This window comes from Taudactylus pleione, unplaced genomic scaffold, assembly GCF_031769625.1.
Source record: "Taudactylus pleione unplaced genomic scaffold, aTauple2 ptg000451l, whole genome shotgun sequence".
In the NCBI taxonomy this organism is placed as follows: Eukaryota; Metazoa; Chordata; class Amphibia; order Anura; family Myobatrachidae; genus Taudactylus; species Taudactylus pleione.
Window position 1 is genome coordinate 3806649 of NW_028284853.1, and position 287393 is coordinate 4094041.

General features: G+C 45.4%; 2 protein-coding genes across 2 annotated transcripts; both read left to right on the forward strand.

Moving 5' to 3' along the window:
* The first annotated feature begins 41791 nt into the window (after window positions 1-41791).
* On the forward strand, window positions 41792-213870 carry RGS11 (regulator of G protein signaling 11). Its single transcript, XM_088448150.1, has 19 exons — window positions 41792-41885; window positions 64108-64204; window positions 98787-98837; window positions 113298-113404; window positions 153743-153794; window positions 156922-156980; window positions 158487-158563; window positions 161462-161543; window positions 164011-164079; window positions 165519-165548; window positions 166806-166867; window positions 169420-169533; window positions 171359-171474; window positions 172901-172988; window positions 173955-174093; window positions 179929-180011; window positions 181414-181540; window positions 193263-193417; window positions 211392-213870. Exons 1-19 carry the CDS (start codon window positions 41823-41825, stop codon window positions 211513-211515), a joined length of 1695 nt encoding a protein of 564 aa, XP_088304276.1. The 5' UTR covers window positions 41792-41822; the 3' UTR covers window positions 211516-213870.
* Window positions 213871-257662: 43792 nt separating this feature from the next.
* LOC148505522 (uncharacterized) lies at window positions 257663-282311 on the forward strand. The gene is made up of 5 exons (XM_088448082.1): window positions 257663-257742; window positions 271674-271743; window positions 272431-272866; window positions 276353-276393; window positions 281655-282311. The coding sequence occupies exons 2-5, from the start codon at window positions 271674-271676 to the stop codon at window positions 281729-281731; spliced, it is 624 nt and encodes a 207-aa protein (XP_088304208.1). The 5' UTR covers window positions 257663-257742; the 3' UTR covers window positions 281732-282311.
* Window positions 282312-287393: the final 5082 nt, after the last annotated feature.

Consider the following 287393-nt stretch of genomic DNA (forward strand, 5'->3'; position numbering starts at 1 on the left):
CTTATTTTCCCAAAAACTACTCTTCCATCATTGATTACACACACACACACACACAAAAAAAAACATTGAAATAGTGGCAAGATTAAATTGCGTTATCTGGGCTGGTGCGAGCATAAACTAGAGAGCTTCCCTTCCGTAATTAATGCGTGCAGCACAAGATTTAGCAGACCCTTGCTCTTAATGTAACGTGCCCAATAGTGTGAGTCATGAAATAATTGTGTGACGAGTGTATTCTTCTATGCGAGATTATGTTTTTGGATATTGCAGGATTTGTACTGTAATACAAAATACAAAAGGAAGAGTACATCTGCACACATTAAATGGTATTTTTATGTCAGTATCCCCATATTTGACATTATAAAGATTATTATATTTAGAATGGGGGTGCTGCCTTTAGACAAGAGGTACTGTAATTATTGTGTGAAGAGAGAAAGAAAAAGAAAAGTTTTGTCTTTCAAAATGGCGCACAAACTGAAAATGACAATAAAAATATATTTCTCTATTAGGTATACATTAAAAGGTTCCAGCAGGAACAGAATCCAGCGAAATACAGGTTAATGAAACAAATAAAGTTGTGTAACTACTTGTAATACAAAAGTGAAATAAAATCAAAGGAGAGCCCTGCCGTGTGATTTTTATTTCTTATTGCTAATATTGATAACTTTCCATGTTCAATGAACGTAAGTATGATTCTTACGGAGCTTCCTGCAGTCTTCTGTAAGTCGCTTCCAGCCCTCAATGCTGCTACCGGCCCAAAGGCCGCATCTTCAGGCCAACAGGCCATAGCCAGCCAAGGCACTTCCAGCCCTCAAGGCTGCTACCGGCCCAGAGGCCGCATCTTATCTTCAGGCCAACAGGCCATAGCCAGCCAAGGCACTTCCAGCCCTCAAGGTTGCTACCGACCCAGAGGCCGCATCTTATCTTCAGGCCATAGCCAGCCAAGGCACTTCCAGCCCTCAAGGCTACTGCACGGCCCAAAGGCCATACCACATCCTACGGGTTCAGAGGCTTCAGCCACTCTAATCTTATCAGCTCTTTAAGCTGTTACACGGCTGCATCTAGCCAAGGTAATACCCACCCTCAAGGCAGTTGCTTTACTATACCCTACTAAGTTATACCAGAGGCTTAACAGATACCACACTGGCTAAATAGGTTCAAATACCGCCGGAAGTCCGACTGTTAAAGATCCCGGTACCTTAACCCGCCCTTAGTGGTGCCTAACCCTAACCTCCCTGGGGGTGCCTTACCATAACCTCCCCCTTCCCGCACCTTAAATCTAACCATGCCAAGGGGGGTGCCTATTCCTAACCTCCCCCCGGTGGTGCTGAACTCTAACCCCCCCTCCCTGCAGTCTTTCCCTCCCCGGGGGTGCCTAACCCTAATCTCCCCTCTGGGTCCCTAAACCAAACCCCCTACCGTCCCCGGGCTAACAGTGAAGGTAAGCCAGATACTTACCTTCGGGATGCCAGCGGTCAGGATGCTGACGCCAGTATCATCATCCTCTTCGGGATGCCCGCATCGGGATCTTGGTTTTGTTCGTGATTCTGTCATCGGCATATCGGCGGCCGGTATCCTGACTACATCCCATTTGGGGCACTGGAAAGCTCTGACACAGGGGAACTGCATCAGCGCATTGGGCACTGATGATCTGTCATATCCCTCAGCACATCTTTTAGCTTTGTCCGGATAACTCGCCAAAGGACTGACACCGCTAATTACGCTGCCTCCCAGAAGCCGCTTGTTACCTACAGCCAATATGTGCTGTCTCCGCTATAGGAAGGAGATCCAGAGCTCCCGGTGGACCGTGGAGCCGGTAATCACCACACTCTGGCCCATACACTGGTGACCGGACCGATCCCTCATCCAGCAGCGGGTGCCGGCCTCTGATTAAAGCCGAAGGTTTGTGGCCGCTCTGAATTACTGAGCAACAGTGGAAGGGCTGCTTAACAGGGAGAGGAGGCTTGCATTTGGCATATTTGAATTATTTTTGCATCTAGTCCCCCTGTGAAGTTTTATTTGTGCTTGGGATATACAAACCTCTACAGGGCTAAATTCTCAGTGAGCGTATTATTACACTGAATGCTACTGTTGACACTTTTTATATGTTATATTGATACAATTTACATTACTATGACACAGGTGCATTTGTTTCTATATATACAGTAAATGAAATGTATATGTTTGCACGTAAAATAAATTGTGTATTTTACTGGACACATTTGCAGTTTTAAGTATTTCTTATCTGCAGCGTTGTTCGTGGATTTTTTTATAGTTTCTTTTTTCAACCATTTGTAAGAGTTGCGTGGAGTGAGAAATATCTGTTGAGGAATATTTTATATTTTTCCTATTTTACATTTTATGTGTTTTATCTCTATTAAGCTCCTTTAGCTACTAATTTCCTTTTTTTTTTTTCCTGCCCCCAGCTAGTGGCACCCCTAGGCACGGGTGTGGTAAGTATTACCGCCGGACGCATGGCCAGCGGTTCAAATCCCAACAGCGGCTGCCCGGCAAGGGTGAAAATCCCGATCGTCCTAAGGTAAGTATCGCTAACCTAATTCCCTACCCTAACCCTCCCTTAGGGGTGCCTAACCCTAACCTCCTCCCCAAGTGCCTAACCATAATCCCCCCTCTAAGTGCCTAACCCTAACCCTCCCTTCCCCTAGCCTAACCCTATCCCTCCCGGGGGGGTGCCTAACCCTAAACCTGATCGCTGGTATATACGTCATTTGGGGGTTGGTGCATGGGCTGGATGTTCGATATCGAACATCCAGCACATGCAGGACGATCAGACAACAATATCTGATCGTTGTCTGATCGTCCCGTGTGTACGGGCCATTAGGGGGAGTTGGTTGCTGTGGGCAGAAAAGTTTGATGCATCTCCCACATAGGCCCGTATTCAATTTGAGGCAAAAAGTCCAGACTTTTCACCTGCTGGACTTTTCGCCTCCATCGCCTGTTTTCCAGGTGGAAAAGTATCGCGCGTGTGCCCGCTATTCCCCGTATTCAATTCCAAAGTAGGCGAAACTTGGATCCGTGAAAAAATATGGGAATTTTCGGGAATAATTGTAGGACTCCCCTAAAGATGTCCAGACCTGGGGGATCACTATGGGTACCCCCGTTTTTGCCTGCAGAAGAAAGTTGGGTTTTTAAATAGAAGTCTTGTAGAAGAGCACTTAGGTTTTTTTGTTTCGTTTTTTTAAGTGGTCCCATCAAATTTGGGGTACATGAAAATGGGTACTAGCATATTTTTAAGTCCCTAAAGTCATTTTTAAATAATTCTGCAAAAATGCACCTGCCACTAATAGCCTATTCTAAAAAACACCTGACACAATACCCCTGAACCTATTTCCCTATTTTTAAACACTGTTCCCCTTTTTTTTTCTCACCCAAAAATTTTAACACCATTTTTCGGGGGTCCTGAGGGTATTTTTAATTTTTTGTGACACAGTTTATCCTAAGGGGACTCAATAAAGGCTGCAGGCTATTTTTTTTTTACCCTACACCCCTAAACCCCAATTCTGCACTTTTTTTCGCCAGCTAAAGGCAAGTGAAAAATGATCACCGTTTTTCTACATTTACTTTTCGCACCGGCGAAAAGTCAATGTAATTGAATACGGGGATATTTGAAATAGGTGAAAATGACGTCATCGGCGATAAATTATTGCAGATTCCAGCATTTTGTCTCAAATAGAATACGGGCAATAGTGTGTTTCCTATGAGCTACAATGTAACATTTTTGTTTCCTTGGCATGTTGCTACCTGCCCCAGCTATTCTGGGACTATCTGCAACACTGAAAACCAAATATGTGAATGATGTATGGCATGACAGTTACGTCCATCCTTATTACATGCTCAGGGGTCAGTGGAATGGAAGTAAAACCAACTTTAGACAGAAACATTCCTGCATTGTTACAATGGTGATAAGAGCTGTATTAACAGTGGCAATATACATCAGTTTGGCTGTAATTTATTTCAAATTATTAAAAACTTTATGATTTGACTCTGGTCCTGATTTAGACCCGGATGCTATTTGCATCCGCTCGCTGGCTAAAAGGGGCCGGCTATTTAAATCATGCGCTCGCACTGCGTTGCATAAAGCCATCCCACTAAGTAATAGTAGCGAGCGGCGGCACTATGCGCTCGCACCTGTATACAGACGCCCCTTTGCCACTCGCAACACATGTCATCTCCGGCAGTTTTAGGATTAATCGGGAACATCGAGAGCCATCGGAGCTGCTCGCACCACAACATTGCGAGCAGTTCAGGCTAAAATACAACCCAGTCACGTGTGTAATGACGCTACTTTGCTAATTATGCACACCCATTAAACGCCGTTCTGACGGGCGGGCACGCCTGCGTTCGCACATCACACCCCCGTTTTCAAGCACCTTCCCCTGTTACCACCCACAAATGGCACTGTCTGTCACTCAAAATAGCGGCCCGACGGCACGCTATGGGCGAGCACTTTCCCATCGCAATGACTGGTTCGCGCACGCGCATTGCGACTCATATGCAGATTGCGAAAAATTGCTCAATGCGAGCGAGCGCAGCATAGCGTCATGGTCTGAATCAGGCACTCTATTCCAACTATTATCTATTCAGCTAAACTGACTGCAAACCCAATTGCCCTGGGTGGAAAGCTTAACCCTGATATATGCATGCTCTAGTCTTTCGATACAACTAAAACTATTCTTTACTGTGCATGTTCTAGAATCTGACTAATTTATTCTGTACTGATCGTATAAAATATGTGTGCTGCTTAAAATATGATACATTGTCCATTTTGGATTTACAACTGATAGACAATGGGCCTGAAAGAGCGCTCGCTCTGAATCAGGGCGTTTTTTGGGGGTTTTTTGTGCGGCCTCCTGGCCTTTCGCATAACTATGGGTGACCACCCACAGCTATTGTGAGTGGCCAGGATGATGGTCGCGATGGTCAAGACCATCGCGACCATCGATGCTTGCGACGAGACCCTTGTGGTAGGGTCTCGTGGCTGCAAGCCCCAGAGAGCTTCTGGCTCTAATAGAGCCGGAAGCTCTCCCACTGACATCACTGGTGATGTCAGTGGGGCCGTCCACAAACGGCAGGCATTCGCATGGGAACGCCTCCGTTTGTGAAGCCCCCCGCCACGCCTACAAAACGGGGCGAGCTGTCGATCAACATCGACAGCCACCCCTTTTGTAGTGAGCCATGGAGCGAGAGAATATCTCTCTCGCTCCGGGGCTTGCGCACACGCAGTGCTCGTGTGCAGAGCACACCATCAACCCGCTCGCAAGTGGGTCTGAATCAGGCCCAATGTTCATACTAATTTTAATATGTAAATGCAATATTTTTTTTTGCGCCGAACAATGGCTTTGCAGTGACTATTTATTGACAAAGGGCCTGATTCAGAGCCGCTCGTAAGGGCCTCTCGTTCGCTCCAAGCGATGTTTGCCCAACTGCGCATGCATACGGATCGTTATACGCATGCGCAAACCAGTCAGTGCGGCCGAAATTCATGTGCTCGCAAAATAGCGAATGCCTGATAATTTGAGTGACAGAAAGAGGCGTATGTGGATGGTAACATGGGAAGGTGCTTGAAAACGGGGAGTGGAGATCCGATCGCAGGCGTGCTTAAAGGTCAAAACGGGCATTTTATGGGTGTGCATAATTAAAACAGCAGCGTCATTGAGCACGTCACTGGGTTATTTTATAGCCAGAACTGCTCGCAAAATTGTGGTAGCAAAAACCAACCACAAGAATAGCGAGCAGCTCATACCCTGGTCAATGTACTCGATTAATCTAATAAATAGCGGACATGACGTAGGATGCGAGCGGCCAGGGGGCGTAGTTTCCCAAAAAACGACCGCAAGTTTTGTTCGCTCGTTCAGACCTAGAGGCGTGAACAGACCGCAAAGAGCACACGGTTCATTTGAATAGCCACCCCTTTTTTTTGAACGAACGACCGCAAATAGCGACCGCCTCTGAATCAGGCCCAAAGTACAGAGAGTGCGGCGTGCAAGTATTTTAATTAGTGTAGTTATGCAAATAAGTGAGTGGAGCATTATTTGGTTTGTGTCTGTATTTATTGTTGTTTTTCTCCTTTAGATTAGGACTTGTGTACTGTATATGAATGCACAATGTATGCTTATGCTTCTATAGCTACAGTCAGGGCCGTACCTAGAGGTGTGCAGCCGCACAAGGTGCAAGGCTCTATGGGCGGCACCGTTGCCAACCCACAGCCCCTACTACTGGCTGCAGGGTGCCCATATACTGTATGTTCCGATTCTATCTGGGATTTATTCATTGCTTCACCCTAGGAATACGAGTTCCAGATTAAGTGCATTACGGGTGTAATAATATCAATAGATTCCAGTTAATATTCCCCACCGGCACCCAGGAGAAGGCCTGTGTGCAGTGGACCCCATCCTCTGAGGAGCGCGCCCTCCAGCCCTGCATCTTACCTTTGCTCTGGCAAGTAAAGCGGGTCTCTCCTTCCACAGCGCCATCTTCCCAGAGATATTCGGGAAGATGACACATGCACACATGAGAGCCCAGGCACTGGCATAGTGCCAGAGTCTGCTTTCACTGCGCAGTGCCATCTTACCGAAGATGTCACCGCCCACTGCGCACAGCCAGAGGAGATTGCTGCTCTAAGAGGCTGGGATGGGGAGACTCAGGCTACTGCCATTGATAGGTAAGTAATTAGTACCCGCACTTCCCCTACCCTTAGCGTACCAGACAGGGCCCTCCTCCTTCTTGTCTTGCCTGCTCCCATCTTGTCCAGTTGTATTCCTTGACCTTTATCTCTCTTATCTATGTCACTTAGTATTCACCTCTCCTATTACATCTTATGCACTATGGGCCTGATTCAGACCCACTCACAAGCGTATTGCGCTCGCAAGCAGGTCGATGGTGGCCCAGTGCGCACGCAAACACAAAAAGCGCTCGCTCCGGGACTCACTACAAAAGGGGCGGCTTCACAAACAGAGGCGTTCCCAAGCAAATACCTGCCATTTGTGGGCGGCCAGTGTTTGTGGGCGGCCCCACTGACATCACCAGTGATGTCAGTGGGAGAGCTTCCGGCTCGATTTGAGCCAGAAGCTCTCTGGGGCTTGCGGCCACGAGACCCTACCACAAGGGTCTCATCGCAAGCCCGATGGTCGCGATGGTCTTGACCATCGCGACCATCATCAAGGCCACTCGCTTTAGCTGTGGGTGGTCACCCACAGCTATGCGAGTGGCCAGGATGCCGCTCCTAGAAAAAACAGCGCCCGCCCTGATTCAGAGCGAGCGCTCGCTTTTTGCGAGCGCCTCTGAATCAGGCCCTTTGTTCTGCTTTCAGCTTTTATGCTGTTTTGCTGATATGATTCCTATTATTTTTTGTTCTGTGCTCTAGTTCCCATTGTGCTGTGGTGCAATTTATGTGGTGTCTTATAAACCATAAAAATTGCAATTTCACGGTGTAATGCTATAAAGAAAACTCACTACTCTTTACTCCTGTGGCATCTACTTCCTAATTTGCTGCCCATTGTTTTGTGTTCCGGGAGCAGGACCTAAAGTGGAAGTAGGTTTGGCTTTGTGACATCATAATTGTTTACATCCTGCACATTTTCAGGACCATTGGTCCGACCATAAGACTTGACGCAGATTGATTTTAGACAGATGTTAGATGGAGTACAAACTGTATTGCTGGGCCTCTCCCAAATTCTACTATAGAGTCCAGTGATGTAGTGTTCTGCACCCAGTGTACCCCTTGAAAACAGATTGTCAGGCACCTAGATGCAAATATGCATTAATAGAAGCATTGCAGGGGCGGGATGCAGGAAGGGGAGAAATGCTGATAACCCCCCTAATTGCGGATTTGACCGCATTTCTTATATGCACCAAGCTTGGATGCGGTGGGTAATGCCAACTTCCCGATGGCGTTATCCATAGAAGCCTATGGGCTTTTGTCGGGAGAGTGCTGATAGAAGGAACCAAACACCCCCCCGAGATGTGTGCTTCCTTCTGCGCATGTGCAGAAGGACGCCGGTGCGGCTTCTGGGTCATAGCCATAGACCCGGAAGTCCCTCCATCGCAAAGGGCCGCTCTTACCGACAGAGCACTCCTTTGCTTTGATCGTCATGCATACCGACGTCACCAACGTCGGCATGCATGCGAAGACCAGCGGAATGATCCCGTCCCAGGTCTGCAGTTTTTGTGGTTTATCCAACAGTTTACCTGGAACTTCCTTACTCTGTATTGAATCCTAATGAAATGCGTCAGTAAAATTAATATCGAGTCAGCCAACAATATCGCTGCCTCAATTTTTTTGTGGTTAGATAGGTACACTTTAAGGTAGGGGTGGGCAATTAGCGGCCCCTCAGCTGTTGTGGAAATATACATCCCAGCATGCCCTGGAACAGTTTTGCTATTTGGCCATGCTAAAACTGTTGCAAGGCATGCTGGGATTTGTATTTCAACAACAGCTGTGGAGAGCGGCTTATAGTCCACCCCTGCTTTAAGGGTTTGAATCTGAGTTGCACACAACGAGGTCACAATTCTGTTCACTTTCTGTAATCGGAAGCCCCAAGCGGTCATCGGCCTGTATTTGGAGTCAGACTCCTCTATGAGACCTAGTTCTTCGCTCATGAGAGCAGCCGTGATCACTATCACCAGCATTTGTACCAGTCCCATCCTTGCTGCAGGAGATCCAACTGAAATTGCATGGGTCTCCGCATACTTACAGTTTAAAAGAGGATGCCACTCTGTACACATGCCCGCGACACACCCCTGGCAAATTTATTCTATGTGCGAATGTTCAGGCGCCGCAACAGTGCCACCCATGAACCCCCATCCAGCCACAAGAGAGAAACGGCCAAGATGCGTACAATCCGGAATCGCTCATAGTTACTATAAGATGCTTGTCACACGCCGGCCTGGAGACCCCAGAATCAGACCCCGTCGCTTACCTGTGCGGGCGCTGACCCGCGCTGTCTTCCGGCTCCCGCGCTGTACGCTCCTTCCTCTTCTCCCAAGGCAGTCTCCGCTGTTGTCCTCTGGAGGGTCCCGCTGCTGTGCTGCTCCCACGCCGGCTCCTGCTGACCGCTGGTCCCCGCTGACTACCTCCAGGAAGCGCTGTCCTCCGGTCCATGGGCGCGGCCATCTTGGATTGCCCATGTGACCCCACTACCACCAATGAGGAGCCTTCTCCTTCTCTCTCAGCCTGTCAGCTCCCAGTGTCCACTATAAAAGGATCCCCAATGCTCACACAAGTTGCCAGTGCAACTAGTTTCTTAGTTTAGCTAAGCAAGCCTTCCCACTGCGATCCAGCCGCTCCACATAGCCATTCAGCTACCAACGTCTACCCACGGCTAACCAGCCGCTCCACGTGGCCACTCAGCTACCAACGTCTACCCACGGCTATTCAGCCGCTCCACGTAGCCACTCAGCTACCAACGTCTACCCACGGCTATCCAGCCGCTCCACGTAGCCACTCAGCTACCAACGTCTACCCACGGCTAACCAGCCGCTCCACGTAGCCGCTCAGCTACCAACGTCTACCCACGGCTATCCAGCCGCTCCACGTAGCCGCTCAGCTACCAACGTCTACCCACGGCTATCCAGCTGCTCCACGTAGCCGCTCAGCTACCAACGTCTACCCACGGCTATCCAGCCGCTCCACGTAGCCGCTCAGCTACCAACGTCTACCCACGGCTATCCAGCCGCTCCACGTAGCCGCTCAGCTACCAACGTCTACCCACGGCTAACCAGCCGCTCCACGTAGCCACTCAGCTACCAACGTCTACCCACGGCTATCCAGCCGCTCCACGTAGCCACTCAGCTACCAACGTCTACCCACGGCTCTCCAGCCGCTCCACGTAGCCACTCAGCTACCAACGTCTACCCACGGCTATCCAGCCGCTCCACATAGCCGCTCAGCTACCAACGTCTTCCCACGGCTAACCAGCCGCTCCACGTAGCCACTCAGCTACCAACGACTACCCACGGCTATCCAGCCACTCCACGTAGCCACTCAGCTACCAACGTCTACCCACGGCTATCCAGCCGCTCCACGTAGCCACTCAGCTACCAACGTCTACCCTCGGCTATCCAGCCACTCCACGTAGCTTCCTAGCTACCTCGTTACTGCCTCATTCCTCAAACTCCTGTCAGTTCGCTGCACCCTGTCATGCGGAGAAACTTCATTAAGCCAAGTCTCCTCCAGCGAGCGTCTGCGCCAAGTAATACAGATCCAAGGCCCAGTCTGGGAACACAGCTCCTAAATTCCACGCTTTTGACAGTTTGCACTGGCCAGATGGACTCGGCAAGTGGTCAAGGATCTGGGATAGAAGCCTCACAGGATGTACTATCCCGTCTGGAAAGACAGGAGACCTCTCAGGCTCAGCTGATCCAATTTATCCAAGATATGTCGTCACGCCTGGACAACATTCAGTCCTTACTGGCTCATCCCGCTCCCGCTGGCTCCCATGCCGCCTCTCCTCCTGTGGTGTCACCTGCTCCTCCGGTTCTACCTCCTGCTCGTCTTCAGCTTTCCCCTCCGAGCAAGTTCGATGGCAACCCCAAATTATGCAGGGGTTTTTTAAACCAATGCGAAATCCAATTCGAGCTACAATCCGCTAACTTTTCGACGGCCAGAACCAGGGTGGCATATATCATCTCTCTACTCTCTGGCCAAGCACTCAATTGGGTCTCGCCCCTTTGGGAGAAGTCGGATCCCCTGTTCTCCAACTACCCCGAATTTGTTGCTACATTTCGCAAAATCTTTGATGAACCCGGAAGAACCACTTCCGCATCAGCTGATATTCTACGCCTCCGTCAGGGCAGCAGGACAGTCGGCCAATACGTAGTCCAGTTCCAGACTCTGGCTTCAGAACTCAATTGGAACGAGGATACCCTCATCGCTGCCTTCTGGAGTGGCCTTTCTGAAAGGCTCAAAGACGACCTAGCTTCCCGTGACCTTCCAACCAGTTTGGATTGGTTAATCTCTCTCTGCAACAAGGTGGATCTCCGTCATAGGGAGCGTGCCTTGGAAAGAGGCAGATTTGATCGTGGAAGGCCACGTCCAGTTTCCCGCTTACCCTCTCCTCCTCTGGGCGAAGAACCCATGCAGGTCAACCGCTCTCATTTATCAGCTGAGGAGCGGCAGAAAAGGCAGAGGCAGAACCTCTGTATGTACTGCGGATCTCCTCAACATTTAGTTAAAACTTGTCCCATTCGTCCGGGAAACGCCTCCTCCTAACTTATGAAAGAGAGGTTAAGTTAGGAGTTGCCATTGAATCACAAAGGAAGTCTGATTCCACCATCCAGGCTCATTTAAAGTGTCCTCGAGGTTCCAAAGCTGTATTAGCTCTCCTGGATTCCGGAGCGGCAGAGAACTTTGTCACTACTGAATTTGTCCAGAAGCATCAAATCCCCATGGAAGCGTTGCCTCGAGTCATCACTTTAACCGCCATCGATGGTAGTCGCATTTCTAGTGGAACCATCACCCATCGTACAACACCACTTAAACTTACCATTGGGGTGCTCCATTCCGAACAACTATCCTTCCTAGTGATTCCCAAAGCCTCTCATTCTTTAGTCCTCGGATTACCCTGGCTACAGAGACATTCACCTCAAATCGATTGGACCACCATGCAAATAATCTCCTGGGGTTCCAATTGCTTCAAAGGCTGCCTTCAGCGGGTAATACCTATCAGATCTTCCGTTGTACGGGATTCTACAGACCTGCCCAAAGCCTACGATGGGTTTCAGGACGTCTTTAGCAAACAGAGCGCAGACCTGTTACCTCCCCATCGTGATTGGGACTGTCCCATAGATCTGATTCCCGGGAAGAATCCTCCTAGAGGCTGAACCTACCCTCTATCTCTCCCTGAGACTCAGGCCATGTCGGAGTACATTACGGAAAACTTAAATAAAGGCTTCATTCGACCTTCCACGTCTCCAGCAGGGGCTGGATTTTTCTTCGTAAAAAAGAAAGATGGTGGCTTGCTCCCGTGTATTGACTACCGGGGTCTTAATGAAATAACTATTAAGAATCGCTACCCTCTTCCTCTCATTACAGAGTTATTTGATAGAGTCAAGGGAGCCACAGTTTTTTCCAAACTTGACCTAAGAGGAGCCTATAATTTAATTCGTATCCGTCCAGGCGATGAATGGAAAACGGCCTTCAACACCAGGGATAGGCATTACGAGTATCTCGTTATGCCCTTCGGCCTCTGTAATGCTCCGGCCGTCTTCCAGTTTTTCGTCAATGAAATCTTCCGGGACCTCTTGTACAAGTGTGTGGTCGTTTACTTAGACGACATTTTGATTTTTTCTCAAGACCTCCAAACTCATCGAGACCAGGTCAAACAAGTCCTTCTGAGGTTGCGGTCCAATCAACTGTTTTGCAAATTAGAGAAGTGTCTGTTTGAGGTCTCAAGTGTACCATTCCTGGGATACATTATCTCCGGAACAGGCCTTCAAATGGATTCGTCAAAACTACAAGCCATTCTTGATTGGTCTCTTCCTTCTTCCTTAAAATCCATACAAAGATTCCTAAGATTTGCCAACTACTATCTCAAGTTTGTAAAAGGTTTCTCGACTCTGGTAGCTCTGATTACAGCCCTCACCCGCAAGGGAGCAGATCCAACTATATGGCCCGTCGAAGCTACCTCTGCATTTCAACTTCTTAAGCAAGCCTTCATCTCCGCTCCCATCTTAAAGCAACCAGACTCCACCCGGCCCTTTATCCTGGAGGTGGACTCATCCTCTGAAGGTGTCGGTGCAGTGCTCTCCCAGCGATTTAAAGATGAAAAACTTCATCCCTGTGGTTTCTTTTCCCGGAAGTTTTTGCCTGCAGAGAAGAACTACACCATTGGAGATCAAGAGTTACTCGCCATGAAACTAGCCCTCGAAGAATGGCGATATCTTCTAGAAGGAGCTCATTACCCCATTACCATTTTTACTGACCATAAGAACCTCCTTTATCTTAAATCTGCAAATTGCTTGAACCCTCGTCAAGCCCGGTGGGCAATGTTTTTCTCCAGATTTAACTTCAAAGTCTCCTATCGCCCCGGTTCACAAAACCTCAAAGCCGACGCACTCTCCCGTTCCATGACGAGCAACCCTGATCTACCCATGGAACAGCCCCAACCAATCTTGAATTCAGCTTTCTACGCCTCTACCCAATTATCTTCTATACCCCCGGTTGGGAAGACTTTCGTCGCTCTGGAACTCCGCAAGAGGTTACTGCATTGGGCTCATGCTTCCCGGTTCTCTGGTCACCTGGGTATGGATAAAACCCTAGAATTTATCCAGCGGTCCTATTGGTGGTCTTTGATGAAAAAGGACGTCAGGTCTTATGTGTCTTCATGCATCAAATGTGCCCAACACAAGATACCTCGGCGGGTTCCACACGGTCAACTCCAACCTCTTGCAATTCCATCTAAGCCATGGACTCACCTATCTATGGATTTCATTTCTGATCTTCCTCCATCTCGGGGCCACAACACAATTTGGGTTATCGTGGATCATTTTTCTAAAATGGCTCATTTCGTACCACTTACTGGGCTTCCGTCTGCACCTCTACTCGCCCAGAGCTTTATAAAAGAGATCTTCAAGCTCCACGGCCTTCCTCAAGAGATCATCTCCGACAGGGGAGTACAGTTCATAGCGAAGTTCTGGAGGTCACTCTGCTCAGCCCTTCAGGTAAAACTCAAATTTTCTACCGCTTATCATCCCCAGACCAACGGTCAGACCGAAAGGGTCAATCAAGACCTGGAACAGTTCCTGCGCACTTTTGTCTCCTCCTCCCAAGATGACTGGATTGAACTTCTTCCTTGGGCCGAATTTGCCCACAATAATCATTATCACACGTCCACCAGCTCAACTCCTTTTTTTACAGTTTTTGGTCAACATCCTCGAGTGCCAGATTTCCCTCTTCTTCCCACATTAGATGTGCCTGCGGCCAAAATGTCCCTTCAATGGTTCTCCAACATCTGGGAAAAGGTTCGTTCCTCTCTGACTAAAACGTCAGCCCGGTACAAGAGATTTGCTGACCGCCAAAGACGAGCGGTTCCAAATTTCCAACCTGGGGATATGGTCTGGCTCTCTACCCGAAACCCAAGACTCCGAGTACCCTCGATGAAATTTGCTCCGCGATTCATTGGTCCATTCCCAATCATCAAAGTCTTGAATCCTGTGGCTTACAAGTTAAAGCTTCCTCCATTTCTTCACATTCCAAGTTCTTTCCATATTTCTCTTTTAAAACCACTAGTCTTAAACCGATTTCAGAAGGTCCTGCCTAAAGCTTCTAGTGTTCAAACACAGCAGGGAGAGGAGTTCGAAGTTGACAGAATCTTAGATTCCCGTTGTCGATACAACCGTCTTCAATACCTCATCGACTGGAAGAATTATGGTCTGGAGGAACGAATCTGGATAAATGCCTCCGATGTCCATGCACCCGTCTGGTCAAAGCGTTCCATGTGAAATTTTCTCATAAACCAAGGAAGTGTCCGGTGGCCACTCTTGAAGAAGGGGGTACTGTCACACGCCGGCCTGGAGACCCCAGAATCAGACCCCGTCGCTTACCTGTGCGGGCGCTGACCCGTGCTGTCTTCCGGATCCCGCGCTGTACGCTCCTTCCTCTTCTCCCAAGGCAGTCTCCGCTGTTGTCCTCTGGAGGGTCCCGCTGCTGTGCTGCTCCCACACCGGCTCCTGCTGACCGCTGGTCCCCGCTGACTACCTCCAGGAAGCGCTGTCCTCCGGTCCATGGGCGCGGCCATCTTGGATTGCCCATGTGACCCCACTACCACCAATGAGGAGCCTTCTCCTTCTCTCTCAGCCTGTCAGCTCCCAGTGTCCACTATAAAAGGATCCCCAATGCTCACACAAGTTGCCAGTGCAACTAGTTTCTTAGTTTAGCTAAGCAAGCCTTCCCACTGCGATCCAGCCGCTCCACGTAGCCACTCAGCTACCAACGTCTACCCACGGCTAACCAGCCGCTCCACGTGGCCACTCAGCTACCAACGTCTACCCACGGCTAACCAGCCGCTCCACGTAGCCACTCAGCTACCAACGTCTACCCACGGCTATCCAGCCGCTCCACGTAGCCACTCAGCTACCGTCTACCCACGGCTATCCAGCCGCTCCACGTAGCCACTCAGCTACCAACGTCTACCCACGGCTAACCAGCCGCTCCACGTAGCCGCTCAGCTACCAACGTCTACCCACGGCTATCCAGCCGCTCCATGTAGCCACTCAGCTACCAACGTCTACCCACGGCTATCCAGCCGCTCCACGTAGCCACTCAGCTACCAACGTCTACCCACGGCTATCCAGCCGCTCCACGTAGCCACTCAGCTACCAACGTCTACCCACGGCTATCCAGCCGCTCCACGTAGCCGCTCAGCTACCAACGTCTACCCACGGCTATCCAGCCGCTCCACGTAGCCGCTCAGCTACCAACGTCTACCCACGGCTAACCAGCCGCTCCACGTAGCCCCTCAGCTACCAACGTCTACCCACGGCTATCCAGCCGCTCCACGTAGCCACTCAGCTACCAACGTCTACCCACGGCTATCCAGCCGCTCCACGTAGCCACTCAGCTACCAACGTCTACCCACGGCTATCCAGCCGCTCCACGTAGCCGCTCAGCTACCAACGTCTACCCACGGCTATCCAGCTGCTCCACGTAGCCCCTCAGCTACCAACATCTACCCACGGCTATCCAGCCGCTCCACGTAGCCACTCAGCTACCAACGTCTACCCACGGCTATCCAGCCGCTCCACGTAGCCACTCAGCTACCAACGTCTACCCTCGGCTATCCAGCCGCTCCACGTAGCTTCCTAGCTACCTCGTTACTGCCGCATTCCTCAAACTCCTGTCAGTTCGCTGCACCCTCTCATGCCAAGTAATACAGATCCAAGGCCCAGTCCGGGAACACAGCTCCTAAATTCCACGCTTGTGACAATGCTTATTTAGCAACGACACATGCGCAACTTGCTAGGAATCCGTCCGGAATTGCGTGTAACTCAGAGTCGGGCCCTAAATCTCAACGTTTCTGTAGTTTCTCTGCGATTTATCCCTGTGACGTTTTTACATGTATTACAATGAATAACTGGAAAATGTTACACTGTAAAGAAAAACTTTGTATTTAGATGGAAAAAAAAGACCAATTCCCCTCCCCCATACCACCTGTTTTATATTATACTAACTTCAGGAATCTTTAGAAAAGTTAACTTTTCTGAATCATCTTGGAAACACTTTTCTCTTTGTTTTCCCTACTAGATATTGTGGTTTTGTTTAGTTTATGACACATTTCCTTACAGCATATAATGGTGGAAGAAAAAGAGAAGACCGTTCTTTGTAAGACAAGCAGAATTGTCTACAAGATAAAGAAAATAATACTCCTGGCAATATTCATTAGCTCCAATGCTGCATGTATCTCGTGCTTTCCATTTTGTCTCTAAAGTTAGGCACACACCTATACAATCCTCAGCCCGATCACCACATATCGGGTGATTCGCCCGACGATAGTATAGGAGTGTATGCAGGACCGCTGCAGGAGTGCTAGCCCATAAACGACTTATTACGCTCTTGCAATGGTCGGGATCGGGAGGTCCCATCTTATGTGCTGGTTAATATTTATTGGCCTGACCTCCCGATCCCATAGAGCTGTTTTTAGCTCAGTGTGTATGGGGCTCACAGTGGGTCAAGCTGGGGGGTTGGGTTTGGGATGCCAGCGTTCAAAATCCCGATGTTGGCATCCCGACAGGGTTAGGATACTGGCACCTGTTGGTCGGTATTCTAACCCTCCCTCTCTCCCTAACCCTCCCTCCCAGTGCCTAAACCTAACCTTCCCCTCCCCGCACCCTAAACCTAACCCTCCTCCTTAGTGCCTAACCCTCCCCCTAATCCCGCTACTTACTTAGGGATGCCAGCGGTCAGGATTGCCGTCGCCGGATTTCGACAGGTGTCGGGATTCTGGCGCTGGTATTCTAAGCACCGGCATCCCCTGTGCTGGGAAACTGAAGGTATCCCAAGCTGGGGACATAGGCCCTCATTCAGAGCCGCTCGTAAGCGGCCGCTTGTTCGTTCTGACCGATGTTCGCACATCTGCGCATGCGTACAGATTTTAATACGCATGCGCGAACCAGTCAGTGCGGCCGAAAATCGTTTGTTCGCTAAATAGCGAATGCCTGCCATTTTGAGTGACAGGATGAGGCGTATGTGGATGGTAACAGGGGAAGGTGCTTGAAAACGGGGAGTGGAAATCAGAACGCAGGCGTGCTTAAAGGTCACAACGGGCGTTTTATGGGTGTGCATAATTAATACAGGAGCTTCATTGACCACGTCACTTGCTTATTTTAAAGTCAGAACTGCTCGCAAGATTGTGGTAGGAAAAACCAACCACAAGAATAGCGAGCAGTTCATACGCTGTTCGATGTACTCGATTAATCTATTAAATAGCGGACATGACGTATGGTGCGAGTGGCCAGGGGGGCGTCTTTTTCAAAATTACGACTGCAAGTTTTGTTCGCTCGTTCAGACATAGAGGCGTGAACAGACCGCAAAGTGCGAACGGTTCATTTGAATAGCCACCCCTTTTTAATGAACGAGCGAGCGCAAATAGCGTCCAGCTCTGAATCAGGCCCATAGTACTCAGCTGATCGGGAGCGTTTACCCGATCAATCAAGTGATCGCAAAGGAGTCTACCCAGCTTTACTTTCTCAACACTGGCTGGAAATAGTTCCCTCTACCTTGCGGATGAGGAGTTTTATACCAATTTGGCTCCTATGTAGTTTTCCTCTAAGCAGAATTGTCTATGCTTTCGGAGTATGAAGTTGAACAATACACAAGAACAGGCTTCAGAGGGCTTTCAATGGGCAGTGAGGGCTTAAAGAATCGGCTGACCTTTATATGGTGCCACAAGTGGTCTGCAGTGTCTGACATAGGGCCTGATTCAGAGATGGAAGCTAATGCGATCGCACCTGCGCTTTCGCACTGAACACAGCTGCGAAAATATGCAAATAGTTCCAAAGCTTACCCTAGCATAAGGACCTCCACCGCTGCCTTCTCATATGCTTACGACATTGCTTACCTGCGTAAACATCGGTAACATCGATGCACATAGAGCATGCAATCTTGCACTTGTGGCAGGTCTGACCAGTCGCAAAACACTGCAGCTCTCCTGACACGCAGAGGGCACTCATGCTGCACATGAAATCACAGTGGCTAATTTATGCACGCCCATGTAACAATGTTTAAATGGTCAGACATCCCTGTGTTTTTCTGACCACCCCCCAGTTATCTCTCCGAAGCGGTGACTACCTCACTCACTTTGCGAATGGGTTCTCTGTGCGTGCGCAGCGGCAAACAATCGCTCAATCGGCGTAGAAATCGCCATTGCATCCGTCTTTGAATCAGACCCGTAGTACATAAACAGAAGCAATGCAAACAGAGCAAGGAAAAAAATACAAAAGACATAGGGGTATCCATAGCAACCAATCAGATTCTACTTAACATTTAACTAGCACGTTCTAGAAGATAATAGCTAGAGTGTGGTTGCTATGGGCAACATCTACATTTCTAAAAACTTTCACTTTCGTAAATATACCCCTTACAGTGCTAAATATTGCATAACATGGTATAAGTTGACTAAAAAAGGCATAAATATGAGGCGGTCACAAATACTTCTGTTTTAGTGGTTTCACTGAAATAAAAGACAGCAGCGTCAGCACTAAATCAAGGCCTGGAGGCTGCAGGGAGAACTTCTGTCATCTTGGCTCATGTATTTGTTGATTAATTAACAAATACATCATCTTAGCATCCATAGTAGGGGTGAGCGGGTTCGGATTTCTGAAATCCGAACCCCCCCGAGCCCCCCCGATCCGAGTCCGATCCGAGTCAGGCTCGACTTTTCCCGCCTGACTCGGATCTGAAATCGAGGCAAAACGTCATCTTCCCGCCTTCCGAGTCTCGCGGGTTTTGGATCCTATATAAGGTACACACGTCGGCGCCATTTTCTCACTCGGCTGTGGACAGTGAAGAGGGAGGGTGGGAGTTAGGGCTGTGTAGTGTAGTGTAGTGTAGTGCTGCTGTTGTCCACTACTTCAAAGTCCATAGGGGCTGGCTGTGTTGTGCTGTGCTGCTGTTGTTAATAGGGGCTGTGTCCACTACTTCAAAGTCCATAGGGGCTGGCTGGACTGTGTTGTGCAGTCAGTTCTCCATAGGGGCTGTGTCCACTCCAAAGTCCTGTGCAGTGTCCCAGTCCTAAAGGAGTGCTGTAGTGTTGTCCAGGGGGTGCTCTGTCCATCAGGGGTGCTCCCCCCAAGTGCTAAAAAAATAATATATTTTCTGTGTTTGTGAATTGTGTGCGCAGTAGCCGCACGTGCATCAACAAAGTAGTGCCAAGCGTGCGCCTGTGTCATAAGTAAAGGGCCGGCTGGCTTGACCGTTAAGGGTGCTGTAACCCCCGAAAGTACACTCCAGTCCAAACCAAAAAAAAAATTATTTTCTGTGTTTGTGAATTGTGTGCGCAGTAGCCGCACGTGCATCAACAAAGTAGTGCCAAGCGTGCGCCTGTGTCATAAGTAAAGGGCCGGCTGGCTTGACCGTTAAGGGTGCTGTAACCCCCGAAAGTACACTCCAGTCCAAACCAAAAAAAAAATTATTTTCTGTGTTTGTGAATTGTGTGCGCAGTAGCCGCACGTGCATCAACAAAGTAGTGCCAAGCGTGCGCCTGTGTCATAAGTAAAGGGCCGGCTGGCTTGACCGTTAAGGGTGCTGTAACCCCCGAAAGTACACTCCAGTCCAAACCAAAAAAAATATTATTTTCTGTGTTTGTGAATTGTGTGCGCAGTAGTCGCACGTGCATCAACAAAGTAGTGCCAAGCGTGCGCCTGTGTCATAAGTAAAGGGCCGGCTGGCTTGACCGTTAAGGGTGCTGTAACCCCCGAAAGTACACTCCAGTCCAAACCAAAAAAAAAATTATTTTCTGTGTTTGTGAATTGTGTGCGCAGTAGCCGCACGTGCATCAACAAAGTAGTGCCAAGCGTGCGCCTGTGTCATAAGTAAAGGGCCGGCTGGCTTGACCGTTAAGGGTGCTGTAACCCCCGAAAGTACACTCCAGTCCAAACCAAAAAAAATATTATTTTCTGTGTTTGTGAATTGTGTGCGCAGTAGTCGCACGTGCATCAACAAAGTAGTGCCAAGCGTGCGCCTGTGTCATAAGTAAAGGGCCGGCTGGCTTGACCGTTAAGGGTGCTGTAACCCCCGAAAGTACACTCCAGTCCAAACCAAAAAAAAAATTATTTTCTGTGTTTGTGAATTGTGTGCGCAGTAGCCGCACGTGCATCAACAAAGTAGTGCCAAGCGTGCGCCTGTGTCATAAGTAAAGGGCCGGCTGGCTTGACCGTTAAAGGGTGCTGTAACCCCCGAAAGTACACTCCAGTCCTAACCAAAAAAAAATTATTTTCTGTGTTTGTGAATTGTGTGCGCAGTAGCCGCACGTGCATCAACAAAGTAGTGCCAAGAGTGCGCCTGTGTCATAAGTAAAGGGCCGGCTGGCTTGACCGTTAAGGGTGCTGTAACCCCCGAAAGTACACTCCAGTCCAAACCAAAAAAAAAATTATTTTCTGTGTTTGTGAATTGTGTGCGCAGTAGCCGCACGTGCATCAACAAAGTAGTGCCAAGCGTGCGCCTGTGTCATAAGTAAAGGGCCGGCTGGCTTGACCGTTAAAGGGTGCTGTAACCCCCGAAAGTACACTCCAGTCCTAACCAAAAAAAAATTATTTTCTGTGTTTGTGAATTGTGTGCGCAGTAGCCGCACGTGCATCAACAAAGTAGTGCCAAGAGTGCGCCTGTGTCATAAGTAAAGGGCCGGCTGGCTTGACCGTTAAGGGTGCTGTAACCCCCGAAAGTACACTCCAGTCCAAACCAAAAAAAAAATTATTTTCTGTGTTTGTGAATTGTGTGCGCAGTAGCCGCACGTGCATCAACAAAGTAGTGCCAAGCGTGCGCCTGTGTCATAAGTAAAGGGCCGGCTGGCTTGACCGTTAAGGGTGCTGTAACCCCCGAAAGTACACTCCAGTCCAAACCAAAAAAAAATTATTTTCTGTGTTTGTGAATTGTGTGCGCAGTAGCCGCACGTGCATCAACAAAGTAGTGCCAAGCGTGCGCCTGTGTCATAAGTAAAGGGCCGGCTGGCTTGACCGTTAAGGGTGCTGTAACCCCCGAAAGTACACTCCAGTCCAAACCAAAAAAAATATTATTTTCTGTGTTTGTGAATTGTGTGCGCAGTAGTCGCACGTGCATCAACAAAGTAGTGCCAAGCGTGCGCCTGTGTCATAAGTAAAGGGCCGGCTGGCTTGACCGTTAAAGGGTGCTGTAACCCCCAAGTACACTCCAGTCCAAACCAAAAAAAAAAATATTTTCTGTGTTTGTGAATTGTGTGCGCAGTAGCCGCACGTGCATCAACAAAGTAGTGCCAAGCGTGCGCCTGTGTCATAAGTAAAGGGCCGGCTGGCTTGACCGTTAAGGGTGCTGTAACCCCCGAAAGTACACTCCAGTCCAAACCAAAAAAAAAATTATTTTCTGTGTTTGTGAATTGTGTGCGCAGTAGCCGCACGTGCATCAACAAAGTAGTGCCAAGCGTGCGCCTGTGTCATAAGTAAAGGGCCGGCTGGCTTGACCGTTAAAGGGTGCTGTAACCCCCGAAAGTACACTCCAGTCCTAACCAAAAAAAAATTATTTTCTGTGTTTGTGAATTGTGTGCGCAGTAGCCGCACGTGCATCAACAAAGTAGTGCCAAGAGTGCGCCTGTGTCATAAGTAAAGGGCCGGCTGGCTTGACCGTTAAGGGTGCTGTAACCCCCGAAAGTACACTCCAGTCCAAACCAAAAAAAAAATTATTTTCTGTGTTTGTGAATTGTGTGCGCAGTAGCCACACGTGCATCAACAAAGTAGTGCCAAGCGTGCGCCTGTGTCATAAGTAAAGGGCCGGCTGGCTTGACCGTTAAGGGTGCTGTAACCCCCGAAAGTACACTCCAGTCCAAACCAAAAAAAAATTATTTTCTGTGTTTGTGAATTGTGTGCGCAGTAGCCGCACGTGCATCAACAAAGTAGTGCCAAGCGTGCGCCTGTGTCATAAGTAAAGGGCCGGCTGGCTTGACCGTTAAGGGTGCTGTAACCCCCGAAAGTACACTCCAGTCCAAACCAAAAAAAATATTATTTTCTGTGTTTGTGAATTGTGTGCGCAGTAGTCGCACGTGCATCAACAAAGTAGTGCCAAGCGTGCGCCTGTGTCATAAGTAAAGGGCCGGCTGGCTTGACCGTTAAAGGGTGCTGTAACCCCCAAGTACACTCCAGTCCAAACCAAAAAAAAAATTATTTTCTGTGTTTGTGAATTGTGTGCGCAGTAGCCGCACGTGCATCAACAAAGTAGTGCCAAGCGTGCGCCTGTGTCATAAGTAAAGGGCCGGCTGGCTTGACCGTTAAAGGGTGCTGTAACCCCCGAAAGTACACTCCAGGCCAAACCAAAAAAAAATTATTTTCTGTGTTTGTGAATTGTGTGCGCAGTAGCCGCACGTGCATCAACAAAGTAGTGCCAAGAGTGCGCCTGTGTCATAAGTAAAGGGCCGGCTGGCTTGACCGTTAAGGGTGCTGTAACCCCCGAAAGTACACTCCAGTCCAAACCAAAAAAAATATTATTTTCTGTGTTTGTGAATTGTGTGCGCAGTAGTCGCACGTGCATCAACAAAGTAGTGCCAAGCGTGCGCCTGTGTCATAAGTAAAGGGCCGGCTGGCTTGACCGTTAAAGGGTGCTGTAACCCCCAAGTACACTCCAGTCCAAACCAAAAAAAAAATTATTTTCTGTGTTTGTGAATTGTGTGCGCAGTAGCCGCACGTGCATCAACAAAGTAGTGCCAAGCGTGCGCCTGTGTCATAAGTAAAGGGCCGGCTGGCTTGACCGTTAAAGGGTGCTGTAACCCCCGAAAGTACACTCCAGGCCAAACCAAAAAAAAATTATTTTCTGTGTTTGTGAATTGTGTGCGCAGTAGCCGCACGTGCATCAACAAAGTAGTGCCAAGAGTGCGCCTGTGTCATAAGTAAAGGGCCGGCTGGCTTGACCGTTAAAGGGTGCTGTAACCCACAAAGTACACTCCAGTCCAAACCAAAAAAAAAATTATTTTCTGTGTTTGTGAATTGTGTGCGCAGTAGCCGCACGTGCATCAACAAAGTAGTGCCAAGCGTGCGCCTGTGTCATAAGTAAAGGGCCGGCTGGCTTGACCGTTAAGGGTGCTGTAACCCCCGAAAGTACACTCCAGTCCAAACCCCCAAAAAAATTATTTTCTGTGTTTGTGAATTGTGTGCGCAGTAGCCGCACGTGCATCAACAAAGTAGTGCCAAGAGTGCGCCTGTGTCATAAGTAAAGGGCCGGCTGGCTTGACCGTTAAGGGTGCTGTAACCCCCGAAAGTACACTCCAGTCCAAACCAAAAAAAAAATGATTTTCTGTGTTTAGCCGCACGTATATATCAAATCGATATAACATAAATGGAGGTCCAAACTTTCTCCGATAAAAATAAAATAGAGAAAGATCAAGAACCACTTCCCCCTAGTGCTGAAGCTGCTGCCACTAGTCATGACATAGACGATAACATGCCATCAACGTCGTCTGCCAAGGCCGATGCCCAATGTCATAGTAGAGGGCACATACAATCCCAAATGGCAAAGTTCAGGAAAATGACCTTGAAAAAGACATTTAAATCAGCTGAAGAGAAACGTAATCTTGCCAATATGCCATTTACGACACGGAGTGGCAAGGAACGGCTAAGGTCGATCCCTAGTATGTTCATGACTAGTGGTTCAGCTCCACATGACGATGGAAGCCCTCCTCCCACTAAAAAAATCAAAAGAGTTAAGCTGGCAAAAGCACAGCGAAGAACTGTGCTTTCTAAGAAGATATCACAAATCCCCAAGGAGAGTCCAAGTGTGGTGGTGGTTGCGATGCCTGACCTTCCCAGCACTGGACGGGAAGAGGTGGCTCTTTCCACCATTTGCACGCCCCCTGCAAGTGCTGAAAGGAGCACCCACAGTCCACTTGCTGATATGCAAATTGAAGATGTCACTGTTGAAGTACAACAGGATGAGGATACTGGTGTAGCTGGCGCTGAGGAGGAAGTTGGCGAGGAGGATTCTGATGGTGATGTGGTTTGTTTAAATCAGGCTCCAGGGGAGACAGTTGTTGTCCGTGGGATGAAAAAGCCCATCACGGTCATGCCTGGGCAGAAGACCAAACATTCCACCTCTTTGGTCTGGCAATATTTCTATCCAAATCCGGACAACAACTGTCTTGCCATATGTACCATATGTAAAGGTGAAATAAGTAGGGGTAGGGACGTCAACCACCTAGGAACATCCTCCCTTATACGGCACCTGCAGCGCGTTCATAAAAAGTTACTGTCAAGTTCAGAATCTTTGGCTAAGACCGTAAGCAGTCCAGGGACACCTAAATCCCGTTGTCCTGTTGTATCCAAGCGCCTGCAAACCACACCGTCAACTCCCTCCTTGTCAATTTCCTCCTTAGTCAGGATCGGAAGTAGTCCTGCAGGCCATGTCACTGGCATGACTGACTCTCCTATGCGGGATTCCTCTGGAGGATCCTGCATTGCTACGCCTACTGCTGCCGCTGCTGCTGTTGCTGCTGCTGGGAGTCGTTCATCATCCCAGAGAGGAAGTAGGAACACCACTACTTTTACTAAACAATTGACCCTCCAACAGTCCTTAGCGAGGAGGATGAAGTACGACAGCAGTCATCCTGAAGCAAAACGTATAACTGAGGCCCTGACTGCTATGTTGGTGTTAGACGTGCGTCCGGTATCCGCCATTAGTGCAGTGGGATTTAGACAATTGATGGAGGTAGTGTGTCCCCGGTTCCAAATCCCGTCTAGATTCCACTTCACTAGGCAGGCGATACCGAGACTGTACAGAAATGTCAGAAAAAGTGTCCTCAGTGTCCTGAAAAATGCCGTTGTACACAATGTCCACTTAACCACGGACATGTGGACAAGTGGAACAGGGCAGACTAAGGACTATATGACTGTGACAGCCCACTGGGTAGATGTATCACCTTACGCAGCAACAGCAGCAGCGTCACCAGTAGCAGCATCTCAGAAACGCCAGCTCGTTACAAGACAGGCTACGCTGTGTATCACCGGTTTCAGTAAGAGGCACACCGCCGACAACCTCTTAGAGAAACTGAGGGAAATCATCGCCCAGTGGCTTACCCCACTTAGACTCTCCTGGGGATTTGTGATATCTGACAACGCCACCAATATTGTGCGGGCATTACATCTGGGCAAATTCCAGCACGTCCCATGTTTTGCTCACACAATAAACTTGGTGGTGCAGAATTTTCTGAAAAGCGACAGGGGCGTGCAGGAGACGCTTTGGGTGGCCCGAAAAATTTCTGGCCACTTTCGCCATTCAGCGACTGCGTGCCGAAGACTGGAGCGCCAGCAAACACTCTTGAACCTGCCCCGCCATCACCTGAAGCAAGAGGTTGTGACGCGGTGGAACTCAACCCTCTATATGCTTCAGAGGATGGAGGAGCAGCAAAAGGCCATACAAGCCTATACATCCACCTATGACATAGGCAAAGGAGGGGGTATGCACCTGACTCAAGCGCAGTGGAGAATGATTTCCGTGTTGTGCAAGGTTCTCCAGCCCTTCGAACTTGCCACACGTGAAGTCAGTTCAGACACAGCCAGCTTGAGTCAGGTCATTCCCCTCATCAGGCTTTTGCAGAAGCAGCTGGAGAAAGTGAAGGAGGAGCTAAGATGGAGCGATTCCGCTCGGCATGTGGGACTTGTGGATGAAGCCCTTCATTCGCTTTGCCAGGATTCCAGGGTGGTCAATCTGTTGAAATCAGACCACTACATTTTGGCCACCGTGCTTGATCCTAGGTTTAAAGCCTATGTGGTGTCTCTCTTTCCGGCCGACACAAGCCTGCAGAGGTGCAAAGACCTGCTGGTGAACACACTGTCAGCTGAAGCGGAACGTGACACGTCAACGGCTCCTTCTTCATTTTCTCCCGCAACTGGGGCTGCCAGGAAAAAACTTAGGTATCCTAAGCAACCCGCTGGCGGTGATGCAGGGCAGGCAGGACCAAGTTTGGACATCTGGTCCGGACTGAAGGACCTGGCAACAATTTCTGACATGTCTACTGTCACTGCATATGATACTGTCACCATTGATAGAATGGTGGAGGATTACATCAGTGACAGCATCCAAGTAGGCATGTCAGACAGTCCATACCTGTACTGGCAGGAAAAAGAGGCAATTTGGAGGCCCCTGTACAAGCTGGCTCTATTTTACCTGAGTTGCCCCCCCTCCAGTGTGTACTCCGAAAGAGTGTTTAGTGCAGCCGGGAACCTTGTCAGCGAAAGGCGTAGGAGGTTGCTTCCACAGAATGTGGAGAAGATGATGTTCATCAAAATGAATTATCAGCTCTTCCAGGGAGACCAGCCTCCAGAAGGTACAGAGGGACCTGTGGTGGTGGATTCAAGTGGGGACGAGTTAATACTTTGTGAGGATGAGGATGTACACACTGAAGAGGGTGAGGAATCGGTGGATGAGGAGGATGAGGATGACATCTTGCCTCCGTAGAGCCAGTTTGTGCAGGGACACATTAATTGCCAGCTTGTTTTGTGGGGGCCCAAACGAACCAATCATTTCAGCCACAGTTGTGTGGCAGACCCTGGCGCTGAAATGATTGATTTGTTAAAGTGTGCATGTCCTGTTTATACAACATAAGGGTGGGTGGGAGGGCCCAAGGACAATTCCATCTTGCACTTCTTTTTTTTCTTTGCATTATGTACAGTTTGGGGCCTAGTTTTTCTAACTGCCATCCTGTCTGCCACTGCAGTGTCACTCCTAGATGGGTCACGTGTTTGTGCCGCCCACTCGTGTCGCTTAGCATAGTCATCCAGCTACCTCGGTGCAACCTTTTGGACATAAAAACACTATTGTGAGGTATGAGGTGTTCAGAATAGACTGGAAATGAGTGGAAATTAAGGTTATTGAGGTTAATAATAGCATAGGAGCAGAGAAACCAACAAATTCTGTGATTTTAGCTGTTTTTATGCTTTTTTAAAAAAAAATACAGATCCAAAACACAAAACCCAGAACCCAAAACACGGAAGGGTGGTTTTGGCAAAACCAATCCAGATCCAAAACACGAAGAAAGATCCAGATCCAAAACCAAAACACAAAACACGAAAAGTGGCCGGTGCACACCCCTAATCCATAGTAAAAGAGAATGGTGTAGTGAATATCCAAATATTTCCAAAATGCCAGCCCAGGTCTGCGTATGAGTTATTATTGTTTAAAGTACTTCTGTTGCGTCCTGTAGAGATTTGCACATTGTCATGCATTGTACATCTGCTAATTACAGCACATGCCAGTCAGATTTAGGCAATTAGCCTTAAATACACTTTCCATTTGTCATTTATAACCACTTATTCGATTGGCCTCATTTAGGGTAATTTCACAGTGGGAATGTTTACAACTTACTGATTGGATAATTAATCACTAGAAAGCAATTACACATGACAGTAAATTATTACGGACTCTAGATGAATCAATAAGGAAAATGTTCACCAAGGTGGCTTTTCATTTTCATCGCCTATATACCCTTTCAAAATACCAAGTGTTGTTCACTCCAGAAAATGACATCTTTAAGTGTAACGTTTGCCTACCTACAGTGGGGGCAGCCATTTTGTGGGCTGAGCCAATATTCAGCCCATGAACTGTCATGCTGGGCTCCAAAAATGGCTGCCTTCATTCTGTGTAAGTAGCAGAAAACTGGGTAATGTAACCCTTTTAAGTCAGTTCAATGGAAGGTGTAGCATTGAAAAAAGGTGGGCGGATGACATTTTGTTGTTTTAAAGGGACTTTATAATTTAACATTACTTATTTAAATAAAGTTACTCAGGTCAGGACTAGGGGTAGGTAGAATGCGAGGAATCTTTGTTGCAGAAGGGTGTATGTGAGCCCAGCATAATCTTGAGTTCTTTTACATTAAAGGAGCTGAACTCTGACATCAACGGAGGCCATTTTACAATGTGAAAAATGCTTTGCAATGTGCTCTGTACATTACATCTATTCTCTGCCTGCACTGAATTACAGGTGGAGCAACATCCAACATCTGCTGCCCTCCAAATTACTATTTGCCCAGGATACAGCGTTAGTGGTCTTACCCTAAACCCATCTGAAAACCCTGCTATGGTAACTTGTGAATAGTAACTATGAAAGTGCCAAGATTACCAAGATCTCAAAATATAATTTAGAGACAATTCTATTTAAAAAAGAAAAAAAAGTATATTTTTACTGGTACATTATATAATTTCACTATATATCATAAAGTGAAACTTGAAAATAGTGGCCTAATCGCCCTATTCAGACCCAGAAACATTGCTGCGATTAATGCTATGAGAAAGTTAGCACTGCCAGGGTGTGTCACATTATTAAGAATCGGTATGAAATACTGCCGGCCGCATGGCCGGCGGTTAGATTTCCGGCAGCGGCAGCCCGACAGCTGAACAGATCCCGGCAGCGGCATGCCGACAGCGCTGGAAATCCCGAACGTCCTGAGGTAAGTACTTACTAACCTAACCCCCCTAACCCTCCTTAGTGGTGCCTAACCCTTACCCCCCCAAGTGCCTATCCCTAATCCCCCGTCTAAGTGCCTAACCCTAACCCCCCCTTCCCCGCTGCCTAACCCTAAGTCCCCCGGGGGGGTGCCTAACCTGAAATCCCCCCCGGGGGTGCCTAACCCTCCCTCCCCCTAGCCTAACCCTCCCGAGGGGGTGCCTGACCCTAAGTCCCCCCCGTGAGCCCTAAACCTAACCCTCCCCCTGCGGCTGTCCGCTCGCGGTGCCCAGCATCCCTACGATCGGGATGCCGGGCGCCTGCCTCCCGGCATCGGGAAAATGACAGGCGACTAGATATAGACGCCTGTCATTTCACGCCGGGATAAAGCAGTCGGGAAGCCGGCTGTCAGTATCACGTCAGCCAGTTTCCCGATTGCATCCCCATTTTTACTAACCTTTTTTTTATTACTGAAAACAAAAGAGTCATTTTTAGAAGTTTAAGTTAATTTTCAGATGAAGAGCAGCCATGCGCAAGTACTCCCCCCAGGAACCCCCCTCTCCCCAGTGCTATAATCATTTGACTCAACAGTGTCAAATCATGAACCTTTCAGGCTACCATTGCAGCTTCTGAATGCACCCTGGGTAGATGATAGTACAGGTCTTCCATTTTAGAACCCTCATGTTTACTTCAAGAGGTTCTAACGATAGTCTCCTCTTTGTAACAGTAACAATATTTTACCCATTTCATTCATTCAATTCAAATCAAATCTCCTCATGAATCCTAATACTACAATAAATACCATTCTTCAGATTTTCACATCTAGATTAGATTTATTGAAAGGTACGAAAGGTTATGCTGTCTGTTTATAGAGAAGACAGAACAGCCCTATTACAATTTACCAGCGCATAAACAGCATCAATTGTTTCCCCGGGGACTGTCTGTCCTAGCTGACTCATTTTCCAACAACCCAAAAAAAAAATTAACGTGCTGGGACAGGCTCTCGTAGCTCCTGGTAGCAAAGGAATGAAAATATATTGCATCAGTTTTGAGTCTTTTTAACAAAAGTTGTTTTGTTTATAAAGAGAACAAAATTATTGATTTTTCTGCAATTGAAAACTATATTGGTTATAACAGCAGGTTCCAATATTTAACAGTAATTATACAAGGGTCATTTCAATGCTAATATTTGGTGGTTTATTATTTATGGTGCACTGTTAGTACATACTGTACTTGTCTACTTTTCCCAATCTCGGTTGGCTCTCCCATAGCCACCTCTCAGCCAACCGATGTTGTTCACTTCCTAAGTGAAGTGGGCGGCACAGGCAGCTTGATGACTCAATTTGTGCTGAATAGTGTCATCATGGGCCCTTCCTCTTTACAATGTTAGTAATCATGGCAATATACACACATACGTTTCACTTTATAACCCTCAGTCTGTGGCTTCCAGCTCCCTATATTCCCTCCTCACACAATTAGACTACTACTGTACAACAAACGTCTGTACTCACTAACACCTTCTTGACAGTATCTGATGATCTACTGGTTGTTCTATTCCCACCCACTGCAAACTGGATTGTCAGGAGATTATTTTCATCATTTATTTATTTTATAAGGTGCCGACATATTACACAGCACTGTGCATTGAGGGGATCATAACATCAACAATTTGAGCACTGACATCTGTACTTACCCCCTTTTGGCTGGTATTGGACATGGCCACTCGAGTTAGCTCCAAGTCTGTCTTAAGGCCCCCATACATGGTGCAATTGCACCGTGCGAGGTGATAGGGGATCCGTCGTCCGACATATCGGGCGGTCCGCACACACGGTGTGATCGGGTGGCCTACCGCCCGATATGCTGGCTCCCCCCTGTTTCACCCGCATAGCAATCCATGGGATTGCACATCACATCCCCTGATCTCATGGTCCTGCAGACAGATCAGGGGGTGCGATGTATGACCCCGCCGGAGCGCCCTCAGCCCGCTATCAGGGCCATACACGGTGCCATATAGCAGGCAAATAGCACCAATCAGTTGGATCGCCTGCTTTATTGCCACATGTATGGGCACCTTTAGACCGTGGCCATGAGGTCTCTTATGGTTAGACACTGCCCACCTGTACCCGAGACATATTCACTGAGAAGTTAGAAAAGAAAAGGCAGAGAAAAAGAGGTTACTTTACCTTTTACCTAGGTAAGTGCATGCAGTTTGATTCTATATTATATATTATTCTATGATTTTTTTTAAATTAAAAATAGCCTTGCAGGTGTAGAATAATTTAAATGTAGAATTTACCTGAAATAACATATTGTGTTTTAATTAAAAAAAAATTAATAAAAGTTTTTTTTTCTTTATCTGGTTAATTATACAGATAAAACTACAGTTCACCACTTCTTCCACTTGTACCTCTGTTTCCAAGTCTTCACCTGCATGACTGTCATTAGCCAGTGAGAGATGTAATAACAGTGGCTCAAGTGGAAAAAGTGGTACAGTGCTGGTAAACAACTTTTTTTTAAATTAAGTTATGACTTCTTTTTTAAATTAAATTAAGATGATTTAAGTAGTACTGCTTAAAATAAAGTGCTTTATTCCTATATTTTTTTTTTCAAACAAAAGGGTTATGATAAGTCAGCTTGTCAAGCTTGAAGCTCTGGGCCTGATTCAGACCCGGTCGCAAGCACTGAGCGCTCGCAACCGGGTCGATGGTGACCCACAGCGCATGCGCACGACGAAGCCGGCTCTGTCGTGTGCATGAGCGAGACCCGGCTAGCGATGGGCACTCCGTCGCTCCGGATCTCGCATCAAAGGGGGCGAGCTGTCGATGTTGAGTGACAGCTCGCCCCCTTTGGTGGGCGGGCCGGGGGGGTGGCTGCCCAAATGGAAGCATTCCCATGAGAACGCCTACCTTTTGGGGCAGCTCTGTTAGAGCCGAAAGCTCTCTGGGGCTTGCGATGGGTGAGACCCTATCACAAGGGTCTCGTTGCAAGCCCGATGGTCACGATGGTCTTGACCATCGCGACCATCATCCTGGCCGCTCCAAAAAAAAAAAGCCTGGCCCTGATTCAGAGCGAGCGCTCTGTCAGAGCGAGCGGCTCTGAATCAGGCCCTTTAGTCCTTGCTGACTGTGGATTGTGTAGTTGGAATACCATCCTCCAACCATAGGTGCTTCTGTATCTTTGATAATCTTTTACAGTAATGCAGAAGTTACTAAATCATGCTATATTCCAAAGCTGCTCCTGTTACCTGACCAGGTCATTTGTAAGCTTATGCTGTTACACAGCTACAGTTCCTGCATTTCTGTAATGCTCCTGCTCCCCTAAATTGCCAATAATCTGATCCTGCTATCTTGAGTTCCTGGTAACTTGGTCCTGCAATTCTCAGTTCCTGGTACTCTGTTCCCAGTCTGAAATCCTGAGTTCCAGACACTCTGCTACCGAGGTGCAATCCTGAGTTCCTGATAGTTTGGTGTCTGTGTGCAGTCCTGAGTTCTTGACACTGCCAACCATATGCATTTGTGTTATACATATCCAGCATTAGTATTCTGAACCATTGTCAATTATTGCATGTTTTCAATTGTAATAAAGAATTAAACATTTTCTTAGATGTACAACTCCAGATGTGACATCATTCCTGATGGGCCTGATGCAGCCACTGTTTGGGTGACCTGCTGCTCATGGGCTAGTGTTGTGTGCTCTCTTTCAGACCAAAATCTCCCTGCCTGTCCTGGTTATGACACAGTCATTGGTTAAATTATAAAAGATGAATTGGTTTCACATGTGAACTGACTGTGTACAAGTAATGAAGAGCTTAAGTTAACTATGCTGACAGTATCCTGTCTTCCTGCACTGTCCAGAAACCCTGCTGTTGCAAGTGTCCTGTCATAAACCCCTATTAGCATATACACAGCCTTCTCTTAGTGACCTTATAATGGACAGAGATGACTGTAAAAAGGTTTTAAAAACCACAAAAAACTATTGTCAGAATAATTACAGCAATTTGTTCTTGAAATTCTCTCCAAGCTTTCTGCTGTAAACATGCATTTTTATACTGGTCATATTATTATCATTATTATTTCGTTTTGTATTCCATAAGTATTGTGACTATTTTGTTACATTAAATTCAATTTAGTAATGTTCTGTCTTTGTGGTCCTAACGGATGTGTGTACTAGAACGCTTGTTAATTAAAACACTACATTACTGAATTACCGGGATTGTTCAGTTTCCGATAACTCTGGTTAATTAGAATTTTGATTATAGTAATAATACTTTTTAGACAAAATGTGTTATTTTGTGGTATCAGAAACGACCAGCGATGCGCGCTCCCGCTGGTCGTTTCCGACATTGTCCATCACCTGAACATGCAGCACAACCTGCCGATAATGATGGACTGTGCCTGCACTGAACATTTGATCATTCAGTGCAGACACTACAGGTGATCAGGAATGACGGTATGATTACGACGTCTTTCCTGATCGCCCAGTCTGTACGCACCATAAGTCACTTTTTTCTTGTTGTGTTCATACTGTTTATTTACGGGTACTTTGTAAGGCGCTGCGGAGCCCTTGTGGCACTATATAAATAAAGGACAATAATAATAGGTTAAGAAATGGTCTTTCCTCTGGTCACAATGGATTTCCATTTATCTCTTGCACAATCTTGGGTATAAAAAGTTTTTAGCTTGGCAAGTCTTTGTAATGACCTTCTATATACTTATAGTCCATTGTGCCTGGTCATTCAGTATTATTTAATCTCTCTAACTTCACTTATTAATAAGGACATCATTGCATAAGATGCCAAAACCGAAACTGACTCCCAGTTTGTAGTATCATGTAAAATGATCATATCTCATGCAATGTAATCCTTATAGCATATCTGGCATGTTTGAAATGCACTTTTGAAGTTATGTTCACATGTATCTCTAGAACTAATGCAGATAGCTTCAAACTACAGTATGAACAACCAATACAAGTTTCAGTATAGATCCAACTTTATGGGAAAAGCTCATTGTGTATCTTGTGTCAGGTTTATATAACATCTGATGTGGTGCTTTGCGTGTAGAAGGTTAAATAACAAGTAAACTCAGTAAATGGGACCCTAATTGCTGCATGTTTGTGAACCTGCCCCTTCTTGGCTAGCACATTGCTGACACATAGGGCCTGATTCAGAGCCGGATGCTCTGACAGAGCGCTCGCTCTGAATCAGGGCCGGCCCTGTGGTGGTGGGTGGTCACCCACAGCTATGCGAGCGGCCATGATGATGGTCGCGATGGTCAAGACCATCGCGACCATCGGGCTTGCGACGAGACCCTTGTGGTAGGGTCTCGTTGCCGCAAGCCCAAGAGTGCTTCCGGCTCTAACAGAGCCGAAAGCACTCCTACTGACATCCTACTGACATCACTTGCGTTCCCATGGGAACGCCTCCATCTGGCCAGCCATGGTCCCGGCCCACCCACCACGCCCCCTTTGGTACGAGACCCGGAGCGACGGTTTGCCCATCGCTATCCGGGTCTCGCGCATGTGCACGACGGAGCCGGCTCTGTCGTGCGCATGCACACTGGGCCACCATCGACCCGCTTGCAAGCGCATAGCGCTCGCGAGCGGGTCTGAATCAGGCCCATAGTTTCATCAGTGTATAATTATCGGATAAGAATATTAAATAATAAATACATTTGCTGGAGCTTGAAGCTTCGGAGCGTCCATCACGCCCTCTGTCTCTCCCCACCTCAATATTAGAGTGTAGAGTCTTGTGTATCAAAGCTGCCAACTTTTGCAAATATTTTAGAAAACTTCTCAACGAAAGTAATGCTGGGCACACACTGCCAGATATATCGGCCGATCCGCGGCCACAAAACAGATAATGGTCGTTCAGTTTGATCTGCAGATATATCCGTTAAGTGTGTACCCAGCTTAACACTTAGTAATCACAGAAACCAAAAAATATGTAATAAAGTGGGTGTTACAAATGAACAGTATCTGAGAGCCGCTGGTTTGTGTACTTCAATATAATGCAAAGTACTATCAGGAAGTTATCAGATTTTTCATGTGTTTGCTCTTATTGATGAACAGAACATTCACTGACTGTCATGTCAGTAAATGTACTGATGGCGGGCAACCCTGCTTTATACTGCTCAAGTTTCTGATGAAATTTAAAATTTACTAATCTCATTATTAAAGGAGCGATACAGTATGCAAGTGTGGCCACTAGGTGGCAGTATTAGTAGCTCATTTTTACAGCAACAGTGTTATCTCACAATAACAGGAAAAGCTTTTTGCATTAATAAACAAAGGAAACAATTATGACATTATTAGAATACATTCGTTCTTTCTAAAGCATACACAGATGTGTTACTGGCATATATTTTCTCAGAACACTTTATCTTCCCTGTGAGTAAAATAAGCATTGTGCAGACAATTACAAATCCAAATGTTATGTTATGATGTATTCCTATTTATTGTCCTTTATTTATATGCTTTATTTATTTATTTCTATTCCTAGTCAGTGCTAATGAAACCTTTTATGACTGTTGAGCAGATAAAGACCACAGAGATTGGAAATGCATTATTTGGAAGTTTTGGAACAAGTGGGGAGGGGTGAAGGGTAGAATCCTGGCCATACTCGCCTACTTTCCTGGAATTTCCGTGAGACTCACGAAGTTGGCCCCGCCAGTGCCGTAACACAGCGCCTGTGCACCCTGGTCACATGGTCTGGCACCTATGTATATTGGCGGGATCGGTATGATATACTGCCGGGCGCATGTCCAGCGGTTCAAATCCCGACGCTGGAAGACCGGTACCAGTGAAGATCCTGACAGCAGCTAAGGTAAGTACTAATTAACCCAACCCCCCTAACCCTAACCTCCCCCAATGTGCCTAAACGTCCTTCCCCTAGCCTAAACCTAACCCTCCCAGGGGGGTGGTGCCTAACCCTAGGTCCCCCCCCGGGAGCCCCTAACCTAACCCTAACCCCCCCTTCCCCTAGCCTAACCCTCCCGAGGGAAGTGCCTAACCCTAAGTTCTCCCTGGGAGCCCCTAATCTAACCCTCCCCCCCACACCTATCTGTGCCCGGCGCCTGGCTTACCTTCGATCGGGATGCCAGGCATCGGGCTCCCGGCGTAGGTAAAATTACAGGCGTTGGGATTTCGACGTCTGTCATTAGACCCTTGCTGGGATTAGACAGTCGGGATGCCGACGGTTGGCATTTAGACCGTCGGCATCCCAACTGCATACCATATTGCCCTCTTTCCCCACCACTCAGTGCCGAGGGCCATCAAGAGGTTGGGTGAGCACTCCCAATACCGGGGGCCACAGACAAGTGGGGTCGTAGTCACACCCCATTGCATTCTATTTGAAGAAGCTATGATCTGCTACAAGGAGCACTAAGGGAAGTGTGGTTGCACAAGATGGGCTCCTAGAGAAGCCCGGACACAGATACTTTGCACCGCCCACCCTCCTTTAGGTGTGCACATTTCTATGATGGGTTTATTTCTGGTCTATATATTACACGCCCCCGCCCCCCCTTTTCTGTTTCCTCATTTGGAGCGTAAGAGTGCATGTAACAAAGTGTGTAGCTACAAACTACTTCATGTGGTTAGTTTTTCTCCAACAAGGCACATATTTAGCTGAAGTTTATCAATGTATTTGTTTTTTATCTTTCTTAAAATCAAACTGCAAAAAATAACCTCTACTCAACAATACTATCATTGCGGAGCTATAAATGAGGATGGCGCCATTTTGCTACAATAAGTGGGGTCTCCTTTCTTCCTGTCTTTTTTATGTCCTTAATTTGTTCACCCATCCAGAAAATGAGTTTGCATCTGCTCATCATTAGTTACTGCTGTCTGAGCACAGATCCGTTTTCTGGCTGAGCTTATACACTTTACAACTCGGTTATTTATTTATTATTTATTACCAGTTATTTACCAACATATGTGCAAATATCATGGAAACAGAATGTGACAGTAGGACCCACAGATCCATATTGTCTGCCTTTTTTACCTTCATTTTAACATAATCCATGGGGTATATTTACTAAGGGAGAGTTTTTAGAAGTGGAGATGTTGCCCATAGCAACCAATCAGATTCTAGCTATTATCTTCTATAAGGTGCTAGATAAATGTTAAGTAGAATCTGATTGGTTGCTTTTTTCTTTGGGTTCAGCCAACGCTGCAATTGTTATGACATATATACACATATACAGCAACGGTTATATATCTTGCACCCCATGTTCTACATTATTTTCTGCTGTAAGGGGTATATTTAATAGAGGTCGATTTTACTCGATTTTTATATATTTAAAATCGCTTAACATCGATGTTGTATTTCTAGGGCTAAATCACACATTTACAAATGCTTAAAAAAAAATAATAAAAAGAATAAAAATTGTCTGTTATTAAGCCTGTGATTTAGCGCCAGAAACACATCGATGTTGATGGATTTTCATTTATTTTCATCGATTTTAAAATGGATCTTTAGTAAATATACCCCTAAGTCCTTTACACAGTTTTTTGTTTTGTTTGCACTGTCCCTGCTTATGTACTCTGTAAGGTGCTGCGGACCCCTTGTGGCATCATATAAATAAAAATTATAATAAAAATATATTTTGGGGGGGATAGTTTTTATCATAGATGTACTGTTTGCATGTTTACAGCCACGGTACCTACTATGTAATCATACAAAGCTGTCTGTCCATGACATGTGCAATGAAGACCGGATAATGACACCCGTGCACACTGCACGCACCCCCCTATGACAGCTCCTACACCATGCCCAGCATTTAATCCACCCTGGGCAAGCTTGGCCAACCCACTCACCTACTTACCCCACTAACTTACATAAAGGTTTTCTCACACCGCTCTATTTGGTTACTTCACCACAGCAGCTGGAGCACGCGCGTGCACGTCCACCATTATGTGCACCGATTTGGATGATATTGTTAGTACATACAGCCATATAAAAATAAATAAACGTAGAGCTTCAACAGAATTAAGAGACTGTAAAGGAAACACAGTAAGATACTAAGGGCCATGTGTACTGATATTTGCGATCTTCCCTTGAGAATAAAGATTCCTAATTGCTGCGATTCATGGTAATAAGGAATCTTTGTTCGTCTAAATGTATCATTTATGAGGCATCGGGCTCCAATAGGATTGTGATCCAATCAGGGGCGTCTCTATAGAGGAAGGGGCCCATGTGCACTCCCCGTGCGGGGCCCCCTCCTCTCTGCCCGGTGGCCGGCAGCTGACTGATGCGGCTGGCCAGCCACCGGAGCCTTAATACACTCCGGGCACTAGAGTGTGCCCGGAGACTACTGCGCATGCACAGAATGCAGGAAAATGGCTGCGGCGGCCCTTTTTCCCAGTGTTTTCTGCATGCGCAGTAGACTCCGGGCACACTCTAGTGCCCGGAGCCTACTGTGCATGCGCAGACCACCGGGAAAATGGCCGCGACGGCCATTTTCCGGTATTCTGAGCAGCCCAGACACCCGACGTGGGACCACGGACTGGTAAGTTTTAAATAATATGGGTGCAGTGTGTGCGGTGCGGGGCCCCCCTGGATCCAGGGGCCCGTGTGCCCCGCACACACTGCACCCATTATATATATGCCACTGGATCCAATATTACCAACCTAGGATGGCAAACACTCAATTTTTGCTGTTGGGAAAAGACCTATGTTGTGAAATTACTGATGGCGTGGTCGTCAGATGCTTAGGGGAGCCAGATTCTACTTCCCACCTCCACACGAGATCCCATTGAAGATATAGTCATGGTGCTACTACAGGCTACAGCAGCTCAGCAGAAAGCTACCAGGGTGCAGCTTTTGGCCATTGAGGAGGTCTGGGGTAAATTTACTAAGATTCGTGTCTGATCCGAGATTTCCCTAGTTTTTTCTCCAAGCAGGGAAGACGGGGCAGAGAGGCAGGTCACAGGGCTGTGCTGGGCTTCTTTTCTCCTCCCTGTTTCTACGTAACTGCAGCAGGAGGAGAGGACCAACTCAGGGAGGAGAGGTAGAGGGAGGGTCCCCTCCTCTGGCCAGACCACCTCGCCCTCCCTCTTCATTACGGTACTATAATGAGTCAGTCTGACTCGTTATTAGGGGATGCAATCGGGAAACTGGCTGATGTGATCCCGACAGCCGGCTTCCCGACTGGTGTATCCTGGCGAGGGTTAAATGACAGGTGACTATATCTAGACGCCTGTAATTTTCCCGACGCCGGGAGACAAGCGCCCGGCATCCCGATCGAAGGGATGCCAGGCGCCGAGAGCGGACAGCCATGGGGGGGTTAGGTTTAGGGCACCCGGGGGGGACGCAGTGTTAGGCACTCCCCCGGGAGGGTTAGGGTTAGGCTATGGGGAGGGAGGGTTAGGGTTAGGCACCCCCCCCCGGGAGGGTTGGGGTTAGGCTATGGGGAGGGAGGGTTAGGGTTAGGCACTCCCCCGGGAGGGTTAGGGTTAGGCTATGGGGAGGGAGCGTTAGGATTAGGCACCCCCCGGGGGGGATTTAGGGTTAGGCACCTCCCCAGGGGACTTAGGTTTAGGCAGCAGGGAAGGGGGGGATAAGCACTTACAGGGGGGATTAGGGTTAGGCACCCCTAAGGAGGGTTAGGGTTAGGGGGGGTAGGTTAGTTATTACTTACCTGAGGACGATCGGAATTTCCAGCGCTGTCGGGTTGCCGCTGCCGGGAATCGAACCATCGGCCATGCGGCCAGCGGTATTTTATACCAATTCCCATTATCAGTACCTGGGTGGCCTGCTGACAATGCAGCTAGCCGTGGGCCCCTTCATACACTGCTGCTAGTTTCACCCCTGCTGCTGTGCAATAATGTGCAATTATGAATCAGGCCCACAGATAGTAAGCTCATCAGAGACAGGGACAGATGTGAATGACTAAATAAACTCTGTAAAGTGCTGCATTATATGTGTGAGCTACATACATACAGTTATGGTGCATACACACGGTCAGATTTTCCGTCAGATCTGAACGATAACGATTGTAAAAATCATTCAATCATTCATATCTGAAAGAAAATCTGACATGTGGGCCTGCAACGATGAACGATGCGCGTCCCGGCATGTCAGACAAACGCTATCTGACATCTGATGTGTTTGCAGTCAGATTTGGATGATTCCATCAATGTTTTTTTTGAGCACTAGATTTCTATTGTTTCAAAAATATAAGGAAGAGAGATGGAATACAGAAATAAAAAAAAAAGAACGGAGGAGGGGGAGCAAAGAATAGGAGGTACAATGTTTGCTATACAGAAAATATAAACACTTTAACAAAACCGATAGAGAGTAAAGACAAATATATAGTCCAGAAAATGCAACTGTTTTTATCATCTACTATACGGTAATATTATAAAGTTCCAACTATCATTCTCAGGATAAGACTACACTGATAGGATAAAGACCAAAGGCTAAAGCAGACTATGTAGTCATAATGTTAAGTCAAGGGTGATCAGCTCTTTCCCAATTATCCATCGGTCAACCTGTAATCGGTCGTTTGTCTTTAAAGCTTATATCTTATGAATTGTGTTTTGAGGCCCAGTAGTCTGACCAATATAACCATTGAATCAGTGGATTTGATGTTAAGGAGGAATAATATACTCCTGCCGTTTAAAACTCACAGTGATGTTGGATATTTTTCTCTATATCTTCCAAAGTAGGAATTATAGGGGATCGCCAGAGTTAGGCTATCATTATTTTAGTAGCTATAAGAATGTGACCCATTATATACCGGTCATTAGTGGTCAGAGGACCTGATTCAGACCCGGTCGCAAGCATTGAGCGCTCGCAAACCGGGTCGATGTTTGCCCACTGGGCAGGCGCATGACGGAGCCGGCTCTGTTGTGCGCATGCGCGAGCCCCGGCTAGCGACGGGTGCTCCGTCACTCCGGGTCTCGCACCAAAGGGGGCGAGCTGTCAATGGTGATTGACAGCTCGCCCCGTTTGGTAGGTGGGCAGGGGGGGTGGCTGTCCAAACGGAGGTGTTCCCGAAGGAACACCTGCCGTTTGGGGGCGGCCCTACTGACATCACCAGTGACCCTACCACAAGGGTCTTGTCGCAAGCCCGATGGTCGCGATGGTCTTGACCATCGCAGCCATCAACCTGGCTGCTCGCAATAGCTGTGGGTGGTCACCCACAGCTATGCGAGTGGCCAGGAGGCCGAACAAAAAAAAACAAAAAAACGCCCTGATTCAGAGCGAGCGCTCGATCAGAGCATCCGTCTCAGGCCCAGAGTTCCTTTATATAAGTTAAAAATAGCTATAACAGGGTGTGGAACGATAGAGATCTTAAGAATTGTAGATATTAGAATAAATACCCTTTTCCACAATGTAGTGATATAAGGACATGACCAAAATCTGTGAAACAAAGAGCCCACACGTCCACAGTTCCGCCAACATAAATTGGAATGGGAGGGTGAAATAATATGCATTAATATAGGGTTTAAAATATTGATGATGAAGCAACCTATAATATTGTTTCATATGAGAGATACATATTGATATGTTATAGCTACTTTTGAATATTAGACTGCAGTCTTCTTCCGAAAAGACACAAGAAAGATCTTCCTCCCATTTCAATATTGTTGTAGATTTCTCAAACTCAGTAGGGGTGATCAGGTAGGAGTACCACCATGTGATACCTCCCTTACTTACTTATTAGTTTTATTTAGTTGATTAAGTAAAAATTTAGGGAGATCATGAACGATATGTGGAGTCAGGGTTATACTCATTCATTTTAATACTGTCTGAAATCGTTCAATTGTTCAAATCGTTCAATCGTTCATTTGACATATCTGACCGTGTGTAGTGTATGCACCTTCAGTGTTAATAAAACCTTGCTTGCACTTGTAAAACTAGGCAACAATTCATAAACATGAAGGAAACAGATTCAGTTCTGGATCTCTTCTCTTATAAATTTGTAAGTGCACCTGCTCTCTATACTCTATACTTAGTGTCCTGTAACCTGCACACATGTGTCCGGTGCTGAAATTTCTGTTACCTTTAAATTCCCTTTACAGTAGGGAGTACACGTTTATTGTTATTTATGTAGTTGCCAAACCGTCCACAAGGTGGCAGCACAGATGCAATAAGGAGTGACTTGCAGCCACAGCATCAATTCATACATAGAGCATAGCTTTCTGACAAGTAGAGGTAACACAGTCTTCGCTGGAGCAGGCTGTCATCCACAGACACAACATGACAATTAACAATCTCCAGCAAGGCAAGAATTACAAAGTGCAGATGCCATGTCTGGCCAAGGTAAGCCTTTTCATTATTGCACTAATTGGGATATTTATGCCACTTTTGGTCTGTGCTGGTGAACAGCAAATATTTAGCAGATTGTGTTCAAATGAAGGTTTGTATTGCTCCAGGAATCAAAGTGTACTGCAAACTCTTGTTTGGATGTAACAGTAATCCCTGCACTTCAGTATATCATGGTGCAGTCTTGAATGTGTGTGCAAGTACATATGTACAGGTAATTAATATTGTAGCACATGAAGGAATATATATATATATATATATATACTAGGGGTGTGCACCGGACACTTTTCGTGTTTTGTGTTTTGGTTTTGGATCTGGATCTTTCTTCGTGTTTTGGATCTGGATTGGTTTTGCCAAAACCACCCTTCCGTGTTTTGGGTTCTGGGTTTTGTGTTTTGGATCTGGATTTTTTCTTAAAAAATAAAAAAAACCCGCTAAAATCACATAAATGGGCCTTTTTTTGTTCCTACGCTATTAATAACCCCAATAACATTAATTTCCACTCATTTCCACTCTATTCTGAACACCTCACACCTCACAATATTGTTTTTAGGCCAAAAGGTTGTACCGAGGAAGCTGGATGACTATGCTAAGCGACACAAGGGGGCGGCACAAACACGTGGCCCATCTAGGAGTGGCACTGCAGTGGCAGACAGGAAGCCAATCAGCGTTATGGTGCCCATTTGCATGTAGCACGAACCCGGGAGATCCGTGCTACATGCATCTGTGTGATTGGCACAGAGCAATGACAGGTCCGTGAGACCCGTCTGTGCTGCTGTGGTAAAAAAAAAAAAAAAAAACCTGTGTAAAAAAAGAAAAAAATGGCGTGCACCCCCCCAAAAAAGAGCAACCAGCCCCGGGCATTAGTAACCCAGTGCTGGGTGTGCTTAAATACAGGGGACAAACGACGTAGGGGTCCCCTGTACTTAAGCACAACCAGCACCGGGCTAGTCAGAACCAGCGCTGGTTGCCAAAATACGGGGGACAAACGACGTAGGGGTCCCCTGTATTCTGCGCAACCAGCTCTGGGCTCTGATCCGGTCCTGGTTCTGGAAATATAGGGGACAAAAAATGAGTAGGGTTCCCCTGTATGTTCCAGAACCAGCACTGGACTTTTTCTAGCGGGGGGCTGATGCCACAGCCAGGGGAGCCCTTTCACCGGGCCCCCCAGCCGCAGCATCAACCCTGACCGCTAGTCAGCCCAGGCCGGGGATCCCTGGAGAGCTGGGGACCCCCCCAATAAAGGGGTCACCCTCTCCAGGGCACCCCAGGCCCAGGCTGATAGCCCGGGGCTATCCCCGCCACCCCTGGTGGCGGTGGGTGGCGGGTTGATTGTGTGGTGTGGTGTAAATAAAGAATATCAAACATTGTCTTTACAAGTAGAACTGCAAGTCCCAGCTAGCCTGCCCCGCATGCTGGTACTTGGAGAACCACAAGTACCAGCATGCAGGGCATTAAGGGCCCACTAGTACCTGTAGTTCACCTGTAAAAAAATGTTTAAAAAAAACACAGGACACACACACCGTGACAGTATAAGTTTATTAAACATACATACACACACACACATGTACACATACTCACCTATGTAACCTGTAGCATCGGTCCACTTGTCCGGTAAAGTATCCCTAGGGGACCTGTGAAAAAAAACATACTCACCATCTCCTATGCGAGGTTCTGTCCTCTTCGTTCCAAAGTAGGCATCCCCGGACTTGGCAAAAAAAAAAAACGAAAACGCGATCCACGAACTTAGTACCGTTCTATAGAACGGTACTTCCCGAATGAGAGCTTAGCGGCGGGGTATCACCATGGAAACCCCGCTGCTAAGCGTTCATTGGCTGAGAGAGGTCATCTCCCGTCTCTCAGCCAATGAACGGCTCCCTCCATTGTAGTCAATGGTGGGAACCGCAGGGTAAACTTTAATAACCTTGCGGCTCCCAGCATTGACTACAATGGAGGGAGCCGTTCATTGGCTGAGAGAGACGGGAGATGGCCTCTCTCAGCCAATGAACGCTTAGCAGCGGGGTTTCCATGGTGATACCCCGCCGCTAAGCTCTCATTCGGGAAGTACCGTTCTATAGAACGGTACTAAGTTCGTGGATCGCGTTTTCGTTTTTTTTTTTTTGCCAAGTCCGGGGATGCCTACTTTGGAACGAAGAGGACAGAACCTCGCATAGGAGATGGTGAGTATGTTTTTTTTCACAGGTCCCCTATGGATACTTTACCGGACAAGTGGACCGATGCTACAGGGTTACATAGGTGAGTATGTGTACATGTGTGTGTGTGTATGTATGTTTAATAAACTTATACTGTCACGGTGTGTGTGTCCTGTGTTTTTTTTAAACATTTTTTTACAGGTGAACTACAGGTACTAGTGGGCCCTTAATGCCCTGCATGCTGGTACTTGTGGTTCTCCAAGTACCAGCATGCGGGGCAGGCTTGCTGGGACTTGCAGTTCTACTTGTAAAGACAATGTTTGATATTCTTTATTTACACCACACCACACAATCAACCCGCCACCCACCGCCACCAGGGGTGGCGGGGATAGCCCCGGGCTATCAGCCTGGGCCTGGGGTGCCCTGGAGAGGGTGACCCCTTTATTGGGGGGGTCCCCAGCTCTCCAGGGATCCCCGGCCTGGGCTGACTAGCGGTCAGGGCTGATGCTGCGGCTGGGGGGCCCGGTGAAAGGGCTCCCCTGGCTGTGGCATCAGCCCCCCGCTAGAAAAAGTCCAGTGCTGGTTCTGGAACATACAGGGGAACCCTACTCATTTTTTTCCCCTGTATTTCCAGAACCAGGACCGGATCAGAGCCCAGAGCTGGTTGCGCAGAATACGGGGGACCCCTACGTCGTTTGTCCCCCGTATTTTGGCAACCAGCTCTGGTTCTGACTAGCCCGGTGCTGGTTGTGTTTAAGTACAGGGGACCCCTATGTCGTTTGTCCCCTGTATTTAAGCACACCCAGCACTGGGTCACTAATGCCCGGGGCTGGTTGCTCTTTTTTTGGGGGGGAGGACGCCATTTTTTTCTCTTTTTACACAGGTTTTTTTTTTTTTATTTACCACAGCAGCACAGACGGGTCTCACGGACCCGTTAGTGCTCTGTGTCAATGACACAGATGCAAGTAGCACGGATCTCCTGGTCCGTGCGTGCATCTGTGTCATTGAAATACACAGCAGCACAGACGGGTCTCACTGACCCATCTGTGCTCTGTGTCACTGTCAATCACACAGATGCATGTAGCACGGATCTCACGAGTCCGTGCTACATGCAAATGAGCACCATAATGCTGATTGGCTGAGAGCCGTGACAGACGGCTCTGTCAGCCAATCAGCACTTTGCCCATTAAAGGCAAAGGCATTTTTTTTTAAATGGCCGCTCGAGGCAAAACCTCGAGATCCGACAGCAGATCTCGAGGTTTTGCCTCGGGAGAGGGATCCGGGGCAGACAGGGAGATCCGAGCTTGGGCTCGGATCGCCCCGGATCCCCGAAGTTCGGGTGGGTTCGGTTCTCAGGGAACCGAACCCGCTCATCCCTAATATATACACACACACCCTTTTTAACAGTATTCTAGTAGCATTCCTGATTTTATAATCAGTGTTCTGCTACACTGCTCTGATTACTGTCAGTGTTATATCAGGACACAGCGTTCCTTTGTAGCAAATTCCCAGATAAAGTGAGTTATATTTAGATGAAATGGAATCTGCAGGGATGTTTGCTAAATAGCATGTAATGGAGTGTAAGTGTACTGCCGTCCCATCATCGCTATTGGTATATCGATCCTTAATGACCCTCATCGTTGCGAAAAAGTCAAATATTAATGCATAGAGTCCCTACAGAATTGGAGGACTGGTTGTAGTAGATGTTGAAATATTGACTGAGTGTTTTCAACTCTGTACGGTGTATAGTGCTAGAGTTTCCTTAATTTGTTATGTGTATGACAAGTGTGCCATATATTATCCGGAATGTTTGGGATTTAGGGTTTTCATTTCCAGAATTTGGAGCACAAAGCCTAAACTATACTGTTACATTTAATGATTCCCTTTGCCCCAAGTATTAGCCTTAGGGGTGTATGTACTAAGCCTTTGAGAGAGATAAAGTGGACGGACAGAGATAAAGTACCAACCGATCAGCTCCTGTCATTTTTCAAACACAACAGCCTGTAAAGTTACAGTTAAGCCAACCATACACCAGACCAACTTTCCTTCAACCATCTAACTAGTTGGTTAGTTGGAATGAAAATCTGGTAATGTATGGGAACAAAAAACACCGGAAAACACGAAAAAGACCGTCCAGGAAAGTTGGTTAAATCTGTTTCATTTAAAAAAAACTTAAAGCTTTCGTCCGTTTTCTGGTGTTTGGAGCAAATGGCTGATTGTCATTTGCTCCCATGCATTACCAAATTTTCATTCCAGTCAACCAGCTAAGTGGTTGGTTGGAGGAAAGTTGGTCTGGTGTATGGCCAGCTTTAGGAGCTGATTGGTTGGTACGTTATCTCTGTCCAAGGCTTAGTACATAGTGCATAGAATAGCAGTGCTCCTAACAGTGACTAGAAGGAGGCGCTTGGTGATCATGTCTCTGTATTGCAAATTTTAGCTTAGGGGGCAAATGGTTTTACGCTCATACGTCAAAGGTAAAAGAGCCCTTTAGTTGGAGAAAATGGGTGGTTTGCATCGTTCTATGTATTATTAAGGTTGCCACCAGAGATAACCATTACTGTTTGGTGTATGCACACTGCTGTACTGTGAACCAGTCCTACCTGTCCCTGCTGTTGCGACATTAAGTCCAGAGTGGGTGAGACAGTCAACCAAAATAGGGATTGCTCCACCAGAATCAGGGCCTGTCCTGGAAGTTTTCATTACCTGATGCTCTTTGCGACTTAAGTTCTCTTGCTGCTTGTCTGGATCCTGATATGCTGTAGCCCTGTTTGTAAAAATGGATAGATGCATGAAAAGGAATCAGTATGAATGACTGCCGGCTGTAAGGCAAATCCCGACGCTGGCAGACCGGCAGCAGTGGAAATCCCGACAGGGGATTTAGGTGAGTATTACTAACCCTACCACCCCTAACCCTAACCCCTCCTAACCCTAACACTCCCTTACGGATGCCTAACCCTATTCTCCCCACCTAGTGCCTAACCCTAACCCGCCCTAAGTGCCTAAACTTAACCACCCCTTCCCCACAGCCTAAACCTAAGTCTCCCGGGGGGGTGCCTAACCCTAACCTTCCCCCGGGGGTGCCTATCCCTAACCCCCACTTCCCCTAGCCTGAACCTAACCCTCTCGGGGGGGTGCCTAACCCTAGGTCCACACTGGGAGCCCTAAAACTTAACCCACCCCCCCATGGCTGTCCGCGCCCCGCGCTGGATTACCTTCGTTCGGTATGCCAGGCGTCGGACTCCCAGTTTAGGTCTAATGACAGGTGTCGGGTTTTCGACACCTGTCATTAGTATCTTGCCGGATTTGATAGTCGGGAAGCCGGCGGTCATCATTGCGACGTCTGCTTCCTGACTACATCTCCCCCAGCCCCAGTCACACACCCCAGCCCCAGACACCCACCCCAACCACAGACACTCACCACAGACACCCACCCCAGCCCCAGACACCTACACCAGCCCCAGACACTCACCTCACCCCCAGACACCCACCTCCAGACACTCACCCCTCCCCCAGTCACACTCCCCAGCCCTAGACACCCCACCCCCAGACACCCACCCCAGCCCCAGACACCTACACCAGCCCCAGACACTCACCTCACCCCCAGACACCTACACCAGCCCCAGACACTCACCCCACCCCCAGACACCCACCCCCAGACACTCACCCCACCCCCAGTCGCACACCCCAGCCCTAGACACCCCACCGCCAGACACCCACCCCAGCCCCAGACACCTACACCAGCCCCAGACACTCACCCCACCCCCAGTCACACACCCCACCCCAGTCCCAGACACCCCACCCCCAGACACTCACCCCAGCCCCAGAAACCCACCCCAGACATCCACCCCAACCCCAGAAGCAAAGAATTTATTTTGTCATGATGAGATACTAAAATCCTATATATTTGAGAATGTTACCAACTCGCTTATATAGAGTGTGTTACATATTAATATGGTATGATGTTGTGTCTTATTGGTAGCGCAACAAAGTATAAGTATGTAAAATTGGACAATTTATTCTTAATTAAAACATGGAACAAAAAAATGGCATGAATAAAATGCAAGTAAGATTGGCTAGCAAATAGGATAAGAAATGACATATGAAAAACAATACAGTGTGATTAAAATTGTACTACAATGTAACCAATAGTGGATACAGCTGATTCTAGTACAGACAATGCATGTATAAATAGAAACAATTGTAACAATTAATTTGGGAATGTCTTTAGTAGAGCAAAGTCCTAATGCAATGCTGCATAGGGTGCTATGATTGTTGTTTAAAGTTGGTAGCGGTGGCTACTGGACGCTGCATATGGTGCAATATTGCGAGTGTCTGTTTGTGGGTGCATGCACCCCCTACCTCATCCTGTAATGCCGTTTGGTAGTTTGCTGCTGGTGTGGCACAGACGTATGCCGTGATGTAAAGGAGGCCTCCTTGTACAGTTTGTGTGCCGGGTCCCTGTCAGTGGCGCTGCCGCTGCCTGGAACAGGTGGTGGTGGTGGCTGCTTCTTGTGGCGCTCTGTGTGCACTGTGCCTCACCGACTGCTATGGGGACCAAATTCGCCCCTAGTTACGCGAACCGTCCAAGAACAAAGGTTTGTGAATGGTTTTGGCCCTTCTCAGTATGTTCAGAAATATCTTCACTGCCAGCATCATGTGTTACATATTAGTCCATTTATCAAATAACCCTAAAAAAGACAATTTTTTCTTATTGCCATGAAAATCCTCTAACAACGAAAAAAAATGCCCGGGCAGCTGAGCGATTGTCTACTCCTAATGCTGGGTACACACTTGACGATATAGCGCTCATTCTATCGACAAGCGACATATTCAGAGGGCATTGGCAGGTGTGTACACCAGATATGACTGCGAATGACGTCATTCACAGACATATCAGGAAAGTTATATCGGTGCATCTGCATGTGTGTACGGTGACCCGCTGTCCGCCTATACACTGGCTGCAGGTTCCGACGACACCGACATCTCAACTTGGCAGGGAAATTGAAATGCCGGCCCGGTTGTAATGTCAGCACAGACATATCGAGCGGCCGTCTGGTAAGTGTGTATAGCTTGCCAATCGGTCGTTCTGACAGTTGATCGGTCTGTGGACCGATCCGTCATCTAAATGTGTACCCAACATTAGCGTTACTGACCGTCAGCAGTAAGCAGACAGTCAGTGGCATTACAAGGGGGGGTGCGGGCCACACCCGGGTGTCACCCACCGAAGGGTGACACCGAAGTGGAGACTCCTTCTCAGTGACAGGAGCCAGGTGCTGCTCTGTAGCGTTACGTAGAGCACTCGGCTCCTGGCGCAGTGAGGGAGCCGGCACTGCAGACAGAGTGGTACCCGGGGGCAGCCCGCACCTCCGTGACCCCCCCAGAGTAATTACAAAGGGGGACCAGGCTGTGAGGCCTCGCCGCCTACCCGCGAGGCCATGCACCTACCCGTGAGGCCACGTCCCCTTTTTTGCCGCTGCGCGCACTTCACCTGGTGTCACCGCTGGGGGGGAGGGGAACGCCACTGTATTTATCTACCTGACAATCAAAATATAACACACTGAGATTATTGTATATTAGAGCTAAAGAGGATTCAGCTTCAGGTGTGTTTTGTCAACAGCTAGACATAACAATTGCGTGGGTCTGTCACCAGTAATAACGCGCCACTTACTTGCAGTGTGACATTAATCCTTTTAAAGTCTTCCCACGTGGTATGTGTGTGTATATATATATATATATATATATATATATAATTTAAAAAAAAACATTATTTTTAGATTCGGTGTTAACACAATATGTTACTTTATAATTGTGTGTATATGAAATGTCAAACACTATTTCCCTATGGGACTGTGGACCTGATTCCGAGCTGTTCACTAAGGTGCGATTATTGCTCAGTGCGCATGCGTATAAGTTGCAGTGCGCGTGTGCAAGCCAGTCTCAGCGATGGGGAATTGTGCGCTCGTAGTACACAGACTGCTCACTACTTTGAGTGACAGGTAGTGCCGTTTGTGGGTGGTAACAGGGGAAGGTGCTTATGAACGGGGGAGTGGTGTTGCGGACACAGGCGTGTCAAGCCGACAAAACGCCGTTCAAAGGGCGTACACATCACCTGCATGTATTTCAGCCAGCACTGTTCACAATGCTTGCGGCGGGGTAAGGCTACCTCAAGGGCTGCGAGCAGCTCCGATGGCTCTCGATGTTACCGATTAATTCAACAATTCCCAGAGATGACGTGTTGCGAGAGGAAAGGGGGCGTCTTTATACACTAGCGAGCGCTCAGTGCCGTAGCTCGCTAACACATAGTGGGCGTCCTTATGCCACGCAGTGCGAGCGTGGAATTTGAATATCCGGCCCCTTTTTACCAGCGAGCGGACGCCTCTTGCGAGCAGGTCTGAATGAGCTCCTGTGATCGGTAACAAAATTGGGGAGTGACAAAGCTTTTGGGGCAAATGAACCACTTGGGAAGAGCTTTAATTTAGGATTGATGCATCACTAGCGGTTCTAGACATTGGAAATAAATACCAGCATTTATATCGTGTCTGCAAATTTTCTTCTTATTTTTTTTTTGCTTGGTCTATTTTTCCTATTCTGTCTCATCTTCTGGTATATATCCCTCTGTTTCTGCATAGAACCCATAAGAGATTGTCATGAGAAAAGCAGGTTATTGACTGTCATTGTATAGCACTTACTGTGTGCTTGTTGAGAACCTCCATCTGTTCTCCTATCTAATTCCAGTCAGCATAAAAACCGAACAGAGACGCCAGAAAATTTTTCTAATCAGAACAGAAAAAGGAGGGGGGGAGGGAGCTGTTTAAGAATGTGATTCTACATTGCTTGAGATTGTATTGAAATATTCAATACATGCACATACATCTATTTATATTCATAAACACGGTGCTCTCATTTGTATAATAATCTGTCTCTATACTGTTTCACCATCGCATTACACAACACTGCCAGGTGCGAATGCACTGTTTATATATAGATGTGAGGTTTTTTTTTTTCACCTGCAAAGCCGACACACAGATTTACCAAGAGGAGGGTGCATTTACAGGGGTCACTACAACATTATTAATTTATGTATGTCATGCACCCGAAATCTCTGTCTTACCTCTCCGGTGCCTGTACAGGCTAGTGCTGAGGTCCGCTCACCCTGCACATCGCTCCCTGCTGGTGCTGAGGTCTACCTGCGCTGCTCCTGCCCCGTCTGCTCAGTGTCCTGTCACATGGAGATGGCTCTCCGCAGTCCCTTGCTCACAGCGTGTCTCCCCAGCATGACGGTATACAAACTACACGCCAGGGTTCCCTCCAGAACCACAGTATGGGTGCAGCCATGTTGAACTCTGTCACCTGACGCTCTTCCTCCTCTCAGTGCTCTTCTCCCAGACCAGCTGATCGCAGCATCCAATCCAGCCGATTTCTCCTATCATTGGTCCCATCCGATACCTCCAATCATCAGTCTCGCTCAATACCTCCAATCATTAGTCTCGCTCAATACCTCCAATCATCAGTCTCGCTCAATACCTCCAATCATCAGTCTCGTTCAATATTTCATTTATTGATTCCATCTGTCATCTTCCAACATCGGTCCCATCCGATACATTCTTCATCGGTCCGAAACTGATTCAGAAATCCAATTCATCATCATTGGTTTCAAACCCCTCCAGGATCTCAGCTCATCATCATTGGTCTCAAACCGAGTTAGAACTTCAATACATCTCATCGGTCTCAAACTGATCTAGCTCCTCAGTTCAGCATTCCCAGTCACTCCGGTCCTACTTAACAATCCAGCATCATTGGTCCCAACCCGATTCTGCTCATCTATACAGTATCATCATCCCTACTCGCTGTTAAATATAAACATTGCATTCCTGTCCTCGCCTTCAGGCCCATCAGCCTCTACAGTTTCCCTAACTCCTCATATCATACATGAGGAAGTCTTGGCTCAAATCTACGAACTTCATCCACGCCCTCCAAGTCTCCACTTCAGCCTCCCACGCCTGTTCCGACCAACCCACAGGCGTGACGATGTAACAGGGACACTAGATATTATTTCTGTACCCCCTCGGGGTAATCTCATTTTTTTATTAGCGATGGGGGCTAACACTTATATCTGCTCCTCTTATTTGTCCTAGGTTTCTACACTGCATATAAAATCATCCAAAAATGTAGTAAACTTACAAATAACTTGAACTTTGATAATGTTTATCCTCAAACCTCCAATTGTTGGTACAAATTGTTTTCTTGGGGTGCTCCTAAAGGCCAGGAAATGGGAGAGCACCTTTCAATGCATTTGGAGGACAAGTTGTTTGCAGAATTAGAAGAGATGCCGGTCTGACTTTTTTTGTGGGTCATAAATGACTCTTATGCTGGTTACACACTTGGTGATATATATAAGTTCGTTGAGGATGAGGTCGGCATCCCGACATATAGGATGGCAGCGGGGCCACAATGATGCGATTTACTACAGATATGTCAAATAAAAGTCAACGACGATTAGTATTCCTCCAATTAGCCAGATGGTATAGTATAATATGGGCTTTGAACATTGGTGTATGGCCCTTTAAATGAATAAGGGGCCTATTCATCATGGCCTTATGGCCTTCGATGATGAAGTTTTGAACTTGCTGCAAGGGATACTTAAGTATCCAACTCGCGGTGGGAGAAATGTGACACCGGAGCATTTCATCATTGCACTGGTGAGGGGACAACTGCTCCGAAAAGCAGTTGTCCACGTGGTTAGTATCACAGCTGCGTTACTTACCTGCTCCCCGTTGTCCCGGCTACGCGGTCACGCATGCGCCAAGCCGCCGGGGAGGCAACAGAGGGATCCGCTCGGATCCCTCTTCGCATACCCGGAACTCCTTCCCATAGGAAGGAGCGGGACTAAGAGAGCAAGCGACGTCTGAAGATGGCGCTTGTTCTCGGTAGCAAACTCTGAAAACTTTCAGTTTTCGGAGTTTGCTAAATACCAAAGGAGTCCTGTCAGACCCCTCATGATGAATGGCCCGGTAACTAAAGTAAGCGGAAACTAGCGTTTTCGCATGGTCACTTGCTTTTAAGGTAATGTTGTTACCAGTCCAGTGGAAGTCGTAGTGGGGACCAAATTACCGAAGAGGTGCGATGCGAACTTGATGGTTCCCCTTTAAGCAAAGTTGTACAGTCCATTTTTGTGCTATTTTGTTGTTTTAGAGTTAAGGTTAAGCTAAAATATGCAAAAAAATAGTGTGTCGACAGTCTGGCGTCGATGTTTTAAGTGTCGACATTTTAACCATGTCGTGATTTGTGAATGTCGACATATTGCTTCTCAACCTAATGTTGACATTCTGACAGAACCTGTTGACATTCTAGTGTCGACATTCTGACTGTTGACATTTTGAATGTCGACTTTTCATACCCCACCCCTGTATATAGCTACAAGGGATCTATGTCCGGCGGTTCAAATCCCAACGGCGGAAGACCGGCAGCAGTGAAGATTCCGACAGGTAAGTAAACTAACTATACCTAACCCTCTCCCCCCCTAACCCTAACCCTCTCTTAGGGGTGCCTAACCCTAACCTCCCCCCCTTGGGTGCCTAACCCTAACCACCCCTTCCCCTAGCCTAACCCTAACCCTCCTGGGAGCCCCTAACCTAACCCTCCCCCCATGCGGGGTCGGTATGCCGGGCGTCGGGCTCCCGGCGTAGGGATAATAATAGGCGTCAGGATTTCGACGCCTATCATTAGTCCCCTGTCGGGATTGCACAGTTGCACCGGCGGTCGGCATTTCGACGGTTGGCCATACTTGCCTACTTTTGAAAAAGCATTTCAGGGAGATAGTGAAAGCAGCACCTATGAGCGCGTGTTACAGTGGGCGTGTACTGATAAATCTGAGAGGCGTGTCCTAAACCTGACTTACATCCAAATGTAAACCAGCCCAGAAGCAGTCAGTAAGTTCTGTTTGTTGATGAAAACACTGATACTTTTCAGAAATTCACAGGGATCATTGTCTCTTATAATAACCAATGCAAGGAAGTGACACTAATGATCCCATTTGAATGTATATATCTCTGTTTTTTAATATAACAGCTTCATGATGGGGGTAAGGATGAAATGAGGGAGATTGCTGGACTCTTCAGGGAGACAGGGAGATTGCTACTATTTCAGGGAGTCTCCCTGACAATGAGGGAGAGTTGGCAAGTATGCGGTTGGCTTCCTGACTGCATACCAGCTACAACAGCTAGGGCAGTGTAATTGCAACACCGAGTTGTACATACCTTCCTGCAGAGATGGCTGATGCTGAATTGGTGAGCCACTTGGCTGAAGCACACGCTTTGGACAGCAGCTGCTTAGAAGTCTGTGGAGATAAGCTCTTTATACATAATATTTTGCTGTGAGGTCTGATGAATGTTTAATTATACAAATGTCATTGCACTTCAGCATTACAATCTAAGCCCCGTGCAGCAGTGCAACACAGATTGTTGGGGATTTAATCACAGCGAGACACAATTCGGTCATTTCTATACATTAAATACATTAGTAAACACATTATATGCATATGTGTATTTTCTATAATAACATACTTGAGTTAGTACTTACCTACGTTTTTACACATCCCCTCCAGGGTAGTAGACTTGTATGCCTCAGATATAGTCCATGAGAAATTGCTGAATGCCAACAAACCAATCAGGAGACAGAGCTATGCAGTAGGGAACAAAACTATTTAATTCATACTTGCCGAACTTTTGGCTGTCCCCTCCGGGTCGGCACTGTGGAGGGGGGATTGGCACTGAGGAGGTGGGCGGAATTGGGGCGTGAAGACGCCATGATTGCGTCACCCTAGCCCCGCCCCTACTAATATGTTTTTACGTTACTTTGTTTACACTGTTTTGTATTTATTGCTATGTACGGCACCTTATAAATAAAAGCTAATCATAATAATACCGCAATGCCCAGAACTGCGCGCAGCCGCACAATGCGGACAGCGTTCGCATCTAATTGAATCCAATTGCCCCCTGGTATGCCACAGTTATTTGATATCCTTATCTGTTATACGAGCAGTAATATTTCATCATGACCGGTAATTCCGTGGTATCTGAGCCTAGGGTGCAGCGCAGTCAGGGGAACACTGGGAATTTAAATGGGAAAAGCCAGTTTTTTGCTGTTTTTTTAAGTTAAAGTTAAATACATAGGGCCTGATTTAGACCCGCTCGCAAATTGCGGCCACTCGCTGGCAAAAAGGGGCCGGATATTTAAATTAAGCGCTAACACTGGGTCTCGTAAGGACTTAGCAAGCCCCAGCAATAAGCTCTCACTAGTATATAAAGACGCCCCCTTGCCACTCGCAACACACGTCATCTCCGGTATTTGAAGGATTAATCGGTAACATCGAGAGGCATCGGAGCTGCTCGCAGCGCTTGAGATAGACCTTACCCTCCCGCAAGCACTGCGAGCAGTTCAGGGTAAAAAACAACCAAGTGACGTGTTCAATGACGCTACTTTGCTAATTATGCACACCCATTAAACGCCGTTCTGACGGTCAGATACCACTCCGTTTGTAGCACCACTCCCCCGTTCACAAGCACCTTCCCCTGGTACCACCCACAAACGGCGCTGTCTGTCACTCATTCCACCGGGCAGTCTTTTCAGGGTGAGCGAGCAAAATCCAATCGCTCGTACTTTTTTGCGCACTGCGATTATACTCAAGCGCAGACGGGTGAATATCGCTCAGAGTGAGCGAGCGCAACTCAGCGTCCAGGTCTGAATCAGGCCAATCATTTCTGTCTGTAAAATGCTGGCAATTGATTTTTGCCCTTGGAGGATATATAACAGGGATACAGTAGAGTCCCCTCTCCCTTTCAAAACTTCCTCTCTTAGGACTGGGCTAGGTGGCGATTTCCAGACATTAACCAGATAAAAGAGATCTCACGTTTAGTGACTCACTCACTGTCTGTAGGCTCTGGCTGCCTCCGGAATATGTTGGCGTTCAACCAATAAGAGATAATATTAAAAATAGGTCTGTTCAAATGTAGGTCAGAATACTCTTTTTTTTTTTTTTTTTGCTCAAATTCTGTGACAAAAATGACACAGAGGTAACCAGCGAAACTGGATTGGCAAATCTTCCAGTGCCACATCTAGCCCATTGGGTAACTAATGAAGGAGCAACAACCAAGAAAACAGATTCATATTTTATAACACTGGTGAACAATGACTAAAATTGCTTTAATAAATACGCCTTATATAGCCTTGACTGAATACAGCCATGATAACTCTAGGCAAAATTTTTTAAGCAATTTAGTAAATAAATATGCCCGCTCTCTGTTTTACAGAGATTGAGCATATTATGCCAGCTGTGTGGCAGTATTCATGCCATATACTGTATGTATACAAAACAGAAAGCCAGCTGTGACCAATTCAGTGTTAGACATCCTCACAGGATTGTACAGACAGCTCTATGTAGAGTTCTAGGCGCTGTAGCTAAGTACTGCTGCCAATCCACCAGGCGATTAAACCTAGAGATTGAGCGATAACGACTGTCGTTATCGCTCCATCGCTTGGTAATCGCACGCAAATCGGGCAGTAAAAGGTTAAAAATGACCAGCGATGCGCGCGCCCGCTGGTCGTTTTTAACACCAATCATCGCCCGAACATGATGGTCAACCTGACGACCGCCGTCAGGTTGCCATGTTCGGGGATGATTGATCTGCATACACTAAACGTCTGAACGTTCAGTGTATGCACTTCACCCCGCTGGAGACGATGGCGTTGTAAACGTGCCTTCATCCCCCGCATCTAGTAGTGGATGGGCAGCTTACATCTTACTTTTGCAGGGCAAAATGGAAGCATACCCAGGATGTATGTAGGGTATATATGCTACGGCTCCCCCATTTCCATCACAACAGCACAATATGGGGGATGCTATCTTCTGACACTAACCATGCACGCTGGCGAACCGTGATTTATTACTTCCGCGATAAGCAGCAATAAGAAATAAGATTTATTGGGTCTAAAACCTGATAATTTTTAATTAGGCATGGGACTACAGCTCATACTTACCTACCCTCCCGATTCGTCCGGGAGCCTCCCGAAAACCGAGTGCCGCTCCTGGCCCCCCAAAAAGGCAGGCAAGCCTCCCATTGGCTGCCGACCCCTCCACCCCTTCCCCCGCGCGATTACTAGAAAATCCCCCACAGCAGGGGGGGGGGCGGTGACACGAATCATTCTGAATCACATCATTTTGGCTCCACCCCCTGCCTCACAATACTGGTAATCTCCGCATTGTGTAGCGGGGTGGGGCCAAAATGAGGTAAACGTGTGGCCACGCCCATGCTCTGCCCCTCAATGCCGGCCACGCCCACCTGTGATGCCAATCTGGCTGTCCCCTCCCGGGAGGTGCAGCAAGAAAGTCGACAACCCTGCTACAGCTTCAGGCCTCCACATAAAAATAGGCCCATCAGTGCATGATGATGACCAACTGCCCAGCTCAATGCCGACGCCACCCAGTCAGCATAGCCTGCATTGCAGGGAGGCGCCAGGCTGGAGAGGTGCTCTCCCTGCAGTTGCTGCTGAGGCCGTTGTTGCTGCAGCCGGCTGCCGCTGTGCCTGTCAAACTGTATGACAGGCAGCAGCAGCATGATCCAGAGAGCGCGGCTACTCCAGACAGTCCACCTTCCCAAGTCCATTTTGTCATCCTTCCACCCAGAGTGACAGAACTTCCGGCAGTGCAGCAGCTGCCTACACTAACCAGCAGCTCCTCCTCCACAATGCCCCGCCCCCTCCTATGCAGCCACTCCCCTGCAGTGCCTGTATGTCAGAATCATTCTTGATTGGGGATGGAGCTCCAAATGTGCAGCCAATAAACTCCCCCGATTTTGATTGGGACTGGTAAAGACAGGGATGGAGCTGTGGGAGACCTGTGTGCAGATGCTGGATCTGGAAGCCGGTTCACATTGTGTGCAGGTACCACCAGGGTGAGTGTGACTTGTGTCTGCGCTTTTTGCTGGTAACATTACAGAGGTGCTGCTAGCCCTTGTATGCACTAGCATTGTGTACTACACACACATTTATATTTATTGACACTATTTTAATAATGACATGTCAGTAACATTGATGTCTGAGCAGTCTAGCGAACAAGGAGGCTCAGAAACTACTTAAGGTATGTTACAGTTCACAACTCAGGTCCCAGTCACTGGTGCATGTTAGGTGTAGTGTATTCGGTGCATATTTATAAAAGTATATGTGCGGGTGTTTTTGGAAGGTACCCGCAAATATAAGGATGTAAGAAGGAGGGACCGTAGCAGATATCTCCAATATCTCCAATATCTACCGCAGTCCCCCCATTTCCAAACACAAAGCAGCGCCCATAGGTTTCTACGGGGGCTGCTTAATTGCTGAATTGTTTGGGCCTGCTGTCTAATGCCAACTTTAGATGGCATTAGGCATTGTAGCCTAAGGGAAACAGTCCGCAGGTGTCTTAAGCTGCATACACACACAACGATTTTTTGAACGATTATCGTTAAACGATATCGTTTAACGATAATCGTTTGAAAAAATCGTTCACTTTCTGAGTCAAACGATGAACGATTATCGTTCATGCGTGTTCACGTTTGTAGTTTGTAGTTCAGTCAGACTTGTCAACTCAACGATTTTCATTAAGGGAATATGTAAAAATCATTTGTAGTTAAAAAAAAATCGTTCATTACATTTTAAAAAATCTGACAGAAAATCTGACAGAAAATCGTTCATAAAATCGTTGGTAACAAAATCGTTGTGTGTGTATGCAGCTTAAGGGAGATGGATCTGTAGGATACCTCCCCAAGAATATAAAACAAGCAAAGTTGTCGGCACTTGTAGGCTGAGAAAAGACCATGGAGGGAATTCAATGAGCTGCTGTAATTTCCTGCGGGCTAATTGGAGCAGCGGGGCTATTCAATTGGAGTCAAAGTTAATGTGGATTTTTTTCAAGCCTGAGTAGGCTCGAAAAGAAATCTACATTAAATAGCCAGTCTGCTGGCGCTACGACCGCTTAACTCATTGGTCCAGGAAATTATCCCGGATTCTATGGGTTAACATGCATTTACACGGACATTTTCTGGGCAAGAAAAAGGGGCTCTAATTTAATAGCACTCGAAAGTACCACCCTTTTTCACCATTGGTAAATTACAGCTGCTAATTGATTCCCCCTCAAATAGACTAGATCTGTACTCTGGAGGGCACTTGTATGTAGTTATACACCCCCAGCTCGGGCTGCTATCCGCTCCAGGGAGGTGACAGGGTGACGCTGTTTCGGAGCAGCAAGAGTTAAGCGCTCAGCCTCTGGGCGGGGCTTATGGTAGGCAGCTGACCAATGAGATGGATGCAGGGCAGGTGACCCCTGGGGAGGACTCATCATTTATGCTCTGGGCTGATTATACTGCCTCAGTGAATGCTCACAGAGAGGATCTAGGGTGTGGCATGGGGGGGCATGGTCGGGGATATTACAAGATATTAGAGGTGGAGCTGTGGGCATGACCACACAATTGAATCATTTTGACCCCGCCCCCACTACACAATGCTGAGATTACCGGCATAGTGAAGCAAGGGGAGGGACTATTATGACGCGATTCAGCTCGATCGCGTCATCGCTGCCCCCCTCGCTGCGGTGTGTGGGAGGTGCGGGGGTGTCGGGGGTAGGCGGCCGGGTGACTTGCCTGCTTTTTTGGCCATCCCAGGAGAGTAGGTAAGTATGGTATAAGGGTCACTACTGTGTGCAGGGCAGTTTCTAGGGTCTGAGGCTCCCAGTGCAAGCAGTCAAAATGCGCCCCCCCCTCCCTCAAGAAGCAGTAATATTGTGGAGTGGGCGTGGCCTCATCGTGGGGGGTGTGGTACTACAGTAAGGGAGCGTGGTCTCGAAAGACCACAGAATGTCAGCCGCTGTGACTACTGAGCCCAGGGGTGGCACCCCTGTCAGAGGCAAAGCGCTGAAAAATATATGTAGTTAAAGCAAAGACAGGCGGCCAAAAATTGGGGTGTGGCCTAGCTGTCACAAGCCCACGCCGCACTTGTGTGTGCATGCCTTTGGTGTGACATTTGCAGAAGTATGACCTTGTATCACACCCGATTTTAGTAAGGTTGGGGGTCGAGCCCAGCACATTGAAGATACAAGCCAGATCCACATAAAATACACTGAAATAAGCCAGGTCCACATAAAATACACTGAAATAAGCCAGATCCACATAAAATACACTGAAAAAGCCACTTAGGGATTACACTGCAACAAATCACTTCCACATAAAATATATTGGAAAAGCCAGAACCACATAAACTACATTTTAAAACCACATCCACCTCAAATACATTATTACATCCAGAACCACATAAAATACATTTTGAAATCCAGAACCACATAAAACACATTGAAAAAACAAGATTCACATAATACACGCTTCATTCCAGCCCCCTCCCTTGACATTCCAGACCGACAGGTCTTAGGCTTCCCCCTCACTGGCTCTCAGGCAAAAGTGCCCATTATGCAGTGCCCCCTGTAGTTGTCCCCATATGCAGTGTCCCCTGTATTTATGCCCCTTATGCAGTGCCCACAGTGGTAATGCAGTGCACCCAGTAGTGGTGCCCCCTATGCCATGACCCCATTAGTAGTGCCCCCTATAGTCTTGTGCCCCCTGTAGTCATGCCCACATCAGTAATGCCCCCAACAGTGATGGTCCCTGTTGTAGTGCCCCAGTAGTGGCGTCCCCAGTTTTATTGTCCCCAATAGTAATGTAGTAATGCCCCCTGTAGTAGTGTCCCCTATATAAATGTACAGTATTAATGCCCCCAATAGTAATACTCCCTCTGTAGTAGTGCCCCAAGTAGTAAAGCCCCAAGTAGTAGTGCCCCTGGGCCCTGAGTAATTCCCCCAGTAGTGGTGCCTCCGAAGCAATGCCCCCAGTAGAAGTGCCCCCCTTGTAATGTCCCTAGTAGTAGTGCCCGGGTGCCCCCAGTGGTAGCGTCTCACCCAGCAGAAGTGCCCCCAGAGTAATGTCCCCAGTAGTAGTGCCTGGGTGCCCCCAGTAGTAGTGCCCCCCCCTCCAAGCAGTGGCGTAACTATGGAGGGTGCAGGGGGTGCGGTTGCTATGGGGCCTGGCGGCTTAAGGGGCCCGCCGGCCCAGCGATCGCACCCCCTGCACTTTCCATATGCCAGGCGCCCGCTGAGATTGTGTTACCAGCGGACGCCCGACTCCCACTCAAACCCCCGGCGGCAGCCGGAGGACGGAGCTCACTCCGTCTTCCGGGTCCCGCAATGCACTATGGGAGTGACGTCATGACGTCACTCCCATAGTGCCGAGGAGCGGACGCCGGGGACGGAGCTCAGGAATGAGCTCCGTCTTCCGGGTCCCGCAGTGCACTATGGGAGTGACGTCATGACGCGCGCGTGGGGGGGAAGTTACTGGGATCTCACTACTGGGGGCATTACAGAGGGCTCACTACAGGGGGCATTACAGGGGGCTTACTACAGGGGGCTCACTATTGGGGGAAGCTACAGGGGGTCACTACTGGGGTCTCACTACTGGGGGCAGCTACAGGGGGTCGCTACTGGGGGCTCACTACTGGGGGCAGCTACAGGGGCTCACTACTGAGGGCATTACAGGGGGCTCACTACTGGGGGCAACTACAGAGGGCTCACTACTGGGGGAAGCTACAGGGGGTCACTACTGGGGGCCACTACAGGGGGCTCACTACTGGGGCAGTTACTGGGGTCCGACTACTGGGGGCAGCTACAGGGGCTCACTACTGGGGGCAGCTACAGGGGCTCACTACTGGGGGCAGCTACAGGAGGACACTACTGGGGGCAGCTACAGGGGATCACTACAGGGGGCTCACTACTGGGGGCAGCTACACAGGGCTCACTACTGGGGGCAGCTACAAGGGGCTCACTATTGGGGGCATTACAGGGGGCTCACTACTGGGGGCAATTACAAGGGGCTCTCTACTGGGGGCATTACAGGGGGCTCACTACTGGGGGCAACTACAGGGGGCTCACTACTGGGGGCACTGCGTAAGGGGCACCATTACAGTGGGCATTGCATAAGGGGCACCATTACAGTGGGCATTTAATGTTTTAGGGGAACTACTGTGGTTATTGTGTAAGACCTAAGTTAGGGGGGGGCCCTTAAAAATTTTGCTATGGGGCCCAAAAAGTTCTAGTTACGCCCCTGCCTCCAAGTATTGTCCCTAGTAAAAGCCGCATGCACAACAACAACAAAAAAAAACACATACCTACCATAAGCCCCGCTCCGTGTCCGCTCCGCTCGGCTGCTGCTCTGCACTATGGGAAAGACGTCATGAGTCATGACGTCTTTCCCATAGTGCACACTGGAGAGCCGGAAGCCGGAGCTTCCGTCTCCAGCTGCTCTGCTCTGCCGGGCGCCCGCTGGTAACTGAATCTCAGCAGGCGCCCGGCAGTTCACAGGCTGTTTCTACAGCAGGGGTCGGAGGTGGCGCGCCCCGTGTGATTGCACGGGTCGCTCGGCACTAGAAACGGCCCTGACTGTGTGTCATAACATGAATAAGGGACACTACTATGTGGTGTAATGTGAATCAAGGGCACTGTGTGCAGTGTAATGTGAATAAGATTGTGCTACTGTGTGGCGTAATTTGAATTGGGGGTACTATTGTCTGGCCACGCCCCTTCCTTGCGCATCGATGCCCCTTATTTGTGGCGCGAGAATGGGAGGGAGGACGCAGATTTATAGTTTGCATGGGGGCACCGCACACCCTAGCATCGGCCCTGGCCAGCTGTCCACATGGTCGGCCAAAAATAATTAAAGTATAGGTTGAGTCTCCCATATCCAAAATGCTTGGGACCAGGGGTATTTTGGATAGCGGAATATTCTGTATTTTGGAATATTTGCATTTAATAATGAAATAATGAAATAACTTGGGAATGGGACCCAAATATACACACAAATATACACACAGAATGCATATATGTGTTATATACGCCTTATACACACAGCCTTCAGGTCATTTTATACAATATTTTCAATAATTTTGTGGCTCAAACAAAGTTTGTGTACATACATGAAATTAATTTATGTTTCATATACACCCTATACACATAGCCTGTAGATTATTTTATACATTATTTTTAATTTGTGCCTTAGACAAATTTTTTGTACATTGAACCATCAACAGTCAAAGGTTTCATTATCTCAGTCATGCCAAACAAAATCCATATTTCTGAATATTTGGGAGACTCAACCTGTATTAAAATTGTATATATATAGGCGCCAGTACAGAATAATCAAACCAAGTGATCAATACCAACTTTGGTATAACATGCGGATATGCCCATAGGTTAGTAGATGGGCGTCAGCTCCCTGTCAAAATAAAGTAGTATTGGTGGTATACTACCTAGTACATAAACACAGATAGGGGAATTGACCATGAGCGACAAATCCGCTAATCAGTGCAAAAAATGCAATAAGTGCAATGTAGTATATAAAGTGCTAATATTAAAGTGCTATAGTGCTAAATATTGTGAGTAGGGTGTGGCTCACAAGTCAGCCCTAGGGCTCTATATAAGAAGCATTGGTATTTGTAAGCTGCTGCCCGACGGGTTGCAGGTGAAAATTTAAAATGGCATTTGCAGTAAGTGTGAAGCCCGGCATACTCTATACTGAAGCCGCTGCTTCGTAAATAAAGCCCCTTGTCTGGATGTTACCCTCTGTACCTGAGAGGTGAGTGCATTTAACTGGAATTTAATGCTATATTAAGCACATATGAGTAGGGACTTGCAGAGATTGGGGTACCTTGATGACGGGCAGCAAGATTAAATGGTTTGATCAAAATATGAACATACTGTAATCCCAATGCTTTATTTGCTAGATACACACAGATTTGCAGGATATTATTGTTATTGTTACCGATAACTAAAGGCTTTCACTTTATATACATATATGTAATTAATATTGCCACGCAGCTGATACCATGTACAATACCAGTATAATCGAGCGCAGGCATATTTCTCTTCTGTTTAGTATTTTATATTTTTCTGAACTGATCTCTGCACACACGTGTCTAATTGTGTTTTTATCATGTAATATTAGATGGAGCGTCTGATTGTGGCTATGCAGGATCCAGATGTTGGCATCAAAATGAGAAACCAGCGTTTGCTAATTACAGTCATCCCTCATGCCATGACCGGTAAGTCCAACGGTCAGCATTGTCATTATATATGCCATTTGCATATTTATATCGATTCCATTCTATTGATCATTCATAAATCTATTGTCGATTCATAAAAATTGTAAATGAGTTACAAATACCTGATGATCTTCTTGGTGGGGTTAATCTCCCATGTGCTCAGGACTACGCTCTGGCAACCAATTATAGGTATGCTCTGGATTGGATAGGAGGAGGTAATAATTTAGTTAATTTGGTACTTGATCAAGCATTCAGCCCTGATTGTAATTTGGTCAGTTTATTACATACACCCAGGGCCGGATTATAGGGGGGCGAAGGGGGCGGTCGTCCCGGGGCCCCCACATACTGTACTCAGCCACAGGCAATAACTTAAAAAAACGGAGCACAGCATTTATCTGTCTCCACTACGGTCCTCGGCAGCTCAGCTGTTTCCTTATAGCAGCTGCCGAGGAGCTTCCCTGCAGTTACAGTCTCGTGAGATTATGATGCCAAATCTCGCAAGACTGTGACTGGAGCCCAGGCTGCCTGCAGAGTAGTGCGTGATCGAGGCAGAGCTGCTGACTCGGACGCCTAATGTGACTGTGCCTCAGCATTTCACTTGGAGCAAAGAGCAGTAAGTCTGTGTGTATGTATAGAAATGTGTGTATGTATGTATATACTAGGGATGTGCGCCGGACCATTTCTGCCGGATTTGGATTTGGTTCTAATTCGTCGTCCAGCTTTGGATTTGGATTTGGATTTTTTTACAAAAATTTACAAAAAAAGCTAAAATCACATAAATTGGTCTTTTTTTCTTCCTAGAGTATTATTAACCTCAATAACATTAATTTCCAGTCAATTTAGACCATATCACAGCTTATAATATTGTTTTCAACATTATTGGCCAAAGGTTGCAGTGAGCTGACTGGTTACTAAGCGACAAAGCAGCGGCACAACGACACAGACACCACAGTATAAAGCACATCTATGACACATTGCCACACAGCAGTGGCAGAAATGAAAAGTAGTGCACCCACCCAGTGGGGTACGGCCAGCAGAGTCACAGTACTTGTTTACATAGTGGGCTACGGCCCAAGGAGTAACAGTGCACAATCTTATTCACATTACACCGCCCATAGGGCCTGATTCACATTACACCATAAAGTAGTGTCTCTTATTTATGTTATGACACACAGTAGTGCCCCTTTTACACAATGCCCACAGTAGTGACCCTTTTACACAATGCCCACAGTAGTGCCCCTTTTACACAATGCCCACAGTAGTGGTGTCCCTTACACAATGCCCCCAGCAGTGGTGCCCCCTATGCAGTCCCCTTAGTAGTAGGGTCACCTATGCAGTGTCCCCAGTAGAATAGCCCCCAGTAGTATGCCCCCCATTAGCAGGCCCCCCCAGTAGTATGCCCCCCATTAGCATGCCCCCCATTAGCAGCCCCCCCAGTAGTATGGCCCCCCCAGTAGTATGGCCCCCCAGTAGTAGGCTGCCCCAGTAGCAGGCCCCCCCAGTAGTAGGCTGCCCCAGTAGTAGCCCCCCTGTAGTATGGCCCCCCCCAGTAGTATGACCCCCCCAGTAGTATGGCCCCCCCAGTAGCAGACCCCCCCCAGTAGCACCCCCGGCCCTTACACAAGTAAAAAAAACAAAACTTACCTGAATCCCCGCTCCCGCGCCGTCCGCTCTGCTGTCACATGCTGAGGAGGGAGCCGGAAGACGGAGCTCATGTGTGAGCTCCAGCCGGCTCCCTCCGTGCAGCAGCCAATGACAGACTGTGTGACTCTCATTGGCTGCTGTACCAAACACACAGCTGCCGCTGGCGACTGTGTGTTTGTATCTGTGTAGGGCAGACCGCTGTCACAGCGGTCTGCCCTACACAATAGGAGCCCTGATGTCGGATTCTCTAGTGAGAATCAAACATCAGGCGGCCGCCGTTCGGCCCCGAACGGGGATTCGAGTCAGGCGGTGAACACCCGAACAGGGTTCGGGTGGACTCGGATCCCCAATGTTCGGAGCGGTTCGGATTCCACAGAATCCGAACCGCTCATCTCTAGTATATACAGTGTGTGTATATATATATATATATATATATATATATATATTAGGGATGTGCAGGCTCGGATAGGTTCGAGTTTGCACGTGGAGTTCGGATTTTTCCCTCCAAAAAAACGGAAATCAGAAAGAGGCAAAACGTCATCTTACATGGACGAACATCATCATTCCTGGACTTTTGAGTTCCGTTTTTTTGGAGGGAAAAATCCGAACTCCACGTGCAAACTCGAACCTATCCGAGCCTGCACATCCCTAATATATATATATATATATACACACACATACAGTGTAAGTGTTTATATATGTATATACACAGTATATATATATATATATATATATATATTTGTACACACACATACTGCATGTGAATATATATGCTTCATATGTGTGTGTGTATATATATATATATATATTATATATATTATACTTCATTACTGCATGTGTATGTATATATACTGCATGTACAGCATGTATGTGTGTGTGTATATATATATATATATATATATATATATATACATATACACAAAGATCATTTTATCGATAGGGGCCCCCACCAGTTTGTTGCTCAGGGGCCCCCACAGACCTTAATCCGGCCCTGCATACACCTCCTCATAATTTTGCTCTTAATATTAAAACGAATCCTCTATTGAACACTCCTTGCTCTGCCTGGCGCATTTTAAGAAAACGACTTGGACTCTCTTATACTCAATCTTTGTTTTTACCAATACTTTCTAATCCTGGCTCCCAATGTGGTGATTCAGCTACGATATTTAGATCTTGGCCTCTCCATGGCTTTGGTTTGATTTACCAATCTATTGATGATGAATGTTCCTCTGTCCTGCCCTTATCTACACTTAAAGAGCGCTACCCCACTATTCATTTTCCACTATTTGCCTAGTTTCAAATCCGTAGTTATATTTCAAGATTATTATCTCTCCTTGCCCCTATGGACAAATCTAATACTTTAGATACTATAGTGAGGTATAGGGTGGACAAGCCACACCCCATCTCTTTACTTTATGATCATACTAGAAGGAAACTAGATCTTTCCAAAACTAATACTGGATTAGCTAAATGGAAAGATACCTAACATATTACATAGCACATACTACAGTATACCCCAAGACTTCGATATTTAACTGGTGTTTCAGATCATTCTAACTGTTTCAAATGTTCTGCATCTAATGCTGATATCATTCATCGTTTGTGGGCTTGCGATGTTGTTCAAACATTTTGGATGGATGTACAATATTTTTGTATACCCGGTTGCTGCTCACGGGGAACAGCCGCTGGGAAAATGCAAAGTCGCTCTGTAATCACAGGAAGGCAGCTTTATACAGAGCATATGGGGATGGTGAGTACAGTAAGGAGAGAAAGAATGACATGGAGGCATTTATTTGACCCTAAACTCACATTCTTTTAACTAAAGAGACCTAGGGCAGGGGCATTTCTAGAGAGGAGGGGGCCCGTGTGCAGTCTCCGACACGGGCCCCCTCCTCTCCGCCTGGCGGCCGGCATCGCACGCCGCACTGAGCTGTGCGCAGCCAGCGCCGTAGTTATGGACTCTGGGCACTAGAATGTGCCCAGAGTCTATAGTGTCTGCAGAGGTCAGCGGGAAAATGGCCGCACCGGCCATTTTCCCTGTACTGCGCATGCGCAAACGATGGGAAAATGGCCGCCGTGGCCATTTTCCAGTCGTTTTACAGCGCCGGACCCCCGTGCCAGCGTGGGACTCCGGAGAGGTAAGTAAGATTATGGGTGCAGGGTGTGCGGTGTGGGGCCCCCATGTTCCCTGCACACCCTGCACCCATTATAGATACGCCCCTGACCTAGGGATATATACTTTTTCTGGAAATATATACTGAATTCCTTGAAGCGAACGTTTCAGAAAAGATCTAATTATGTGAGAATACATTTATGCTCTAGTAGGTTTGACTTGTCAGTGATAAGTTCACCCATGCCTTGCTTGGATCTGAACAATTCATATGAACAACTGAAATAGGATGCTAGCTAAAAGTATAGTTATGTTTAAAAATAGCGTCTATAAATGTAATGCAGTTAAAAAAGGGACGAAGAAAGTGTTTCCTATAATAATTACAAATTCTGTGTGGTTTCATAGGTAATTGATATACAGTCAGGTGCATAAATATTGGGACATTGACAGAATTTTCATATTTTGGCCTCTATTCACCACCACAAAAGCTTTGAAATTAAACAAACAAGATGTGCTTTAACTGCAGACTTTCAGATTTAATTTGAGGGTAATTACATCCAAATCAGGTGAACGGTGTAGGAATTACAATGGTTTCTATATGTGCCTCCCACTTTTTAAGGGGCCAAAAGTAATGGGACAAACTAAACAATCCTAAATCTAACTTTCACTTTTTAATACTTTGTTGCAAATCCTTTGCAGGCAGTTACAGCCTGAAGTCTGGAATGCATAGACATCACCAGACGCTGGGTTTCATCCTTGGTGATGCTCTGCCAGGCCTCTACTGCAAATGTCTTCAGTTCCTGCTTGTTCTTGGGGCATTTTCCCTTCAGTTTTCTCTTCATCAAGTGAAATGCATGCTCATTCGGATTCAGGTCAGGGGATTGACTTGGCCATTGCATTACATTCCACTTTTTAGCCTTAAAAAACTCTTTGGTTGCTTTTGCAGTATGCTTCGGGTCATTGTCCATCTGCACTGTGAAGCGCCGTCCAATGAGTTCTGAAGCATTTGACTGAATATGAGCATATAATATTGCCCTAAACACTTCAGAATTCATTCTGCTGCTTTTGTCAGCAGTCACATCATCAATAAATACAAGGGAACCAGTTCCATTGGCAGCCATACATGCCCACTCCATGACACTACCACCACCATGCTTCACTGATGAGGTGGTATGTTTTGGATCATGAGCTGTTCCTTTCCTTCTCCATAGTCTTCTCTTCCCATCACTCTGGTACAAGTTGATCTTTGTCTCATCTGTCCATAGGATGTTGTTCCAGAACTGTAATGGCTTTTTTAGATGTTGTTTGGCAAACTCTAATCTGGTCTTCCTGTTTTTGTGGCTCACCAATGGTTTACATCTTGTGGTGATCCCTCTATATTCACTCTTGTGAAGTCTTCTCTTGATTGTTGACTTTGACACATATACACCTACCTCCTGGAGTGTGTTCTTGATTTGGCCAACTGTTGTGAAGGGGTTTTTCTTCATCAGGGAAATAATTCTTCTGTCATCCACCACAGTTGTTTTCCGTGGTCTTCCGGGTCTTTTGGTGTTGCTGAGCTCTCCGGTGCGTTCTTTCTTTTTAAGAATGTTCCAAACAGATGATTTGGCCACACCTAATGTTTTTGCTATCTCTCTGATGGGTTTGTTTTGATTTTTCAGCCTAATGATGGCTTGCTTCACTGATAGTGACACCTCTTTGGATCTCATATTGAGAGTCGACAGCAACTGATTCCAAATGCAAATGTCACACCTAGAATCAACTCCAGACCTTTTACCTGCTTAATTGATAATTAAATAACGAGGGAATAGCCCACACCTGTCCATGAAATAGCTTTTGAGTTGATAGTCCCATTACTTTTGGCCCCTTAAAAAGTGGGAGGCACATATAGAAACCATTGTAATTCCTACACCGTTCACCTGATTTGGATGTAATTACCCTCAAATTAAATCTGAAAGTCTGCAGTTAAAGCACATCTTGTTTGTTTAATTTCAAAGCCATTGTGGTGGTGAATAGAGGCCAAAATATGAAAATTCTGTCAATGTCCCAATATTTATGCACCTGACTGTATTTTAGAGCATTAATCCCATTGTAAAATGTGTTCCTTTAAAATAAATCACAGTGGAATGCATTAGGAAGCAGCCTGGTATTTAGCTTTTTTCTTTGGTTTGTTTCTTCAGACTGCTAGCGGTGATTGATAATACTGCAGATTTCTCACAGTGCTATGTGACTACCCTGGCAACCACCGCATACTTGCCTACCCTCCCGATTCGGCCGGGAGCCTCCCAAAACTCGGGTGCCGCTCCCGGCCCCTCGGAAAGACAGGAAAGCCTCCCAGCCCCGGCAATCCCCCCGACCCCCCCTACGGTTCCACGATAAACCCCGGCAGCAGGGGGACCCGTGATGCGATTCACTCTGAATCGCGCCATCATGGCCACGCCCATTGCTTCACATTGCTGTTAAAAGCGGCATTGTAAAAAGGGGGCAGGGCCACGATGACGTGAACGAGCAGCCATGCCCAATGCCCCACCCCCTTGTGTCACGACATGCACCCCAGTGTGATAGACCGACAAAGAGGGAGCTGAAAGTCGGTAAGTATGAACCACCGTCACATAACATACGGTGTAACGGGCAAAGTGGGTAGCCCCTCTGAGTTTTCACCGTGAACACCTCCTTCTCCCCCCTTACTGCCACTGCTTAACATGCTAAGAGTCTGAAAGCCAGTATCTGGCAGCCATGATTGTTTTACCTCCAGAGTTATTTTGAAATAAAGATAATGATTTGTAGGAGGATAGCTAAGAAGAGTGCTTCCTTAAAAAGGTCTTAAATAGCTATATAAAGGAAAAATAAATAAACCTTATATGTGAGATTACTGCTTAAAAGCTTAACAAGCTTCTGAAGAGATAATGACTTCATAAATCTGCATGCTGACCTTGTATGCATTATTATTATGTGCGGTGTTATATATTATGGATGTGCTGTCCTAATGAACTGTACAAGCCTTTCAAATAAATATTTACAGATATATAAGGAGAGCTTTCAGATTTCACAATTGATAATCAGCAAAGCCTAGTAGGTAACTACTTAAGGGGCCTAATTATCATCGGTTTAGGCTCCATTATACATGTGGAAACATTTATGTCCGCATGGTCTATGCATATTGAAGTATCAGAGCGATTTGTCATTGTAGTATTGCAACATATATCACCCATGTACATTAAAGACACAAAATGCCATGCCATCCACATACACTAACTTGTATGGGGATGAAATAACTAGTAATTGTACTATTCGTCAAGCTCCGAAATCACTACGTTTTCAGAGTGTGTTAGTGTTACCAAATGCCATCTCTGGATGGCGTTATAAGCCCCGATCAGCCAGAAAAGTTGCCCTTTATCAGACAACGGGTAGGGGCGGAGGAATTTTGTCAGATCTCTCCGCTGTGGATGCTTCTCCTCCTGCTCCCCCCCCCCCCCCCCCACACCAGCAGATGCATAGGAGAATTTTGGTTGTCGGCAGCAGTATACTATACACACACAGGGCTCTATTTATTAACATTATTTTTACTAAAATAAAGTGAAAAAGGGTGTTTTCACACCCTTTTCACATTATTTTAGTTTCACCTGTAGTTATTACAGGGCAATTGGAGTAGAATTAGTAAAATTCTACTCCAACCCCTAAGTATCACTTATTTTTAGTAAAGCAGATCGCATTTCCCATAATTGTAATGGGAAATGTGATCCGACCAGAGTTACTAAAAATAAAATGTAAAAAAATACCGGGGGAAGCCCTGTGATAATAACGCCACCTGGAGGTGGCGTTATCCAGGGTCTTTCCCGGTTACCGGGCTCCCACTCTGCTCTAACGGGGAGAGCAGAGGCGGGAGCTGGTACCAGTAATCAGCTGTGTGGTATAAACATACTGCAAGCTGATTGCTGTAAAAAAAAAAAAAAAAAAAATGGAAACATTGTTTTTTACTTACCTGAATCCAGGGACCGGTGATCGGGCCTCCGGTGATGGCTCCTCTCCGGTCAGCTGGTCGCCCACAGTGCACTGCTGCCCGGTCATCAGGTGATCGGGTCCCAGTGCAGTATGGGAGATCACCTGACCGGGAAGACCGGAGAAGATCACCGGAGGCCAGGAGGATGCAGGTAAGTGTAATGAGGGGAGGGGGGGTCGCGGGGGGTCCGCGATCGCGGGGGCGGGGCTTAGCGTCGGTGGGGGGTAGCAGCGACGGTGGGTCGGCGCATGCGCGGGCTCTTAGTCGCGGTATTTTTTTCGAAAATACCGCGACTAGAGTGCGGATGGGATCCGCAGGGACAGAGCTTTATCGCAAGCTCTGTCCCTGCAAGGGATTTATAGTAAATCCCTGTGATATTGCCTGAATTCGCAATGTGAATTCACTTGGTAATATCACACTACAATCCGCATTCAATATGCGGATTGTAGTAAATAGAGCCCACAGTATTCTCCCTAGGCTGTTTTTGGCAGGTGCACCACCCGGCAAGAATCTGCCTACAAACCCGGCACATTGGGAGCCTGCAAGTGGGGACAGTATCTGGGAGATGTATAAAAAGGACCAGATCCTACAGACTTTGCAGCTTTTTCATAATCAGACGACTGGGCCTCTAATAAGAGGATAATTAATATATAAAATGTTATTTCAAATCATTATAAGGTCAGGGTTTAAAACATTTTATTATTGCGAAGGCCCCACCCGGCTACTTCTTGATGCCACCCGGCTGGAAACATTTTCTAGGGAGAACATTGCATACAGCTCAGGGAGACCTTGTACAGTCATTTATTAAAATATTTCAAGTTATTGTATTGATCTTATATATTTAAATGATATATAATTGCATTATTTCATAAACAGATCCATGACTATTCCCATTCTGTTTAAATTATTTAAACAGGAGTCTCCTTATGCCACAATTTAAAATAAAATGCATTTGAAAATATATATACTTTATTTAAGGAACACGGTGAAGACTCAACTAGTTCGGCCATGTCTCATTTTAAGATGGGAATCGGTATGAAATACCGCCGGCCGTTCGATTCCCGGCAGCGCCTGGCCGACAAAAGCAGAGTTCCCGGCAGCAGAAGCCCGACAGCGCTGGAAATCCCGATCGTCGCTAAGGTAAGTATAAACTAAGCTAACCCCCTAACCCTAACCCTTCTTGGGGGTGCCTAACCCTAATCCCCCCTCTAAGTGCCTAACCCTAATCCCCCCTCTAAGTGCCTAACCCTAACCCCCCCTCCCCCGCTGCCTAAACCTAAGTCCACCGGGGGGGTGCCTAACCCTAAGTTCCCCCAGGGGGTGCCTAACCCTAACCCTCCCTCCCCCTAGCCTAACCCTAACCCTCCCTCCCCCGCTGCCTAACCCTAAGTCCCCCCCGGCTGCCCTAAACCTACCCCCCCCCGCGGCTGTCCGCTCGCAGTGCCCAGCATCCCTTCGATCGGGATCCCGGGCGCCTGTCTCCCGGCGTCGGGGAAATGACAGGCGTCTAGATATAGATCTAGCCCTCGCCGGGATATGGCAGTCGGGAAGCCGGCTGTCAGTCTTAAGGCAGCCGGTTTCCCGATTGTATGCCTTATGATGAATAGGTCCCTAAATACAAAAGGATATTTTATAATCATACTTGCCTACATTCAGCTCCATCCTTCCGGGGGGGAGTTGGATGCCTGCAAACAGTGGGGGGCATGGCTGGGCAATGGGTCCATTTGGGGGAGGGGCCAGGGGTGGAGCCACATGATTGTGTCATTGTGGCCTCGCCCCCTCCTCACAATGGCGAAAATAAAGGCATTGTGAAGCAGGGGGCGGAGCCACGATGACGCGATTCAGTGCAAATTGTGTCATCGGGTCCCCCCGCTGCGGGGATTTCTAGTAGGTAGTCGGGGGGGCAGGCGGCAGCCGGGAGGCTTGCCTGCCTTTCCGGTGGGTGGGGAGCGGCACCCGATATTCGGGAGGGTAGGCAAGCCTGTTTATAATTGATGTAAGAGAATCCTTCTGTATGTGTCTTTATCTTCTGCCTGTGATCTGTGATGTACAGCTGCCTTGTTATTGGGAGCAGATAGACCTGATGTGACACACGCCAAGATTAAAGTGACACAGATAGAATAGGGAATTAAAAGGAGGCATTATCTTGCACAGGCAGCAGTGTGTTTGTACTTTGTCTTTCTTTGCAGCCTCCGAATAATTCACAATAGAGCTCTGGAGTTTTCAAGGACCCCCGATCACTAAAGCATCATTGATTATCTAGGTAAAAGTTCCGGTGTTTGAGTTTTTTTGTAACAGAATCATTGAAATCCCTATGAAAGTTTAGACCCAGATTTATCAACGAGTGATATTCTTGTTATCACTCGTTACCAATCTTATATGGTGCTCCAACCAATCAGCTCCTGTCATGTGTTTGAAAATTTGACAGTTAGGAGTTGATTGAATCTGGGATTGGAAGCTTCCGATTCCGGGATTGGCCATACTTTTTTTTTTAATAGATGCCGGGCACCGCTGAGCACCTCCAGCAGAGTGCTTAGACCAATTCCCCCGGCTGTGCGCACGGCGCAGCGTGAAGTGAGGACACAGGTCACTCTGCGCAGCCCGACGCTGGATGGGCCGCTCACCCACCCACCTCTCTGCAGGACACCGCCACCGCCGCTGAAAGCCCCGTCGCCCGCCCCCGAAAGCCCCACCTCCTGCCGGTAAGTCACTGTGGGGGCTAGGCGAGGTCATTTATATTTTAAAACCAACCCAATCCTGGGTATCCTGGGAATCCCGGGATTGAGTTTTTTTCAATCCCGAATCCTGGGATTGAAAAAAAAGCCCTGGGATTTGCCTCCCTACTCCTGATAAGAGCTGTCCTTTGCGATAGAGGGACTTCCGGCTTTATGATTGCTGAATGCGAAAAAATAACTGTTCGGAAGGTTCTATCACAGGGTCAAAACTATACATTTCACAGGGGATGGGGTGGGGGAAGAGGATGCTTTATGAGTTTAGCACTTTTTAAACTTTAAAACATGCACTTTCCTGAGTGGATGACAGTGCCCTGTCTGGCAGATCAGTACAACGTACAGATAATTTACCAAGTGGATTGTACTTGGACCAACTCCATCCTCAGATTGGCTGGGAGATACTTGAAAATAGTGGCATGTTCTGGGCCCAGGATGAGCATCATGTGACTGGACATGAGGCGGAGAAGGCATCATGTGACTTACTAGTAGCGGATCGCACAGAGGTGCTCCACCCATGAAGCGCGGTAAAGAGCAATACACTATTTTGCAGTCTGTTCGATTTTGTACTGATTAACCAGCAAAATGACAGAAAAAAGATGATGACATCTTGGGCGTATTAAGAGAGGAGGGGGCCCATGTGCAGTCTCCATCAGGGGACCCTCCCCTCTACCCGGCAGCGCACTGAGCGTAGCACGAGACTCTGTGCACTAGTAGACTCTAGCGCTGTGCCAGAGTCTACTATTCATGTGCAGGTCATCGGGGAAATGACATGGAGGACATTTTCCGGTTGATCTCCCTACTGTGCATGTGCAAAATTCCAGGAACATGGCTGCCGCGCGTCTTTGCCGGTGATTCTACAGCGCTGCTACCACCAACGCCAGACTTTGGAGAGGTAAGTATTGAATAAATGGGTGCAGGGAGTGCGGTGTGGCTTCTCTTGAACCCAGGGGCCCGGGTGCACCGCAGACCCTGCACCCATTATAGATACGCTCCTGGATGACACTAACAAAATACCCCTCCCCAGGGCCTGATTTCAGTTGTCCTAAGCACTCAAATCCCCATCCTTTCTATGTACTGTGACAGCGGTTCCATCGCGTGCACCATTTGTTGTCATTGGGAAAGTGGGATAAATTTACTGTCTTGTAGAATTCTCACTAGATTTCTGGAATTATCTTTTGCTGATAAGTATGATGTATAGGACATTAATCTCAGTGTCATTTTTCTTTTTTTCTCTGTGTTGTTTGGGAAAGAAAAAGTAAAAATGTGGTTTGTTTTAGGTTCTATCCTGAGGTAAAAGTATTTCTGTGGGAGACAGTCCTCGAAAATACATTTTGCCTCCTTCCTCCTCCCCTCTCCCTTTTACCCTGCTACCCTCTACGTCAGGGGGTCCCAACCACGGTCCTCAAGGCACACCAACAATCCAGGTTTTAAGGATAGCCACACTTGAGCACAGGTGGCTTAATTAGTACCTCAGTTATTTTGATTTAACCATCTGTGCTCAAGCATGGATATCTCTAAAACCAGGACTGTTAGTGTGCCTTGAGGTCCGAGGTTGAGAATCACTGCTCTACGTATACACATCTGAAATAAGAAAGTAATGCACTCTTACCTGCAGTAGTGAAGTGGAATGGAGCGGACAGAAGTGGAGGGTAGGAATTTCTAGCACACAAGTATAGAAGTCAGTCCTTGCTGGGAAGACAAGTACATTGGTGGTGCTTCAGATTGGCTATTTAAGTACTATTTATAATAGGTACTGTCACAGTATGTACAGTACCCTTCTGTGCACATTTTTATATGGTTCCATCAGTTATAGCATATGGGGAGCTTTAATAATGGGGCCTTCAGCACCACATTTTTTTACTTGAACCAATCAGATTATTGGATTATTCACAGCAATGCAGATAGTTTCAGGAGACCAGTGTCCTGATCTTTGAGAGCCAATGATCAATACCGGTGCCGGAATTCCGACAGCAGTCTGAAACCTGGCTCCAGGATCCCCACCACCGGTATCTTGACGGTAAGTATTAGGGTTAGGGCAGGGGTGGGGGACCTTTTTGCTGCTGAGGGCCATTTTGATATATATAACATTATTTGCGGGCCCGGTGCAGGTCGCGCCCCCTCTATGTGATGTCACAAGGGGTGGGATTACAGCAATGCCTGGAGCATCCTGAGGATACTTCGGGGAGCTGTGAGGGAAACGGTGTGACCATCTGAAGTGTCGTAAGGACGCTCCAGGTGGCACTGCTGCATACATTCTGGCTGTAGAGAGCCATTCTAGGTACCCTGCTAGCCAGATGAGGCTAACAAAAAAAAAAAAATCTGCGGGCCAGACCAAATGATTCCAGGGGCCTTATACGGCCCCCGGGCCTGAGGTTCCCCATCCCTGGGTTAGGGGGTGGGTTAGGTTTTTCTGATCGCCAGCATCCCGACAGCTGGGATCCTGTACCCAACCCGTTAGGAAGAGCAGGCTAGTAAAAAGTACCATACAAACAGTTCACAGTCATTGCTTTAAACAAGCGTCCTAAAAAAGCGACTGAACTAAGACTGAGTAAATACAGGTTGAGTCTCCCATATCCAAAATGCTTGGTACCAGGGGTATTTTGGATATCGGAATATTCCATATTTTGGAAAATTTGCATATCATAATTAGATATCTTGGGAATGGGACCCAATATACACACAGAATGCATGTATGTGTTATATTAGGGGTGTGCACCGGCCACTTTTTCGTGTTTTGTGTTTTGGTTTTGGATCTGGATCTTTCTTCGTGTTTTGGATTTGGATTGGTTTTGCCAAAACCACCCTTGCGTGTTTTGGGTTCTGGGTTTTGTGTTTTGGATCTGTATTTTTTTGAAAAAAAGCATAAAAACAGCTAAAATCACAGAATTTGTAGGTTTTTCTGCTCCTATGCTATTATTAACCTCAATAACCTTAATTTCCACTCATTTCCAGTCTATTCTGAATACCTCACACCTCACAATAGTGTTTTTATGTCCAAAAGGTTGCACCGAGGTAGCTGGATGACTATGCTAAGCGACACAAGTGGGCGGCACAAACACGTGACCCATCTAGGCGTGAAACTGCAGTGGCAGACAGGATGGCATTGAAAAACTAGGCCCCAAACTGTACATAATGCAAAGAAAAAAAAGAGGTGCAAGATGGAATTGTCCTTGGGCCCTCCCACCCACCCTTATGTTGTATAAACAGGACATGCACACTTTAACAAACCAATCATTTCAGCGCCAGGGTCTGCCACACAACTGTGGCTGAAATGATTGGTTCGTTTGGGCCCCCACAAAACAAGCTGGCAATTTATCTGTCCCTGCACAAACTGGCTCTACGGAGGCAAGATGTCATCCTCATCCTCCTCATCCACCGATTCCTCACCCTCTTCAGTGTGTACATCCTCATCCTCACAGAGTATTAATTCGTCCCTGCTGGAACCACAGGTCCCTCTGTACGTTCTGGAGGCTGGTCTCCCTGGAAGAGTTGATAATTCATTTTATGAACATCATCTTCTCCACATTTTGTGGAAGCAACCTCCTACGCCTTTCGCTGACAAGGTTCCCGGCTGCACTAAACACTCTTTCGGAGTACACACTGGAGGGGGGGCAACTCAGGTAAAATAGAGCCAGTTTGTACAGGGACCTCCAAATTGCTTCTTTTTCCTGCCAGTACAGGTACGGACTGTCTGACATGCCTACTTGGATGCTGTCACCGATGTAATCCTTTAACAGACAGACGCACGCTTGTCGCTGCTGCTTTGAGGATTCAAGTGCGGCTACAGCCCACACAATTCACAAAGACAGATAAAAAAAAAGAATATTTTTATTGTTTGTGGAGCACACTTTGAGGGTTACACCACCCTTTAACAGACAGACGCACGCTTGTCGCTGCTGCTTTGAGGATGCAAGTGCGGCTACAGCCCACACAATTCACAAAGACAGAAAAAAGAAGAAGAATATTTTAATTGTTTGTGTAGAACACTTTGAGGTGTCACCACCCTTTAACAGACAGACGCACGCTTGTCGCTGCTGCTTTAAGGATGCAGGTGCGGCTACAGCCCACACATTTCACAAAGACCGAAAAAAAAAGAACAATATTTTAATTGTTTGTGTAGAACACTTTGAGGGTGTCACCACCCTTTAACAGACAGACGCACGCTTGTCGCTGCTGCTTTAAGGATGCAGGTGCAGCTACAGCCCACACAATTCACATAGACAGAAAAAAGAAGAATATTTTTATTGTTTGTGTAGCACACTTTGAGGGTGTCACCACCCTTTAACAGACAGACGCACGCTTGTCGCTGCTGCTTTAAGGATGCAGGTGCGGCTACAGCCCACACATTTCACAAAGACCAAAAAAAAAAGAACAATATTTTAATTGTTTGTGTAGCACACTTTGAAGGTGTCACCACCCTTTAACAGACAGACGCACGCTTGTCGCTGCTGCTTTGAGGATGCAAGTGTGGCTACATCGCACACAAGTCACAAACACATTAAAAAAATAGTTTTTTATTTTTTGGAACACTTTGAGAGTTACACCACCCTTTAACAGACAGACGCACGCTTGTCGCTGCTGCTTTAAGGATGCAGGTGCGGCTACAGCCCACACATTTCACAAAGACAGAAAAAAAAGGAACAATATTTTAATTGTTTGTGTAGAACACTTTGAAGGTGTCACCACCCTTTAACAGACAGACGCACGCTTGTCACTGCTGCTTTAAGGATGCAGGTGCGGCTACAGCCCACACATTTCACAAAGACCAAAAAAAAAAGAACAATATTTTAATTGTTTGTGTAGCACACTTTGAGGGTGTCACCACCCTTTAACAGACAGACGCACGCTTGTCGCTGCTGCTTTAAGGATGCAGGTGCGGCTACAGCCCACACAATTCACAAAGACAGAAAAAAAAGAACAATATTTTAATTGTTTGTGTAGCACACTTTGAGGGTGTCACCACCCTTTAACAGACAGACGCACGCTTGTCGCTGCTGCTTTAAGGATGCAGGTGCGGCTACAGCCCACACAATTCACAAAGACAGAAAAAAAAGAACAATATTTTAATTGTTTGTGTAGCACACTTTGAGGGTGTCACCACCCTTTAACAGACAGACGCACGCTTGTCGCTGCTGCTTTAAGGATGCAGGTGCGGCTACAGCCCACACATTTCACAAAGACCAAAAAAAAAAGAACAATATTTTAATTGTTTGTGTAGCACACTTTGAGGGTGTCACCACCCTTTAACAGACAGACGCACGCTTGTCGCTGCTGCTTTGAGGATGCAGGTGGAATCTAGACGGGATTTGGAACCGAGGACACACTACCTCCATCAATTGTCTAAATCCCACTGCACTAATGTCGGATACCGGACGCACGTCTAACACCAACATAGCAGTCAAGGCCTCAGTTATACGTTTTGCTTCAGGATGACTGCTGTCGTACTTCATCCTCATCGCTAGGGACTGTTGGAGGGTCAATTGTTTAGTAAAAGTAGTGATGTTCCTACTTCCTCTCTGGGATGATGAACAACTCCCAGCAGCAGCAACAGCACTAGGAGGAAGTGGTTCTTGATCTTTCCCTATTTTATTTTTATCGGAGAAAGTTTGGTCCTCCATTTATGTTATATTGATATATATACGTGCGGCTAAAGCGCACACAAACACAGAAAATATTATTTTATTTTTGCTGGAGAGTAGTGCACTTTGTGGGTTACACCACCCTTTAAGAAATGAGCCAGCCGGCTCTTTACTTATGGGACACAGGCGCACGCTTGGCGCTGCTCCTTTGTTGATGCACGTGCAGCCACAGTGCACACAATTCACAAACACAGAAAATAATTTTTTTTTTGGTTTGGACTGGAGTGTACTTTCGGGGGTTACAGCACCCTTAACGGTCAAGCCAGCCGGCCCTTTACTTATGACACAGGCGCACGCTTGGCACTACTTTGTTGATGCACGTGCGGCTACTGCGCACACAATTCACAAACACAGAAAATAATTTTTTTTTTGGTTTGGACTGGAGTGTACTTTCGGGGGTTACAGCACCCTTAACGGTCAAGCCAGCCGGCCCTTTACTTATGACACAGGCGCACGCTTGGCACTACTTTGTTGATGCACGTGCGGCTACTGCGCACACAATTCACAAACACAGAAAATTATTTTTTTTTTGGTTTGGACTGGAGTGTACTTTCGGGGGTTACAGCACCCTTAACGGTCAAGCCAGCCGGCCCTTTACTTATGACACAGGCGCACGCTTGGCACTACTTTGTTGATGCACGTGCGGCTACTGCGCACACAATTCACAAACACAGAAAATAATTTTTTTTTTGGTTTGGACTGGAGTGTACTTTCGGGGGTTACAGCACCCTTAACGGTCAAGCCAGCCGGCCCTTTACTTATGACACAGGCGCACGCTTGGCACTACTTTGTTGATGCACGTGCGGCTACTGCGCACACAATTCACAAACACAGAAAATAATTTTTTTTTTGGTTTGGACTGGAGTGTACTTTCGGGGGTTACAGCACCCTTAACGGTCAAGCCAGCCAGCCCTTTACTTATGACACAGGCGCACGCTTGGCACTACTTTGTTGATGCACGTGCGGCTACTGCGCACACAATTCACAAACACAGAAAATAATTTTTTTTTTGGTTTGGACTGGAGTGTACTTTCGGGGGTTACAGCACCCTTAACGGTCAAGCCAGCCGGCCCTTTACTTATGACACAGGCGCACGCTTGGCACTACTTTGTTGATGCACGTGCGGCTACCGCGCACACAATTCACAAACACAGAAAATAATTTTTTTTTGGTTTGGACTGGAGTGTACTTTCGGGGGTTACAGCACCCTTAACGGTCAAGCCAGCCGGCCCTTTACTTATGACACAGGCGCACGCTTGGCACTACTTTGTTGATGCACGTGCGGCTACTGCGCACACAATTCACAAACACAGAAAATATATTATTTTTTTAGCACTTGGGGGGAGCACCCCTGATGGACAGAGCACCCCCTGGACAACACTGCAGCACTCCTTTAGGACTGGGACACTGCACAGGACTTTGGAGTGGACACAGCCCCTATGGAGAACTGACTGCACAACACAGTCCAGCCAGCCCCTATGGACTTTGAAGTAGTGGACACAGCCCCTATTAACAACAGCAGCACAGCACAACACAGCCAGCCCCTATGGACTTTGAAGTAGTGGACAACAGCAGCACTACACTACACTACACTACACAGCCCTAACTCCCACCCTCCCTCTTCACTGTCCACAGCCGAGTGAGAAAATGGCGCCGACGCGGGTACCTTATATAGGATCCAAAACCCGCGAGACTCGGAAGGCGGGATGATGACGTTTTGCCTCGATTTCAGATCCGAGTCAGGCGGGAAAAGTCGAGCCTGATTCAGATCGGACTCGGATCGGGGGGGCTCGGGGGGGTTCGGATTTCAGAAATCCGAACCCGCTCACCCCTATGTTATATACACCTTATACACACAGCCTAAAGGTTATAAACTTTCTATCGTCAGATGATAGATGTGACCCATAAACTTAAACTAAACTTAACTAAAATAAACACAGGAGACCAAGTTATGCCGTTTAAATTAATTGGTCAGCTTTATTTGGTTACAAAGGTAGACATGGTGGCAGGAGAAAGAACGGCAACTAACCCGCGTCCGCTTGTCTTAGGCCGGAAGTAAATCACAACTTGTGAGGGCCAACTATCCCAGACAAGGGTAGGGTGATCTTAAAACTTGCAAAGGGCCAACTATCCCTTTCAGAGCAAGTGATGCGGCCCCAACACCCATGCCAATGCACCATTCATCCTGCTCGGTCGAGAGGTGCCGCTGACCCCAATAGGGTGAAATCAGCCTATCAGTGCATTGAAGGGGTGCGCACCGCTATTACTGCTGCAAGATGGACACTTCAATATTGCCGGTCTTTCCCTGCCAATGAAATAAAGCCGACACAAGACACAAGAGGGTAGGGAGGGTGGGAGATCAATTCAAAAGAGGCAGATTTTACCACAGTAGATTCTCTACACCCTCTCACTAACTCCGCCCCTAACCCAACGTCCTATCGCATCTGCCTATAACTGTAAACAAACATTTTTAACTTTATTAACCCCTCTATCCCTGACTAGAAGTTTATGTGCCGTCGGCTCTATTCCTAACCTCCGTTATATTAAACTTTCTATCGTCAGATGATAGATGTGACCCATAAACTTAAACTAAACTTAACTAAAATAAACACAGGAGACCAAGTTATGCCGTTTAAATTAATTGGTCAGCTTTATTTGGTTACAAAGGTAGACATGGTGGCAGGAGAAAGAACGGCAACTAACCCGCGTCCGCTTGTCTTAGGCCGGAAGTAAATCACAACTTGTGAGGGCCAACTATCCCAGACAAGGGTAGGGTGATCTTAAAACTTGCAAAGGGCCAACTATCCCTTTCAGAGCAAGTGATGCGGCCCCAACACCCATGCCAATGCACCATTCATCCTGCTCGGTCGAGAGGTGCCGCTGACCCCAATAGGGTGAAATCAGCCTATCAGTGCATTGAAGGGGTGCGCACCGCTATTACTGCTGCAAGATGGACACTTCAATATTGCCGGTCTTTCCCGCCACAGCGGCTCTCAGGAGAGAAGCAGCCCGCCACCATGCTAACCAACCAAACCCTTAAAAACTGCAAAAATATCTTCTAGAAACAAAAAATTACCCTCCTCAGTAAGATGAACTCCATCCCTGCGGAAAAGGTGGGCATCCTGAATCCGAATTAAAGGATGGTGCACCACTAGCCCTCCCATTTCCAGCACGTGCCTAGCCACCCATTTGTTAACCTTCCTCCTGGACCTGTCCAAAGCCACACTATTATAGCAATAGCGCCAGGAAAGCCTGGCGATGATAGGGGACCACACCAAAAGGCAGTTAGGCAATAACCGAACCACCTCTCTCAAGTCACGAACAATCGCATGGCGCAACTCTAAGGACGTTTGCTGACCCAAATCGTTGCCCCCGAGATGGATAATTAACACTAAAGGGGGACCAAATTCAGCTACTGCCCTGTGCAAGTTGCGCAACAAAGCTTCCCACAGCATGCCCCTCTGCCCCAACCACCTAACACTCTCCCAACGTGGGAACACGGAGGCATCTTCAGCAAAGCGCGACTGCCCGGCCCAAAAAATAAAAGAGTGACCAATCAACCAAATGGGCCTAGCGTCCTGGAAACCTGCAAATATACAGAAATATAATAGATAAGTATATATGCAACATGTAAATCACGAAGGAGGAGTGGGAGGGTGGGAGGGGGGGGAGGAAGACTTGACCCGAGGTGAAAACCTACAAAAAACCTGCTGGATCTTTTCTATATTTCATTCGTTCACATTAATATTATTTTAAGCTAAACGATCAATGTCCAAAGCAGGGCAAAAAACAGGGCAAAATCTCTCGGGACCCCCACCGGAAAGGCAGCGAGTTGGCCAAGGCACTCAAGTCCAAACGAATAAAGTATAACAATTTATGATTCCAGACGAACATAACTTCTGTAAGCATTGGACTTCCATCTTCCGAGAGCCTGGATCTCCTGTGAAGAAAGACCCGAGGAGGCCGCAAAAGTGGCGGCACCTATTCTAAAAGAATGGGTGCCGTAATCCGAAGGGGAAAGCCCGAGGTGCCGTATGCAGCGATGGAAGACCGATCTAAATTGGAATTTAGTCAAAGGACTTCCGTCCTCGTGCATAAGCCAAGCCCCCGGCCGCATTGGCCTGCAAAGAGTATATTGGGAGGCTAAGTGAACCGGACAAATCCCGTCATCAGGACAGGACTTCAGGGACACCCAGCGACCTCTACCCATCTGATCGGTCTTGGAACGCCGAATACGGCACAGCAGCGTATCACGCAGCAAAATGTGACAACGAAGCAGAGGGGGCTGAGCGCGGCGCGAAGACGCTACCAGCTCGCTGATGCGAAACGCCCCATGAAAGGCCATCGCAAAAGCGAGTCGGAATAACAGAACCTCGAATTGCGAAGAACAAATGCCCGTCAAACTTTCACCTAGACGCGCTAACAAATCAGGACCAATAGGACGACGTCGGTCATCCGCGGCAGGCCTGACGCGAGACCAACCCCTAAGGGCCCTTTGTATTAAAAACCCCTTAGTTATGTCCCTCCGCCCCGCTAGGCGCAAAAAGAACGAAATCCCAGCAAGCCTCTGGGCAACATAAGCCCGCGACCTGCCGGAATCGAACAAGAAACAAACAAAAGCAACCATATTAGTATCACGAGATTTACCTGACGAACTCCGCCCTTGCAAAAACTTCTCCCACTGTTGCCAAGATGTCTGGTAGGCTGTCAACGTCCGTGGGGCCACGGACCGACGTGCGAGATCTTCCATTCTGGTTTGATGATCTGCCAGCAATGAAATGGACAAAGCTCACCTTTTAATGCCGCGTACGGGGCCAATTCGCGGAACCGTCGCCAATCCTGTCTGGAGAGCGCATCAGCAATGGAATTATCAGTACCCGGCACATGACGAGCTGTGAACAATATGTTAAACTGCAAAGCGCGCAGAACCAGCCAAGCAAGAAGCCGCAACACTGGCAGCGATGACGATCTTTGGTTATTGATCGCATGTACTACCCAGGTTATCGCACCAAAAAACTATGGAACGGTCGCGCAACCGCTGACACCATAGCTCTAATGCCACCACTATGGGAAACAGCTCCAGTAGGAGCAAGTTCTTGGTCAATCCTGCCTGCACCCATTCCGCCGGCCAAACTGAAAAACACCAATCTCCTCCCAAAAAAGATCCGAAACCTGATGATCCAGCAGCATCCGTGAAGAGCTGCAGGCAAGCATTAGGCTGAGGATCCGCAGGCCAGACGCGCACTCCATTAAAATCGACCAAAAAAACGTCCCAAACCGCCAGGTCCAGCTTTAGCTCAGACGACAGTCGCAGAAAATGGTGCGGGTGACGCAGCCCTACCAAAGCCCTCTGTAGCTTCCGACAGAAAATCTTCCCCATCGGGATAACTCGACACGCGAAGTTAAACAGCCTGAGCAGGGATTGACCTTGACGAAGAGTTACCTTTCCTCCTGCCAACGCTAGGAGGATAGCATCCTGCAAGCGACGAATCTTGTCCGGCGGCAGCCGGCAAAGACCCTCCAAGGTATCAATTTCAATACCCAAGAAAACCAGCTTAGTGGCTGGGCCCTCAGTTTTATCTTGCGCAATAGGTACTCCAAATTCCGAGAAGAGTGCTTGCAATGAAAAAAGGAGACGATTGCAGCGACGCGAGCCAGCTGGACCTACGCACAAGAAGTCATCCAAGTAATGGGCTATGCTCGTCTCCCCAGACCCCACCGCGACACACCAATGGAGAAAGGAACTGAAACGCTCGAAGAACGCGCAGGAAATAGAACAACCCATCGGAAGACATTTGTCCAGGTAATAGCCATCCGTCAACCGAAACCCCATGAAACGAAATGATTCAGGATGCAGGGGCAACAATCTGAAGGCGGACTCAATGTCCACTTTCGCCATGAAAGAACCCGGACCCGCTGCGCGAACCAAGGCTAACGCAGATTCTAATGACTGGTACTGTACGCGGCAGACCTCAACATCTATGGCGTCGTTAACCGACGTGCCTGACGGATGTGACAGGTGCTGAATTAAACGGTAACTCCCGGGGGCCTTCTTGGGGACAACACCCACAGGGGAAAGGACCAGATCGGGTATCGGAGGCTGCGGGAAAGGTCCAATCATGCGACCCAGCCTTACCTCCTTCATAACCTTATCCTTTAGTACGTGAGGTAAATCGCAGGCCGAGCGTAAATTCCTAGGGGACCCGGAACTGACAGGCCGTATTATTGGAAGCGAAAATCCTTCTGCAAAACCCTTACGCAAAAAGGCGGCGGCGTCCCGCACAGGATACCAGTCTAACCATTTTGCCATGGCATCTAGATGAATGGGGGTCAACGCTTTACTTTGAAGTCCCGGCCCCTGACCGTTTGGCAGAGGGTACTGCAGAGGAGGCCTGAGCTCCTCCTGGACCGCGGGAGCAGTCCTTACTGGGGTGTGCCGCACCGCAGCGGAGGCACTGGTATCGAAAGTGACACCTGTTACCAAGGGTACAATTCCCATTGTTGTATGCGTAACACTTCCGCTTGTTTTGCCCTCCATTGGCTGTCCTTGGTGCCGAGGGGGACGAGGGTTGAACTGGCCGCCCAGGGGACTGATCAGCAAGGACGCGTGTAGGCTGTGTCACCTCCATCCACACTTCAACATCTTTACAACCCAATTCCATGACCTTAACCCGATCTTGCTTCCGACGAAACTCTTCGTCGTATTGGCGCCACGCCGTACTGCGTGAGGCCTTGAATAGGCCATGTATCAGGTGTAAATATCGTATAACATTAAGGTACTCGGAAGGCCTGGTTTTTAGATAGCAAGTTGAGAACACGCAGAACCCAGATAGCCAATTCGTGTAAGACTTAAAGGCCTCCAGACCAATACCCCCTTTTGTCTTTGCGGTCGCAGCAGCTTTCTTCGCCGTAGCTGTAAGGGTGAACATATCTACGTAGCGCCCTTTTTTGATCCGCTGCTTAACCCTGGTACGCATACCTCGAGTGACAGCTGTATTAGCGCAGTGTACAACATCCTCCGGACCTGCTCCGCGATCTACACTGGTACTACTGCCAGAGGACCGTTCGCTAGAATGCCTATGACGACGTGAGCGACGTCTGCGAGACCTCCTTGCCCTTTTACGCCTAGCCTTCTGCGAACTATCGCTTGAAGAGGAGGAGGAAATGGAAGTAGACCCGCAGTCAGATGTACTGTCACACTCACCAGAAGCACTGGCAAGGGCATTGGTAACTCCAGCGCCTGCGTTAGCTCCGACTTCCGCCGTCGCACTTCTGGTCGGGGCTGCGACCACTGTTAACTCCTCCAGACTGTCGTCTGTAAAAGAAGAGACTGAGGCGGCATCGTGCGCATTGTCTGTGTCCGTAGCCTGAGTGGGCTGAGGAAGGGAGATGGCAGAGGGAGAGAAAGAAACGGAAGGAGCTGCGGGCATGGGAGCGAGGGAAAGACCGCAAATCCTGCCTAATTGCTGCACCAGAGGGCCAAGCTGCATCTGCACGGCGGACGCCGCCAACGCAGAAGGGCCTCCAGTGTCAGTGTTTCCAGGCTGCTGGGTCAAAAGCGGTGTCAGTGCACCCACCACAGACACCAGCAGTCCGGCTATGGCACCAGCATCCAGCAACGGAGCACTCCCTGGTGTCGCAGGCCCTGCAGGCATAGCAGACGCCTGAGCAGCTGCCACCCCCGTAGGCCTGGAGGAGCTGGCAACTGCAGACATGGGGGACCCCATGTCTGCATCATTATGAACAGAAGGCAGCAGAAGAGGGGGCGGATTAACCTGCCTGTCACTATGCAGGCGTTGGCTCCGCCCCCTTCGTCTCCGCCCCCCGCCTGTAGGAATATTGGCCTGCGTGCAAGCCGGCGCCATGACAGGCATCCGGCCTGCACGCTTATGTGGCCGCTTCCGCCGCCCTTCCCCCCGGACTTCAGCCGGCTCACTCCGAGCGGCCATTGGGGGAGAAGGGCCGGGCGGTGTAACTGCCCGCTGCTGGCCGCGTGAACGGCCGGAGCGCGCACCCGCTACATGCGCGGGCGCTGTATTATGCCCGGCCGCCGATCCCCGCCTGCCCTGGTCCCCCGTCGCACTAGTACTGGCGACCAGCGGGGAACCAGGGGCAGGCGGAGGCAGCAACTGCGGCGTTTCGCGGGACCGCCGCGTCCGCGTGCACGGGACCGCAGCGTCGCCAGAGAAGGGGGACGCTGTACCTGACCCTCCCGAACGCCGGGAGGGTAGGACCTGAGGGGGATAAAGCGCGCCGGGCCCGACACCGTCTGACAGACGGGCGGGGCGGCTCATAGTGCTAATGCACGGCAAGGGATAGAACAAAGAAAGAGAAAGAAAAGTTAGATAAGAAAAAAGAGTGTAGATATAGGGAGAGTATGGAGAAGAGAGTAGGGAAAGATATAAAGTAGGGAAAAAGAAAGTAGGGATGTACAAACGATTATCCCAACAGACAGATCTGCTAATAAGGAACTGTACTTTCCTGGTCGCAGATCAATTCAAAAGAGGCAGATTTTACCACAGTAGATTCTCTACACCCTCTCACTAACTCCGCCCCTAACCCAACGTCCTATCGCATCTGCCTATAACTGTAAACAAACATTTTTAACTTTATTAACCCCTCTATCCCTGACTAGAAGTTTATGTGCCGTCGGCTCTATTCCTAACCTCCGTTATATTTTTATACTATAATTTTATTGATTTTGTGCCTTAAACAAAGCTTGTGTACGTTGAACCATCAGCAAATGTGTCACTATCTCAGTCATGCTAAAAATATTCCGTATTTCGGAATATTTGGATATGGGAGATTCAACCTGTAGTGTAAATGAAAGAAGCCGTTTCTTTTAATTCAAAATGGTTTATAATAAATATAATTATAGCAGTGACCTATTTTAAGATCTTTTATTTTTTGTTAATCATTTTCATAATTCCTGCCTGGGAATGATTAATGTTTTCATGCAAGTAAACATAGTTAATAATTCAAATAGTTTAATTTTAAAATCTCAGAAGCTATTTAAACCTTTCGCTGCTAGAAACCAGTAGCAGTGATTTGTTTGCTATTTGTTTGTTTACAATATTTTTGTTGTATACTCAATATTACAGACAAGGAATGGTCAGTTTTGGGGAGATGTACTAATCCTTGGAGAGTGATAAAATACCAACCAATCAGCTCCTAACTGTCATTTTCAAACATAGCTTGTAAACTGACAGTTAGGAGCTGATTGGTTAACACTTTACCTCCGTCCACTTTATCACTCGCCAAGGCTTCCTACACCTCCTCCAAATATTGTCATCAATATTTAAAAATGTATAATATGTACTGTCAGCGACAGGAATTCTGTTATATGGGTAAGTTACAGATAAAAACAATTTCAGAGTAACTCCTATATTTTAATTAGAGATATGCTCTGACCCCCGTATTTTGGTTTTGGATCTGGGTTTATTTTATTTATTTTTTTAAATTTACAAAAAGTTTTCAAAAACAGCTAAAATCATGTTATTGATGCAATCCAAAACCCGAAATTCGGATTTAAAATCTGAATTCCAAACCATGAAAAGAGCAGAACAGCAACTCGGATTTATCCGGATACACGAAATTCTGGTAAATTTGGATTTCTGGAGAACCATATCACACGTCTCTAATTATAAGTGTGCTTGATACTAATTTACATTGGAGGTAAGTTACAGCTGATGCACCCTCTCATGGTGCCACCTCCCACTCCTGTACCAACCCTTTAAATAAAGAAATCTATCCCCAGCTATGGCTTAAATATTTATGAGTGTGAGGGGATATTGGAGCTGTGTGCGTAAAGATTTTTATTACATTGTTTTACACTGTAGCAGAGGCACCGAAAGGGGAGTGTCCCAAAGTTCCCAGGCCCTGGGCTGTCTGGTCAGTGAGTTATCACCATGGGACGGCCATGTCCTAGGTGCCCTGGCTATGAAATCTCTCATGGCAGCTGTATGCTGACGTGCTATATAGAGGGCAAAATTTACCCTATTAGAACTACAGGACTAGCCTTGAAATTCATCACCTCTGAGCTGGGACAAAATTCAAGTCTTACACGGAGTGGACATGGCTGTGTGATCTCCTCTCAGCCCTTGATACCCCTATAAAATAAATGCTGTCTCTTTACCTCATTTCATTAATCTGTCTCTGTAAAAAGAAAATCTCGACTCTGTGCTGCTCCGTGGAACTAGGGGCCTGATTCAGACTCGGACGCTATGCTGCACTCGCTCGCTCGCATTGAGCGATTTTTCACAATCTATGCATGCGTATGAGTCGCAATGCGTGTGCCCGAACCAGTCATTGCGATGGGAAAGTGCTCGCCCGTAGCCCGCAGTCGGGCCGCTATTTTGAGTGACAGATAGTGCCGTTTGTGGGTGGTAACAGGGGAAGGTGCATGAAAACAGGGGTGTGGATGTGCGAACGCAGGCGTGCCCGACCGTCAGAACGGCGTTTAATGGGTGTGCATAATTAGCAAAGTAGCGTCATTACACACGTGACTGGGTTGTATTTTAGCCTGAACTGCTCGCAATGTTGTGGTGGTAAAAGGCTACCACAAGCGCTGCGAGCAGCTCCGATGGCTCTCAATGTTCCCGATTAATCCTACAACTGCCAGAGATGACGTGTGTTGCGAGTGGCAAAGGGGCGTCTTTATACAGGTGCGAGCGGATAGTGCGGCCGCTCGCTATTACTTAGTGGGCGGCTTTACGCGACGCAGTGCGAGCACATGATTTAAATAGCCGTCCCCTTTTAGCCAGCGAGCGGACACAAATAGCGTCTGGGTCTGAATCAGGCCCTAGGTACACAAGTGTCATCCCTTTGAGCAACTCCTCCGCTCTGCCTGTGCAAGCTGCTCGTCCACAAATCCTGCCATTTTGGTCTGAAAACCCATACAGATTGGTGGAAAGCTCAGTGTACTTGCACAAATCTTAGCATGCGTCAGTTACACAGCTTGTCTTATGGCTCATATCCACTACGCGATAAAAATGGACGATTGAGCGATTACGACATGGTTATCGTCCAGTCGTTCAGTAATCGTGCAGTGAATATGCCAGCAACGACCAGCGATGCACGCTCCCGCTGGTTGTTGTTGGCATGTTGAACATGCAGGCCTGTCTGCCGATATCGACATGTTGTGAATGTTTGGGGATGAGGGTTCAGTGTGGGCACAATATCCACGGCACAGTTTGATGAACAATTGAACGATTACGATTTTGTAATTGTACAGTCGTTCTACACTCATGTAGTGGATATGCACCTTTACACTGCACAGCAGACATTTTGTGCTCCATACTTAGGGGTCTATTTACTAAGCAGTGTTAGGAGACAGAGTGAAAAGTGATAAGGAAGTGATATGGTGCCAGCCAATCAGCTCCCAACTGTCATCTCACAGGCTGTGTTTGAAAAATGACAGTTGGGAGCTGATTGGCTGGCACCTTATCACTTTCTTCTCACTTTTCATTCTGTCTCCTAACACTGCTTAGTAAATAGACCCCTTAACCTCCTTTGGAAACAGTGTCGGCATACTTTCCTCCCAGCTGTCCACCTTTTCATTGGACAATCACAGTTTTGCGGGAATAAAAGGTTTTCATTATAATTATGCATATGCAAAATAATCCTGTGGCCACAGGTAAAAAGATTATACTACCTCATAAATACTTGTTAATGGGTTAGTAAACTATTTGTCCACGTGAATAGCAAAGTCTATGGGAGTTATAATTACAGACTGTTTGTAAAGCAGATGCTAATCTATTGAGGTAAGTCTAGCTTGCTAGTTTTGAGGCAATTCCATTTACCACCTTAAACACTTTTTCATTGGGAAATTACCCACAACCTTATCTGATAAAGTTGTGGGTTATTCCACAAGAAAACGAGCCAGGTACTCTACTTTGGGACTACCACGGGGGCCAATCTCTACAACATCCTCAACGTACTAAGGAGCTCATTCAGACCCGCTCGCAAGATGCAATCGCTCGCTGGCAAAGAGGGGCTGGATATTTAAATTAAGTGCTTGCACCGTGGCCCTGATTCAGAGCCGGACGCTCTTTCAGAACGCTCGCTCTGATTCAGGGTGGCATTATTTTTTTTTTGAGCCGGCCTTCCGGCCGCTCGCTAAGCTGTGGGTGACCACCCACAGCTTTAGCAAGCGGCCAGGTGATGGTCGCGATGGTTTGCGACCATCGGGGCTTGCGAAGAGACGCTTTTTGGTAGGGTCTCATCTGCCACAAGCCCCAGTGAGCTTCCGGCTCTAATAGAGCCGGAAGCTCACCACTAACATCACTCGTGGTGTCAGTGGGGCCGCCCCCAAATGGCAGGAGTTCCTTCGGGAATGCCTCCATTTGGCAAGCCACCCCCCCGACCCGCCTACAAAAAGGGGCGAGCTTTCGATCAACATCGACAGCCACCCCGTTTTGCTGTGAGCCCCGGAGCGAGTGATTTCTTGCTCGCTCTGGGGCTCGCGCGTGCACACATCCCGGCCATCGACCCCCTTGCGAGCGGGTCTGAATCAAGCCCTGTGTCGCGTAAGGATGCCCACTATGTCTTAGCGAGCTACGGTAAAGTGTGCTCGCAAGTGTATATAGATGCCCCCTTGCCACTCACAACACACGTCATCTCCGGGAACTGTAGGATTAATTGAGACCATCGAGAGCCATCGGAGCTGCTCGCAGCCCTTGAGGTTGCCTTAACCCGCAGCAAGCACAGCGGTCAGTGCGGCCTGAAATACATGCAGGTGACGTGACCAATGACGCTACTTTGCTAATTATGTACATCCTTTAAACGGTGTTTTGGCGGCCTGACATGCCTGCGTCCGCAACACCACTCCCCCGTTCACAAGCACCTTCCCCTGTTACCACCCACAAACGGCACTATCTGTCACTCAAAGTAGCGCCCTGATATTGGCTTACGAGCAACCAAAAACAGATCGCAAAAACTGGCTTGCGCACGCACACTGCGAATTATACGCATGCGCAGATTAGTGAACATCATCTGCAACGAGCGCCCGCTTGCTAGCAAGTGGGTCGGAATCAGGTCCTAATTGCAAAGCTTTTATTGAATTTGTGTTTACGTGGTAATTTGATATGCGGGATAAAATATAATGATGGCATTCAGTTTGGTCCCAGGCACTCTCAAAAGGGGGGGTCCAATTTGTCTTTTCTTCGGGTGTCGTATAATAGATAGACAGTAATTAGATAGACAATGTCTAGATAGACACCAGATGTTAGACAGTCAATAGTTAGGGAAAAAAGTTTGACACAGACAAAAGTCAGACACACTAAAGTTAGACATGTAAAAAGTTTGACAGGGTCAAAACTTTGACGTGAAAATGATCGATACAAAAATGGTTGACAATTTTTTTTTTTAGCCCTAATCTTCACCCTAACCCTCCCCTTGGTGCCTAACCCTAACCCTCACTCCTGGTGCCTAACCCTAATCCTAAAAAAAATATAAAAAATAAATGTGTCGATCATTTTCATGTCAATCTTTTGACCCTGTCGACCTTTTGACATGTCTAACTTTAGTGTGTCTGACTTTTGTCCATGTCGGACTTTTATCCTTGTCTATTAACTATTAACTATTGGCTGTCTAACATCTGGTGTCTATGTAGACATTGTCTATCTTAATTACTGTCTATCTATAGTCGGGAACCCCTTTTCTTCAGAGATTATACTCTGTGTATAAGGCACCATGTAGTATTGAAGTTTTAGGAGAAATTATAATATTTAGTGACCGCTTTTGTATTTTGAACTTAAGCTCCTGTCTAGGATCAAGTGGGCACTGAGCGGTACGGATTACTTAAGCCCTTTTTTACTTTATTTTTGACAAACCGAAGTGGAAAGGGAGCCCAATCCAGCAAGGTGCCTAAGGACACCCCTGCCTGAGGGGATGCAGTCAGGAAGCCGACGGTCTAAATGCCGACCGACGGCTTCCCAACTGTCTAACCCTGGTAGCAGTCTAAAGACAGGCGTCGAGATCCCAACGCCTGTCATCAGTTTACCTACGCCGGGAGCCCGATGCCCGGCATACCGCCCGAAAGTTAAGCCGGGCGCGGACAGCCGCGCAGGGGGGGAGGGTTAGGTTAGGGGCTCCCGGGGGGGACTTAGGGTTAGGCTAGGGGAAGGGGGGGTTAGGGTTAGGCACCACCCCTGGAGACTTAGGTTTAGGCTGCGGTGAAGGGGGGTTAGGTTTAGGCACTTACAGGGGGTGTTAGGGTTAGGCACTTGGGAGAGGTTAGGGGTTAGGGAGGGTTAGGTTAGTAAATAGTTAAAATACTTACCTGTCGGGATCTTCACTGCCGGTCTTCCAGCGTCTGGCGGTATTTCATACCGATACCCTGCCTGAGCCCCCTGGGGTCCTAATCCAGATCTGGTTTCCGTGTCTCCATGTAGGATCCTGGCAGTGGCAGAGATCCTTTCCTACAAATGTCGTAGGTGATGTGTTCACTTTAATAGATCCTAACAAGAGATCCGGCTACAGTAACATCTACACTTACACTAGCACATGTTCCCAATTATATTTTATCTGGCTAAATGTTTTCATTATATATGATTGAAGCACTTTCCATCTGACATTGTTTCATTAAGATAATTGAACACCCGAGTCCTGATTTTCCTTGTGGGATTTCTGTGTTTCTCCTGTATTCTCCAGGGCACATGCTCATTTCTCAGAGCTAAACCCGGCTGCTGGTAAAAATAAACTAAGAATTATACACGAAACATCTGTGTCACTTCAATGATGTCTTCTCTGTGGGATGTTAATTTACCTTAATAGATTTCCAGCATGGCAAGAAAAACACAGCGATGACAGAACAGCGTGATATATATAAAGCCACCTTTCCGGGAATGACTGCTACCTGCCCACCGGTCCTATTATAAGTATTTCCATTGTTGCAGCAATCATTGTAAAAGCATCTATTGGTTTATTTAAAAATAACTGTAATTGCAGAGTTGCCCATATGATACAGCAGTGATTATTACTCCATTGTTCTGGGCATTTTTCAGCCTCAATCAAAACGTCTTCGATTTTAGATTGTTGTGGTTGGTTACAGTTATTAAAAAAATAAAAATAAAATGCTATAGTGTCACATCTTAAACAAAATAGTTCATCTGTCAAGGTTGCATTGCCATAGGGGTAGGTTTGCACCAAATGGATTATTAATCCAGATATGGTTACATAAGACCATGAATGGTTTAGATCAGGGACGGCTCTTGGGGTGTTCGACCACTGCGGTCGAACAGGGGTGCAAACCAATGAAGGGCGCACCCCTCCCCAACATCCCGATTTCAGTGGGACAGCACTGTCCCGCTGTTCCACCCATGGGCTGAAGTGGCCCGCGGGTGGTCTGGTCGGGAGGTTGGGTAGCCCCACCGCCACAGCTGTGCGGCGTTGCCAAACCCTGGAGGCTGAATGGATGCTGTGTGCATGTGCGTGGCATCCATTCAGTGCCGGGAGAGGGCTGGTGGAAGCCCAGCTAGTGACGAGTGTTGAGCTTCCCCCATTCTGATGTTACATGGGAGGCGTGCCATGCAGGCACGCCCCCAAATAACGTCACGTAAGGGGTGTGGTCTATGGTAATTAGGCCACACCCCCATTTCCCTGTCACTATAAGGAACGTGGTACACCCGGCCAGCACAGTGAGCGACTAACCCTGGAGCCGGCCCTGGTTTAGATAACTTGTGACAAGCTTTGTTGCCATAGCGGTACCACATACTCACTAAGAGAATTCTTTCTGAATTGTAAAATATTTATGATTTAGGTCAAATTTAATACCTATAGGATAACATTGATTTGTCCTGTTGGTGTAATTTATGTTTTTCTAAAAATAATTTTGAGGGTCCACTTCCAATTTCCCACTGCCAATTCCATCTTGATAATATGAGGTGTTTTATTTTTTCCATAAAAGACTATGTTAGGATCTAATATTAATGTTGGTAGTTACCAGGGTGCTATTAATGATTTATAATTCTGTGCAGTTTCATGGACTAACATGGCAACCACAGTCACACGGCACATTCACTTTGGTGACTTTGCATGCTTAAGTTTGGATAGGTGTCCGTAGTTTTCCACTAAAGTGCATTGGTTTCTGTTGAGCAAGATGGTGGCATTTGCAGAAGAGCACATGTTTGAGTAGGCTGGAGGAATTGGGCAGAACATGGGTGTTACTTTTTAAGAATAGAGTCCACCTAATTTGGGAGAGAAGTGCAAATATTAAGTTTTCCTTTACGGAAGGAAGGCGGTGGTGTTTGGCGCATGATGTTTATAAGCACTTGTCACCCTTACCTTTCTGGAAAAGAGCACTTTGGAAGCAACTCTGTCCAGCTCACCCTAGATAAGGTAGTTGAACATTGATTATATAATTTTGGGAATACTCCTGTGTTACAGATAAGGGGAGGGGCCTTTTTGGTTACCACCAATTTTAATGGGGCTGGATGGATAAATATTGTGGTGGGTATAGGCTAAGTGGTTCTAGTCAGTCACCAGTCCAGGAGTATGCGTGTCCACACTTACGGGCAGCCCAGGATAGAGTATTTTGAGGCCATTGCAAGTCACACATTAGGCCTGTGAAGAGGCTGAGTCAGGTCTGCGTGGGGTAGGCAAACAGGTCAGGAGAGGAACTGGGCTGGGCAGGGCTCTAATAGAGACTAGAGATGTGCGCTGACCCCTGTGTTTTGGTTTTGGATCTGGATTAATTTTTGTGTTTTGGATTTGGTTTCGGTTTAGCCAAACCACCCTTGATAAAATCATGTCATTTAGGCCTGTTTTTGTCCCAACAGCATTATTAACCTCAATAACATTAATTTCCAGTCAATTTTGACCACCTCACAGCTCACATTATTGTTTTCATCCAGTTTAGCTCAAAATGTTGCACTGAGCTAGCTTGCTAAGCTAAGCGACAGCAATGGGTGTCACAAAAACATGCCAGTTCAACTTCAAACATGGCACATTTAGGAAACAGAGTGGCACTGCAGTGGCAGACAGGGTGGCAGTTTAATAAACCGTATGACCGCATAGAAGGTTGAAACCAAGAATGTTTTTATTAATTGAGCTAGATCAGAGGCCTGAGGGAGGTGGAATATGTATGTAGTGGAAGGCAGGGAAAGGAAGGAAGGATTGATTCATACATTTAATTCAATTGTAAGATTCAAAAAATGTTTTAATGTATTATTGCTCTATTCTATTACTAATTTGCAACATATTTTTTAACTAAAAACAAACCCAACTTTAAAAGCCTAGGATTCCTGACAAGGCTTACAAAGCCAAGAAAATGAATAGCTGCACTGCAGAGCTGCAAATATTCAAAGATTCACCAATCCCCCCAAATAAATATAGCCCAAGTCCACACTTAAACAGAGAATATTCAAAAACTCCGGCGCTTGTCAGTTTGAATTGAATAAATAGCTATCTAGTATAGTTGACATGTAATTCAGCTGCAGAGATTTAGATGAGCCTGTGAAAACTCATTCTAAATTCAAACACTACAAAAAGAAAAAAGTATATCTCTGCGCTAATAGAAAATAAACACAATATGTGACATGGCAGAAAAAAACACAATTAAAAATGCTTATATAAAATTTGTCAGGCGTCGATCAATATCAAAATACATAAATCCAAATTTTAATTGAATGAAAATACATACATGATAACTTATAAAATATCACATAATGAATTTAAACCATCATTCTGGCTCTAAATATCTTGCATCAATCAGCTGAAAATAGATAACATAATATCAAATGTATTAATTGAGTTAAGTATCTCTCAACTCCTTAGTGATAATGTCAAATCCAGTTTGGATATCTTGGTGTACTCCGCAGATGTTAAGGTGTCAGTCCAGCATGTAGTATATACTACTAATATTGTATTGATCGTGCAGATCAGCCAAACATTTACCCTCTTCAAAGTGATATACACGGTTGAAGTCCCGTGAGGGTAATAATCAATAACAACCTGGAATATGTCAGAGTCGGTGATAATGCTCACCCCGCTGATATGCTCTGTATCCTAAAGGCGTCTTGCCATGATCCGGCTGCGGGAGCCTTGGAAGTGTGTAGTGGCACCAGCCTGCACTTTGCTGGGACAGAGTCTTGCAATGTAACAGCCGCAGTGTATCAACAGCAATGTATCAGTGGCGGTCGTCACGTGATCAGCACACCAGTGTCCTGGGTGATCAAAGATTCAGCAGCTGAACGTCTTAGCCAAAATTAAAGAGCTGGGGATCCCTTTGACGCGTTTCGGCCCTGAAAGCAATGGGGGCTTTCTCTTTGCCCCTGAAAGCCCCCATTGCTTTCAGGGGCAAAACGCGTCAGCGGGATCCCCAGCTATCCATGTAGGAACCCCCGGAGCTTTATCCATGTTGGGATTGCGGCAAACCGCCCACAGTATGTAACTAAAGATCGCGTGACACGCCTATTGTGTAGGCAACATAACATGACCTGTGTGTGTTTTCTTCCAGGCAACGACGTTGTAGAGTGGCTCATACAGAAACTGTCCATCAGCGAGGAAGGTGAGTGGCCTGGATTTTGTTCTTTAAATTAATTTTCTTATTAAGCTTATACTATTGATAAAAATAAGTAACAATTATATTATTATGCACCAATGGTCAATTTCTTGGCAGATCCATCAAAATTAAATGTGATGCCCATGTCATGTTTGATGCCCATGTCTGTGAGTGGGGGGGAGATGTATCAAGCCTTGGAGAGAGACAAACGGAAGTTGCCCAAAGCAACCAATCAGCTTCTAACTGTCATTTCATAGACTGTGCTGGATAAATGACAGTTAGATGCTGATTGGTTGCTTTGGGAAACTTCTCCACTTTATCTCTCTCCGAGGCTTGCTTTATCTCCCCTTAGTGGCAGTGGTCCCGAAGCTTGGTCCTCAAGGCACCCTAACAGTCCAGGTTTTCAGGATATCCATACTTAAACACATGTGACGTAGGGCCTGATTCACTACGGATCGCAACTGTGATTGCAATAGCAATTACGCATGCAGTTCAACTGCGATAGTATGCTAATCCATTGCTATACCGTCTCAGCACAACATAAGGACGCCAACCTTACCTTACGCACTTCCATATTGTTTAGCAAGACTGTGAACCATCGGTAACATGGAGTACCATCGCAGCCTCAGGCACACTTGCACAAGCTCTGACCTTACACAGAAATTGCTAACTTCAGCGCACGCTATGAGACCTCAGGCTGTGTATGCCATCGCAGTGGCTAATTTATGCACGCTCCGGCAACAGCGATGAAACGCACTGGCACACCTGCGTTTCGCCAACCACCCCCCCATCACCACCCACAAATCAGGCCCTTAATTAGCGCCTTAGTTGGTTTGATTCTAATATCTATGCACAAGCTTGGATATCCTTACAACCTGGACTGTTAAGCGGCAGGAAATGTACTAAGTATCGCATCCACAAAGCTGTACATCCCGCCTCTGTGCAGATACATACCGCGGTTGAGTACCACGGTATGTACCTAGAATATCGCAGAGGACAATCCTCCAATTAGAACTGACCTTTGCGATGCCCTCGGATAGAGGGACTTCCGGATTTATCACCAAGCAGTCCCTCTTGCGTCCTTCTGTGCATGCGTGGGGCGGCCGCGGGGGGGTGATGGGAGGGAGCGATTGGGTCCCTCTCAAGGGAGGCGTCCCACTAAGAAGCCCATAGGCTTCTATTGGGTAACGCCACCTGAAGATGGCGTTACCCACCGTGACGACACACCGAAAAGCATCACATTCTGGTGCTTGATACATATGAAAAATGTGCTAAATCCCAGAAAACTGAATACTCAGGGGTTTTACCGCATTTCCCCCTTAGTACATCCCACCGAGGGTGTCTTGAGGACCGAGTTTGGGGACCCCTGAATGTCGACTAGCTGACCAGATGCCTCCTAGGTGGAGGAGGCATAAGAACTGGGACAGGTGTATTACCTGGAATGTGACTGGTGCTATGGGCAACACCACTACTTCTCCTTTTTAGATGTTCTGGTAAATCTGCCCCTCGTTCCTTCCGTACTTAGAGAAATAAAAAAAGTCTTAAGTCATACATTTCAAATTAAAACAGAAAATGGCTAAAGGAACTTAGGTGATGTTTGCCATCGAGGTCTGAGTCATCTAATATTTCCAGGATTTAATTAGGGCAATGTGGAAGGAGAGACAGCAGAGATATGATACAGGTTATGAGAGCCAGTGTGTTATTATTATATAATTACTTTTGTGCTTACTCCCCCCCTCCTGGCATGGCTATAGCGACAGGTAAATGGGTAATTACGCCCCTAGTGGTTATGTATAGAAAAACAGAGGATAACCACTTAGCTGGCTAATATTCTTTCCCAAAAATACTGCTCAGAAAGTGCCAGGGTTTTCCTTTCTGATTGAATTAGGTCAAGAACATCTGTTTATAATTTATGCAACATGAGTTAAAAAAAACATCATATATTTATTTTTAAAACACCGAGGGCCGTATTCAATTAGCAGCGAAAAGCCGTTTTCTGCAAAAAATTATCGCGGATGATGTCATTTCGCCAGTCTGAAAGTTTCTTCCGTATTCAATTCCAAATAGTTTCAGGGTACACGAAAACGCAATGCAATGTAATAGGCGAAAAAGTTTCGCCTATGAATAGGTGTCGAAAAAAAGTGCAGAATTGGGGTTTTGAGGTGCAAACTTCGGAAAAACCCTCTGCACCCTTGGGACAGTCCCCCAAAGGTAATCTTTGTCAAAAAAAGTTTAAAAAATACTTTAGATTCCAGGCCCAGGTGTTTTTAAGTTTGCAGGTGGTTGCAGCAGGTGGATTTTTTTACGTTTTTTAAAGCCAGTTTAGCAACTGTAAAATATGCTAGCGCCCATTTTCACGTACCCTAAATTTGCTGGGACAACTTATTTTCACCCCAAAAAACTGCTAAATGCTATTCTTCACCACTTACGCAAAGACGCTAAATAGCAGCTATTGAGATCATTTAAGTACCCCACATACCTTCAGCAGGCCTATTCGGGTGTATCTATAGTGATCCCCAATGTCAGTGCATCTTTTGGGGGGTGTCAGGGTGATTTCCTCAAATCTGACAGTACTTTTTGCATGTTACAGTTTAGCCGGGTCCCGTTTTCGCTGATTTCTAATTGAATACAGGGATAAGCGGGGACGAGAGCGATACTTTTTCGCATGGAAAGCCAGCGATGTCGGTGAAAAGTCCGGCATGCGAAAAGTACGGGACTTTTCGATTCTAATTGAATATGCCCCCTAACATTAATTTTGATTTTAATAACGCTTTGCTGTATGCCCGACCATCGATGATAGGAGTCGCCAGGTATACATATTTTCCCAGAAGCTGCTCCTTTCTGCAGACACTGGGTGGGGGGTGCTGCCGATCTGCTCTAGCAGCAGTGATCGGCAGTACGCAGACACTGGGGGACTGTGCAGGGATGCGGAGGGGCCGTTCTAGCTGCCATTGGCGGCTGCTAGAAGATTATCTTCCGGCAGCCGCTCAGTGGGTGTTTCTGACTGGTCACATTGTTTGTGACAAAGTCAGGTAACGTACTTAACCAAGTCTGCTGCAGCCCCAATGTAGAGGCAAGGGCGTAGCTACCGTGGGTGCAGGGAGTGCAGTTGATACGGGGCCTGAGCACCTACAGGGCCCGCCTCCCTGCACCCAGCTCACCACACTCAGCCCATTGTGCGGCCGGCGGACGGTGGCTACTGTTAGTCTGCAAGAGGGCTGGCCACACAACCAACTGACCCTGAAGATTAAAGCCTTCTAGTAGCCCGTTTCTAGCCCTGGTGATTCACTCTGTTACCATGAGGCGGGGCGGCACAGGGCTGATGCGAGGCTACATGGGATGGGGCGGAGCTACATGGTGAGGGGTAGCTATACCCCGTGGATAGTCAGGTTTGTGTGAATGTGTGTGTTAAAGACTGCTGCCACTGTTGGTCCCGGCAGAAAACTTCTTAGTCACAGGCAGATGACTATTTGTGACTAAAGGTGCCCACACACACGACTTTTCATCCAATTTGGCCGATTTCGACGAATCGTGACGACAGATCATGTAAAAAATGGCCAAATCGTGAGTTTCTACTCATGATCACGATGCCGATGCTCGTCGTACCTCGCATCTTCAGATCTGCCGTGCTGTAGGGCAGATTAGCCAATCTGGGATACAATGCATTGGCTGCAAGATAGATCTTAAGTCAGATTGGACATTTTTGACTCCAAATCGTGACCATGTCTGCCTGGGGAGAGTTCAGGGGAAATCGTGTACATCGGCTGATTGGGAGCAAGTCGGTATGTGTGTGGGCACCTTAAGAAGCAATTTACTGCCTGGACCATCAGTGCTGCAGCCCCCCCTGTCTGACACTGACGTAGTGACTGTGCAGTAGAAGCTACAGAACCTTTTTTAAATGGCGGCACAGAAGTTATTTCCCCCTGGCCCACCTCTCATTGGAGTCTTCAAATGTTTCCCCACCCCCATCTATCCTCCTTTATTCTCTTCCTCCTCCTACTTGCATAGTAAAAGAGGCACACATGGGAAGGTTCTGTGTGCCTCTTTTACTATGCAAGTAGGAGGAGGAAGAGAATGATCCCCCTTCCCGTGTGTACCTCTGACCCTTTCCCATAGTATTCCCCTGACCCCACTACCAAACTTCCTCTGATCCCCCTTCTCATGTGTGCTTCTGACCCCCCTACCTATGTGTGTCTCTGACCCCCCTAACCATGTGTGCCTCTGAAACCCCTACCTATGTGTGTCTCTGACCCCCCTACCTATGTGTGTCTCTGACCTCCCCCCTACCCATGTGTGACTCTGAACCACCCTTACCTACCTGTGCTTCTGACCCCCTCTCCATCTCATACTGTGCCCCTACCCCCTAACTGTACTTTACCTCCACCCAAGGCTGGTGGCTGACGATAAGAAGTAGCGTGGGCGAACGAAGACAAGACGGTGTTCGTTCGCCGCATATCTGAACATAAAGATGGCAGATAATGCTCAAACGTCCTTCTTTCTAAAATCATTGGGGCCCCCTTCAAAATTTAGCTGTGGGTCCCACAAAGTTCTAGCTACGCCCCTGGGTAGAGGTATCAAACCTTTTACAGAGGAGTTGCCCCTATCACCCAATCAGCTTCTAGCTATCAAATAAAAGAACATACTTGATATGTGCTAGCTAAAATGTGATTGGTTGCTGGGGCAACTTCTCCACTTGTCCTCGGTTTGATACATTCCCCCCTATGTGTCTAGTGGTGCTTTAGCCAAAAACGTATCTGTGTCTCATTGCCTAAAGCCAAGAATATACTTTATTCCAGACAGGGAACATGGCACCTTAAATCAAAATCAATCCCTCCTTCACTACAGTTCTTTAGCTAATTCAACATGAAGTTATCCTTCGTTAGTGCCGAAAAGCCTTACATAATGTCTCATTAGTTAATAGATCTCAGGTTTTTCCTGAAATGACGCTCCCTTCCCCAGCCCTCCCCCCTCCCACGTACACTCTCCGATGTTACTGCATATATCATTGTTCTCCTGTGCCGTCAGTCTTTTCAGGTTCAGTTTGACATCTGATCATTTTGGTTACTTACAGAGAACTGTGTCACAGAGATTTTTCAGCTACTGCTACAGTATGCTGCTGTATTTCTCATCTGTAATCTACTTCAGTACATTTATAGCTCGGCGTGTTATTATTATTTTTTTCCTTCTTCAAGCGAGAGTAGAACAGTCAGAGCTATTGGTCCATAGTGGTGAACGTGTCCTTTAAAAAAGTTATTTCAGACCAAACTTAACGAAAGACTACTGTAACTGTGCCTCTCTTTCCCTATCTGCTACAGGTGGCTTGAGATCAGGGGTATAACTGCAGCCATAGAAGCCTATGCGGGAGGTGTGGCAACATGTGACCTTACACGTTGAAGGCCCAAAGTCTGCACATTTGAGAATGTGCGGCGAGTGGCGGAGCCACTGTAATCGTTCCACTGTAGACCCCCACGCATGTTCAAAATACCAAAGAAGGGGCCTATGGAGTGGTATGAAAATACGCATTGGCCCCTCCACCCTACAATTTAATTTGCAGTGATTGTGATTTAGATTTAGAAATGAGCTGTTCTGTGATTCAGTCCCTGCCACCGCTACACAATGATGCGAATTGTGTCCTCACTGTCATGATTCGGGCTGTCAGGCTGCCAGGATTGCGATTCTTACCTCGCCGGGCGCTCTGGCGAGGTCCCTCCGGCAGTGGAGCAGGGTCCTGGAGAGCGGCGCTGGGCACAGGGGGTCCCCACAGAATAAGGGGGCTCATCTGGAGGGAGGTGTGAGCAGGCGAAACTGACAGCGCTATCGCGCTGGAGACTACTGGGCGCGGCCATGTTGGGGTTTGGTCAGGTGTCTGGTGGGAGCCAATCAGGTCTCAGCTGTCCTCGGAGTGTTTTGCAGCCAATCCTGCACTACCTGAGGGTACTAAAGAACTGTCAAGAGGTCCTTTAGTTGCCAGTGCAACGTTTATCACAGCATAACTGTGAGCTAGTTCCTGTGCTCCCTTGCTCCATACTTGCTGCAGTTCCAGATTGTCTCAGTGTTACCACCTCATAGCTCTGTACCTCGCCTGCTCTGCATTCCAGCTTGCCTCCTGTCCCCACTACCCGCTGCGGGCCAACCGACCCCGGTCGCTGAGTGTAGTCAGCATCCCTACAGCAGCACCTCGCCCTCCGTGTACCCACTCACCTCATGAGTCATACTCCGTTAAGACCAGCTGCCTTTCAGTATCAACAGACAAGCCTCCATTCCACATCCGACTCCACTCCGGGTCCAACCCCACGCCATACCATGACACTCACACAGTGAATGCAAGGCCTAATAACGACAAAGTCACATTCACTTAAATAGAAGGAGAAGCGGGATCGCGTAGGGTAGGGAAGTATGGTTAAACCACACAGTGGGGGCAGCCATTTTGTGGGTCGGAACAGTTATCATGAAAATGCAGCGTAACAATTCGCTAGATACACGTGAAATCACTGAGACATCCATTTTGTGGGCTAAGCCTGAACCAGTATTCAGCGCTCACTGCGTCTCTTAAGTGAAGTCACAGGTTCCTTGTGAATGTATAGACTGCATTCTCGTAAATATCGGTTCAGCTGACAAAATGGCCTCTCCCAGTGTGTGCTGTCTGTGGATTCACTCAAAATAAGCAGCTTCTAACCATGAGACAAATGTATGCTTCAGTCATGTGATAAGTGATAAGATAAGCTCATCCTCCCAGTGGATTTGTACAAGTGATAAATTAATGAGGAAATACAGTATACTCGTTACAGAATGGGTAAATGGAATTTCCCAGGAGGCCCCAGCTTTAGCAAGAAGTATTTTCTGATACACTATTTCCACAACCCCTGGACCCCTGGGATTCACCGCCTCCATCCTACGTCCTCCTTAACTCTTTATTCCCCTGTATTTTTTCCATTTTGCAAATTCCCTCTAGAGATCTACTAATGAATTAAGGCCGAACATTTCATTTCCAGAGATATCTTTAATGCCACATATATATAGGCCAGATTGAAATATTTACATTTATTAACAGATTGGATAGTTTTTGAAGTATGGCAGAATGAAGATGTAATCTGCCAGTCTGAGATAAAGAATGCCCGAATGGTAATGTGTCTTTTACAGTCTACATAATATATGTATAGCATAAATTCTATCTTGTTGGATTTTATTTGAGGTACTGCATCTTTAAATAATACTCCTGGTTGCAGCCAAAATGAACGAGCCTTATAGCAAAGCAATGTAGCCTATATATCCAGATTAACAATGTGGTGGTTGGGACTACAGCTTCAGGCCTTCTTATAAAAATAGGGTCATCACCATGACAGCATGACAATGACCAGCCAGGGACAAATTAAGCCTTCAAGAAGCCCGGGGCATTTAAGACACGGGGGCACACCCTCACTTGCCAGCACCACCCCACTCGTCTTTTGGCCCATCCCAACTTGTCGTCCGGCCCACCTGCACTCGTCATCCTGCCTACCTCCACTTGTTCGGCCCTTAGAAAATGCATGGGTGACCAGCCGCCCAACTGGCCACATGGTGGACCATAAATCATATGTAATAAACTGAATTAAGTATTTCTATTTTTCTTACAACATGATGCAATATTTCTACTTTTACATATTTAGGGAGACATTGGGGCTGATAGAGTAGGGGGTATACATGCCCACATGGCACTGGCCACACCCACACAGTACTGGCCCACCTACACAGCATTATTTACACGTCACACCTCCTCCAATTAGGCCTTTGATCATTTTCAGCACCAGGTCCCTGTGGCACTTAATCCGGCCATGCATATATCCTGCAAAAACTTCAGTTATGGGTCTATTTAACAAGCTTCGAAAAGCTTAGCTCTTTGAAGCATGTCAGTGATATAACTATTGCCACCTGAAGATGGCATTAGCTGGTCCTACCTATAGGTCACAGCATTGCCGGCAAGGAGTCTTTTTGTCCCTCCAGCCACCCCAATGTGACTTTTTCTGACGTCACAATGATCAGGCCCCAAAAAGTCACAGCAACAGCTATCAATCTACTACCGGCTCTTTGCCGGGACAGGCTAATATCCAAGCTGCTGTCCTCACAGGAGCATCTTAGTAAATAGCTATGATAACATTGGTCGACAAAAATAAACTTTTTTCTTTCACAAACTCTAAATAAACTGAATCTAAATTTTTATTTTACTGAATTCGAATATGCATGTAGATGATGATTTTCGGGCATATTTTGCCTTTGGGATGTCTCTCCTCATGGTCCAGCAATAGTCAGCCAGCATACTGGAACTCCATTTGCCTTGGTACCTCTTTTCCATCATTGAAATCTGCTGATGGAAACGCTCGCCATGCTCATCACTGGCAGCCCCAAGACTTCCTGGGAAGAAGTCTAGGTGGGAGTCCAAGATGTGAAGTTTTAAAGACATGTTGCATCCCATAGCTTTGTATGAATTCACTAGATCTCTCACAGAGGGCTCTATTCATTATATTGATTATCAGACCCGAGCTTGTGACGAGCGCCGGAGCAATTCTTCATTGCTGCGGCGCTTAGACCGCTCATACGAAAATCAGCTGTCTCCCCAAATCTATCGGAGCAGTGAGACTAGTGCGCCTGCATGAACTAGAGTTCACGCAGGTGCACAAAAGCTCCGGCGGCTGTCGGAAGGCGCCGGACAGGGCCGTCAAGATCCGAAAAGGATCCCTCTTCGCAACCCGGGACTCCTTCCCGTATGGAAGGAGCAGGTTGCGGAAGCAAACGCCATCTGAAGATGGCAAATGCTCCCGCAGTCAAGCTTTGAAAATATTGAATTCCGCAGAGTGCTGATAGATTCAATCGGATCCCTCCCAGCACTCCCCTCTGCACGTGCGCCGGAGGGGCTTCTGGGTCATAGACCCGGAAGTCCCTCCATCGCAAAGGGCTGTGCTTACCGACAGAGCGGTCCTTTGCGGGGATCTTCATGCATACCGGTGTTACCAATGCATGCGATGACTGGCGAAATGCATCACATCGCATCCCGCCCCTTATTTGTGGCCCTATAAAAATTCCTTTCTCAATTTTGCATCACTTTTGGAAATTTAGATTTCAAATGCATAAACGCAGCAGAGTTTTTATCAATTGCTTTTACAAATTGTTCAGTCCTAGTATAATAGACAGCGGTAAATACACTTTTTCAAGATCCACTAAAAAGGTACTTAATAAATTTTTCTCCCCATGAATAAGAGATTCACGTATAACTCTTGTTTTCTAATGTAGTGAGACTTCCTATCCCTGCTGTCCCATTCAAACAAGAAACAGCAGAATTTAGTGTACCTAAGTTGCAAACCAAGCAATAAAGCAATGACCTTCAACAGGGCCGTAACTAGGGTGGTGCGACCTGTGCCATGGCAGACAGGTGGCGCTGTTTGGCCCTGTCAATTTTCTGTTTACAATCATTCTCACTTGTAGCTTCTTCTTATTTTATCCCCTGCATCTCCTGGCCTCCCCTATCTCTTCCCTGGCCCTTCCCCGTGAGGCCATGGTCCTTTTTTAGGTGCGTTTTGTCTCTATTTGAAAAATAGGGGGGGGGGCGCAAATGTTCTTTTTGGCACAGGGCATCAAAAAGTCTAGTTACGGCTCTGACCTTCAAATGACCACAGATATTCCAGTTATATTTTTCATACTGGATTTTTTTCTAACAGCAAAGTCATATTTTCATACGTCTCTTTCATATCAGCGGCATGCGTTACAGGTATTGATGGGAATTTATTGCCGTTATGTAGAAGCACAGCCTCCAAACTAACTTTTGATGGGTCTATGAACAATCGCCACTCATCTGGCGGGAGTTGTTGTCCGAGAGCCTCAATAACAGAACAATATGACAGACCATAAAGAACACTAAAATCTGAAAAAAAAAAGTAACTGTCACAAACACATTATCCCTGATAGATAAATTTTAAGCACATATTTGAACTCAGAATTTAAAACTGCACTAGAGTCACAGGGCCTGATTCCGACCCGCTAGTGCGCATGCGCACGACGGAGGGAGCTCCGTCGTGCGCATGCGCGAGACCCGAATAACGACGGGGTAGCCGTCGTTATGGGTCTCGCACCAAAGGGGGCGTGCTGTCGATGGTGAGTGACAGCACGCCCCTTTGGTGGGCGTGCCGGGGGCGTGGCTGCCAGACGGAGGCGTTCCCATGGGAACGCCTACCGTCTGGGTCCGGCCCCACTGACATCACTAGTGATGTCAGTGGGAGTGATTTTGGCTCTGACAGAGCCAAAATCACTCTAGGGCTTGCGGCAGCGAGACCCTACCGCAGGGTCTCGTCGCAAGCCCGATGGTCGCGATGGTCACCCACAGCTATACGAGCGGCCAGGAGGCCGCTCCAATAAGAGGTAGGAGGGCCCTAATTCAGAGCGAGCGCTCTGGTCAGAGCGTCCGGCTCTGAATCAGGCCCACTGTTCAGTTTTCTTGTGATAAAAAATCATGTTGACCAGTGTAATTTATCTGTTCATCGCTTCAAATAATTATAGTGAACGCCATACACAGCCAATCACGGGACCATGGCTGCAGCCCAGTTACTTGATGCTGCAAAGCACTGAGAATGGGGATGGCACTTATTCATACTGGAAATGCTGAGTTGATTCTAGTACACTGAGGGCCTGATACTGAGATGGCCGCATCTGTGGCCTCTTTCCTGTTCGGTCACTAGAGCCTACTGACTTCCTTATGGTACTGCAAGCCCATGTATACAAGAATTCCATTGTCGCATGTGGCAGCCTATTCCAAACACTGATTTATGTCCACAGCCGTCATCAGTAGTATCTACACTTGCACCCGCCACAGCCTGGGTGCAAAAGATCTGTCCAGTTTCCGTCTGCACGTTACGATCAAGCACAGAAGTACACGCCCACCACACTGCCACAAGATGGAACATTCCCATGCGTTCATATGGTCACTACCCAGTTTCTGCCAAGAAATGCCCATTTTGTGCATAGTGTGCTCCATTGACTGATCAATCGTACGCACTGGCGATCTCTGGCCACGTGCGTTTACCTGATCTTTGGCGCATGCGCAGTTTGCTGAACTTTGCGAGACACGTCCGCATCTCCTCTTGCGTCCGTCTCAGAATCAGGCCTTAAGGCTTCATAGCAGTCCCCTAGGTAATGCAAGTCATCTATGTATCCTGGTGTATTGAAACACGGGGCCACTTCAGTGCTGTGCTTGGCTGTTTCAGCTTTTCGGCCATTAACCGCATCCTTCTAGTAACTTTAAGTGAGATGTGTGTTTTGGAGAGATGGGTGAAAGATACCTCATTAAACGCTAAACAATGCTCATATTTAACCTTATTGTGTCATACCACAAAATTTTAATTATTAGTGTAATTGCCTTTAGGTGTACAATTAAGGAATATTCCATTTGCAGAGTACTGTTTATACATGCCTTGTAGACCTTCTTACACCTAGGCTGCTTTTAATTTGTCATTACCATAGATAATATTTGTTATTTTATGTAAATGAAATCGCCTTAGTGAAGCTACTGGCAGAAGACTCTGTATTTGTGAAGAAGGCGGCCAGGATTCACCCAGCATCTGTCACTACGTGTGTGTGGGGAAACAAAGAGCTTGGCATCAGTGCATCGCGCTGCTAATGTCTGTTCCATTACAGATTTGGGAGCCTTGCATTATCAGGGCTCTTTATTTATGCATGAAATGAGTGCAGACGTGAGCTGGAAAGCGTCGCATGTGATGGGTGAAATAACATGTAATGCTAACTTCTACTTTGTGTACAGGAGGTAGGACACACACACACACGTCCACACTCACGTCCACACTCACGTATATCCATACGGAATACATACGATTTACCGCCGGACACAAGTCCGGCAGTTCAAATCCCGGCAGCGGCAGGCCGACATGGCTGAAAATCCTGATCGTCCGCAGGTAAGTATGTTCTAACCTAACCTAACCCCCCTAACCCTAACCCTCCTTAGGGGTGCCTAACCCCAAGCTTCCCCCCCAGTGCCTAACCCTAATCCCCCCTCTAAGTGCCTAAACCTAACCCCCCCTTCCCTGCCGCCTAACCCTAACCCTCCCTCCCCCTAGCCTAACCCTAATCTCCCAGGGGGATGCCTAACCCTAAGTCCCCCCCCGGGAGCCCTAAACCTAACCCTCACCCCCCCTGCAGCTGTCCGCAGCGGCGCCCGGCATCACTTCGATCAGGATGCCGGGCGCCGGTCTCCCGGCGTCTGGAAAATGACAGGCGTCTAGAATTAGACGCCTGTCATTTAACCCTCACCGGGATAAAGCAGTTGGGAAGCCGGCTGTCGGGATTCCCGATTGCATACCATCCATACAAATGGTGCTGAAAAAGCACATCTCTATATAATATTTATATATACAAAACAATAACACAAACTTAACATTCTTTGAAAAATAATAAAGTTTCTCCCTTACAGCCTGTGGTAGATGCAGCTTATATAAGCAATATATACAGACAGAATAAGACATTGTGGGAGATGTATCAAGCCATGGATAAGTTGCCCATAGCACCCAATCAGTGTCTTTTATTTCATAGGCTGTCTAAAGGTGCCCATCCATTAGCAGACATGAAAACGACTGCATCGTTTATCAGTCTGTGATGAGCCTGCACTGAACGAGCAGTCGTTCAGTGCAGGCTCATCAATTATCTGCAAACATGCTCAATCTGACGTTATCGTTAGGTTGACCAGCCTGTTTGCATGATGATAGATGTCTAAACGACCAGCCGGCACGCACATCGCTGGTCGTTTTAGACATTTTTGCAAAGGATTTGCAAACGATTTATGAACGATTGAATGATCGTTAACGTTCAATCACTTAACTTAATCGTCTAGTGGATGGGCACGTTTAGATAATTGATAGCTAGACTGATTGGTTGCTATGGGTAATTTCTCAACTTTTATCTGTCTCAAAGTTTTGATACATCTCCCCCATATTACGGTATTATTCAATCCATTTAGAACCGGAAGTGGCCCCCAGCAGGACCTTTCTTACCTCTGTACTGTATGAACATGAGCCACTTTAGCTTTTGCTGTACGGAGCACCTGTTGGAGATGTAATTGTGTAGTTACACTTTACTAGATTTTTTACTTTTTCTAGTATTTGATGGCTTTGCACAGTTTTATGCTCTAGCTCTGAGCATGGGGGTATCTATTCCTTCTATGCCCCCAGCACACACCCTGCACCCTTTCCTTAACTTTTGCCAGCGCCACAGAATCACTGGGAAAATGGCTTTGCTGCATTTTTCCCAGATGATTTGCGCATATGCAGTACTGAAACCACAGTGAAAATTAAGCTGGCGCCGTGTTACCAGAGATTGGCACATGGACATCAGACTCCGGCACAGTGCCAGTCTACTCAGGAAAATGCGTTGATGAGAGATTATGTGGTGGGGTACCACTCTTGATAAATATGAAAGGCAGTTGGTTATCAACTTGTGTACTTTAGCTAAAGTCAGTATAGCTTGCAATTGTTTGGCCTCTCAGGGTCCGGACTTCCGTACTTTGCTGGCGCTGGTTCGCACCACTGCCAGACAAGAGAAATATCTGTATTTAACTCGAAAGGCTGAATTTAAATATGACCGTATTTGGGGTAGTTGGTACAGGTCCAGTTATGCTCTCCCTGAAGTGTAATGGCCAATTGTTGTTCAAATGATTGTATGATTTACTGCAGGCTTGGGAGAACCTCCTCTTCTCTCTTTTATTTTATTATTTATTTATTTTTTTAATATATACAATATATAAGATACCGTTTTTCCTATAATAAAAGTAGGTTTTGTTTACCGTAGGATATGGGTGTGTGTATTAAATAATATGGTGGATTAGATGTCCTAATTGTGATATTGTATTAGAATATTTTGTGTTTAGGACTGAGTGGTACCAATTGGATATGTTTGTAATATATGCATTTTTATAAAGTCGAGATGATGTTTAAAATTTGAAGACATGTTAGGTTTATTTAAAATACTGAATATTTCTGTTCCATATTATGGTGTAAATATATCCTTATTTGATACGATGATGTATATATTTTTTACTGAAATATGCAATTATTATTGTTACTGTGTGTATTGAGTGTTGGTTTTGTGAAAACTCCAATAAAAAAAAAATACTCAATTTAAAAAAAAAAATCTTTTCACAAATCACACAAACCTGTTCTCAGCATACTGACATTTAGCAATCAAAATATAATCTAACTGTAAACTACACTGGTTTCTGAATAGCTAGCAGTCTAATAAAATGTCGGCAATAGTGGTAATGTACTTTAATATGCCGTAGCCATGTACACTATGCACAGCTAGTGCTACCCATCAATAGCTGTATGCCTTAGTGACACCAGACAATATTAGTCACAATAACTGTTTTTGTTTTCTATTTGCTTTACGTTAAGTCCTCTATAAGTGAAACAACTGCTTAGAATTGCTTTTGTTTCCTAGAGTCTCTACATCTCGGGAACTTGCTTGTCAAGTATGGTTATATCTACCCGCTGAAGGACCCCAGGAATCTCGTTCTCAGAGCCGATGATTCCCCGTACAGATTTCAGGTAACTCTCACCTGGCAGATGGTACATTATGTGGACAATCAAACCTGGAAGCCTTTTCCATCAATGTCTAGTTGTGTTTCTGTTGGCAAAGTGATGTTATATACAGAGATGTTCCAGGTCCTACTGTATACTGAAGAGGTCTGTGCAGCCTCAAATTTCCCATATCCTCTTATTGCATACATCTGAGGTTATTGTATTGTACATGACTTGATTAAAACCCCATGTGGCCCTAGTGAAGATACCAGTTTGCGGCCCCTTTCCTCCTCCATTTGTTAAAAGAAAATCAGCATAAAAATAGCTTAGAGTAATCTGGGCCTCTCAGTGCCTCTGAGCCATTGGTACAAGCTTAGGTTGTCTAGAGGATCTGGCTCTCTAATTGTGCAGTTACTCCAGAATGTGCTTAGTAACGCATATCACCGAGTTGCCATGTAAGGGAGGATAGGATGGACTGTACTGTGACCGCGGCTATACTGTAATGTGGAGAAAAAGGGCTGTGCCACTATTCAAGTGTAAAGTCGGTACTGACTCTATTGGCAGAAAGTGAGCTAAAGCTTTTGGGCTTTGAGGGAGGAGTTCCAGGCAATTGTAAAGCCCCCCCTAGGCGTTCATCTGCATGCATGCATGCACCTTCTGCTGCATTCATTATAGGAGGAAAGAGGCACTGAGTTGCATACTGAAGAGTGTATAAATGCAGGGGCCAGGAGGTAAGGCGAAAGCATAATCTTTTCTAATGTGTAATTTAAACCCGATTGGCTGCTACAGTACCTTTTTTTTGTTCACAAGTCTTTAAAAATGTTCTGAATTAGTAAACTTAGGGTGCAGACATCAAAGCTGTCACAATCAGGGCCGGCTCCAGGGGTCGCAGCACCCTGTGCCGGCCCCCTCCAGCTCGCCCTATCTACGCCGTGCGTGACCGAAAATGGGAGCGTGACCTAATTACCATAGGTCATGCCCCCTATGTGACGTTATTAGGAGGCGTGTCCGCCTCCAAATAACGTCAGGCTGGGGGGAGCCTCACTAGCTGGGCTTCCACCAGCCATCTCCCGTCACTGAATGGATGCCGTGCGCATGCGCGCAGCATCCATTCAGAGTCTCCTGGGTCCGGCACCGCCGCACAGCTGTGGCAGTGGGGGGTCCCCAACCTCTCAATTTAACCACCCGCGGGCCACTTCGGCCCACAGGTGGAACAGCGGGACAGTAATGTCCCGCTGAAATCGGGATGTTGGGGAGGGGTGCGCCCTCTATGGGTGGCGCCCCTGTGCGACCGTTCAGGTCGAACAGCCCTAGAGCCGGCCCTGGTCACAATTTTGCCAGGATAGTCCCAATTGGAGGCGAATTGTCCCAATGTCCCGTGGCCAGCACGTTTGTCCTGATTTGAAGGAAATTGGGAGGTATGTTCCCATATGTCCTAGGTTTTTTTTTGCCCGCGATAGGGCTATTTTTCACTTTGCCACTACAACAATAACATTTATTTCTGGTGACAATCAGCAATTAAAAAACAAAAAAAATCAGCCTTATTGCCGCTTTAAAACTAATTAATGGCACACATCAGCGTGTATGAACCCAAAAGGCCACTTATTTGATGGGTCAACTTCGCATGTACGTCACGATGAAAATAAATTTGGGTGGGCGACAGACACATCTGACAGTTTATGCGCCCATTGTCCGACTTTGCTAATGGTGTCCTGTCAGAAAGATCTGGCCGCCCTGTTTGGGCTGAATGGAACTGCGCGTGGCCATCGGCCGTATTTCTAATCTAAACGTGTTGTTGGTGTGAAGAAGCTGGAACAAAGGATGGTATACCGGAAAGTCAGCAGTTAAAGCTTTAATATTATTACGCCCTCAGGGTCACGCTTTCCAATAACAAGCCGACAGGAACAGCTGTACAACTTCCTCCTGTGATCTCACTACTGGTCCAGTAATGTAAACATGGCCCAGTATAACTTAGGACTTTTGTATTACACCATTTATTTACAGTACTTGCATTCCCAGGAAAATGTAGGGAAAACCATCACAATGTTTATATGTGCAATAAACTGCATATCCAGTATATCCAGTATATCCAGTATATCCAGTATGGGGATTTCCACTTCTCATATTCATACAATTTTCTATAATTAGTTGCCAACAACCAGCTGAATATCTGCGTCCTTTCTGAAGCCGCAAATCCCTGATGGGTCCTGTGTGCCATGATGACGGCCTTATTATCGCAACTATCGGGCTTGCGTCGAGACCCTGCGGGAGGGTCTTGGCTCCCGCAAGCCCGAGTGGACTTCCTGCTGTAATAGAGAAGGAAGTTCACTACTGACATCACGAGTGATGTCAGTAGGGCCGCCCATAAATGGCAGGCGTTCCTAAGGGAAAGCCTGCGTTTGTGCAGCCTCCCCACCTACAAAAACGGGGCGAGCTGTCAATCAACATCGACAGCCACCCAGTCTTGTAGTGAGCGCCGGAGGCGGCAAATGCGCAGTGGGGGGACATCGACCCGCTTGCGAGTGCTGTGCGTTCGCGAGCGGGTCTGAATTAGGCCCTCAATCACATTGATTATCAGGGTGTAAGGGATATATAAAGTGAGAGTTTTTAGAAGAGGAGATGTTGCCCATAGCAACCAATCAGACTCTAGCTATTATCTTCTAGAAGGTGCTAGTTACATGTTAAGTAGAATCTGATTGGTTGCTATGTCCATTTCTGAAAACTCTTTTTTCATTTTTGCTGTTTTTAGTCACGTTGAATGCACAGCAGCCAGGAGATACATAATGCAAATGTTGTAACAGGCAACTGTCTATGCAGCCTTCCTAAATAGACAAGGATGCAGCAATGCTGATTTTGTGGTCAAACCCATGAAAATTAAGTTTTTGGCGGTTTGGCCGCTTACCGCTAATGCACCAAGCTCCGAAATGTGATATATTCCAGAGCCTGGATGTAGTAGGTTTATGGGCTTCTATTCACAACTCCCTCTGAGAGGGATCCAGATCCCTCCTAGTAACCCCCGCAGGGCGCACGTCACTCGATGCATGCGCAGAAGGACTTTGAGTCGTAAACCTGAAAGTCCTTCTATCGCAAAGGACAGCTCTTATCGGGACAGCTGCCCTTTGCGAGTCATTTCAAGTATAAGGCGTTAATAATCACCGTTATGCTTGCGATGAGTGTCGGGATGCATCGCATTCAACATGCGATGCGTCATGTATCCTGTCCAATGAGTCCCAGCTGTAATGCTAAGGTGACTCAATGAGAGCAACAATTACTCACCTGGCTTTTCTTGTTTTATTAATCATCTCGGTATCACTCAACTCTGAGTATATCTGTCCGGTATCCCATCAAATTATGTGTCAGCCTAGTAATAATGATTCCTGGCAGGTTGAAAGGACTTGGTTGCAGTGCTTCTCTCCTTTCATCTGCTCTGCTTGGCAAGGCCGTTGTCCCAATAATGGTTGTACTTTCCTTCTCTGCAATTGGTCTCCTGTACATCTCCTCCATATCTATCTGTAACTAGGGATGGCTTTCTACCATCGATGATTAACAAACATCGATGGTTAACCACCGATGGTCAATGGTTTTGCCATCAATGGTGGTAATCCAATGGTTCACCACCATCGATGGCACAGAGCCAAACAAAGGCCCTGATTCACAGCCAGACGCTCTGACCAGAGCGCTCGCTCTGAATCAGGGCCCACCTCCATAAATATGGAGCGTCCTCCTGGACGCTCGTATAGCTGTGGGTCACCACCCACAGCCTATACGAGCATGCAGGATGATGGTCGCGATGGTCTTGACCATCGCGACCATCGCCAGTGCGAGCAGAAGCCTGCGGTTGAGTTTCTCAACCGCAAGGCCAGGAGTGATTTTGGCTCTATCAGAGCCCAAATCACTCCCACTGACATCACTAGTGATGTCAGTGGGGCCGGCTTCTGACAGTAGGCGTTCCCTTGGGAACGCCTCCGTCTGGCAGGCACGCCCCCGGCACGCCCACCAAAGGGGGCGTGCTGTCAATCAACATCGACAGCACGCCCCCTTTGATCAGACACTACGAGCGAAGGAAAGTCCTTCGCTCGTCGCGTCTCGCGCATGCGCACGACGGAGCTCTCTCCGCCGTGCGCATGCGCAGTGCACACCATCGACCCACTTGCGAGCGGACAGCCGCTCGCGAGTGTGTCTGAATCAGGCCCAAAGTTTTGTTTTGCCCCCTCCATGTGCCGGGACACTCCGCCACCCCAAAACGACCCGCAAAGCCACGCCCTCACTCCCTGATTGTCCCGCTGCCCAGCCAGTATTAAAACAGGGATAACCATTGGTGGATGAAACCATCGATGATTAACAGCCGATGGTTTCATACCATCAATGTCATCCATCAATAATACCATCCCTATCTGTAACTGGTGGGCTTTGACGTAACTTTCAGTCCCTAGGGCATGCTGGGAGGTCTAGTTTTCTGTAGGCGGGGAAACATTGGACAGCCCCAAATCACAGACTCCTCCTACCCTGCCTCAGTAGTCTTTTGCCTCACACGTATAATATGTTATTTCCCACAGCACAATGCTGTGAAATATACAGTACAGTAGCTGCGCCTTGTAATGAATCGTTAATAATAATTAAGTTAATTATATAGTGCACGCATATCCTGCATTGATTTACAGATAATGTTTAGTCATTCATCTGTATAACAGAAAACAATTTATTTTACCAGTAATTAAATCGGTTGCAGATTGTTTATGTTAGCGGAAGTACTGTACAAGAGAAAATAAAGTAGTAAGATGATAAAACAAGGAACCAAGGAAATTTGGTGTAGCCACTAGTTTCCGAACACATAGGGCCTGAATCAGACCCTCTCGCAAGTGCATAGTGCTCGCAAGCGGGTCGATGGCCGGGCAGTGCGTACACGCGAGCCCCGGAGCGAGTGAGAAATTCACTCGCCCCAGGGCTCGCTACAAACGGGGCGGTTGTTGATGTTGATCGACAGCTCACCCCGTTTTGTAGGCGGGGAGGGGGGGTGGCTGGTCAAACGGAGGCGTTCCTGAAGGAATGCCTGCTGTTTGTGGGTGGCCCTACTGACATCACCAGTGGTGTCAGTAGTGAGCTTCCGGCTCTCTTAGAGCCGGAAGCTCACTGGGGCTTGCGGCAGACGAGACCCTACCACAAGGGTCTCGTCGCAATCCCGATGGACCATCACCTGGCCGTTCGCAAAAGCTGTGGGTGGGTCTAAATCAGGGCCATAGAGCATTCTACACTTTCTAGTAACCATTTTATAATAAAGAGCGCATTCTAGTGACCTGTGCACATTACAGAAAGTATTATAGTGACTTTACCATACCATCATTCTGATGCACAATACTCCGAGGAGGCCTCTCACGTACCTGGAAGCTATAGATAAATTTGGTGTTTTAGAGGCTCTATCTCCTCCAAGCCAAACATTATATTAGTGCTACTATTAGAGCCCTCTCGGAGCTGACTGGTAGAATCCTGTTGATAATTCACCTACCGAAATGTCTAGAGCACAGGTTCTCAAACTCGGTCCTCAGGACCCCAAACAGTGCATGTTTTCCAGGTCTCCTCACAGAATCGCAAGTGAAATAATTAGCTCCACCTGTGGATATTTTAAAATGTGCCAGTGAGTAATGAATACACCTGTGCACCTGCTAGGTGACCTAGAAAACGTGAACTGTGTGTGGTCCTGAGGACCGACTTTGAGAACCCCTGGTCTAGAGGCTTTGTTATAGGGCAGTTGGCTATGCAAGGTGCCTGGGTGCCCTAGGCAACATTTTATCCACCGCCCCTGCTCCCTCCAATACTACTGTATGTCATACTATACCACACATTAGTGACGCCAATTTCTAATATGTCACATACCAAATTCATAATATACTATATAGAAATGCCCCAACTAATATGCCACACAGCAAAGCCACAAAATCATGCTGTGCCTCATAACACTGCCCCAATTCATAATATACCATCCATCTGTGCCACCAATTCATTATATACAACACACCTGTATCCCCAATTCATAATTATGCTATACATTAGAGTCTCCAATACGTATGCCACACAGCTGTGCACCAATTGTATTGTATGTCACATAGCCGTGAATTGTTGTCAGGGTTCAGCCTAGGATCGGCCATCCCTTACCTCCGCGCTGGCTTCCTCTGACTTCTCGTGCGGTCAGACGTTTGGTGCGGCGGCGGGTGATGCACTGAGGATTCCGCCTTAGGTGCTTGCAAACTTCCATGGTTGGCCTTGTGCCGGGGATCGGTGTTCACGTCATGGGCACCACCATGACAGTTCCTTTCACATGACAGTATCTCCGACTCCGACCAATGGTAGCATGGTCTTGGTCAGCTGACGCTGTGCTCCTATCAGCTGCTACCCATGGGTATATATCGGCTCCAGTTCTCCAGGAAATTGCCTGAAAAATGTTTGTCGCTTCTAGCATAAACTAGTACAGTCTTCGTTCCAGGTTCCCCTGCTTTTCTGTGATCAGTTTCCAGTGTCTCTCCTTGAGCCTGTGTGCCAATCACTGAAGTATCATCCGGAGCAACAGTGCCACCAACATCTCTGCCTGTGTGCTTATTGCTAGTGTCATCCCGAGCAATAGTACAATTAACATCTTGTCTGTGTACTACAGTTAATACCACCCTAAGCAACAGAGTGATTACATCCCTGCCTGTGTGCATTACCTGTGCTTTCCCATTGTACAGAGGTGCGTCAGTTCTCCATTCCGGAGTGCTATTCAAATGCCACCTTTGACGCAAAGGTACACCAATTCACTACTATCAGAGTGCACCTCAAGTGCCAGTTTACAGTGCAAAAGTGCGTCCAAGTACCCTTTCTTGAGTTCTACCTTCCAGTGTATTCTCCCGGTGAATGGTGCCTCTGACAGGCATCTCCCTTGGGCCACGGATGTTTTGAGTCTCTATTCCCGCAGGGCTTGGATACCTGGTCAAAGGACCACGACCTGCTTGCAGAATGCAGCTAAGCCCATATCCCACTTGGAGGGGTCACTGGTGAACACTTCCCTGCAGGTTAAATTCCGCACCATTGACCAGATCTCGACAACGACCTGTGGATGAGGAGGTCATATATTCAGGCCCCTCGCCTTCGGTTCCTCCGATTCCCCAGACCTCAGCTTTCAGTACTCCAGTGACAAGCGTGACAATTATGCTATACAATGCCCCTAATATATGTGCCACACATGTGCCCCCAAATTCTTTATATGCCATACAACTGTTCCCCCAATACATTATGCCACACATCCATGCACCAATATACAGTATATTTATGCCACACATCTGTACCCCATTATAAATCAGCATCCATTAACCCCCCCAAATGCACACCTCACCCTGTTAACACTAGGGGTGTGCACCGGACACTTTTCGTGTCTTGTGTTTTGGTTTTGGATCTGGATCTTTCTTCGTGTTTTGGATCTGGATTGGTTTTGCCAAAACCACCCTTCCGTGTTTTGGGTTCTGGGTTTTGTGTTTTGGATCTGGATTTTTTCTTAAAAAATAAAAAAAACCCGCTAAAATCACATAAATGGGCCTTTTTTTGTTCCTACGCTATTAATAACCCCAATAACATTAATTTCCACTCATTTCCACTCTATTCTGAACACCTCACACCTCACAATATTGTTTTTAGGCCAAAAGGTTGTACCGAGGAAGCTGGATGACTATGCTAAGCGACACAAGGGGGCGGCACAAACACGTGGCCCATCTAGGAGTGGCACTGCAGTGGCAGACAGGAAGCCAATCAGCGTTATGGTGCCCATTTGCATGTAGCACGAACCCGGGAGATCCGTGCTACATGCATCTGTGTGATTGGCACAGAGCAATGACAGGTCCGTGAGACCCGTCTGTGCTGCTGTGGTAAAAAAAAAAAAAAAAACCTGTGTAAAAAAAGAAAAAAATGGCGTGCACCCCCCCAAAAAAGAGCAACCAGCCCCGGGCATTAGTAACCCAGTGCTGGGTGTGCTTAAATACAGGGGACAAACGACGTAGGGGTCCCCTGTACTTAAGCACAACCAGCACCGGGCTAGTCAGAACCAGCGCTGGTTGCCAAAATACGGGGGACAAACGACGTAGGGGTCCCCTGTATTCTGCGCAACCAGCTCTGGGCTCTGATCCGGTCCTGGTTCTGGAAATATAGGGGACAAAAAATGAGTAGGGTTCCCCTGTATGTTCCAGAACCAGCACTGGACTTTTTCTAGCGGGGGGCTGATGCCACAGCCAGGGGAGCCCTTTCACCGGGCCCCCCAGCCGCAGCATCAACCCTGACCGCTAGTCAGCCCAGGCCGGGGATCCCTGGAGAGCTGGGGACCCCCCCAATAAAGGGGTCACCCTCTCCAGGGCACCCCAGGCCCAGGCTGATAGCCCGGGGCTATCCCCGCCACCCCTGGTGGCGGTGGGTGGCGGGTTGATTGTGTGGTGTGGTGTAAATAAAGAATATCAAACATTGTCTTTACAAGTAGAACTGCAAGTCCCAGCTAGCCTGCCCCGCATGCTGGTACTTGGAGAACCACAAGTACCAGCATGCAGGGCATTAAGGGCCCACTAGTACCTGTAGTTCACCTGTAAAAAAAATGTTTAAAAAAACACAGGACACACACACCGTGACAGTATAAGTTTATTAAACATACATACACACACACACATGTACACATACTCACCTATGTAACCTGTAGCATCGGTCCACTTGTCCGGTAAAGTATCCCTAGGGGACCTGTGAAAAAAAACATACTCACCATCTCCTATGCGAGGTTCTGTCCTCTTCGTTCCAAAGTAGGCATCCCCGGACTTGGCAAAAAAAAAAAACGAAAACGCGATCCACGAACTTAGTACCGTTCTATAGAACGGTACTTCCCGAATGAGAGCTTAGCGGCGGGGTATCACCATGGAAACCCCGCTGCTAAGCGTTCATTGGCTGAGAGAGGTCATCTCCCGTCTCTCAGCCAATGAACGGCTCCCTCCATTGTAGTCAATGGTGGGAACCGCAGGGTAAACTTTAATAACCTTGCGGCTCCCAGCATTGACTACAATGGAGGGAGCCGTTCATTGGCTGAGAGAGACGGGAGATGGCCTCTCTCAGCCAATGAACGCTTAGCAGCGGGGTTTCCATGGTGATACCCCGCCGCTAAGCTCTCATTCGGGAAGTACCGTTCTATAGAACGGTACTAAGTTCGTGGATCGCGTTTTCGTTTTTTTTTTTTTGCCAAGTCCGGGGATGCCTACTTTGGAACGAAGAGGACAGAACCTCGCATAGGAGATGGTGAGTATGTTTTTTTTCACAGGTCCCCTAGGGATACTTTACCGGACAAGTGGACCGATGCTACAGGTTACATAGGTGAGTATGTGTACATGTGTGTGTGTGTATGTATGTTTAATAAACTTATACTGTCACGGTGTGTGTGTCCTGTGTTTTTTTTAAACATTTTTTTACAGGTGAACTACAGGTACTAGTGGGCCCTTAATGCCCTGCATGCTGGTACTTGTGGTTCTCCAAGTACCAGCATGCGGGGCAGGCTTGCTGGGACTTGCAGTTCTACTTGTAAAGACAATGTTTGATATTCTTTATTTACACCACACCACACAATCAACCCGCCACCCACCGCCACCAGGGGTGGCGGGGATAGCCCCGGGCTATCAGCCTGGGCCTGGGGTGCCCTGGAGAGGGTGACCCCTTTATTGGGGGGGTCCCCAGCTCTCCAGGGATCCCCGGCCTGGGCTGACTAGCGGTCAGGGCTGATGCTGCGGCTGGGGGGCCCGGTGAAAGGGCTCCCCTGGCTGTGGCATCAGCCCCCCGCTAGAAAAAGTCCAGTGCTGGTTCTGGAACATACAGGGGAACCCTACTCATTTTTTTCCCCTGTATTTCCAGAACCAGGACCGGATCAGAGCCCAGAGCTGGTTGCGCAGAATACGGGGGACCCCTACGTCGTTTGTCCCCCGTATTTTGGCAACCAGCTCTGGTTCTGACTAGCCCGGTGCTGGTTGTGTTTAAGTACAGGGGACCCCTATGTCGTTTGTCCCCTGTATTTAAGCACACCCAGCACTGGGTCACTAATGCCCGGGGCTGGTTGCTCTTTTTTTGGGGGGGGAGGACGCCATTTTTTTCTCTTTTTACACAGGTTTTTTTTTTTTTATTTACCACAGCAGCACAGACGGGTCTCACGGACCCGTTAGTGCTCTGTGTCAATGACACAGATGCAAGTAGCACGGATCTCCTGGTCCGTGCGTGCATCTGTGTCATTGAAATACACAGCAGCACAGACGGGTCTCACTGACCCATCTGTGCTCTGTGTCACTGTCAATCACACAGATGCATGTAGCACGGATCTCACGAGTCCGTGCTACATGCAAATGAGCACCATAATGCTGATTGGCTGAGAGCCGTGACAGACGGCTCTGTCAGCCAATCAGCACTTTGCCCATTAAAGGCAAAGGCATTTTTTTTTAAATGGCCGCTCGAGGCAAAACCTCGAGATCCGACAGCAGATCTCGAGGTTTTGCCTCGGGAGAGGGATCCGGGGCAGACAGGGAGATCCGAGCTTGGGCTCGGATCGCCCCGGATCCCCGAAGTTCGGGTGGGTTCGGTTCTCAGGGAACCGAACCCGCTCATCCCTAGTTAACACTCAATAAAACCACCACCACCCCACACACACACACTAAGGGCCTGATTCAGAGTTGGGAATAGAGAGAGATAGCACTTAACTGTGTACCTGGACAAACCATAATGCAATGCAAGTGCAGTGCAGCATGGTTTCACCAAGATGATCAGTTGAGAGAGAGATCTCTCTCTATTCCCAACTCTGAATCAGGCCCTAAAGCTGGCCACACACTAGACCAACTTACATCCAACCAGCCAACTAGTTGATTGGTTGGAATGAAAATCTGGTAAGTTATGAAAGCAAATGACAATCAGCAATTTGCTCCCAAACACTGGAAAATGGACAAAAACTGTTGTTTGAACACATTGTTTAGATCAAACATGTAACAAACTTGTCTGACGACCATTTTCATCTATTTTCTGTCATTTAGGAGCAAATTGCTGATCATCATTTACTCCCATCCATTACCAGATTTTCATTCCAACCAATCAACTAATTGGTTGGATGAAAGTTGGTCTAGTGTGTGGCCAGCTTTAGACTGTCTGCACTAACACACACACACTCACACACCTGCTTTAGCCTTGGTCATCAGTAGACCCAGCCGGGACTGAAAGATACATCCTTCTTTATTTTTGTGGACTCAGTGGCAATTTACATTAGAGAAAGCATTCTGGCGACTCCTATCAAATATATAGAGCGCATTCTAGAGACCAATTTCAAACACAGAGAGCTTTCTAGTGATTGATGGATACTATACAGAGAACATTCTAGTGACCAATATTCAGTTCAGGGATCATTCTAGTAAACCATATAAAATATAAAACCATTCTAGTAACTTAAATACAGTATAATAAAGAATTAAGTGACTGATGTACAAAATAGATAACCTAGTGACTGATAAAGAATACAGTGGACCATAGACAATATAAAGAGCATTGTAGTGACTTGTACAATAATGAGAACATCTTAGTGACTGATATACAATACAGAGAACATTCTGCTCACCAATATACAATGCAGAGAGTAGACAGCTCAGTTTAATGTATATTTTGCTAGGCTGCTATAGAACTAAGAAGTAATGTATCAAACCTACTAAATATTGGAGAAGTGGAGATGCTGCCCCTTAGTAACCAATCAGCTTCTAGCTAGCATTTTTGGGAATGTACTTGATAAATGCTAGCGAGAAGCTGATTGGTGGCTTCGGCAAATTCTCCATGTGTCCACTTTTTAGAAGGTTTAATACATTTCCTTCTTTATTTCGGCTTATCTTAGAGATTAATTTGGGAAAAAAACCCTGGCATTTAGCTGTACTGTATGGTATTATACGCACGTCTCTCTTTCACCGAGTTTTACAATTCCTAGCTTGAAAACCCAAAGATGTGAAGTGTCTGTAGAACTAGATGAATGGATCAGTCTCAGACCTGAGAGAGGTTATTGGCTATTAGCGGTAATTGTCTGTGGGAGGAATCACGCCGAGCTGCCAATTCTTCATTTTGGCACATTATTGACTGACCTTCGCTGCTTTCATTTCATGTACATCCTCCAATTCAAAAATCAACACGATTCCTGCCCCAGGGCGGCCGCTCTCATCAGATTTTCCCAAGAAGAGTGAAGGATAATTGGACTTTTCCTATACCCTGGGGGTTAAAGGCTGCAAATAGCCTGTATTAGAATAGATTCAGAAATGCAATGAACGACCTAAGCTGAGAAAGAAAACTAGCTACGCATATACCACCCATTCAAAAGTCAGATTGTTTTTTTTTAATGTGATAAACTTTAGATTGCATTATTAATGCCATTAAATGTATAGGGCAGAGGTTGCCAAACGCAGTCCCCAAGGCTCCCCAACAGCTCAGGTTTTAGTGATATCCATGGTTAAACACAGGTGGTTAAATCAAATTGACTGAGGTACTATTAAGTCACCTGTACTCAACCATGGATATCTCTAAATCATGAACTGTTGGGGAGCCTTGGGGACCGTGATTGGGAACCTGTGGTATAGGGCATAAATCATTTTGGAAACGTGGATGCGATCATGATTATCCTTTGACGGTTCCCGTAAGATCAGCCGAGTTACCGTTAATTACGCAGGACACACGCTACAATGTTATAGCCGGTATCGGCAGTTGGTACAATATGGCAGCATAGGTGGCCTGAAAATCACAGAGAGCGGCCGATAATAATCTGGCCAAATGCGCTTAGAATATGAGCACGTTCACCATTGTGGAGCTGATTCTGAGTTGGCCGCGGCCACAGCCGTGTCTTTTGTCGCAGCCTCATCTGTGCCTTTATGCTAATGCCGCAAGTGGGCCTCTTATACTGAGACGCCCACTTGCAGCGGCAGTAACCCATCTCAGTGCACCATCAGTTGCACCAGCTCTGTGGCAGGTGCAATTTCCCCGTCGCAATATGCTGCCCTGTACCTGCTCTTTAGACCCCCGCGACACACCTGCATCTCCCCCCCACCCGCCTATTACCTCCCAGAAGCGTCTACTGAAATCCATGGCTCTTGCATCCAAATTCGTTCCGTGCCTCCCAGCGGTAACATCGGAACGCATGCGCAGTGTGACTTAGACACATGCACAGACTTTAAACAACTGCCAACGGCGTGTGGCATCAACACTGTACTCTATATCGGTCGCAGGTTTGCAGTCCGTAACGCAGTTTGCTAACGATCGCTAAATGCGGCCACATTCGGACTTGCATATGATTTAGAATAAGGCCCAATGAGTGCAGGTAATTAGACCGCTCATGAAAGCCTCAGGATCGTTATGCGTGCGGCTGGCTTTATCCATGGGAGCCTGGAGAATGCCCCCGTTAGCTATTTGTGACATTATGATGATAAAATAACTTGATGTTTGTAATGACACAACCAACAGTGTATAAGTGTAAGTAATCACTAAGGAGATAAAAGAAAAACCACAAAAAAAAATAAAAAGTTATATAAATATTGTATGACAGTGTACCTGTTACCCCCACACAGCTTATTTTGGAAGCACAAAACCGATGAGGCGCACGCAGTGCAGTTTTTTGTTGGTCCGCCTGGTTTTGCCTCTAAAATACACATGTAAATTGGCGGCGTTTGCAAAGCAGACATTCGCACCTGCTGAAATGGGGCATTTCTAGCTTTCCTGAAAGACTACTAAGCTCTGGAGAGTGATAAATTAGAGAGTGATAAACTACCAGCCACTCAGCTCCTAACTGTCATGTTACAGGCTGCGTTTGAAAAATGACAGTTAGGAGCTGATTTGTTGGTCGTTTATCGCTCGCTAATTTATCACTTTCCTGAGCTTAGTACACCTGCCCCATAGCCATTTCCACTCTGCAATAAAGCACTTCAGCTAATTCCAAAATTCGGTCAAAACTCAGAAAACCGACATTTTTGGAGGTTTTACTGCATTCCCCATATGTTTCAAGCGCTGGAAAGCGAAACGGAGCTTGTACCAGATAGACAATGCCATGGGCTTGTTTCCGCATAATAGAACACACTGTGGCCCTGATTCAGAGCCGGATGCTCTGACAGAGCGCTCGGTCTGAATCAGGGCCGTCCCTCTGAATTTAAGAGCGGCCTCCTGGCCGCTCGCATAGCTGTGGGTGACCACCCACAGCTATAGCGAGCGTCCAAAATGATGGTCGCGATGGTCAAGACTATCGCGAACATCGGGCTTGCGACGAGACCCTTGTGGTAGGGTCTCGTCTGCCGCAAGCCCTGGAGTGCTTTTGGCTCTATCAGAGCCAAAACACTCCCACTGACATCACCATGGGAACGCCTCCATCTGGCAGCCACGCCCCCGGCACGCCCACCAAAGGGGGCGTGCTGTCAGTCACCATCGACAGCACGCCCCCTTTGGTGCGAGATCCATAACAACGGCTTGGCCGTCGTTATTCAGGTCTCGCGCATGCGCACGACGGAGCTGCCTCCGTCGTGCGCAGGCGCACTTGGCCAACATCGACCCGCTTGCGAGCGCTCAGCGCTCGCAAGCGGGTCTGAATCAGGCCCTGTGTACCTTACACATGTACCTCAGTGGAGAAGCACAAATCTAGAAGCAATTTGCAGCGTGCATCCAGTGTGCTTCGGAAACGGGATGCCATGCTTGGCCACCATTTTGTGGGCTGAACCATTATTCAAGAAAATGCAGCTTCTCAGTTCACTTGGTCAAGTGTTCCAACTGCACTGCTACGTGGGCCGGTACTTTGTGAGGTACTGTATATCTAATTCACCGCTGTGCTACATAATGACAGGTATGTGTTCAGTAGTGAATGAGTGGATAGAGGGAAACAGAGGCGTATAAGGGACAGCTTTTCAGTGCTAAGCACACCTACCATTGTGATGTGGCCACGCCCCCTGTCCCGATGTACTGAGCCAGAGATTTTTTTACTGCCTACCGATTTATATTTTACATCTATTCAGTCCTAACAAAATAACCCGCCCCCCTTCCTCCAAAAAAAACCAAAACTCCTTTTGGTGGAAAAACTTGTATCTAAACCAACTAATCGTTAAACCTTGGTCCTACATGTATTTTCCCAGTGTCATTAGAGCAGTGTTTCCCATCCTCGGTCCTCAGAGCACACTAAGGGCAGAATTCAATTGTTTTGAGCCCCCTTCGCGCCCAACGGAGCTATTCAATTGTTGCTCCTGTCGGGCGCGATCAGCTGCCAGCGCTCCATTTCAGCTCACAGCCCCAGCGGGGTGCGAGCTGAAATGTGCGAAAAGTGACCTGTTTGGGAGCCCAAACATACTTTTCACGGTCGCGCCCAGCAGTTTGGTCGGGGCTAGCTGCTTTACACGGCTAAACCCGACCACTTTGGGCGCGATCAGCGCGAAAAATGGTAACAATTGAATAGCGGCCCGCGATCTCCCGTCACTTTAGACGGGAGATCCGGACCGCGTAAACAATTGAATTCCGCCCTAACAGTCCAGTTTTAGTGATTTCCATGCTTGAGCACAGATGGTTAAATCAAAATAACTGAGGTACTAATTAACACTTGTGCTCAAGTATGGCTATCCTTAAAACCAGGACTGCTAGTGTGTCTTGAGGACCGTGGTTGGGAACCATTTTATTAGAGGAAAACCAGAGATATTAGCAGAAGGTACCACACTACATGGGTCGGGGATATTGTGATTCCTTACCAGGTGACTTGTTCTCAGAACAGGATTATTATTGTAATCTTTAATATTTCATGGTGCCATAAAGTGTCCACAGCGCCTTACATGGAATTTGCGGAAGGCACACACAAGGGCTAGAGGCCTGTCTGCATGTCTGGATTTTTTCTTCTTGCACCACTGATAATATCTGCTAAAACTTGCCCTGCAGTGAAATGACTTTTATCAGTGTTAGTGCTGCAGTAGAGGGGACACTGCCCCTATAGTACACATTGCTAAATTTGGAAAGAATGGGAAGATCATATCAGTAACGTTATGAGGTTACGGACATTAAGCGTTCCTAGTTGAAGTGACGGGATATTTATTTTGACTGGTGCAACTCCCAATATGGCAAGAACCATTGCCATCTCCTGTAATTATTGCCGTCTGTCATGGACACGATGAGCCTGGCAGACGGCAATATGCTTCTCCGCGGGCACAAAATAAACAATGAGGAAAGCATGTCAAGTGGGAAATTGACTTAAGTAGGTTGCAGAATAGGATGAGACCGAGTCCTGCCACATAACAGCTGCTTGAAAGAACAGTACGTCTGAATACTGACCCCCTGAAGCCCTACTCTGCTCTGCAAAATAGCAAGTGCCCAAATTCCAAAATAGAACTGACAACATGTTTCAGATTAATAAAGCAGAAAGCTGGTTCCTTCTCTGTTCTGCTGTTTGTAGGTTTTGTTGCTGGAGCTGAAATATTCTGTGCTGCTGTTAACATTCTAATGCTAAAGGTGCGTAGACACGTAACGATTTTTTTAACGATTTAACTATAACGGCGTCGTTATCGTTCAAAAAATCGTTCAGTTCCTGAGTTCTAACAATTAATGAAAATTGTTCAAGCGCGCTCCCGTTTGTAGTTTGTAGTTCATTTCAGAGTGACCAACATAACGATTTTCATTACGGGAAGGAACATTTTTCATTCATCGTTGTAAAAATCGTTCATTACACTTTAAAAAATGGTTCACTCTTGAAGGGAAAATCTGACAGAAAATCTGAGAGATAATCGTTGGTTACAAAATCGTTAGGTGTGTATGTACCTTTAGTCTGGACGTTATATATAGTGCAAGTGGTTGACACTGGTTGTGCTCCAACCACTAATGAGAGAGGAGGCAATTATTATTATCATTGTTATTATTATCCTTTATTTATATGGCACCACAAGTGTTCCGCAGCGCCTTACAAAGTACATAGGCAAATAAGTCATACACGCCTACTCTCCCGGAAGCCGCGGGAGGCTCCCGATTATTTGGGGTAACCCCCCGCACCCCCGGCAGAGTAGGCACTTCTCCCGCATTCCTGCCCACTTCCTAGTGAAGTGGGCAGAATGGGGAGAATTTCCAGGGCAATCGCGGATTCCCGTGTAGGGGCGGGGCTTAATAATCGCATCATTTTGCACCGTCCCTATTTAAATTTGCACCAATCATGGAAATTTACCATGAGGGGCGGGGCTTAATGATGCAGACCATCAGGCCCCACCCCCATTGCCACCCACCTGCTTCTCCCAGGGAGGAAAAAACAAAAGTCGGCAAGTATGAAATAAGTGAAGAAGAAACCAGTGACTTACAGTACAGTACAATGCAGAACAAGGTCATGGTTTATACACATTGCTGCATTAGCATCATAACAGGTGGGATGTACTAACCTTGCAGAGTATATTCCTACTGATCGCATATGCACTAACATATGTGATCAGTAGAGTAAAAGAAAGCTCTTCCGATAAAAGCTGTCCTTTGCGATGTGCACTGTTCCGTGAACTTCCGGGGTTATGACCCAGGAGACCATCTGCGCATGCGCAGAGTGATGCGGCGGCCGCAGGCATGCTGGGAGGGATCCGATCCCTCATATACGAAACGGTAGAAGCCCATAGACTTCTATAGGATAACACCAGCAAATGCTGGCGTTACCCTCCGCAGCGGAGACCCGGCGGCCAGGTGATGATACATACCAAAAACAGGGTTTTTACCGCATTTTCTGTCTAGTACATCCCACCAAAAATAAGCAGCAGGGAGTCAGCAACCAACTGTTAGGTGCCCTAGTGGGGACTAAAGAGCAGATGAAAGTATAAGTAAGGAGAAGCACATGAGGGAAGAGGTCCCTGCTCGTGAGAGCTTACATTCTTAAGGGGAAGGGCAGACAGACAGGCCGGCGTGACACAGATGGGGTAGACACAGAGGAGTAGCGTGAAACCATGGCGCCCGGAGAAAGTGCATGTCATAGTGCCCCCCTCCCTGTACTTAACTGTGCCAGTGGGGTATGGCCAGCCTGCGGGGGAATACTGAAGTGGACAGAAAAAAAAGCAAACAGTGGCAGTATCATGTTGGGCATTGAGCTCCCATTGGGGGAATAGAATGCTTCGATGATGCACTATCTTAGTGTTCACTCTAGCTCCGGCGGCAGGCAGGGCGCCGGAGCTAGAGAGGGCACTTCCGCACGCACCCGAAAAGGGGGCGTGGTCATTGAAAAGGGGGCGTGTCTATAAGACGCGTCCCCTTTTCGGCACTCTCGGGGGCGTGCCCGGCACTTACGAACACACCCCCAAGCGCTGCTGACAAGTAGAATAGATGCCGGGCGCATGCGCCCAGAGTCTATTCACCAGCGTTGACCGGGTCACCGCACATTTCCCCACCTGCGGGACACTGCCACCCGTGGGTGAAGATGGCACCCACAGGTTGTTTTAGCGGGGAGCTGCGCAGAAGGAGGGCAGGGCGCAGCACCCCGCTAAAACAGTGTAGCGGGAACACTACTATCTGACATTAACGGGTAGCTCCTTGCCAGTGCTTTATTTATGTATAGTGCCTAGGATCTGACTTATCTCATTTGAATCATTGTTATTAGTCAATAGAGCAGATTGTATTATATATTCTGATCATTTAACTTAAATTGACAAAATACATGAGCTAGAGTGAGATTACACATGGTGCACAGTTTATTACTGCAATTACTGCCCCAAGCAGCTGTCACTGGAGTGGGGACACCTATAGGAAGCTCCATTCTCAGCTATGCTCCTACTTCACAAATATACATTGCAACTATAGTAATGTGAGTACTACTAATCATGTTCTGTCTGCCACCACTATTATTATTTCAGGTCTCCTAATATTTTTTAAAAGACCTTTCAAATAACACTGGGCCTGATTCAGAGCCGGACGCTATTTGCGCTCGCTCGTTCAGAAAAAGGGGCCGGCTATTTAAATTGAGCGCTCGCTCTTTGCGGTCTGTTGACGCCTCTATGTCTGAGCTAGCGAACAAAACATGCGCTCGCTATTTTCAAAAGACGCCCCCTGGCCGCTCGCATCATACGTCATCTCCGCTATTTATTAGATTAATCGAGTACATCGAAAGGCGTCTGAACTGCTCGCAGTGCTTGTGGTTGGATTTTCCTACCGCAGTCATGCGAACAGTTCAGGCTAAGAGACAACCAAGTGACGTGGTCGATGACGCTGCTTTGTTAATTATGCACACCCTTAAAACGCCCGTTTTGACCGTTTGGCACGCCTTCGTTCGGATCTCCACTCCCCGTTTTCAAGCACCTTCCCCTATTACCACCCACAAATGCCTCATCCTGTCAATCAAATTAGCAGGCACTCGCAATTTTGCGAACACACGTTTTCCGACCGCACTGACTGGTTGGCGCATGCGCATTACAACTAGTGATGAGCGGTTCGGATTCCTCAGAATCCGAACCGCTCCGAACAGGTGGAATCCGAGTCCACCCGAAGCAAGTTCGGGTGTTCCCGCCTGACTCGGATTCCACCTTGAGGCCGAACGTCACCCGTACGGCGTCGGATTCTCGCGAGAGCCGGGTGACGTTCGGCCTCTATAAAAAGGCAAGGCGCCCGGCAGTCGGCGCCATTTCGCGTGTGACGCCGCGTAGTTAGGTAGTGCGCTGTCTGTGCTAGTGTTAGATAGATTAGAGTATGCAGTGTTCTTGCCGCTGTGACTTTACTGGGCATAAGCCCTTTGTGTGTGCTCCGTGACTGGGCATAATAAGCCCACTGTGTGTATGTGTAGTGTACTCACTGCATTATACAAGCTCCGTGACAACTGACAGGGCATAGCCCACTGAGTGTATTATTATACAAGCTCCGTGACTGGGCTTAGCCCACTGAGTGTATACACCTCCGTGACAGGGCATAGCCCACTGAGTGTATTATACAAGCTCTGTGACAGGGCATAAGCCCACTGAGTATTATACAAGCTCCGTGACAGGGCATAGCCCACTGTGTCTATTATACAAGCTCCGTGACAGGGCATAGCCCACTGAGTGTATTATACAAGCTCCGTGACAGGGCATAAGCCCACTGTGTCTATTATACAAGCTCCGTGACAGGGCATAGCCCACTGTGTCTATTATACAAGCTCCGTGACAGGGCATAAGCCCACTGTGTCTATTATACAAGCTCCGTGACAGGGCATACCCCACTGTGTCTATTATACAAGCTCCGTGACAGGGCATAAGCCCACTGTGTCTATTATATAAGCTCCGTGAAAGGGCATAGCCCACTTTGTGTATACAAGCTCCGTGACTCCAGTTCATAGTGATAAAGTAATATAGATCACGAGAATGAACCGAGAGGAGAGCAGAAACAACATGTAAATGCTAGCATTGCAGCGGCTGGAAGTCCATCACTTTCATCTAAAGCTGATGCTCAAGGGCATAGAGGCTTTAAAAACTTAGGGAACCTGAAATCAAAAAATTTAGATTTCACAGGGGTAAAGACAAAAAAAAAACCTCTAAAGACTACTACTATTGCAGAGAAACAGAAAATTGGCAACATACCATTCACCACACGTAGCGGCAAGGAAAGACTCAGGCTTTGCCCTTTATTTCTGAGTGGTGGTTCTGCAACTGTCAGTGAGGCATCTTGTGCCTCTCGTGATGATAAAAGACCTTTTCAATCAGACTATAGAAGTGTGAAAAAATTTAAAACCAATAAGGCAGTAGAACAAACTGTGTTTTTTGAAACACAAATGTCAGAAATCCCTGGGGAGAGTCTAAGTGGGTCCTCGAGTGGCATTTCTATGTGTAAGCCTGACCTTTCAGAGAAGCCGCCCTCCACAGTTTCTTTTCCATCTGTAGTTGTGGGGATGAGCAGTATTGCCGAGGACATAGAAATTGAGGATGCCACCGTGGAATTGCAAGAGGATGAGAGGAATATATGTGCAGCTGATGCTGGCACTAATGAGGATGTTGAGGATGAGGATATTATTTGTATAAGTCAGGCACCAGTGGAAGCAGCTCTTGGCCAAGATAAGAAGGCCATTGCCATGCCTGGGCATAGAACCAACAAATCCACATCTTTTGTGTGGAATTACTTTTACCCAAACCCTGACAACGTTTGTCAAGCCATTTGTAGCCTCTGTGAGACCACAGTTAAGTAGAGGTAGGGACGTTAAGCATCTAGGAACCTCTACACTATTACGTCATCTGCAGCGAGCTCATGACAGGTGTTTGATAACAGAAACTACTGCAAAAAAAATAACAACAAGCAGTCCAGCATTAGCTAGATGCCTTCTCTCTACTAAATCCCAGCACCTGCAATCTCCGCCGACAACACCTTCCTCCTCAATATCCTCAGGAATGATCAGTGGTAGTACAACATCCAATTTGTTAGTGCTAAGTCACGGTGACTCCTCCAATTTCCAGGACACCTCAGAAGAAACTGAATCTTTGAGCGCTAGGCCTGCTGCTGGTGGATCTTCATCCCAGAAGTGGACCAAGAAGACTACTAGTAGTATACCAAAAAAACAATTGACTGTTAAAGAATCTCTTGCAAGGGGAAGCAAGTATGACAGCTCTCACCCTGTCGCACAGCGGATCACTGACGCCATGACAGCTATGCTAATATTAGATCTGCGTCCAATATCCTCAATGCAGTGGGATTTACACAGCTTATTGAGGTCATGTGTCCCCGGTACCAAATTCCATCTCGGTTTCATTTTATCCTCGGCTGTACCAGGACGTTAAACAGAACCTAATTATTGGTCTGCAAAATGCTATTGTACCCACTGTGTACTTAACCACAGATATGTGGACAAGCGGTAGTGGACAAACTAAAGATTACATGACTGTGACGGCCCACTGGGTGGGTGAATCGCCTTCAGCAGCAGCAGTATCTAACAAACAACACCAGCTCATTCAGAGGCAGGCAACTCTGTGCATCACTGGATTCAATAAGATGCATACCGCTGACAACCTCTTAGAAAAACTAAGAGATGTCATAGAAACATGGCTTACCCCACTTGGACTCTCCTCAGGATTTGTGATTTCTGACAATGCTACAAATATAGTGAAAGCATTACAGCTGGGTGAATTCCAACACATCCCCTGTTTTGCTCACACAATAAACTTAGTGGTGCAGGTTTTTTTAAAAAACAACAGAGGCGTGCAGGAGATGCTGTCTGTGGCCCGAAAAATTTCGGGACATTTTCGGCATTCAGCAACAGCGTGCAGGAGATTGCAGCACCTGCAAGAGCAGTTTAATTTGCCCTGCCATCAACTGAAGCAAGAAGTGGTAACGAGGTGGAACTCAACCCTGTATATGCTTCAGCGGATGGAGGAGCAGCAAAAATCCATCCATAGCTATACGACAAGCCATGACATTGGGAGAGGAGGGGGAATGTACCTTACCCCAGCACAGTGGAGAGTACTTTCTGTCTTGTGCAAGGTGCTCAAACCATTTGAAGTTGCCACTTGTGAAGTGAGTGCTGACACTGCTAGCTTGAGTAAGGTGATTCTCCTGATTTCGCTTTTGGAAAAGCAGCTGGAGAAATTGAAGGATGAGATTAAACAAAGTGATTCCGCAAAGTATGCTGGACTGATAGATCAAGTCCTTTGTTCGCTTCGCCAGGATCCACGGATGGCCAAGATCTTGAAATCTGATCATTATATTTTAGCAACCATTCTTGATCCTAGGTTCAAGTCATATGCTGTGTCTTTCTTTACAACTGACCCAGATCTTAAAAGAACAAAAGCGCTCCTGGTGAGCAAGTTGGCAGCTGAAGTGACACATGGCACTACGATGACGTCTCCTCCTTCGGTTTCTCCAGCAGCAGCCAGAAAAAAATGCACCTTTTCCAAAAGACCCATTGGTGATGCAGATAAGTCAAGTCAATATTTTGACATCTGGTCGGGTCTAAAAGATTTGCCCAACACCAGTGACACCTCTACCGCAACTCCATCTAATACGATTACCATCCAAAGAATGGTGGAGGATTATTTTCAGGACACCGTACACATAGACATGTCACAGAGTCCCTTCGAATATTGGAAGAAAAAAAAGGCAATTTGGAGCCCCTTGTATAAACTGGCTTTGCATTATTTAAGCTGCCCACCCTTCAGTGTGTACTCGGAGAGAGTTTTCAGTACAGCCGGGAACCTTGTGAGCGAACGACGAAGGAGGCTACTTCCACAAAATGTAGAAAAAATGATGTTCATTAAAATGAACTGGAAATTTCACGAGGAAAACCTTTCCCACCCATCACGTCACAGTACAGATACTTCTGTAATGGTGGATTCCAGCGGGGATGAACTGATATTGTGTGAGGAATCGGATGATGTACACACTGATGAGGGTGAGGATGGCAATGATGGTGACATCATGCCACTGTAGACCTGTTGCCTTTAGTAGATTGGAAGATTTTTTTGTGGGGGCCCAAACAAACCAAGCACTTCAGCCACAAAGTGGCAGTACCTGTCGCTGAAATACTTCGTTTGTTAAAGTGTGCATGTCCTTTTTAAGATCCAACATAAAGGGTGGGTGGGAGGGCCCAAGGACAATTCCATCTAGCACTACCTTTCATTTCTGCCACTGCTGTGTGGCATAGTTTCATAGATGTGCTTTAAACTGTGGTGTCTGTGCCACTGCGCCGCTGCTCTGACGCTTGGTCACCAGTCAGCTCACTGCAACCTTTGGCCAATAATGGTGAAAACAATAATTTAAGCTGTGAGGTGGTCTAAATTGACTGTAAATGACTGGAAATTAATGTTATTGAGGTAAATAACACTCTAGGAAGAAAAAAAAGCCCAACTTATGTAATTTTTACTTTTTTTGCCAATTTTGGCAAAAAATCCAAATCCAAAGCCAGTCACCGCAGTTTGGCAAATCCAAATCCAAATCCAAAGCCGGATATCATACCTTATAATTGAAGTTTAGGACTTTACCTCAGATGTGTCATACTGAGAAGCGCCCATGAATTCCAGAACCCTGGAGGGCGCCCTCTGTCCATTTTGGCGCCCGGAGCTCATGCTCCACCGGTACCACCCTCGCTACACCCCTAGGTAGACAGGGAGGAAGGAGAATGGCTATGCACTCTCCAGTATTCCTTAGCATATGCATGATTTATGCACTTTGTTGAACAGGGAATGCAGCCCCAAGGACTTTAAAGGGGGAGATGTATCAAACTTTCTGAAAAGGACAAGCGGAGAAGTTTCTCATTGAAACCATACAGCTTCTACCTATCATTTATCTAGTACATTCTATACAATGATAGCTAGAAGCTGATTGGTTGCTATAAGCAACCTGTCCTCTTTTAAATGTTTGATACAGGATTGGGCTCGCTACAGACCTCCATTTGGCCTTTCCACCCCATTGCTTGTGGTGGGGGTTATCCCTTTATTTGTAGGGTACATCTGCTGGTCAGACATTTAAGGAAATTATGTTATAGATACTATTCTGCACATACTTGCACACTCTCCCGGAAGTTGCAGGGGACTCCCGAATTTGGGGGAGAGTCTCCTGGTTCCCGGTAAAGTGGGCAAATCCCCTGTATTCCACCAGCCGACTGTGAAGTGGGCAGGATGTGAGTGATGATGATGTAATTTGCATCATCAAGGCCCCACCCCCAGTGTTGCAAATGCATTAATGAAGGCAAAACATTGCAGGGGGCAGGGCCCGCTGCAAACACCGGCAAAGCATTAAGTGGACGGAGCAGCAATGAGCGTATCGCAGTTCTACAATTCCGTCCCGCCCTTACAAAGGGGCAGATTGAATTAGCTACGATTTGGCAAAAAGTGTTTACAGGTGCAAACTTTTTGCACAAAACTGCGTATAGTGCAATCCTATTGCCGAAATTTTTGCATGTGCGAAAACTCCATAGACAAAAAAACGGCTAACTGTTTTCACCATCTCAGAGCAGGTGAGAAAATTTACAAAATCCCTATTTTATTGCTAAAAATGTAAGGGCTTGGGGCCTGACTCAGACCCGCTCGTGCTATGCGCCCGCAAGCGGGTTGATGGCCGGGCACTGCGCGTGTGCAATCCCCGTAGCGAGTGAGAAATTCACTCGCTCCGGGGCTCGCTACAAACGGGGCGACTGTAGATGTTGATCAACAGCTTTCCCCGTTTTGTAGGTGGGGTGGGGGGTGGCTTGACAAACGGAGGTGTTCCTGAAGGAACGCCTGCCGTTTGTGGGCGGCTCTACTGATCTCTAGTGATGTCAGTAGTGAGCTTCCGGCTCTATTAGACTGGCTGTGTGGATGGGACAGGTGTTTTTAGGATTGCAGGTGGCTGCAGCAGGTGTATTTTTAACATTTTTTAAAACTGCACTTTATAGACACAAAATTATACTAGCACCCATTTTAATGTACTCCCATTTTAACTACAGCAATTATTTTCTCCAAAAAATATTAATTACAGCCATTTGACACAATTTTAGAACCCCAAATTATTAGAGATATTAATTTAATACATTTCTACATTGATTTCCTATGTCCATTAGACTTTTTATGGGGTACAGACTGATTTTCCCAAAATGTGATGTACTTTTTGCTGGTTTCACCATGCGCAGTTTTCGCACGTATGCGTTTTTGCATCTTTTGTAATAGGATCGGGCGAAAAACAGGAGCACGCATTGCCAAAAGATGCAAACATATCGCACCCAAAACACGCGAATTGTGCGCAAAACTTCTCCGCCGTTAAGTTTTTGTTTTATCGCGGCTAATTGAATCTGCCCCAAAGCTGGGAATACAGTCAAAGCCTCAAGGGGGCGGAGCTGCGATGAGGGGTGTCTGTTTTCTCCACCTCCGTCCTACCTCAACTGCCGCCTCCTCTGACTGGCTGAGACTTGCCAAAGTCGGCAAGTATGTTCTGCTATAAATAGTTCTCCAGCACAAGAGCTGTGTTCAAATCAACATAATCACTTGTCCGGTCTGACTCAACAAGTCTCTTCAGAGTGGTTGATGGTCCCTGCAGATATAACTAGGGATGTGCGCCGACCCCCATGTTTTGGTTTTGTTTTCGGTTTTGAATCTGTATCTCCTTCCTTTTTTGGATCTGAATCTGGTTTTGCAAAACCACCCTTGCGTGTTTTGGTTTTGGATCTGGATCTTTTCTCAAAAAATGATAAAAACAGGTAAAACCACATAATTTGGGCCTGTTTTTGTTCCTACAATATTATTAACCTTTATTCCCAGTCATTTGTAGTCAATTTTGACCACCTCACAGCTCACCATATTGATTTTTTCATCTAGGTTAGGCCTAGGGCCAAAATGTTGCATCCAGCTAGCTGGCTGACTAAACTAAGCGACAGCAGTGGGTGGCACTAACATGTGGCCATTTTTAAAAAAATGAAAGGGGCATACAGGAGTTGGTTAGTGTGGCCATTACAATTTCTGGACATTCATAAACAATCAAATTCAAAATGTCAGGCAGCAATGCCCCAAACAGCACATAATGCTGAGAAAAGAGGGTGCAAGATGGAATAGTCCTTGGGCTCTTCCACCCACATGTTGTATACGAAACAGGACATTCACAGTTTAACAAACCAATCATTTCAGTGACAAGGACTGCCAATTGTGACTGAAATTATTGCTTTGTTTGGACCCCCATAAAACAAGCTGCCAATGTGCATTGGACATGGAAATGATCCTATACACAAACAGGCTTTACATTACAGCATCAGATGTCGTCGTCCTCGTCATCCCCATCAGTGTGTACATCCTCTTCTTCACACAATATTAATTCTTCCCCACTGGAATCCCCCATAGGCGCCTCTGTATTTTTTTGATGTAATAGTTGGTAGAGGTCTTCCTCGTGGAATTTGTAATTAATTTTACATCATCTTTTCCACATTTTGAGGAAGTAACCTCCTACGCCAATCACTGACAAGGTTGCCAGCTGCACTGAAAACTCTTTCAGAGTACACACTGGGAGGGTGGGCAACTAAAGTAAGGGCCTCCAAATTAAGTAAGCAGTTTGTGTAAGGGCCTCCAAATTGCCTCTTTTTCCTGCCAGTACTGAAAAGTCTGACATGCCTATTTGGATGTTATCCCTAAAAGAGTCATCCACCATTCTGTGAATGGTGACCATATCAGACATAGTCAATGTAGACATGTCACTATTAGTAGGCAGTTCTCTCAGGTCCGACCAGATGTCATTTTTTGGTGACTGATCTGCATGACCAGCAGGGATTCTGTAGGGAAAATTGAGTCTTTTCCTGGCAGCCGCAGAAACTGAAGGAGGAGATGATGACGTGTCACGTGTCGCTTCAGCTGACAATTTTTTTACTAACAGCTCTTTGCATCTTTTCAGATTTATGTTTGTTGGAAAAAAAGACACAAGGTATGACTTAAACCTAGGATCAAGTATGGTCGCCAAAATATAGTAATCTGATTTCAAGAGATTGACGAACCTTTGATCCTTGCGAAGCGAATCAAGGGCTTGATCCACTAGTCCAACATACTTAGTGTAATCGCTCTGTTTCATCTCCTCCTTCAGTTTCTCAAGCTGTTTTTGCAAAAGTCTGATGAGGGGAATGACCTGACTCAAGCTGGCAGTGTCTGAACTAACTTCACGTGTGGCAAGTTCAAAGGGTTTGAGAACCTTGCACAACACGGAAATTATTCTCCACTGCGCTTGAGTAAGGTGCATTCCCGATCCATGGCCTATGTCATAGGCCATTGTGTAGCCCTGGATGGCCTTTTGCTGCTCCTCCATCCGCTGAAGCATATAGAGGGTAGAATTCCACCTAGTTACTACCTCTTGCTTCAGCTGATGGCAGGGCAAATTCAACAGTATCTGCTGGTCATGCAATCTTCGACAAGCAGTTGCCGAATGTCTTTAATGTCCCGAAATTTTCCGGGACACCGAGAGCATCTCCTGCACGCCCTTGTCATTTTTTAAAAAATGTTGCACCGAGGGGAAAACGTTTACTATTAGTTAGAGTTGCAGGAACAGGTAAAAAAAAAACGATCCTGTCACAGTGGATCGATTCTAATTCTATTCCCTTAATGTTTATGTTACCAAGATTAATGTATCTTTATCAGATGGACTGGGTAGAAAGCTCACTTGATATCGAAAATAGTGCTAAAAATTGTTTTGAGATATGGCTCCCATATATTGACACCTTATCACCATCTACCAAAGAAAGCATACGCAGGGCTCTATTTACTACAATCCGCATTTGTAATGCAGATTGTAGTGTGCATTGTGAATTCAGGCAATATCACAAGGATTTACTACAAATCCCTTGCAGGGACAGATCTTGTGAGAAAGCTCTATCCCTGCGAATCCCATCCACACTCTAGCCACGGTATTTTCGCAAAAAAATACCGTGACCAGTTCCCCGCGCATGTGCCGATCGACCGTCGCTGCTACCCCCCAGGCGCTAAACCCCGCCCCGTCATTAGGCCCCACCCCCCATGATCGTGGACCCGCGACCCCCCCTCTCCCTTAATTACACTTACCTGCATGATCTGGGCTCTGGTGATGTCTTCCATGTCCTCCGGTCAGGTGATATCCCATACTGCACTGGGACCCGATCACCTGATGACCGGGCCGCAGTGCAGCATGGGAGACCAGCTGACCGGAGAGAGGACATCACCCGGAGCCCTGACCACTGGTCCCTGGACTCAGGTAAGATACTTTTTCTTTTTACGTTTTTTTTACAGTGAACCAGCATGTGGTCTGTTTAGACCACACAGCTGATCACTGGGGCCGGCTCCCGGCTCTACTCTGCCTTTTAGAGCAGAGCAGGAATCCGGTAACCGGGGGAGACCCTGGATAACGCCACCTCCAGGTGGCGTTATCACAGGGCTTTCCCCGGTATTTTTTAACAATTTATTTTTAATAACTCTGGTCAGATCACATTTCCCATTACAATTATGGGAAATGCGATCTGCTTACTAAAAGTAAGTGATACTTAGGGGTTGGAGTACAATTTTACGAATTCTACTCCAATTGCCCTATAGTAAATGTAGGTGAAACTAAAATAATGTGAAAAGGGTGTGAAAACACCCTTTTTCACTTTATTTTAGTAAAAATAATGTTAATAAATAGAGCCCGTAAATTGGTAATTATGACTACTTGGTATAATACGGAGATACTTAAAAAAGGCCATCCGCCATTCTGAGGATAAATCATACTGTTCATAGACTTTACATTGTACGGAATGGGGATATTCATTGTGTTGTGTGGGTTTGTTTATGTGCTCTGCAGTCACTATATGGTCCATGCTATGTTCCATGTACTATCTTTATAAGTTACTGACTACTAAGTGGAGAATCTGTCTTTTATTGTATGACATACATCTTAGCCTTCTTTGTATTACTATGTCATTGAATTATTATTATATTTTTATATGTTATGTAGAGAAATGTATTCTCTGTTTAAACTGTGTAATAAAAATATTATTAAAAAAAAAAAAATGTTGCACCACCAAATTAATTGTGTGAGCAAACCAAGGAACGTGCTGGAATTCGCCCAGATGTAATGCTCTCACAATATTGCTGGCATTGTCAGAAATCACAAATCCCGAGTAGAGTCCAAGTGGGGTAAGCCATTTAGCAATGATTTCCCTGAGTTTTTCTAAGAGGTCCTTAGCTGTATGCCTCTTAGTGAAACCAGTTATACAAAGAGTAGCCTGCCTCTGAATCATCTGGCATTTGGTAGATGCTGCTGCTGCTGTTGTAGGCAATACACCTACCCAGTGGGCTGTCACAGTCATGTAATCTTTAGTTTGCCCTGTCCCACTTGTCCACATATCAGTGGTCAAGTGGACAGTGGGTACAACCAGTGGCGGTTCTAGGTGCGGGCTAACAGGGCCGTCGCCTGGAGCGCCGACACCTAGAGGGCACCACCACCGAAAAAAAAAACCAGAAGGGAAAAAAAAAAAGCGCTGGTCCAATCCCCCCCCAGCCACCACTGCCGGGAGGCTGCATTTGCCGGGTGCCCGCTGATATTTGTTATCAGCAGGCACCCAGCTCCCTCCCTGCAGCGGCAGCCGAAAGCCGGAGCTCACTCCGGAGCTCCAGTTTCCGGCAGAGAGAGAGTACTATGGGAGGGACGTCATGATGTCATGACATCTCCCCATAGATCTGAGGAGCCGCCGTCGGACCAGAAGGCAGCGGCAGCAGGAGCGCGGCTAAAGGTAAGTATTGTGTTTTGTTTTGTTTTTTTCTTACAGTCGGAAGCACCAGCACTGGGGGGGCATTACTACTGGGGGACGACTATAGGGGGCATTACTCATAGTGGGCACAACTACAGGGGGCATTATTTCTGTGGACGTTACTACAGTGGGCACTTCTATAGGGGGCATTACTAATGGGGGCAGTACTACTGGGGAGCATTACTAATGGGGGCAGTACTACTGGGGAGTATTACTAATGGGGCAGTACTACTAATGGGGGCATTACTACTGGGGAGCATTACTAATGGGGGGATTACTAATGGGGGGCATTACTACTGGGGAGCATTACTAATGGGGGCAGTACTACTGGAGAGATTACTAATGGGGGCAGTACTACTGGGGAGAGTTATTAATGGGGGCATTACTAATGGGGGGATTACTAATGGGGGGCATTACTACTGGGGAGCATTACTAATAGGGGCATTACTAATGGGGGGATTACTACTGGGGGCATTACTACTGGAGGCAGTACTACTGGGGAGCATTACTAATGGGGGCAGTACTACTGGGGAGTATTACTAATGGGGGCATTACTAATGGGGGGATTACTAATGGGGGCATTACTAATGGGGAGCATTACTAATGGGGGCAGTACTACTGGGGAGCATTACTAATGGGGGCATTACTAATGGGGGCATTACTAATGGGGGGCATTACTACTGGGGACCATTACTAATGGGGGCAGTACTACTGGAGAGATTACTAATGGGGGCATTACTACTGGGGAGCATTACTAATGGGGGCAGTACTACTGGGGAGCATTACTAATGGGGGCATTACTAATGGGGGGATTACTAATGGGGGGCATTACTACTGGGGAGCATTACTAATGGGGGCATTACTAATGGGGAGCATTACTAATGGGGGGATTACTAATGGGGGATTACTTCTGGGGAGCATTACTAATAGGGGCAGTACTACTGGGGAGCATTATTAATGGGGGCAGTACTACTGGGGAGCATTACTAATGGGGGGATTACTACTGGGGGCATTACTACTGGGGGCATTACTAATGGGGGCAGTACTACTGGGGAGCATTACTAATGGGGGCAGTACTACTGGGGAGTATTACTAATGGGGGCAGTACTACTGGGGAGCATTACTAATGGGGGGATTACTACATGGGGGCAGTACTACTGGGGAGTATTACTAATGGGGCAGTACTACTGGGGAGCATTACTAATGGGGGCAGTACTACTGGGGAGCATTACTAATGGGGGCATTACTAATGGGGGAAATACAATAAGGGACATTACTACTGGCATTACTACTGTGGGCACTACTAATGGGAGCATTACTACTGTGGGCACTACTATAGGGGGCATTACTACTGTGGGCACTACTATAGGGGGCATTACTAATTGGGGAATTACTACTGTGGAGCTTTACTACTGGGGGAACTACTATAGGTGGCAATACCACTGGGGGTACTACTAATGGGGGCACTGCATGGGGGGCACCACTACTGGGGCCATTGTGTAAGGGGCACCACTGCTGTGGGCATTGTATAAGGGGCACTACTATTGTGGGCATTGTATTAGGGGCACTACTACTGTGGGCCTTGTGTATAAGATACACAAATTTTGGCATTATGTAAAAGGGGCACCACTTTGTGTCATAACATAAGGGACTACTGTGTGGTGTAATTTGAATTGGGGATAATGTATTATAAAGGTAATTACTGTGTGTGGCACAATGTATTATACAGGTTATTACTGCATATAGCATAATGTGTTATACAGGACATTACTGTGTGTCGCATAATGTGTTATAAAGGGCATTACTGCGTGTGGTATTATGTGTTATAAAGGGCATTACTGCGTTTGGCATAATGTGTTATAAAGGGCATTACTGCGTGTGGCATAGTGTGTTATTACTGCGTGTGGTATAATGTGTTATAAAGGGCATTACTGCGCGTGGCATCGTGTGTTATAAAGGGCATTACTGCATGTGGCATAATGTTTTATAAAGGCCATTACTGTGTGTGGCATAATGTTATGTTATCTAAAAAAAAGTTCTTTCTTTCTTTCTTTTTTTTGGGGGGGGGGCGGCGCAACTGGGAACTTTCGCCCTGAGCTCCACAATGTCTAGAACCGGCCCTGGGTACAACGGCATTTCTGAGGGCATTAATAAGGTTTTTTTTTAATGTCCTTGTGCAGACTGGGAATTGCTGTTCTAGCAAAGTGGAACCTAGAAGGGATCTGATAGCGGGGATACAGGACCTCAATTAACTCTCTAAAACCCACTGCATTAATGGCGGATACTGGACGTACATCTAATACCAGCATAGCTGTTATGGCGTCAGTAATCCGCTGTGCAACTGGATGACTGCTGTCATACTTGTTCGCCCTTGCAAAGGATTGTTTGACAGTTAATTGTTTGGTTATAGTACTACAAGTAGTCTTCCTCTTGGTCCCCTTCTGGGATGAAGATCCACTCACAGCAGCAGCAACAACAGGTGTAGTCATCAAGGATCCTTCTGAGGAATCACGGATAGGAGAGGAGTCAATCATGCTTATAACATTGGATGCAGTAGGACTACTTCCGATGATGAATTAGGATGTTGATGATGCAGGTGTTGGTGGTGGAGATCGAAGGTGCTTGGATCCCACAGAGAGGGGCAGGTGGATGACACTGGACTGATTGTTACGTTTTTAGTTTTGGAATTTGGCGGCATACACTTTGGAATTTGATGACTGCACTCCAAGTGACTTAACAAGGAGGCGTTTCCTAGATGGTTTAGGTCCTCACCTCTACTTACTCTTGCTTGGCATCGGTTACAGATGGCTTGACAACTGTTGTCTGGATTTGGGTGGATATAATTCCACACGTGAGAAGTGGATTTTTTTTCTTTTGCATGACAACACAATGGGCTTTTTCATACCATTGGAAACAACTGTTGCCTAACTTACACAAACGACATCCTCAGCATCAACATCCTCATCATGCTTAGTGGCAACTACCGAAATATCCTCCTCATCCTCCATGTGCAATTCCACAGAAGCATCCTCGATAACTACATCAGCAATATGTTGACTGCCCTTCCCCACATTTACAGAGGGCACACAAATGTTGGAAGGAGGATCCTCAAGTACACTATTTGAAAGATCTGACTCACACATGGCAACCCCGGACACACTCGCACTCTCCTTGGGGATTTGTGATTTTGATTTCTCGGAGCACACAGTTGGTTCTTCCGAAGCTGTCTCAGGGATCTGTACTTGGACCAGTGCTTTTTAATATCTTTAGTTGTGACATTGCAAATGGTATTGAAGGGAAACTATGCCTTTTTGCAGATGACACAAAGTTATGCAATAGGGTAGACACACCAGGAGGGGTAAAACAAAAGATTGATGATCTAGGTAGACTAGAGGAATGGTCAAAAACGTGGCAACTACAGTTTAATGCCAAAAAATGTAAGATCATGCACTTGGGTCTAAAAAATCCAAAGGCTAAATATAGTATTAATCTCTTTCAGGTGACTTAAAGGCAAGCAAACATTGTAACAAAGCAATGAGGAAGGCAAGTCAGATGCTTGGTTGCATAGGAAGAGGAATCAGTAGCAGAAAGAAACAAGTGATAATACCACTGTATAGGTCATTGGCACATCCTCATCTTGAATACGGTGTTCAGTTCTGGAGGCCATATCTCCAGAAGGATATCAATACATTAGAGACTGTACAAAGAAGGGCAACTAAAATGGTTCAAGGCTACACCACAAAACGTACCAGGAAAGTCTAAAAGATCTTAATATGTGTAGTTTGGAGCAGAGAAGGGAAAGGGGGGACATGATAGAAACGTTCAAATATATTAAGGGTTTTAACAAGGTAAAGGAAGGAGACATTCTTCAAAGAAAGAGAAGTATTGGAACAAGAGGACATGTTCTGAAACTGGAGGGTGGTAGGTTCAGGGGAAATTTGCAAAAAATTACTTCACAGAAAGGGTAGTGGACAAGTGGAACAGCCTCCCATCAGAGGTGGTAGAGGCTAAAACAGTAGAGCAATTTAAACATATATGGGATAGACATAAGGATATCCTTCAGAAGAAGTAAGGATCAATAAGGGTTGAGGTAACAATATGTTTAAAAATGGGGCAGACTAGATGGGCCAAGTGGTTCTTATCTGCCGTCAAATTCTATGTTTCTATGTTTAATAAAGTAAAAGAAGTTGCTTTTGCATGTCCATGGCCTGACTTAAGCCCTGGTGCATCGGCCTTCATACAGGACGAGAATGTTAACGGCCTTGCATCATCATGACTGCTGCCGGCAGCTACATGTGGTTCTTGCTCTTCTGTCATGTGACTGCCCTCCATATTCACTGCAGTCTTGCAGCAGAGTCACCAAGCAAGCAGCAGTAGTGTTGCCAAGTTGTGGCTAACGCACACGCACACACAGAAAAAAAAATACACTTTTCTTAATTTATCTTTTTGGTCAAGAACTGACCGAGGCAGCAGCGATCGACGACACAGGCAGAACGCTACCAGCCCAGATGGACACAGCAGACAGCACCAGCCCAGATGGACACAGCAGACAGCACCAGCTCAGATGGACACAGCACAGTAGCCCAGATGGACACAGTAGACAGCACAGCAGCCCAGATCGACACAGCAGACACCACCAGCACAGATGGACACAGCAGACAGTACCAACCCTACACTACCCACCCTCCCTGTTCACCCTCCACAGCCGGAGTGAAATGGCGCCGCCGCGGGGACTCCTTCTATAGAAGAGATGAAAGCTTGCGAGTTCGGTTCTCACCTGGATCTGTAAATTTGGGTGGGTTCAGATCTCTGAGATCCAAACCCGCTCATCTCTAGATATAACACTCGGGATACACTGGTTATACCCGGGAGGGAACACTAACATTCAGGGAGAAGTCTATTAGTCTGATTCATAGGTGGACGGTGATGCAGACGCGACTGTGTCTCTTTAAGGAGTATGATTGCGTCTTTATGCTAATCCTACAGCCAGTGGGATTCGTATAGAGACGCCCATTGCCTGTGACTAAAATTTGCCGCTTTATATGAAAAGTATCACCATCGGACACACATCGCATCGGTCGGACCATCGTGCTACACTAGTTCAGAATGTCCATTTTGAACATGGGCGCCAGTGCCAGTGTAACTGTGAGAAGAGGCAGCTGCTGGCTGCGACATGCCCGTGTCTGGCTAGCCAGCCCCCTGTTATTACCCAGGAGCGCCCACTGAAATTGTCTCTCTCTGTGTCCAAATTCGTCTGTGTCCCCCAGGGGGTAACCAGTGGAATGCATGCTCAGTGCGACTCGGACTCAAGAGCAGATGGAAAACATTGCCAGCTTGCGACCGAAATCGATACTGCATCCTCCTCTGGATAAGGCCCTATATTATTATCATACATATACTGTAATATTAGGCTTTGTTTTTTTGGTTTTTTTTATAGCAAAACCTTTTTTCTTTTATTGTCACTGTATGCATATTATTTTATTATTTCTGCCACCATTTCCCCCTGGCTTGCTTGGGTCTTTGGGGTTTGCCTAAGTACCTTTAAATTATAAACTTCACTGGATATTTCAATGATGTGGCTGACGCCTCTTTGGTTTCTGAGCTTCTTCAGCAAAACTTGTATGAATACCAGATGGGTCATTCCATGGTAACTCACGTCACAAAGTGACATAGCAAACAATCAGCAACACCTGTATACAGTCTCCCAAAGCATGACCCAGGCTCATCACGTTCTCAGAAAACAAAACCAACCTCACTCAAACTCCTTTTGCTCTTGACAGCCATACACACACTCGCCACGTCACCCTGCAACGTGAGTTACCATAGACTGACCCAGAAGGAGGTAGGATTTTCTCCTATTCCTGCCAGACAAATAGGGACAATCACTACTCAAGTTTTGGAAGCCCTTTCCAAGTTAGAAGAGCGCTCCATTATGCATGCAGGGCTAAAGCACAGGAATATAATACCAGTTGACCAAGTAAAGTATCCATCTAGGATTAAGGTGACTGATTTTAGGCTTTGCAAGTATTGTCACCGAGGTGAGACGTGTGGATGAACCTTATATCCAGACCTGATTCTACAGAGCTCCTTCTCCGGTTGCTTTTCTGTGAGATGCTGGACGTGTGGTCTCTCGGATGCTGAGCTCCATCTTGGCTGCTTTACCCTGGATACAACGAGTATGATCAAGCAGATACTTATGTGAGACACCAGGGAGGCCTGAGAGCTATTTGCTGAATGCAGCCAGTAAATCCCAATTCTACTTTAAGTGGGATACAGACACCAGAACCGGAACTCGGTGGAAGATCAAAATGGTGGATGAATATGAGATGGAGACCACAGTAAAACCTGTAGAGAACAGAAATTTGTTTTATGTCCTTGGACCAGATAGGGTAAGTGACTGCACCTACATTCCCTTTCCCATTTGCGGAGGTACTGGCTGAACACAATGATCTGAATAACATGGCGGAGCTTATCACGGTGATGCTGGGACTTCCATGAGAGGATAACTGCTAATGCAGCCTTAAATCATCCTTCTATGTCCCTCCAGGAGCTGAAAATGACCTATGAGCAAACAAAGTATCACCAGCTGGCACAACAGTGCCAACGTGATGTTCTAAAGAGAGAGGACAGTTACACAATGGCAGCAAGTTGCTTCCTGTCACCCAATTACTGCCAGGGTCCTGTGGTGACAGATATTAATGACATGTCTGAGATCCAAAGCACCACTAAGCAGGTGGATGATCTCCATAATACAGAGTCTACTGAAGAAGAGGCCATCAATACAGATGAAGCCTCATACCATCCAGAGCCAAGTGCCTATCAGTAGTTCAACACATGCTGTATTCAAGAAACTCCAGTCTGTTACTGTAGAGGTGAGTGCCAAGTATAGAGTACCCACACATTTTTATCAACAGTATAAGTGTTCACTATATTGTTAATTATATACATATATACATATGTGTATATTTGTATTCAAGCTTACAGTGATTGGTTATAACTTTAACTAACAGGATAAATTATAAGTACTACTCCAATCACGCTTAATTCATGACCTACAACAATTTCCCTATTCTGTTATAGTTAAACAAAATGTAATTCTACAATTATCTATGAAATCATCTTTTAATGGAGCCGTTACCTATCTGATAACAGTCACCCCCTCATGGCCATGAGATGTTGTTATGATTGTCTACAAAGTAATATTAAACATTCATTCTAATCATTGTGATATTTATGTATATTAAAGATTTCTAAAACATCTTATCTGACTCTAATTTACTCAAGTCTAATATAATATGACCATTAGTGATTGTACAGTGTTCAGAGGACAGTAATGTATCATTATACATGAAATACAAGACCATTGTAATGTAATCTTCTCTATCTGTGTCCATAGTTTAGGGTGACTCAATCTGTACAGAGACAAGAACGATTAGTGGACAGGATGGTCACCTTTATTACAGCGTGCAGATTGTGGCTGTGTGCTTGGCTTACGGGCTGTCTATAAATTCTTTATCCAAAACAAGATGGCATGTAAAATAAAGAACACACATTAAACTCCTCATCGCTGATGATTGTTCCCTCCTAACAGTGCAGGATAAACCATCAACCATAATCATAATGAAATAATGACACAGAGACTTGTATAAGGGGAAAGGAAGGTCAGCTTTATTTATTTTTTAAACTAATTAAACTATTTAATGTATAACTGTACTAACTAATAGAAGAAGAAAGACAGACAAAGTATGGCGGTGCAGAAAGAACGGCCCCACAATGCAAGATCACCAACCGCATACTCACACCGATCTTCTAAATGGGAGGTGAGCAGCCAGCCCATTACCACGCCCAATGTATCCCCCTCCCACCCCAATGACACGACGTGAGGCCCACCTAGTTAGGTGGTTGCCGTTGACCCCAGTAGGGTAGAATCAGCCTAAGCCATGTATTGGAAGGGAGAGCACCTCAAGCTCCAAAGATGGCGACTGCTACCATTCTTTCCTGCCACAAGAAAAGCCGACACCAAACAACTCAATGAATAAGGGAGGGAGGGCGGGAAATAGCCAACCAGAGACATTTCTATGAAATGGCTGCCAAGCAGCGACTCTGAAATAGCACTGAAAACCCACCCCCTGCCAATCCTATAGGCTAACCAAACCTAACCCCACCCCCTGCCAATCCTATAGGCTAACCAAACCTAACCTCACCCACAACACTATCTCACTAAACAACTAGCCCCTTTTGTCCAGAGGCAGACACCCACAGGCTCGGGTGTTTAATTAACTCCTTGCATATGAAATGCACTCCGTCCTACATCTCAAACACACAATCTTTATCTTGCCTGTAGATGTGAGTCTGAATTCTATTTGAGTGCAGTATCTCAATGTGAGGTGGCAGCATACCCTCAACATTTGGGAGGTGGGGACCTGGACCCTGTAAAATGGACGTGATTTTACAGCACAGGAACAGTGGCATTGCATCAAGGGACTGCATTCCGGGGTTTGGACCCGGTGGGTAATGCCATCTTAGATGGTGTTACCCAATAGAAGCCTAAGATTTCGGGAATTTAGCAAAACAGCAATCTCGCTTCTGCTCGCATCTTGCAGGCTTTTATGTTACAATATTTCTGTATTTCTTGTTGTTTTTCATGTTATCTCTATTTTATGTATAAAGATGTGTCCACATACTGTACATCTATCCTCCATGCGATACATGTCGTGCTACACATAACACCCAAACTCCGTGTGACTCGGTAGCGCCGAGCGTCTTTTCGTGCCATTTTTAACCTTCAAATGCGTCTTACGCATGAAAGGACGCTCAACACTACTGAGTCACGCCACAGTATGGCGCGACTAGCGCCACACCACGGCATGGGCTGTTTAGCACGCAAGGAGACAAGATGTATGAGCCAAACTACAACATCCCTAAACCAGCTTCACATTATATAAAGGTTCCCTCTATTACTTACTATGTGGCTAATAATACTATGGGAACTTATATGATGTGTTTGTGGCAACATTCTATCTGTACAATAAGTGAATATGTTTTTGCTTCATACAGTGGCGTAAGTTCATCCCAGGTGCCCGGAGGCAGGTTATCATTTAGTGCCCACCCTACCGTCCATATTTACAGCCCTAAGTGGGGTGAATATATTGTGGGTGATGGAGGAGGTGCCCCTTCAGTGCTGGCGCCCGGCGGCAGGTGCCTCCATTGTCTCCCATACTTCTGCCCCTGGCTTCATATAGATACTCAGGGATCTATATTCTAAGCAGTGTTAGGAGACAGAGTGGACAGTGATAAGGTGCCAGCCAATCAGCTCCCAACTTTCATTTTTCAAACACGGCCTGTGAGATGACAGTTGAGAGCTAATTGGCTGGCACCTTATCACTTTTCACTCTGTCTCCTGACACTGCTTAGTAAATAGACCCCTCAATATCTTTCTGGAATGGTTAAAAAAAACAACAACTGTGTACCCCGTTCAGCATTATGCCGTATGCAATAATGTTCATATAGAGGTGCCTTCATACACTGGTTGCTCAAGTCGCGCCAAACAGCCTCTCTCATCACGCCAGGTCCTGGGCGACTTGGCTGTGCCGATCGTCTTTCTCACTCAAAATGTGCATCTTATTCACATAAATAAAACAACTGGAAGCTCCAAAACTACTTTGTTAGATTACACTGATCAATCTCATATGTACATCTGTGTGCTAAAGAGTCTGAATCTGTATAGGAAGTGCCACGATGCAGCGGGCACGGCTTTTTGCCACACCAAGGTCCATGGTACTTCATCTGCGACTTTGTACGTGTTTTAAAACAAATTCCTGACCCAGCCCAGTGTCTCTGGTACAGTGTGAGGGATGTTTCGCTGCGTCTGCGGTGCGAATAAGACGCAAAATTGAAAGAAAAAAAACCTGCTAAGCTACACCTCTGGGAGTGGCTCAGTCGCGCTGTATGGCGTATTGAGGCTGGGTGTATGAGGACACATCTGTACTATAGCAGTAACCTCAATTGAGCTTAGGAGATATTTCCGCTGAATTGTGCCACCTGGTGGCCTAAAAGCTACTTATCCCAGTCACCTGTCTCCATGATCAGCTGGTAGATACCCACAAGAGAAGAGACTCCCCCTCCACCCTTCCTCCAAACCCAGCACCTCCTCTTACTGCAGCTGCAATTGTAAAATATTTTTTTTTCTTCCACTTTATTGTTAGACGCCATATTTCTGGACCACAAATAAATGGCCTGCCACAGAGCTGGACTACGGTAAGTGCTGGCTTGCTGAATCGTGCTGTGGTTTTCCTTACAGCGCCCTGACTTAGGTGGGACAGTCCTGATTTGAGGGAATTGTCTCAATGTTTCAGAGCCAGGAATTGGGACAATGCGTCTGATTCAGCAATGCACGCTAGTGCACTGCTGAACGCAGATTTCTGACCATCCCGCACATAGACTGTCATTGGTTGACAGTCTGCTGCCATTTGTGGGCAGGGAGGGGACGGTGATGGCCTCCGTTTTCTGCTGGAGGGGAGGGAAGAGACAAGGATCTCCGTTCCACTTTCACTCATCTGCGTTGGCCGGCTTGTGTGACCCCATGGGTCACTTAGCCTGCCGATGTTCCTGCAGATTATCTGATGCTGCGTTGTACAACACAGGCCTGATTCAGACCCGCTCGCAAGCGGGTCGATGGCCAGGCAGTGCTCATGTGCTACGTGCGCGAGCCTCGGAGCCAGCGAGAATTCACTCGCTTCGGCGCTCGCATCCAAAAGGGGTGGCTGCCGATGTTGAACGACAGGTCGCCCCATTTGGTAGACGTGTCGGAGGGGGTGGCTGCCGTTTGAGGGCGGCCCCACTGACATAACGAGTGATGTCAGTGGTGAGCTTCCGGCTCTATCACTGGGGCTTGCGACGGACGAGACCCTATCACAAGGCCCACAGCTCGGATAAGTAATACATACAGAAGGAGTGATGCCACCTGCTGCATTAGCATATCTGCAAGGATGGAATTGCAAAGCTGTTTGCGTGCAGCTTTGCGATTCCATCCTAAGCTGAATCAGGCCTTATGTGTTTTGTCACCAGTGTGAGGGGCGGGGTGGGGGGTTGTGCCCAGCATTCATTAAGTGTTATGCTGACTCTTTGCCACCTCATTTATCCTCCAAATTCCCAATGATTGCTGATGAGGGCAGCAAGGATGAAACGTTGCCCAACTTTCCCACCACGGGACAGACATGTTTGCTATTGGGACAGCAGGACAAAGCCCTCATATTAATAGGTAGGCACCCAGATAGTTGGCGTAATGTCTCTGCTCACTGTAGCAGGTGATGACATTATCCTGATGGGTGGATGCGGCCCACACCTGCTAATTGATGCATGTGACATTTCAAAACATTTTTTTAGAGGGGAAGGGGTGTTGGCTGCCGACCAGCAAAATGCTGTAAAAAGTCCAAATATAGGACACCAAAATCAGTCCTTGCACACAATAGAATTCCCCTACACTTATCTGCCAGCCATCAAAAAAAGACCTAATTTTAATCCTGTTTATAAAAGAGAAAAATAATAAGATACTTCTCTTGATGTGTACTAAAAATTTCCACTACCCACCAAGAGATGAACCACTCACACGCCCTACTGCAGGAAGATGTACTATACTTTGATTTATCAGACATTTGTTTACAGAGCAGCAGGATGGGAGAGAGAGGAGAAGGAAGATATAAAAGTGGCCACGGAGGACCACTCATGGCTGCGTACTGTGTAACCAATGTCACTGCTTCTCATAGAAATGTCTGTACTCAAAAATAGAACATTAGAACAGACATTTTCCACACATAACAGTAGAGAATTTATCAATCTCCTGGATATATGTATGCATTTAACTCCACCTGATACGGATATATATATATAGCGGGTAAAATAAGTGTTGAACACATCAACATTTTTCTCAGTAAATATATATGTAATGGGGCTATTGTAATGAAATTTCACCAAATATCAGCAACAACCCATGCAATCCACACATGCAAAGAAATCAAACCATAGATGTCCATAAATTAAGTTATGAAATGACACAGGAAAACAGTATTGAACACATGAAGAAAGGGAGATGCAAAAAGGCATGGAAAGACAAGACACCAGCTGAAATCTATCAGTAATTAGAAAGCAATCCTGCCCCTTGTCAATGCAAATTAATATAAGCTGATTTAGTCCCAACTGATGGCCTATAAAAAGGTGTTTCATTACCAAGGTGTCACACAAGAAACATCTCATGATGGGTAAAAGCAAAGAGCTCTCTCAAGACCTTGGCAACCTTATTTTGCATATCATACTGATGACATTGGTCACAGAAGGATTTATAAACTTCTGAATATTCCAGTGAGCACTGTTGGGGCCATAATCTGGAAGGGGAAAGAACATAATTTCACCTCTCAAGATTTCTGACCGGAGTGAAAACAATTATCAGAAGAATGGTCCAAGAGCCAAGGACCACTTGTGGAGAGCTTCAGAAAGACTTGAAATCAGCAGGTACAATAAGTAATGCACTCAACTGCCATGGCCTGTATGCACGCTCACCACGAAAGACTCCATTGCTGAAGAAAAAGCATGTTGAAGCTTGTTTAAAGTTTGCTGCACAACATTTGGACAAGCCTGTGAAATACTGGGAGAATATAGTCTGGTCAAATGAGACCAAAATTGAACTCTTTGGATGCCATAATACACACCATGGCACTGCACATTACCCCAAAAACACCATAACAACTGTGAAGTTTGGAGGTGGGAACATCATGGTGTGGAGCTGTTTTTCAGCATACGGTACTGGCATACTTCATATGATTGAAGGAAGGATGAATGGAAAAATGTACCAAGGCATTCTTGATAAAAATCTGCTGCCATCTACCCGGATGCAGAAGATGAAACGAGGGTGGACATTTTGAGCAAGACAATGATCCAAACACGCAGCCAAGGACACTCTCAATTGGTTTCAGAGAAAGAATAAAGCCCCATTACAAATATATTTACTGAGAAAAATGTTGATATGTTCAATACTTATTTTACCCGCTGTATATATATATGCCTGATATATGACCATTCTGATCTTGTCACAATTTATTTGGGATATTCATGCACAATACACTAGGGCTTCCCAAACAGTCAACTGAAGGCTGCCATGCCTGACAGATTAAGAATGTCTTCATTACCTCCATCATGGATCAATAAATAGGGTACGGGATGAGTACAGAATAGGGGCCGGATCAGGAGGTGGAACAATGCAAGTTTTTTTTGCAAATTTCTAATTAATCAGAGAAATCTTAAAACTCAGAGCAAAAAAACTCATCTGTAAATATTTTTTCAAAAATAACTTGTTTTTCTTCACTTTATTTCTCTATCTCTCTCCTTTTAGCCATTTATCTGGCAAAGAAAAATATCAGGAAGCAAGGAGACCTGGTTGAGCATGAGAAGGTGAGTAGTCTCTTGAATGTGGAATGTAACTGTTATATATGTGGGGCTTCCGGTTGTACATTTAGGCACTTGCTGTGGGACTGTGTAGAAGTGCATAATGTAGTTTTTGGGTGTAGTTATGGGACCGAATCTGAACTATCAATGCCATTACTTTCTTCTTTAGACCCTAAGAACACTGAATGGTGTCTTTATAACAGAGGTGGGGAACCTTTTTTATGCTGAGGGCCATTTTGATATATATAACATTATTCGCGGGCCACGCTCCCTCCATGTGACGCCACAATCGCCGGTGATTACAGTAATGCCAGATAAAATGATTCCGAGGATCTTATACGGCCCCCGGGCCTGAGGCTCCCCATCCCTGCTTTATAAGAAACCTTGATTAAACATATTTATCGCTATAGATTTAAATGAACAAGTTCTAGTGAAGTTCATACTAGCCGGGACGTGGTTGACGGAGGACGCTTTCATCTTGTAAATGTTACCATAAACTATGTATGGCAGTGGAAAAGTGCCTCATAAATATCCGAAAATTCTGTCTTTTTCATATAAATCAAGGTTTTGGAAATTGTCAATTGTCCTGACTGGAGACAAAATGTAATTAAGCTTCTACATGTTTTTAGTGCATAACCTGCATTGAATTTGGCAAACCTGTGAACATTGTGCTACTTCATTGCTTTACTGTCACCATCTGATATAGTAAAAAAAAAACACTATTTAGTCAGTACTTTCTGTTCTTTTTACGAAATTATTTTTTTTTGGCATAACATCCCTGTCTTTAGTAGTCTTGTCTTCAAAATAGATTTAGGTACAACAGTTTTGTTTCTGTGTAATACTCAACTTACAATTCCCATGTTGTGCACCCAGGAATATAGGATAATAGTAAGCATACAGGGGCATAAGTAGTGGGCAAAATGTCTTAAGGACCTAGGAAGCCCAATTACGCTAGAAATCTCTCCAACGCCATTGGCTTGTTGTTCAGCAAAAACATAAATAGAAAAGAGCTGGTTTGCAGGTCAATGGCCAGACCCATTTCCAAGACTTCACAATGTGTAGGACTCTCTGGGATATACATTTTATTTCATGGCCTACCTAAGCTAATTTTAGGTTGTTTGGATTTTTATACGATAGATAAAGTGTGAGAGTGCCTGCCAGTTCTACCAGTTCACCTTTTCTTCTTGTCTGTGCCTATAAACCTCCCAATCCCAGTCAGTAGCCCATAGAGGGCCGATGTCTGGAGCCTCCACAGTACATCCACCCGTGTCAGCGCTGTAATGGCTGCTTTCTTGGTGTAGACGCTTGGAGAAGGGTGAACATATGCATAATGCAGTACAGCTGACTGATGAAGCTGTGTGACTCCTCCCCACAGCAGCAGTGATAGCCAAGGCATTCTCCTGTTTATTTTTACAAAAACATGCACATCTGCATGTGTCACACATTGTACCTTCCAGCTGCTGTAGAAGCCTGAGAAATGTCTTTTTCTTATTGTTCTTTGTATTGTAACAGGATAATTATAATCAGCTACACAAACGAATTAACCACACTTGGGACTTTGTGGTGATGCAGGCGAGAGAACAGCTCAGGTTGGTATTTTCAGCAGAAAACTTTGAAGTTGGTGCCAGAAATTCTTTATTTGCAGTTTTGCCGATAAATCTTTATCTTATCCCTATTTTTGTTTCCAATGTACGCACAGGGGTGAGAGTGAATGAACATAATCAAGTTCTGACAAAGTCATTGGTGCTAAAGGGTTTGCTTTGTGTTTTGACAAAACAAAACAAAAAACATATCCGTATATGTATTCATTGATGCCCACAAATGTATAAAAGCACTGGGGAATTTTATTTTGTTATGCTTATTGTTTTAATTTGATGGTCAGTGTCTCAGTAAAAAAAATAATTTGAAAGTACCCAATGTGGTGCCCCTTATTAAGGCAAATGTCATCTTGCAGCGGTGAAAGTATTATCTAAAATAAAAATAATTTAAAAAAATAAATAAAGAATAATAATAATGCACAATTGTAGTAATAGATTTAAATAGTTGCTTTCAATAAAAATATAGAAAAATAATAATGAAAAGAAAGAGGAAAAATAAAGCAAGAGCATAAAATTATGAAAGCCAAAGTCAATTGTGCTAAAGGGTTTGCTTTGTGTTTTTTTTTTAAAAGGCACATACTGTATCCTATGTCAGTGACTCAGTTCTACATTTTTGCACTAAAAAAAAAATTGCCCAGTGTATTGTCTCGTATTAATGAAAATGTCAATATGCAGTGGTGAAAGTATTTTCTATAATAAAAAAAATTGAAAAAATAAATAAAAAATATTCTCTACACACAGTTGTGGTAATGGATTTGAATATTTTTGTAATTTTTTTTTTAGAAAAATATAAAAAAAAAAATAGGGGAAAAAGTATAGCAAGAACATAAAATTTTCAAAGGCAGCCTGAAACTCCTTACAAGCATTTATTGAATATTAGTAGTTGCAAATTGTACATTATACAGCTGTTATCAAATACAGAGGAATATACTGTATTATACTGCAATATTGCCATATATTTATGTAGGTTATACAGATTGTATAAATTGACCCTATACATATTGATGACGTACAATGTTTCACACATGGAGCTTTTAGATGTTTTTGTAAGCGTTTTAAGCCCCCCATAAATAAATAAAATGTTTATTCACTATACTTAATACAGAAGCCACACATAAAATATTGATGTAAATCCATCATAAAAAATTAAAAGATAATGTGTAACGTTTCCATTAATTTTACTAGATGCACACAGGCCGGTAGAGTACATAATTATTACAGCAGACAAGTTACAGATGTACAATGAGAGTTTGAAGAGATTTTCTTCAGATAAATTCCGGTTATGGTAACATGAATTAAAATGCTTTATTTATATATTTTTATAAAGAAGATTTTGTTTTTTGTTTTCATTGTACTTCACTTTATATTTCTGCCATATACCTTTTAATGGAATTAGCCTATATTTTGTGTCAGTGTTCCAGGACAAACAGAGAACTGAATAATATATTGAATTGAGCAATGCATTACATATGCTTTCCATAATTATAGCTATAAAATGATAATAGTACCGGGGCTTTTTTGCAGCCGTTTTGCCGATGATCACGTTCCTTGTTATTGGATCACTCCCCAACCCCTGCACCAGTTTGAGGTTGGGATGGCCATCAATAAGTTGATGATTGCTAACCATCAATGGTTTTGTTTCAATGGCAGTACATTTTAATTTTAATGGTTTCACTATGATGTTCTCTACCATGGAATGGTGTAGAAAAGATGTTCTTGTGATGGTTCATATGATCGAATTGTTTGCAAACGATGGTAACTAAACATCTCCGTGGATGATATGATGGTGGAAACACTTCCACCATTCGATGATAGGCTTTCAATGTTAAATTATTTTTTTTTGAGGTAGAGATAGCTAATCAGTGGTCCCATAACAATATTCTGGATCGACATGGGATTACCATATCCAAAGTAATACATACAATATTTAGCAAAATTATATTGATATTTATAAATACCAATATTTGCTACTGCGAATGCACAGTGGCAGTCTACAGCAGGCGCAGGGCCTGAGATAGATAGAGCTGAGATGGGAACAATATATCATAGCGGGGATAGTCTGCATGATATATTTCATGAGCGGCTGCAACTATAACATCATGCCGATACATCAGAAATATCAAACCGATCCCTATTTTGAGGCACTGTATACATTTCCCCACCCTTACCACTTCCCTCATAAAGAGGGCCTGGGCGGTGCTTGATTACATGATTAGTTGCAACTTGTGTCGTCACGTAACTGCTGCGCGATGCGTGAATTGCAGCACTGTGCTGTGGAAGGAGGATGGCATGACCATGATGGTGCAAATTGCGTTGCCACCAGCCCTGTGCTTGTCCCTTGGACCTCCCCTCTATGATCTCCCGGAACTGAGATTTAAAATATTGGCACGTATGGCACACACACAATATCAGTCCTATTTGTCATGATTATTGGCGATCGCACTCGTTTTGTGTCCATCGTAAGAAGAAATGCCCATACATTATTTGTAGTACTGATTTTGCTCTGATCAATGGAGTTGTTCTTGTGTAAAGAGGTTTAAATGTTCTGGTCATAGATCACATGGTGTCAAACGCAGAAACCCCCACGGGTGAGGAACTGTATGGGACACGTTTACCTACTAATATGTTTATTATTAACAAACTCAGGGCCTGATTCATTATGGAACGCTATTGCTAAAGCGTCTGCGTGAGGAGCCGATGGTACTTGATGATAACGGTAGTGGGAGGCAGTGGGCTTCTCTATGCTGGCATTGCGATGGCATTGCGATTGTAATCATTAGCATATTTTCGCAGCAGACCTGCGTGCGTTTATGGAGCTGCGATCCATGATGAATCAGGACCTCGGCTTGTACCGTTGGCCTAACCTCTGTGGTATATTTTTACAAATAGGGCCGCGAAGCAACGCCGGAAAGGAGACCGCATTGTGATTGAATGTCAAGAGCAGGCTTACTGGCTCGTCAGCAAGCCATCGGTGAGTTGGTTTTAATGAATACCTAGACAGGCAGCTGAGTAAGATCCCTCTAATCCTTAATGACACTGGCTGTATTTCTGTGATTCCCATTAGAGGGGAGGCAGATGCACTACACCGTCACTGTTACAGAGGGCCTGCATCAGAGGCGGAAGGTTTTAGAACGTCTGGCGCTTGCACCCAATGTTTTAAATCTGCGCATGGATCGCGATGGTTACTGTCGGAGGACGCATATCGGAATTGCACTTAGGCATCCCTGGGTGGTGGCTGGGGGGTAGCTTTCGTCAGTAGGCGTGTCAGGGACTGCGTTGAAATACGCAGTTACGCTGGCGGGCATTTGCCGTCGGACATACTGAGAAACCATAGGGTTACTCTAATGTCCGCCACTGCACTGCTTTCACCACTGAATCAGGCCCAGAGCCAATCTGAGCGCAGGGAAGGGCATTATATAACTACAATCCGAACTCTTCAGAGTCACCGGCACTGAAATTATTCATTAATGACTGGTGCAAGGTAGAAAAGAGAGACCTGCTAATCAACTATATAAAATGATGACTTGCACTGGGATTCAATTGGCTGATCTGCAATGTTGGTGAAAATAAACTATTAGTATATCATTTTATAATACTGAATTACATTTACAAATAATTCATGATCTACATCTTGTTCAGACTGTGGTTTGTGATTCCTTATATCTCACAGAACCTGGTACCTCGTACATTATTTCAGGGTTCAAAAACTGCAGAGACGTCTATTTTCTTCTTAAATTTTTTTTATTTTATTTAAAATAGGTCAGAATACAGTATATAAACAAACACGCACGTTCAAGTTCTGGAACAAACTGGTGGATCCTGAGTCATTGCCAAACCATGCCACATCTGTCCCGCTCAGGAGGCTATCATGTACTGTTGTTTTTTTTTTGCTCCCACGCTTGTCTTTAGTCTGAGGGCTGGTTTTACAGGCTGCACTATTTGCATTTCTGATCTAGGAAACCCAGAGAGATCAAACGCTGCACACGGGGGTCATTTAAAAATCAATGCCAGCACTTTCATGTGACCTTCAGTCGACTTTGATGTCCTGTTGAAGCTCGTTTGCATCAGTCAGAGCTCATATTTAGCAGAATTATATTTATTAAAGCACAAGGTTTCTGTGAGCAGTATATAATTAGATGTGTATAATTTGGTTTCCGTGGTGCTCTAGCATGCTGCTAGAATTCTTTTTATTACACTAAATTTAGTCTCTTTCTTTGGCACGTGTTCAACCATAATTTCATTTTGCAATCTACTCTTCGCAGAATGGATTTAAGACTTTGTCATGTGTCTGGGTGTCTAGATAGAAATGTTATTTTTCACAGGTTAAGACTATGACACTTTCTTCTGCAGCGTACAGCTTTGATAGCATAGAGTAATCATCAAAAATAGAGCATTTATTAAGTATGAATTCATTATTATTATTTAACTTCACAAAATTCATGTTATAATTTAGTTGGGTAAAATTGGTGTTGAATACAATAGTGCATCCTATTTCGATTTACTGTGGTTGACATTGATGTCTCACAGCATTGGAGCTATGGGTTAGAATCCAATCAGGAACTTATATGTGTGTAGTTTGCATGTTCTCCTCAAGTTTACTTATTTAATTAAAATCTAAACCAACCCCTTAAGGTGCCTGCACACATGGCGATTTTTTACACGATTTGCCCGATTTCGACGAATCGTGATGACAAATCGTGTAAAATATGCCCAAATCGTGAGTTTCTACTCACAATCACGATGCCGATGCGCGTCCCCGCTCGTCGTACATCGCATCTTCAGATCTGCCGTGCTGTAGGGCAGATTTGCTAATCTGGGACACAAAGCACTGGATGCACGATAGATCTTAAGTCAGATTGGACATTTTTTACTCCAAATCGTAACCACGACTTTGGGATTCTGAGTCTTCCCTTGTAATTTTTTGCTTTATTGGATGGTTGAAAATTTATTTTGTGCCGATATTTTATTTATTTATTTTTAATACTGGGTATGACTACCATTATTATTGTGCTCATATGACAATGGCTGTATAATATATATATATATATATATATATATATATATAATTTTTATTTTTTTTATTATTATTTTTTTTTTATGTATTATGTTTGATTTTTTTTGGGGGGGGGTTTATTAGGGGGTGGGGGGATTTTATTTCTTGATTTGCTTTACCCTTTGATATGGAAAAAGTTTCATAAATAAAATCAATTTACAAAAACCTGTTAATGCCTTTGCGATAATGAGGAGTAAATGTTTCGCAGTGGGTGCCCGGTAAAATGAGTTTTATAATGGACTTGGAGTTGGGTGAAATTCTGATGGCATTAGAGACTTTCTTAGGGGAAATCTGGATTAGAAGCAAGAGGGATGGAAAAGGGAAGAAATTGTTCCTCTGTTCTGTAAAATGCATCAAAGATAAGAATAATCCATATATATTACAGACAGGGTGCTTAAATGTGATGGAATGTGGGCCAGAAAGAGGGAACTGTTACACAGGAAGAATGCAGCTTGTAAGTATAGTTATTTAACTTTATTTCTTATCTGTAATTTGTATTATATTATACAACATATAGGGTCAGAAAGCTGATAATCAGCAATATGCTTAAAGAGAGGGAAAACAAATGCTTTAGCTCATAGGAGTGGATTATACATGGTTACATCTGTATTTTTTTTTTAATATATTTTTATTGGATTTTTCATAAACATATACCAAGAGGTCAGACATAAAATATCAAATCAGCAATGTCCAGATAAGACATAATGCAACAATGAGAAATTATAGCAGTAATAGAATTAAATTGACTACAAATCTCTGGACCAGCCGAAGCTAGTAAAAAAGATTTCTCGTATTATCTCTAGATAACAACATTGAAACCCAACCAATAAAGCAATATAATGAGATCTCTATGAAAACCCCTCAACATATAATGGAACACACATAGGGTCTCATTCAGACCCGCTCGCAAGCGCCGATGCGCTCGCAAGCGTGTCGATGTAGAGTCCCTGTGCACGCGCAGCGGCCGCACTGCACGTGCGCAAGCCCCAGAGCGAGAGAGAAACTCTCTCGCTCCGGGGCTTACTGCAAAAGGGGCGGCTGTCGATGGTGATCGATAGCTCGCACCATTTTGTAGGCGGGGCGGGGGGGGTGGCTTGCCAAACGGAGGCGTTCCCGACGGAATGCCTGCCGTTTGGGGGCGGCCCCACTGACATCACTCGTGGTGTCAGTGGGGAGCTTCCGGCTCTAAGAGAGCCGAAAGCTCACTGGGGCTTGCGGTAGACAAGACCCCACCACAAGGGTCTCGTCGCAAGCCCCGATGGTCGCGATGGTCTTTACCATCGCGACGATCAACCTGGCCGCTCGCTAGGTCACCCACAGCCTAGCGAGAGGCCAGGAGGCCGGATCGAAAAATTGATGCGGCCGCCCTCATTCAGAGCGAGCGCTCGCATTTTGCGAGCACCTCTGAATGAGGTCCATAGTCATACAAAAGGGTATTAGTAGTACAAAAAGGGAAACACAATGGGAAGGGAGGGTAATAGGAAAGAAAGTGGTAAACAAAAAATCAAATATTTGAACCACTCAAGTCAACAAGAACTGTTGTTAAATCTGTAATATTTAATTATCTTAACATGTAATACCTACAGTGTAATCCTTTATGTTGCATGCCTAAATATTTTTGTTTGATTTTGTCTGTTTTTCATATTAAGTATTATCAAATAAATTTTAAATTATGAGTATGCATTATTATTATTATAATTGTGATGACAATATTGTATTCTTGTTTAATAACAGTCATGACATGTGGGTATCAGATTAATCTATAACAGGCATTACGAGAAACATTGTACATTGAATAGAAAAGCGACAATGAATTGGGTTAGAAATTTAGTATTGCAATCTTTAATTGAGCATCTTTGTGGGAGCTGTGACATTTAAAATTATGTTTTGCAGGGAAAGAACGCAGATTATTACAAAAGAGAAGTAAGTATGATTAGATTATCTGACACTTGTTATATCTTCTTGTAGAGCTGCTGTGTTTTCTTGTATAACTTCTACAGCATAGGAAGAATAGAGGTTTGGAGGACAGAAAATATTTGACAGAGGGCCAGAGCCAGATTAACAATGGGGCGGATTGAGCTACAGCTCCAGGCCTCCACATAAAAATAGACCCATCATCATGATAGTATGACGATGGTCAGCCACCAGCTGGCCACACGAAGGTTAATAATAAAGCAAGATTTATACTTTTAGATATTAGGGAGACACTGGAGCTGATTGCGTAAAGCTGTACATACCCACAAGGCACTGGCCAAACACACACATCATTGGTCACACCTCATCTGCTTCTCATAATAGGCCCTTTAAAATGTTCAGCCCCAGGCCCAAGTGGCCCTAAATCCTGTCTTGCAGAGGGCCTGTTTCAGAGATGGACAGAGGTACAGTAATGGCAGCAACTTATGCCGCAACCGCTACTGCAAATTTTTGCAAATGTCACAGCAGATGGGTTTCTTACTATGGGGCCTATTTAATAAGCAGTGTTAGGAGACAGAGTGAAAAGTGATTAGGTGCCAGCCAATCAGCTCCTAACTGCCATCTCACAGACTGCGTTTGAAAAATAACAGTTGGGAACTGATTGGCTGGCACCAGCTACAGTGGAACTACACATCCCAGCATGCACTGCCACAGTTTTGCTGTTAGCTCATGCTAAAACTGCAGGGCATGCTGGGATATGTAGTCCCACAGCAGCTGGATGGCCATAAGTTTGACAACCCTGATCTAATGGTGCATACACACGGTCAGATTTTTCCTTCAGATATGAACGATAACGATATAAAAATCGTTCAGTCGTTCATATCTGAAGGAAAATCGTTCATATCTGACATGCCTGAACGATGGACGATCAACGATGCGCGTTCCCGTTTGTCAGATAACGATATCTGACATCTGATGGGTTTGCAGTCAGACTTGGACGATTCCATTCATTTTAATGCAGTCAAAAATCGTTCAATCGTTCAAATCGTTCAAATCGTTCAAAACTTTGGTAAAATCGTTCAAATCGTTTAATCGTTCAATCGTTCATCTGACAAATCTGACAAGTCTGACAAATCTGACCGTGTGTACGCTCCATTAGCCATGCGGACAAGTAAATGACATGTGTGTGTGTTGTTATGAAAATAAAAGTCTTAACACAATTATACAATCATTTTGCCTATATTTTTTTTTTCATTTTGATATTAGCTGGACTATCTAAATAAAGCCATGGCGTGGACAAGAGTGAAATCCTCTATCTGCCTGGAGGGGTGAGCTGCCTGGGATCTTTTTGGGGAATCCTCTGTTTATTTAGCTTCAAATTATCATTGCATTGTGCCAGAGAAGCAAAGCAAACACCACGGAACTGCCCGCCTGGTTCAAAGTGAAGCTCACATTGCTAACGCCCTGCATTACTTGTCTGCATATTATTACTGTCATGTACTGTCATGCTTTCAGTGAGATCTTACCATTATACATGCTTGTCTGGTGCACAAAAAATAATTAAATTGAAAAAAAGTTTGTTTAAAACTGGTAAAGGAGCGATAATACATTTGTATCACTAAGTGCGGACAGAGCCATTATAAGGACAATCACGCTCGCTGTATTAAATGCTTCAAATGTAGATCATTATGTGGGGCTGGTTCTGATTGTCACACGCAAAATGGCTGTACTTCCGGTCAGCTGCGGGAGCCAAATTTATTACCTTATATTAATGCGAAATTCTGTAGGGCTAATGCAGGGTCAGTGCGTCTGCAAGCGGAAACCCGCGCCATCTATTCATTTTACTCCATCCGTCGCAGCCGTTATCATTAGCAGCGGCACTTGCATCCACCCCATGCTGTGTACAAGAGATTCATCAGAGACAGGCTGCCCTTCCCCATATGCAGAATAGCACTGAAGGTGCATACACATTACACACACATATCGTTTATCGTTCAGTCGTTGAAAATATAGTTCACTTTCTAAGTTAAAACGATGAACGTTCATGTGCGTTCACGTTTGTAGTTTGAAGTTCAGTCAGACTGACCAACTCAACGATTTTCATTAAGGGAATATGCAAAAATCGTAAGTAGTTCAAAAAAATTGTTCATAAAATCGTTCATAAAATCGTTGGTAACAAAATCGTTGTGTGTGTATGCAGCTTGAGTATTAGCTACATGCCAACGACACGCCCATGACACTCTCACATTACAGGGGCAGTTCCGTGTGCTTGCATTGTTGCCGCCCAGTTGACGCCCTCGAAACGCCCAATTTAAGTTCCTTACAACTCAGAAATCCGCCCGACTCAGAACTAGACCAATGGAAAGATTTTTTTGTTTCGAAGATCTTTAAATTGAAATGAATAATGTTGTGTACAAACTTATTTACCTTAAAGGACAGACAGCAATCGAGACTTCTGGTTAAACAAACTGCTGACCTTATTAACCGAGAGTGTTTCTACTGTACCGTCATGTGAGCGTAGCAAGCAGGGGAAATAAGAGACCCTAGCTCTGGAAGCCAAACAAACTATACTTCACACTAAGGGCCGTATTTAATTAGCGGTGAAAACTGACGTTTTTTGCCAAAAAACCTGCAATATTTTCACCAAAAAACAGCCGAAAGCGCAATTGGCGAAAAAAAACTGGAGAAAAGTTTTCTCCATCCCAGATCAGGCGAAAAAATATGCAAAATCCCTATTTTTGGATAAAAATGTGGGGATTTCTTTCAGAACCCTTTGGACAACCCACCTAATGATAAATTACCCCCAAAAAATTTAGTAAGTTGCGCACTTTTGCAAAAAACGACCACGCAATTTTGGTTGAAAAAAAAAAAAAACATTGAAAATGATAGGAAGCAATTTTTTTCCCTGGAAATTACTGTTCTACATAAATTGGGGATACGTTAAAATGGGTGCAAGTATATTTTCTTGTCATAAAAACGCAATTAAAAAAATTGTAAAAAACAGCCCACTGCGACCGTGTACTGCCCCCGAAAAATCAGACCCAATACATTAAAACCATTTTCAACGTTTTTCTTTACCCAAAATTAGCGCGGTCGTTTTCCACCAAAGTGCGCAACTTACGATTTTTTTGGGGGGTCATTTATCATTAGGGGGGGTGTCCAAAGGGTTCTGAAATAAATCCCCACATTTTTAGCCAAAAATAGGGAATTTGCATATTTTTTCGCCTGGTCTGGGATGGAGAAAACTTTTCTCCAGTTTTTTTTCGCCCATTGCGTTTTAGGCAGTTTTTTGGCAAAAATATCGACCTTTTTTTTTTTTGGCGAAAAACGGCGGTTTTCGCCTATGGCAAAAAAAACCACCCATTTTTGCCGCTAATTGAATACGGCCCTAAGAATATTTACTTAAGTGCGGGTTTGGTTGCTATGGGCAACATCCCTACAGTAAACATGCCCTAAGTCTCTTGTGTGCGGGCACAATTGGGCACATACCTGAGAGGTCACCTATAAAATCTGTGCTTTTCAGCTTCAGGCAAAGAGAAATATTTTTGTGAGGGACCTTTTACCCACTAGGGACACCTCCCCCACTGTCCCTGACCGTGACCTGAGAGACTAAAATCAGGAACTCAGCGATACCCTCCCCAGAATAGCACATGGAAATCCAGAGGTCTGGGTGGAAAGAGTGAAATTTGTTATATTGACACAATTTCTGGAATTATTAGCATGGTAGCAAATGCTACACTACAGTGGAATCAAATAATCTAATATAAATGCTCTGCAGAATGTCAGATATCCCTAAAATAGCTCTTATAACTTCTCAGAACTTACTAAATATCCTGTACACAGCGGGTTCAGTTATTTTTTTTTTACATTTATTTTGTAGATTCCTTAAATTCAGCGAGCAGTATCTTCCCCATGACCCCATCATGTCCGGCTGTCTGCCCAGTAACCCCTGGATCACTGATGATATCATGTACTGGTCAACAAACGCACCAATGTAAGTATAAACTATGAACAATTGAGCTACTAATATATACTGTACATATATATATATATATATATATATATATATTTATAATGTCCTATTTTTACTAAGGACCAGGTTCAAATCGATCAGAGAGGCAAGCTGAGTGAAATGTGTTCCCCTGTTTTACAACAGACACGATGACATACATATATATATATATATGGGCACAACGCAATTTTATTATACGAGAATACAGTTGACACATAACAACTGTACGTCTAGTACATTTGCGACACAGTAACCATTTCTTTAAACAACTAGTTTCGGCAAAGATACTACACTGCTGGTAATATCATACACCATGCAGCGTTACAGAAAAAGTAGGGATTTGCATACACTTTTGCGGCCTTAGCTTTATCAAACACAGTCCAGCATTAGAGAGAAAATAGGGATTAGCATATGCTTTCGTGGTTTTAAGCAAACACTGGGCCTGATTCAGAGCCGGACGCTATTTGCGGACGGTCGTTCTGAAAAAAGGGGCCGGATATTTAAATTAAGCGCTAGCTCTTTGCGGTCTGTTGACGCCTCTATGTCTGAGCGAGCAAACGAAACATGTGCTCGCTATTTTGTAAAGACGCCCCTTGGCCGCTCGCATCATACGTCATCTCCGCTATTTATTTGATTAATCGAGTACATCGAAAGGTGTATGAACTGCTCGCTATTCTTGTGGTAGCATTTTCCTACCGCAATCATGCGAGCAGCTCAGGCTAAAAGACAACCAAGTGATGTGGTCGATGACGCTGCTTTGTTAATTATGCACACCCTTAAAATGCCCGTTTTGACCTTTAAACACGCCTGCGTTCGGATCTCCACTCCCCGTTTTCAAGCACCTTCCCCTGTTACCACCCACAAACGCCTCATCCTGTCACTCAAATTAGCAGGCATTCGCTATTTTGTGAGCACACGATTTCCGACCGCACTGACTGGTTGGCGCATGCGCATTACAACCCATACGCATGCGCAGATGTGCGAACATCGCTCGGAGCGAACGAGCGGCCGCTTACGAACGGCTCTGAATCAGGTCCACAGTCCATCATTAGAGAGAAAATAGCAATAACAGTTTCAGGGTTCTATTTACTAAAAGCAGTGTTAGGAGACAGTGAAAAGTGATAAGAAAGTGATAAGGTGCCAGCCAATCAGCTCCCAACTGTAATTTTCCAAACACAGCCTGTGAGATGACAGTTAGGAGCTGATTGGCTGGCACCTTATCACTTTCTTATCACTTTTCACTGTCTCCTAACACTGCTTAGTAACTAGACCCCTCAGACTCATTTAGCCTAAGCATTGACTTAAAATCAACACAATGCAAATTAGCATTTTAGGCAAGCACATAGAAACACACCTCTAAGCACTAGAAGACCATCAATAGCATTGAGCACAGCATACGTTTCCTAAGCTATTAATTTTAAGCAATAGGAGCACCAACAGCAGATGACATAACATATATTTATGAACATAAAATGCAGCTTTTGATCGATCTTATCCAAGTTGAAAAACGGGACAAATCGGGACCAAATCGAATCTTAGTAAATTTGCCCCTAATTGCTCAGCCATGGACCTTTGGAATCATTGTCTACCAATCATTGGCTGACTCCATGCTACTTGTGCTTCTCGGTAGATGGTCACAAGAGGCTTTTGCAAGCAAATAAAAACAAAAAGACGTCAAATAAAACTAGAATTAAAAATAATGAATACAAAATAAAATAGAAATGAATGTCTGCAAATTGTTTCTACATTATGTGAATATTTTACACACATTAATGATTGACTTCTGACATGTTGCTCTTCCCACTAGGGTTCCGCTGCCCACTAAAGTCAGGGTGGAGCGATGGACCTTTAATTTTATGGAGCTGCTGAATGACCAGCGAGGCCGGAAGGAGTTTTTGCAGTTCTTGGAGAAGGAATTTAGTGGTGAGTGTCAGTAAACTGCAAACCTTTAACAGTCTGCTATAAATGATTTCCAAGTGTGTTCCAGATTCTGAATGGAGCTATTCTTACATTACAATTTACTTTCAAGCAATGAAGCTCCTTGTTTTGTGTCTCAGTGCCATAGGATTTATTGTGTCCCCCTGCAAACTACCAACACTGCTTCTTTATGTGCCCCACTTTGTCTGCTAAGCACGTTTCAAGGTGCACGGTCACATCACAGTTTTTTGAACACCCCGATAAAGATAATCCTAGATATACGGGCAATTGGAAGGTGCAAAATGCACTATAGAGAGAAGACCTGATATTAAGGACCTCAGATGTGCTGGAGAATTTAAGTCATTTTGCTGGGAGAAATAACTCTGTGCTGACCCAAAACAAGGGAACACCCCTCCAAATATGTGGTCTTCACCTCTTTATCTCACTAAAACAAATCCATCCCATGAAATTAAAGGGTCTATTTACTAAGCAGTGTTAGGAGACAGAGTGAAAAGTGATAAGAAAGTGATAAGGTGCCAGCCAAATCAGCTCCCAACTGCCATCTCACAGGCTGTGTATGAAAAATGGCAGTTGGGAGCTGATTGGCTGGCACCTTATCACTTTCTTTTCACTTTTCACTCTCCTAATACTGCTTAGTAAATAGACCCCTAAATCTTGTCTGTGCATTTCGGTGTAAAACTAAGTGAACTTTGTGCCTAATCAGTACGTAGCAAGTATCGCCCTTGAGGAAAACTTTTGCGCCACCATCTGAGTCTGCAAATGCATGTAACTGCACATAAATAGGGGTACGATGATGCAAAACACCATTTGCCATGAGGTTAAACACTTCTTGTGGCTGCAGCTGCATAAACTTTTGGGAAGCTCAAGCACCCACAGCACCAGCTTCCTTAGTTTGCTCCCGGCACCAACTTGACAGGATCCTCAAATCACTGCTCTTGCTCATATGCAAATGATCTGATTGGCTACAAGTTACATCCCCACCCATTTTTTCACCTGCATGTTTGTGCCCATATTTGAAGCATGCAACAGGTATCTGACCAGGGGCGGCTCCAGAGGTGGAGCTGCAGCACAGTTCAAAATTCAAATAGGGGAGCCTCACCAACTGGCAGTGAGTCCTGGCTGGCGATGTTTGGCAGCAATTGGGAGGGCTGTTGGTGTGACTCCCCTATTTTAATTTTGGACTGCGCTGCAGCCCCACCTCTGAAGCCGCCCCTGTATCTGACCCTAGCCAACAACATCTGAAAATGAACTTTGTGTACAACTGTACAACCTCTGATAAAGGCACTAAAATGATGTAAGCTATAGTTTCCATTTAGCAAGATACTATAGAAAGTAATTGGCTAGATGGTTTTCATTGTACGCTTTGTCGACGCTGCACCTGTGCTTGTTAATTTGTTGTTTGTTTTCCCAGCTGAAAATCTGTGCTTCTGGGAGGCATGTGAGGGGTTACGGTACGGGGAGCAGTCAAAAGTGGCATCGACTCTGCAGTCTGTGTATGAGTAAGTAGCGTGGGTTTTATTTTCACCTCTCTCTTTGTCTAAAACAATTCCAGATGTCCTCTATTAATTGAATATGCAAATAAACTATTTGGCTGTTCAGTGCCCAGATTTGGGCAGGAAACAGAGTGTAAGATTTCTGGAGGTTTTCTGAGCAGTAACTTGTGAACAATGCGTAGCTCAGATTTGTACATTATGTATTCAGCAAGAAGGGCTATACGAAACAGGCTTTAAGTAATTAGCCCATATAATGGTATGCAGTCGGGAAGCCGGCGGACCTAATCCCGACAGCCGGCTTCCCGACTGCTTAATCCCGGCGAGGGTTAAATGACAAGCATCTAAATCTAGACGCCTGTCATTTTACCGATGCCGGGAGACCAGCGCCCAACATCCCGATCGAAGGGACGCCGGGCACCAAGCGCGGATAGCCACGGGGGGGTGGGTTAGGTTTACTGTTCCCGGGGGGAGACTTAGGGTTAGGCACCCCCCCCCCGGGAGGTTAGGTTTAGGCTAGGGGAAGGGGGGTTAGCCATAGGCACCCCCGGGGGGGACTTAGGGTTAGGCACCCCACCAGGGACTTAGGTTTAGGCTAGGGGAAGGGGAGGTTAGCGTTAGGCACCCCCGGGGGGGACTTAGGGTTAGGCACCCCACCAGGGGACTTAGGTTTCGGCGGCGGGGAAGGGGGGGGTTAGCGTTAGGCAATTAGAGGGGGGATTAAGGTTAGGCACTGGGGGGGAAGATTAGGGTTAGGCACCCCTAAGAGAGGGTTAGGGTTAGGGGGTAGAATTAGGTTAGACAATACTTACCTTGGACGATCGAGAATTCCTCCTCTGCAGGGATGCCGCTGTCGGGATTCCAACCGCCGGGCATGGGTCTGGCGGCAAATCGTACCGATTCCCATATAATAGCTGTTTAAAAATGCTTTGAGTTTTACCTTTTTACCCCATGTTACTTTCCGTCCTCTTATAGGCAGTTTTTGGCCCCTGGAGCAACTCGTTGGGTAAACATTGACAGCAAGACAATGGAGAAGACATTAGAAGGTATAAAGAATCCTCATCGTTTTGTGTTAGATGCTGCCCAAATGCATATCTACATGTTGATGAAAAAGGTGGGTCCTCACAAGGCACTAGCGCTGTTACCTTACACAGAGTTGGGATTTTCAGCATCAGCACCTACAGTATACTTACCTACTCTCCTGGAATGTCTGGGAGACTCACGACTTGGGGAGTTCTCCTGGACTCCCAGGAGATTTGGCCTCCTTCACAGATCCCGCCCACTTCCCTATGCCTTGAATATGTGATTTTCTGCGAAACGCGACAATATAGCCCGTCCCTCTGTTATATGATGACATGTGATATTGCCAATTGGGCCTCCCCCCTAACTTATGCCAGAGGGCAGATGGACAAATTTAGCAAGTACGACCAACTCTTAGATTACACCTTCAGAAAGAAGGAACATTGATATCTGAACATATATATAATTGAATAATACATTGAAGAGGTGGCTATTTTGTGTACGCAGTCTGTCAATTTAATAGCAAGCGGTGACATCACTGAGACAGTTTCTTTGATGTCACTGATTCCTAGCAAATTGATAAGATGTGATGTCATGGTGTCCTAGAGAATTGATTGGCTTAATTGTCAATGATGTCACTAGTTCCTGGTGAACGGAGAGGCTGCATTGTCACTGCAGTCACTGATTCCTAGAGAATGGACAGGGTACATTGTCAGTGAAATAACTAGTTATAAGTGAATTGATAGGCTGGTTGGCAGTAGGAGAGGAATGTATGTGATATAGCTAAATTTGAGGCTTAACTCCATATGCGCTTGGCCCACAAATACTCAGAAGATGCTCTCCTGAGAATAGTGCAGGGGCCTCGGTAGGATAGACTGATATTACGGAGCCCCCTCTACTGCAAGGCAGTAGTTCCTCCAGCAATTGTCAGTGTTGTCCCTAGTTCCATCTCACAAAATGGCTGCCTCCACAGTGTGAGGAGACAGGTACAAGGTAACTGAGTAACAGAACACCATATTAACTGTGATGTGCTCACGTAAACATGTCCTTAGACAAGTATAACTATAGTAAACCTTGTTTAAATGATCCTTTATTGCCATACAAATGTCCAGAAAATAATATGGGGATAAGTTCCCAATATTACCTGCCACACAACTAACGATAATGTAAAATAAAATATTGTCCATTGGCTTCAATAGAACAGCGCCTGTATCGGTCAGATTATCATGCAAAATTGTAGAATAATTGCTTCACTTCATCAACTGTTAATGTATGTGCAAAGCCTCACACATAGCAAGAAATGCGCTTGCTTTGCTTGGAAAATAATAATCTACAAATCTTAAAGAATAGCTTTCCCCTATGGAAGCCTATGACCCCACAGTCACTGATGGAACTACTAATGGATGTACCTTGGAGAGACATAGGGGGGAGATGTACTAAGCTCTGGAAAGTGATAAATTGGAGAGTGATAACCAGCCACTCAGCTCCTGTCAGCTTACAGGCTGTGTTTGAAAAATGACCATTAGGAGCTGATTGGTGGTTAGTTTATCACTCTCCAATTTATCACTTACTTAGTACATCTGCCCCATAATGTGGACAGAGATTATGGATTCTATGTACTAAAGCCGCGTACACACTAGACAATAAATTGAACTATGACGATATCGTTATTGTTCCTCGCGTTCACTATCGTCCAGTGTGTATGCAAGATATCGTTAACGATGCGCGCTCCCGTGGATCGGTAACAATGTCTTTCATCGCCCATACTTGCAGGGCAACCTGACGATATCATCAGGCTCTGCAAGTTCGGGGAGGAGGGAAGGTGCGACATTGAGCCCAGCAGTGCATGGGAAACACTTAATGATATCGCTCATGGAGCATATCGTTAAGTCTGTATGAGCCTTTAGCCTTGGAGAGGGATGAAGTGGAGGAGGATAAAGTACCAACCAATCAGCTCCTAACTGTCCTTTACAGGTCGTGTTTGAAAAATGACACTTAGGAGCTGATTGATTGGTACTTTATCTCTGTCCACTTTACCTCTCTCTAAGGCAAAGTATATGGACCCCTAAGTCACCAGGTAACATTCACATGGCTGAACAGGAAGACCTATATTTACTACCATGCAGGTTTTTAGAAGTTGAGATGTTGCCCATAGCAACCAATTAGATTCTAGCTGTTATCTTCTAGAAGGTGCTAGATAGATGTTAAGTAGAAGCTGATTGGTCTCTATGGGCAACATTCCTCTTCTAAAAACCCGCACTTTAGTAAATATACCCCGAAGTGTCCGCCAATTGGGTCATTGAGTCATTATTTAAATCAGGTGCTGTGTTTAGTTCAGACTACCGCTTGAATCTTATGTAGGCTCCTCACCTGTTTGTGCAGGGATTAGAAGATTAGAGTTCCTGCTTTATTTCCAACTGTAATTGTCAGGTTCTTCTTCATGGAATGAGGTAGTGGATAACTGTCTTTAAAGTGTAGGTAATTCAGATAAATCATAAGGATTCGTCATCCTATATCTTGGAAAGTATTCCTAAAGGTGTTTTCCACTTAAGCACCATCATCATCTTGTACACAGTGGGTCTGATTCAGACCTGCTCACGAGCGCTGTGCGCTCGCAAGCGGGTCGATGGTGGGGCACTGCGCACACATGGTATGCACAATGCGGGTGCACGAGCCCTGGAGCGAGTGAGAAATTCACTCGCTCCGGGGCTCGCTACAAACGGGGCGGCTGTCAATGTTGATCAACAGCTCACCCCGTTTTCTAGGCGGGTAGGGGGAGTGGCTGGTCAAACGGAGGCGTTCCTGAAGGAACGCCTGCCATTTGTGGGCGGCCCTACTGACATCACTCGTGATGTCAGTAGTGAGCTTCCTGCTCTATTAGAGCAGGAAGCTCACTGGGGCTTGTGGGAACGAGACCCTACCACAAGGGTCTCATCGCAAGCCTGATGGTCGCGATGGTCGTGACCATTGCGACCATCACCTGGCCGCTCGCGAAAGCTGTGGGTGGTCACCCACAGCTTAGCGAGCAGCCAGGAGGCCGGGTAAAAAAAAAAAAAGCGGCCGCTCTGATTCAGAGCGAGCGCTCGCTTTTTGCGAGCGCCTCTGAATCAGGCCCAGTGTCCTGCAAACCCATTGCTATCTCTGTCTGTCTAACAGGCTTCTGTGCTTTTCAATAATTTTTTATACCATCACTAATCAGTTACCAGTTGATAATTATTCCTCTCCTTCGGTACAACACAAAGATGCTCTATGAACACAGCAGTATGAAACAGAGCGAGAACAGCAGCACTGTGTTGTATCCCAGGACAATGAATTGAAACAACTCAAGCTGGCCATCCACTATACAATTTTCTGTCAGATATCTGTCCAATCTGGCTGTTTGGAATGAAAACCTGGTAATGTATGGGAGGAAATGACAATCGTCCATTTGCTCACAAACACTGGAAAGTAGCCAAAAATGGTCGTTCAGACAAATTGGTTAAAAAACACACAAATGTAACCAATTTGAACAATTTTTTTGTCCTTTTTTCAGTGTTTAAAACCATATGATCGACTGTCATTTGCTCCCATACATTACCAGGTTTTCATTCCAACCAGCCAGATTGGACAGATATCTCAGTCTGATTGTATTAAGTCATGGCTAAAAAGCAGAAGGAAGAAAGTAAAAAGCAATGCATCTAGTACATGTTGCAGTACAAAATGTACAAGCATTAGATTATCGTCATTAAGGTTTTATTGGAATCCTGAACTCAGGGGCTGATTTTAGTGCCTGTATCGTTGGACAGCCACCAATCACTGTATCTAGCAGGGACCTTTAATCCTGAATTGAATCCTGATTTTAGCGCCTGTATCGTTGGCCAGCCACCAGTCACTGTATGTACTGTAGCAGGGTCCTTTGCTCTATATGTAAGTTCTGGGACTCTACTAATTACAGTGCATGTCAGAATTCTTACAAAAGTACATTTATTGGGAAGGGACTTTAATATTTTAAAATTCATATATAAAGTAGAAAGTGACTGTGTTTGTGAATGACAATATTAGAAACAACAATGCAAGATCTATCTATCTATCTATCTATCGATCTATCGATCTATCGATCTATCGATCTATTTGTTTATCTTTTCAAAGAAGACACTAAGGGCCGCCAAACACGACACGATATAAGTGCCGATCCGGCAGATCGGCACGATATAGGTGCTACATCGCACCTATACATACATCGCACCGTGTTTGGCCACCTTTACATTTGTAATTATACACACCAGAATTGCTGGCCTGCCACACAAGTACCGCTCTGTAATGTCATGTGTCTGTCTTAGCGCAATTGGGCAGAGCGAGCACGATGGTATTATCTGGGGGTGAGACATTTTTTTGGGATCAACTTGCCAGAATGATGTGCTCCTTTCTATATTCTGGTTAGACACATAAAAGGCCTCCCTGTAGGGGAGTTGTATCAAACCTTGGAGAGAGGAGGTGGTTAAGATGTCCAACCTGTCAGCTTCTAACTGTCAATTCAGAACTGTGCTAGATAAATGACAGAAGCTGATGGGTTGGACAACTTCTCCACTTTATCTCTCTCCAAGGCCTGATACATCTCCCCCTCTGTGCCTACTTACAAACACAAAATCTCATGTTGTTGACAAGTAATTTATATGAACCGCAAGGGATGGAGATTGGGCATTTCTGTGCCCACTTCACAGGAGCCGTATAATTCCTCTGACGTGCCCAATACTGTCACTGGGATGCCTTTTGTTCCGTCCTGCCGCACATTATACAGCATGGAACACTAAAATGGACAAATTTTACACATAAAATACTTTCTACAGTATGTCCCCATAATGCCAGTTCTTAATGAAGTTGCAACAAGCAGTATTTTGGTGGGAAATAATTAAGGGAACTGTCCAAAGGTCATAGTAGTCAGTGATTTGTTTCATCCCCGTGCGCGCGCATCGTGCCTGCACAGAAGGGGAAGTGGTAATTGGATGCGCACGGATGCACCGTGGAGCCACAGTACTTCTCAGTGACTCTCATGGGCTGAAACACAGTTGAATTGAAGTAGGCTGTACTTGCTCCCATATTGCGTACCAAGGGCCTAATTCATCATGGATCGCAGCTCCATAATCACACGCAGGTTTGCTGCGAAAATATGCTAATGATTGCAATCGCAATGCCGTCGCACTACCAGCATAGAGACGCCCACTGCCTCCCACTACCGCTATCTCACATCCGTAATACTTTGCAAACCTTCACAAACATTGGTAACATCGAGTACCATCGGTCCCTCACGCAGAATTACAGCAGCCCTGACCTTACTTATAAATTGCTAACTTTGTTGCACGCAGTGAGTACTCAAGCTGCGTATGCAATTGCACTGGCTAATTTATGCACGCCCATGCAACGGCGTTCAAACGGTCGGGCGCGCCTGCGTTTCTCCGGCCACCCCCCCGTCAGCACCCCCAAACGTTCACTGCCTCTGCGATGGCTCTGCGTGGTCTCTGTGATCGCAGTGGTGCCTTTGCGCACTGCGATGCATTCGCACTACGCAACAATCGGCCAACTGCGAACGCTGTTGCAGTGGTGATCCTTAATGAATTAGGCCCACAGAACTTAATGTGTATTTTTGCCATATGCAGAGCGCTACGTATCTGTGCGAGAAGACCAGTTTGATGGCTGTCAACATCATCATCATTTGCACCAGACCGATCCTTGGCGCAAGCAATATGTCTGAAAACAGGAGTTCGGCTTCCAAGCCAACCCTGCATAGCCCGCAATTCCAAGGACGCTCCCTCTCTGAACAATTGCAGGTGCAGCGCGAAAACACACAAGATACATTGTGCATGAGGCTCGTAATGTTGTGTTACGCAGTCCCTTCAGTAAGTTTGTTCAGTAGTACACACCTCTGTGTGACAATATTTCCTTTGCCTTCCAGGATTCATATCCCAGATATCTGAAGTCTGAAATGTACAGGAGCCTACTCGGGCAAGCCTTTATCCCACCGGAGACAAGGAAGGGGTCAGTACAGTATACCAATGGGCACGGCAGGGTATGCACAGTACTCACAGACTACATCGGGCACGGAAGCCTCTGTGTTACTTTTGTGAAGCGTCCCAGGGGCAGGCGCAGGAGTGTCACAGGGAGAGTCTCTGCTTTTCCTTCATCCATAACATTAATATTCTACGAATGCTTCAGGAATTCAATGGACAGTATATGTAGCCAACTTTACATCTATGGCCCGTATTCAATTTGAGGCGAAAAGTCCGGATCCGCGATACTTTTTCGCCTGTTTTGGTGTTACCTCATATTCAATTTGAAAGACTTTCCACCTAGGCGGAAAGTCAATGCAATGTAATAGGCCAAAAAAGTTTCGCCTATGAATAGCAGGTGGAAAAAAGTGCAGAATTGGGTTTTTGGGGTGCAATGTTGCAGGAATTCTTTGATATTATTTATTTGGTAACATTATTTATTAACAGTTATCTTTATAGTGCACAGATATTCCTCAGTGCTTTACAGAGGACAGTTCAGTCATTCATATCAGCCCCTGCCCCAGTGGAGCTTACAATTGGTTTTATATACAGTATATTAACATTGTGTACACGTTGTTACTATTTAGGTTAATGCGTAACTTATGTTTGTGGTCCTGATTCTCAGTGGGACGCAAGGGGAGATACAAACAGATCTGTCGGACTACAGCATCCCACGAATGCGCAAAAATAAGAAACCAGCGACTGCGCCTGATCAGGCATATACGCACAGAGACGGAGATCGCTAACGCCTAGGGATTGATCCATCCCTAGACAGACCAATGGGCATTTTCTGGGCAGTAACTTAGTGGCTACTATGTGAATTCGCAGAGCTGTTCTGTTTTGTGGGAGTATTGTGGGCATGTAGACCGGCATCAGTGCTCGATTGCGGCGTGCGGACAGAGATGGGCGGTCGTTTCAAACGGATCTTTTGCACACAGCATGGGTTGGGTGCACGTCCTGATAGTAGTAATGACAGCTGCGGCTGAACGTAAAAGCAGCGGGCGGGATGGGCCCCCACATGCAGACACATAGATATTCAGCTTATACAGTTGGATTCTCGCATTAGCATAAAGAAGTTAGTAGCCTGCCGCAGGCATACGGAAAAGCCGTCCCTGGATGTAGGCGACTTAGAATTAGGCCCAGTGTGTCTGTGTGGGGGCCTAAACCTTTATACAGCCTTATGTTTGAGATCCAAAATAACGTGAGGCCTACCTTTTTGGGAGTGTGGGCTTTTTAGTTACGTGTGTTTGGAAGGACTGGGGAGTGTTCTTGGCTGGTCATGGACATTGCTAAAGTTGCCCTGATGGTTGTTGGGATATGATACACCAGTGGGGGAATAGTGACTTTACTATTTTCACGCCTTGTCCTGCATCCTCCTGTTTCCCTTGCAGTGTATTCCCATTCATGAGAAGACAGCGCCACTCCAGTCCCAGTCCGGCCTTCTTGTTTCCGCCTGGAGATCAAGAGCCTAAGATGGATGGAGACAGCAAATCTGCTTCACCAGCTGCAGTTTCTCAGGTACCAGCATCATACTTACCTCCTAGCTAAACCCATTTATCCCTCATGTAGACTTTTTTTCAAAAATGACATTAGCTCACATGGGCTTGACCCATAATAATCTGGTCCATATGTTTAATGTTATCACCTGAAAACACACTTGTCGACTTCCTTGGTCCTCTCTGGGAATTGCAGAGAAGAGCCTCGGGCAGGCAGGTCGGGACGCGTTTCACAGTGGGAGGAATGTGACGACATAGCCTCTTGTTGTGAGATGGGCTCCCAGGGATTGCTTCTCTGGCTGCTATACAATAATGTGCCCTTTCTCCTGCCTGATAACTACTACTGTTTCCAATGTGGCTGCCAGCCTATGGTGATCAATCAATCAATCAATCAATCAATCAATCAATCCAGATGTATAAATCCTTATTGTTTTAAAAGAAAAAAAAAGAGTCACATTTTAAATATATAAATACGTTAGGCTGGGAGGCCACTCCGGGCTGTTTTTTCAATCCTGGGATTCGGGATTGAAAAAACTCAATCACGGGATTGGCCTGGTTTTAAAAAACATGTCCCCCGCCCAGCCCCCAGAGTGACTTGGCGGGCAGGCGGTTATGTAGAGGGGTGGGTGGGCGGGCGCACCAGCCGGCACAGGGCTGTGCAGCGTGACCTCTGTCCTCACATCACGCTGCGCAGTGCGCACAGCCGGGGGAAGGGGGAGCCTGGCAGCGTCTGAGCACTCTGCATGAGGTGCTGAGTTCTGCCAGGCATTTAAAAAAAAAAATTATGGCCAATGCCGGGATCGGCAGATCCCAATCCCGGGATTGGCCTCCCTAGCGTCGGGTGATCCACTGTATCGCCCCAGTCACTTGTTCCGCTAAAACTAAAAATTTAATTTTAGGTGGAAATAGTCTTTTACTGTCCAAACACAAACTATTTTCTCACACTTGGGGGTCTATTTACTAAGCAGTGTTAGGAGACAGAGTGAAAAGTGATAAGGTGCCAGCCAATCAGCTTCCAACTGTCATCTCACAGGCTGTGTTTGAAAAATGACAGTTGGGAGCTGATTGGCTGGCACCTTATCACTTTTCACTCTGTCTCCTAACACTGCTTAGTAACTAGACCCCTTTATCGCTTATTGCCTGTCTACGTGCGCCTAGAAACATGACCACCTATGGCGTAAGATTGTCATTTGTAACATAGCAACACAATGAACATTCTCTCTAGATAATTGCCCTGTTTCCTGTTATATTACATTGAGTAAAATACAAATATTAGTAGACAGTTTATTACTTGCTCTACCGTACCCAGATCTATGGACTCATTTATTCTATATGATAAAACATTAATAGTATTCCCTCCAGAATTCCAGGAGAAAATAGATTTCAGCCAATTATCCAGGCTGCAATTATGAAGACTGTATAAATCTGCCCTAATTCTGTGCGGGGCGCTCTTTGTGCATTCACCCCCTTCTCATCTTATAGGCAAATTAGCATAATTATAGAAGTGATGTCTGAAACATTTCCAGACCACAGTTTTTGCATAATAATCTTTAATGTTAATTAAAACAGGAACCCTAAGTCTGTTTCAGTCCTCGGCAGTGGTGCAATACTGTTGGGGATATTTGGGCTGTAGTCTGGTGTCCAGTGCAGTAAGGAGGCCAAACTCAGTGGTGCAAATATGAAAATAGGTAGCTCAGACTAGTGCGGGTCTCGCGGTATATTCCTGTGATTTTGGGATGCTGTTGGAGCTGTTTATTGGTAAATACTAGGAGGGGGTTTGGAATGTTTTATCGACATTCATCATGTCAACATGAGAATGGTGACATGGTCCTAATGTCGACATGGCACGTCGACATTGACCATGTCGTTATTTAGCATGTTGACACTGAGGAAATGTCGACGTTTTCAGAATGTCAACAAAACAGTGGGTCCCGGCAGTACGGCGATTACTTACCCCTTTTAAGCTCCGGAGGTGCAGGGGTGACTTCTGGGTCCAGGTGATGCAGAGTTATGGCAGTGCCATATAAGCCAGCAATTCCAGCGGTGAGTATGCTAACCCCTAACCCTAACACTCCCCCAGCAGCCTAACTCAGATTCTGCCCCTGCAATCTAACTGTAAACCCCCATAGTTTAATCCTAATGTTGGCATTCTGCAGAATGTCAGCATTTCACATGTCAACATTTCAGATGTTGACAATTTGAATGTTGACTACAATCCCTAGGGGGATGTGTCTGACTTTGTATGTGAATAAGCAATCAATATGAAGGAATTATGGGAGCTGGAACATTGCATGTTTGAGCTATTGCTGTCAATCAGCACACGTGTAAGAATGGCGGCCTGACTTCTAAGATACCTCCATGAGTGGCTCCTAAACTAGCATCATTGGAAAATGCCTTACTGGAATGCATGTATGTTGCTACTGTACATCTGTCCAGAACTGAGTGTGGCCATACTGTATGCAGATCTGCATATGAGTGAGATAGACCCTCTGCTTGCCCATCATTATTACGTATTCTCTAGATTCAGTAGCTGAATATACAGGACCTATCTCTTCATATCCCTGGGAGCTTCTTAGTCGGATATATCTCTGGATGGCTCTTTCTGGGTGTCAGCTGGGGGGTAACAGGACAGAGGCATGAAAGAGACCCGTCTAGTGGGGGCATTATGGAAGTGTGAGTGTGTATTCAGAGTTGCGTCCAGCAGCGGCTCTTGCCCTCTTACCTGAGGGGGGCTGCCGCTGCTTCTGGTCCTGCACAATGAATTAGGGATGGCCATTGACCGATGGTTTATGGCCCATGTTGAATGGCCCATGGGCCATCAGTCATAGAACAGGGATGACCATTGGTTGGTGAAACCATCAATGGTCATCCATTGCATAGTTGGTTACCATCGATGGCCACTTGCTATTTTGCCATCAATAGTACCCATCGATGGTTACCATACCGATAGCCATCCCTACAATGAATGTCAGGCACTGGGACTTGCGCATAACACTAGACCAGCTTCTCGGGGCTGCATTGGTAGCAGCCCCGAGAAGCCCTGTAGGGCAGCCCGAAAGGCAGAACAGCGGCTTTCACTGGAAGCCGCTCTCTGCTTATGGCAGCCCAGGGGGAGGAGACACCTGTGCATGACTGGCAGGTGGCGCCTCCATTCACAGTGTAGCCAGCAGGGCTGACGAGAGCCGCATTGGGCCCAGGTGCCAGGGGCCATGGCCTTATCGAGGGAGGCATGGCCACGCCCCCTTAGAAAAAAAAAATTAAAACAAGAATAATTTTTTGCTGCGCGCTGGGGAGGGTGGTGCTGTGTGCCTCTCAGCCCGGTGCACAGCAAATGGGTGCGATCAGCGTGATCGCTCCCCCATAGACATAGGAGACTGCTCCGGCTGCTGCTTTAGCAGCCACGAGTAGTCTCCCAGTGCAGCCCAGCACACAGCAGCGTGTGCTGGGCTGCTGTGACTTAAGAGGGAGGGGGAGCGGTGCCGGACCCGGGCCCCCGCCAGGCCCCTGCAGCAAGCCCAGGCCCAGGTAATTTGTACCCACTCCCCTTCCCCCTCTCAGCGCCCCTGGTAGGACTGCACTGGCTCACTGAAGTTGAGGATTTTACCAGGGGGTGCTGCAGCCTAGGTAAAATCCGCCACTGGTTGCTTCCTATTTGGAGTCTTGTGTAGACCTAGGGGATGCCTATTTGAGACAGATCTCTTGCATCCAGCATAGGGTAGGTGCCGATACTAGTGATGGAGGTTGCGCCTACGAACATATATATGTATGTATATATATATATATATATATATATACACATGTATTTATATATGTGTATATATAATGTTACATTTTTGTTACACAATGATGCAGCTGAAGTTGGCAGTGTGGCTTTCCAGGTGTCCTGAATAGTAGTACCTGGAATATGTTACGATTGTCACCCAACAACATTGGCTTTTGTGTGGCCGCCGGCATCTAATTGCTGTCTCTACCAAAGCAAGCAGTATGTGCGCTAACACGTCTAAAGATGGCGTGATCCCTTCAAACTACATTATGTTTACATACGAACACTGGCCGTTTAAAATAAAATAAATGCTACTATTTATAATTAGTATAAGTCACCAAATCCAAGTTCTTTTATTAGTAGATACTCCAGCCCCACCTATTGGTGCAATATTAAATATTTTATTTTATCTGAAACTTTGGTTGCAAATCCCAGATTTACACGATGGAGAACAGATTATTTTTCTGTTCGGCTCAACGTCATCCTCCGAAGGGAACAGTTCCCAGGCCTCTCACAGCGCAAGTTTTCATTCTGTCGCTGGGTCATTCCCCAGGGAGCCATTTCTTGGCAGAAAGCAATACGCGCTCTTCCCAACAAAGGCCGTTTTCCCATATTCACAAATGATGCATTAAAGCTACTGACAAAATATCTAAACCAGCAAGATGCCTCTGCTTATTCCGGGGCGGTTTGTACTGTCACATCTTTATTTCACAGGACTGTTTATTGAATGTTTAGTCACAGGACTGTTTATTGAATGTTTAGTCACAGGAATGTTTATTGAATGTTTAGTCACAGGACTGTTTATTGAATGTTTAGTCACAGGACTGTTTATTGAATGTTTAGTCACAGGACTGTTTATTGAATGTTTAGTCACAGGACTGTTTATTGAATGTTTAGTCACAGGACTGTTTATTGAATGTTTAGTCACAGGAATGTTTATTGAATGTTTAGTCACAGGACTGTTTATTGAATGTTTAGTCACAGGAATGTTTATTGAATGTTTAGTCACAGGACTGTTTATTGAATGTTTAGTCACAGGAATGTTTATTGAATGTTTAGTCACAGGACTGTTTATTGAATGTTTAGTCACAGGAATGTTTATTGAATGTTTAGTCACAGGACTGTTTATTGAATGTTTAGTCACAGGACTGTTTATTGAATGTTTAGTCACAGGACTGTTTATTGAATGTTTAGTCACAGGACTGTTTATTGAATGTTTAGTCACAGGAATGTTTATTGAATGTTTAGTCACAGGACTGTTTATTGAATGTTTAGTCACAGGACTGTTTATTGAATGTTTAGTCACAGGAATGTTTATTTTCCAGAAAAGGGGAAAATAAACTAAACAACATGTATTAGTTATTTAAGGAAAATGTTAAAAAAAATATATAATATATTATTCACACATAACATTTTTGGTGTTGTTTGTGCATCTGATAACTGACCAGGCAAAATTCTGAGGCACAGTGTAATTAATAGTAGTAATGGCGCTTCCTTCTCCCCCTTGGGATTAGGACGGCCATTTTGCATCCATTGAGGGAGAGGACATTGGAAGGTCCAGATATAGAAAGATCTGAGCTTTTTATACAGAATAAGGGGTAGCAATTACACATCCACTACAGTGCAAAAAGGAGGTTTTGTTTGCTGCGCTGGATATTACAATAAGCTTTATGGGGTGGAGATGTCGGGGGAATCTGCAGAGCCTATTTAGCTATGCAGTATATTCACATTTTGGCAGGGCTGTAACTAGGGCAGTGCGACCAGTGCCAGGGCACAGGGCACCGCAGGGCAGGGGGCGCTGTTTGGGCTGTCAATCTTCCTGTTTATTATCATTCTCACTTGTAGCTTCCTCTTCTTTTATACCCACCATCTCCTGACCTCCCCTATCTCTTCCCTGGCCCTTCCCCATTAGGCCCTATTTAAAAAATGGGGGGGGGCGCCAATGCTCTCTCTGGCACAGGGCACTAAAAAGCCTAGTTACGGCTCTGCATTTTGGCACCACCTTTGAGGTAGCGCTAATTAGCTCTCCCCACTACTTTTTGTGAGGTTGTGTGTTTTTTTACTGGTGAGATGTATTCATCATATACATGAGCATTTTAATTCGTGTAAATACAAAACAAATTTGGGATTTTTTAAACTAGGGGAGCTCCAGTGTCCTCTTGCTGTTACCAGTTTTACAATTGGCAGGTCAGAGCTGCAGATTCCATACTAGAGTCATACCTTCTAGCTCTCCAATTTGGGGGATCGGGACAAACATGCGCTTGCAAGAGAAGGGTGGTCATGCATTACAGGGTCATGACCATAATTTCCAATGTGCTGTACTGGCCTGGTAACTTTACCCTCCCCTAACGCCAGCTTCTGAGCTCCATACACACCATGGCAGGTGCACACAGCACCTATACAACTTCCCAACCAGTCGGGGCTGTACAAGCTGAATTGGGACAGTTGGGAGGTATGATAAAGGGGTGATTCAAATCTCTTCTTTTGCATATATGGAATTCCATTGTCAGACCTAACATCCACACAATATGTCTTCTACACTGTGACTGAACCCCTGTGATTACAGATAAAAGCCACAAACACTGCAATACTGCAGCTGATATTGGGCAATTGGCTTCATATCGCAGTGTGAATAGCCCCCAAATGACTTTGATGCCAGACACTAATTCTAGCTAAATCAGCAGGGTCATTATTGGTTATTTTTGGAGAAGGTGCTTAAAAGATGGCTTCTCTACTGGCCTGTATGTATAGTCTTACACCTGGGTGACATTCATCCACATATCGTATCAAATTGACACCAGTATGCCTGGGCAAATTGTGCAAAGATTCGGTCTTTTGGCTCATTAACCTCTTCACTAGCAACAGTGACACCTTCAGGTTAAAAATCGTGTTACACATAACGTGTGAGCACCAAGCGTCTTTTCGTGCAACATTTTCCCTTCAAATGTGTCTTATTCGCAAAGCGCTACAAATAGGACACACAAGCAGCTTCTGCTGATTAAAATGATATGCGGCATGCCTATGTTCTGTGTGCGACTGTATCTGCATGCGAAATGCTATGTTACAGTGACAGCCGCTTACACTGTAACGTAGCATTTCGCATGCAGATACAGCCGCAGTCACACACAGAACATAGGCATGTCGCATATCATTTTAATCAGCAGAAGCTGCATGTGAGTCCAATTTGCATCACTTTGCAAATAAGATGCATTTGAAGAGAGAAAGTCGCACGAAAAGTGTCAAGACTTGGCGCTACCAAGTCTTGCCACTGCATGGCGCTAATAGAAGGAGTCTATATGTATGTGGACGCATCCGTAAATTCGCGTACCTGTGCATTAACTGGCAGTTATCCCACTATAACTGCGCAAATTAACAGGGATTTTTTTTAGAGTCTCAGGGGACCAGAATACAAATCCCCTATAAGCAAGGCTAATTGAACGGACTGTAGATCAATTAGCCCTGTCCAGTTAACAGTGCTAATTGAATCCCGCCCATAATATAAAATATTCTCTTGAGAACAAAACCTACATTGCATAAAACACTATGGGGCCTATTTACTAAGCAGTGTTAGGAGACAGAGTGAAAAGTGATAAGAAAGTGATTAGGTGCCAGCCAACCAGCTCCCAACTGTCATCTCACAGGCTGTGTTTGAAAAATGACAGTTGGAAGCTGATTGGCTGGCACCTTATCACTTTCTTATCACTTTTCACTCTGTCTCTTAATATTGCTTAGTATATAGACCCCTTAACATTGTAGATAGAGGATAAGTGGCAAATGGTACAATGGCTTATGTACTGTAGTTGGAATTGAGAGTAGTGGGTTTTAGGCCCCTCCAAGAAAACCATCAGAGTTCACGCTCCATAGTCACTGAACAGCCTGCGTAAGCCCCTATGACATGATAAGTGTATATAAAAATAGCAAGCCCCAGGGGTATGGGAAAATACTGTAAAAGTCAAAAATGTGCAAAATTCCAAAAGTTTGTTTTGATTATCACAATGGTGACATATTGGCTTCCAGAGGATTTATCTATTTATTCACGAAAGCACAGTCCGGCTTGGGTAAATTCAGTTCATTTGCACATTCCGGGGGCAACAGTTTATTGTATGAAGCAATGTGCATATCAGTCCACTAGGAGGAGTGAGGGACAAGGCACTTTGTGATGTATAGTAAGTTGATCCTAGTGAATTGATAGGATGGATATGCCTTCAGCCCACAATACGGCAACCTAATATCTGTTTAGGTTATAGGCTCTCTTTAAGTAAGGCTTCAAATTGTCCCGGTTTCCCAACACGGTCCCTTCTTGAAAATGATCATTGTATGTTAGACTCTTGATCCCCCTAAATTAATGGGACAGTTGGGGACTGCTAGAAGCAGCCCTGAGATTCGGCAGTAGAAAGAGACTTGTGATACCAAAAAAGGAGCATTTAAGGATGTTTAAAGAAAGAAAAGGTGGCTCTAATGGCCTGAGCAATTTTCAGGTGATATGTTGGTCCCAACTTTCATATCAGGGTTTTTGGAGCCTTTACGTGATAAAAGAGTCTAAAAGTTATTATAAAGTACTTGTTGAAGAAGTACAGTACCTACTTCCTTACAGTCCTAGTATGGTGCATTAGGTATAACATTTACATAGTCTCACTTTAAGCACAATTTTTTAACCCAGCTATGTCTTAAACCTCATGACTATAACTGTAATGCATCCAAAGTCTGTGGATATGAAAAGTAAGCTGTAAATAGTTGTACACAACACCAGGGTAAGAGATAACAGCTTTGGCACAACGCGTTTTTCTGAACACATGTAATTTCCTCTTAATTAAACTAAGAATATGACAATGTGCTAAGGAGGAAGACTATCCTGCTCTACTCATTAGAAGGAGGAGTGCTCTCAGAATGTAGAAATGTAAGTGCACCACATCACCACCACATAGTGGCTTTTGGGGACTGCACTAGTTCCATAGGTTTGTGGCTCCTACTAGGTAACAACATTATGCACTATATTTGCCTTCCTTTCAGACCACTCCTCCAGTAGATGCCACAATCTCAAGGCACGAGTAAGTACATGGGGCACAGCGGGGTAACAATGGCGAGATTTGCGGCGAATCGCGTCACCCAGCCTTCGTCTGCCCACCTCACTAGCAAGATCAGCGGGATCTGAATATTTAAGCTGGTGTTATATGAAGATGAAAGACTTTAACAAAGATTATTGTGAATAAAAATGATTTAGGTACCATAGGCTATATGTCAGATTTGTAATGAATTCTTATGTTCATTTTATGATGAGTTTAAGTCTAATTACAGTATAAGGGAGAATAAACAACTTAGTACCAACTATTTAAATTTTTTCTAGCTTGGTTAGATTGGAAATTGCAGAATTTCCATGTGGTTGTTATACTGTATATATTTACATACACATTGTTATAGGGTGAGTGCCCAGTTTGTCCACTTGAAATGCAGTCTCAGGGGTCCTTGGTGCACTACAATACCCATCATTTTTGGATTTCAAGTATAAAATGTCTATAAATAGTAACTGTGACTGAATAACCCTACTGCGGCAGGTGGTACAGATTATGGTCGGCTCACTCTGGGCCTGATTCAGAGCCGGACGCTATTAGCGCTCGCTCGTTCAGAAAAAAAGGGGTGGCTATTCAAATGAACCGTTCGCTCTTTGAGGTCTGTTCACGCCTCTATGTCTGAACGAGCGAACAAAACTTGTGGTCGTTTTTTGGGAAACTACACCCCCTGGCCGCTCGCATCCGACGTCATGTCCGCTATTTATTAGATTAATTGAGTACATCGACCAGCGTATGATCTGCTCGCTATTCTTGTGGTTGGTTTTTCCTACCGCAATCATGCGAGCAGTTCTGACTATAAAATAACCCAGTGACGTGGTCAATGACGCTGCTGTATTAATTATGCACACCCATAAAACGCCTGTTTTGACCTTTAAGCACGCCTGCGTTCGGATCTCCACTCCCCGTTTTCAAGCACCTTCCCCTGTTACCACCCACATACGCCTCCTCATGTCACTCAAAATAGCAGGCATTCGCTATTTAGCGAACAAACGATTTTCGGCCGCACTGACTGGTTCGCGCATGCGTATTACGAATCCGTACGCATGCGCAGTTGTGCAAACATCGCTCGGAACGAACGAGCGGCCGCTTACTAGCGGCTCTGAATCAGGCCCTCTATTCCTTAAGCGATCGTGAGTGGGAACTTACTTCACCACTCTTGGGGTATCAGGATTTCCTCCCTCCTTCAGTAACCATCTGTTATTGGCTTCTCTCACTACACCACGGGTGGGTAACTTGCTGCCACCACCAGTTTCCTACAGCAGCACTGGAACCGCTTGTTTCACCTGGCTCCTACTCCTTGGCACCTGGAACAACTTACTTTTGGCTATGTGTGGTTACACTGTGGCAACACTTCCTTGTTGCTGTCAGCTAAATCCCATGTGGCCACTTAATTTGGCCAAGAGCTAAGCTTGGTAGCGGGCAGAGGGCTTGAGCTTGAAGACACTGGGCTCAACTGCAGGACAGTCAGAGTATTTGGTGCTTACTTGGTAATCACAGGATACAAGTAGATGGAAGTGTCTTGAAACTGGAAGATGTTTATTAGCTCCAATAAAGTGCCCTGAATCAGTTTATTCCCAGTACTACCCATGCATATGGGTAGTACTGCTCGTGTTCAAACCAGTCATTGCGGTCGGAAATCGTGCACTCGCAAAACCGTGAGGTGCTGCTAATTTGATTGACCCAATGTACCGTTTGTGGGTGGTAACAGGGGAAGTTGCTTGAAAACGGGGGGGTGGAGATCCGAACGCAGGCGTACCTAACGGTCAAAAGGGCGTTTAATGGGAGTGCATAATTAGTAAAGGAGCGTCATCGACCACGTCACTTGGTTGTCTTTTAGCCTGAACTGCTCGCAGTGATAGCGGTAAGAAAAACCTACCACAAGCACTGCGAGCAGTTCAGATGCCTTTCGATGTTCCCGATTAATAAATACCGGAGATGACGTGTGATGCGAACGGCAAAGGAGCGTCTTTACAAAATAGCGAGTGCATTTCTCGTTCGCTCGCTCGCTCAGACATAGAGGTGTCAACAAAACGCAAAGAGCGAGCGCTCAATTTAAATAGCCGGACCCTTTTTTGGAACGACCGTCCGCAAATAGCGTCCGGCTCTGAGTCAGGCCCACAGTGCATTACACTGAACTATAACAACATAATGCAAAACATGTGGGATGTATGACCCTCATTTCATACAGAGGTGTTTCTGACACCACTCTAGGGATGGACATCGAATTTCAATGGTTTACAACCATCAATGTGTTTTTGTGATGGTAGTATTTTTACCATTCGACGGCGGCATTCCGATATTTGCCGCCATAGAATGGTAATGAATTGATGGTAATCCGATGGTTACCTATTCCTGCTCTGCCTCCTCTAGTGCCAGTTCAACTCTATTTAGGGCCTTGCCCCAAGCCCCGTGCCTAGCCCCATCCCAGATGGCAGCGCTAGGGGGTACTGCGCATGCGCAAAGTAGGAAATTTGCACATGCGCAAACATCAAGATGGATTTGCCATCGGATGCTATTGATGCAATGGTTAATTACCATCGCATTGGAACATTTGATGGCGGAAGCCCATCCCACCATTTGATGACGGTCTTCCGATGTCCATCCATAAACCTCTCACTTTTTGTATCAATGTGAAAGGAGTAGCACGTCGCTGCTCTGAGCTGTTGTTATTGTTGAGATGCTCTGATTGGCTAAATGTTGGTCTAACCCCTCCCACTTTGACCTTGCTTACCCATGGATGCTCTGAAATTGGATGAGTTAAACAAGCTGTGCTTCAATTAGCATACTAATGCTCTGATTGGCTGTAGGTTCTTCTAGTCCTGTTCATAGGAGTGTGGACTCTAGTCCAATGCGCCATGAAGTTTCACCCTCATCATTGTGATTTGTGTTTTTCGTTTGTGTCATTTGTACAGCTGTCCCCGCTAAGCAGTCCCTTGGCTAAGTTACCTGGGAACCTCTTGCCTGTTTGCTATGAAGAAAGCCAGTCCTGCTCCTTCTACAGTGCCTCCACCTCTCGCCCGGACGCCTCTCCCACCTTCCCGCCTCCCAGCACGAATGGCTCTGAGAGGTTTAATCCCAGTTACTTTTATCCTTATCTTAGTGGTCTTTGTAGTAATAAGGCGCAAGCATCGATGATGTGCTCTATCCGTTTTGTGTCAGACCACTGTTACCTATTTATAGGGTTACATTTTGTCTGCAAACCTGTAAATTGGGTTCAATATTTGTACTTTGATGCCGAATTCTCTCACAATACCTCTAGTTAAATTCGAAGTCCCCTGCACCTGGATGGGAACAGTCCCGCTCGCAGCTATTGGGAAATGATCACAACTTGATTTCAAAAATATTTTGTGTAAAGAATTCAATCAATATTAAATTTGTCATTTACTCTGTAAGGAAAAACTGCCCACAGAAGTTCTGATGAGGTATTTACAGCGAAGCTGCTGCTCCCACACCATCTGAGGCAGCCATATTGGGGACTGAACCAACGGTCTGGCAAATAGGGGCCAGCTCTTCTGCAGGAGTCTGTGACCTCACTGAGGCACTTTGTGCTCTCTCACAGTCATAAAGTGGATTGTCCTCTATTGCTGCGCTTTCTTACTACATTGTCTTTCTGTATTTGTTGCTGATGCGCTGGGCTTGGCACAGAGCATGGCGATGCGACGCAAACCCCTGTATAATTGCAATTGTTAAATGCTAGGCTGGATTTACTTTGTGGTACACAGGACAAGGTATGGTCTGCACAAAGTAGTATTCTCATACAGAAGAATCTTGATTAGCCTTGTACCTGTTAGTACGGGATGTAGTCAGGAAGCCGGCGGTCAAAAATGCCGACCGCCGGCTTCCCGACTATGAAATCCTGGCATGGGACTCTAAATACCGATGCCTATCATCAGCCCCACGCTAAAATCCCGACGCCTGGCATACCGATCGTAGTTAAGCCGGGAGCGATTAGCCGCAGGGGGGGGGGTGGGGTTAGAATTAAGGATTCCCGGGCGGACTTAGGGCCAGGCACCCCCCCGGGAGGGTTAGGTTTAGGCTAGGGGAAGGGGGTGTTAGGGTCAGAGACCACCAGGGGGAGATTAGGTTGAGGCACCCCCCCCGGGAGGGTTAGGTTTAGGATGCGGGAAGGGGGGTTAGGTTTAGGTACCCCTGGGGGAGATAAGGGTTGGGCACTAGGGGGGTTAAGGTTAGGCACCCCTAAGGAAGGGTTAGGGGGGAAGGGGAGGGTTAGGGGTGTTACTTACCTTAGTCAGGATCTTCAGCTGCTGGCCTTCTGGTGTCGGTATTTCATCCGCCGGGCTTAGGTCTGGCGGTGATTCATACGATTCCGTTAGTACAGTCAGTGCATTTAGCAATGGTAAATGGGTACATATAGGAAATATAGAGCCTACAATCCTGATGTACCTAAAGGTGAACCCGGCCCTAGCATCATGTGTAGCATTTACATGTTCTGCGGCTGGTATTTCATATGTTGTACATATACCCAGGACTGTCCTGTGTTATATTATGGATCCACATACAAAACATACAGCGACACATGAAACATATATGTTTTTGTTTTTTCTTGACAGACATCCCTTCTAAAGAGGAAGGTGTCTTATTCTGCCACACGTTATAGCTCTTACCAGGCATAAGGGTTTATTTACTAAACTGCGGGTGTTTGGGAAGTGGCGATATTGTCCATAGCAACAACCAATTTGATTTTAACTATTGTCTTCTAGAAGGTGCTAGAGAAATGATAAGTACAATCTGATTGGTCGCTATGAGCACTCCTCCACTTCTAAACACCCTCACTTTAGTAAATATTAGGGATGTGCAGATTCGGATAGGTTCGAATTCTACCGCCAAGTTCGGATTTTTCCCTCCAAAAATCGGGTCTCAGAAAGAGGCAAAACATCATCTTTCATGGACAAACATCATCTTCCATGGACTTTTGACCAGGAATGATGATGTTTGTCCATGAAAGATGATGTTTTGCCTCTTTCTGAGACCCGATTTTTGGCGGGAAAAATCCGAATTTGGTGGGAAAATTCTAACCTATCCGAGCCTGCACATTCCTAGTAAATATACTCCACGTACCCCATAGTCTAAGCATTGGTCCTCCTGTTGGTGCCTTGCTCTGGCTGCAGCTATAATTACCATCTTCTATGATGCTTTAGATGCTTGTTTTCGCTAAAGACCACAATTGGGTCATGTTTCCATCCTCCCTGATTGCATCCTGGGAATTGCATGATGACATTGCCAGGAGAAGGGGCCTCGACCATCATCATCATGTAAATGCTGGGTACAGTATACAACGGAGGCTCCATAGCCTGAAAGATGCATACAGATTATTAAATACAGCTACATACTATGCCCAGGGGGAAAGGGGGGAAGTGAGTACAAAGTATTTTTTTCCTGGGCCCACTACAAAGGCGCAACCATGCCCCATATGCTGTGGCCATGCCCCCTCCAGTGGTAGGGGTCCCAGCGTTTACAACAGGGCATGCCCACACCCAACACACTTGGCCATGTCCCTGTAATGGACGATTCTCAGTTTGAATGCAGTCCCGTATGAATATGCATCCATTGCGGCAGCCTACAGACTAACATATGGTAATATAGCTATCTGTCTGTCTGGGTATTACTCTGTTTTCATGCGTCCCGGGCACGTCCTCCCACTTTTTTTTTTATGCGTCCGTGCTTCGGCCGTCATTATTAGTATCTGGACTACCACCAGTCTCATGTGAGGCGCAAGAGATCCATCTGAAACAAGTGACCCAACTGCGTCCAAACACCTAACGAAGCACGGGAGTCACAGTGCTTCAATAACACAAAAACATGAACAACAAAGAAATATATTAACAATCTGATCCCACATGTGCGGATTCGCATATCAAAAAAAGGAATTTCACCAACGGTAAAAAAAGAACAAGTGTCTGCATTTGAGAAAGATGGCAGATACTTTCTTACATATTACCCACACACTACTGTGAATAACACTCTGTGGGCCTGATTCAGACCCGCTCGCGAGCGCTCGCAAGCGGGTCGATAGTTGCCTAGTGCGCATGCGCATGACGGGGTAGCCGTCGTTATAGGTCTCGCACCAAAGGGGGCGTGCTGTTGATGTTGATTGACAGCACGCCCCCTTTGGTGGGCGTGCCGGGGGCGTGGCTGCCAGACGGAGGCGTTCCCATGGGAACGCCTACCGTCTGGGTCTGGCCCCACTGACATCACTAGTGATGTCAGTGGGAGTGATTTTGGCTCTGATAGAGCCAAAATCACTCCAGGGCTTCCGGTCACCGAGACCCTACCGCAGGGTCTCGACGCAAGCCCGATTGTCGCGATGGTCTTGACCATTGTGACCATCTTTTTGGCCGCTCGCATATGCTGTGGGTGGTCACCCACAGCTATGTGAGTGGCCAGGAGGCCGCTCCAAGTTTAGGTAGGAGGGCCCTGATTCAGAGCGAGCGCTCTGGTCAGAGCGTCCGGCTCTGAATCAGGCCCTGTGTCTGCATACCAGAAACACTTGCTTAGGTAAGACCCACAACTGTGTAAAACACCTAATACAGGGGTGTCAAATTTCGCGGCCTTCCAGCTGCAGTGGAACTACACATCCCAGCATGTGCTGCTACCGTTTTGCTTTTAGGGCATGCTAAAACTGTGGCAGGGCATGCTGGGATATGTAGTCACACAACAGCTGGAGAGCCACCAGTTTGACACCCCTGACCTAATGTGACCAGTTCTCGTTCATCTGTTGCCCCCTTGGGTGATCTTCATCATCCGTAGTTCTTCATAATAAACTGGCAGTAAGGAAAAAAAAGTATATACATAATACAGTACATTTTTTTTATCACATAGATAAAAGAAAATGATAATGGCCATAGATCAAATCAATAGAATAACAACATCCATTGGAAGATATGGATAGGAGAGGAAAAGGGCCGCGTAGTGCTGCCCCAATGCGTTTCGTCAGTATACAGTCTCTAAGAAATCATATCGACAATGGAGCCGACCACTATGAGATTTTTATGACCAAAAGAAAATAAGGGACGGCCCTCCAGGGCTTCAATGTAAAGAATAGATTATTTTGCAAACAAACTACATGAAGGTTTCTTTCAACTTCTGTACTATTATTTTTTTCCCTGATGATGTGTTTTCGAGCACCGAAACTTTGGAATATCGTTTAATTTAGTTTGTTTCCAATATAATCTATTCTTTACATTCAGGACCCGATGTACCATCCTTTATTTTGTTTTGGTTATATTGCACGGTGTTGCCGTGCCGGACAGGATGCCAGGGCGATAAGATTTATATATTCGATAAGATATACACACACTTCAGTTTCTCTGGTGCACCTCATCCATTCCCACCCTCCTCCTACAATTTTGTTCTATAGTAATACATATTTTTTAGATCCTTTTTTCTGCATCCTTTGTAGTTATCTGTGGCCACAGAGACTGCGTATCATCACTAGATCTGTCCATAGAGTTGGGTGTGGAGCTACTGCTCTATATTCCTAGGGCTTTTGTTAGGAAACTGTCTTTAGGAACATGCGGGTGACAGCGTATAACCCCATTTCAAAAAGTTTTATTCCCCTTATGCCAACTAACAATATGTCTTATTTGGCCTTTGCTATGTAATATCACAGGGCTTTTAATATTTCTCAGCATGTTACATTCACTGCTTGAGGCCCCCCCCTTTTCCCCCCGCATCTCTCCATAATAAAATGCCTTCTGTCGGCTGCTGAACATTTGAGTGTATAAAAAGAAAAATGCCTCAGGACAGCTTTAGATTGAAAAAAAACCCATCTGTGATCCTTCTTAAATATTACATAACGACTATTATCCATAAGATTTTACATGTAAAGAGACGTCAGTTTGAATCCTCATTATCTATATGGACATCATTCAATGCCATTTGGAGAAAGCTTTTTTTGTAGATTAAAAGTAAAAACAAAAGTAAAACATATATATATATATATATATATATATATATTATATACATATATATACACATATAAATACATATGTATGTTGTATATGGGATATAGGCCCTCATTCAGACCCACTCGCAAGCGGGCGCATGTACGTTAGGCGTACGTACAAAAATATTTAAATTCAATGGCTCGCTCGTATTTTCGTTCGCATCTAAAATTCCTCCCTAAACTCAGACGACCCCTCCTCTAACTAACGAGCGTACGAAATAGCGAGCGTACATCCCCGAAATGGCTTGAAGGGAACGCACGCACAAGTCTAAACAGGAAGTGGCCTTGTCAGATGTCGATTACCTGCTCCTTTATTCTGCCTACCTCCATCAATCGTATCATGCCAATCAATGTCTCAATTAGCTTAATTGTTTGTTTTTTTTCAACACAATGCAAGAAACTTTACTCTTGTCCGTGTTTGTGTTTACCCGCAGAATACGTACGGATGAAACATTCGCTTTTATTGTTCAAAAAACATGTGAACCACAATTAAACAATTGTTCTATTGCTGTGGATCCCCGCATATTTCCCTGGGTTCATTTCTTTATTTAAATTTGCTTACGCATGTCACTGCATCAAGCCTATCATAACTCTCCAGAGATTTCTGGCCCTGTCGAACACATGACTCATACACTAACCAATAAAATTGCTCCTGTTAATTTCCAAAATACATTAGCCAATCAGAAAATTTTAACACACTTTATCAAAAATGATTTTTAAGAAAAACACCATTGCCATCATGAGATCCTCCGCATTCACCAGGCGCGAGCTGCTGGTGCTTACGGAGGTCATGGATCGCCGGATCACCAGCCAGCCTCCACCCATCACCAACCGGCAGAAGCGCTCCGCGTATGCGGAGGCACGGTCCCGCCTGCGGTCCTTCGGCTCACGCCGCAACATCGGGCAGCTGGAGCGCAGGTGGTCCGACCTGCAACGGCGAACGCCCCGCTTGCTGGCATGCTTTCGCATGCAGATCGAGGAAAGTAAGTGTTATGTATTGTGGTTTTAATGTTTGTGTTTGTGGGGCAAACTGCGTGTGCATGTTTTCCTGTCTGTCCTATTTATTATTTGTACTCATATCTGCGTGTGCATGTTTTCCTGTCTGTCCTATTTATTATTTGTACTCATATCTGCGTGTGCATGTTTTCCTGTCTGTCCTATTTATTATTTGTACTCATATCTGCGTGTGCATGTTTTCCTGTCTGTCCTATTTATTATTTGTACTCATATCTGCGTGTGCATGTTTTCCCTCTATTTCTGATTTTTTCATTCTACTCCTATTTGGCTTATTTTTTGGGTTGTTTTTTTTTTTTAGTTTTGGTCCCCGGATTTGTCCATAAACTAACCGCAATTTCTTTGACATATTTTAGGGGGACAGCCAAGACTCCGCCGTCACCGTCCGTCCAGACGGCGTTCCCGGCCACTATCCCCAACCCCCAGCCAACACTCCACCCCAAATCTTTCCCCTATTCCCCACTCCTCCCCATCTTTCCCAGACCCTCTCCCGGAAATGTCGGGCCTCCTTCCCCTCCGTCCCACTTCCCCCTCTCCTCCACCCACCCCTCTTCCAATTACCCCCTCCCCGGAGTCCATCATAACTCCTCCCCATTCTTTGGGGAATGATGGATCCTCCGAGGAGGATCATGGAGGCATTTCCGGAGCTCCCGTTTTGGCTCCCGGTATGTTTTTATTTTGTTTTTTTTTAAAGCACAAACTGTTTGTATGTAATCATGTGTCGTGCCTTTCTTCATGTTTTTGTGGCTTGACTTTTGGTGATTTCGCAGTTTGCCTTTACCTCTTCCTGGTGATTTCAACATACACATATCACACCTGTGGGAATTTGTACATAGGCCTTGTATTTTTGGCAGCACCCCCTTTTTTTTTTTTTTTTAGGTTTAGGAGTGATTTCGTTGTGTTTTTGTTTTTTTAATGTGGATTCCCTATTGTTGTATTAACCCACACACTTTTCTCACCCACAGAGGAACAGAGGCGTCGGCAAGAGGTGGCGGATTGTGTTGGCCAGATGAGCCAACATGTAATTGGCATTCTTGTGGCCCTCGACCGGCTGTCTGGCCTCCTTCGCCAGTAGTTTTTTTATTTTTGTTAACTTTTCAAAATAAATTTTTTCATACAAATATACGTTCTGGCTCATTTTTTAAATCCAAAACCAAGATAGTTTAGCCTGACATAAGTAGACTGTTCCTGCAAGGATTTCCCTTTTTTAAAAGTTAGATTGTGTTTTGTCTTTGTATGTCAAACAGACACAAGAAACACATAACAGTAACAATGTCATTTCCCTTTTTGGGTGTAGTGTCAATTACATATTTCTACATTTTACAGGTTCCTAGTTGGTGCGCAAGCTGCTTAGGCCAATCTTACAAATCCCAAGGTTGGGCCAGGCTTCCTTTTGGTGTGGGTTGGGAAGCTGAAAACATATTTCAGTTTAGCTCAACTGGCGTCAGTACTGGATTACCCCTTAGTCAAATGTAACTTGTGTTAACCTGGTTACACTTGCTGTTAACGTGCCAAAAAAGGAAGACCATTTCACTCTCCAAACATTTATTCACAACATAACAGAGAAAACAAAGTGGTCACTCCCAAAAAAAGAACACAGTGATAAATTCAAATACAACACATACCAAGAAATAATTAAATAAAAACAAAAAATCAAGAACTGGTTGACGAAGGACCATGCCAACATGATTCCACAAACATGGCGTTGTGATATGGGTTCCAGAATATATGCCCAAAAGGACCAGATCCAGGTTTGGTAAGGGTAGCAGGAAGTAGTGAGCGTTGGAGTGCCAAAGATTATGTGAACAAACAGAAGATGGTGAGAAAAAAAACACAAAATTAGATGTTCGCAAACAAACACAAACACATTAGGTATAAACACTGTAGTTTTGTTACAACTTACCTAAAAAATCTGGCCACAACATCATCGCGTATGGCCCCCCCACATACTGACCTCCGACCAACCTCGGGGGGGCCATCCTCAGGTAAGGCATCCTCTGGCTGCATTGGGACACCACTCCTTATGGCAATGTTGTGAAATATCCCACACAGGACCACAATTTTAGACACCATATCCGGCACATACATGAGCTCGCCACCAGAGCGGTGGAGGCATCTGAATCGGCCTTTTAAAAGGCCGATACAGCGCTCCACCACTTGCCTGGTGGCTGTAAGTGCGGAATTATACGCACTTTGTGGCCCTGGTGTGGGAGCCAAATAAGGAGTGAGCAGCCAGGACATGCAAGGGTATCCACTGTCTCCTGTGAAAAAAAATAGACAACATCAGGAACACTGTGTATCAAGCTTAACATTGTTATGTACTAAAGGTCTCCACTTACCCAGAAGCCACGCATCACCAGCTTGTAGGTTGGTTAATTTCTGCCATATCCCTGATTGCCGGATGATGAAGGAGTCATGAGCACTTCCTGGTAATTTAGCATTCAGGGACAGGATCTGGAGGGAGGCATCACATACCACCATTACATTCAGGGAGTGATAGTGTTTACGGTTTCTAAATATTGCCTCCAGCCGTGCTGGAGGCTGAAGTGGTATGTGAGTACCATCCACAACCCCTATGATGTGTGGGAAGCCAGCTATTTGGTAAAAATTGGCCTTGCCCACACTAAGGGCACCCATATCCAAAGGCATGTTAATAAAATGATGGAGGTGCTTGAAAAGTGCCTCCATCACTGCCCTCAGGATCCGGGAAAAGGAGGATTGGGAGATGCCCGCCACTATTCCCACCGTTGTTTGAAACGATCCTGAGGCACAGAAATGTAACACCGCCATAAATTGCGTCAGTGGTGGTATTGCTGTTGGACTGTCAATTTGCCGCTCAAGATCACTTTCTATTAATGAGAGAGTGTCTATGATGATTTTGGGAGGTAGACGGTAGCGTCTTAAAACCTCATCATCGGGCATTCCAAAAAGGGTGACACGTGTTCGAAATATCTGGGGCCTTGCATGCCTACGATGCCTACGCCTGGGACGAGTTTGAGGTTGGTCGTCTTCCGGGAGCAGGGCCAGAACAATTCGCCCCAGATCTACCTGAAATTCAAAGTTTACAATGTAAGGCTTTTGAGCCACCCCAAAAGTAACATAAAACAACTTAGCTTTATGATACCATCCATAGCTGCTTACATGCCGGGGTATTGTCATGATACGTATAAACTGTAAAAAAGCCAAAAATGAGACATCAAAAATTTAGAGGGTGATTTTATGTTTGTCAAATTGGTGCAAGCCAACACATAAAATAGGCGAAACACACATTTGGCCATCGATGAAAACGACATTGCACACCGTACGTCAAATAGGGGTCAAATGGACCCCAAAAATGGAAAAGGGAAAAGCAAAACTGGTTTACATGATGAATAAGCCTCGAAAAATGCGTTAATTATTTCGCAAATGCAAGTCACTACACCAACAGTCAAAAATGCGTTAATTAGTTCGCAAATGCAAGTCACTACACCAACAGTCAAAAACGCGTTAATTAGTTCGCAAATGCCAGAAAAATAATGGACTTACCAAAATCGAATATATAAGATTTCCCTCAAAAAGGTCTTTGGGTCCGAAAGCCAAAACAAACTAAAATAGATGAAATTAGTGTAAAAAAAAAAATATCAAACAAAAAACCAGAAGTAGACACCAATTGGCCACAAATTAGACTGCACAAAACTTACCAAATCAGGAAACGATGGCAAAAAATAAACCAAAAAAATGCGAACGGAAAACCAAAACAACTGTAGCAAACCAAAAAAAATACAAACACCGCCAAATCCTCCAACCGCAAACAACCAAATCCAACCAACTTAACCGCCAACAATCCAGCAACGCAACCTCGACTCCACACACACCAAGCCATAAATAGTGTTTATTTTCCCGCACAAATTAAGGATGAATCATAGGGACGCACAATCAATGATGCGGCCGCAAACTAAGGACGCATGTATAAATACGTCACGAAATCACATTTAATTTCTGGTTGATTTCATTCTGGAAGCAGAGACATGGCTTCAGACCAGGGAAACAATGGCCAAAATTCCGGCGGTAAGGCCTTCATGCATTTTGTCTCAATGATTCTTTAAAAACATAATATTGTGCAAGTTGTGAAGTGGCTAAATCTGCATATTTACCCAAATAGGTGAGGAGGATGACATGGAAGAGACTGCTGGCCCCAGTCAACCCGCCAAAGCTGCCAAAAAAAAAAGGCAGCCACATTTCACAAGCAAGGAGATGGAGGTTTTGATCCAGAAGTGCGTTGACATCCTGCCCCAGGCAGCCAGGAATATGAGCCAAAGCCAGAAGTGGAGAATGTGGGAGGAGGTCGCCGTTGCTGTCAATAGGGTGGGTGATTATGTCCGTCTAGCCCGGGATGTCAAACGGCGGTAAGTAAACACTTTCCCATCCTATAAACAAACCCCATTGTACAAAAAAGGATAATGGTTCCAATTTCAGTCCACAGATGGGCAGACTTCAAATATCGTCTCAAGCAAAAACTTGCCGACAGGGCTAGGCATGCAAGGGGGACAGGTGGGGGGCCCACCCCTGTGTCATTGGAGTTGACAGACTTAGAAGAGCTGGCACAGGGGTGTGTGCAGGCTGTGGAGGTGTTTGGCGTGTCCAACATGGATACGGACATGCCAGACTTTGCGGCTCCTCATGTTGGCCAAGGTAAGTCTTGTGATGTGACCAACTCTGAAATGCTATTGTGCCAATGTGTAGATTCTAATGTGAGTCTTTTGGCATTTTTCCTAACAGAGACAGAGGCGGATGAGTCTGCTCCAGAGGGGAGCCTTGGCCACAGAATTTCTGCTGGCTCTGCAGGGGTGGAACCAGTACATCCGGCTGAGGACCCTGCAGAAGCCAGTCCAGGGCGTGCCCCCTCGCAGGCAGTGGGCCTCCTCACAGAACTCAATTTTAAATCGGATTTCCATACGGAGATTCTGCAGAGGATGGACGCCAGTCTGATACGGGTGGCTGAGGCCCTGGAGCAAAATGCTGCGGCCAACGTGACCATTGCTCAGGCCCTGGCGGAAAATACCAGGGCCAACATCCGCATCGCCGATGCCCTGGAGCAGCTCGTTCGCCAGCACATGGTGGAGCCGACCTCCCTTCCTGCCGGAACATCCGGATCCTCCTCCTCTGGCACAACATCAGCCAATCCTCCAAATGTGCCTAGCCCTGTGCCTAGTCCAGAGGCCACAACATCTGCCTCTGGACAGGCCAGCCCGATGGCATCCCGGACCCGGTCTGGCGCCCACCCTCACCCAGCCAAACGGGCGAGAAAACGGTGACAGCAATGGCGACTTTTCCCACACTCCTTCTGTGCTTGGCTCATATTCCTTTCTGGTCAAAACTTCCCTCTCCTTTCTTGTGAAATGTTTTTAATTTTGGTATTTACGTTTATGTTACCAGTTATGGCTTTTTTTTTTTTTTTTAACAAATATCTTTGCCACAAAAAAAAGGCAACAAAATATTAGGCCAATTTGTTTGTGTTTAAACAATAAATTTAAAACAAAAAACTGACATTGTATTGTGACATTATTGTACAAATGGGTTACATTTAATCCTGGCCCTAAAGGCAAAAACTGACCCTCTTAAAAAAAAAAAAGGCCTCTTTAAGGAACGTTTAAAAAATCACATAGCGATGCAAATTCCACAGTAAACCAAAAAAAAGGGGAGCTAATTAAAACATGATGACATTATTGTTACAATAGGCCATAACCAACAAATTGTGGCCAAAATAAAACAACAAAAATGTACGCTAATTGATTGTGTAATCATGACATTAGCAGCTCTGATTTCCACCTGCGTACGCTTTTGTGCTATCCCAATAAACTGCTTTCCAAACACATACCAAGCCGGTTTTCAATCCAACACTAATTACTTTACTGACCAGCCGCGATTAATCACAGCACCATCGTTGAGTCCCGGGACGGAGGAGAAGGCCATCGCCAATGTGGTCGAGTAATCCTGACCCTAAGCTGTGCGAGCATTTTGAAGGGAAAGTGGATGTTCCAGTGACGTATGAGACGGTCCGAACACATTTGACGTTCGCATCTGCTAATGTATGTACGCCCCAAAAACGCCTCGCCACGCCTGCGTTTTTTCATCTCCACCCCCGTCAACACCCAAAAACGCCCTGTTCTGTCAATCACATTTGACATGTCACTTCCTGTACGCTATTTTAGGAACGAGAGAAAAAAAGCTTGCAATCTGCCGTACGCACATGCGCAGTGTAACACCGACGCATGCGCGGTTAGTCAACATCGGAACGCAACGAGCGTACTGTTGTTAACGTGCGGCTCTGAATGAGGGCCATAGTTAGCTTGCCGGTGGACGGCATGCCGGCTATTAAAATCCCGGCGTCGGAATACCGACCCGGGACAAAACATAGGCGCCAAAATCCTGACGCCAGTTTAGGTACAGATGCCGGAATCCTGACAGCTGCCATCCTGGTCGTAGGTATAGCGGAACGCCTTAGCTGTTAGCCGCGGGGGGAGGGGGGGTGAGCGTTAGGCACCATGGGGGGATAGGGTTAGGCTTTTGGGGGGGACGTTAGAGCTAGGCACCACCGGGGGGACGGTGGGGTTAGGGGTAGGCACTGAGGGGGGACGGTTAGATTTAGACACCACTAACTGGGAGGGTTAGGGTGCAGGGTGGGGAGGGTTAGGGTGCAAGAAGGGTGGGTTAAGGTTAGAGGCAGATGGTGAGAGGGTTAGGATACTTACGTACCCCCTGTTGGGATACTGAGCATCGGGATGCAGCTGTCGGCATTTTGATAGCTGCCATCCCGACGGCTGGTATTTCATACCCAACAAGTAGCAAACTTGCACCAATTTCTTCAGCAATATCACCTGTGCACGGTCATAGACATTAGGACATGTTGCAATCCGGTACAGGTTCCAGAGACTGGCAATTAAGGTGTTTTTGAGAAAACAGTAGAAAATGTTACTGAAACATACATCAGTAAAAAAGGGTACTTACCACACTGAGGCCATCATTTTCCATCTGCCCAATCCTGCTGATAGTGGTCATCACATCATGTGACTGCCCGACACCGTTTCGGTGCTACGAAAAGCACCTTCATCAAGGGAACCTTAAGTTAAAAAAATAAAAATAAATCTTACTTGGAGTCTATGTTATTACCATAATATCGGTAATAGTCCAGCAACGCTCGCCTTGCTCCTGCCACTTGTCTACTCTTTAAACAAGCGACAGTACTGTATAAGCCCCTCCTTCATTAACTTCCCATTCATATGGCCCATATCTGAATTTTGAAGGGACATTACCCCCAAACTACACGCATGCTTTATTTCCGTTTAAATGGGCTGTAACACAGATAAGAATAATATAATGTGTAATATCATGTTTACAGGGAGCACTATGTCCCCGTTTCACACGATTTTAAAACTTTATAGTTTTTTTGGGTTTGATTTACAGTATTGGGATTAGGCAGGGCTCCTGGGGCGTAACTATAGCAGGTGCAAGGGGTGCCATTGCTCGACAATTAAGGGGCCCGCCTCCCCGGCACCCATTGGCATCAGTGCTGAATGGTGCAATAAGAACAGATGATTCTGTATTGAAGACAGAATGTGACAGTCCACAAGCTACTTACCACAATATTAGTGTATTCAGAAGTGTATTGAATATACTAGTAGCATGGTAAGTAGTTTGCAGACTCTCCCTTTCTACCAGCCCACAACCTCGTAGTCCGAGCTGGATTAAGGGCCTGAATCAATACCGATCGCATCTGCGATTACGCACACAAGTGGCTGATTGTTGCATTCTGCGCATGCATCGCAATGCGTGTGCACGAAGACTCCACTACGATCGGGACTGCGCAGACCCATCGCAGAGTGATTGACAGGAAGTAACCGTTTGGGGGTGGTGACGGGGTGGTCGGCGAAACTCAGGCGTGCCAGTGCGTTTGAATGCCGTTACAAGGGCGGGAATAAATTAGCCACTGCGACGCCATATGCAGCCTGGGCTTTCACAAGGTCAGACCTTGTGCAAGTGTGCGTGAGGCTCCGATTGTACTCGATGTTCTAGATTGTTTTGCAGACGTGCTAAGTATTACTGGTATATGTAAGGTAAAGTGGGCGTCCTTATCTTAGGTTGCGAAGGCATTTGCGATTGCAATCAGTAGCATATCTTCGCAGTGAGACTGCGTGCGTAATCGCTGTTGCGATCGCAGTAGCGATCCGTAATGAATCAGGCCCTAAGGCTTTTAGGGGCCCAAGGCACTTAAGACTGGGGAGCTCTAAACAGCAATATTTGGGGCACAGAGTTCGGGTTCTTGTACAAAAGCTTTCGGTGAATACTTGCAAAGGGGGTGCAAATACACATCACGTCCCCATTTTACATTACGCAAGGCACATGGCTTCCCCAGCTTCTGGGCTGTCCCCTGTCTCGAGTGCACAGCAACTGAGAGCGTTCCCTCCCTACCTTTCCTCCGCACAGAACACTGCAGCCCATGGGTGGGACTGTACCTGAAAAGCAATACTGTCCAGCCAGAATTGGGACGGTTAGGGGGTATGCATACATAGTCATACACATATATACAGTCACACACATATATACAGTACATACATACTGTCACACACATACATACAGTCAGGTCCATAAATATTGGGACATTGACAGAATTTTCATATTTTGGCCTCTATTCACCACCACAATGGCTTTTAAATGAAACAAACAAGATGTGCTTTAACTGCACACTTTCAATTTTAATTTGAGGGTAATTACATCCAAATCAGGTGAACGGTGTAGGAATTACAACGTTTTCTATATGTGCTTCCCACTTTTTAAGGGGCCAAAAGTAATGGGACAAACTAAACAATCCTAAATCTAACTTTCACTTTTTAATACTATGTTGCAAAACCTTTGCAGGCAATTACAGCCTGAAGTCTGGAACGCATAGACATCACCAGACGCTGGGTTTCATCCCTGGTGATGCTCTGCCAGGCCTCTACTGCAAATGTCTTCAGTTCCTGCTTGTTCTTGGGGCATTTTCCCTTCAGTTTTGTCTTCATCAAGTGAAATGCATGCTCAATCGGATTCAGGTCAGGGGATTGACTTGGCCATTGCATAACAATATGAGCATATAATATTGCCCGAAAACACTTCAGAATTCATCCTGCTGCTTTTGTCAGCAGTCACATCATCAATAAATACAAGGGACCAGTTCCATTGGCAGCCATACATGCTCACGCCATGACACTACCACCACCATGCTTCACTGATGAGGTGATATGTTTTGGATCATGAGCAGTTCCTTTCCTTCTCCATACTCTTCTCTTCCCATGACTCTGGTACAAGTTGATCTTTGTCTCATCTGTCCATAGGATGTTGTTCCAGAACTGTAATGGCTTTTTTAGATGTTGTTTGGCAAACTCTAATCTGGTCTTCCTGTTTTTGTGGCTCACCAATGGTTTACATCTTGTGGTGAACTCTCTATATTCACTCTTGTGAAGTCTTCTCTTGATTGTTGACTTTGACACATATACACCTACCTCCTGGAGAGTGTTCTTGATTTGGCCAACTGTTGTGAAGGGATTTTTCTTCACCAGGGAAATAATTCTTCTGTCATCCACCACAGTTGTTTTCCGTGGTCTTCCGGGTCTTTTGGTGTTGCTGAGCACTCCGGTACGTTCTTTCTTTTAAGAATGTTCCAAACAGTTGATTTGGTCACACCTAATGTTTTTGCTATCTCTCTGATGGGTTTGTTTTGATTTTTCAGCCTAATGATGACTTGCTTCACTGATAGTGACAGCTCTTTGGATCTCATATTGAGAGTCGACAGCAACTGATTCCAAATGCAAATGTCACACCTAGAATCAACTCCAGACCTTTTACCCGCTTAATTGATAATGAAATAACGAGGGAATAGCCCACACCTGTCCATGAAATAGCTTTTCAGTTGATAGTCCCATTACTTTTGGCCCCTTAAAAAGTGGGAGGCACATATAGAAACCGTTGTAATTCCTACACCGTTCACCTGATTTGGATGTAATTACCCTCAAATTAAATCTGAAAGTCTGCAGTTAAAGCACATCTTGATTGTTTCATTTCAAAGCCATTGTGGTGGTGAATAGAGGCCAAAATATGAAAATTCTGTCAATGTCCCAATATTTATGGACCTGACTGTATATATATATATATATATATATAGTCACACATATACACACATACATAGTGACATACATACATACAGACAGTGCCCCAGTCCTGAGTCCCTCTTGCCTTATAAGCTGGTGACTGTGGATAGTCTCCTTCAGCACTCTAGGTCTGCAGAAGCTCCTCCCCTCCTCTCTATCATGCTGCTGGCACTGACCGTAAAATGTTGTGTAGCTCCACCCCTCAGCTTGGACTCCACCTCCCTCTTCTCTACTCCAGGCAGCTCGCAGTGCAGTCCTGCTCTGTACTGCAGCTGTGATTAAAGGATAGGGGGCCCCGCCATATGCCCCTCCCCCTCCTTCTTCTGGCAGTGGATTATGTGCATCAGATTCAGGGAGCAGAGCAAAATGGGAAGAAGAAAATGGCAGAGGTCGAGGAGTGTGGTAACTAGGAGCGTACCAATCTTAGGCACTGTGCAGCATAGTGTGAACTGGGGGCACTACTACGGAGCATAAAATTAACAACCGCTGCAGATAGAGGTGTTTCTCTAGAAGCAATGGGGTCCTACTCATAATGTTGCTATGGGGCCCTCTAAATTCTAGTTGCCCCCCTGCATGGCTCATAAACTTGAAAGACCTCTGTAAATAGTTTATATGACCTAGTTTGTAAATTCCCTCCTGGATTTATGACCGGCGGCTGTTTTTTTTTTTTTATTATTACAAATTTCTAGCATCTGAATTTGTTATTTCAAAATTCTTTTAGTCCCGTCCCACTACCCGCTCAGAACTCCACTGAAATCTTCGGCGACAACGTGCATTTTGCACACTGTGCGTGCGGCCAACTGCGCAACTACACGTGATTCGGAGTCGTGCGCATCTAACCCATATCTCCACTCGTGGCTGAATCGATGTAACTGGTTTGTTACTGGGTGTTTCCAGGTAGGATAAGTGTTCCGAGGGCGTGCGAAGATCTGGGCTGGTGCAAATGTACGTCAATAGTGACCACGGCTACTTTCACAAGCGGATTGTTGGGGTGGGGGGGAGCGACCGCTTCGATGAGGCCAACTCTGAATACAGGAACGCAGAACAGGCACCTCACTGAGATTAGCCTCCCTTCTATAGCAGTGCATACATAAAACACACTCTAGTTCTGGGTAGGGCCGTAACTAGGGTAGTGCGACCATTGCCAGGGCACAGGGCACCGCAGGGAAGGGGGCACTGTTTGGGCCTGTCAATTTTCCTGTTTATTATCAGTCTCACTTTTAGGTTCCTCTTCTTTTATCCCCAGCATCTCCTGGCCTCTCCTATCTCTTCCCTGGCCCTTCCCCATGAGGCCATGGCTCTTTTTCAGATACTCTATCTTATGTCCCTATTTAAAAAAATGGGAGGGGGGCGCCAATGCTCTCTCTGGCACAGGGCACCAAAAGTCTAGTTACGGCTTTGGTTCTGGGCTTTGGATGTAGGGCTGTAAGGAGTACGGGGCGGCCATTACCATCACACAGGGCTGGATGCCCTGGAGGCGGTACTAGCCATACTCACCCTATGCCAGTGGTTCCCAAACTCAGTCCTCAAGGTTGTAAGGATAGCCATGTTTAAGCAAGGATATTCATCCAATCACATTGACTGAGGTGCTAATTAAGCAGTCTGTGCTCAAGCACCTCTTGGGACGCTCAGTTATGACTACTTGAGCACCGCTCAGGGGGCGGGTGCAGTACAGGGCTCAGCAGCACCCTGTTACGATGCTGTTAGGAAGTGTAACATAAAACACGCACAGTAATAATAATATATGTGTTATTGCTAAAGAAAAACAACTTAATTTTCAATAAATGAGATAAAATAGCACAATGTAATATTTAGGTATAATATATTTATTTATTTTACATGTCATTTCTGGATGTGAATTGCATTGCAGTGTGTCAGTGGTCTCGTTTCTCTTCTAGGAATGAAATCCCTCTGGAATGCCAAATATACGTTGTAGACAAAGTAGTCCCTGCCCAGGAGGACCCCAGCATATCACAGGCGGAAGCAGACGAAGAGAGCTTAGAATCTTCCACCGTGTTTTGACGGGAAATCTTATACAACTGTCCCAACCCCTTTTTTTTTTTTTTGCTTATCTCCCACTTAGAGGACCAGGTGCCTTCATACAGGAACACGTGTGTGATCTGGGGATAATGTATCACATTGCACACAGTAGATGTCGGTGTCTTACGTGTATTATTAATGTTATTATGTGTGTATGCTGCAGCTTAACTCGAACAATAGAAAAGATCATTTGATCTGGTGTAATATTTTAACTTTATTGATACGAGCAATATAGGAACTTTTTTCGGGATCTGAGAGGCTTCACAGACTTGTACTGCAGGACACTATAGTCATTAAGGGCTGTTCCGGAAAGGTGCAAATTTAAATTAAGTGTAACTATTTTTTTATTAATCTGTTTCAGAGTCGTGGACAAGGTCCCGGCTCGATGCATGCATATTGTATATCTGTATTAGTGTTGTGCACTCGTCGTCTATAAGGAAAAAATCATTGGCGGATTTGTGACCCCTCTACAGCAACTCTCTCAAAGAACTGTTGTTTAAAGGCTTATTTCACTGCCTAATTGTGAATAAACCATTTGGATATAGAAGAAGATTATTCAGCAGTGAATCATAATTGTTTCGTGTTTGCCAATTGGATCCTCAATATTTCATTGTATCCTAGTGCAATCATCATTCCCTTAAGCTCTTTTAGAAAAGAAGGCACTCAAAAATAAAACTTATCTTATAGAAAATAAATTTTGGCCCAGGACATTACGTGACAGTTAATGAGAGTTCCTACATGTACCTGCTGGAAAAGGGCCTGTTTTCCATAGCAGCCAATCCATAATGCCCATAAAGCAGGGAGGTGTGGTTGCTGCATGTTTGGGGGTGTGGTAACAGTGAGCATGTTCCACACCCCCAAGGAGCTTCAAAAGCTCTAAACTGCCCTCAACACCCCTCCCCATTTTAAAATCACCCTTCAACTTCCACTTGCCTGTAGTGACAGAGGCTAACACTCACTATGCTGAGCGGGTACCTACCAACTTCCTGCAAGTCAGAAAAAGGTGCCGACCCCTCAAATCGGGACAGTTGGGAAGTGTGACCAATTAGATGTTTGCTTTTTTAATTATTTAAAAATGCACTAGAGAAAGGAGAACTAGAATCTGATTGGCAGCACTGTAACTTGTTGCAGCTTCCATAGATGTCCCTCAGAAAAGGACACTAAAGATTGTCCAGTATTCTCCATTTTGCTCATTATATTTTTGTTATTAAGGCCACCATTTTGTTTTTATAGTTTTGTGCAAAAGAATTGCCTGCTATCTAGTTACACTTATTGCTCACAAATTCTAGCAGGGTCTGTACTGGGCTTGAACCAGGGTGATGCTTTGTGGCATAGGCAGACACTGGCGCTAATGCGATCGCAGAGACAGGCGCTAATGCGATCGCAGCTGTGATTTTGCACGGACCGCACTGCGAAAATATGCTAATAGTACCAAAACTTACCCGAGGATAGGGACACCCACCGCTGCTTTTTCATTTGCGTCCAACGTTGCGTACCAGGGTAAATATCAGTAAACATCGAAGCACAAACAGCCATGCAGCCTTTGCGGCAGGTCTGACCCGTCTCAAATACAGCGTCTCTCCTGACAGGCAGAAAACTCTCATGCTGTGTCTGAGATCGCAGTGGCTAATTTATGCACGCCCATGTAACGACGTTTAAATGGTCAGGAGCGCCTGCGTTTTTCTAACACCCCCCTCCCCCGTTACCTACCCCAAACGCTGACAACCTGTCACTCACTTTGTGAATGGGTCCTCTTTGCGTGTGGAACTGCAAGAAAATCGCGTGTCCACAGTGCTTCTTACATGCATGCTCAATGGCAAACGATCGCTCGATCTGCGTAAAAATCGCCATTGCGTAAATCTCTGAATCAGACCCAGTGTCAGCGCTAGTTTCTGCCCCGTTGGAAAAAAGTAGTGACAAAGAACAAAAGGAGGCGCAACAATATCACAAACATTCTCCCTTTGACTCCATAGCAACCAATCAGATTCTAGCTATTATCTTCTAGCAGGTGCTAGTTAAATGTTAAGTAGAATCTGATTGGTTGCTGTGGGCAACATCTCCACTTCTAAAAACTCTCACTTTAGTATATTTACCTCTTTGTATTTTCATCCCAGAGGAATTAATGGGCTTATCTTGTGAGAGAGTTCTGCATTTCCAGTATAACACTGAAGCTACTAGGATTGTCCAGTTCTGATTGGTTTTCCTGTCTTTTCACTGGTCCGATTGTTCTTTTGAAGCCACCCGGTATGGCATGGTGTAAAAACGAAATTGTATTCATTTACTTATATACATAAGGAAATATAATATATTGCTATAGTAAATAATAAAATACTTAAATAAAACGGTTTTACAGGGAAATTCTTTATACTGACATCATATTATATATAATTTTATGGATGATCGAGAAATGTCATTAAAAGAGTTGCAAATCTTGTAACGTATGTCCCAACGTATGTGACCATATTAATGTAATGTAATATGTTTATTATTATTTATTTATTAACAGTTTCTTATATAGCGCAGCAAGTTCCATCGCGCTTTACAATTTGAATCAACATTAACATTATACTGGGTTGTAAAAGACATACCTACATAAAAGACATACCTACATAAAAGACATACCTACATAAAAGACATACATAAGGGTAAGAGGGCCCTGCTCGCAAGCTTACAATCTATATGTTGAGAAATATTAACAGTGAGGAATACTTTTTATAGGGATGTAGTCACCATCCTGCAGACAGTGCTGGGGGACTGGCACCATAATCCCAGCAGCAGTCAGTATCCCGACTCCAGAATCCAGATGGCTGCAATTCCAATGGTGAGTATTAGTGTTAGGTTTAGGGGTTTGGCACTAGGGGGAGGGTTAAGGTTTGGCACTATTGGGAGGGTTAGGGTTGGGCTGCAGGGAGGGAGGGTTAGGGTTAGGCTGCAGGGGGGAGCATTAGGGTTAGGCTGCAGGGGGGAGCATTAGGGTTGGCTTCAGGAGGGGAGGGGGGTAGTGTTAGGGTTAGAATACTTGCGTGCATGCATCAGGATTTCCACCGTCTGGATTGCGCTGCTGGGATTCTGACCGCCGGCATTATCAGCGCCGGGATTGCATACCCAACCCCATGTATAAGCACTGCTTATTATTTAATCATAGTAGAATGCATTGCCTGTAGTTGGTTGACATTTTTATATGTACAATTATATATATATATATATATATATATATACAGTGGCGGTTCTAGGTGCGGGCTAACAGGGCCGTCGCCCGGAGCGCTGACACCTAGAGGGCGCCACTGAGCCCCCCCCCCCCCCGAAAAAAAAACCAGAAGGGAAAAAAAAAAAAAATGCGCCGGTGCAATCCCCCCCCAGCCACCGCAGCCGGGAGGCTGCATTTGCCGGGCAACTGCTGATATTTGTTATCAGCAGGCACCCAGCTCCCTCCCTGCAGCGGCAGCCGAAAGCCGGAGCTCACTCCTGAGTTCCGGTTTCTGGCAGAGAGAGAGTACTATGGGAGGGACGTCATGATGTCATGACGTTTCTCCCATAGATCCGAGGAGCCGCGGTCGGACCAGAAGGCAGGGTTAGGACTAGACTTTAGAGCGCAGATGGACCTGTGACGTCACATCCACGTGACCCGGCCTGAAAGGGGGAGGGGCGGGGATGGTAACGGGGGACCTAAAGTGTCCCCTCGCGGGCTCGCTGCGCTCGCCACGCTTCGGGCACGGCTGCTCGCTGCGCTCGCCACAATTATTTATTCCCCCTCTATGCCCTAGTGGATGGTAACGCAGGAATGGTCCAGCCTCCTGCAGTGGTCACGTGGTGGATACGTCACAGAGTTCCTTTCTCCAACTTGGAAATAGCAGCAACCCAGAAGGCAGCGGCAGCAGGAGCGCGGCTAAAGGTAAGTATTGTGTTTTTTTTTTTTTTTCTTACAGTCGGAAGCACCAGCACTGGGGGGGCATTACTACTGGGGGACAACTATAGGGGGCATTACTACTAGTGGACACAACTACAGGGGGCATTATATCTGGGGACTTTACTACAGTGGGCACTTCTATAGGGGGCATTACTAATGGGGGCAGTACTACTGGGAAGCATTACTAATGGGATTACTAATGGAGGGCATTACTAATGGGGGCAGTACTACTGGAGGGATTACTAATGGGGGCATTACTACTGGGGAGCATTACTAATGGGGGGATTACTAATGGTGGGATTACTAATGGGGGGATTACTACTGGGGAGCATTACTAATGGGGGCAGTACTACTGGGGAGCAGTACTAATGGGGGGATTACTAATGGGGGCATTACTACTGGGGAGCATTACTAATGGGGGCAGTACTACTGGGGAGCATTACTAATGGGGCATTACTAATGGGGGGCATTACTACTGAGGGAAATACAATAAGGGACATTACTACTGGCATTACTACTGTGGGCACTACTAATGGGGGCATTACTACTGTGGGCACTACTATAGGGGGCATTACTAATTGGGGAATTACTACTGTGGAGCTTTACTACTGGGGGAACTACTATAGGTGGCAATACCACTGGGGGTACTACTAATGGGGGCACTGCATGGGGGGCACCACTACTGGGGCCATTGTGTAAGGGTCACCACTGCTGTGGGCATTGTATAAGGGGCACTACTATTGTGGGCATTGTATTAGGGGCACTACTACTGTGGGCCTTGTGTATAAGATACACAAATGTTGGCATTATGTAAAAGGGGCACCACTTTGTGTCATAACATAAGGGACTACTGTGTGGTGTAATTTGAAAGGTAATTACTGTGTGTGGCACAATGTATTATACAGGTTATTACTGTATATAGCATAATGTGTTACACAGGGCATTACTGTGTGTCGCATAATGTGTTATAAAGGGCATTACTGCGTGTGGCATAATGTGTTATAAAGGGCATTACTGCTTGTGGTATAATGTGTTATAAAGGGCATTACTGCGTGTGGTATAATGTGTTATAAAGGGCATTACTGCTTGTGGTATAATGTGTTATAAAGGGCATTACTGCGTGTGGTATAATGTGTTATAAAGGGCATTACTGCGTGTGGCATAATGTGTTATAAAGGCCATTACTGCGTGTGGTATAATGTGTTATGAAGGGCATTACTGCGTGTGGCATAGTGTGTTATTACTGCGTGTGGTATAATGTGTTATAAAGGGCATTACTGCGTGTGGCATCGTGTGTTATAAAGGGCATTACTGTGCGTGGCATCGTGTGTTATAAAGGGCATTACTGCTTGTGGCATAATGTTTTATAAAGGCCATTACTGAGTGTGGCATAATGTTATGTTATCTAAAAAAAAAGTTATTTCTTTTTTTTTTTTGAGGGGGGGCAACTGGGAACTTTCGCCCTGAGCTCCACAATGTCTAGAACCGGACCTGTATGTATATATATATATATATATATATACGTACAGTATATATACTGTAGCTCAAATTTAACAGACTTTTTATTCTTGATTCTACTAAGTAGGATATAGGTCTGAAAAATATTTGGTTGCATAAACTAAATATTATTAATAGCCTATAAGGACCCCCCTCCCCTATTTGTCTGTGAGATCCTATGGCTTGAGCTGTTAGCATTTCAACCAGGCTGCAAATGAGAAAGTTAGAATGCTAAACAGCCAGGCAATCATGCAAAACAGCCCGGCCAGCATGTTAATCAGAGCGGCAATCATGCAAAACAGCCCAGCCAGCATGCTAAACAGCCCGGCAATCATGCAAAACAGCCCGGCCAGCATGCTAAACAGCCCGGCAATCACGCAAAACAGCCCAGCCAGAATGCTAAACAGCCCGGCAATCATGCAAAACAGCCCGGCCAGCATGCAAAACAGCCCGGCAATCATGCAAAACAGCCCGGCAATCATGCTAACCAGAGCAGATAGCATGCTAATCAGAGCGGCAATCATGCAAAACAGCCCAGCCAGCATGCTAAACAGCCCGGCAATCATGCAAAACAGCCCAGCCAGCATGCTAAACAGCCCGGTAATCATGCAAAACAGCCCAGCCAGCATGCTAAACAGCCCGGCAATCATGCAAAACAGCCCAGCCAGCATGCAAAACAGCCCGGCAATCATGCAAAACAGCCCGGCCAGCATGCTAAACAGCCCGGCAATCATGCAAAACAGCCCAGCCAGCATGCTAAACAGCCCGGCAATCATGCAAAACAGCCTGGCCAGAATGCTAATCAGAGCGGCCAGCATGCTAAACAGCCCGGCAATCATGCAAAACAGCCCGGCCAGCATGCTAAACAGCCCGGCAATCATGCAAAACAGCCCGGCAATCATGCAAAACAGCCCGGCCAGCATGCTAATCAGCCCGGCAATCATGCAAAACAGCCTGGCCAGCATGCTAATCAGAGCGGCCAGCATGCTAAACAGCCCGGCAATCATGCAAAACAGCCCGGCCAGCATGCTAAACAGCCCGGCCAGCATGCTAACCAGAGCAGCAATCATGCAAAACAGCCCAGCCAGCATGCTAATCAGCCTGGAAGTCATGCAAAACAGCTCAGCCAGCATGCTAATCAGCTCGGCAGTCATGCAAAACAGCCCGGCCAGCATGCTAAACAGCCCGGCAATCATGCAAAACAGCCCGGCAACCATGCAAAACAGCCCGGCCAGCATGCAAAACAGCCCAGCCAGCATGCTAAACAGCCCGGCAATCATGCAAAACAGCTCAGCCAGCATGCTAATCAGCCCGGCAATCATGCAAAACAGCCTGGCCAGCATGCTAATCAGAGCGGCCAGCATGCTAAACAGCCCGGCAATCATGCAAAACCGCCTGGCCAGCATGCTAAACAGCCTGGCCAGCATGCTAACCAGAGCGGCAATCATGCAAAACAGCCCAGCCAGCATGCTAATCAGCCTGGAAGTCATGTAAAACAGCTCAGCCAGCATGCTAATCAGCTCGGCAGTCATGCAAAACAGCCCGGCCAGCATGCTAAACAGCCCGGCAACCATGCAAAACAGCCCGGCCAGCATTCTAATCAGCCTGGAAGTCATGAAAAATAGTTCAGCCAGCATGCTAAATAGCCCGGCAATCATGCAAAACAGCCCGGCCAGCATGCTAATCAGCTCGGCAGTCATGCAAAACAGCCCGGCCAGCATGCTAAACAGCCCGGCAATCATGCAAAACAGCCCGGCAACCATGCAAAACAGCCCGGCCAGCATGCAAAACAGCCCAGCCAGCATGCTAAACAGCCCGGCAATCATGCAAAACAGCTCAGCCAGCATGCTAATCAGCCCGGCAGTCATGCAAAACAGCCTGGCCAGCATGCTAATCTTAGCGGCCAGCATGCTAAACAGCCCGGCAATCATGCAAAACAGCCCGGCCAGCATGCTAAACAGCCCGGCAATCATGCAAAACAGCCCGGCCAGCATGCTAATCAGCCCGGCAATCATGCAAAACAGCCTGGCCAGCATGCTAATCAGAGCGGCCAGCATGCTAAACAGCACGGCAATCATGCGAAACAGCCCGGCAATCATGTAAAACAGCCCGGCCAGCATGCTAAACAGCCCGGCCAGCATGCTAAGCAGAGCGGCAATCATGCAAAACAGCCCAGCCAGCATGCTAATCAGCCTGGAAGTTATGCAAAACAGCTCAGCCAGCATGCTAAATAGCCTGGCAATCATGCAAAACAGCCCGGCCAGCATGCTAATCAGCTCGGCAGTCATGCAAAACAGCCCGGCCAGCATGCTAAACAGCCCGGCAATCATGCAAAACAGCCTGGCAGTCATGCAAAACAGCCCGGGCAGCATTCTAATCAGCCCGGCAATCATGCAAAACAGCCCAGCCAGCATGCTAAACAGCCTGGCCAGCATGCAAAACAGCCCAGCCAGCATGCAAAACAGCCCAGCCAGCATGCTAATCAGCCCAGCAATCATGCAAAACAGCCCAGCCAGCATGCTAAACAGCCCAGCCAGCATGCTAATCAGCCCAGCAATCATGCAAAACAGCCCAGCCAGCATGCAAAACAGCTCGGCCAGCATGCAAAACAGCCTGGCCAGCATGCAAAACAGCCCGGCAATCATGCAAAACAGCCCTGCCAGCATGCTAAACAGCCCGGCAAACATGCAAAACAGCCCGGCAATCATGCAAAACAGCCCAGCCAGCATGCTAAACAGCCCGGCAATCATGCAAAACAGCCCGGCCAGCATGGTAATCAGCCCGGCAATCATGCAAAACAGCCCGGCCAGCATGCAAAACAGCTCGGCCAGCATGCAAAACAGCCTGGCCAGCATGCTAAACAGCCCGGCAATCATGCAAAACAGCCCGGCCAGCATGCTAAACAGCCCGGCAATCGTGCAAAACAGCCCGGCAATCATGCAAAACAGCCCGGCCAGCATGGTAATCAGCCCGGCAGTTATGCAAAACAGCCCGGCCAGCATTCTAATTAGCCCGGCAATCATGCAAAACAGCCCGGCCAGCATTCTAAACAGCCCGGCAATCATGCAAAACAGCCTGGCCAGCATTTTAATCAGCCCGGCAGTCATGCAAAACAGCCCGGCCAGCATTCTAATCAGCCCGGCAATCATGCAAAACAGCTCGGCCAGCATGCAAAACAGCCCGGCCAGCATGCAAAACAGCCTGGTCAGCATGCAAAACAGCCCAGCAATAATGCAAAACAGCCCGGCCAGCATGCTAAACAGCCCAGCCAGCATGCTAATCAGCCCGGCAGTCATGCAAAACAGCCCGGCCAGCATGCTAAACAGCCCGGCAATCATGCAAAACAGCCCGGCCAGCATGCAAAACAGCCCGGCCAGCATGCAAAACAGCCTGGTGAGCATGCTAAACAGCCCGGCAATCATGCAAAACAGCCCGGCCAGCATGTAAAACAGCCCGGCCAGCATGCAAAACAGCCCGGCAATCATGCAAAACAGTCCGGCCAGCATGCAAAACAGCCTGGTCAGCATGCTAAACAGCCCGGCAATAATGCAAAACAGCCCAGCCAGCATGCTAATCAGCCCGGCAGTCATGCAAAACATCCCAACCAGCATGCTAATCAGCCTGGCCAACGTGCTAACCGCACTCACTGTCACTCGCCTGCTTTACATTGGCGCTTTACACCAGTGAGATGTGCTGGCATAGAGTAGGGGGCTTTCGGATTGAGCAACAGAGTGCTTCTCAGTATGCTATAAGCTAGAGATGAGAACTGTTTTCAGATAGAGTCTCATGGCAAAACAGGATTTTTTGTCAAAGGTGTGAAGGTGACGGGCCTGAAGGCCATATAATCTTTGGGTTCAGCTCCTGTGACAGGCATTGCACATGCTCAGTACTACTGTACTAGTAACTCTGTGTGGATGTTGCGGTTATTAGAGCAAAACCTGGACTCTAACTTTTTAAGAGGGACGGACTCTGTTTATACGTCTGTTTTAGCTAAGGAGACAGAACAGTTCACAACAGAATATTATTACAGTCCCCAGTTGTTCATCGGGAGCTGCTGTTCCATCACCTAAGGTCTGTTCCATTATCCTAGGGTTGGCTCAGCCTGGGGTAGATGTCCCAAGCCTTGGAAAGAGATAAAGTGGAGAGAGAGAAAGTACCAACCAATCAGCTATTGTCATTTTTCAAACACAGCCTGTAAGGTGCCAGGGGCTGATTGGTTGGTACTTTATCTCTCTCCAAGGCTTGGTACATGTACCCTACCCTATGAGCTAGACTCCCTGTAACTACTATTCTCAGATGGTCAATGGGGGAGCACCAACATTCTGTTATGGGCTGCCTAATATAAGGAGCCAACCACTGGGGATGGGCTGAACATGGGGCAGATTTCCATGGGGCAAATCAGACATAGAATGTAAGAGATGGACAACTGCTGCTGGGGGCATGGAAAGGGTTGAATCATCCTCCATTCATTCTTTATCTGGCTTGGAAGAAGTCGATGTGCTTCCTGTGGACTCTCTTCATGACCAACCATAATATCCTGCCAAACTCAAAAATGACTCTGTTATGTAACCCTGACCCCAAGACTGGTGGCTATAGGTGGACATTGCAGTAGTTTCTAGGTTCTATGTTAACTTTGAGTTATAGGATTCCCTCCTTACTCTTTATTCTCTCCAGAAGCCCCGTGTTGTTGCCATCTACCTGGCAGATCAAAGCCCATGGGATGCCCAGGAGACACCAATCGACATTTACAGCAATCTGTTTGCCATTATAAAATAAACCATGTTAACATGACTATATGGAGCGCATTATACAGAAACAAATGGCACATCCCAGTGCCTGTCATAATGCTGAACGCCATTTGTCTCACTACAATCTGCTCCATCTGCAGGGCTAACCCATCGTAACCTAATAATCCAATTTTATAAAATCCTGTCTGACCTAGCTCTATGCCTATTCAATAAACAGCATTGGAAGGCAAACCTTACTCTCACACTACGCAATCCTCAACAGTTCCTGGCGCCTATCTAATATGCTAAATGAGCGTTCAATCATCCAAAAACAGCTATTCCGGAGGACCAGTGCATTTATTTAGTATCAGGTCTATATAACAATCTCCCATGTATGCCGCAGTCCACCCCCTAACATAGTAACTGTAGTTGTCTTGCGTACTGTGAAAAGCCCTATTTAAAGTTTAGCTTTTCGGAGCTTTGTCCTGTTGGCTAATATCATCTTCAGATGGGTTAGCACATTTTAGCTTACGGACTACATCTTTGCAATATTTTTCAAAGAGGGAACCTTCAGTTCTCACTACAGTAATTACCGCTCATGCATGCGCCTTGCTTTGGCTGAGTTAGGTAAACTAATGACAGGGAGTAGGAGAGAGAGTTGACTTTTAAATAAACTGAAAAAAAAAGAAACTGTAGCCTAAGCATTTTGAAGGTAAAACTTCAAAATGCTGAGCTCCTTGTGTTGATACTCTTTCACATAAGGTATATGAATAGGGAGTAGTGCAATAGAAATATTATAGACTATACAGGTCTTCATTAACTCAGAGAAATGTTTCAAAATCCTGCAGTAATCTAAGTCTGTCACAAGGTGGAGCTGTTACTCAATGTAGTGATGCACACTGTACAGGACACAAAGGGCCTGATTCAGAGCCGGATGCAATTAGCGCTCGCTCGTCCAGAAAATAGGGGTGGATATTCAAATGAACCATTCGCTGTTTGCAAAACCATCGGTACAATCGAGTACCATCGCAGCCTCATGCACACTTGCACAAGCTCTGACCTTACTCTAATTGTAAACTTCCACGCACACTATGAGTGCTCAGGCTGCATAGGGCATTGCTGTGGATAATTTATGCATGCCCCTGCAACGGCGTACGCACTGGCACGCCTGCTTTTCACCGACCCACCCCCCATGTCCCCTCCCACAATTGGCACTTCCTGTCAATGGGTCTGCGTAGCCACTGCGATTGCAGTCCCATGCTTCATCAAGCCCATAGAGCGTATAGTCGGTGTTCTGTTTATAATAATGTTATAATAATATTAATATAAATAAAGTTCTTTTTAAAATAAGATATTGTGTTCAGTGATTATCATTTATTATTTTACTACCACAAGTTTTCTGTGTACACATATCTGGACTCACTTCACCAACCCAGGGCTGCAAAGTAATGTTGGTAAATATGACTGGAATGTTACCTTTAATGGTCTATCTGTCCCTCAGTACTATTCAGCAATTTTACTGCTATGGGGGGAATCAAAGTTCTCTGTCTGACATCAATGAACTGGTGAGAAAGAACAGCGCACTGCGCACAGGAACCTTCACCTTCATAGCTATAAATGATTGCCTTTCAGGTAACAGAAATGTTCTGTACAGAGTGGGACAGAAAACCATGGTGTCTGTGTTTTGCTGTTTGCTGTAGAAAGTAGGACGTACTCCATTACACCTTACTATATAGTTAACTGTAAAGTTGAAACAAGCAAAACTCTGTTTTCAGCTCCATGTCACGTACTTGGGTTTGTTTTGTCTTTAAACTATTCTAATATAAAAATCTAACATACAATAGAGATATTTGTTCTGTGCTGATCGTCAGGCAGTTACTGAAATCCTAGCAGCTCACAGTTTAATAATCCCTGTACGTCAGAGCCCAGCCATGGATCTGGGGGCCTGATTCAGACCCGCTCGCGAGCACATAGAGTTCACAAGCGGGTCGATGTTCCCCCACTGTGCATGCGCCACCTCCGGCATGCGCATGTGCGAGCCCCAGCGAGCGAGCATCGCTCCAGGGCTCACTACAAGACGGGGCGGCTGTCGATGTTGATTGACAGCTCGCCCCGTTTTGTAGGCGGGGAGGGGGGGTGGCTGCACAAACGCAGGCGTTCCCTTAGGAACGCCTGCCGTTTGTGGGTGGCCCTACTGACATCACTCGTGATGTCAGTAGTGGACTTCCTGCTCTATTAGAGCAAGAAGTCCACTCAGGCTCGCAGGGTCTCGACGCAAGCCCGATGGTCACAATAATCGCGACCATCGCCGGGCCGCTCGCCTGAAGGCCTAAACAAATAGATAAAAACAACGCAGTAATTCAGAGTGAGCGCTTGCAAACAGCGAGCGCTTCTGAATCAGGCCCTGGATCTTTGTTTTACTCCATGTTTTTCTTTCTTTAAGGCCCGTATTCAATTCCATGCGAAAAGTCCGCTGCCATCGGAGGTTTGGGTGCAAAAAAGTAGCGCGCGCATCCACATATTCAATTCTGAATCGGTGAAAACGGGACCCGGCAAAAATGAAATGAGCAAAAAGTGATGTCATTTTTTGGGAAATCAGCCTGACACCCTGACAAGATGCTCTGACATGGGGGTTCACTATGGGTACCTCCGATTAGCTCTGCTGGAGGTATTTGGGGTCTTTGAATGGTCTCAATAGGCGCTATTTAGTGTCTTTGGGACAGGGGTGAAGAAAAGCATTTAGCAATATTTTTGGGGGGGAAATAAGTAGTCCCATCAAATTTGGGGTACATGAAGTTGCTGAATTCAAGCATTAAAAAGTGCCAAAAAGCACCTTCAGCAATAAAAAAAACCCTTCTCTCATACTTCCAGACCCCCCAAAAGCTATCTCCCTAGTTTTTTATTTTGTATCCCCACTTTGATTTTTTTTTGCCCATTTTTTCAGAGTGCTTTTTTGGGGGTGTCTTTTGTGGGTTTTTTTTTTGCTTTTTTTGACGCAATTAGCATCAAGGATGGTGTAAAAAAAAGGGCTATGGGGGGGGTTGCCGCAATTTTGCACCCCAAAAACCCGAATTCTGCACTTTATTCCGCCGGGTATCCATTGGCGATACTTTTCCGTTGGTTACAAGGCGCAAACTTTTCACGCCGGCGAAAAGTTGGACAAATTGAATACAGAGATAAGTTGAAACCGCCGAAAATGACTTCATTGGCGAAAAAGTATCGTGGAAACTGACTTTTCGCTTCTAATTGTATTCGGCCCTAAGTATCTAAGAATATTTGGATGCAAATAGTCTGCGCTCAAATAAGATTTTTTTCCCAGTCACATTAGTTAATTTAGGACCATGTTAAATAAATAATCTACAAACATGTAAAGTAGGGGAAGGCGGGGCTAGTTGTCACAGAGGCAAGTTGCTACAACGACTCTAAAACCACACCCACGTCACGCCGCGGCTCGTGTGACTGGGATCAAATTTGAACATATTACCGTCAGTGCTCAGCGAAACGACGGTAACGCAGGCGTGTTTATGTAATAAGTACCTGAACACACTCGTTTTTCTTGTTCCAAAGTAATAATTTTCATCTAGATTTGAAGTCATATTTTGGCTGGACTGGTTTATCAATCATTTTGTTAGAATCACAGACCAATAGTGTATTTATAATCATTGCTATAAATGTGAAATTGAAACACGGAACTCAAACTAAGGGGTATATACAATTAGCCGCGGCTAATACCCACGACTAATTGTTGCACTGGTGGTGAGTCAATTAATGGGGACTCCACGCGCGGGTGTCAACGAGACCCCGCGCACGTGTCCCCCGCTGTCGTGCTTTACCTCGCACCGCCCTTCTCAGCCTCGCGCGTCAGAAAAACACACTGTTTCCGCACTTCTCGCGGAAACAGTGTGTTCCCGCGAGCGAGGGCACATTTACCGGCGCGGGGAAAAAGCTATTTTATTGAATAGCTTAACCCTGCGCCGCGGGACTTTCGAGCCCCAATTACTCACGGGAGAAGTCCCGCGGGTAATTGTATATACCCCTATGGGCATCTTGGTTATCTGACATCACTTGGGGCAAGTTGTTGCACAATATCAGAGGCAAGTTGTCACTCACTGAAAATTGCAAAGAGGAGATGGGCGCTGTGAATTGGGGTCAGATTGTCCATAAAATCTTCAGTAGATAATTTATTAATAAATTATCTAAGTAATAAAATATGTAATATATATAGCCATAGAACAGTTTCAACAATCAAATCATCTGGTGAGATTAAACTATAATCAAGCCAATTTGCACAAATTCACAATGTAAAAAGAAGTTTCTTATTCCAATACACTAAAAATGTAGGAGTTTAAACACAGAATCAAACCAATTATGTGGATTCAAACTAGGGATGTGCGCCGACCCCCATGTTTTGGTTTTGGTTTTGTATCTGTATCTCCTTCAAGGTTTTGGATCTGGATTTGGTTTTGCAAACCCACCCTCAAGTGTTTTGGTTTTGGATCTGAATTAAAAAAACAAAACAAAAAAAACAACAAAATTCTAATATAAAATCCGAATTCCGAACCGCAAAAAGATCAGAACCGCGACTCAGATTTATCCAGATTCACGAAATTCAGGTGGATTCGGATTTCCAGAGAACTGGACCGCACATCTTATCACTTAAAAGACATGATATAGTTCTGGATAATCCTTGCATACATCCCAGATTAAATATACAAAATCCTGCACAGAATTGTATCTAACAATGTTACTCCTTTTGTTGTTACATCCATGCACCGATGAGCATAATTTCACAGCTGTAAATAATGGATGATTAGCACAACTTGAGTAATAATGTCCTGTCTCTATACTAGCTCGATAAAAAAACAACAGAACTGTATTAAAAATAAAATGTATCCAGTCTGATAGAATGAGACAATGTTCAATTTGATGTTTGGCTACTTGTTATTATATTGCTAAGAAATTCAGAGCTAACCAGTGATCAGCATGTATCCCGGCTGGGCAGTGTCCGAATTGCCGCTCCAAAACCAAAAAGCAGCCGCTTAGTTGGAATCCTTGTCTCCAGTCTTATAAGTGGAGCTCCAGCCACTGAGTACCGGAAGAATGAGGATAGTGGTAATAAAGCCGGTCAGCAGGAATATCTTTTCCCGCTGAATCTTAGACTTTCTGAAAAAGCGGCGCTGAGCAATAAACAAAGTTTTGGATTATCCAATATTGTGTAAATCGCTGCGGGGACTCATTGATGAGATGAAAGTAAGGTGAAGCTAACGTGTTTCTTGGCCTTTGTATAACTGTTCCATTTCCTCAGAGGTTTACCTTTCACACAGCCCTAGGAAAGGCAAGGTCTTTGGGTACTGGAGGTTTGAGCTCTCCCCAAAAGAGTCTCAGACTATGGACCTGCTTCAGAGTTGAATGCAGTTCACATCACCGCTGCCCCCGAATGGCCGCAGCCTGTCCAGAGCTACAGTATGTGTAATTACTGTGCATGACTTAGCCAAATGGAACTTTGATACCCAGCCTCAGCTTACCTCCCTACCTCCATGGAGAGAGATGAAGTGGAGAAAGATAAAGTACCAACCAATCAGCTCCTAACTCGTACTTACCAACTTTCTGGCTGCGGCTTCCCCTTTCAGAGCATGGCATGGCCATAGGTGGGTGGTGCGGGGGGCATGGTGGCTTAATCGCATTATCGTGGGCCCCCCACCCACACTATACAGTGCCGATATTACAAGCACTGTAAAGCAGGGGGGCGGAGCTATGATGACGTGAATCAGAGCGAATCACATCATTGAGGGAGGGTGCTGTGCAGGCAGATCCAGGAGGATATAGGGGATGGGGGGTGCCGGCTGGTTGTGGGAGAATTGCTTACTTTTCTGGGTGGCCAATATTTTTGGGATCCTCCCAGCCATTCCAGGACGGTAGGCAAGTATGTCCTGTAAAATACTGTAAAATGACAGGAGCTGATTGGCCGGTACTTTGTCTCTCTCCAAGGCTTGATACATCTCCCCCTTTGTCTTTTATACTTGCAGATGTTTCCACACCCATGGGATGAGACAATGGAGCTGGCCTGGCATTGGCTAAGACAGGGCTTGACAAATCCCAGGGGTCAGGTCGCCATGGCTACCAGATTTTGCAGTGAGGGAGGAAGCAGATCCTCATCAGCTCCTGTGGAGATTCGTGCCTATAGTATTGCGGCGTTCATTTCATGCACAGGAGTGCATGTGCTGAGTGTCGTCTGCGGTGACTGCTGTGCCTGTGTCCGTCCTGGCCTGTGCTGACTTCTACTGTCCATCCCATCCTGCGCTGACTCCTCCTCTCCATCCCAGCCTGTGCTGACGACTACTCTCCATCCTGGCCTGCTCTAACTCATGCTGTCTGTCTCAGTCTTTGCTGATTCTCCTGTAAGTCCCGGCTGTGTACTGTCTCCTATCACTGGCTGCATAGAGCTCTATGGTAGTAGGGTCTATGCGTGGCCAGGGATTGTGGAGCGGCTTCAGATGGATAGTGGTGTGACCACGAGGGGATGGGGGTTCTGTTGTACTTTTTGGCACCATTATTATGTGAAATGTGGTCCGTTATTACTGGAGGGTGGGGGGTGGAGCAGGGGAGCTGTGCAGAGCAGTGAGGGGGCCTCCATGTTACTATATCCATTCCACTGTGACCATTTTGTGGACTAGTATAGTGTGTATAACAGTTGCATAACACACAGAGCTGTGCTCCTCACTCACTCCTGTAATTTTTTTTGGGGGGGGGACAATGATCTGGCTCCTACACTTTTATCCTGGCTCCTAGATTTAAGAAAAATTTGTCAAGCCCTGGGCTAAGGCACTTGGACATGGGAATGACAGGACATTGATCACACACCATCAGACGGGGGACTGCCATCGCTTGGCACCATAATAATATTTGGTCCATCCCAATTTATAGTACACAACCCCTATGAAACAGATGGATGAACAGGTTGGTGCACATAGAAAAACAATGGGACACATTTTGATGAATTGGACTAAAAAAAATCCAAAGAAATTTGGGTAAGAATTTCTAGAATAATTTTTTGTGCACAGTGGGCTGCAGGGGCGTTTGCCCTTAATGGACATGTCCCTGTCTTCCCAACTTTGTGAAGTTAAACAGTTTTTTTTTCTTTGCACCCCCTCACAAGCTGCAGTCACACCTGTTCTCTGAGGGATTAAGAATGTGCTTACTCAGCTCCTCTGCCAAACATATGTCAAAAGCAATCAACTAATCTCTGCCCATAGGTAAAGCTGCTCGGGGAAAGGAACCAGCTAGCTGCATTAACTTTACATGACACCATTAAAATTACCCCAGGCAACTAATGCAACATTATTATTATTATTATTATTATTATTATTATTATTATTATTATTATTATTAAGAATAATATTAATACTACTAATATGATTATTATTTTTATTACTACTAATATTATTATTATTATTATTACTACTAATATTATTATTATTATTATTATTATTATTATTATTATTATTACAACTACTATGAGGATAATTTTTGGTGCTTAAAATATTTTTGCATTTGATGCTTGTAATAATATTATATATCAATATCTCTATTTTATGCCACTAAATCACACAGATTAATAAGGGATCTCATTTGCAATAATGCACACTAAGGATTAAATTTACTAAGATTCGTGTCCGATCGAGTGTTGATTAGAAATTCGATTTGCATCGCTGAAACTCGGGTGATTTTAGGCTTCTGAAACACACAAGTTTACAAAGAAGCGTGTTTAGCTGAGATCGTGTTTTCCGATGGTGTATGTGATCGAGATTTCTCCCCCGTGTTGCAAGTGTCTGAACGCAGCTAAAAACTTCCGAACAAGAAGCCTGCGCATATCAGTGTGACATGTGAAGGCTGCTTGTGTATTTTTAATGTAAAAAAGGATTATATGTGAAAAAAAAAAACGTAGAAAAAAAAAAAGGATAACCAGCCCAGGGCGCCTTAGCCAGTCCTGGTTCCAAATATACAGGAAAAATGTGTAGAGATCCCCCATATTTTAGGAACTAGTCTAATAGGGGGAAAAAAATTGCGTAGGATTGCCCCTATTTTTAAAACCTGCACTGGGCTCATATCCGGCCAGGGTGTAATGCCACAGCCAGGGGTTCCTTCACCCTGTGGCGATAATGCCAAAGCATTATCACCCCAAACCGGTCAGCCCAAGACAGGGATTTCAGGGGAGGTGGGGACCCCCCCAATAAAGGGGTCCCCCTTCTCCCGAGCACCTCAGGCTTAAACTGACGCCTGGGGCTCTTCCCGCACCCCTGGCCATTGGGTGCAGGGGTAATACTGTGGAAAATAGAATGAAACTATTGTGTTTTACAGTGGAACTAAAGGTGCCAGCGTGCCTGCCCTTTGGCACTTGTGGAACTACAAGTGCCAGCAGGTGGCCAGCACCCGTACCCCGCTGTAAAAAAAAATAGTTAAAAAACCACTAGGCACACACCGTAGTAAGTAAAATTTTATTACATACATACCACACTCACACATACTTACCTGCTGCCAGATGTTTGGTCCCCTTCTCCAAGTAGAATTCCAATGGGTTACCTGTTAAAAAAAATCCTATACTCACCTAAGTCCTTGCGCTGGTCTCTGTAGCATCCACGGGACTTGGCAAAATAACAAAGGAACACCCAGACCAGTTCGTACTGTAGTGATGTATGTGTGACCACATACATCGCTACCCGGCTACTGACTGCACATCCCACATGGAAACTGCCAGGAGCCGGAGCAATCAGCCAATCAGAGGCCGCTCTACAGTTAGTGTGTGAGTGTGGTAGGTATGTAATAAAATTTTACTTACTACAGTATGTGTGTCTTGTGGTTTTTTAACAGTTTTTTTTACAGGAGGGGTACGGGTGCCGGCCGCCTGCTGGCACTTGTAGGTCCACAAGTGCCAAAGGGCAGGCACGCTGGCACCTGTAGTTCCACTGTAAAAAAACAATAGTTTCATTCTATTTTCCACACTATTACCCCTGCATCCAATGGCCAGGAGTGCGGGGAAAAGCCCCGGGCTTCAGCTTAAGCCTGGGGTGCTCGTAAGAGGGGCTACCCCTTTATTGGGGGGGTCCCCATCTCCCCCGAGATCCCCGGCTTGGGCTGACCGACTTGAGGTGATAATGCTTTGGCCAGGGTGACCCGGTGAAAGTGTACCCTGGCTGTGGCATTACACCCTGGCCGGATTTGAGCACAGTGATGGTTTTAAAATTAGGAGGAACTCTACGCATTTTTTCCCCCCCTTATTTTTAAAACCAGGACTGGCTCAGCAGCCCAGTACTAGTTCCTAAAATACGGGGGAACCCTATTAATTTTTTCCCCGTATTTTTTGGAACCAGGACTGGCTGAGGCGCCTGGGGCTGGTTATGCTTTTTGGGGGTAATTTCACATATCACACTGATATGTTTATGTTTCTGCCAAACTCGCAGCTCAGGAAATGGTCTATTTGAAACTTCTATTTAGGTCCGAGTTTGTTACAATTACACCTGTGATTTTAATCACAGTTCTTGGTAAATTCCCAAGTTGTATCTCTTTAATTGAAAGTACTTTCGAGTTTGGTCGATGGTGTATTCAATCGAGTTTGCATTCTCACCCAAGATTTTGTAACTCGATCGAGAAATCTCTCTCGAGTTTGCCGTTAGTAAATTTGCGAGTTTGTGAAAATGGCAAAACTCACCCGAGATTGCAATCTCAACCAAACACGAATCTTAGTAAATTTACCACCTATAATCCATTTGATAGGTGCACCTGTCTGGACTGCTTTACTGCATTTAATTACACCTGACTACTGCATGGTCTATGGAGACACTTCTGCACATTAGATGTGCGCTGGGTGTGCGGAGATGAGTAGAATAATCGGAAAAGTGTGGTTGTCACATTAAATTCCAGCTCCTACCGCTTTAGCGCTATCCCTTTCATGAAATAAAACCTTTCCACTCCTCCTGAGGTTAGCCTAATTTATGGCCTACACCAATCATGAGAGTCAGGGTTACTTAGAACATGTGGCACTTTCTGCGTGTGTGACACTTTTTATATTGGCCAAGATGCGTCTAGAAATGAGCTTCTCTGCTTTCCTGCAACTGGAAGGTAGAAAGTGCGCCTAATCCTTATTATATAGGACTTTGTGGGTTTTTTTAAATGTTGCGTGCTCTTCTGCGGAACACCCCTAAAAAATGCATACCCCCTTCATCTAGTTTTACTAGTCTCAATCTGGCCTACCCATACTTGCCAACATTGTTTTGGGAAATTCCAGAGGATGGATTTAGGGGTGGGGGTGGGGGGGCAGTGGCACGGCACAGACAACTCCTCACTCGCTCTACACAGCAGTGATTTTGTCATTGTGCTCCAGGGAGCAGGGCCACGATAACACACGTTGCTGCATATCACACTATCGATCCTCCGTACCGCCCACTACACTCTATGGTAATGATTCGGAGGAGGAGGCAGTGCCAATGATGGATGTGAGTGGCCGATGGTTTCATTGTTGTAATTGCAATCTGTTGCATGTCCTTGCCGACAGGTGTACAATCATCTTTAGCATACCTAAACAACAGATCGCCTAAGTTCCTACAGGTTTGGGGTCTATGGTATTCTTTCCACAACTGCTTCTCCCCGATCTGGCTCTGTACTGTCGGCGCTTTTGTTCTATCACTAGTTTCTTCCTGTTGCTTATCTTATTTCCAGCGTCACTCTCTAGTGCTCTTGCTCTCCAGGTGTTGTGAAAATACAAGTCCCAGCATGCCCTGCCACAGTTTTGCTATTAGGCAGGGCCCGCTCCAGGGTTCTGAGCACCCTGTGCCGGCTCTTGAAGGCGTGCGACCAATTTGGGGGCGTAGCCTAATTACCATAGGCCACACCCCCTGTGTGATGTTATTTGGAGGCATGCCCGCATAGCACGCCTTCAAATAACGTCAGGCTGGGGGTAAAGCACAGCACTCCATCACTGGCTGGGCTTCCCCCAGCCCTCTCCCGTCAGTGAATGGTTGCCGTGCGCATGCGCACGGCATCCATTCACTCTATGGGGTCCGGCACCGTCGCACAGCTGGGCACCGCCGTGATGCTGGGGAGGGGTGCCGCCCTCTACGGGTGGCGCCCCTGTGCGACTGCACTGGTCGAACACCCCTAGAGCCGGCCCTGCTATTAGGGAATGCTAAAACTGTGGCATAGCATTCTGGGGTGTGTAGTTTCACAACAGCTGGAGAGACACAGGATGGCCATGCCTACGCTAGTGCCTTCACTAGGTTGCTCCATCAGATAATGAAGTTGATATTTGGCAGCCACTTCTGAATGGCTGATTGGCTGATTGCCTCTGGAGCCCTCCCGCTGATACTACATAAATCACTACTGTGGTTGCTACATGACATCGCGGCCATCTGTTCATATTACCTAACTGATATTTGTATTTGCACTGCAGCAGTAAAGAATAGTCCCATTTACTGTCTAAATGGGAAGACAATGGATGTTTGTATTTAATTCAACTTAATTTATACTTTCATTTTGTATTTGTGTCCAGACACTTCATAACAGCACTATATTGAGTATTATTAGAGTAATGTGACTATTTACCACTAACACCGTCAAGCTACAGCGCTACGCTTTTACTACTACTGGCACACATGATGCATTGATTTCTACAGGAGCCCTTGTGTGTCCAGGGAACAGCTAGGGAGCGAGAGCCTATAAACATAAGGATTACATTAATGATGCTAATACAAATGTGGTCAGTTATTTAGCAAATTGTAATTGGTGCAGGCAGTTTTACTGCAAAAATTTTGTACAAATAAGTACAAATAAAAATGTGACCATCCTGAGAACCTAATCTTTCTGCAAACATAAAACTTTATAACATTTGTTACATTGAACATAGATTTTTTTAACAATTATTCTGCTACTAGCTTTATTCTCATAGGAATTAGGGGTATATACACTTATTAATCACCACGCACGAACGGGTCAAGCGCAGGTACTCATTAATCATATTCACTCCATATTGCAAAATAAGGGATTTGGGACAGACCCCTGAGTACCAGCAGCTGACACAACCAATAAAGTGTGCGCAGGTTCTAATTAATCCATTTATAAGTACAAATAAAGTTTGCTTTTTTTATTTCTTTATAAAATGTGCTTAATTTGGATTATATCTGCTATGTTATTATGGTGCTCCTCTGTAGGGCTGAAGCCACCGCATAGGCCAAACCCTCGGCTAGTCTTACCCTTTTACATAGCACTTTGTGGTAGAGATATGTGGTTCAGTTCTCCAGAAATCGAAATCCACCCGAATTTCGAGAATCCGAACAGATCCGAATCTCGGGTTCTAATCTTCTGAGGAGATCTGGATAAATCTGTTCTGGTCTTTCAGAGGATCTGAATTCGGATTTTAAATCCAAATTTTAGGTTTTGGTTTGTAAAAATTCCATGATTTTAGCAGTTTAAAAAAAAAATTATCTTTTTTTTTTTTTAATCCAGATCCAAAACCAAACCACTTGAGGATGGTTTTACAAAACCAAAACATGAAGATTAATCCAGATTAAAAACCAAAACTAGGGGGTCAGCGCACATCTCTACTTTGTGGTCCTGTCACTTAGTATTAAGTATTGACACTGCATAGACAATTTATTTGTTTCAGTCTTCATCAGGTATACATTACCCCCACCATCTTAAACAGTATCTCCACCCATAATGAAACATGTCATTAGTTTGGGTGAGTTCATGGAGCTAAACTAAATAATTATGATGGTGTGACCTTGCCCTCTGTAGCAGCCCTTAACCATGCACAGAGAACCACATTATTCATAACCATGATAACCCCACCCCCTAAAGCTGGGTACACACTAGATGATGTGTGTACCCAGCAGGTGCAATGCCACTATATAACGGGCAGTCCGTATACACTGCATGATCTGGTATACAACTGCCAGATATATTGCTCCCCCGCCACATCCAGAGGCATGGTGGCAGCCGTCGGATCATCTGATCTGCCCTGCATGCACAGCAGATCAGAAGATGTGATGAATGACACACAGGAGCGCACAATCACCCGTACACCCACTGAGCAATGTGGTCGATATAGTGTGCACACACTTTAAGTATATCATGACAGTCAGATAGACGCAGACTCAGAACAAACCCTGTTCAAGAACCTAAAGAGTGGGAAAGGGGACAAGTAACCCATGGCAACCAATCATCTTCAAGCTAAGATTTATCTAATACTTCCTATAAAATGAAAGAAGCTGGTTGGTTATTGAGGTCATCTTCTCCACTTATATTCTTTAGAAGTTTTGATACTTTTCCCCCTAAGTAACACCTGGGGTATGTTCAGGGAGCAAGTCACTGTCACTTCTGTTTACAGCTGACATTGAGAAATCCAGTCCTCTTCTTTTTTTCTGCAGTGAGCCTAGATGATGAGTGAAACATAAACCATTTTGTGGAGGCACTGCTGAGATCACAATTAACAACCTCAAGGATTTCATACAGATGTTTAAGGGTAAGAGACACACCACTGTGAAGCATGCCACTGTTCTCTACTTCTTCATATCCGAGAGACTATCATATGGAGATGTCTTTTCAGTAATGAAAAGGTTGTAGGGGTTGATTAAGCATTGAATGAAACATCTTGATGGTGGTAGCAGTGCGGCAGTCATAATTAAAGACGGTCGTCCTCACAATCCAACCCCCATTAGCAACTGATGCTATGGAAAGCCTTCTCTCTCCAGATGGGTCCTCTAAGTGACGCTTCAGTTATCAGCTCCACATCACTGAGAGAAAAAATGTTTGGCCAATTAGAGGCACCACTGCCAGCCAATAACACTAATGATGATAAAAGCACTTGACAAGTTAGTTAGTGAAGGTGCCCAGACTACATTGGCATAAAGGGCATAGCAGACTGTGGGGATATTTATCAAAGCTTGGAGAGAGATAAGCTCCGATACATCTCCTCCTCTGTAACTGTTCAGGAGTGCACCGCACAAAGTTGATGGAGCGGACTGTTAAGTGTAAAGAGGCACCAATAAATTGTAAAAATGGCAACAGACAGTTTAAAGAGCTGATGGGACCAGTCGCAGAGGTGATTAGAGCTACCAGAAGTAGCAAAAATAACATAGGGGTCAATTTACTAAGCTGTGTTAGGAGATAAAGTAAACGGTGCTAAGGCACCAGCCAATCAGCTCCTAACTGCCATGTCACAGGCTGTATTTGAAAAATGGCAGTTAGGAGCTGATTGGCTGGTACCTTATCACCGTTCACTTTATCTCCTAACACAGCTGAGGCCCGTATTCAATTTGGAGCGAAAAGCCATTTTCGCGTGTTTTGGGCAAAAACTTTTAGCCGATCATGTCATTTCGCCTGGTGGAATAGTATCGCCGTATTCAATTTGAAAGACTTTCCGCCTAGGAGGAAAGTCAATGCAATGTAATAGGCGAATAAGTTTCACCTATGAATAGCAGGCGGAAAAAAGTGCAGAATTGGCGTTTTGGGGTGCAACGTTGCGGGAATCCCCGTGCAGCCTTCAGACAGTCCCCCAAAGGTAAACTGTGTCAATTTTTTTTTTTTTTAAAACACTTAAGAACACCCCAAAAAATCACTTTGAACTTGGGGGTGAAAAAAAAAATGGTGGGGGACAAAGTTAAAAACTAGTGAACTTGACTCTGGGGGGGGGGGGGGTCTGCAAGTATGCCAGAGGTGTTTTTTTTTCATTGCAGGTGCTTGCGGAAGGTGGAATTTTCACGATTTTTTCAAATTAACTTTAGGAACTTTTAAATACGCTGACCCCCATTTTCAAGTACCCCAAACTTGCTGGGATAACTTATTTTCTGCAAAAAAACCTCCTGAATACTATTCTTCACCACTTATACAAAAACGATATTTAGCAGCTATTGAGTCTGTTTAAAAACACCAAATACCTTCAGCAAGCCAAATCGGGGGAGCATAGCTAACCCCATGTCAGAGCATCTCTTGGGGGGTGTCAGGCTGATTTCCCCAAATCTGACAGTACTTTCCGCTTGATTAAGTTTCGCAGGGTCCCGTTTTCGCCGACTTTCAATTGAATACGGCGATACGCGGGCACGCATGCGATACTTTTCCACCTGCAAAACACGCGATGTCGGCAAAAAGTCCAGGAGGCAAAAAAGTATCGTGGCTCAGCTCAAATTGAATACGGCCCTTAGTAAATAAACCCCATAGCCTGTTAGAAATATCTGGATGTTTTACAGCATGTTTAGAGTCCCCTGCAAATGCTGATGAATTGTTTAACCAACTACACAGTACAGTCTTCACAACATCCTGTACTAAGCTGTAGCCAAAGGTGGCAAAGCTGCCAGACAGGTTGACCAAACTAGAATGAGTGGTAAGTGAAATGGTTCAGCTACAAACATTAGTGACTTCAACAGCAAAGTACAAAGCCAGAGATAGGTGATGCCTCATTATTCCAAGGTTCCATAATAAGCCTCTCCCCTAATTAATGGCATATATCTGGTGATGTCCAGATGGATGTAGGAGGATGGGGAATGTACCTGTAAAGAGTGCAAGCCCTTGAAGATGGTTGTGAGTGATCAGGGGAGAGGAGTGACAAGCTTACTGCTTACCCTGCTGCCAGAAGGATACCTAGAACATCAGTGTCTGTCGATGTTTCCATGAGTGATTGTCAGGGCTAGCACCTTATGTCAAACTGCATCTTTTTAGGGGATACCATATAGAAGAGGCCTCCTGGACAGTGTATCGCAAATCTTGGTAATATTTGTAAAATGGTATCAGAATAAAATATCCCACATGCCCATCAAGCCATTGTTAGAATTCGTTGTCTGCTGCCTTAGCAATTTAGCATACTAATACTGGTGCCATCGGTGGTGACCATCAATGGCATGAAACCATCAATGGTGAATCATTGATGGCACCATTGATGACCCTTCACCAATAGAATGTCTCGTAAGTAGGGCCATCACTAATCTTTGTTTTCACATCTTTCTTTAGTTTTTCTTTATTCAGGCTACTTTGCAAATGCCAGTTTTCACCAGTCTCCAGATGGCAACAATAATATAAAGAATTAAATAGTTAAATTAGTTATTTAATTTTTTTTTTTTTACAAAAATTATAATTGTTTTAAATTTTATTGTACATAAAAAAGTTAAACAGTATTTTTGTTTCTACAAGCTTATTTTACATAATAATATGGCTCTAAAATCCTCTGAGCAGAATCATAATGTATTTATAATTTAGTTACATTTATCTTTCACATTTATCTTTTAATTGCATCCTAAAGTAGAGGTAATTGAATCAGAATTGTAGTATAATCCTTTATTTGAAATGAGAAGTCCATTTTACCCTCTACATTTTGTTCTTTACAAATTACTTCCATAGCTCACAATAACGTTAAGGAATTAAAATATCTGCATTTTATGCTCTCGCCTATTTTTGTCTGTGTCGAAGCCAGATCATTGGCTGAGACCAAATCTTAAATTAATATCGGGCGACGCCAGTTTGTGTCGCCCCTGGTGACGCCATCTTGTGTTGCGATTATTAGTGTCGTGTGGCTGCGTTGCTACCGCATATTGTTGAAGTCCTACCATGCCCACATTAAATCAAATATAAAATATACATGACGCACAGCACACAGTTGCGCTGTTTATCAAAGCACTCTACACATAAACACACCACGCATATTAGCGACTACACGCAATATTCTCACACTTACACATACCAAAACTTATAAAAAGGTTCCTCCACAGTAAAAGCTAAATATTAGAAGTTTTACTAACAAATACTTATGATGTGTCGAAGCTGAATAATTGAGTAAGACAAGTTCAGTTTAAAATTCAATCACAGCGACGCCATCTTGCGACTGGCCGCAAGACTCCATTTTAGAAATGCGATCGCAAGACGCCATTTTGCGAATGGCCGCCTAAGCGCCATTTTAGATAAACTCACATTTTAGTACATGTGGCGATAATACCTTTAGCATCATGCGAAGGCATCTGTGACCATTATCATATGAAGCAAGTGGCCAGGTGACAACTGGCTTGGGTAGATAAGTTTCCTGCATAGCGTTTGTTCACTACGGGTGGTCTGGCTAGAATAAATAAGCAAGCTTCCTGCAATGACACAGGAAAGGTGGGAGGGCCTGCTGACAGGAGATGTAGAACTATCTGGCCCAGCATGCTAAAATGTTAGAGACAAGGCACTTATCCTCACACACACATTAAATATGTCTTTATATCAAACCCCGTATACTCACACATTTCATATTCACACATAAGGTTCCATAAGCATCAAAATGTATGATTCAAGTTGGTTAAGTTAGTTTAAATGCTAAGAAATAAAGGTTTTTGATAACTAAGGTATTATACATGATAAGCAAGGTGTGTTTGGTCTCGTTCTGATGCATACGCTTTTTACAGCATCCCGGTGTTATCGGTGGAGAGATCGCATCATGCAAACTCAAGTTATGGATCACAGAACTTACAAGCAACAAAATGTTTAGCTGATGAAATGTTACAGGAGGCGTTACCAGAAAGACTCCGGCTGTTAGAGGCAGGGAAAGTCTATTTGAAACAACCTGTTAAATGTGCCGTAACATATGCTTCTCCTCTGGGAACCAATGATATCAGCAGGAAATTTCCCCTTTGTCCTGCTTTAGTCTGGGGGGAATAAATACATGTGCCCATATGCTGGTTTAGGAGTCCATGCTGAAGGGTGTATGTACTAGGGGTCTCTAGTATGAGGTCTATCTCTGGGTCCGGAGGTGCAGCGTATGTATACTGTACTTGGGTCTGTATTATTTCCTTTTTACGCCTAAATTATGTATGTATAGATTTCGTGTAACTGACTGTACTTTTACCTGAATAATACTTGTGCGTTGGAACCACAGATTCCACTCCTGTCTTTATTTGCGGTCATACTGCGTACGCAATTAGCGTTGTGTTTATAGGTTTATAGGAAGGTTTACAGAAGGTATAGGCAGGGGTATATAGAAGCTCATTTCTAATATTGTTAGTTGGGGGCTCGTGAAGAAGTCACTTACCTGCTCACACGGTACATACGGTCATCGATATTTCAGCAAAGGGTGGAGTGGCCACATGCAGGGTTTGCCTGCAACCTCTTTGTGCTGAAAGATCGCTATCCGTCTCCGTGTGAATTAAGGAAGCTGACTAGAATCCAGGGACAAGAGAGGAAAAAGTTTGTTTTCCTCTGTTGATAGAACCTTGTGTTTAGAGGGATGCCGCAGTATTGCGTACGCGGCTAAAATGCATTTTTGCGTACGCAGTTAAAAAAGTCATTATACGGTTGTGTGGTAGTCGCAGAATTGTGTATGCACACAATAGCGTATACGCACTTCCGGTTCTGCTGCCACGTGTTTGAACAAAGCCATTGAGGTTTACATTTTTTTTTCTATTACCAATATCTGGGTTAAACGTGTATTTTTCTGCGCAGGAAAAAGTGTGTAACAGTGAGTGTATTGTTGGTAGGGGTAATTTATTCCCTAAAGTTAAGGGTATCGTATGATCCTTAAGGGCTAGGTGCAAGGGTTAGCCTAGTCACTCGGTAAGCAGCTTACCGTTCTAAACACAGTAGCAGGTGTACATGTTGTCTTTGTTGTATAGAGGTGCATGAGAGTGGCCGACATATAAACTCTCATAGGTCTGGAAGTTACCTTACTAAAGCTTATCCGGGTGTGGAAGTGGCCTGCTTCAAATCTTATCCAGGTGTGGAAGTTGCCTTACTAAATCTTATCCAGGTGTGTGGGCACCGCCGACTTAAATCGTCCACAGGTAAGTGAAAGTGTCTTGATTGTCTTTCACCGGTTTAAATTTTTATTGAAAAGCATAGGAGTTGTCTCAGAATGGGAGCGACGCAAACAGTAGAGATGTTAAGCAATGATGTGCTGCTAATGGAGGCGCCGATCGGATCGGCCCGTCGTATCATGCATACCAAGTACGGTACTTATGCAATAAGGTATTGTGATATATGGTTTAATATGACGAGGAAGAGTGTTAGACAGTTTCCCAGAATTGGTAGTTTTGACAAAAATGTGTTAGATAATGTCCAGGATCACATCAGTATGGTGCGATCCCGAGAGAAAAATATTAAGTATTTTGAATGTTTAAAACTATGGCAGCATGAAGGGGATGCTTGGCTTAAAAATGTGTAAACGACGCAAATTAGCGTTGCGAACGCATTGCCAGAAAATACATCCACGACGCTGAATTGCAATACGGGCGAGCAGCAAATTGGCGCGCACGTGCGGCAAGGTAGCGTCGTGGAGAGTATTGCCAGCAGTTCACGCTCACCTCCCCCACCTTATGTGGACGGAGGTGCAAGTACAGTTACCAAAAATACCAACAAAAATGTAACAAGTAATTTGTACCCCCTCTTAAGTAACCATAAAGAAAATGTTTATGATATAGATGATGAGCCTATCATTTGCACAGCATTTCCCATGCTGTGCAAATGATAGATGCTGCATCACCACAATCACGGGTGGTGCCGCCATCTCCATCGGTAACAGCAAGGGAAGTGTTAATACACTCTGCACCCATTGAGGAAGTTGTTAATACCATACATAGCAGCAGCAGATTAAACCCCCAGCTAGGTAATCAGGTCAGAGGTAGCAACGCTGCCGGTCTGCATCCCATTCGGACAATAACTGTTCCAAATGGAAATGCGGATGCAAACGGTGTAGTGCCCACTAGGGAAGTAGTAATGCATTGTCCATGGACAAGGGCAGAACTAAATTCCATCATAAATGATTTCCCTGATCCAAAAAAGGAATTAGCCAAATCTCAAAGATTTTTGAGAAATTTGGGTAGTTCTCATGAGCCCACTAATAAAGATTGGCGTGTAGTGTTAAGGGCCTGTCTACCACGCAATACCGACGTGACAAAATTTATCACGGATTGTGTATTGGATGGCGACGTTCCCTTAACAGACCAAGTAAACCAAGGTAACATCTCCCGCATTGTGACTCAATTGGGTATATATTTTCCGGTAGTAGTTAACTGGAACAAAATCTTCACAATCAAACAAAAGGAGAGTGAAACTGCAGAAGACTATTGCGATCGGGCTCTGCAGGCTATCACCCAGTACACTCAGGATAGAAGATATTAAAGATAGCATTCACCACAGGAGAATGATAGTCACGATATTGATGGACGGTTTAAAAGAGAATTTAAAAACTCGGGTTCAGACCTCACAGCCTGGCTGGAGGGGACTTACAATAGATAACCTCATAGAGTCTGCCATAGAACATGACAAAAACATCTCAAAAAAGAGGGAGACCCAGAGCGAAAAATTAATGGCTGTCAGTATACAAGCTCTGGAGGGAATGACGGTAACACCACAGCCAACAGACACGCTTGCACTTGCACACACACTCATGTCAGAACAAGTTGCTCTCACTAACCCCACTCAACAACAAACACAACTCTATCCCACTAACCCAATGCAACCACAAGTCCCAGGATATCCACCTACTTCTTATCCCCCACAATACCCTTACCCTCCCTATCCTTACCCATATCCACCACCTTTACCCTCTGCTCAAACTCCACAACAACACATGCTTTCACCTGAATCACGGACATGTTTTAATTGCAAACAAACAGGACACTTAAGTAGAAACTGCACAGTAAAAAGAGTATGGACCCCACACCAAGGGAAACCTGGATATCCCCATAAGGTATATGCACAGAGATCAGCAAATATTCAGCAAGCACCAGCTCCAATTGTAGCCGTAAATGCTTTATTGGAGAATGGTAGCCAACGCTAGGGGTCAAGTCATACCTGTAGTCTACAGATAGTCAGGTTAACGGGAAGTACTAGGGAAGAACCGGTCTTGATGGTTGATGTAGCTGGTACTGAATATCCTTTTCTTGTAGACACAGGGGCGACCAAGTCAGTGATGAAATCTCCCGTTAATTTACAGGTGACCAACGAGACAATACCAACAATGGGTGTGACAGGTAGAGTGGAACGTTATCCTTTAACAAAGTCCGCAGAGGTTAGTATTGGGCCGTTGCATACCAGACATTCTTTTCTCCTGGCTGCCGCTGCTCCTACTAACCTGCTGGGCAGAGACTTGTTATGTAAGATGGGATGTGTCATATATTGCACCCCTGATGGTGTATATTTAGATATCCCAGAGAGAATGATATACAAGGTGCGGGATATGTTAGACACTCCTCAAAGGATAATGTATCACTCTACCATTTTAAAAGAAAATCCATCACAAGTAGATGAAATGTTGTCCCAAATTCCAGATTCCCTTTGGACAAAAGATGGACAGGACACTGGATTAATGGCAAACGTAAGCCCGGTAATGGTAAACTTAAAAAGCGGTAGGCAAGCTCCAAAAATTCCCCAGTACCCACTAAAACAGGAAGTAGAACTGGGGGTGTTTCCAATAATCGAGTGATTATTGCAACAGGGAATTTTAGTTTGTACAGCTAGTGTAGCCAACAGTCCCATCTTTCCAGTAAAGAAGAGTGGTGGGAGGGGTTATAGGCTGGTGCAAGACCTTAGAGGTGTTAATAAGGCAGTAGAGAGCCAATTCCCTGTAGTACCAAATCCAGCTGTCATCCTGATGCAGATCCCACCAAATGCAACCCATTTCACTTTCATTGACCTCTGTTCTGCTTTCTTCTCTGTGCCTCTCCACCCTGACTGTCAGTACCTATTCGCATTCACATACAGAGGTGTGCAATATACATGGACATGATTGCCCCAAGGTTTCATAGACAGCCCCAGTATTTTCTCCCAGGCATTGCATGACTGTTTACAAGCTTTTCAACATGCCAATGGATCAGTTCTAATTCAATATGTGGACGATTTATTGTTATGTTCTGACTCTTTTATGTCATGTGTGAATGATACTAAACTTTTGTTACTTCATCTCTCGCATACAGGACACAAAGTGGCTAAGGACAAGTTACAGCCGTGCCAGCCCAGAGTAAAATATTTGGGACACTGCCTAACCCAGGGGTTACGACATCTCACAAATGATAGAATCCAGGCCATACAAAACATGACACTGCCGCAGAATCAACAGCAAATTCGTACCTTCTTGGGAATGTGTGGATATTGCCGAATGTGGATCCCAGGTTTTTCTATTTTGGCCTTGCCTTTACAGGAACTAGTCTCTTCCTCAAAGCCCGATCACGTCACACACACTGAGGAATCAGAACAGGCTTTTCTTAATCTTAAGGATAGCCTGACAAAAGCTCCTGCATTGGGAATACCCGATTATGAAAAACCTTTTGATTTATATTGTACGGAAGCCGATGGTTGTGCTGCAGGTGTCCTTACACAAAAACATGGTGATGCCAGTAGGCCCGTAGCATACTACAGTGCCCAATTGGACATGGTAGCAAGATCACTCCCCACCTGTTTGAGAAGTGTAGCAGCTACCGCTTTATTGGTGAGTAAAAGTGAGGACATAGTATTGGGCCATGATATGATTGTCTACACTCCCCATGCTGTATCTGCTCTGTTGAACTCAGCTCAAACCAGACACGTCTCCTCGGCTAGGTTCACCAAATGGGAACTAGCCCTAATCGCTCCTGCAAATATTACTGTTAAACATTGCAGTACGCTGAATCCAGCAACATACCTACCATATGTACAACATGATGTACAAAGGGTGGAAGGAGAGGAGTTGCTGGCGGGAGGTGAGTTCAGCAGACATGATGACACTCACGATTGTATGACATATCTGAATCAGACCTTTACTGCTAGACCTGACATACATGACACACCTTTAGAGAATGTGGATGTGACTTTCTATACGGATGGGAGTTGTCATAGACAAACAGACACATGTGAATTATGTACAGGTTATGCTGTTGTAAATGACACAGACATCATGGAAGCTAAACCTCTCGGTCCTCCTCACTCAGCCCAGGTGGCAGAGTTAGTAGCACTGACTAGAGCATGTGAACTGGCAGCAGGCAAATCTGCTAACATTTACACTGACTCGAGGTACGCGTTCGGGGTGGTGCACGATTTTGGGGCTCTATGGCGTCTGAGAAATTTTATGACAGCAGCAGGCACACCAGTTGCACACTCCCGACACATAATACATCTCTTAGAAGCAATCCAACTGCCCAAGGCAGTGGCAGTAATTAAATGCAAAGCCCACACATGTGAGGATGACCCGGTGTCACTGGGCAACAACAGAGCTGATGAAGCTGCAAAATGGGCAGCAGGGTTAAAAATGTCTTCCCCGATTGAAACAATTATGTCATTCCAAACCATTGATATGCTGAAATTAATTGAGATGCAAAATTTGTGTTCAATTCAGGAAAAATCCATATGGAAGTCCAAGGGGTGTGGGCAAGAGTCCTCTGGGCTCTGGAGGGATGGACATGGTAAGCCAGTAGCCCCCAAGGCATATTACCCCAGCCTGGCTGAGGCAGCACACGGTCTGACTCACCTGGGCAAACAGGGTATGTGCAAGTTGGTGAGGGCATACTGGTGCACACCAGGTTTTTATTCACAAGCAGTGAAGATAGCAATGTCCTGTCTGACTTGCTTGAGAAAGAACATAGGGAAAGCGATCCCTACCGAACCGTCCCACATTCCACCGACTGATGGACCTTTCCAGGTGATACAAATTGATTTCATCCAATTACCACCCTGCACGAACCTTAAGTATGTACTAGTGTGCACAGATGTATTTTCTAACTGGGTTGAGGCGTACCCAGCGGCCACTAATACTGCTGCGTTTACTGCCAAGAAAATAGTTCAGGAATTTGTATGCAGGTACGGTATCCCTAGAATCATTGAGAGTGATAGGGGTACCCATTTCACAGGTGATGTTTTTCAAAATATGTGTAAGCTGATGGGTATTAATAGCCGACTTCACACCCCCTACCGACCGCAGGCCAGTGCCAAGGTAGAGAGGATGAACGGAACTATTAAAAATAAGCTAAGTAAAATCATGGCAGAGACTGGACTAGGATGGCCAGAAGCATTACCTTTGGTCCTACATAGCATAAGGACCACTCCTAGGTTTCCTCTGAATCTGTCCCCATTTGAAATACTATTCGGCAGACAACCTCATTTGATTATAAGTCCCCAGGAAGACTTGAAAGGTAACAACGAGGTAACTGTAAAGTATCTTATATCAATGTGTAGGCAGTTAAACAACAGCAGCAGAAATTGAAATTGTTGTCTAATGATATGCCTGAAACTAACTGTCATGATGTTGAACCAGGAGAATATGTAATGATCAGAAATTTCTAGCGTTCAGGTTGTTTGACTGATCGGTGGGAAGGTCCATACCAGGTGCTGCTGACGAGTACTACATCTTTGAAGGTGGCCGAGAGAGATACCTGGGTCCATTCCACTCACTGCATAAAGGTTCAATCAACTGGTGGAGAAACAAGGCGGAGACAAGGCTGATAGTGTGGACCTGTCGCTCGCGAACTTGTTCCGGGAGGATTGAAAAGGTTGTAGTGAGATACCTGAACCGAGAGAAATTTTGCAGGACTTGTTGTTAAAATGGACAGGCCTGCTGTGTTCATTCTCATATTCTCTTTTAGAGTGTTCACCATCCTGGTCAGTTCGGGAATATCCAGTGTCTGTGATGGGGGACCGATTGAGGAAACAGGAGCTGATGGCAGTGCTGATGGGAGGAGGAGTGCAATGCCAATCAGGGGAGTGTCTGACCAATCTTAGTACTGTTATTGCTAAGAGAGCTGTCATTCCGGATACTCGGGGAAAGTGTGGAGGTTTATCATCTGAAGATTCCTGTATTTGTGAGTTTTGTGGGTCCCTAGTTGATGAGAACTGTATCCAACGGTGCCAACCTAAATATAACCCATACTGGGGAGGGTATCCTTTAGAGGATTATCACAGCATGGTAGGCAAAGTGTTAAATCAAACTGATTGCTGGGTGTGTTCACATGTGCCACAGGGACAGCATAATGTAGGGTTGGTGCCATTTCCGCTGAATATCACGGAAATTTTAGATTTACAAAAAGGGAAAACTTTGGATGGAAAATTCCTCTCATCCAAACCACCTCATTTCAAACTCTATCAATTCCAAGTAGATAGATCACTTTTATGTTTGAACATAACCAACCCCAATAAACCCGGAGGTTGGGAAGTGACGGGGAATAATCAGACGATGACCTTCTCACAAAGAGCTGATAATGAGTCCATTGATCTGTTACGCTCAATTAAATCAAGTGGAAAACATTTTAAGTATTGGTATACATTGAGTTCCACCAAAGAAATGATTGGTAAAGTACCAGATGGTTATTGTGCTAAAATAATACAACCAGAAACTTGCATATACCAGATGGAAGAGCCTGAGATAGGATTGTTTGCAAGGGAAATGTGTTTAATGATAATGATGCATACCATTCCTTATGTTCTCCCTGATAATGTATATTTTATATGTGGAAGAAAAGCGTATAAATGGCTCTCCCCGAGTTCCGAACGTTTGTGTTATCTGGGAAGAGTAGTCCCAGAAGTTATGACCCTCACACATGTTGAAATGTTGGGAATACATAAAAACACACCGTCACCATATCTTCACACGCAATATGAACACAGAGGCAAGAGAAATATGATACCTGGTGATATGCATAAAGCCGCTCAGTTAATCAGTGAGACAACTGGCTTCCAAGTTTTAGTCGCCCTGGATCCCACCAGAATTGCTAGGGGTACATTACATTTTAGATATATCCAGGAACTTGCTAAATTAATAGATAATATCACCGAGATGTATGATGACACATTCAGGTACATGGGGAGAGAATTGCAAGCGTACAAGAAAGAACTAGTGCAACACAGGCTAGTGTTGAATTATTTAACCGCTGTTACTGGAGGGTATTGCGTAACGTTAGCCACCCAATTTGGAGTAAAATGTTGCACTTATGTCACCAATGATACCAGCGACCCTAAGGAGGTGATAGACCAGAAGATGGATGAGATTCTGCAGCTAAAGTGGGAATTTCGTAAGAACCATAACGCATCAGTGGCTGAAGCAGGGGAAAAGATAGAAGGATGGGTGTCATGGCTGAACCCAGTTAAATGGTTCTCGGGTCTAGGGGAATGGGTCCAGGAAGTGATCATCAGCATAGGCAAATTCATGATCTTTATACTGATTGTCATCATAATAATTGGCATATGCATCTGGTGTGTTCCTATTGTGTTGAAGTGTGGAAAATGTAAAAATAGAGTAAAACGAAAGAATGAAATTATGATGGTGGTCAGAAATGATAATATGTATAACGAGGTAGATACAGAACTGCATTACAACCCTGAGCTAGGAAGTACCATCATTTAAATGTATAATATTTAGACATGCATAGAAGATATTATTGAAATGTTATTTATAGAACACCTCAGATAATGTAAAGTCTCAAATTCCCCTTCAAGACTGCTGTTATAAGACTGGTGCATTCCCACACCTGTCACATGATCTCCCAAGATCCGCGGTGTACGTATAATAGTAGTTTTATGTCCCCACCCAGAGACACATTATTGATGGATTAAGGAACACCTTGTGCCATCCCAGAATAACACTAAATAATATGTAAATGTAAGCCTAAAATAAATTTATATAACAGATTGTGATAGCATATTGTTTGCTATCAAAGGGTGGACTGTCGAAGCTGAATAATTGAGTAAGACAAGTTCAGTTTAAAATTAAATCACAGCGACGCCATATTCCGACTGGCCGCTATACTCCATTTTAGAAATGCGATCGCAAGACGCCATTTTGCGAATGGCCGCCTAAGCGCCATTTTAGATAAACTCACATTTTAGTACATGTGGCGATAATACCATTAGCATCATGCGAAGGCATCTGTGACCATTATCATATGAAGCAAGTGGCCAGGTGACAACTGGCTTGGGTAGATAAGTTTCCTGCATAGTGTTTGTTCACTACTACGGGTGGTCTGGCTAGAATAAATAAGCAAGCTTCCTGCAATGACACAGGAAAGGTGGGAGGGCCTGCTGACAGGAGATGTAGAACTATCTGGCCCAGCATGCTAAAATGTTAGAGACAAGGCACTTATCCTCACACACACATTAAATATGTCTTTATATCAAACCCTGTATACGCACACATTTCATATTCACACATAAGGTTCCATAAGCATCAAAATGTATGATTCAAGTTGGTTAAGTTAGTTTAAATGCTAAGAAATAAAGGTTTTTAATAACTATGGTATTATACATGATAAGCAAGGTGTGTTTGGTCTCGTTCAGATGCATACGCTTTTTACAGCATCCCGGTGTTATCGGTGGAGAGATCGCATCATACAAACTCAAGTTACGGATCGCAGAACTTACAAGCAACAAAATGTTTAGCTGATGAAATGTTACAGGAGGCGTTACCAGAAAGACTCCGGCTGTTAGAGGCAGGGAAAGTCTATTTGAAACAACCTGTTAAATGTGCCGTAACATATGCTTCTCCTCTGGGAACCAATGATATCAGCAGGAAATTTCCCCTTTGTCCTGCTTTAGTCTGGAGGGAATAAATACATGTGCCCATATACTGGTTTAGGAGTCCATGCTGAAGGTTGTATGTACTAGGGGTCTCTAGTCTGAGGTCTATCTCTGGGTCCGGAGGCGCAGCGTATGTATACTGTACTTGGGTCTGTATTATTTCCTCTTTATGCCTAAATTATGTATGTATAGATTTCGTGTAACTGACTGTACTTTTACCTGAATAATACTTGTGCGTTGGAACCACAGATTCCACTCCTGTCTTTATTTGTGGTCATACTGCGTATGCAATTAGCGTTGTGTTTATAGGTTTATAGGAAGGTTTTCAGTAGGTATAGGCAGGGGTATATAGAGGTTCATTTCTAATATTGTTAGATGTGAAACGTAATGTATACAATATTTAAGGTACATAAGCTAGTAGACATATCATGTTTGGTACCATTCTAAACCACTGTTTATTTGCAGATTTCCGGTTCGACCCGCAAGGAAATCGCATCATGCGTTCGCAAGATATGAACTATATGAAAATAATAGTTAGAATGTGAAATTGTATGAAGTGATTTTTTACTAGTTTAAACCAGTTCTTCAACGGGAAAACCACACAAAGCAACATCTGAGGAACTGGGACATACCCCTAGTGATGCTATATGAACTGTCCAATGACCTGCATCGTACCAGAATGTCCAGGAGCAAAACCCAATGGAAACCTGCGAACTAGTTTCTTTGTTCTGGGAGGGTATATAGCTTGCATACTGGTTCTAGTATACAGCCATTCTCTTTGGATGACCACAGGCTTCTGGACTGATGGCAGTAAGCTGGGACCAGTGCGCATGCGTATGTATTGGGCTGTATCGTATAGTTTGTATTTAATTGTCTTTGCACTAATTGTGCTAGATCAAAGCGTGTACCTTTCTTTTTGATTGCAATAAGAATTTTTGTGCTTTGGAACCACAATTATTGTCTGGACAGCGATTATTTCTCTCTAGCAATTTAAGGGTATTCATATCTGATTCCTGGTATTACCTCAGAAATTTACCTGAGAAAAACACCTTTTACATGAGGAATCCCAAGAGGCTACTAGTTATTAAAATAAATCCACCACTAAGGAAATATCTAGCACAAAAAAGTGCAAGTAACAAAAGCAGGGACAGTAGCCAGTGATGGAATTGCAAATGCTGCATCTCAAGTGGATTAATGGGGTGGAATGGCCCGGCCCCTACGTGTACTTACATTTGTAAACTACACAGTCTGAAAGTATAAACCAGTGTTTCCTGCTTTGCTCAGTTTCTAAGATAACAACACTGGCAAATAGTGCCCGGCATGCCCTCATATCCGTTCCATGAGGATGTAAATACAAAGCCTCTGAGTGCTCCAGCTAAATCTGCTCAGCAACAATGGAAATGTGTTTTTAAAGCTACTTCATCCGACCTTGATTTTGCTCATACTTAAATACAAAACCTAACAAGTGAGTTTAATAAAGTACAGTACCTCATGCCTCAGTGGACACTAGTTTCATTCTCAAGTAGGTAATAGTTCACAGCTGATGGTGCTAATGGTACTTTAAATCGAAGGCAGAAAATGGGCATCACTACTGTGGGTCAGGTGAATGCAGCGGGCCAATCACAGAAGGGGTTGGAACAATAGGGTTGGGGCTAAGCACCAGGAGTCAACCCCTCCCCCACCCATTTCCGCATCTCTGCTATTGATGGTGGAAAAATATGGGACCTCCACCATTAATGGCAAGACCATTGACAATTGGTGGTAAACCATCGATGGTTGCTTGCTATCGATGGCCATCCCTATTTTCAAGTACTGGTTCAACTCACAAAATGGCTGCCTCCACCATGTAGTTACGGTTTAATTAAAAGTGATTAGGCAGAAGTAGCAGGGAATACCACAAGAGACATACAGGAACTGGATAACCATAGATATGATGCAGTTGCTGTACACTGTTTTATTTAAAGGTTACAGTCTTACAGCAAACACAGAACAAACAAAATAAAATCATAAAAATACATAATTTTATTGTACATTCTAATAAACATCTGTTAGAGGTTTTTCTGATAAAGTGACCCAGCACCCCACAGATAGATGCAACCGCAGCCTCCTACAGGCAAGCATTACCTGTTTTTCTTTCTACTTAAGCCATACATCTAAAATAGGAAAAACAAAGATATCAGTAGATTTCCCAGACAGTTTATATGGGAATCCAGAGCCTATTAACTTGAGACTGCTGGGCCCATTTAGCAGAACTGTGTAACAGTGCGGTGCACAGCAGTAATGCTGTCTGCAGTAGTCCCCCAGACACTGTACCCACCAGAGGGAATACACTTGGCCAAAGTATATACGATGTTAAGTGTGTTACATAGTTGTTTGGTGCTGGTGGCGGTTATCCCACATGTGGTACAGCTTATCCGGTTCTTAGGTGTATTATACCAGGTAGAACAACCTGTAGAATAAGAGACAGGGATAACTGTAGCATATAGAAGCAGCCTGGCTGCTATCTGGGAGACGCGCTGTGCTGTACTTTTTTATTGCTGCTGCACTAATCCTCATAGACACATACTGTATACACAGGGCTGGGCCGAGCCTAATATTTTTGGTAAGCGAAGATACATTTTGGCGCCCCCTGGCAGAATTTGCACGTGTCGAAGGTGCGTGCACCCGACAAAGGAAAGGCGTGTGGTATAATGGGAAAAGCCATAATCATGAGCGCCACCCTGTGATTCCAATCATGCTGGGTACATGCCCAGTGCTCTTGGAGCTGCTGGGCATGCTCTGTCCCTTTCTCCAGTCAATAGATGCCGCATGCATGTGCATGGCATCTATTCACCATCCCCCCCCCCCATCTGGGACACTTTCTCACCATAATCGGGGTGGTAGGGAGGTATGCTAAAGGCGAGGTCTCAAAAGAAAGGGGTGTGGTCACACAATAGTATCCCCAATTCAAACTACACCACAGAGTAGTGCCCCTTATACACAGTGCCAATATTAGTGCCCCTTATACACAATGCCCACAGTAGTAGTGTCCCTAATACAATGCCCACAGTAGTACTGTCCCTTATACAATGCCTACAGCTATAGTGTCACTTATACATAATGCCCACAGCAGTGGTACCCCTTATGCAGTGCCCCCATTAGTGGTGTCCCTTCTGCAATGCCCCCATTAGTAGTGGCCCCAGTAGTAATGCCCCCAGTGGTAGTGCCCCTGTAATAGTGCCCCCCAAACGTAATGCTACCTGTAAATGTGCCCCCTGTAGTAGTGTCCCCAATAGTAATGTCCCATGTAACAGTTCCCCCATTAGAAATGCCCCTGCAATAATGCCCCCAGTAGTACTGCAGCCAATAGTAAGGCCCCTGTAAAAGTGTCCCCAGTAATAATGCCCCCTGTAAAAGCACCCCCAGTAGTAATGTCCATGTAATAATGCACCAAGTAGTTAGCCCCCAGTAGTAGTGCCCCTGTAATAATGAGCCCCAGTAGAAGTGCCCATGTAAGTGCCCCCAGTAGTAATGCCCCCTGTAAATGTGCCCCCAGTAGTAATGCCCCTGTTATAATGTCCCCAGTATTAGTGCCCATGTAAAAGTGCCCACAGTAGTAATGCCCCCTGTAAATGTGCCCCCAGTAGTAATGCCCTATGTAAGAGTGCCCCCAGTAGTAATGCCCTATGTAAAAGTGCCCCAGTAGTAATGCACCCTGTAAATGTGCCCCCAGTAGTAATGCCCCCTGTAAAAGTACCCCCAGTAGTAATGCCTTATGTAAGAGTGCCCCCAGTAGTAATGCCCTATGTAAATGTGCCCCCAGAAGTAATACCCCCTGTAAATGTGCCCCCAGTAGTAATGCCCCTGTTATAACGCCCCCAGTAGTAGTGCCCATGTAAAAGTGGCCACAGTAGTAATGCCCCCTGTAAATGTGCCCCGAGTAGTAATGCCTCCTGTAAATGTGCCCCCAGTAGTAATGCCCTATGTAAGAGTCCCCCCAGTAGTAATGCCCCCTGTAAATGTGCCCCCAGTAGTAATGCCCCCTGTAAATGTGCCCCCAGTATTAATGCCCCCTGTAAATGTGCCCTCCGGATTAATGTCCCCTGTAAATGTGCCCCCAGGATTAATGCCCTATGTAAGAGTGCCCCCAGTATTAATGCCCTATGTAAGAGTGCCCCCAGGATTAATGCCCTATGTAAGAGTGCCCCCAGTAGTAATGCCCCCTGTAAATGTGCCCCCAGTAGTAATGCCCCCTGTAAATGTGCCCCCAGTAGTAATGCCCCCTGTAAATGTGCCCCCAGTAGTAATGCCCTATGTAAGAGTGCCCCCAGTAGTAATGCCCCCTGTAAATGTGCCCCCAGTAGTAATGCCCCCTGTAAATGTGCCCCCAGTATTAATGCCCTATGTAAGAGTGCTGCGCATACTATACACATAAATAAAAACACAATACTTACCTCAAGCCCCGATCCTGCGTCCTCTGCCGTCCACCGCTCCTCATTACTATGGGAGAGACGTCATGACATGTCTCCCATAGTGCCTATGGGGGGAGCCGGAAGCCGGAGCTCAGGAGTGAGCTCCGGCTGCCGCAGTGAGGAGCCGGGCACCCGCTGGTAGAATCACAGCGGGTGCTCTGCAAATGGACCTCCCTGCGGCGGCCGGGGGGGCGGGGGAGTATTGCGGGAAGGAGTGTGGCGATGGGAGGGGACGGGAAGGAGTGTGGCCGCGCTATTGAGCTGTGGCCTGGTGACTAATCCAAGCGCCCTCTGCTGGCTGACGCCCTACGCAGCTGCGTAGTCGGCGTAATGGGCGGGCCAGCCCTGTGTACACAATGCAATAACGTGTACCAGTATTTTTGCTCAGAATACATTCATATAGCGCTTTGGGTAGTTTGTGCATAAACAGAGCAGTAACAAGTCACATCATAATCAATACATTAGAACGTGGACAACGGCCACTAATGAGCCAAGGGCAGTTTCACCAGAAGGCTTTGTGAAGGCTAATGCCTTAGCACGTTATTGCATTGTATATGGGTCTATGAGGATTAGTGCAGCAGCATTAAAAAAGCACAGCACAGCTCCCAGATAGCAGCCGGGACGGATGTAATACTTACCTTTGGGGTTCTCCAATGGCCGCTGTCTGTGTTTCAATGTATGTGACTTGTTACTGCATTGCTTACTCACAAACTGCCCAAAGTGCTATATGAATATATTGTAACAGTGTCCCGATGGGCAATTGAAACTTTATGTGTATAAACTGAGTAGATCACCTGTGATGTAACACTGACATTTGGTAAATTGAAGGCAGTGAATAAGCGCATCATTAGAATCAGGCTATTATGCCTTTAGAATTCATATATTAATTATAATAATGACAAAAAGACAACGACAATAGTTTGTGTAGAACAAATTTTATTACACTTATTTCCATTATTTTTTTTACAATTGTTTATTACATACTTCGCCACATTTTAAAATAATAATATTTGTCATTAATAATTCTTAATGTATATCAATAAAGTGTTTGACTTTTATTAATGAATTTGGTCCAAGTGCACCCTGGTTACTACTTACTTTTCTCCTTCATATGTTAATAGTATTTTCTCTAGTAGTGGGTAGGACCTCGCAATAGCCTCACTATGGGCCTGATTCAGAGCCGCTCGTAAGCGGCCGCTCGTTCGCTCCGAGCGATGTTTGCCCAACTGCGCATGCGTACGGATCGTTATACGCATGCGCGAACCAGTCAGTGCGGTCAAAATTAATGTGCTCGCAAAATATCGAATGCCTGAAAATTTGAGTGACAGAAAGAGGCGTATGTGGGTGGTAACAGGGGAAGGTGCTTGAAAACAGGGAGTGGAGATCCGATCGCAGGCGTGCTTAAAGGTCAAAACGGGCGTTTTATGGGTGTGCATAATTAAAACAGCAGCGTCATTGACCACGTCACTGGGTTATTTTATAGCCAGAACTGCTCGCAAAATTGTGGTAGCAAAAACCAACCACAAGAATAGCGAGCAGTTCATACCCTGGTCGATGTACACGATTAATCTAATAAATAGCGGACATGACGTAGGATGCGAGCGGCCAGGGGGCGTAGTTTTCCAAACAACGACCGCAAGTTTTGTTCGCTCGTTCAGACATAGAGGCGTGAACAGACCGCAAAGAGCGAACGGTTCATTTGAATAGCCACCCCTATTTTCTGAACGAGTGAGCGCTAATTGCGTCCGGCTTTGAATCAGGCCCTATATCCTGTTGGAATAATAAAAACTTATACAATAAGAAATACTCGAGCATAGGACCATATAAGAAACGGACACCATCAGTGGAGTAAAGTGGGGGGTAGAGCGTGACATGTGACCTGGGCACTACCGGACTCGGCGATGTGGGGGGCACCGCTGACCGCAGTCCAGGGCACGTGCGGTCCGCGGCACTCCAGTCTGAAACAACAGCGGTGTGTTTGTTTTACCACTGCAGCCAATAAGAGTCAGACAGACTCTTATTCGCTGCTGCACCCAGTGCCGGGCAGGAGCTCACTCATGAGCTCCGCCTTCCGGCTCCCACACTGGGTGACGGGAGTGACGTCATGACATCTCTCCCATAGTGCCCACTGCTGAGCGGGACTGGAGCAGCGCAGCAGGCAGCTGCGGGCGCAGCAGGAGCGGGGACTCAGATAAGTGTATTTGTCTGTCTGTGTGTGTCTATGTTTTATGTGTAAAAGGCACTGCATAGGGGGCATTATATAAGGGCCACTGTGTAATTGGCACTGCATAGGAGGCCCTATATAACAATGTTCCCAGAGTATATATATATAAGCATAATCATGCTTTGAGAAAGTGTTAAGCAGCTCAATATAAATTAAATCTAAATTTGTAAAAAAAAATGAGCACTATTACTGTATGGGGCACCTGAAAAGGAAAAGTGAGGGTTAAAGAGAAAGAGAAAGGAGAGAGAAAATAAACATGTATGTATAAATATAAATATATGTTTATAGCTCTTTTCTGTAGTGTTGGTGGAGACCAGATAGGTGATGTTCGTGTACGTAGTATACACACCATAGTGGTCCAGTGCTAACTTTCCCTACCTCTATCTCCAAGATGGCAGCAGTTCTCTGAGTCCCGGCTGAAGCACTGTTGATATTTTTCTATCAACGCTGTGTTGCCGCGTGACTTGGCCTGGCTCGCCGACTAATGTGTGCCGCGGGCGGATGATGTATGCGGGCAATGCCGCTGGATGTAGTTTTCTTCCTGCCTGTCTCTCCAGATAGACCCCAACGCATTTCGTGCATTAAATGTACTGTTTCAGGGATTGAAAAAGTGCATCACCGGCGAGCCGGGCCAAGTCACGCGGCAACACAGCGCTGATAGAAGAATATCAACAGTGCTTCAGCCGGGACTCAGGGAATTGCTTTTTTTTATTTTTATATTTGTACATACATGTTTATTTTCTCTCCCCTTTCACTTTCTCTTTAACCCTCACTTTTCCTTTTCAGGTGCCACATATAGTAATAGCGCTCATTTTTTTACAAAATGTCTCCAGAGTGACAAGAAACAGTGGTGTCATGTTGCCATCACCCCATTCCATTTGTCAGAGACCACGCCCATTTCTTCTGTAGGCACACATCGGGGGGTGGGGGGAGGGGGTAAGCTCCATGTTTCATCTTGCCCTGGGCTCCAAATACCCTAGTTATGCCATTGGACACCATACAATTACAATACTGGTGCGGGATTGACATTTCTATGGATCACGTACTAGAGAACGCCTGCTCAGCTTACCTGTCTGCATTGAGGATGGGGGCAACACGAGGGTGCTCCCCATCCAACAAGTTCAGCCTGCCCATCAGTGACGGCACATTCCACGACAATCCTTGGTTGATTATATGGCATATGAAAGGAATATGGCAGACAAATGCAACCCTTCTGTCACTTCCCCTGCAACATCCACTACTTAGAGAGTGCAACAATTACTCATCATTACAGATGTGCGCCGACCCCCGTGTTTTGGTTTTGGATACGGATTCACCTTCGTGTTTTGGTTTTGAATCTGTATATTAAATTAAAAAGACAGCTAAAATGATGTCATTTTGACATGTGAGCATGCAATCCAAAATTCGAGTTTGGTTTTTAATCCGTGTTCCGAACCACGGGAAGATCCGAACAGGGGCTCGGTTTGACTCGGTACCTCAAAGTGATTCCGAACTCGGACTCAGTTCGACACGGAACTCCTAAATGTATTTGTTGTTGTCGGTTCTCTGAGAACCGGACCCGCACATCTCTCATTATTATCAACATACCTTGTATGCTTTCATTGGGATTTTTGCTGTTATATTGGAATGCATAAAAAACTCTACATTACCGCTACTTTTCAGCAGATCAAATTACGTTACAGGCTGCAGCCATATTTGGGGTTCTGGGGTCATCCTATCAGTGTTAATTGTAATCGGTTGACGTTAATCTGCAATGCATGTGAGCTGTGGCCTCAGACGTGTGTATGAGAGCTCAGTACTTAATGATGTCAGCGAGCTGGTCTAAGTAGCTATTAATATGCTCCCCCTGCTTTAGAGCACAACTTAATTAGTGCTTGTTGTGTTTAAAATAGACCAGGCAACAAGACATCTCATTCCCGTACAGTAAGTATGACCTTTTTTTTTATTGCTTTATAACAATGCAAACCCTTGTTTCCTCTTTCTTGAATTTGACCACTTGGATTAATAGATTCAATTCCATTCCATATAGTGACATTTAGGTATAACCCACAGAAATGTTCTATAAAACGCTCAGGTATTGGAGAGAAATAATAAAAAATTCCAAAAATGTGTTTTGTAGCTAAATGTAAAATGATTATGTTATAGTTTATTTGCTGAAATATAATTTGTATAAGATTACAGGATTAGGTTTACAAAAGAAACAGAGGAATACAGTGGGCGACACATTTTAAAATTGCAAATATATATATATATATATATATATATATAGAGAGAGAGAGAAGAGTAATATTTTATTTTACCTTGAGTGATTATAATGACTAAAATTATATAATATTAAGTAAATTATTACTAATTAATAAACCACTTATCTGTACGCAACTAGAAATTCTTGAATCATAAATTGATATTCCTGTGTAAATAGAATAACAAATGAATAAAAGCGCAATGATAATAATAGCTTGTGTTAACTTTTTAAGATTAAAATAACTCAATATGAAATGGGTAATACATTTTTATCTTGGCTGATTAATAATGGCTTAAAAGAAATATTTATCTTTACTAGATATGATTAACGGTATATATAAAATAATACTGCACCATTAGCAAGCTTACCATTTTATTTTTATTTTAAAGTTAAGGGTGTTAAATAACACATCACAATGTTACTATTATTGTGTCTTTATGGTGTGTTGCTTTTGTCTGGGTTTAGGGCTTATCCATTATGTGTGATCTTAACTGTATAAAATATGTTTAATACAGTGTTTCACAAACTTGGTCCTCAAGGCACCCTAACAGTCCGGGTTTTCAGGATATCCATGCTTAAGCACAATTGACTTAATTAGTACCTCAGTCATTTTGATTATACCATCTGTGCTCAAGCATGGATATTCTTAAAACCTGGACTGTTGGGGTGCCTTGAGGACCAAATTTGTGAATCCCTGGTTTAATATATATATTAAAGTTGATTAGACTCTAATGCAGGTTCAATGTCCCTGTGCATTTATGGCATGTGTTTATATACTTGGTAATGATGAACCTGATGAGTATTTATAGACTTGCCAAATGTATGTGTGAAAAGTACAAAGTAATCTGTGAAAAGGAGAATTCCGTGTAAATGAGCACCTCTCATATTAGAAGCTGTGGTCTAGTGTTATATCTAGTATCCATCAAACTAATGTTAGTTTACACAGTATTCGTGCTACTATTGTCAGTAATGCAGATAATATTATTAAGGCTGATGAGTAGTAATGGGACATTTAAACTTTACATCAGTAAAACCTACGCTGTAGGTACTAAGCATGTTTGAATTCACCTTTGGGTTAAGAGGCACAGGTGCTTTCCCTGTGTGTGGTATGTTCAGTTTGAGCTAAGACCATTGCAAAATGGGCTCAAGGAGTCCTATGGAGAGAGTGCTGTTAGTACAAAAGAGCATTCAATAGGCAGAATATGTAAGACTTAATATGGGGTAGATGTACTAAGCCTTGGAGAGAGATAAAGTACCAACCAATCAGCTCCTAACTATCAGTTTTCAGGCTCTACTTCCGACAGCCTGCAAGAATCTGTAGGTCCTGCATCCACATATCACAAATACTATCATGTGTTTAAGGCACCCTAACTGTCCATGCCTGTGCATAGATGGTATAATCAAACTGACTGAGGAACTAATTAAGTCACCTGTGCTTAAATCTGGATATTCTGAAAACCTGGATTGTTAGGGTGCCTTGAGGACGAGTTTGGGAATCTCTGGCTTAAGGCCTTCGGCCAGCCCAATTTATGTTCCGTCTTTTCTGCTTTTGGACGCAGGCGAGATAGAAGCTTTTAGGGAAGCGAATGCGTTTACATGTTTTTCCAGCTAGATGGGTCACATGTCGGATTGTAGTAATTGCGACAAGTGGGACGATATATACGGCATAAGTTACCCTCGGCTGTAACCTATATGGATATTACCCAGGGGCATTTGTATAGTGGGTGCAGGGTGTGTGGGCACATGGGCCCCTGGGTCCAGGGGGGCCCACACCACACACCCTGCACCCATATTTTTAATACTTACCTCCGGAGTCCAATGTCGGCGCCGGTGTCAGCACTGTCAAAATCTCCTGGAAAATGGCACCGCGGCCATTTTCCAGGCGTTTTGCACATACACAGTAGGGAAAATGGCCGCAGCGCCATTTTCACGGTAACCTGCGCATGCGCTATAGACTCTGGGCACACTCTAGTGCCAAGAGTCTACCAGTGCGGCGCTGCCGGCCACCGAAGAGAGAGGAGGTGGCTCCGGACAGAGACTGCACACGGGCCCTCTCGTCTCTTGAAACGCCCCTGATGTTACCCGTCACCGAGGGTGATGACCATACGGCTTTGTGCTTTTATACAGTTCACAATAATCTGACATGACGTCTGCTTTAAGTGTTCATGTACAGGAGGGGAAACATTAATGCTGATTATACACAAGCTTTCCTAAATGATATCAGAAGAACAGATGAGCCATAAGCAATGACCTCAGGACTCTGGCCCTCATTCAGAGCCGGACGCTCTTTGTGAGAGCTCGCTCTGAATCAGGGCGGCCTTTTTTTTTTGGCCGGCCTCCAGGCCGCTCGCTTAGCTGTGGGTGACAACCCACAGCTTTAGCGGGCGGCCAGGTGATGGTCGCGACCATCGGGCTTGCGACGAGACCCTTGTGGTAGGGTCTCGTCCACCGCAAGCCCCAGTGAACTTCATTCTCTAATAGAGCAAGAAGCTCACTACTGACATCACGGGTGATGTCAGTAGGGCCGCCCACAAACGGCAGGCGTTCCTTCGGGAACGCCTCGTTTGTCCAGCCACCCCCCTGTACACCTACAAAACGGGGCAAGCTGTCAATCACAATCGACAGCCGCCCCGTCTTGTAGTGAGTCCCGCAGCGAGTGAAATTTCACTCGCTAAGGGGCCCGCGCACGCCGCACATGCGCACTGCCCAGCCATCGACCCGCTTGCGAGTGCTGTGCGCTCACGAGCGGGTCTGAATCAGGCCCTCAGTGTTTTTGTTATTCAGATATTATTTACAGGAGTTTATGTTGCTTGTCTAATATACCTATATAACCATATGTCCCTATCTACAAATACCACTACAGCATAAAGCTGATGAAAGTCAGTGGTTCTGAATATAGGGCCTGATTCAGAGCCGCTCGTAAGCGGCAGTACGCTCGTTCCGAGCGATGTTCGCCCATCTGCGCATGCGTACGGTTTTTAATACGCATGCGCGAACCAGTCAGTGCGGCCGGAAATCGTTTGTTCGCTATATAGCGAATGCCTGCTATTTTGAGTGACAGGAGGAGGCGTATGTGGGTGGTAACAGGGGAAGGTGCTTAAAAACGGGGAGTGGAGATCAGAATGCTTAATGGTCAAAACGGGCGATTTATGGGTGTGCATAATTAATACAGCAGCGTCATTGACCACGCCACTTGGTTGTTTTATAGTCAGAACTGCTCGCAATATAGTGGTAGGAAAAACCAGCCACAAGAATAGCGAGCAGTTCATACGCTGTTCGATGTACTCGATTAATCTATTAAATAGCGGACATGACGTATGATGCGAGCGGCCAGGGGGCATTTTTATCAAATAAACGGCCGCATGTTTTGTGCGCTCGTTCAGACATAGAGGCGTGAACAGACCGCAAAGAGCGAACGGTTCATTTGAATAGCCAGCCCCTTTTTCTGAACGAGCGAGCGCTAATAGTGTCCAGCTCTGAATCAGGCCCAGAGTTTATGTGGCGTGTCTGAATATGAGTTTTATTATCATTATAATTATTTTAGTATTTCTTTTTTTTACACTTTATTTTAATTTATTGAGAGTAATAACAATGCACTTAGTGTTATTGTAGAGAGGGTCCTTTAATCAAAGGTGAAAGAATGCTCCTACAGATTGTCATGCGTGCTGGATGTATGCTGGATGTATACTGGATGTATGCTGGATGTATGCTGGATGTATACTGGATGTATGCTGGATGTATACTGGATGTATGCTGGATGTATGCTGGATGTATACTGGATGTATGCTGGATGTATACTGGATGTATGCTGGATGTATGCTGGATGTATGCTGGATGTATGCTGGATGTATACTGGATGTATGCTGGATGTATACTGGATGTATGCTGGATGTATGCTGGATGTATACTGGATGTATGCTGGATGTATACTGGATGTATGCTGGATGTATGCTGGATGTATGCTGGATGTATACTGGATGTATGCTGGATGTATGCTGGATGTATACTGGATGTATGCTGGATGTATACTGGATGTATGCTGGATGTATGCTGGATGTATACTGGATGTATGCTGGATGTATGCTGGATGTATGCTGGATGTATACTGGATGTATGCTGGATGTATGCTGGATGTATACTGGATGTATGCTGGATGTATGCTGGATGTATGCTGGATGTATACTGGATGTATGCTGGATGTATGCTGGATGTATACTGGATGTATGCTGGATGTATGCTGGATGTATGCTGGATGTATACTGGATGTATGCTGGATGTATGCTGGATGCGTGCTGGATGTATGCTGGATGTATGCTGGATGTATGCTGGATGTATGCTGGATGTATACTGGATGTATGCTGGATGTATGCTGGATGCGTGCTGGATGTATGCTGGATGTATGCTGTATGTATGATGGATGCGTGCTGGATGCATGCTGGATGTATGCTGGATGTATACTGGATGTATGCTGGATGTATGCTGGATGTATACTGGATGTATGCTGGATGTATACTGGATGTATGCTGGATGTATGCTGGATGTATACTGGATGTATGCTGGATGTATACTGGATGTATGCTGGATGTATACTGGATGTATGCTGGATGTATACTGGATGTATACTGGATGTATGCTGGATGTATACTGGATGTATGCTGGATGTATACTGGATGTATGCTGGATGTATGCTGGATGTATGCTTATGATTATGATTGTCTGATAATCTGATTTTCGTCAGAAAAAATGTGGCCATGGTGTGGGGGAATAATTCAAGGTAGTTAAGCGTGTATTATGAACACTTGCAGACCAGGAAAATACACATATATGCCACATTATTTGGGGCATACGTGCCTACTTTTGAAAAAGCATTTCTGGTCGATTGTGAAAGCGGCACCTATGAGCGCGGCGGTAATGTGAACCTGTACTGCTACATCTGGGAGGCGTGTCATACATGTGATGGGCGTGTACTGCTACATCTGAGAGGCGTGTCATACATGTGATGGGCGTGTACTGCTACATCTGAGAGACGTGTCATACATGTGATGGGCGTGTACTGCTACATCTGAGAGGCGTGTCATACATGTGATGGGCGTGTACTGCTACATCTGAGAGGCGTGTCATACATGTGATGGGCGTGTACTGCTACATCTGAGAGGTGTGTCATACATGTGATGGGCGTGTACTGCTACATCTGAGAGGCGTGTCATACATGTAATGGACGTGTACTGCTACATCTGAGAGGCGTGTCATAATACTGACTTACATCCAAATGTAAATGAGCCCCAAAGCAGTTAGTAAGATCTACTTGTTGATGAAAACACACTGATACTTTTCAGAAAATACATGTAGCCATAGGGATCATTGTGCCTTATAACCAATGCAACGAAATGATACTAATGATCACATTTGAATGTATAAATCTCTGTTTTTTATTAATATAACAGCTTCATAATTGGGGTAAGGTGGTATCAGGGAGATTACTAGACTCTTCAGGGAGACAGGGAGATTGTTACTATTTCAAGGAGTCTCCCTGACAATGAGGGAGTGTTGGCAAGTATGATTTGGGGGTGATCAGGTGCAGCTGCCAATAGGGCATATGAATGATGACAGTCACTAGCATTGGTGAACTGCTTTTGATTGGCTGTTAGCGAACAATCCCCTAGCGCTGATTGGTGTTTTCTCTTGCGGTTAGCGATTATGGGGGCCAGAGGCATATCTATAATGAGTGCAGAGTGCACGGTGCACCCAGGCCCATGGGTCCAGGGTGTCCTTACCACACACCCTGCACCCATATTTTTAATACTTACCTCTCCGGAGTTTAGCATCGGTGGTAGCAGCACTGTACAAATTGTCTGGAAAATGGCCGCCGTGGCCATTTACTCAGCGTTTTGCACATGTGCAGTATGGAAATCGCCAGGAAAATGGCTGCTGCACCATTTCCCCGGTGACTTACGCACATACTTGCCAACTCTCCCTCATTGTCAGGGAGACTCCCTGAAATAGCAGCAATCTCCCTGAAGAGTCTACCAATCTCCCTCATTTCACCTTACCCCCATTATGAAGCTGTTATATAAAAGAAAAAACAGAGATATATACATTCAAATGGGATCATTAGTATAATTTCCCTGCATTGGTTATAAGGCACAATGATCCCAATGCTTACATGTATTTTCTGAAAAGTATCAGTGCGTTTTCATCAACAAACAGATCTTACTAACTGCTTTGGGGCTCATTTACATTTGGATGTAAATCAATTTGAAGACACGCCTCTCAGATGTAGCAGTACATGCCCACTTTACCGCCGTGCTCATAGGTGCTGCTTTCACAATCTCCCTGAAATGCTTTTTCAAAAGTAGGCACGTATGGTTACGCATGTGCAGTAGGCTCTGCTAATGCCCAGAGTCTACTGCTGCGTTCAGCGCGCTGCCGGCCACCGGGGAGAGAGGAGGAGCCCCGGGCAGAGACTGCACACCGGCCCCTCCTCTCTTAATACGCCCCTGATGGGGGCTATTTAGTACACATAGGGGTCTATTTAGTACACATAGGGGTCTATTTACTAAGCAGTGTTAGGAGACAGAGTGTAAAGTGATAAGTCTGTGATAAGGTGCCAGCCAATCAGCTCCCAACTGTCATTTTTCAAACACAGGCTGTGAGATGACAGTTGGGAGCTGATTGGCTGGAACCTTATCACTTTTCACTCTGTCTCCTAACACTGCTTAGTAAATAGACCCCGTAAATTATCTAAGTTCTCCATTATGTTTACTGGAGATATTAATATTTACTGTATGTTTTCTACATATTTAACTGCAGTGAAAAGCCTGGGGAAATCTCTGTTTTCTCAGGATGTTCACTGTTTACTAAACTCACTGCTTCCCCCACTGATGCTAATAGGAGTTTTCTCCTAATAATATTTAAATAAAGCCGTGTAGTGATACTTATCTCTTTTTTTTTTTTAAACAAACATAACTACATCTCTAGATGGCTGTATTCTTCTAATGGAAAAAAACAAACAATCAAACTTATGGCGCTGTACTCCAAAGCAGCGTGGGTCACAAAAAGGTCACCAACTCACAAATACATATATACAGATAAAAACAGTGACACCACTTGCGCTAAGGATTGTTCCAGCTGACACTATTCTCATCAACGGCTTTCCAAATTCTCGCTCAGTCCCGTTTGACAGCTCGTTTTATATAAAGATAAAAAACACACAATAGTGTAATATTCTTGGGATGTTTAACACCCAATAATTGTCCAAAACAGTAAATAGGAAGATGGTGTCCAAGTCCCTTTCCAAAATCCAGACGTCCCACTTCCGTAATATCACCCGAATGCGGTGGACAGGGTACACAGTGCAAACTCTTACATGAATGCTTACACGAATCAGGACGGTGAAAAGCTCATAACATTTTTTTTACATCGTCTGGGATCCCCTCCAGGATTGGATATATGATAGCATAAATGCTCCAAAGGAAATATAAAACTAAATAAAAAACTTATAATGCATTGATGAGTTTCAAACATAAGCTATAAAAACACAAGGGGGAGTGTCCGTATCATGTAAATGTAAGATGTAGATGTAGCACACCACTGCACTGCAGAAGATGGAACCCAGGTATTTATGCAAATGGTATTGTAAATATGTATAGGACCTTGTACCCCAATACACTTGACACTCTTTAAACGCTTTTCGGGGAACTGCGGCACCTTTGTCAAGATGAGTGTCTGCCACAAGATGGGCAGGCTAGTAAATACATGTTTGTCTGGCAGCCTAAGGGTCAGATGCACTAAGCTCTGGAAAGTGATAAATTGGAGTGATAAAGAAACTACCAGCCACTCAGCTCCTGTCATTTTTCAAACACATACTGTAAAGTTAGGAGCTGATTGGCTGGTAGTTTATTACTCTCCAATTTATCACTTTCCAGAGCTTATTACATCTACCCCATAGTGTTTGGTTGCAATAATGGTAGTTCAAAAAGTCAACTGTTTGAACTACCTTTATTGCTACCAAACAATATGGTCGCCAGACAAACATGTTAAAGATGGCGTTACCCACCGGGTCCAAGCTCCGGAATGCATTGCATTCCAGATCTTGGTACATATGGAAATGCATCCAAAACTCAGAAAACAGGGGTTTTCAGAACTTTGACCGCATTTCACCCTTTAGTACATTTCGCCCACAATGACGTTTCATAGTGTAGGCACTGTACAGTATATATACTATACAAGCACAACTCCCCCAGGCACACAGCCCCCCCCACGCAGTAGGGCACACAGCATCCCTCCCTCTCCCGGCACACAACAGCCCCCCGCAGCAGCAGACAAGCACACAGCCCCCCTCCCTCTCCCCTCCCAACACAGAGCAGCGGGCCCCCTCCCTGCAGCAGCAGCGGGCCGCTCCCCACAGCAGCAGCAGAGGGCAAAGCGCTGGGCTGGAGAGGGAGGCTACTGCCACTGAGCTGCAACTGCAGCAGTCTCTTCTGATGTTCTCCCTGCAAGATGTGTGGCTGTAGGCATGAATGGATGTGCCCACCGTTGGGGTGCTGAAGCGGCACATGCGCAGAACAGCATAACAGAAAAATAGGGATGTCTAATCAGGGTAGGCAGAGCCTCCCGTCATACTGCCTGTCATGCTCCAGAGTTTTGACATAAAAACTGTGTTTTATACTGTACATGTGTGCTTTCCCAGCCATTGACCTCACTGCACGTCACTGCAAAAAACCCACAATAACAGATGAGCTCACCCGGACAGCCTGTTTTCACTTTTACTGTCCCAGCAGCAAACTTCAATTAAATATGGTGTAAAAAATAAATTTGAAAAAATAAATTATCTATAGAGAAAAATATGTTTATTAAATAACCCCCCTATGTGTCATTTGTTTTCTTGGGATGCGTAAGTCGGGGAATTGTTCTGCTGTATTAGAGATGTTTTTGTAGTTTAATTGATGCTTAATATGAAATGTGTTTGTTTCACATAAAATAAATGGATTACAACAGGGAAACGAGTAGGATGTAAGTGTTCTGGAGATGTACTAAGCGCTGGAAAATGATAAATTATAAAGTGATAAACTACCAGCAAATCAGCTCCTAACTGTCATGTAACAGGCTGTGTTTGAAAAATGACAGTTAGGAGTTGAGTGGCTGGTAATTTATCACTCTCCAGTTTATCACTTTCCAGAGCTTAGTACATCTGTCCTACTTCCCTCACGTGTTGAACAGTTGCGTCACCCCCTCTGGTGATGCCCAGTGCGGGTAGGGGAGGGCAGGCTTGTAGTGCGCTCTGCAAAGTCGTGCACCAGCAAAAGGGGGCATGGCCTCATGAGTAGGGGCGTGGCCTCGTGGCTCAAACCCCCGTTTCATTCACTCCGAGACTGCCCAGGGACCACTCTGTATGCAATGCCGGCTCCCTCGCTGTGTCAGGGGTCGAGTGTTGCATGTAATGCTACAGTGCAGCACCCAGCTCCTGTCACTGAGAAGGAGTCGGCACTTTGGTGTCACCCCTCGGCGGGTGACACCCGGGAGCGGCTCACACCCCCCTTGTTAAAAGTTGGCCAGTTGATTAAAAGGACTTGAAAGTGTTTTATACTAAATCAGACTATTGGGGAGATTTATCAAAGCTTGGAGAAATATAAAGTATCAACCAATCAGCTTCTGTGCTTGAAAAATGACATTTAGGAGATGATTGGTTGGTACTTTACCTCTCCCCATCTTATCTCTCTCCAAGTTTTGATAAATCTCCCCCTATGATATTTGAGCAACTGTGTCCACTGTGCCCAGTGAATTGATGGGCTACAATCTCAGGCTTTTACAAAATGGCCACCCACAGTTTGTGTAACTGAAACAGGAATACTTTAACTGTGCTTTTCTTTAAATTGGGTTCTTTCTTGTAAAATAAAAATAATGGGTGGATAAGATAGAAAACCTAAACAGTAAACCAGCAAATCTACAGTACCATCTGCTTGGCAGGGAAAAACAGAAATTGTTATTTCACAACAGCTGGCGAGGGATAGGGTGCCTATGTCTGATATAACTAAACATAAATGAACATTAATTATTCTGCACAGAGTTTATCATACAGTATTAGCGTCATTAATAATATATGTCTAACTAAAATAACAAGGGGGAAGACTAATGCTTTTTCCCTGAGGTAAAATGAAACTAAATAAGTACATTCCAATAGGAACAGCAGCTCTAGTGGCTAAACTATCATTAGCGGAGAAAACTTTCTTGTACTTGTTAAAGTCATCATGTCACCTATTCACCATACTCAGCTCTATTTTTGGCTGAAACAAAAGAATTCTATTGTAGGACCCAGAAATATGTGACTGGTACCCTGCAAAACGATCGGTACCAGTAATAGTAATACTTTATAAACAAAACTTGCCAACTCTCCCTGATTGTCAGGGAGACTCCCTGAAATAGTAGCAATCTCCCTGACTCCCTGAAGAGTCTGCCAATCTCCCTGATTGCCATTAAAAAGCTGTTATACACTTGGAAAACAAAAAATAAATCAGAGATATATACATTCAAATGGTATAATCAGTGCCATTTCCCTTAAGGCACAATGGGCCTGATTCAGACCCACTCGCGAGCGGCTGTCCGCTCGCAAGTGGGTCGATGGTGTGCACTGCGCATGCGCACGACGGAGGGAGCTCCATCGTGCGCATGCGCGGGACGCGACGAGCGAAGGACTTTCCTTCGCTCGTTGTGTCTGATCAAAGGGGGCGTGCTGTCGATGTTGGTTGACAGCACGCCCCCTTTGGTGGGCGTGCCGGGGGCGTGCCTCCAAGACGGGGGCGTTCCCAAGGGAACGCCTACCGTCAGAAGCCGGCCCCACTGACATCACTCTGATAGAGCCAAAATCACTCCGGGCCTTGCGGTTGAGAAACTCAACCGCAGGCTTCGGCTCGCAGTGGCGATGGTCGCGATGGTCAAGACCATCGCGACCATCAACCTGCACGCTCGTATAGGCTGTGGGTCCAGGAGGACGCTCCATAATTATGGAGGTGGGCCCTGATTCAGAGCGAGCGCTCTGGTCAGAGCGTTCGGCTCTGAATCAGGGCCTATGATCCCTAAGGCTACATGAAATTTTCATGTAAGGTTTCTTGTGGCCTTATATGGGATCCCTTGTAAAACACGATACATGAGTAAGCCCTGAAAAGTAGCAGTGTGTTTTCATCACCAAGTAGAGCTTACTAACTGCTTAGGGGCTCATTTACATTTGGATGTAAGTCAGTATTATGACACACCGCTCAGATGTAGCAGTACACGCCCACGATACTGCCGTGCTCATAGGTGCTGCTTTCACCATCTCCCTGGAATGCTTTTTCAAAAATAGGCAAGTGTGGTTTAAATCTTCAAAATGGCATCCAGTGGCATAGACGCTGCAATCATTCAGAGTGCCAGCAATGCGGTGTGCCAATTCCTCCCAAGGAGCTATCAATGGATCCTGGCGATAGAGGATACAACACCTGATAAATAGAAGTGTGCAAAGTCTCTATGCAATATAGTAGATGGTCTCTACAATGCAAGTTGTCTACAAATGGAGATCTCTGTGCAGTGGGGGAAAGGCAGGTCTCGACGCAGTAAGGGGGTCCCAGGGCCTGATTCAGACCCGGTCGCAAGCGTTGAGCGCTCGCAACTGGGTCGATGGTGGCCCACAGCGCATTCGCACGACGGAGCAGGCTTTGTGGTGCGCATGTGTGAGACCCGGCTAGCGACGGGCAATCCGTCGCTCCGGGTCAGGCACCAAAGGGGGTGAGCTGTCAATGTTGAGTGACAGCTCGCCCCCTTTGGTGGGCGGGCCGGGGAGGTGGCTGCCCAAACGGAGAACGCCTGCCGCTTGGGGGCGGCCCCACTGACATCACAAGTGATTCAGTGGAGGGCTTCCGGCTCTGTTGGAGCCGAAAGCTCTCTGGGGCTTGCGATGAACGAGACCCAACCACAATGGTCTTGACCATCGCGACCATCATCAAGAGGCCGCTCCAAAAAAAAAAGCCCGACCCTGATTCAGAGCGAACGCTCTGTCAGATTCCAAATATCATAGTGACACAGCAGATTCTGATGTGATTATGTCAATTTTAATCATTCTGTCATGAATGGTGTAACACAGACATCTCCTGCGTTAACTACAGAATGTATAGAACATTGTGGCTTTGCAATTTACCAAGCTCTGAAAAGATTAGCATTTCAGAGCTTGGCCCGATAGCTTACAATATCATTAGATAATGTTAGCTGCTCTAGATTATAGGCTACAGTTTCCCGGAGAGGGATCTTAGGATCCTTCCCCAGCAGTTTAGACTATGCCAATGAACAGTATGCAAGCCAGGTAAAAATCAGAAGTAAAGTGAAAGCAATATCAGACGTTCAAAATGATTGGTGACCGGACAGGTAGAGGGACAATTTTGTTGAATTAATGTTGATGACGTGCAGTTGAACACAATCTGCTCTTCGGCAGACTTGACCTAATTTATCCTAGAATAAAGGTGTAGCAATGTGCAGAAATCTATCCATGGTGTAACTATTGCCAATCATTTATTTGCTCAGGCGTTGTGGTTATATGATTTGGAAAATAATCAGGATTAAATGTACATATATACAATGGCGGACTGCCTGCGGGTAATGCAGTGGAAGGGGCCCATGCTGAAGGGGTGTGGCCAGCCACCACATAGGCTTGGCTAACAATGGCTTGGGTCCCTTTATAAATATGTATAGTAAATACTGATAGTGCATGCATGATAATGTACCAGATTGATATCAACAATGCACCGTAGTGAATATACCATAGTCCTGTGAATGCAGTATAATGTAACACGTGTATAATAATTAAGCACATTATGATCCTGTCCATAAATACTACATAGTACATATGATAGGGGATCCTGGTACTATCAGTCAATGTCTAATACTCAGTGAGAACTGCATTAGCTCTAATAAATGCAAAATACATGCCTTTGTAAAATAAATACAACTATCTAAGCTCTTACCATTGGGATCACGTCATTGTAGGTTAGTGAATGAATGCAGAGCTACAGTGCCATTTCCACTCACTGGCAGGAACTGTGTTAAAGCGCACAGCCAACAGAAGGAGGGCACCGCCGTGACCTCCTACTTTGATTGGCAGGAGGGTAAAATTTGGGAGCAGTTTCTATAGAAGCGCACCAAGCACCCATGTTCGTCCATGGTCCTGCTCCACCAGGTACAGTAACTGACGCTCTCATAGAGTAACAATGTATAATTCCAGTGCACAGTCTGGAACTTGGACCTCAGGCAGTGGGGCACACCGGGTAATCTGTACCCTAGTGGACCAGTCCGGGTAATCTTAACCCTTGTGGACCAGTCCAATAGTTCTCTGCCCTATTGGAGGGTGGGGTGGAGCCTACATCGGCGGTATGCAGAGGGACCCATCACAATTGTGCTATTCCTAATTGCGCCCCTTGTTATGCGGAATGAGCTATGATGATTTCAGTGCATCTTGACAGGAATCTCATAGCCCGGGGTCAGCTCCACCAGGCGTACATCTGAACGCTGTCAGGTAGGTTCAGTCATTTATTTGTTAAAGATCAAGTGTTCCAGGCAACTAAATACACGTCTATGTGGTTTATTTCAGATGAATCTAGACGAAGATTCTGGAGGTGGAGGGAAATTCCAGAAGCATGAGCCATACAAAAGGAAACATCGATAAGTATCTACCAAGACCTGCTTTTAGCTGCATTACACACGTAACTGCTGTGTCATTCCTCAGCGCAATATACCTGTAAGACAGTTGCATGAATGTACAGTTCTACATTTGTACTATATTTCTACCACATCTCCTCTCTCATTGACCCAGCTTGTCTGACACTTACTAATCTGCACTGACACCTTGCTCTTCAGTCCACACATTTCCAAATGGTTAATACAGAAGTCTGGTATCTGGAAGCCTAACGGATGGGTTCCAGACATAGATGTTTAATTTTTACAAATATTATTTGAGGGAAATAATGACGGACTAATAATCGTTTAATCTGCTAAGCAGGAGGGTTGTGTTCATTACATTTCAGGTTCATGTAGGACAGAGGTTCCCAAACTTTGTCCTCAAGGCACCCTAATGGTCCAGGTTTTAAGGCTATCCATGGTTGAGCACAGATGGTTAAATCAAAAGATTGAGGTACTAATTAAGTCACCTATGCCCAAGCATGGTTATTCTTAAAACTTGGACCGTTAGGGTGCCTTTGAGAGGACCGAGTTTGGGAACATCTCATGTAGGTTTATTGTAAGTGCTCACAAACGTTCCCCAGCTCATGGCTTGTGGCTCTATCAAACATCGATTTTATTGAGCGCCTTGGACAGACCTTTAGTGTTTATAGAGTTTTTTTCCCTTTACAGGATTAAAAAACCCACACCATCTGAGGAGGCGAAAACATTTGAATTAAATGCCCAGACGACCATAACAGTCACAGACACTGATGGACAGCAAGTTCAGGAGAAAAGGAGAGAGTCCGTGGCACAAAACGACCCCCAGGATGTGAATAATGCAGAAGAAAATAAGGATAATGAGGAAGATGTGAATGGAGAAGAGGAGAATGAAGATGAGGATGAGGAGGAGAACGATGAAGAACAACATCAACAACAAGATATAGAAGCTGGACCAAAAGAGATGAACACAAAGGACACAAATGAGATCACAGCACTACTGGTCAACAAAGAACCAACTCCAGCCCCTGCAACAAAACTAGGACCAACACCCAGGAGAGCTCCAAAATTTAAACAGAGGGCGTCCAGACAGTTTAAAAGCAAACCTCCAAAGAGGGGCGTTCTAGGGTAAGTACATGGGGTAGGGATTAGATTTATTTCTTCCTTGAGAGCCACATGAACAATTCGTAGAACCAAGTCAAGCTATTTTGTTCCTTGTCTTCGATTGGGTAGAGGCACCCCTTTGCAACTTCTCAGCGTCTCCACTAATTTTAAATATTTTACTGGTATCCATGGACCATAACCTTGTCAGATCAGTGGATACAAGGGGTAGTCAGGTGAGGGGTTCCTTCTTTTCGATAACATAGCAGCTATTTCTAATTTCTGCACATCTGGGGAACAGACAATCAAAATGAAGTTTTGACATTTCACACCATGTTGGTTTCTTCTCAAGACCTGATGGTTTCCTATGGGTAATGTGTGCATCTGCCGGCCGTGGTGTATATCAACCTGGGTTTTTGTCTAGTAAAGGTGCCTACCCACTAGATGACGTGCTCACGATGCAATATCATGAATGATTTCCCTTGAACTCTCCTCAGCAGCTCCCTTGTACTTCAGGACACGATATGGTGTTAAAAAGTGTCTAATCTGACCAACGATCTATCGTGCGCGCTTAACAATTTCCAGTGCGTCGTGTACGAGATTGACAGATCTTACCTGCTGTAGGCAAGGTCTGAAGATACGGCGGACGACCAGCGGGTGCGCTGGTGGCATCGTTATCATAATTGGACACTCACGATTTGCACATATTTTGCACGATTTGTCTTTCCAATTCGTCGAAATCGGGAAAATCATGCAAAATATCGTCTAGTGTGTACGCACCTTAAGTCTGGTCGAAATTATCTCCACCTGTTGCTGGCTGTCCCTGTTCTGTTAAAATGTACACATTTCCAATCTACAATTGGAAATGTAGATTGGAAGAATCCAAGAACTTCCATCAAGAGATTACATCACTGTCACTAGCCCATTAAATGTCATGGTTAGGAGGGCCATAGCTCACTTGATGCTGATTTTCAGTATGAACTAGAGATGTGCGGTTTCGGTTCTACTCGGTTCTGATTTAAAAGGCATCTTAATGGCGATAAGATAAATTCAAACTTGCACTAATTTGACAAAAAGAATTGAGCCGCACATCTCTAGTATGAGCCCAGACTGTGAAAGTAGGGCCTCATAGGCCTCCTGGCTTTTGGGGTTTTAAGCAAGAGGCGTCAGAACAGTTACCCTATGCTTGTGAGAGTCCATGGTAGTAATTGATATATTTTTTCCTGGCCCTGGACTCATTAAAGGATGTGTCTTGGTGGCAAATAATTAGCTAGGCTTTGTCCTACTGTACATATATTAGCACCATATTATGCAGTGCTGTATAGAGATTATATCGTATCATTCACATCAGTCCAGGGCCAAATAACCTACTGTACTAGCATGTTTTTGGACATTGGAAGGAAACTGGAGTACCCAAATGAAACCCACATGTACATACTGGATGGACAACACATAAACTCCACACAGATAGGTCAAAATACAAAAAAAAAATTAACATTCTGCGCTGCCTAGCAGTAATGGTCTACACCAAGGGTGACCCCCTTCTTCAAATCAGTACTGTACAACATTGGCAGGGCCACAGTGCTGTTTTTAAAAGCCCTCCCCAGTGTTGTACAGTTCCAAAAGGATAGGGCACTGGATGGATAAGAACCTATGGCCATGGCGTTATGAGGCAGTAAATCTAACTATTTGCATGTCAGCCCACATTCGTCTCCAGAAACAACTGCTTGTACACAGGTTTTGATGCATTACTGTAATTATAAGACATATACAGTATGATATTTTTGTAATCAGTCAAGCCGGCCACCACCAGCCCAACTTTCCTTTAACCATCCAACTAGTTGGTTGGTTGGAATGAAAATCCGATAATGCATGGGAGCAAATGACAATCAGCCATTTATTTATTTATTTTATTTATTACCAGTTATTTATATAGCGCACTCATATTCCGCAGCGCTTTACAGAGATAACATTTGGCCATTCACATCAGTCCCTGCCCCAGTGGAGCTTACAAGCTATATTCCCTACCAAATGCGCACCTACGGGTTAATTTTTGGTAACCAATTAACCTACCAGTATATTTTTGGAATGTGGGAGGAAACCGGAGCACCCGGAGGAAACCCACGCAAGCACAGGGAGAATATACAAACTCCACACAGTTAGGGCCATGGTGGGAATTGAACCCATAACCTCATTGTTGTGAGGCAGTAAGGCTAACCATTACACCATCTGTGCTGCCCATTTGCTTCCATACAAAGGAAAACGGACAAAAACTGTTGTTCACATAAGTTTTTTAAATAAAACAGATTTAACCAACTGGCCTGAACGACCTTTTTCATGTTTTCTGGTGTTTGGGAGCAAATTGCTGATTGTCATTTGCTCCCATGCATTACCGGAGTTTCATTCCAACCAACCAACTAGTTGACAGGTTCTCAAACTTGGTCCTCAGGACCCACAAACGGTGCATGTTTTCCATGTCTCCACACTAAATCAAGTGAAACAATTAGTTCCACCTGTGGACCTTTTAAAATGTGTCAGTGAGTAATGATTACACCTGTGCACCTGCTGGGTGACCTGCAAAACATGACCTGTGTCAGGTCCTGAGGACCGAGTTTGAGAACCACTGAACTAGTTGGATGGTTGGAGGACAGTTGGTCTGGTGTATGGCCGATTTAACTGTATCAGTCCTAAAATAAAATGCTTTTCCCAAAGCTTGGGGCTAGTAAACTATTTGGTAACAAATCTATATTCCAATGCATTTCACAGTTACAGAAGACATCCTGTACCTGGAAACAGAACGAGAATTCTTCCCGACCACAACTTCTCACAGACCCACTGCTGATAATAAAAAAAGAAGGGTTCTGGACAGAGGAAAACTCTAAAGCTGCATACACACACAGCGATTTTTTGAACGATAATCGTTCATGCGCGTTCACGTTTGTAGTTAGTAGTTCAGTCAGACTTGTCAACTCAATGATTTTCAATAAGGGAATATGCAAAAATTGTTTGTAGTACAAAAAAATCGTTCATTACACTTTAAAAAATTCTGACAGATAATCTGACAGAAAATCGTTCATAAAATCGTTGGTAACAAAATCGTTGTGTGTGTAATTATGCCGCTTTACTTGCCACTCTTAAAAAAATATATATTCGGTTTACAATGTTCGAAAAATTGCACTGGTTTTATACTCAGGCGGAACTTACTCATTTTGAGGGAGATTATAAAGTTCCTATGTCTGCTATAAACGCAGAAGGTGCGGCACTCAGGACTCGATCACACAAATAAATCAGACACGATGTGGTAAATTTCAATGTTTCAATCCATGTTAGATTGTCATCAGGAGTGTGTATCTCCTGATGACAATCTAACATGGATTGAAATGTTACCTATTTTGTGGGGGCACCGGACCAATTTATTTTTGTTATTTGAGTGCCGGATCATTTTTGCTTGATATATAATATTACATTACATCTGTAGTATTAACAAATTTTTTCCCTATATTTTTTAACTAGATTTGGAGATGACATTCCTGGCATGGAAGGACTAGGCACAGGTGCGTAGATATGTTTTGTTTTATTTATTTGATGCTATTTCCTTTACGGTACGCTCATAAGTAACACAAGATTCATCTAAACCTCGGCTACTTGGGGAAAATATACAGTATTCTGTGACGGTAATTGTTTTATTCCTTGCTGACAAAATGCACAAAGCTTAAGAGGATTTTTGCTAAAAAATAAGCTCCTTATCCCTTCTACGTATCTCATTATTGACAGGAAAGTAAGGATTAGGGACACGGGGACGTGATGACAAGAAGAACCTAATCCTGATTTACTTAACTAATAAAATTAAATGTACACTAACCCTGCACTATGCTGTAGCTTCACACCATGTATTTGGCTTAGAACTGCTTTTTAAAAGGTCACTAATATATATATATATATATATATATATATATATATATACATACACACACTCACACAATTATGGGAAAAGCTCAAGGAATAACACAGGAAAAAAGTAAGAACACAGGTGTTTGGTGATTTTGTGATGATCACCATTATACTGCAATGGGTATGAGGTGGGGTATGTATTCAAAAGGTTGACAATGTCGACACCACAGTGTTGACAGTTATGTTGATATCGTTAAAATGTCCACAGGCGGAATGTTGGCATTAGGGTTAGGCTGCAGAAGGGAGGGTTAGGCTGCAGGGGGAGATTAGGGTTAGGCTGCGGGCAGGAGGGTTAGACTGCGGGAGGAAGAGTTAGGCTGCTGGGGGAGATTAGGGTTAGGCTGCGGAAGGGAGGGTTAGACTGTGGGAGGGAGAGTTAGGCTGCAGGAGGAGGTTAGGGTGAGGCTGTAGGGGGAGGTTAGGGTTAGGCTGCAGGCAGGAGGTTTAAGCTGCGGGAGGGTTAGGCTGCAGAAGGAGGTTAGGCTGTGGGCAGGACTCAGAGGCTTAGGCTGCAGAGGGAAGTTAGGGTTAGGCTGCGGGAGGGAGGATTAGGCTGCAGGGGGTGGTTAGGGTTAGGCTGCGGGCAGGGGCTTAGGATGTGGGGGAAGGTTAGGCTGAGGGAGGGTTAGACTGCAGGGGAAGGTTAGGGTTAGGCTGCAGAATGAGGGCTAGGCTGCAGGAGGAGGTTAGGGTTAGGCTGCAGGGGGAGGTTAGGCTGCGGGAGGGAGAGTTAGGCTGCATGAGGAGGTTAGGGATAGGCTGCTAGGGGAAGGTTAGGGTTAGGCTGCAGGGGGAGGGTTAGGCTGCAGGGGGAGGTTAGGGTTAGGCTGCGGGAGGAGGTTAGGGTTAGGCTGTGGAAGGGAGGGTTAGGCCGCAGGGGGAGGTTAGGGTTAGGCTACAGGCAGGAGGGTTAGGCTGCGGCGGAGGGGTTGGGGTAGGCACTAGCAGGAGGGTTAGGGAATAGGGTTGGGATAGAGGATGAATACTGGAAAATCACAGCTCTGACCGTGAAGTCACAGTCACGTGAGCGCCGAGACTCGAAAGCCGCTCTGTGCTCACTGCAGCCGCCAGGAGGCAGGTAAGTCACCGCTGGGCGACATGTTGACATTTCATCACTGTCTATGAATGTCGCCATGGTCTACGTCGTCAGTATGCCCATTTTGAAATGATAAATGTCGACATATTATACCACACCTGGCAGATGTAGTCAAAAGGTCAACATATTTTAGGAACCGTTCTCCAAATTACAGACAAATAAACCCTTATCTGGCCCCAAGCATTGCAGCCTGATGCACAACTAATCCACATCTGGTTGTTTGGGGTTCCCATTATTTGCATAACAGGAGAAGATTGTAGATTAAATTGGGGCGCTGCGTTATGCTAAAAGTAATAGTTTCAGCTACAAAGTTTAAACAAATCGGGTAAATATTTTTTTTTTGTTTTTACTCAGTTTTGGGACAAGTAAAAAAAAAAAAATCCATAATGATAGAATGATAGCTCTGTGCAGGTAAATAATGTGTCACTGTAATCACATATATAGGTGAATACAGTAGTTAAATAAACTACATAATTGATTTAGGACATACAGTTCGAAGACTAGGATAACTGGGCAAGCTCATTAGGGAAAACTGTGAAACAGGGATCTCTGCAATTGGTATTTATGAAGCTCTAAAACAGCCACCCCCCATTGTACTGCTGCCATATTATATGGAGTCTGTTGGCTTTTTGGTGACTATCGCAAAAAAAGTTACTTGGGTTTGCAGAAACCAGCAATATGCTCAGTATAACCTCAGTTCCTGTGGATGTGCTAGTGACATACTTGCTTACCCTCCCGGAAGTCGCAGACGGCTCCCGATTTTATGGGTAACCCCCCGCACCCCTGAAAGGGTAGGCACTTATCCCGCATTCTACCTTCCCAGTTAAGTGGGCAGAATATTACCGGGGATCCACAGGTCCGTGCATTGGGGGCATTGACTAATGATGCGATTCTGAGAATCGCGTAATTTAGCCTCGCCCCCTCTTTTAAATATCTGGCATTCGTGGCGAATTCCCGTGAGGGGTGGGGATTAATGACACAATCCATCCTGTCCCGCCCCCACCCACCTGCTTCTCCTCCCCAGGCTTCTCCCGGGGAGAATTATAAGTCGGCAAGCATGGTCTTGGTCTTAATGTACTCCATGTGTATAACTCAGACAGGCCTTGGACAAATGTCACACCTGGTGGCTGCTGGTGTAACGGTGTCTCCTCAGCTAGCCCAGATGTTTATGATGCAGCGTCTCAAATGCTCAGGAGTGGAGAGAGAAAGCGGACAACATAGTGCATAGCTTTCAAAAACGATGGTTTGATGATTCCTCTATTGTTGGTGACCATGAGACTCTGGACATTTATTTATATATCCTGATGTCCGACAACCTGTCTCCAGTAGGGAGTACTGTACATACAACACTATTAAGACCAAGAAAGCATCAAGACTAATCCTTTTCATCAATATTACATAAAGCGCCTTATATTGATGTCGGAAGCACCTGCTTGGCGTGATGCAATGGAGTGTTATACATTTGCTTTGTTTCTTGCCAAGTGCTGTGCAAGTTACATGCAAAAACATGGCTATTACACAGGAAAAATTATGATATAAAAGGTTTATTCTTCTGTGGATGGTGGCCATTGCGTAGTTTAGCTGACGTTCACTGTTTAGCATTTGGCTTTGGACCTCTTTCCCTCTGAAAAATTACCTGAATTTATTTAGGAGCGTAGAGTGTTGCTTGGAAGCTATACTGGGTGGACTGTAGGTGGCACTGTGTCATAGGGTGTGGTATAAGGGATAGACAGTAATTAGATAGGAAATGTCTAGATCGACCCCAGATGTTAGACAGTTAATAGATTGACAGGTACACAAGGTCAACACACTAAAGGTCGACATGTTGGAAGGTCAACAGGTACAAATGGTCGACAGGGTCAAAAGGTTGACGCGAAAATGGTCGACATGTTTTTTTTTTTTTTTGCGGAAATACCATTCGGCCCCTTGCGGGCTCGCTTCGCTTGCCACGCTACGGGCATAGTGGCTCGCTGCGCTTACCACATGGATTTATTCCCCCTCCATGCCCACTTGGATGGTAGGGAATGACGTTGGATACTGGCTCATCTGAAGTGCCTAACCCTAAACCTAAAAAAATGAATTAAAAAAGCATGTGTCGATCATTTTTGTGTCGACCATTTTCACGGCGACCTTTTGACCCTGTCGACCTTCTTACATGTCGACCTCTTGTGTGTCGACTTTTTGTACCTACCGAACTATTGACTGTCTAACATCTGGGGTCGATCTAGACATTGTCTAATTACTGTCTATCTACAGCCCGCCACCCGTGTTATAAGTTATCAATGCATAGCCCCTCTGCCTATTTTGAGTAACACCTGTGCACCTGCTGGGTGATCTGAAAAATGTGAACTGTGTGGGGTCCTGGGGACCAAGTTTGAGAACCACTGTGCTAATGGAATAAAAACATTTAAAAAGTACAAGTAACAAATGAAATACAGTCCAGATGCTCCTATATACTGAAGTTTTAATCAGACATCAACAGTGTTTTGTTATAGGGAGCTATCTAATTTAGGGGGAGGTCCCAAAGTGGTATTTATGTGATATCTTTACTCTTACTACTACATCTATTTCCATCTGGACCTACAAATGGCTGAGCAGAGCTTGGAAGGGTCCGCGTCATACCAACTGTGTTAGGTGTAAGCACACTTGGCCAAAACTTGATGGCATAGGACTACATGGATTGTTATGTATTCATAGACTTTATGTTTATGGGAAACAGATTCGTCATTGAGGCAGTTATTTATTGGCGTCATTTAAATGCCTAAAGAAAATAATGTAGATAATATAGTATGCATACTATTAGAAGAATTTACTTAATCCAGTAAACAATGTACTGTGTGTACCTAAAACATTCTAGATTCCAAGCCAATTTGTGTTGAATAGATTTATTTTCTAAAGAACTGCATTTAAAGGAATATGTAACATTTTGTAAAGGGCAAAAAAGGGTGTTATGCAGGAGTGACATTTGTCAGCTTTCTCCAGTGATTTCTTCCCCAAGCCTCTTCAACAAATATTGAGATGCTATATGTACCAACACAGTACTTTGCTATCGCAGTTCAAGGATGGTGATTTAAAAAATAAATAAATGCTGTAGTTTAATAATTTATTTATTTATTATCATCTTAAAACAAAATGTAGCTTTGTGGAATTCAGCTTTTAGTTGAGCTACACGTGTGCAAAACGACTATATGGCTTGGTAGAGATTGCCCCGGGAAATCGGTAATACTCATTTATATACCTCTGGGACAGCATCATTCAGCTGCATTTTTTAGATTTTAAATTGGGGTCATGAGATTTAATCACCGTGATTTAAAAACAAAAGCTTGAGAATAGGTGGTTACAGATGAGCAAAATCTTCAACAATTTTTCTACAAAACAATTACCTCCATCTGAGCAGTAATTACTGTACTGTAGAAATGGGTTCGCATTTTGAAAAAGCCAATACCATGGAAACTCAGCTTTCAACGGTCATTATTATGTGTGTTATGTACGTTAAGCATACAGTGTATTTTTAGCATTAAACTAATTAACAATATAAATTGATGTTGGAAGCAGCATATTTTCACTTGGTGAATGATCTTTATTATGAGAAAGTATTAAATATGATTTTACAACTTCTGAAGTTCTATAAAATTTGCTACAATGGCATTTTTAATATGTGTATGCAAGATGTATAATGTATAAATATGAATACCAAGAGATAATGCCACCTAGTGGGCATCAACAGTGAATGCCATCTCTAATAGGACATCTCTCATTATCTTTCAGATATAACAGTCATATGCCCTTGGGAAGCTTTCAGCCATTTGGAGCTGCATGAACTGTCTCAGTATGGAATAATCTGAAGGAGTTAACGAATACACAATTTTTTTTTTCCCCTTCTCCCTCTTGTTGGATCCCCAAGTTCTTTATGATAGAAGTTGTATACTCTATAAAGTGCGCCTGTTATCTGCAGGTAAAAGTTGCAGCTATTTTGTATGTTGAACCACTACTGACTAAACAGTTAGCCTATGAATTCATCAGAGATTAGTGACACCATCAAAGCACTAATAATGAATAATATCCAGGAGACATCATTAATAGCAATGAGACACAGGTTCTGCATGAATTAATAGGCTACGTTATTGTGATTACTAGTTGAGGTCATAAAATGGCTGCCTCCATAAATTGCCGGCAACCATTGATGCTTCGTAAGGGAGGATGCTTAAAAGTAAAAAATTAACATTTCAGAATAAAAACTAAATCGTATTTAGATTGCAGAAATCCAGCAGCCTCACATAAAAAGGAACATACTTGTTTGGATTGATAAATTGTAACGATATGCACTTCAGACCACAGATTTTAGTTATTTGAACAGTTTGTATGGTGGAAACCCAAGCACCAAGATTGCGCAAATGTAGTTTCTCTTAAGATGGTTTTAAACAACCCCCCCCCCCCCCCCCCCCAAAAAAAAAAAAATAAACAAAAAAAGAATCCCTTCCGGTTATTCTGGCTGTTTTTCACAATATTCAGTTGGAAGCATTTTACCGGTTTAAAATCCATTTTTAATTAAAATACAAGTAAACACAAACTGATCTGGATAATTGCCATTTTATAAAAGACTCAGGCGAGTTGAAAAAAAATAAAATAAAAGATCTCTATAGAAAATACAGGGTTACAATTATCCTGCAATACCAAACCAAGTTAAACCAAGCATGGTACTATTAGTCAATTCCATTTTCTTTCTGTGCTAGGCTACATTAGCAATGTTATTTTTTGGGTGGAAAATCTTTCCCCTACTGAACCAGTTGCAAAGGCGACATGTAGCATCATGCAATTGCTGCCGACGATTACTTAGGACATTATCACGTATCCTAGTCTATAGCTCCAAAAATGTGAAGCATACATTTGATATGGGCTGTACATACCATTGATTTTTCCAATGTTTTGCTTGCTTTACTGCCCGTACATATTACAATATTTCCTTTTTTTATTAAATATTTTTCTGTGTTAGCCAATTATCCAGGGTTACATATACAGTTCATTATATATTTACATTGTACCAGAAAAAGGTGTTTACAACAGTATGTCTTGTGCAATTTCCATGTGTGTTAAATTGATAGGAGAAATATTGATGCTGGATAAAGAAATATGGAAACAAAGCAATTTGTATGATAATCTGTCCTGTGTACATATTGGTAGTTAACGCAGAACAACACTGGATACCACTGACCTTGACGGGTGACTGTTACCACAATTTTACCTATCAAAACTGATGAGTTGCAAATTGGTTTGAAGATGAATGCAAATCCTTTATAATTTCCCATTAGGTCTTGTAAGAAGAGAGGACACATACTCTGCCATGATTACCGGTGTACAGCTACAGGGCCGAAACTAGGATACCTGTCACCCGATGCAAGTCAGCAATTTTGCGCCCCCTCCCTTCCTGTACCTGAAGTTTGTCCTTGCTCGTCCATGCAGATGGCTGGCATAAACCCCCTGGCAATGAGTATAAACCCCCATGGCCAGTAAGGACCTCTAGCATTTGTCTCCTCTTTGGCGGCGGCCATTTTTGGATGGCCGTTTTCTGAGTCTGCAGCCCCCAAGCCACCTTGAGTCAGCTTTTTTCACCCCCTGCAATCTGGCACCAGGTGCACGTGCACCTCTAGCCCCCCCTAATTGCGGCCATGACAGCTATATACACACCGTGTCTGAACGGCATTTCAAACACAAGAAAATGAAAACACCTGAACCGCGCTGCGTTTAATATGCAATTACAAGTGTGTACAATCTATATCTTTATTTTAAACAAGAAACTACAACAAAACAGAATCTTGGGAGTAGATTAAGGAAACAAGCAGCTTTTCAAGGTCGCAACTTCTCGGGAGTTTTGATTTTAAAATTTAAAGCAGTACTAATATTAAGGGCAGAGCATGTTTTACAGGAGCACCAGCTTCATAAATATACATCTTGATCAGCCAAACGTATATATGGATTAGGGTGCATCTTCGCTGCCTCTTATTGGGTCTAGTGTACGCCCATTGAGACAAATGGCAGGCATCACATTCACTTGAGATTGAACAAGCCATGTTTAAAAGCAGAAAACCCCTGCAGCGCAATGCAAACTAATGGTGCGTAAAAATGCAAACGTTCAAGTGCAACTATATGGGCTTAGTTTGCATTAGGAACACATTTTAAATGCATAATTTTACCACCAAAGCAGAAGTTCCCAAACGCAGTCCTCAAGGCACCCCAACAGTTCAGGTTTTAGAGATATCCATGGTTGAGCACAGGTGGTTCAATCAAATTGACTGAGGAACCTGTTATCGAGCATGGATATCCTTAAAATCTGGACTGTTAGGATGCCTTGAGGAGAGAGTTTGGGAACCTCTGTATATTAAGCCTTATTGTCTCATGAGAAAACCATTTGCCAGGTAGTAGTAGTAGTAAAGTGGGGGTGGCAGTCTTTCTCCGCTACCTTATATTTGTTGCAGATAGATTTGTGGCGACAAAACCAGCTACCGGTTAGTGTGGAAACATTAAGAGATATCGGTCATGAACGGAAGTGCGAGAGCCTAGGTAGCACCTGACGGAACAGGTATGAAATGGTGTGCTGCTTTACCTCATACAGCTTCAATTAGTGTGAAGATGCCCATTGCTTGACTTTCCCTTATCAGGACTATAATCAGTAAGCATCAGTATTTCTAACCCTAATGGTGGGTACACACTACACGATATGCTCCCTGAGCGATATCGTGTAGTGTTGTCCCCGGCAGGCTGGGCTCAATGTCGTTCATGACATTGAGCACAGCCGCTGAACGATATCATTAACGATATCGTTCAGCGCCGGGCTCTCTCCCCCATTCCCTGACATGCAGCAACCTGACGAGATCGTCAGGTTGGCCTGCATGTCAGCCCGATGAACGATAATGAAGAACGACATGCGGGAACGCGCGTCGTCATCGTTCATCTTTTTGGGGTTAAAAATGGATGACAAAGTGGACGACTGAACGATAACGATATCGTTATTGTTCAGTCGTCCACTTTATCGCCCAGTGTGTACGCACCTTAAAAAGAATATGCTTTATAGAACCTTATTTATTTACTATACATTTATAAAGGGTAACTCATCACCAAGGCCACATAAATACAATTGTTAATTTATCCAGTGGATGTGAACGAAAGACTGCTGGTGTCTAATGGTTGGGAGTAATTGCTACCACGGCCGTAACTGGGGTAGTGCGACCAGTACCATGGCACAGGACAGGGGGCGCTGTTTGACCCTCTCAATTGTCCGGTTTATTCTCATTCTCACTTGTAGCTTCCTCTTCTTTTATCCCCAGTATCTTCTGGCTGCCCCAGGAGTACCCCTATCTCTTCCCTGGCTCTTCCCCATGAAGCCATGGCCCTTTTTCAGGTGCTCTCTTTCTTATGTCCCTATTTAAAAATCGGGGAGGGGGGGTGGGGCGGGCGTCAATGCTTTGTATAGTTACAGATCTGATTGCCACTGACACTAATTAATAGACATTTTCCCTGCCTCCTTGAATCTGGTTGACTCTTAGTTTGGCAAACACCTGGTTTCTGCATTACTTGTCCACCCTGGTCTACACAAAGTTGGGGTGGCCACTTGCTGGACTTAATATTCTTCAGAATGCAGTGTTATCACGGTAATATCACTGCTAACTAAATTCATTGGCTGTGACGAAAAGGGGGAGATTCAATTAGCTGTGAGGTTCTGGTGGCACTAGCACTGTGCGGGATATTAGGACAGGAAACACTGCTTATTTTTGCTTGGGTCACAGAGGTGCAGCCAATTTAAAATGAATGACGATCAGACGTAAAAAAAAAAAAAAAAAAAAATCTATATATTTTTGATACACAAATTCATGTCCAGCCCCATACGATTGTCCCTCTTTTCTTCCTAATATAGCAGCAGATGTTACAGAAAAATGAAAAATAAAGTATTTAAAATTGCTCTAAAACAATTTGAACCTCCCCACCGTAATACAACTTTACATTCCTGCTTTAGCTGGTAAAATCATCCAAAAACCCCCCCAACATAAACTACTTTCAAATCGTAAAATTATTCAGTCTAAAAATGATACTTTAAGAAATGTAGTGAATCATGTGGCTTAATACATTTTTCTTCCTTAAATTACAGTTTTTAATTTTTTTTATATCAAGTAACAAAACATAATAAATAATAACACGGAAAGTTGAAATCACTTAAAATGTGTAATAAACCGAATACAAAAAAAAAAAAGAAGAAAAGAACGAATCTGGATTCACCACAGTATTATATTGTACTTTTTAACGATTAGAAAAGACAAATTTTAACAAACCATTATAACACAGTGCAATATAAATTTTGATGTGTCATTTTGGAAGATCATTAACATTTTTGTACGCAACACACCAGCATTTAGTAGTTTATTAACCACTCAAAAACAAAATTCCCAGAACCAACAAAATAATAATTATAAAACATGGACTTATCTTCTTACAATACATACAAATCAGAAATAAATTAAGAATAATAATTTAGAAAAACAGAAAAGAAATCCAGACAATAAAAAGGAAAACATTTGTTTGCAGACATCTGTAAACTAAATCAAATGGTAAATTATTATTATATAGCATTTTAGACTTATAGTCAGCAGTTTTCAAAGGCTGCAATTTGTTAAACAAATGGCAAAGTAAATATAATTAACATACGGCCCTACTTGGCCTCCATACGTGTAGAAGAGACCGAGGCCCAAATGTAATAGCCTGCAAGTTGGGGGCAGTAGCAAGTTTTTGGTGATTTGTCCTCGACCTTTAAAGCAGCAATTATTTTTTCTTTGCCTTTTAGAAAAATGACAGATTTAATGTGCAAGCTATTACATCTGTGCCAGAACGTCAGAACTGCAGATTAACGTGACACTTATTAAAATGTTCTCAGACCATGACTTGTTATGAGAATATGACAAATCGAACTTAGAAATGCTAATAGTATTTTATGTAAAGGTTAAACTCTCCAAAACAGGGGAAGGAGAGTGGTACGGTTAGTGCCGGTATTATACAGAACTCCCTCCTAAGTGAAATTCCGCCACCTCTTCCCATGTCCCCAACTACCATAGTGCTCCTTTGAGAACTAATTAAAACTATACACAAAAAATTTCACATGTTGAAAAATATCTGCGAGAGATTTTTGGGTGTAATCACTAAGTGAACAGGTCTTTTGCACACTACTGGCCAGTCGGTAAAGATGCCGTTATTGGTCTTCCCATAGTCCCTTTAATTTAACGCAGAGCTCCCCCCTGTCCATCTTATTCAGGTAAGATAATGCACTCCCAACACAACAGTTTAGGGCAGGGGTCTTCAAACTTGGCCCTCCAGCTGCTGTGGAACTACACATCCCAGCATGCACTGCCACCTTTTTGATATAACAGCATGCTAAAACTATGTGCAGTGCATGCTGGGATGTGTAGTTCCACAGCATCTGGAGGGCCAAGTTTGAAGACCCCTGGTTTAGGGCAATGGCCTGCT

Bases quoted from the DNA above. Each gene is read 5' to 3' on its own strand.
- LOC148505522 (XM_088448082.1), top strand. From the start codon at position 271,674: ATGAATCTAGACGAAGATTCTGGAGGTGGAGGGAAATTCCAGAAGCAT. The intron at 271,744-272,430 runs GATAAGTATCTA...TTTCCCTTTACA, and splicing joins GCCATACAAAAGGAAACATC to GGATTAAAAAACCCACACCA. The intron at 276,394-281,654 runs GTGCGTAGATAT...ATTATCTTTCAG, and splicing joins CATGGAAGGACTAGGCACAG to ATATAACAGTCATATGCCCT.
- RGS11 (XM_088448150.1), top strand. From the start codon at position 41,823: ATGACAATTAACAATCTCCAGCAAGGCAAGAATTACAAAGTGCAGATG. The intron at 164,080-165,518 runs GTAAGTATAGTT...TATGTTTTGCAG, and splicing joins ACACAGGAAGAATGCAGCTT to GGAAAGAACGCAGATTATTA. The intron at 171,475-172,900 runs GTGAGTGTCAGT...TTGTTTTCCCAG, and splicing joins CTTGGAGAAGGAATTTAGTG to CTGAAAATCTGTGCTTCTGG.